We start from the raw sequence: 288,358 nt of genomic DNA, 5'->3' as shown, positions 1-288,358 counted from the left end.
ATGGAGCCACTGCACTCCAGCCTGACGGAGTGAGAATCCGTCTCAAAAATAGAAAAGAAAAAGGCGAGGAAACAAATTCTCCCCTCAGAATTTCAGAAGGAACCATCTCCATTGACACCTTGATTTTAGCCCAAGGAGACTGACTTTGAACATCTGACCTCCCAAACCATAAGATAGTAAGTTTGTGTTGTGTGAAGTCAGTGAGTTTGTGGCAATTTGTGACAGCAATGATGGGGAACAAATAAAGCTGATTAAGCTTTAACAATGCAACAGTTTCCTGATGCATAAAATGAGGTTATTAACAGTGTCTCCCTCCCAGGGTTGATGTGAGGATAATGAGTCAATATGCGTGTAGTTCATAGATGGGTCCTGCATGAGCTCTGAGGGCATGAACTCCATGCCAGGCCTTTTTCTAGTCATTGGGCTGTAGCCTTTCTCCATCAGTGTCCCACAGGAAAAATCAGCCCTCCAGAAAATTATTGCAGTGACTATTTTCTCATTCCTCCCAAGGATGGCACAGTGACGGTACCCTAGATACGTAGGGAAGAAGTTATTTCATAATTAAGGATGTAAGAGTTAAAGAGGAAAAGAAACACAAGTGGCTTAACAGTCAAAAACAGGTTTACTCTCCAAAACTAGAGAACTCCCCACGGCACCCTCAGCAGGAACTAGCCAGAAAGAACACGCCACCCCTCGTCCTTTTTGTAACTATAGGGACTGGATTGACAGAGGAGCATCGCCATTTTGGACAAACACCACCATTTTAAGTTTCTCTTGATTAAAAAAAAAAAAAAAAGTCTCAATCTAGTTCCAAAACATCAGCCTAACGGCTAATGTCAGCATAACCAGAAACATTGCTGCCCTAAGATAAACCCCCCTCCAACCAGAAGCATGCCAGCCCTGAGATAGCATATTCCCTCCGACCAACGCTGTAATCAACTTTCCCTCACACGGAAACATTCTGAACCTACGATAAGCTCCCCGCTTCCTAAACCCTTGAATGTCTTTAGTCTCTCAAAGGGAATGCTCCTGACGGAAACTGGCCAGAAGCCCCATTTATTTTGGAGAATAAACCTGTGAAGCTGCTTTGCGTGCTTCTTTCCTCTTCCTCTAACTCTTACAAGGCGTATAGGGGTTCATTCTCTCGCGAAACCATTTGAGAAGGGTTGGATAGAAGACCTGGAGACAAACAACGTGTCCTGTTCCAATTCGCTCGCAGTTAAAGAGCTACAGGTGGAGTATTTCTAATCGGAAACACTTGGGACCAGAAGGGTTTCAGTTTTTTTTCATTTTTTTCTTTTTTCGATTTTGGAATATTTGCATATATTTAATGAGATATCGTGGGGATAGGACCCAAGTCTAAACATGAAATTTATTTATGTCTCACATACACTTTATACACATGGCCTGAAGCTAATTTTATAAAATATTTTAAATAATTTTGTGCATGAAACATATGATTCATCATAGGAGGTCAGCTATGGAATTTTTCACTTATGGCATCGTGTTGGCGCTCAAAAAGTTTTAAAGTTTGAGGTATTTTGGATGTAGGGATGCTCAACCTGGAACATAACTAACTGAATAGTTCGATTAAAAAAAAAAAAAAAAGAAGGCCAGGTGAGGTGGCTCATGCCTGTAATCTCAGCACTTTGGGAGGTCAAAGTAAGAGAAACGCTCGTGCCCAGGAGTTTGAGTCCAACCTGGGCAACATAATGAGACTTCTAGTTCTATTAAAAGAAAAAAAAAAAGAAAAGATTTCCAAATTGCTGGGGCCCCAAGGCTCATGGAGTTGGGGCGATGGAGCAGATTCCAGATTCTAGGCTCCACCCCACTCTGAATGAATCAGTCTCCAAATGAGGGGTCTGATACATTGAAACATCACTTTTACCTTGAGATGCTTAACTGAAATCAGCTGGGGCTAAAGGCAACCCTTTTCCCCCACCCCCAAGGCCTAGGGTATATAAAGGGTAATCCAAAGGGTGTTGTTTTATACCACTTTGATATAAAAAAGAGGGCATTGAGGGTATGTAAGGGGAATGTGCTATAGATAGGTGCTGTATTTTGCTTTAAAATTGTTTCTGAAAATCCTAATTTCAGAGTGTTTAGAAAGAATACTAAAAATGCTTAGAATAGTTAGAAAGCGAGAATATAAACTATGAACTAGCTAACAACAAACTATAGCAAGTTCTAGCTGGAGAAGACATGCAAATTTGCAGTAGGGTCAATAAGAGCAAAGATTTGAGGGGAGTAGAAAATACTTGCTGTTTTCTTTGCTTCTTTGACTTATTTTTTGGTTGGTTGTAAATAAGAAAACTTGAATCTGTCTGCCTCTCTCACCTTGTCTGCGTGTGCACCTTTAGCTTACAAGGAAAAGAACTTGCCAAAATTTCCTGACTTGTAGAATAGGAATAGTCACTTTAAAAGATTATTGGGACAATTAACTCACAAACCTAGTAAGAGGTAGACAATGCAGTGTTCATCTTATCTCTCACTTCTCTACTTTTCTTTCCTGAAATTTAAAAATTACCCAAACTTAAAAAACTGTGCCAGCTACACTGAAATACTAAGCAGTAAGAAATTACATAGTAGCATTGTCGGAGGAGAAGGGGGGATATTCCAGGAGAACTCCAGAAAAGTCAGCAAGCTCATTCCCAATGTCTGACCATGGAGATTGGAGCAGAAGGAGCCTTACTTGAAACGGTTTCTGTGATACTGGTTTTCAAGAGATATACTTAGATTATTTTCAGTGTAGTCATGAACCAGCAGGATTTGTATCACCTGGGCACCTAGTTAGAAAAACAAATTTTAAATGAGCTGGGCCTGGTGGTGCACGCTGGTAGTTTTAGCTACTTGAGAAGCTGAGGTGGGATGATTGCTTGAACCTGGGAGGTTGAGGCTGTCGTGAACCAAGATTCTCCACAGTGGAGTTACCTTTGTTTTTTTTCTCTTCGTTGACAAAGGTTCTTTTTTTGACCAAACTTTAATCGGGCTTCTCTAAACCCTTTCCACCTAAGCCCTGACTTTTGGGCTTCCATTTTCGTCTCTGTGTTACCCAATTTGGGCAGGAATCCTGCTAAGTCAGTTTGCCAGAATCCCCCATCCCGGAATTGGATCTGGTCTTTGCTCCTCCACTGTCCCTACGTGATACCTATTTTGGTCTGCTTTCAGCAAGAATTCTGTTAGGTTTATGCAGAATACACTTACCCTGAATGTCTTCTGAGATGGAGTCTCGCTCTGTTGCCCATGCTGGCGTGCAGTGGTGTGGTTTCAGCTCACTGCAACCTCCGCTTTCCGGGTTCATGCAATGCTCATGCCTCAGCTTCTCAAGTAGCTGGGATTACAGGTGTGTGACACTACGCCTGGCTAACTTTTGTCTTTTTAGTAGAGAGGGTTTTGCCATGTTGTCCAGGCTGGTCTCGAGTTCCTGACCTCAAGTAATCCGCTCCCCTCCACCTCCCAAAGTGCTGGTAGTACAGGTGAGCCATTGTGCCCGGCTGATCCTAGGTGTTTTCTGTTAGTTGTTTCTCATCCTCTGACTCATTCATCCTTGGGGAGTCGAGGGATAGATCCTTGACTATAAATCCCCATTTTTTTCTTGTATTAGGAGTTGAGCTCAGTCTACTGCAAAACAACACTGGAGTGGTTCCTATACCTATTACAGTGGTCCTATATAAAGTCTGCTTTTCTGTTCTTTAACAAGTGTCATGAGGAATTATTTTTAACACAGTGTAGCTTTTAAAAGGAAGTCACTGCATGGTCCACACTTGGGTGTGTAGTTGTGTGAGTGAAATAGGCACATATATTACCTGGAATTGGTTTAGATATTAAAAATACTTTTACTTTAAACTCCTTCAACATCATAGTGGATTGTTTTTTGAATGAAAGAGTGAGAAAATGTTATTGGAGTTAGCATTTTCTCTCATGTATTTCTCGTAAACCACAGTATATAAGGGACTTTTTCGAACTGTGGAGGCCTTAGGAGTCTATAAGCCTTCATGGGCAGAAACCATGCTTAGCTGCCTTTGTGTGATAGGGTTGGGCAAATCTGAAAATACGAAATGTCATTTTACTAGTTTTTTTTTTTTGGCATTTCATCTCGTTTGATACTGAATTTCCTAGTTTCAATATTCTTATATGTTATGTAATAGTACATAATCTTATAATTACGTAAGATACTACCCCGGGAAACTGAAGATGACAAAAATAGGGTTGCAATCAGAAAATGTAAAAAAGCTCCTTGGTGTGGGGCGGGGGGGTTGATAATGGGGAAAAAGAAGTTTGAGAAACACTGCTTCCAGATGATGGGTAACTCAGGAGGGCCACTAGGAGAGTTGCAGTAAAATAGATGGCTAAGACTGAGGAGTTCAAGAACATCAGATCTAGTCCTGTTAACCTGTTTTGAGAGATGAGAAAACATCCAGAAAGATGTTGACGTTTCCATTCAGCAAATCTGTGGCAGGCCCAGCATAAGAGGTGGGAGTTTGAGACAAAAGACTACACTCCTTCCAATTTACTCTTCAGCTGCAATCAAGCATACACCAAATGACTATGACCCTGCTTCCCTGGTATTGTGATTGTTTAATCTTCACAATATTCTCTAGAAGTATGTAAGGCACAGCCCGAGTTGGCAAAATAGACAGAAGCCATCCCTACTGGGAGCGTGTGACCGACTTCTGAGGGACCGAGGTGGTTCGTTCCTTAAGGCCACGATTTGGCTAAGCTACGAGTTCGTTTAAACTGCTGAGGTGTTTTTGTTTTTTGTTTTTGTTTTTGTTGTTTTTTTGTTTTTTTTAGATGGCGTTTCACTCTTGTCGCCCAGGCTGGACTGCAATGGATACAATCTCGGCGCACCACAAGCCTCTGCCTCCCGGGTTCAAACGATTCTCTTGCCTCACCCTCCCTAGTAGCTGGGATTACAGGCATGTGCCACCACGCCTGGCTAATTTTGTGTTTTTAGCAGAGGCAGGGTTTCTCCATGCTGGTCAGGCTGGTCTCGAACACCCAACCTCAGGTGATCTGCCTGCCTCGGCCTCCCAAAGTGCTGGGATTACAGGCGTGTGAGCCACCATGCCCAGCCTACTGCTGAGTAGTTGTGGATCAAAAAGAACTTTCTGTGCTTTGAGAGGCTGAGACCCAGAGGATTGTTTGAGGTCAGAAGTTCAAGGCCAGCCTGGGCAAGAAAGTGAGACCCATCTTTATAAAAAGTCTTCTGAAAAAGCTTGAGAAATGTGCTGCCTTGCTTTAGGATACTTTTTTTTAATAGAAGTACTCATAAAAGAGCAATCTTTGTACTCAAATTATGCAAAACAATTTTAAAATGTAGTTACCTTTGATGGAAACCTATTACATTGATACAATTACCAATGATCTTTAGAAGTTCTGAGTGTGCATTTATAGGATCTGTTTACCAAAGTGAGGACATTTGTTAATAACCAATTATGGCCGGGTGTAGTAGCTCATGTCTGTAATCCCAACTGTTTGGGAAATGGGCGGGTGGGTCACCTGAGGTCGGGAGTTCAAGACCAGGCTGTCCAAGACGGAGAAATGCCGTGTCGACTAAATACAAAATTAGCTGGGCGTGGTGGTGCATGCCTGTATTCGCAGCTACTTGGGAGGCTGAGGCAGGAGAATTGCTTGAACCTGGGAGGCAGAGATTGTGGTGAGCGAGACTGAAAACGTGACACTTCAAAAAGACACTTCAGATAAAGCGGGTGAGTTAAGTAACTTTTGCAATGAAAGGTTTGGCTCTCTTTTGTCCAGCTTTGTGAGTAGCTAATGTATATGCCATCTCTGGACAACTCCGGTTTTCACCTAATGTGTGTGAGATATGACGGATCAGTTTCTGGAAGAGAGGATAATGGATTCTTTGATCGATTTCATGTGAAATGATCAATGTTGGGTCCAAAGCTGGAGCACTTCTGGGTTAGTGCCAAGGCATGTTCATTGCATTACACAAATTGATTAGAGAAGTTGTCCGTCACACTTCCTAGGCTGACGATTCAGTCTGTCAAGGTGCCATTGTGCAGTCGGGTGAGAAGGTCACCTTGGCCATGTATCCTGGAAGCCACCTGGCTGAGAGCTTTCTAAACAGGTTTCCAGAGGCGGAAGTTACTGGTCATTATGAGCTACTACTCAACCTTCATTCTTTAGAATGGATTGGATTAATATAAAATGGAATAGGAAATAGCCTCTGGTAGGCAGAGTGGCTCACATCTATAATCCCAGCACTTGGGGACGCTGAGGCAGGAGGACCACCTTAGGAATTAGAGGCCAGCCTGGGCAATATAGCAAGACCTAACCACTATAAAAATTAGGTAGGTGCGGTATATACCTGTGGTCCTAGCTATTCTGAAGGCCAAGGTGGGAGGATCCTTGAGCCTGGATGGTCAAGGCTGCAGTGTGTTGATAAAGTGAGACTGTCTCAAAATTATAAGATGGACAGCATGGCAAGCATATAAATCTTGGTAGTTTGGGAGTTTGGATCTACATTAGAATGACACAGGTGAGTCTCCACAAACCAATGCAATTGAACCATTTGCACCTGTTTTACCAGAAGTCCATAATGAGCTGAGGAATGCCTCACAGCTACAAGATTTAGACGGAGAGCTTGAAATGGATAAAAATAGGGGATTATGAGCTGGAGTTTACAAGGCCCCTAAAACTGTGAAGTAGTTTGCATATGTACCTATGTGTGTGCCTTATGGAGGAGAGTGCAAGCTTCCCTGACGTGCTTTCTATTATAATTCAACGAAATAGAGAATTAGCATAAAAACCTCCCTTTTTTCATTCGTATCTCCGCTTGTTGATTTCTTTCTGATTTTAAGTGGTCCTGGGTTGATACCTAACATCAGTCAGGGGACTCTCTGGCGCTATGCGTGGATGGCAAAACGAAAAATCCTGATCCAGGTCGTCGTTGTGGCACCAGTGGGAGTGAGGCCTGGGGCGCTCAGGGTGGAGGGCCAGGCATTGTGAGTTGGGTGGGGTCCACAGAACTGACAAAGGCATTTCAGCTCCCCTTCCCCCATGCCTGGGAGCCTTGGAGCTGAGCCCACTCAGCCAGTGGTCAACATGACCAAGGCTGTTAGTAAAGGCGGGAGCCTCTGAGAAGCAGGAGACAATGAACTGGACCTGAGCCTGGACAACCTGAATGAAGGTCCTCAAGCAGCTGGCTGCCCTTCCAAAGGCCCCCATGCTGGATCTTCTCTGCAAGAAATCTGAGGCTCTACTGTTGAATTTAGGTGGCCTCACATGCCTGGTGAGGCTAGATTAAGAACAAGCTGCAGGAGGTGGGAGGATCGCTTGAGGCCAGGGATTGGAGACAGCCTGGGCAACACAATGAGACCCTGTCTCTACCGCGCCCCCCACCCCCCAAAAAAGCTGGACGTAGTATGCACCTGTGGTCCCAGCTACTTGGGAGGCTAAGCAGGAGGATGGCTTGAGCCTAGGAGGTCAAGGCTGCAGTAAGCCATGCTTGCACCCCTGTACTTAAGCCTGGATGACAGAGACTGTCTTGGTGGCAGGGCACAGAACGGGGAAGAAAAAATGGGCTGTAACAGTTGCCTACAGACTTGAGCAATCTGGTCAACCTCCAGAACCTGGTTCTCCTCAACAGGCTGCTCACCCTGCCTGTCTGCTTTGCTTAGCTCAAGAACCTGAAGTTGTCTGGAACTGTAAGGTATCTCCCTGGATCCTGTCCTGGTCAAGGTGGCAGGTGATTGCTTGGATAAGAGGCAATGTAAGCAGCACGCATGCAAGGTGTCACAAGAAGTGAAGGCCGTGCAGGTGGGTTTAGAAGAAGAGGCAGAGAAATCTGAGGTCAAGCAGCGAGCTAAGGAACCTCAGGAGGGGGAAAGAAGGATACCTTCAAAGCAGTGAAGTGGATCAGGAGAAGAAACTAAAGAAGGAAACCAGACCCCGAAATCTAAGTCCCACTCCTACTCCCACAAGCTACCACCCAGGACTCGAACAAGGTACTGGCTTTGCTGAAGCTACTGCTACTGTTTTGTGTGGCGAGTGGGCTGGTTGCTTGTGGTGACAGAGCTGCAGCCTCTGTGCCAGTGTGAATGCCATCTATGACAATGCAGTTCTAGGGTCTATGTCACCATGAGATCTTCCAGTGGGGTGTTCCAGACTGACTCTGCAGTGAGCTGGTCCCCAGCACTGCTGCCCACCAGCCTGGGAGTTTGGATTCCTATGGAATTGGGTTCTGCTGGACGCAACCTTTGTGTAGCATTAGACCTACCCACCGTCACCAGATGACTGCTGATTAGCACTTGAGACTTGTCCTTGTAGGAATTATTTCTTAGGGTTACCTGTTTTGGAATTAGGAGAAATGGGAATCGGGGTGTCAATGACAGTTACCTGCATGCGTAAAGGAATAGGCTTGGACATGGGGAGAGAAAAAACAGACTTTTCTAGTTATATAAAGTTGTGTACAGGCATGGGCCATTTCTACTAAATGGCCAGCAGTCACTATGAATGTACTCTTTTGAGAAAGGGTCTCTGTCACTGAGGCTGGAGTGCAGTGGCACAATCAAAGCTTACTGCAGCCTTGACCTTCTGGGCTCAGGTGATCCTCCTACCTCAGCCTCCCTAGTAGCTGGGACCACAGGCATGTGCCACTACACCCAGTTAATTTTTAAATTTTTTGTAGAGACGGGGTCTCCCTGTGTTTGCCCACACTGGTTTCAAACTCCTGACCTCAGGTGATCTGCTTGCCTCACCCACCATGCCCAGCCGAAGAGGAAGTGTTATTAGGGGACCTGCGGAAAACTCAGTAAAACTACCCTAAATGGTGGTGGGGATGGGGAGGAATGTACTTATTTTTTTTCAGGACCTCAGAGATTTAAGCCTTTTTGTGGCCATACAAAATGTCTGCCTATGAAAAGGACTTCACGACCCTCCAGTCCAATGTATAATAATTGCAGTCAGAAAAACTGAGGCCTGCCATGATTTACCTGTGGTCTCCCAGCTAGTTTGAGGCAAAACTGGATTTCCACTGTGGTATTTGTTGTTTCCTTTACATTATGTTCCCTCCTTTGTAATGTCCTGAGAGAATAAAACTCTCACCAGAACTATGTCTCAGCCAAAGTATAGAATCATTCATGACAGACAGATGAATTACTCAGATATGTCATGCCATCAGGTCTTGGGCAGCTCCCATAGAGTCCTGCTCCAACTTTTGTGTCTTCCATAGAGTGCAACACTCTAGGCTCCTTGCTTTGATTTTAGAGCATTAATTCCCTAATTGCTAGTGGCAGATCTCCGCAAAGCTACATTGTGCATAACGGCTCTATTTGTACATGATGTGAGTAAGTACCTCAAAAGTAACCTGCTTTTGCAGGTCTTTAAGGATCAGCTTCATAAGACGCCGAGGTTTAGAATTGATTCCAGATCACAACAGAGGGGAATGAAGGGAAACAGAGGAAATGAAGGGAAACAAGTAGCATCGTGTAGCTGAAAAGCGGTGCGTCCACCAGGACTAGTACTGATAAGGACGGCACTGTCCCTTCTATTGTCTTGTAGATTCAGCATTTTTCTTGCCTCCTTTGCTTCATCTTTTCACAACTAGATGGGGAGGGATCAGAAACGACTATGTCGTGGTGCTCATTCACTGAAAACTCCCCGTTGCAAGCTCTTTGCCTCTGCCTGCGGGGGGAAAACCTCTTATAGCTCAAAGCTGAAGAGGGCAGAGTCTAGCCTTTTAGCTGTAGTGTCCCATTTGGATAGGACTGCCACTCATGACTGTCCTGATACTGGGGAAAAAAGGACCACTCATGACTGTCCTGATACTGGAAGAAAGGGCTTTGTTAATTTTCTCCTTCAAAGGATAGCTCTGCTGCACAGGCCCACACACTGCTCAGAGTTGCTTACATTTTCCTTTAGTCTTCCTCCAAGCTCCAGAGCCATTGGTACAAATGGTTTATTGAAACTAAATATGTAAGATTGAGACATACGGAAGTTACCATAATCATCACATACTGTTCCTTGGTTAGCTGAGGCAGCTCAGTGGCTGAGCCTAGTTAAGCCAACTCACAGGTTCATTCACGACTTCAAGATTAGATGCTGATTGTTTTGGATTTCTATAATTATTAAATACATATCTGAGTTGGGGGAAAAACATCTGCATCGTAAGACCATGCGTCTAGCTATGGGATGATACCTTGGTAATTCATCTTCTCTGTTCATCTGACATGGGGGCATTATGCTGAAATATTTTTCCTTGTTTTTGAAATAGGTGTTTTGACCCACCTTGCAAATATTTAATGTATTATACTAAGCTATGTGAGATCTCTGGGATATACAAAAAGAGTAATCTGTAACCTCAGTGGGCCTACAGTCCTTCTGAGGCATATAAATAGAAAGCAGGCCGAGTGCAGTAGCTCACGGCTGTAATCCCAGCACTTTGGGAGGCCAAGACGGGCAGATCACCTGAGGTCAGGAGTCAGAGACCAGCCTGGTCAACAGGGTGAACCCCCCATCTCTATTAAAATTGAAAAAATTAGCTGGGTGTGATGGTGGGCACCTGTAATCCCAGCTACTCAGGAGGCTGAGGCAGGAGAATTGATTAAACCAGGGAGGCAGAACTTGTAGTGGGCCGAGATCGCGCCACTGCACTCCAACCTGGGCGACAGAGTGAGGACTCCATCTCGATAAAGAAAGCAAACACTGAGTGTTTTCTTTGTGCCAGGCTCTTATAACCATACATATCCCTATTTGCCGATCAGTAGTCTGAGGTTAAGATTGTCCAGCTCCACCGACATTTTTTTGAAATCGGAACACTAAAGCTTATATTTGATCCCATAGAAAATAACTGGTGAAGGCCGGGAGTGGGGAACAACACACACTGGGGCCTGTTGGAGGTTGGAGCGAGGGAGAGCATCAGGTTAAATAGCTAATGCATGTGGGGCGTAATACCTTAGGTGATTGGTTGACAGATGCAGCAAACCACCATGACACACATTTACCTCTGTAATAAACCTGCACAGTCCTACACATGTATCTCAGAACTTAAAATATATAATAAAGTGGTAAAGCATACTTAATAAATGCCATGGACGTGCTTGTTCTTGTTCATACAGTGAGGTTCTTCATTCCTCTTAAGGAATTCTCAGTAAACCCTGAAAGTCCTTTTAACTTTACACGTGAGATAGGAGGACTGTTTTCATCCCAGGGGAAGAAATATCAGAGGACGATGAGAAAGAGGGAGCTGAACAAGGACCTTCTGCTTTTCCCCTCCTGCCGGTCATTCCACTTGTAGAAGAAAAGGTTAATTCTGAGTAGCATGGTAGAATTATTTTTGAGAAGAGTACCTAATACTATAGATATTTCCTTTTTTTTCTGGGAAGGAGACTGAAGCTGAGAGAGCGGGGACTATGAATGCCATCCACATGATTTGTGACTGTGGCCGTTTTTAGTCTGCCCTCATTTTGACGTATGCCCAAAACATTTCTGCTATGCTGCCTCTTTTTCTAGAATGTCAAGCCCTGATCATGCTCTGATTATTTACTATAATAACATGTGGTGTGTTTGTAGGAATAAAATTTCTACCTTCTGCTTAGGTGTCCACCTGTTGGATTATACTCAGAACTCTCCAAAAGAAAAGGCCAGGTTGTGGAGAGCTCAGAAAAGGTCACCCCAAGACTGAGTGCCAGGAAGGAGACCAGTGCTAACTGAACATTTGCTTTGGGCAGAGGACTGCATTTGACACATCCATGTCTCATTCCATTTAATTTTCAACAATAATCCTCTGAGGTTAGTACAAGCATACACAATTTAAGTTTGAGAAGTTAAGACACCTAATCTCACCCGGCCCCTAGTTACTGATGTAACCCGTACGTGAACTCAACTTGGCCAATCCTTACTCTTTTCCTCTATAGCGGGCTCCCTGCCAGTCTTTGTCATGGCAGGTCAGCACATGGGATACTGGATCTGACAATCTGATCTCCAGGGATCTTCCCCTTGTTCTGTTCCACTTGGAGGATTCAGCAGATGCCTGGAGTGGAGGATAAAGGGAGAGAGTCATTGTCTTCACATTTGGGAATATGTGCTCATATGAAATGATGCAAAGGAGGACAAAAATAGTTGGCCAGGCGCAGTGGCTCATGCCTGTAATTCTAGTACTTTGGGAGGTTGAGGTGAGTGGATCACCTGATGTCAGGAATTGGAGACCAACCTGACCAATAAGGTGGAACCCAGTCTCTACTAAAAATTTAAAAATAGCCCGGTATGGTGACTGGTGCCTGTAGTCCCAGCTGCTTGGGAGGCTGAGGCAGAGAATTGTTTGAACCCAGAATGTGGGCAGAGGTTGCAGTGAGCAAGGATCATGCCACTGCACTCCAGCCTGGGTGACGGAGTTGAGACTGTCTCCAAAATCAAAATTGTTAGCATTCACTTCGTTACATACATGAGTGCATTGACTAAGGCATCTATGAAGATTATTACTCAATCCTCCCAGTAACACAAAGGTAAGTACCACAACAATCCCCGCCTGTGGATAAGCTGAGCATGGAGAAGTTAACTAGTCCCAGTCTTCTAGTTAAGTACTAACTAAAGGATCCTTGATTCGTACCCGGGTCTGAGTTCTGAGCCTTAATTACTTTGCTGCATTGCATCTGGTATTGAGCGCTTATTCTGTCCCCATCAACAACTGGTAGGCCACAGAAACCTTTTATTTATGGGCTATTCAGGCCAGTAAATTTCATTGCCTAATGACATAGCTTTTCTATTTAGAGAGCTGTCAACGTAAGATAACCTCCCTCTCTGGTTTGGTGGTGGTTATTCATTTATTCAGAGCTGCTATTAATTTTAATTACTTGTTTCACCTTTGACCACCATAAAGTTCATCTGATTAAAAAAATTCTTAACACAGAAAATTGCTAATAAATACCAAAAGCTCTAGGTCAACAAATCCAGGCATGCTTGATTAAATATCCATGGAGCTTTTAAAATGTCTGCCTAGGCCCTTGGCATTTGTAAAGAGACATTTATGGCTCCAACACAATCTTTGCTATCATTGGGCTATAGCTAACTTATCAATCTTGACCATCAGTTTTGACTTTTCCTCTGGAAAAAGAGCTTAAGCTTCCTACATTTTGTACATTTCTGGCACCATACAGAATTCATGCATTTTTAAGAGACACTTTCTCAGCAAATGAGGCTTTTAAGAAGCTGAAATAATAAAAAATCTGCATATTTTAAAATCCATAAAGCAACAGAAACCTTCAACAAGGGAACAGGGAAAGGGAGGCTTCAAAGCAGGAGAAATGTACATTAAACATAACAGGGAGTTTCCTCTCTGAGGTTGAAGGACAGTATTTGCCAAGAGTGTCCTCCTTTGAAGATGCCTGTGAACAGAGCCGGTTTCTTCTCTGCAGTAGTTTTTGGATTCAGGGGGAAAAGAGTCTTTTGAATTTTTAAATTTTCATTCCATATATTCTTAAATCTCTTGACTGAGCTCTTCATCTTTTGTGATGGTGTATGAATTGTTAGGCAAAAGTAACTTGGTAGAAAATATCTGAAAAAAACATAAAGAAAATATGAAGTTGTTTTGCTTCTGGTGGGAATTCCCCAACAGGTGAAGATTACTTTTTCTTCTACTGTTGTGAGGTTGAGTATCCAGTCATAATCCATTTCCCTGTATTGTATTTTGGGATACAAGCTGGTCTCTGGGTAACAGATCGACTTTACTGGCAATTGCAAAAGTTGAGTCCTCCACTTAATGCAACTTGTTTTTTCTCTGTCCCTAACCCCCTTTCTTTGGATTTGTGAAGGATGCGTTTTAGCTCTTAGATCTTTTTAATAACGTAGGCTGAAAGTTAATGGAAATACTGCATTACTGAAATACTAAGCTCTCAAATCAGTAGGATGTGTCTAACAAGCACCGAAGTATTAAGTTGGCATACTGACGTGCAGTTACATATATAAAACGTGGTTTTTGATTTAAAAATTATGGACCAAGAAGCGTTTTCTCTGCTCCTTCTGGAATCTGGTTGGTTCAGCCCACCTACCTCCACTCCTGCCTCTACCTTGTCTATCAGGGTGACTCAGAAGTCCTACAAGGTGTCCACCTCTGGCCCCTGGGCCTTCATTCAGCAGCCTTTCCTACACAAGTGGGTCCGGTGACCGCATCAGCTTCTCTAGCTTCTCACAAGTGGGCAGCAGCAGCTTCTGGGGTGGCGGGGGTGGAGGCTATGGTGGGGCCAGTGGAATGGGGAGACATCACCACCATCATGGTCAACCAGAGCCTGCTGAGCCCCCTTAAGGGGGTGGACGTCAACATCCTGGCCGTGCACACCCAGGAGAAGGAGCAGATCAAGGCCCTCAACAAGTTTGCCTCCTTCATAGACAAGGTACAGTTCCTGGAGCAGCAGAACAAGATGCTGGAGACCAAGTGGAGCTTCCTGCAGCAGCAGCAGCAGATGGCTCAGAGCAACATGGACAAACATGTTTGAAAGTTACATCAATAATCTTAGGCGGCAGCTAGAGACTCTGGGCCAGGAGAATCTGAAGCTGGAGGCAGAGCTTGGCAACATGCAAGGGCTGGTGGAGGACTTTGAAGAACAAGTATGAGGATGAGATCAACCAGCGTACAGAGATGGAGAATGAATTTGTCCTCATCAAAAAGGATGTGCATGAAGCTTACATGAACAAGGTGGAGGTGGAGCTGGAGTCTCACCTGGAAGGGCTGACTGAGGAGATCAACTTTCTCAGGCAGATGTATGAAGGAGGAGATCTGGGAGCTGCAGTCCCAGATCTTGTACAAGTCTGTGATGCTGTCCATGGACAACAGCACGCTCTGGACATGGACAGCATCATCACTGAGGTCAAGGCGCACTACGAGGAGATCACCAACCACAGCCAGGCTAAGGCTGAGAGCATGTAGCAGATCAAGTATGAGGAGCTGCAGGCGCTGGCTGGGAAGCACGGGGATGACCTGATCTGGCGTTTAAAGACTGAAATTTCTGAGATGAACCAGAACATCAGCCCGGCTCCAGGCTGAGATTGAGGGCCTCAAAGGCCAGCAGGCTTCCCTGCAGGCTGCCATCGCAGATGCCAAGCAGCGTGGGGAGCTGGCTGTTAAGCCACGCTGTCCAAGCTGGAGGCTGCTCTGCAGCAGGCCAAGCAGGACAGGGCGCGGCAGCTGCGTATGAGTGTCAGGGGCTGATGAACGTGAAGCTGGCCCTGGACATTGAGATCGCCACCTACAGGAAGCTGCTGGAGGGCGAGGAGAGCCGGCTGGAGTTTGGGATGCAGAACATGAGTATCCATTCGAAAACTACCAGTGGCTACGCAGGTGGTCTGAGCTCGTCCTAAGGGGGCCTCACAAGCTACCACCTGAGCTCCAGCTCCACCAGGGCTGTGGTTGTGAAGATTGAGACCCGTGATGGGAAGCTGGTGTCCAAGTCCTGACGTCCTGCCCAAGTTAACAGCTGCAATAGTCCCTCCTAGCCTGCGCTCCCTGCAGCTACACCAGAGCCCGGAAGGGAGGCCGCTGTGCAGCGCGGAGCGCAGGGGAACGGGAGACCCACCTGAGGCTCAGCCCTAGTCCTCAGCCCACCTTCAGGGGAGTTTACTATCTGGGGACTCCCCTTGCCCATGCTTCCATTCCAGCTACAAAACAAGTCTATTACGCTTTTTTTTTTTTTGTCCAAAATAAAACTTGAGCTAGCTCTGCCCCCCGTCCCCCCCTCCCCCCCAAAAAAAAGCTCCTTGTAGAAAGTGTAAAAGAAAAATTCACCCACATTATGTCACCCGGAGGGTAACGCCTATTAACCATTTAATGCAGGGTTTTTGTTTGTTTTGTTTTTACGGAGTCTCGCTGTATTTCCCAGGCTGCAATGGCGCGATCTTGGCTTACTGCAATCTCTGCTTCCCAGGTTCAAGTGATTCTCCTACCTCATCCTCCCAAGTAGCTGGGATTACAGGCGCCCACCACTGCACCCGGATAAGTTTTGTGTTTTTAGTAGAGACAGGGTTTCTGTATGTTGGCTAGGCTGGTCTCGAACTCCTGACCTCAGGTGATCCAATGCAGTTCCTTTCAATCGCGCATGTTTGTTAATGGCTGCATGTTTAAAAATCTGGAATAGTGCCTAATATGCTGGAAACTTAATATTTGTAGTATGTGGACAAAATTTATGCTTTTCATTTGACCAGTTTGTTTTTGATTACTGTGAAAGTTCTGTAAGGTACAGCTGTAAGCAACCTTAACCTGTTTTGCAAGTTAGTCTTGCTTGGTACTTGATTTGTGGGGGAGATGTTTTGTCTTTGAGAATCTGCTCTCTAGACATACCTACATAAATATGACAGCTTTGTGTTACTAATGCTAATAGGTTAATTAGGTAATATAGTTAGTTTTAATAGGTAAAACACAACCCAAAGAGCACTGTCCCTGGACTTAGGCCAATCTGGACTCCAATGCTGCTCTATAGCTTCAAACCTGTGCAGCGTTAAGCAAATCACCAAGCTCAAATCTCTTTGATCCTTAATTTCCTCATCACTAAAATGAGAGAGTAAAAACCTACATCATACGGTTATTGTGAGATTAAAAAGTATGTGAATATTCAAAGAAAATCACCAGATAAACTTGAGTTGTCACACAGTGTGACTTAGAATTCTAAGAAATAAACGCGTGTCATACTACGTTTTTTGTAAGTGAAAAAAGTCATACTGTTAGAAGGTTAAATGGTACCTTGTCTTTTCCTTCAAATGATACCATGCTTAAAAGACATATTAAAATTAACAGTGTTCACTTTTTGAAGGGAAGCTATAGAGCTGATTTAGGTTGGTCATTGTGACTAAATCTACACCTTGGAAAATTACTGTCATTTTAGTTTCCTTCTCATTTTAATTTTCCCATTGTTCCCGAGTACTCCAAGTACTCAGGAAATTTATCACCTCTTAGAGCCACCTGATACTTCATTTTTGAGCGAGTGCTTCTAAAAAGATGAAGGCGTTTATCTCCACTGTTAGAAATCAGTTTGCAGCTGGTGGTAATTTTAATTTTCTAAGCACCTTCTATGAGCAAAAAACTTTGTAATGCCCTTCTACCTACGTTATCTCACAAAATGGTCACAAAAACTTTAATAAAACAGGAATATTCCACTCTCTACATGTTCTTGTTTATTTTTGAGACAGGGTCTTGCTCTGTCACCCAGGCTGGAGTGCAGTGGTGAGATCTCAGCTCACTGCAGCCTCCACCTGCTGACCTCAAGTGATCCTTCCATCTTGGCCTCCCTAAGTGCTGTGATGATAGGCGGAAGCCACTGTGCCTGGCCTCTAGATGTTCTTAAATATTCCCAGCAATTTACAGATGCAGAAACCAAGTTAACCACGTGAGTTGTCTTGATTCCTCGCAAAAAGCTGGCTTGGTGTCTCTGGCTATTTTCCCCATTACAGAGAGGGAGGCAAGACGGTCATTCCATCAATTGTCACTGAGTTTCTGCCATCGGCTGCACTAGGGAGTGTGAGGGTAAGAGGGGGGGGGTGGTCTATTCCCTTGGGTTACTCCTCACCTGGGTGCCCAGGAGAAGATGGAAGCCAGGCCGCTTCCCTTTCCTCTCCAGGAGGCTGCTGGACATCATGTGCTGCTGGACAATGCCTTACCCAGGTGAAAAAGTGGCCCCGCTCCAGCAGCCCTCTGTGGTCCAATTCCACCAGCAGCAGCCTGGGAAAGCTGGCGCTACAGCAGCTCCGCTCGCGGCCAACACTTCAGCACCTGGACCCGAGAGGACAGCGCCAAGCTTGGCTGCAGGTCTTGGAGGCCCAGCGCCCACCCCAGGCACCGCCCTGCCAGGGCCGCCGAAGGTGCTTGTCCGCCTGGAACGCCCCAAGCAGCAGCAGGACCCTCAGCAGCCGGGTGCCGCGACTGGAGCCAGCGCCTTGCCGCCGTCCTGCCCGTTAGTCTCTGTGCCCCTTGCCCGGCGCGTCCTTCCCTGGCCTGCCTTGAGCTGTGCCCCCGGGATCCCGCCCTGCAGCCGTTCCCCCGGGCGGCACTCCAGCCCTCGGGCCCGGACACGCTGCCTACCCGGGCCATTGAAATGTCCAAGCACATAAACAAGTTTGAGAAGGGGTTGCTGTAAAGGTACCCTTCCTCCAAGTTGAGGACTCTAGCCGCCCTTGGAGTCTATCCTTGATGGCTCGTTTTGAGACCTTTTTAAAACTCCTTTGTTGTGCTCCCTACTTTATTTAAAAGTGCTTCAGGAGACTGAGGCACGAGAATCGCTTGAACCCGGGAGGCAGAGGTTGCAGTAAACCAAGATCAGGCCCCTGCACTCCAGCCACAGAGCAAGACTGTCTCCAAAAAAAAAAAAAAAAAAAAATAGTAACTTTTGTTTTTTTGAGACGGAGTCTCGGGGCGCTCTATTGCCAGGCTGGAGTGCAGTGGCACCATCTCGGCTCACTGCAACCTCCTCCTCCCGGGTTCAAACCATTCTCAAGTGTCCCGAGTAGCTGGGATTACAGGTATGTACCACCACGCTCTGCTAATTTTTGTATTTTTAGTAGAGATGGGGTTTCTCTATGCTCCTATGTTGGCCAGGCTGGTCTCCATCTCTTGACCTGGTGATCCGCCCACCTTGTCCTCCCGAAGTGCTGAGATTACAGGTGTGAGCCACCACGCCCAGCCTGTTATTGGTAACATTTAATGCTGATCTCCATCGTCGTGTATGTCTGTGTTTAGTGAATTCCCAGTTGAATTTGCACAAGCCTTTTGGAAAGCAGTTTTGCACCATGGAACAAAGTCTACAGTAAATACTCTTTGATACTATAATTTCACTTCTGGAAGTCTAACGGGAGAAAAATCTAAAGTTGAAAAGTCAACCACACACAAAAATCACACAGATGTTCCTTTAAAAACAAATTATAAAGATTTATTACAGCATGATATGCAAAATCAGAAAAATGGAAAATATTTTTACTTAAACAGTGAAAAAATTTTTTTTGAAAGGGTCTTGTTCTGTAGCCCAGGGTAGAGTGTAGAGTTGGAATCATGGCTCACTACAGCCTCAATTCCCTGGGCTCAAGTGATCCTCCTGCCTCAACCTCTTGAGTAGCTAAGACTACAGTCATGGGCCACCACATCTGGCTTATTTTTTGTAGACACAGGGTCTTGTTATGTTGCCCAGGCTGGTCTTGGACTCTTGGCTTTAAGTGATTAAGTGATCCTCTCACCTTGGCCTCCAGAGTGTGGGATTGTACGTATGAGCCATCGCACCTGGTATATTTTTTTTCTCTTGTCCTCTGCTATTGAAAGCCAGCTCAACATTTGTATTTAGAATGTTTAAATCTTTAACCATAAATGGATTCAAAACATGGCAATCATGCATGTGCTAAATGGATTTGTATATTGGAATATTATGGAACCATGGAAAGCACATTATAAAAATGATAAAAAGTGCTTATTTTATAAGTAAAATAAAGTAGGACAAATTTTTAGTGCAGTTTGTAATCTCTGCAACTTTTATGGGCGATGGCAGAATTTAGACACTGCTGGATACAGGCGTTCAATAAATGTTAATTGGATAAATGAAAAGACAGGTGAAGGGCAGTTCTTAACATGTTTTTTTCTACTCAATTTTCTATAGCAAGATATGTTGGTTTTATAGGAAATACTTTTGAAGATGCTATGTCTAGAACCTTTGTTCATAAATCGTATTTTCAAATCTTTATTTGAGACAGGGTCTCACTTTGTCACTCAGGCTGGTGTGCAGTGGCTTGATCACAGCTCACTGCAGCCTTGACTTCCTGGGCTCTGGCAATTAAGCCTTTTGCGTAGCTGAGACCACAGGCCTGTGCCACCATGGCTGGCTAACTTTTGTATTTTTTTGTAGAGACAGGGTCTGGCCATGTTTCAGGATGCTCTCAAACTTCTCCGATCAAGCAATCCACCCGCCCCCAACTCCCTTAAGTGCTGGGATTACAGGGGTGAGCCACTGCCCCTGGCTTCAAATCTTATTTCACAGTTCTGTGAGTGATGGTTTAATTCCCACTGATAGATGAGGAAATGAGGGCCTAACACCTTATCCTTATGTGAAATCGGGTTGTAAGTGCCGAGTCTAGATCTTCTGACTCCAAGTCCCTTGACATTTCCTGACATAGAACTTGGCTGATAGGTTCCAGGCTCTGGTTTGGGAGACAGGAAACAATAATTGAAGTCTCTGCCCTGTCCCTGACTTGCTGGGTGATTTAGGGGTAAGTCACTTCTCTTTGCATCTCTTCCTTTCTTGGGCTTTTGACCTGGTGATTTATAAAATCAACCTTTCCCACTATTTCAGTGGAGAAGAGGACTCTGTTAGAATGTTGGCTATCCAGTCTAACGTTGCTCCCCTAGTCACTTTATCTCTCATCTCCCTGTTTTTTCTTTTGTCATTTTCATCCTGTCAATTTATTACGTCCCTTTACCATGTCAACCTTTTGTTGATATTTTGTCATATTGTCAGAAATGATATTTATTTCTTTGCTTATTATGTATTTTACCTATCTAGATAGAAACTGTGAGGACAGAAGTCCTCTCTAACTTGCTCATCTGTACCTCCAAAATCTAGCACAGCGTTGGACTCAGACTGATAGTTAGCTCAGTAAAATAGTTGTTGAAGGAATTGCAGGAATGGAAGTGCATGTATGATAAAGATAGGATGAGCTCGCTTCTCCCACAACATCCCCTACTACTACTATGGGTTTTTCCCCCATTAGTCTTGTCAGGAAATAAAGTGCTAGAGCAGTAGTTCTTGGCTGGGTGATTTTTGCTATCCCAGATGACATTTGGCAATATGTGGAGCTATTTTTGGTTGTCACAATTGGGACATGCTGCTGGCATCCAGTGGGCAGAGGCCAGGGAGGTTGTTAAAATTCATACAATGCACAGGACGGCCCCAGGCCACTCCAGCTCCTGATAAAGAATCCACAGATCCTAAATGTCAGCAATGCCAAGATTAGTAAACTCTGTGCTAGAGAGTGAATGAGGTTAGTTTGCTTGCTTGTTACAAAATTCTCATTTGGGTGATTGTTTTGAAATTTCAAGCATACAGAAAAGTTGCAAGAATAATACAAAAAGTGACCTTCACCCAGATTTTGCAATTGATATCTTGTCATATTGCATTATCATTTTCTCCATATATGTAATTATTTTTTCTTTCTGAACTACTGAAGGGAAAGTTGCAGACATGTTCTGTTGCCTCTGTATAACTCAGTGTGCATTTCCTAAAAGGTTTTACATAAACACAGCATCATTATCAATTACGAATGACTCAATATCATTATGTAATTTAAAACCTTATTCATGTTTCACATATTATCCCAACTGTGTGTGAAGCAAGTGTTTTATTCCTCTTGCATTTGGGTTGAGGGTGGAGCTTGAGTCCCTGGATCTAACCCATCTCAGTGTTATTTAACAAGAATTAAAGCTTTAGGCTGGGCGTAGTGGCTCACGCTTGTAATCTGAACACTTTGGAAGGCCAAGGTGGGCAGATCCCAAGGTTAGGAGTTCAAGACCAGTTTGGCCAACATGGTGAAACCCCGTCTTTACTAAAAATAAAAAAAAATACAAATAATTAGCTGGGTGTGGTGGTGAATGTCTGTAATTCCAGCTACTCGGGAGGCTGAGACAGGAGAATTGCTTTAATCTGGGAGGTGGAGGTTGCAGTGAGCCAAGATCATACCATTGCACTCCAGTCCGGATGACAGGTGAGATTCTGTCTCAAAAATAAAAAATTTTAAAAATTCTCTTGGAGCCAGACACTGATGTTGAACTCCTGCAACTCACCAACTTTGTTGGGTTGAGTTTGGCCTTTGGGTATCACTCCGAGTGGTATCTTTAGGTACTGAGTCTGGACCTGTCTTTTAGTGGAATTTTGTGCATTGAGGATGGTACCACGTCTCCTGGCTTCCAGCTGGAGTGCCAAATCCTACTTCAGCACCAGACACATCCTTAATAAATTGGAAGATTTGTGATAATGAGTTACATAACAGGAGCTAGTATCTCCCAAACCGTGAGGATTCGTCAGCTAGCATTAACCTGAACAATAACAGAAATCCTTCAAAAGGCTTTTTACGTTTTCTCTCTGCCTTGCTTCCATAATCTTTCTTGACATTTCAGATGAATTCTACCTGAAATCTATGGACCAACTTTGAATAGAAATGCTTGTAAGTGAATATTCTTTGTCAGATGCTAGGTATTTGTTATTTAGTCTACTGGGGCATAAAATTTCATAAGGCTTATTAGATGCTCTTTGGTTCCTTCCCTTTTCAACTTTCCTTTGATTCTCTACTGCAGCACATAACTTTTTTCCTCCATCCTAAGAGGACTAGTGTCGGGCACATTTCAGGTGCTACATAAATGGTGACTGTTACAAGTGCTGTTGCCAGAACTGAAACCAATGTATTAGTTCCCTGGGGCTGTTGTAACAAATGACCACACACACGGTGGCTTAAAAATAACAGACAATAGCCAGGTGTGTTGGCTCATGCTTGTCATCCCAGCACTTTGGGAGGCCAAGGTGGGCAGATCATGAGGTCAAGAGATCAAGACCATCCTGGCCAACATGGTGAAAACCCTATCTCCACTAAAAATACAAGAATTAGCTGGGTTTTGTGGGGGGTGCCTCTGTAATACCAGCTACTCAGGAGGCTGCAGCAGGAGAATCGCTTGAACCCGGGAGGGGGAAGTTGCAGTGAGCCGAGATCGTGCCATTGCACTCCAGCCTGGCGGCAGAGTGAGACTCTGTTTCAAAAAACAAAAAACAACAACAAAAAAACAAAAATGATTCTCATTTTGGAGCCCAGAAGTCCAAAATGAAGGTGTTGGCAGTGCTGGCTCCTTTATGGAGACTGAGGGAGAATCTATTCCATGCTCTCTCCTGACTTCTAGTGGTTGCTGGCGATCCTTGACGTGCCTTGGCTTGGTGCTACACTACCCTAACCTCTGCTCTATCATCACTTGCCTTTCTTCTCCGTATGTATATCTGAGTCTCTTCTCCTTTTCTTGTAAGAACATCCATCATTGGACTTAGAGTCCATCCTAATCCAGTATGACCTGATATTAACACATATTTGTGTCATAGCCCCTCCAATTCTTATGTTGAAGTCCTGATCCCTGTACCTCAAAACGTATACAGTCATGGGCTGTATAACGACATTTCAATCAATGATGGACTGCATATACAACTGTGGCTGCGTAAGATTATAATACCATATTTTTACTGTACCTTTCCTACATTTAGTTATGTTTAGATACACAAATATTTAGCTTTGTTAAGATTGCCTGCAGGATTTAGTACAGTAACATACTGTACAGGTTTGTAGTTTAGAAGCACTATGCCACACCACATGGCCTAGGCGTGTAGTAGGCTATACCACTTAGGTTTGTGAAGGACACTCTACGATGTTTGCACAACAAAAACATTGCCTAAATACCACATTTCTCAATATAATCCTGTAGTTAGTGATCCATGACTATATTTTGGAGATAGGGCTTTGAAAGAAGTATTTAGGGTGAAATGAGTTCATAGGGTTAGACCCTAACCCAATATAACTTATGCCCTTAAAAGAAGAGGAGGATAGGACACAGAGACACATAGAAAAGACTGTGAAGATACCAGAAGATGGCCATCTATAAGCTAAGAAGAGAGAGCCCCTTAGAAGGAACCAATCCTGCTGACACTTTTTGATCTTGGACTTAGAGCCTCCAGAACTGTGGTAAAGTATATTTCTGTTTAAACCACCCAGTCTGTGTTACATTATTATGAAAGTCCTACCAAACTAACGCAGTCTGCAAAGACCCTATTTCCAGCTGGGTGTGGTGATTCATGCCTGTAATCCCAGCACTTTGGGAGGTTGAGATGGGGGAGGATCCTTTAAGCTCAAGAGTTTAAGGCATCATAATGAGTTCTTGTCTATATAAAAATTTTAAAAATTAGCTGAGTCCCAGAAGTTGAGCCTGAGGTGAGCTGTGATTGTGCCACTACCCTCCAGCCTGGATGGCAGAGATCTTGCCTCTTAAAAAAAAAAAAAAAAAAAAAAAAAAAAAAAAAGACCCTATTTCCAAATAAGATTATATTTGGAGGTTCTGGATGGAAATGAATTTTCGGAGTCTCTATTAAAGCCACTACACAGCATGAGTGAAAGACTGCAGTGAGAAATGAGGCTAGAGGGATAGTCTAGGACCAGATTGTGGACAGCCTTGAATGCCAGGGTTAGGGTCTCTGGCCTTTTTTCTAGGTGTACCAAACTCGGCCAAACTGAGGATGAACATGTGAGAAGCTTAGAGAGGAACCACAATGAATGGATAGGGAAGGTTTGTTGTAATTCCTAAATCATCTCATGCTTTTGTTTTGTTTTTTGTTTTTTGAGACAGTCTTACTCTCTCGCCCAGGCTGGAGTGCAGGGGCACGATCTCAGCTCACTGCAAGCTCCACCTCCCAGGTTCTAGCCATTCTCCCCCGTCAGCCTCCCCACTAGCTGGGACTACAGGCGCCCACCACCATGCCTGGCTAATTTTTTTGTGTTTTCAGTAGAGACGAGGTTTCACCGTGTTAGCCAAGATGGTCTCAATATCCTGACCTCATGATCCTCCCATCTTGGCCTCCGAAAGTGCTGGGATTACCTGCATGAGCCACCACACCTGGCCTCATCTTATCCTTTTAATGAGCATACATGGTGTGTCAGAGTTAGGGAACTGGTGACCTTGAATTGGTGGGAAAGACTTTCAGGTTATGTATAACCCCAAGGGGTTATGAATGTGTTCTCCTATGGCAATCCTGATGACCAAGTGCTGGCTGCTGGAATTCCACCCATGACAAGGACTGTATGATGAATTCAGGATGTCTGCTGTGGACAACGGAGGGGGAAATTGGGGCTGCTACAGTTTCTGTTGGTTGTATGATATGTGAGTTTTCCCCGTTGTACTGTGATGAATATATGGAGGGAATAGAGGGCTGTAATTACTATATTGAGCCCTGTTAGTATAATAGTAATATGAGATCAAGAAAATGAAGCTGTGATGACAAAGAGTTCTCCTACTAGGTTAATGGTAGGGGGTAGGGCAAGATTGGTAAGGTTTGCTGTGAATCATCAAAAGGCTATTAGTGGGAGTAGGGTTTGAAGTCCTCGGGAGAGCATTATGATACGGCTATGAGTACGTTCGTAGTTTGAGTTAGCTAGGCAGAACAGTATGGAGGAGGTAAGTCCGTGGGCAATTATGAGAATAATTGCACCAGAGAAGCTTCAGGGGGTTTGAATGAGAGAGGCTATGATTACTAGGGATATGTGGGGGATAGTTCATGACTGTAAGACATCTTGAGATGTAATTATTATACGGACGGGGGCTTCAATTGGGAGAACTACTCGGTTGTCAACTTCTAGAAGTCAAAGGTCTCCTGGGTTTAAGAATAGTGGGGGTAATATATGAGTTAAAGATAAGGCCCCTGTAATCTGTGTATTCGTAGGTTCAGTATCATTGGTGTCCAATTGATTTAATAGTAAAGGAAGGGTTGTTGATTTCGTCTGTTAGGTATAGGATGCGTAGAGATGGAAGGGCAATCAGGACTAGGATGATTGCGGGTAAGATGGTTCAGATAGTTTCTGTTTCTTGGGCATCTGTAATGTTGGTGTTGGTTAGTTTTGTTGTGAGTGTGGGAGTGTGGGAGTTACAATTCAAGATGAGATTTGGGTGGGGACACAGGCAAGCCATATCAACACCCTTATAGAATCTCCTTCCCTTGAGTTTGTGTGGAACCTGGGATTTGCTGCAAACCAGAAAGTATGACAAGGTGAAGGGATTGATTCTAAATACACAATTAAAGTCCCAAATGTGTTGGCTTTGAGTTCACAGATGATCCTGTATGGACCTAGCCTAATCTTGTGAGCCCTTTATAAGAGGGTCCTGGCCATCCATGAAGGGGAGAAGTATGCTGCCATACTGTGAAATGGCTTGTGAGCATGGAAGAAAGGGGATATTTAAGAGGTGACTAGGCCATGAGAGCTCTGCCCTCATGAGTGGGATTAATGCCATTATAAAAGGGTGAGTTCAGCTCCCTGCTCTCTCTCTCTCATACCCTTTCTTGTTCTTCTGCCTTCCCTCCACGGGATGATGAAACAACAAGACTCTTTCCAAATACCACCTCCTTGATCTTGAACTTCCCAGCCTTCAGAAATGGGAACTGATAAATTTCTGCTCTTTATTATTTACACAATGTCTGCTATTCTGTTACTGCAGCACAAACACAAAGTCGGGGGCCCAGGTGCCATGTATTTGAGATCCCTGGTTTGGTTCTTCAACCCAATGAATTACCCAATGAATTGCTTCGTGAATGTGTGCTACAGCTTGTTCAGAGTCCAATTACTGTGATAGGAGCAACTGCTTTTGTTTATAACAATTCTGGAAATTGAAACTTTAAAAATATTCTGTTGAGTGATGTGTTGAAGTCTCATCCGAGTACTTCATTGATTTTTTTTTTTCTTTTTTTAATCTGAACAGAGTAGCTAAATGATACCAAGTTAGAGGCAGTAATGTGTAAAATCGCTTTGAGGAAGATGTTCTGGTTTATTTCCTTCAGTCCAGGGAGCAGAGCCCAGACAGCTCTCACTTTACAGAGGCCTTTGATCTTCCCATCTCAGTTTAGCTGTTGGCTGTTGAGTCCTGCATTTGTTAGCCACTAGCTTCTGGCTCCTCTGGGGTACAGTTTTGATGTAGTTCTTTGTTCTTGTTGTTTTTAATAAAGAAGCGAAACTTCAGAAGAATGCAAAGTATTTAGGTATGGAGGTAAATAATAGATCTGAGTGGGAACAAAAGTTTGTTTTAAAGCTTTGTGTTCTCTGATAAAATAATTTGATCAAATTATTTAAATCATTGATTAATGAGATTGAACATCATGCTTGGAACCTGGGGCACAGAATAGAACTTGTACTTAACCCCTGAAAAGAGGAAATGCGGTAGTGCGTTAACTCATTTATTCCATCAACAGTTACATATTGAGCCTCTAGCAAATGTCATATTTCTCTGGAAATATAATAAAAAATTTTTTTCTAGTTCTGAGCTCTTGGAGTTTATAGTCTAATAAGAGAAATAAATATAAATGTAAAATCACATGTGAAAAAGGGAAACAGGCAGGAGGCATTGGTGCTATGGGAATCTACAAGGGGATTTGATTCTGGCAGAGCCTGTTACTTAAAAACTTTCTATTGTTTCTTATTAGCCCTAATTTTGTTTGGTGTGACAAAATGTACAATATTTCTTTTTTTTTTTTTTTTTTTTTTTTTTTTTTTTTTTTTTGAGGCGAGTCTTGCTCTGTCGCCCAGGCTGGAGTGCAGTGGCCAGATCTCAGCTCACTGCAAGCTCCGCCTCCCGGGTTCACGCCATTCTCCTGCCTCAGCTTCCCGAGTAGCTGGGACTACAGGCGCCCACCACCTCGCCCAGCTAGATTTTTGTTTGTATTTTTTAGTAGAGACGGGGTTTCACCGTGTTAGCCAGGATGGTCTTGATCTCCTGACCTCGTGATCCGCCCGTCTCGGCCTCCCAAAGTGCTGGGATTACAGGCTTGAGCCACCGCGCCCAGCCAACAATATTTCGTTTTCTAGCCTTTCATGGGGTTAGGGCATCCATATAGCAGAGTTCTGACCAACAAAACAAACTGCAGTCTGCTGGAGGATGTTGGTCATAAGAGGGGCAAACCAGGCTGGTTGATGTTATTCTATGTGTCTTTATTGAATGTGGATGTGATGTCTGGAGTTGCAACAGACAACTTAAGATTATCAGAAAAGGCCAACAGAACAGCAGAAACATCAAACCTTGCCTTACTGATTTTCTGAAACAAAGAGTGCTGCAACTGCTCACTTTGACTTCTTGTTACGTAATAATAAAAATTCCTATTTGCTTAATCCACTGTTAGTCGTATCTTATTTACTTGCAGCCAAGCACATTCTTAAGTGCTGTTAAGGGAGTTCAGAGAAAGTTTCCCTGAAGTCTTCACTAACTGATGTTTGAAGAATGAGCAAGGTTTAACTAGATGATGGAAGAGTTTCTATGCAAATATTTGTGACAGGAGGAGATTGGTGCCCACAAAGGGTGGCAATACAAAAGTGAAGGGAAGAGAGAACGGAGAGGAATGAAGGGCAAGACCTTACAGCCTTTCCAGGCCATGTTAAACTTTTGTTTTTGAGAAACTTGGAAAGCCATTGAAAGGTGTGAAGTAGGGGAGGATAATATAATACTTGTCCATTGTTAGACAAATGCAGTAAGTGCTGTGAGTTATATAAGGTACTATGAATGCACAGAGGGAAGAAATGTCTTTCAGGAGGGCAGAAAATGTCGCCATTGTGTTGAATATTAAATAAAGAGAAGAAAGTCACCAGAAACAAAATGAGGAGAAAGAGTTCTAGACAGAGGAAAGAGAAATATGATCAGAGTGCTGCTGGTGTAAATTAATGGTGCATTTAGTTTCCCATGAGTAGCATAGTTTGTCTCAAGTGTAGGGCTCCTCCATGAAAGGAATGGAAGGTGCATTTAAAAATGTAGGTGTATAGGCAAGATCATCAAACCTCTGAAACAAAGCCTGAGTTATAGTTAGGATGACAGTATAATGTATTACCCAAACTGGGAAACTTTCAGAGTGAAAAACGGTGCTATAAATTGTCGAACAATTGTCATTCATCAGCTCTCTCCAGGGCAAATTGGAATGTAATCTATGGTCACTCTACTTGGGTAGATTAAATATATTGAAATATGTTGGACAACCAGAATAATTAATTGGCTTTTAATAAGATAAAATTTGCGCATACCATCTCCCAACTTAAAAATGCATGTCCCACTTCTAGAAAGCTATCACAAATGCTAAGAACCTGCCTTTGGAGTTGCATATAATTCCAATTTATACACTTAAACTGTCTTCCAGCTTTTGAAGCTTTGAAGTCAGCTTCCATTTACCAATTATGAGATGCTTTTCTACTGCTACCTAGTTATCTCCATGAACCCACTTTCTCTTTCAATTGGAATACAGGTCTTGCTAGTCTCATTTCTCTTCATAGCTTGTGTTAATCAGAATCATTTTGATTGCAAGGGACAGAAACCCAACTGTGGGAGACATGCTGATCACCACCAAATATTCGAGCTCTACCTCCTGGGCCCATGGCTGAATTGCACTTGCAGGTCTCCCTCAGAGTGGAAATGTTTACTATTTCTTTATCAGATCGTTTAATGGCTGCTGTCTCTCTATGCTGTAGAGAATGACAGCATTCTATATTGCTGCTTCTCTATCTGCTGGTTTCTAGAGTGAGCACAATGCAGAGGGAGTCCCCTTTTAATCCACAATGCATATGAAAATGAGAGACAGCAGCAAACTTTGCTGTTTAAAGCCACTGAGGTTTTGAGATAGTTACTGCATCAAAACGTAGCCTATCCTGGCTGATATGCCAACTCAAACTACTAGTGCAAGTGAAAAGGAGAAATTGTATTCTGTGGTTTGGAGGAATTATGGGGCAGCTTACAGAATATACAGAAATAGAACCCCAGGGCCTTAGGGGATTGAAATATGATGAGCTAAGAACTATCTGAACACACACATTTTCTTCCTGTTTTGTTTCCCTTCCCTCTCCTTCCATCCTTGCGCCCTTATTTCTCATCACTGCTTATCTTTGTTTCGCTTCATTCTGCACATTGCACTCATCTGGAAAGAAAGAATTCTGCCGGAAGCCCTACATTTACTTTGTCCTAATTGAACATGTTTAAGGGAAAGTATTTCATTGCTCCCAGTTTCCAGGTGACAACCACTGGAAAATAATCTGATTGGCTCTGAGTGGGCTGTGGATACCTCCCTGAACCACCCACACTGGCAAAAGTGTCAGCTTTGCTTGCTGGCATGTGTGCACATGATTTTGACTACTGTATATTCAATTTATAGTTCCTTAGCAGAATTTTATTTAAACTAGTTTCCATTTTGTGGATGTCAGTTCAGAAAAAAGTAGATAGTAGTTAACCTGCTTAATACCATGTGTAATTAGAGGTGCTAATATTGTCTTCACAGACCCCCTCAGGTAGTCTTGCTCTCTTGTGTGCTATGACTGGCTTCCTCTGTCTCTCCGTATTACCTATTACCGTTAGTAGATACCCTTTGAATTTCTTGCATCAGATTAAATAAGATACTGAGTTTGCTAAAATTTGATGTTATTTATTGCATGCCCCAAACACTAAATTTTTTGGGTTTCTTTCTGTGAGATGTGCTTTTTTGGTGATGTTATGGAAGTTCTTGCTAATCTGAGAGAAGAAAATACTTTATATTTCCATTTATTTATTTTGTTACTATCTTCTGAGATGGGGCCTCACTATGTTGCCCAGCCTACAGTACAGTGGCTGTTTACGGGTGTAACCACAGTGCACTGCAGCCTCAAATTCTAGGCCTCCAATAATATAACTTTATTTTTAGGTAAGAAATGCTGCACTGTAATGCTGGGAAAGAGAAGCCATTGAGCCTTGCAATAAGCCAGTTCTCCTTCAAAATATTAAGCCTCAGTTTGTTATAGGCGTTTCCTTTAACTTACTGATTTTTCTTGTTATGTCACTTAATGATGTGGATGCAAGCATCTTTGGTAAGTAGAGAACTGCTCTGTATTGTTCTTTACTCAGAAGAACTGTAAATCTTACCCTTGACTTTTGTGCTAGCAAGCAGCAGAACTGCTACAATTAATCAGAGATGGTGTCTGGGCAAGTAGCTAAAACTGTAGAACCTTGCTACTCACGCTGTGGTCTGTGGTCTAGACTTGGTGTCCCCTGGGAGCTTGTTGGAATCAGCCAAGCCCCATGGGATCTGTAGTTTAACAAGGGCTTCAGGTGATCTACAAGCATTTAAAAGTTTGAGAAATACTGCTCTAAAGATTTGAATCAGCTTCCTGGTAAGGTTTGGGGAGCCTAGACTGTTTGGGCTTCGAATGTAACTGACATCTTCGGGAAGACAGGAAATGCCTACCTTCCCAAAGATGTCAGTTATATTCGAAAGTTATATCACCTGACACTTACATGATACAATGTTCACATCCTCTGACGATGACCTTTTGGGGGAGACGTTGCTAATTGCTTCTGTCATTCTTTACACCAGGCTTCTTCAGGATGCTTCTCTACCCTGCAGTCCAGACAGCTTTTATGGAGACCTAAGAGTTGGCCTGAGGCTGGGAGCATTGGCTTATGCCTACAATCCCAGAGCTTTGGGAGGCTGAAGTGGGAAGATTGCCCGAGCCCAGGAGTTCTAGACCAGCCTAGGCAACACGGCAAGACCCCTGTCTCTAAAAAAGGAAAAATTAGCTGGGCATGATGGCACATGCCTGTCGTCCCTGCTACTTTGAGCCCAGGAGGTTGAGGCTGCAATGAGCCATGTTTGTGCCATTGCACTGCAGCTTGGGTGACAAAGCAAGACCCTGCCTCAAAAAAAAAAAAAAAAGTTGGCCTGAGAATTAAAAATGATTTCATTGCTGCCTGAAGACCAGTTGTTTGCTAGGCAGTACCCAACAGACAAAACAGACCAAAGAGAAGTCTAGGTTAGGGAATCTTGTGGGCCTGGGTTTCAGCTGGTTTCTTGGCTAAGTAACAAAGTCAGGGTCATGAGTTTAGACCCAGGAACAAACCAAGTAATCTGTTAATCCATTCCTCCCAGTTTTGCTGTTTCCCATAATCTGCGCTTAAGTCTTGCTAACTGATCTTGATATTTGCTCTTATCTTGATGTCACTAACCATCTATTCCTTTGAATTAACTTCCTCTCTTGGTCTTGTTGGGGCACTTTGGGAAGGATTGCCTTATTTAATGGATCCATCTTCAAACGTTTTTGTTTGTTTGATTTTAAACAGATAGGGAGGGTCTCTGTCGCCCAGGCTGGAGTCAAATGGTACAATCATGGTTCCTTGCAGCCTCGAACTCCTGGGCTCAAGCAATCCCCCTGCCTCAGCCTCCCAAGTAGCCGGGACTAAAGTCATGTGCCGTCACACCTGGCTAGTTTTTAAATTTTTTTGTAGAGAACATGTCTTGGCTGGTCAGGCTGGTCTTGAACTCCTGGCCTCAAGTGATCCTCCTGCCTCAGTCTCTGATGTGTTGGGATTAGGGTCTTGAACCACCATGCTCAATAACACTGGTTGTCTTTGTCTTTATCTGGGCCCTTGCAAAGGGGGAAGGAAAAACGCCTTCTGTGCAGTGACGTTAGACTGAATACTTCTCAAGGTCAGCTGTTAGTCCAAATTGTTACTTCACCTAAGGAAATTGAGACCCTGGATTAGAATCTACTCCCATTGCCTTTTGGAATGGGCTTTACCCTTTATTGCTCCCCATGGTTACTAAGTATACAGAATCTGAATCAGCTTACTAAGTTCCAACGACAGTTCCACTATTTCCTGGCATGCGACTATGCGACTCAGGGCAACTTATCTTTTTTGTTTTGCTTCTGTAATATGAAACGATTCTAGAGCCTGATTCTCAGGGGGGTTCCCAAGATAAATGAGAATTACATAAGATCTAGCATAGTACCTGAAATGTGAGGAGAATGCACTTACTTACCAGTGTCCACCCATTTCGTTATGGTCATTATCTTTAGGGAGACTATGGTTATGTTGGAAGTAGGGAGTTGGCCAAGGTTCACCAGATATAATTGCAGTTACATTTTCTGTTGTTTTGAGACAAGGTTTTGCTCTGTCATCCAGGCTGGAGTGTAGTGGCACAATCAGAGCTCACTGTACCTCAACCTCCCGAGTTCAAGAAATCCTCCCACGTCAGTCTCCTGAGTACCTGGGATCACAGGCGTGCCTTACCACACCTGGCTAATTTTGGTGCTTTGTGTAGAGACAGGGTTTTCGCCATGTTGCCCAGGTTGGTCTTGAACACTTGAGCTCAAGTGATCCGCCTACCTCAGCTTCCCCAAGTGCTGTGATTACAGGCGTGAGCCCCCTGTGTCTGGCCAAAGCAGCTACAATTTTAAAAAAGTTTCCCTCCTCTAGTCAGATCATACCTCTTCATTGCCAGGTAAAATTGTTCTGAGTATATCCGAATCACCAGTTTGATTAAATCCAGGGTAATTCCCCTCAAACTCTGCCAAGTTTAATATAAACTAACATAGTTTGAATAAGTGTAATTAACAGTCAAACACATTTTCTATTGATCAGAATTCAGGCTTTATTGTTGAGCAATGAAAAGAGCTAAAACTTAATTCCAAGCATGTGTAGTTGAAGTTTGCAAAGCGGAATATTGTTCACAAAACACATTCAATGTTTAAACACTATTTATTTGAAGAACAGAATATATTTAAAATTGTATGCTTCTAAAAAGCCCATTTCCCTCCAAGTCTAAACTTTGTAGTTTAATATTAAGCAATAACGTTATTTTGTACAATCTAGTTAAACAAGCAGAATAACACTTGGCAGAATAAAAAAATTGCACAGACGTATGCAATTTTCCAAGATAGCATTCTTTAAATTCAGTTTTCAGCTTCCAAAGATTGGTTGCCCATAATAGACTTAAATATATAATGATGGCTAAAAAAAAGTATACAACAATGTGAAAAAGGAAACATAAGTCCACTCTCAGTCTCATAAAAGGTGAGAGTAAGGATGCTAAATGTAGGTTCTTTTGTTCTATTTCCCTTTATCATGCAATCTGTTTCTCTGATCTGCCTTAGGGTTACCCATTTAAGTTAGAGGTTGTAATGCAATGGTGGGAATGAAAATTGATCAAATATGCGCCTTGTCATTTCCTTACAAATTGCGGCTGGAAACTTCTACAAAAGGGGGGTAGGCAGGAAGAAAAGTAAAATAAAATCAGAACCTCTTCAGGGGTGTTTGTGTTTTGATATGGCAGACAAGATACAAATCCCACCAGGAAATGCAGCAGTTCAAAAAAAGGGTAATGGGCTAACAAGGTGTTATTGCCAGCAAGGGATGGAATGAGGAACAGGCTGAAAATTTTTTGGATTATATAGCACCTAGAGTCCCTGATTTAGGGAATTCTTGTTAATCAAATATACACTAAACTTCCAAGGGAAAATCTTCCAGGTCCCCTAAGCTTGCTTTTCTGGAGTGATGAGATGCATAGCTACTGTGATTTGTTTTAAAACAGACTGGGTTTATACAAGTGAGAAAGACTAGGAAAGAGATTTTAGTCTGTTTTGCAGAAGCCATTTTATCTGCATGCACACGGATCAGTATTTCCGATCCCCTATACCCCAGGAAGGGCAAAAACCCAAAGAAATGTGTTAGCAAAATTGGTTGACTCTGTCATATTGCTGTGGACATTGATTCTGTGTTTCAATTTTTTAATAAGTAAAAATGATAATTTTTACTTGTTAGAGATCATCAACTTATGATGAATCTTGCTTGGAGGACACATTGGAGAAAGGCCTATTAAGGGATGGTGAACTCGCATATGTACCTCTTGCTGCTGCGACAGACCTCATCGCTCCACTTGCCCTGAGCTGATTGAGAGAACAGGACACAGTTTTCCCGCTTGCCACCGTTAGGCTGTGCACTGTCCCAGTTGAGGAAGGAGATAGCGACTCCATTGACGTCAACAAACTTGCCTTCCGTCACCATGTCATTGATGCCCAGCCAAAAGTCATTGACACCTGGCAGGCTCCTTTTACCATAGTCTCGGAGGGCGTTGATTTCGTCGGAGTTCCTGGGGATAACCAGGATTCCTCCTTTGGAAATGCAGTCTTCATTGGCCTCATGGAAATGCTTCAAGCCTTCTGAAGCAAGGTAGCATTTCTTGTGAACTTTAGTGCCTCGGAGACAGACTGTGAAGATGTGAAATTTAACATATTAAGATGCATTTTGAGTGTATTATGAGTAGAGCTGGACCTGGCAAATAGCAATAAGTATTTGTGGAATGAAGTGTGATAATGATGAGACAACTATTACAATTTTCTATGTGCCAGACATGTTAAGCACTTCACATAAATTAAGTCACATAATCTTGACAACCCCATGAAGTTGTATTTTATTTACCCCTATTTTTACATATCAGGATATTTAGACTTAGAGAAGTTGTTACTTGTGACACCTTAGCATTTTTTTAAACGAAGTAATTTTTGCAGCATGTGAGATCACAGCTACCCAAACGCAGGTCTGCCCTATCCCAAGACATGGCCTTAAACCTCATGCTGTTCTGATACATACATGCTTGTTGCTCTGTGTAGCTCCATTTATGTGCCGGATTTCTTTGGGAGTTTTGGAACTAGATGATATTTAATGCTTTTTAAAAAATGCTTGGCGTGGTGGCTCACGCCTATAATTCCAGCAGTTTGGGAGGCAAAGGTGGGCGGATCACAAGGTCAAGAGTTCAAGACCAGTCTGGCCAACATAGTGAAACCCCATCTCTACTAAAAACACAAAAAATTAGCCGGATGTGGTGGTGTGTGCCTATAATCTCAGCTACTCAGGAGGCTGAGGCAGGAGATCATGTGAACCCAGGAGGCAGAGGTTGCAATGAGCCGAGATTGTGCCATTGTACTCCAGCCCAGGCGACAGTGTGAGAATCTGTCTCAAAAATAAAATTCTAGGTTTGCATGTGGAGAAACAGTGGCTTTCTTAAGCAGATAACTGAGCCTTAGTAATATTGTTTAGATTATTCAGGATAAACCAAACATAAAGATAGTTTTAGGGCGTTAACATTGGAGAGTCAGGTCTCAGAGCCATAGTGCCTAGGTTTAGGTCTCGTCTCTGACATTTAACTAGCTGTGTATATCTTGAGCAAATTACTTATCTTCTTTGTGCCTCAGTTTCCTCATCTGTAAAATTAGGATCGGAATAGCTTAAGTTGCTGGAGGATTAATGGATTTGTGTTTATAAAGAATTTCTAGTACCTGACTGTGGGTAAAGAATGAAAAAAACTCACCTTCTGCCATAACCATTTGACCGTCTTTTAACTTTCTAATTCTGTTCCCCTGGAAACCTGATAAAGGGAGTATGTCGCCCTTGTTCCTAGGCAACATTACTTATGGTAAAAATGACCCAGATTGGTAACCTGCATCTGGCCTGGGACCGGCCTGGGAGTTATAAATACTTGATGGAAAGTCATCACTTCAGTCTTCCCTGAAGGCAGTAACTTGTAATGAGGCAGGTCTCTTGTGAAGGACCCTCAACACCCTGCTTTTGAAATTGCTGCAAAGGATATTAGCTCCTGGGGGGATGAGCCTTGTAAACCAGGGCTGTTCCTGAACCTGCCCAGCGTGGCTCACTTCCTCACCCCTTGGAGAATAGCTCCTGGGCAGTAGCGCAAGTGGCTGCATAGCTGTGGGGAGGAACACTGGCGCTGCCCTGTTGGCAAGCTGCGGTTCTAACCCATGTTCTTCCGGCATCTTAGGCTGGGTGTGGTAGCCTGATAGGCACTTACCTGTCATCCAATAAATGGTAATCATTTTAGTCATTTCATACTTGCTTCATTTTGTTTCACTACCCTTTAGAGAATAACTATGGACTGACTTTTCAAATGTATTACTGAACTACTTATTTTTATTTCTATACCGCTCATATATGGGAGAATGGGGTTATAAATGAAGTTGATTTCCTAAAACAATCATCTCCCAGCATTGGGGCCCTCTTATTGGCCACATTGTTGATTTGTCAATGTTTCTCTTAAAAAGATGTCCCCCAGAAATTGACCCAGAAATTTTCCTGTCTCCTTTGGGACAAGGCATTGAGGAGGTCTGCACCTTACCTGTCTGCAGGGCTTGGATTTCCTTCAAGGCATTGACTTCTGTCCAGAGCTTTTCAATTTGAGTCTTCAGATCTCCATTCTTGTCTGGGGAAGATTTTAGGGTGTAAAATCAAGCTTTGTAATGAAGGACCCAAGGTGATAGTGGTTTTAGTGAACCTGAGCCCAGTGTATACAAAAAAAATAATGCATGAAAATAACTTGGGGCTGGCGCAGAGGCTCACACCTGTAATCCCAGCACTTTGGGAGGCCAAGGTGGGTGAATCACTTGAGGCCGGGAGTTCGCGACCTGCTGGGGCCAATATAGGGAAACCCTGTCTCTATTGAAAGTACAAAAATTAGCTAGGCATGGTGTTGAGTGCCTGTAATTCCCACTATTGGGGAAGCTGAGGCATGAGAATTGCTTGAACTGGCGAGGTGGAGGTTGCAGTGAGTCGAGATCATGCCCCACTGCACTCCAGCTTTGGTGAGGGAGTAAGACTCTGTTTTCTTCTCTCCCCCCTCCAAAAAAAAAAAAAGAAAAAAAGATGAAAGAAGGAAAGGAGGAAGGGAAAAGAAAAAGAAAACGATTTGGACAAGAAGATTCCTAAGAGCTTCATGGTGATCATAATTACTAAAAGGTCTTTCTGTGAGATTGAGGCGCCTTCTGTCTCTCCAGTCCCATCCTGTGACTTTGGGCTTGTTGACTTTCAGGGTCATCTGAGAATGAGCTCGATCTTATCTTTCCTGTGTGTTCCTTCTGCTAGGATCACTCTTGCTCCAATGCTTTCCTGTGTTCTTAGCAAGCTTAAATATCTCCTCTTCTGAGAAGGCTTTCGGGGTTATCCTGTAATTCAGTATCCCTTCTGCTAATCTCTTTGGAACTTATTTTTCTTCATTCTCTAGTCTCGGTTCACATTTTATTTTATTCCATAGTTTATAGAATATTCTCTATATTTTCTATTCTCTATTTTACCTCAGTTCATCTGCCTTGTTGTTCTTGATGCTTCTGATGCTTACCATGATGCTTGGCACATAAAAGGTGTTCATAATATTGTCTAGTGAATATATACTTTATGGTATATAAAATTATTTTTCACTTGCTCTTCAAACAGCTATGAAGGGAGAAAAATTAGATTCCCATTGAAGAATGAGGACAAGTCCAATGGGAGTGACTCAAAAGATACATGGCAGAACTCATACTCAGACTTATTTGGGTCCCCAAGTCCCCTGTCCCCAGTGTTCCTACTCAACCCATGCCTCAGGTATGGTGGCCCCTAGCAGGGTTAAGTGCTAAAGGCTCATGGAGAAATTAGGTATTAGCAACTTAAGTCTTGTATGTTCCTGGATGAGGGTAAAGGATTTTTATGGCTGTCCTTGACCAATCTTGGCTATAAGTAAGTGGCAGAAAACAAGCAACCTTGGTTAAACTGAAATTTCAGGCCTAATAAGAATTCTCTTAGAAGACTGGCAGCTTGTGAGGTCTTCAAAAGCAGGAATTAGAAATCACAATAAAAATTATTAAAAGCCTCCACATACTCTTTGTCAGAGATCAATTCTTTCAGTAGTGTTTTGAGAGAGACGCTATCACTGTCTCCATTCTACAGAAGAAATAGTCCCAGTAAGCTGAATTCATTTGCTGAAGGTCACCCAGCTAGAAAAGCACAGAACTGGGATTTGAATTTACCCAGGTCCAGCCTTGTTCTCTTTTCATCTCTCTTACCTTCTTCTGCACAGTGATTGCCTCTACTTTCTTGGTCCCCAGCACATGGCCCCAGACAGAGAAGATACTTAAAGCTTGGTATGAACTGTCCCCAACTGCTGCTTTATGGGGATGCCATAGAGGTAGTCTATGTTCTGTACTGGATTTTTCAGGGCAGTCTAAAATTCACATGTGCTAATTCACTGTCCCCTTAAACATGTGCTTCGTAAGCCAGATGTTTCATTTGGGTTAGGAAACTGTCTTCTGGAATATCAGGGGGTGGCCCCTGCCTCTGTTTTACTTAATGCTACACATCAGTTCTCAAAGCATCCCATAGCTCAGTTCAGAAATACTATAACCCAAAGATTTTTGTCTATGTAACCATTTAATCCAGAAAAAATGTAAGGGTGCATTCAGAATGCAAATTCGTCAGCTCGTGGGGGGCCAGGCTGGCAAAGACGACTGAAGACTTGCTTCTAAGGTATAAGCTGTCACTCCTACAAATGTCATCCCCCATCCCTCTCAGCTTCCTGCTCCATTCTCCTAAAATAAATGGTCTCCACTGGGAGATTGTAAACATTGTAATTAACATGAAGACACATGAATTGATATTAGGCTCCTGGGAGATGGTTATGAAATTCATTATCCAGGGACTGGGCTGTAGCTTCCGTGCTTTGTAGCTTATGTAGATGTCTTTTGTGTGCAACGAACAAAGGGAATATGTGGAACAACTACTGACCTGTAAAAGTCATATTTTATTCATGAATGCAACACATAAACAGACCTATGAAGCAAGTACCAGAGAGATCTTGTGTTTGAAGCTAAATTCTTCAATTGCTATTTTGTGTCCCCCAGAAGGCTCCCTTTCGTTTTATTGTTGCTCTCCAGAAGTAGACACAGTGTAGAAACATAAAAAGTCATTCCCAGAAGACATGGCCAGTGAAATCATTACAGGATGTTGAGTTGTCAAAGTGTATGGGAATGGGCACTCCCATACCCAGAAGACAGGAGGATGGATTGGTGTTATCATTTGGAGAGACAATTTGAAAGTATAATTAACCTGCAATTTTACTGCTGGAAATTTCTCAGAACATCCTAACATGGGGAGCAGCAACATGTGTGCAAAGCAGTTACTTGAGGCCATTGAATCAAAAAGAGATGTATTAGAACAGATCAGATTAAGTGATGACTCATCCAAACAATGAAATATTATGCAGCTGTTAAAACGAATAAAGTATTGCTTACCCTGGTAACTATCCAAGGTTTAATAGATGAAATAAATTTATTTGCCTGCCAAACATTTTGAATAGTCAATTCTTATATTGTTAAAAATATATCTTAATTGCACCTTTTAAAAACTTGAGGAATAGGCCGAGTGTGGTGGCTCACTCCTGCAATGCCATCACCTGACGTAGGAGTTTGAGACCAGCCTGGCCAACACGGTGAAACGCCATCTACACTAAATATGTACAAAAATCAGCTGGGCATGGTGGCGAGCACCTGTAGTCCCAGGTATTTGGGAGGCTGAGGCACTAGAATTGTTTAAACCTGGGAAATAGAGGTTGTAGTAAGCTGAGATCACACCACTGCACTCCAGACTCGGTGACAAAGTGAGACTCTTCTCAAAACAAACAACCCTACAAAAAAACAAAACACGAAACTTCTGGCAATAGTATTACCCGATAGTTAATAGTGGATAATTTTGTGATGAGGATTGGGAGAGAGAAGACGGCTTTCACTTTTGGTCTCGTAAACATTGGTGGTATTATATTTCAAGGTACTTAAACTATTTTAAAGGTATACGGATGGATGGGGATATAACTGCTTGACCGGTTTAGGTTTATTGCTTCACCTACTGTACAATCTACTTTCTTGGACCTAATGGCAAAAAGTAGTGAAAACTATACTGGGGGAATGATACTTAAGAGGTGTGTACCCTGTCAGTTGCACATGTGGTCATGAGGGAGGGAGTGGGGAAGAAAGCGGGAAAGAAGTGGGAAAGAAAGGTGGGGAGAGAGGAGAAGAGAGTGAGAGGAGGAAGGGGAGGGAAGGCCCCTGGATAACCTAGATGTAACCTAAGCTGCGATTACTTCAAAAATGCCCACACAGCACGCACATGCACACGCAGTCACGTTCAAACCCTCTTCACACATTCCTACTGTGTGATCACTACTCTCACGAGGAGTACCACTTCATCCAGTGGTGAAGAAATGCTGGCCACAGAAATGTGCCACATCACCCAGTATCTTCTCTCTCCCCACTTCTTTTGATATCATCTTCAGCAATACGTTTCACCTACTCATGAGAAATATTTTAATCTTTCACTGAAAGAAGTATAGTATTTCCTAAGGAAAAAAGATTCCACTTAATAACTCTTGCGCTAGCCGGGCGCGGTGGTTCACACCTGTAATCCCAGCACTTGGGGAGGCCGAGGCGGGCAGATCATGAGGTCAGGAGATCGAGATCATCCTGGCTAACATGGTGAAACCCCATCTCTACTAAAAATACAAAAAATTAGCCGGGCGTGGAGGCAGGCGCCTGTAGTCCCAGCTACTCAGGAGTCTGAGGCAGGAGAATGGCGTGAACCCAGGAGGAGGAGCTTGCAGCGAGCCGAGATTGTGCCACTGCACTCCAGCCTGGGCAACCGGGCGAGACTCTGTCTCAAAAAAAACAAAAAACAAAAAAGAAAACTTGCGCCAGACCTAACTTTTGTAAATCAATGCCCCTGAAAAATGGTACTTTATAATCATTAAAGCACAAGACCCCTTTTTACCTACCAGCCATCTGTCATGTCAAATAGACTTTAACCTTGTTGAAATTTGTTTGTATGTGTTTGTTGTTCCTAATGAAATGAAAATAAGGAAATAAAGTCATAATCTGAAATATCCTGAAATGAAAATGATGCAGAGGATGTGATAAAACATGACCCTGTGTCTTGCTTTTTTCTTTTCCTTTGGTTTCAGCATATTGCAAATACCTTGCTGTCATCTTTGCTCTTTTCAATTTCTTTAACCTGTTAACCCAATTCAAGCCACTCAAAATTTGTGGTTGTCTGGAGATTCAATTTTGCATCACAATGCCTTCAAATACTAGATAACTTTGCATATTGACTTTTTTAAGTTGGAGAGATTCAATGTCTTTGTCATGAAAAAGTTTAAATATATGGTATAGGTTGTCCTTATACTGCCAAGGATATGGAAATATAGCTAATGATAACTAATGACAAAATAGGAAGTCACAATTACCAAAAGCTCTATCCTCTGCTACACATTAAATAAGATTATAGTTATCTTAAAATATAACTGAATCAAGTTACTCAATATCTACTGGTGAAACTGTGTGATCTGTTAATACATTCCTCTTGCCCCATATTAATAACACCAGATGTTCAGATACCCAGATGAGCTTCCTCTGAAGCACATTCTATTTAAGCCCACGTAACAAAAAATACACAATACAGAATTGTTTTATTACCAAATTTTTCCATTTTTTTTTTTTTTTTTAAACAGCCTAGTTTCTTTAAAATCAAAGTATCCCAGATAATTAAAACATCACTGAATCCCCTGAGATGCCATATAGGGATGATGGCATGGTGCCATCACCAAAGACAGTCTCCCGGAGGAGTTCGGAAATTAACATCGTCCACACCTCCCCATACTGTGTAAGTCTAGAATTTTGCTTGACTGAGAAGCCCCATTACCTTTCACGCGGCGTTTGCTGTGCTTCCTGGCTTTTAATCTGGACGTGAGGCTGGTGGTCTGGTCCAGGAGTAAGGTGATCACCAAGATGAAAATTATAAGTCCATTCTTTGCCATGGCTCTGGGGCAAGCCTGCTGAGCCACGTTGCCAGCCCCCCTTAAAGCAGCTGTGGAAAGAGAGACTACACAGCTACATCTTGCTCTGGGATATCTGGGGCTGGCTTATAAGAGTGAGTTTCGGAGGTTGGCTGGAATCCTGCTGACGAAATGTTTGAATGCCTCTGCTGGCCACAGCATAAGGTGGCCCCTTGTTCTTGTGCCTCATGTTAGGCTTTCTATTTATTTAATTTCTGCTGCATTTCCTAGTGATGGGCCTTTTTGGAGTGTGTCAATATTAACTACAGGTTTTGCCTGCTTTCTTTTTTTAAATTTAAAGTCTGAGAAGCTTAGGGTCTTTGTGAAAAATTCTTTTATTTGGAGCTCTGAAATTCCCTAAGTGTTCTGGAAAATGGATTCAATTTACTTTTCAAGGCCAAAAAAGAGGGGGAAAGAAAAAACAGAAAGGAAAGTTACTTAGTGTGTGTGTGGGGGTGTGTGTGATGCTACAGTACCATTCATTTAAGCCAGTGTGTCTACTCACACTTGTGTGTCTACACAGCTCAAGTGGAGCTTGGAAGTAGTTTTCTCAGTGGGATTTATGGAGATTGTGGAAATAGATACTCAATGATAAAATATAGGGCTTTCCTCCATTAGGATTTTGTGGACTCATCAATAATTACTTTCTTGGGGCTGGGTGTGGTGGCTTACGCCTGTAGTCCAGTGGGAGGCCGAGGTGGGTGGATCCCTTGAGGTCAGGAGTTCGAGACCAGCCTGGGCAACATGGCGAAACACTGTCTCTACAAAAAATAAATTTGTCAGGCACAGTGGCACACGCTTGCAGTCCTGGCTATCTGGGAGGCTGAGGTGTGAGAATCACCTGAGCCCAGGAGTTCAAGATCTCACTGCACTCCAGCCTGGGCAACAGAGTGAGAATCTGTTTAAAATAAATAAATAAAAATTACTTTCTTGGGTAAAACGTACCTTAGAGTGAAAAGAAAATTTTAAAAAGTGAATTATTTCCATTAGAATAAGAATTAAAGTATTATACCAATAGCTATTTTTTTCAGATCCTCACCAATCATTTTTCCTTGAACACATTAAACAACACTTTCAAGTGCATGATATAATAACAGAAATGTAGGGAGATGCTCACCGGGCGTGGTGGCTCACTCCTGTAGTCCCAGCACTTTGGGAAGCTGTGGTGGGTGGATCACTTGAGGTCAAGAGTTCAAGACCAGCCTGGTCAACACGGTAAAACCCCGTCTCTACTAAAAAATGCAGAAAAAAATTAGTTGGGCATGGCGGCAGGAGTGTGTAGTCCCAGCTACTCTAGAGGCTGAGGCAGGAGAATCACTTGAACTCAGAAGGCAGAAGTTGCAATGAGCCGGGATTTTGGCACAGCGCTCCAGCCTGGGCGACAGAGCCAGACTCCTTCTCGAATAAAAAATAAAATAAATGTAATAAGAGAGTCAATTATTCCTACTTTTAACCATAGGCTTTAAGGGCAAGTTTTGGGGACCTGATAGGCTTTTGCATCAAAAGCAATGGACTTTGCATTACAGGAATAGCCAAGAGGGGAGGGACTCAGACCCAGGGAAAGGCCTCCCTGTATTCTACACGGTTATCTGGCTGACCAGGTGCAGATGGAGGGCAGTGGTTGCAGATCTGGAAGGTCCAAAGGACCAAGCTCATCTTGTCTTTTGTTTTTTCTTTGAGACAATACAGAAAGAACCAAGGAATGAGTGCTTCCTTCTGAACCTTAATGAGAAAAACCAGTCTGTTTCATCTTCATTTCCTCCAAGTTAAAGCCATTTTGTAACCTACCAATATAGTAACGCCACAGGTAACACCGCTGATGTAGGAAAGTCCACGTGATTGAACAAAGTAACTATACAATTAAAAATAAAGATTTGACCTCCCATGTTGACTTTGCCTAACATGGGCAGTTTATGCATGGGCATTTGAGAACATTGTGAAGAAAGGCTGAGCTCAGTTCACATCGTACCACTTATTAGCTGTGTGATCTCAGGCAAGTGAGTAAACCTCCTATTATAAGGCTTCTCTCATCTTAATGGGGGCTAGGAATGCTTATTTTACAGGGCTGTTGGAAAGATTAAATGAGATAATGGCTATGAAGCACTTAGTGCAATGCCCAGTATTTAATAAGATCTTTACCATTAATTATAATGGTACACACAATTTATGGAATGCCATCTTTTTAGTCTTCACAGCAACCCTATGGGATAAGTAACAATATTATCTCCATTTTACAGGTGATTGAGCCTCAAAAGTTAAGTGGTTTTTGTCTAACATCACTAAGTTCTCAAGGGACTAAGTAGAAATTACAATCTAGTTTTGATTAACTCCAGAAGACCTGGGCTGTGAAAATGTACTTTGGTTGAACATGGGAAAAGATCAATGACTTACAACTGACATTACAACTGATCAAAGATTTTCTTTGCCGTCTTCCTAAATCCTTTTAAAAAAATTTCAAGTTATGGGCCAGGTGTGGTGGCTTGTGCCTATAATCTTAGCACTTAGGGAGGCCGGGGCAGGAGGATTGCTTAAGCCCAGGACTTTGAGACCAGCCTGGACAAAATGAGATCCTATCTCTATAAAAACAAACAAAAAAATTAGCTCGGTGTGGTGGCACGTGCTTGTGGTCCCAGCTTGCTTAGGAGGCTGAAGTAGGAGGATGACCTGGGCCCAGGAGGTTATGGCTACTGTGGTGGCCTATGTTTACACCACTACACTCCAGCTTGGGCAACAGAGAAAGACCTTGTCTCAAAATAACAAAATATCTTCAATTAGTGTTGTATATTTGCCACAACTGCTGAATGAATCCTGATGTTAGTATTAGCTGAAGTCCATAGGCTACCTTAGGATTCATTTTGGTAGTATTCGTCCTGTGGGTTTGGAGAAATGTACAGTGTCATACAGAATAGTTTCATTGAGACTATTAGCTATTAAGTATTCATTGGGCTATTCAGCCCATGCTTTTTGTTGTAATTAAATATTTGAGAATTCACCTTTTCCTCACTTCCAGTCCCTGGTGCTCCTCAGAACTCTCCTCTGGCTGCTCTAATTGTCTAGACACTCTCCCTCCATGACCTTAATTCTTCTCATGGCTTCAGAGTCCTGTCTCTGGCTGCCACATCAGCCTCCCCAACTTGGAGCTCCTCCCTTCAGTCTCATATTTCCATTTGCCCATGTGACACTTAGGGTTCAATGTCTCAGACATTTCAAACCCATGATAGTCAAACACTGAGTTCTGGCTACTTTTCGCACTAATGACCTATGAACTTAAGTCTCATTCCTCTAGACTCTTCCTTGTCATAGTTAATGTCTCCATCACCCACTCAGTGGGCCAATTCAGAAACATGGGAGGCATTTATGAGGTCCCTGTCCTTGCCCTAAACACCCTTCTCCATGACCTCATCAGCAGCAAGTAGCCCTACACACATGTTGATTCCTGACCTTTGTTCTTCACTCCTGCCATCATCCCATTCCAAGTCAAGAGCTTTTGTCCTAACCCATCCCAACTCGGCCCCTTCCCAATTCAAACGGATGCACTATGCATCGCTGATGAGATTGTCACTCTCCTACTGGAAACCCTCCAAAATTTTCCATTGCCTTTAAAATGAAACCCACACTGCTTATCATGATCGCTGAGGCCCTTTTGCTTGGTTCTTCCTGGTGACTTACTCCAGTTGCGAAGACCATTTGCCATTTCTAAATCCTATCTAAGTCTCTTTACTGTGCTTTTCCTCATGGATTTTCTGTCAGTGCACTCCATCCCTTCCCAAACTCGATCTCTTGGAGCTGTATATGGCCAACTCCATCTTGTCCTTCAGGTCTGAACTCACATGCTACCTCCACAGAGATGCGTTCTCAATGTGCATAATCTAGAAAGGTCCTGCTCTGTGGTTCTCCATCAAAGGACCCTGTTTCCTTGAGAGCCTTCATCACAACTCAGTTCTCATTTAAAGACTTATCTACTTGATTGATTTATTTGCTGGATGTTGGTCGGTAAACTCTTGCAGGGTATGGGCTATGTCAGGTTAGCTGTATGTGATATGATACATGGCACATAGTATTTGCTCAATAATTATTTACAAATGTGTGGCCGAACAGCTTTGCTTTTGCTTCCTTTCCTTCCCACCACCTCTCTGAGGCAACAAGGCATTTGGCCAACCAAGGAAAACAGCAACACAACCCATGGAAGAGTAAAGAGACTGAGAGCCATCTGTTGTACCAGCGCTTGGAGTCATGCTAAGAAATCATCACACTCAGTGCTGGGGAAGCTCTTCTTGTCTTGTGGATTCTTGGCCCTGAAGCCAGACAGGGACGGAAGCTGTCCTTTAACTTGTCTTCCTCCTATAGGAATTCCAACTCCAGCTTATCCTTCAGGGAAAAAGCAGAGAAAATGAAATAAACTAAATGGCTGACAGGATTGTCTAAGAGAAGAGGAAGTGGGATGAGGGCCTGTAGATAGCGATGGATCTCAGAACATCTCAAGTGAAGCTTTTGTCCCTGTCACAAATGCTGACGGACATCAGACTTGGCCTTCCAATTTAGGTGAGCCTCTTCCCTTCATATCTTATCAGGAAAAGTACCTGGGATGGCAGTGACCTGAAAAAAAAAACACATCCAAAGGAAAAAAAAAATGGCATCGAAGATAACAGGGTGGGGCGACCCCTGCCCCACTCTGTCCTTGGGGAAGGCAGGTCTCACTGTTTTATTGGAGACTGAACAATTCCTTTATTGTAGAGCAGGATGATGTCACCAGCTTGTCTCCTGGGCTGGACCTGGGCTTCTGAAAGAACTATTTAAGAAGAAACACCATATTTATAGCCAGGGATAGGCACTATAAAAATATTGCTTTTAGACAAAAAGTGTTTTGATGAGGATTTTAAAACTGTCACCAGGGTTTCATTTTCTTGAATAAATGGCTGTTTGCAACACATTCCCTGACCACCCTGTGCCATTGGTGTGTTTATTCCACTGGTTGCTATTTTAAAATTGCTCTAAGCTGTTTTCCAGAGTCTTGAATTCTAATAAACAAATCTATCCGGCGTCATGGTTATTTCTCCATGAATACTCAAGGCCAAACATGTTTAAAGACTGTGTTCAAAGGTTCCAGGGTAGCATTTAAAGGAAGTGATAGGACTGAACTTGGATATAGCACAAGCAAGTGATAGGACTCAACTTGGATATATAGCACAAGCAAGGCTGAAATGCTTATAGGAAACATCGGTTTCAGTATCGATGTTTCAGTACCAAAGTGCAAAGCTGCCTTTGGCTTTCTACTTCGGTTTCTACTGTGGCTATTACTTGTATGTTTGGCTGCCAAAAGTGTTAAAGAATTTACAGACAGGGATGGTGACAGGTTTTGGGGAAGAGAATTAACAGACTGCTAAATTGGAGCAGTGTTGCATATAGGCCAAGAACAAGAACTCTGGTAGTTTGGGATTAAAGTCTCAGATCTGTCGTTTATTGGTTGTGCGACAGGGGTTGGACTTCCTCATGTCTCTGAACTTTGATATTCTTACCGCTTTTTGCAGACAGCTGAGGAAGCCAGAGCATGTGTTTACAACAGAGCCACATCTCGTCACAGTAGGTGATCAATCAAAGGGTGTCTGGGTTTCCTTCACTACCATCATGCAGCTACACGACGCATTATGTACATGATCGCTAATGGAGATATCTCTAGTATCTCATTAGAGATATTTAATATGTGGAATTACTATTAATCATTATCATAGTTAAAACATCTTAGTTCTTACCAACTTCACCATGAAGTCCATTCCTCTCCAGACAACCAGCCTGTCCCTACCTTGTCTCCTCTACCCTGTCCTCCAGCTCTCACTGCAGTGGACACTGCATTTTTAAAGGAAGGCAAGCATTTGATCTGTTTTTCCTAGGTGTACTGACATATAAAATTTATTGTGAATTTTGCCTGATCCTGCTGCCAGATACTCCAAGAATACAACAAAAGCCAGTATTTCTCTCTCTTCCACCCAAGAGCAAGGGCAGCCCACAGTGGAAAAACCTTCCTAATTTCCTCACTGTGGCCCTCCCAAGTTTAGACTTGGTAGAAACAGTTTTTGGCCTTCAGGTGACAACAACAGGGTCCTTGTTCTTCCCCAGATTTCAGAGGCTTGCTGACTCTAACTGTGCTTTTGAAGCAAGATGACTGCAGGTTGTAGAATGAACCGTTGGGAAAGTTTGCCTTTCTGGGGTTGAACTGATTTTCCATCCCTGATGCTTGTGGAAATTGAGTGATAGAACTAAGGTCATCTGGTGCTTTCCTTGAGCTGCTTAATAAACAGTAAAGCTATTTCTTTCTATTTAAATGACATAAAAAGGGATTGATTTTTAGTCACCTTTCCAGGAAGTGCTTCCTGAACCTGAAAACCTGCATGGAGAAGTTGAGGAAATTGTTCTTAATGGGTAAACCAAAGAAATTGTGTCCATGATCCCTGTTTCTAACAAAGAATAGGAAAAAGAACCAGGTAGTTAGATAGATGGTTGGTACAAGGCATTACGTACTTTTCTATTGGTTCTGAGGTTAATAAAGACAAAGAAGAGAAAAAGGCCAGGCACGGAGGGGTTCATGCCTGTAATCCCAGCACTTTGGGAGGCCTTCGTAAGGCCAGGCGTTCAAGACCAGTCATGGCCAACACGGCAAAACCCCATCTCTATTAAAAATATAAAAATTAGCCAGGTGTGGTGGGTGGTGTGCACCTGTAATCCCAGCTCCTCAGGAGGCTGAGACATGAGAATTGCTTGCACCCTGGAGGTGGAGGTTGCAGTGAACCGAGGTTGTGCCACTATACTCCAGTCTGGGAGACACAGCAAGACTGTTTCCAAAAAAAAAAAAAGGAAAAACAGATGGGAAGAAGGATGGAAGGGTGGAAAAAATTTGGTATTGCACAAGTTGATCTTAAGGATTTTATGACATGCAGCTGGATTTGTTTAATAAATGATTGAATATGTTGAGTATGTGAATAAGTTAGAAAGAGTTGCATTAGGGAATCAATTATTTGTCAATAGAGAATTAACATACTAATAGAGGAAACTGATCATGTATATGAAACCAGGACACATGTGGAGAAATAAAGTAGGCTCAGAGACAAATCTCTGGGGATTCAGGTATTTGAGAGGTGAGTAAAGGCAGCCAGAAAAGATTTAGTGGTCGGGAAAACTAGAGAAAAACTGCATTCCCCTCTATTGATTCAAGAAATGGTTTTTTTGAACATAAGATGAAAGTTTTTCGGGTGGATGGAGGAGACAGAACTGGCAAATATATCAAAGAAGTAAAATAGAAAAAAAAAAAAACCCTTGGTTTTGGAACTTAGAAAATGACTTCAAATAACTTCTCTAGTGCAAGAGGTGTGAAAGCCAGATTGCACTGAGGAAAATAGCAAGGAGATGTTAAAGAGTTGACTTTAAAATGATAAAGCTATGATAGAGGAGAAAATATCTTTATGACATAGAGGTAGAGAAGACCTTGTGAAATAAGCTGTGAAGAGGAAAACCCATAAAAGAAAAACTGAGAAATTTCATCATATCAAAAGTAAAATGCTTAACATGACAGAAGTGTTTATAAGGTTAAAGCAAACAAAAAAACCCAAAGGAGAAAATATTAGCAATGCAACATAAAAGTAATTATTCAGACTATATGCAGAACTCTTATAAACTTATTGGGGCAGGATTTTTTTAAAAAATGGGCAAGAATATGAATAGGCAATACACAAGACAGTATCAAAATGGGTTAAAAAAAAAAAAAACTATGGTAAGATCTTACTAACAAGCAGGAAATGTGTGTGAAAATGGTAGCTCCATAATTTTGTATCAGTCTTCTGGTGGTGACGATAGTGGTAAGTTTGATTATATTAAGTTCTGAGGACATAGGACAACCACTTTCATCCATACTGAGGCAAATGTAAATTGGTGTGGCTACTTTGAAGTCTGACAATAAAACCAAAAAATGTGTATGCTTAGTCTCTGCTACGTCTACCTAGGTGTCTCTGGTAGAGAAATATTTGTACCTGCACACATACAAAAAGGCATGTATAAGGGTGGTTATTGCAACATGGATTAAAATATGAAGAAGCTGGAAACAACTTACATATCCATCAGTAGGGAATGGTTCTGCTGTGTTATTTTCCTACTGTGGAAAACTCCGAGGCCACCACAAAGAAATGGAAAGATCTAGATGTTCCAACATGAGCTAAGTGGAGTGGTGAGCACCTATAATCCTAGCAACCGAGGAGGCTGAGGCAGGAGGGTCACTTGAAGGCAGTAATTCAAGACTAGCCTGGGCAACATAGCAAGACCCCATCTCTTAAAAAAAATTTTGTGATTTAGCTGAGCAATGTGGTGAGTGTCTGTCGTCCTAACTACAGACCCAGGAGGCTGAGGTGGGAGGATCACTTGAGTCTAAGAGCTGGAGGTTACAGTGAGCTGTAATAGTGCCACCGTACTTCAGCCTGAATGAGAGAATGAGAGCCCATCTCTCAAAATATAAAAATAGATATTCCAGCATGCACAGACCATAAGATACACTATAGAGTAAAAATAACATCAGAGAACAAAACGGTGTCTAGTATCATCCATGTAAGGCACACACAAATACTTGCTTCTTTCTGTGGATGCCTGTCTGTCCAGGGAGGTCTGCTTGTGTTTTGGGAGCAGGTGGGGAAGGATGTGTGCTGGGTGGAATTAGCGCTTTTGCAATCGCCAGCCCCAGTTCCCACCACTAACCCATTCCCTACATAATCCCAGCTCCAGACTCACAATCCTGAATGTACCTCACTCTCCAAGCCAGAGATGTGCTGGCCACAGGGCCACACACATACCATGCCCACAGGCAGGCAGGCAGAAGGTGGCTCTCACCACAGGCTGTGCTGGAATGGCTGTGTGGGGTAGTGGTTAAGTTGCAGACCCTGGAACTAGATGACCTTGGTTTGAATCCTGGCTTTCCTGCCTCTTAATTGTGCTGTTGCTCTCCCTCCTATCTCATAGGAAGAGAGGATAATAACTAAGTACCTCCCAGGTAGGGATTAAATTCATGAATACACACAGAATTTCTTGGAACGATGCCTGCCCCATGTAAAGCGCTAACAATGTTCATGAAATAGTTGGTAGTAGTGTTGAATGGTTTTCATCCTGGTTTGAAATTTTTGTCAAGGGTGGGTATAGCTGTCTATTTAGTGAGTTCTCCTAGAGGCTCTGCTGGAAACCTTGCCTTGTGATTCTCTCCTATTGTTAGTGGGGTGGTAGGAAGCTAGTTGAAGGCTGACAGGAACCCTACTCTGTTATACATAAGCTTTCCGTTGGTGAGCAGTAGCCACAGGTTTAAAACTGTCAGTCTGCTGACAATGCAGGCAATCGCACATCATTTTAATGGATGTATATTTCACGTACCTTACTTTACTTAACCTTCTCCATTGTTTAATTCCTAATTTTTCTTCTGTTGTAAATGAGATGAACGTCGTTGTGTCAATATTTTTTCTATACTCTAGGTAATTTCCTTATGACACATGACACTTGAAGTGGATTGATTGAAAAGCAGCAGAGTCTAATAATTAACTCAGACTGGAGCTGGATCATCTGGGAGCAAATCTAGGCTCCCCATTGGCTCTTGCATCAGGTTTTCCCATCTACCAAATAGGGGCAATAGTAGGATTTAAAGTATAGGGCTATTGGGGACTTAAATGTAATGCTCATAAAGTACCTACTTAGAACAATGTCCAGCGCCTATTAAGCATGAGTAAGTAATAATTACTGGGCCAACAGAAGTGAATATTAAGATTCTCAATACATATTGTCAATTTTGTTTGGGAAAGAGGAGGTCTTAGCTTGTCTCCCTTCCCAAGAGGAAGGGACACTGATTGGATTAGGTCAGTTTTTAGGATCGTGACTGGCCACATGGATCAGCACAGCAGGGGGAGTCACTGGCTCTTAAAAAGGCTCTGCTGGGAACAGCCAGCCTTTTTCTTTGGGCATTCGTTCTGATCTCTGTTCCTCTGTGATAGGCAGCGGAATGGATGGTGATGAGGTCCTGAAATACAGGTTTAGACTTAGACAGATGCAGAGGCTCCTAAATTTGGGGAGATAGTGTGTTCCAGCCTAGCACACACTACACAGTTCTCTGCAGTGGAGTTTGGGGCACAAGCTCTGTACTAGCAAAGCTGGTCTGTGTGTCCATTGACCGTTGTCCCTGTGCATGGAGGAGGAGGGTTAGATGGACCAAGACAGGATTTAGGAGCTTTTGTGTTCCCTGATACAACCTTTTTATTATTATTATTTTTTGAGATGGAGTCTCTCTCTGTTGCCCAGGCTGAAGTGCAGTGGCGTGATCTTGGCTCACTGCAACCTCCACCTCCAAGCTTCAGGCAATTCTCCTGCCTCAGCCTCCTGAGTAGCTGGAATTACCCACCACACCCAGCTAATTTTTTTTTTTTTTTTTTTTTTTTTTTTCATTTTTAGTAAGAGACGGGGTTTCACCTTGTTGGCCAGGCTGGTCTCAAACTCCTGACCTCAAGTGATCTGTCCATCTCGGCCTCCCCAAATGCTGGAATTACAGGCATGAGCCACAGTGCCCAGCCTGTGCTCCCTGATAAAATCTAATAACACCTCAAATGTCACCATCATACATAACTGTATTTTAAAAAGGGATATGCCAATTTTCCCACCAGGAAAAAAAAATGTAAGAGGTAGATTGCAATTTTGTATTTCATCTCACATGTGTTGAGAAGTGCTTGCAGGCTAGGGAGGAAGATGGTAGGCTTAATGGAGAGTTACTGGTATCTGGAAAACACTGCTGTTTCTCAGAGGCGGGAGCCTGTTAGGGGTTCAGAATATGAGACAACTTTTCTTTCCTTTCAGGAAACCACCAGCACATCCATTTTGAATGTCTGGTAAACAGCAAAGGAGTCAATGTTTTATTAGTGTCTCGTTTTCATCTCAGGAGTCTTTTTCAGCTTTCACTTTTCCCTGATCAGCAGAGGGACTGTCCAATTTGCACTGGATGCTGTTTTTCGCTAAAGGGTTTCTTCAAGTGGAAACCAGACAGGAAACACTCGCAGAGCCGGGCCAGTTGGGTGTGGAGACAGTAAGTCCAGGAGATGGGCTGGTGTCTCTGAAAGACCCACATTCACCACGCCTGGCTTCTGTCTGTAATTTATTTCTGCCCAAGGAGACTAGGCCACCCTCCAAAATATATACCAGATAGCTCGGACTGTTGTTGAAAAACCTAGCACTTGCCTTGAGCGTCCCTTATTGAAAACAAAGAAGTAAACACAGCTCTGGCCTGGTTTTATTCATGGTAGTTTAGCAGGAACCAGAAAATTTTTTTTTTTTTTTTTTTGAGACGGAGTCTCGTTCTTTTTGCTGAGGCTGGAGTGCAGTGGCGTGATCTCAGCTCACTGCAACCTCTGCCTCTTGGGTTCAGGTGATTCTCAGTCTCAGCCTCCCAGGTAGATGGGATTACAGGCACCCACCACCATCCCTGGCTAATTTGTTTGTATTTTTAGTAGAGACGGGGTTTCACCATCTTGGCCAGGCTGGTGTTGAACTCCTGACCTCGTCATCTACCCACCTCGGTCTCCCAAAGTGCTGGGATTACAGGCGTGAGCCACCACGCCCAGCTCAGAAGAATTATTTCTAACCAAAAATAAAAAGGGTATTACTCAAAGGGGATTAATATATTGGACATTTAAGCCATCATTAAAATTCTGCTGTAAAAGAACATTGATCAATGCAGAAAATGCCCATAGAATATTTCCAAAGGGGGAAAGCAGTTTATAAAAAAGAATGCAGGGGCTGGGCATGGTGGCTCATGCCTGTAATCACAGCCCTTTGGGAGGCCAAGGTGGGCGGGTGGATCACCTGAGGGCAGGAGTTCTTCCAGACCAGACTGACTGTCATGGTGAAACCCTTCTCTACTAAAAACACAAAATAATTAGGTGGATGTGGTGGTGTTTACTTGTTAGTCCCAGCTACTCTGGAGACTGAGACTGGAGAATTGCTTGAACCCGGGAGATGGAGTTTGTAGTGAGCCGAGATCGCGCCACTGTACTCCAGCCTAGGCGACACAGCAAGACTCTGTCTCAAGAAAAAAATGCAGGCAGTAGAGAGCCATGGGTTAGAGGGATGTGTGCACATGCGTATCTGTATGTCAGGGATTCGTCAAAATAATAGTGGTTCCTTTGAGAGGGTAAGATTGTAGGCTTTTTTTCTCTTTGTTTTTCTTTTTCTTTGTTTTTTCTTTTGAGATGGAGTCTCGCTCTGTGGCCCAGGCTGGAGTGCAGTGGCGCGATCTGGGCTCACTGCAAACTCCGCCTCCCGGGTTCACGCCATTCTCCTGCCTCAGCCTCCTGAGTAGCTGGGACTACAGGCGCCCGCCACCATACCCGGCTAATTTTTTTGGTAATTTTTTAGTAGAGACGGGTTTTCGCCCTGTTAGCCAGGATGGTCTCCATCTCCTGACCTTGTGATTCGCCCACCTCAGCCTCCCAAAATGCTGGGATTACAGGCGTGAACCACCGTGCTCGGCCTTCTCTTTGTTTTTCTAAGTCTTCTGCATAAAACATATCAATGTTTTAAATAGATGTTTCATTGAAATATAAACAGAAACATGCCCAAACTGGAAGCATATCACTTTCTGATTTTTCATAAAATAAATAGGAATGTGCCTCGAAACCTAGCTATAAAGCAAGCCAGACACTAACAGCACTCCAGATGTGTCTTTGTGCCTGTCCTAGCCACGACTCTACAAAGGGTAAACATCTTCAGTGGCTTTGGAAAGTGTCACTTGGCAAGGTTCAACTGTGTCTCAGACTTCCTTGTGTGTGTGTCTAGTTAAGGTGAGTCATTAGCTTTCCTTGCAAGATACCGACAGCATCAAAGCATGGGCGCTGTAAGAGGTGCCCATCTCTATGGTTGGCCCTGTGGACCCCAAGTGCCAGCATTAGGGCTTCACAGATAGCAGTTTATAGACTGCTTAACCAGTATGCACAATCGCACAAGGTCAAATCCCTGTAATAAACCCTTTAAAGTGTATATGCTCGGCACAGTGGCTAACACCTGCAATTCCAGCACTTTCAGAGGTCAAGGTGGGCGGATTGCCTGAGCTGAGGAGTTGGAGACCAGCCTGGGCAACATGGCGAAACCCCGTCTACTAAAAACATAAAAAAATGTTTTCAGTCAGGCATGGTGGTGTGCTCCTGTAATCCCAGCTACTCTGGAGGCTGAGGCACAAGAATCACTTGAACTGGGGAGGTGGAGCTTGCAGAGAACTGACCGAGATCATGCCACTATATTCCAGCCTGGGCAACAAAGTGGGACTCTGTCTCAAAAAATGGACTTTAAAAAATAAAGTGTGTGTGTGTATGTGTGTACATACATATGTGAGTATCTCCTGATGGGCTTTGTTTCTCTGAATTCTGTGTTGACACAGAATTAGAGGATGGATGGTGATGACCCACCTCCAGATGGTTCCCAATGACGGGTCCTTACTTCTTGATACTCATTCATATTTATATAGTCCTCTCTTACACTGAAGAGGGATGACCTGCATAATGGATAGGATATTGTGGAAATGGGAGTACGTGACCTCCAAGATAAGGTCATCAAAAGTATTGCAACTTCTACTTGTCTGTCTTGGATTGCTTCCCCTGGAGGAAGCCAGCAGCTGTGTCGTGAGGACATTCAGCCAGAACCACCCAGCTAAACCACTCCCAAATTCTGGACCCATAGAAGACACTAAATGGTGATCATTATTTTGAGTTGCCGAAGTTTGGAATATATATGTGTGTGTGTGTCTGTGTGTGTGTGTGTATATATATATATATATATTTTTTTTTTTTTTGAGACATGGTCTCATTCTGTTTTCCAGGCTGAAGCGTAGTGGTGCGATCACAGCTCATTGCAACCTTGAGCTGCTAGGCTCACACGATCCTCCTTCTGCGGCCTCCAGAGTAGCTAGGACTAAGAGTGTGCACCACCACGCCTGGCTTATTTTTTTTTTTAAGTGTTTTTTGTTTGTTTGTTTGTTTTGTTAGAAATGTCTCCCTATGTTGCCCAGGCTGCTCTGAATCTCCTGGCCTCAAGCAATCCTTCCCCTTCAGCCTCCCAAAGCACTGGGATTACAGGTATGACACACTGCACTTGGCCTACGGGTAACTGTTACACAGCATTAGACCCCCAAAATTGTGAACCTGATTGTATTTTTGGCCCTGAGTTTTAGGCTGGTTTGTTATCTAACAATAGATATAAGACTCATTTCTAAAATCCTGACAGTCATGCTACAAATCTGGATCGCTTAGTTGTATGTACTGCAGTAAATAACAGAAAATCCAGGCCGGGGCAGTGGTTCACGCCTGTAATCCCAGCACTTGGACAAGCTGAGGTGGGTGGATTACTTGAGGTCAGGATTTCGTGACCAGCCTGGCCAACATGGTTAAAACCCTGTCTCTACTAAAAACACAGAAACTGGCCGAGCATGGTGGAGGGTACCTGTAATCCCAGCTACTCAGGAGGCTGAGGCACAAGAATTGCTTAAACCCAGGAGACAGAGGTTGCAGTGAGCCGAGATTGCGCCCCTGCACTCCAGCCAGGGTGATGGAGCGAGACACCGTCTCAAAAAATCCAGTTAACCATGTTGGACGAATGGGGGTATATATTTCTCATAAGAGATTTAGAGAGAGGGTAGTTCATTCTAGTGTGGGCCCAGTGCCTTTACATTTGGGTACTGAATTAGTATCTGCAATTCTTATTGCCTCCCCCTCAGGCACAAGATGGCTGCAGCAGTTCCAAGCTTCGCATCTTCACAGCAGGACTTTCAAAGGAGTGGACGGGGGTATTATGGGATGGGAAAGATGGTGCTCACGTACTTCCCTCTTATTAGAGAGGGAACTTGCTCTCAGGTGCCTCCTAGCAGATTTCCCCTTAATGTTTCATTGATCAAAATCGGGCCACAGGGTCATTCCTAGACTGGGGCCGGGAGAACATTTTCTGAGCTCAAAAAGAAGTACCAGATACTTGAACAAAACAGATGTTCCGGGCCAGGCGCCTGTGGCACACGCCTGTAATCCCAGCACTTTGGGAAACTGAGGCAGGCGGATCACCTGAGGTTAGGAGTTCAAGACCAGCCTGGCCAACGTGTGGAAACACCGTCTCTACTAAAAACACACGCAAAAAATTAGCCAGATGTGGTGGCGGGCGCCTGTAATCCCAGCTACTTTGGTAGGCTGAGGCGAGAGAATCACTTGAACCCTGGAAGTGGATGGAGGTGGGAGTGAGCCAGGATCGCGCTGTTGCGCTCCAACCTGGGCTACAAGAGTGAAACTTCTGTTAGAGAATTGGCATGGGCAGCTTTTAGATAGGTAGTCAATAGGGTTTGCCACAGAGTCTTTACCTGACAAAATCCTATTAATATTTATCCATTAGATTTCAACATTTTCAGGAAGGACTCTGCTGACTGTGTCAAAACTTTTGTTATAAACTCTTTGGAGGGACGTGGAGCAGTGGGTACTTTCTCTTTGAAACACTAATACTTGTACTTTGGGTAATTTGTTATTTAACAGTGCCTATATCTTTGGCTAGATCACACATCTCAGGAATGGGATCTGATCTCATCAGAATGGGTCTGATTGATGGCTTGAGGATATGGCATCTGGCACACATGACTCCAACTTCATTCTCCTCCACCACTCTCCCTCTCTTACTGTTTTTTGTTACTTTAGGTCAGTAGGAACCATTGTGAGAAAGTCAAATTCTGGTTTTCCACTAATTTTTTTTTTTTTGAAACAGGATCTTGCTCCAATCCAGGTTGGAGTGCAGTGGCGCGATCATAACTCCCTGTAGCCTCAACCTTTGGGTTCAGGCAATCCTCCCACCTCAGCTTCTTGAGTAGCTGGGACTACAGGGATGTGACACCATGCCTAGCTAATCTAACATATATATATATTTTTTGTATGCATGAGGTCTCACTTTTTGTTGCCCAGGCTGATCTTAAACTCCTGGCTTCAAATGACACTTCCGTCTTGGCCTCACAAAGTGCTGAGATTACAGGTGTGAGCCACTGTGCTTGGTGTATTTGTAAATGCGTCCTAGGGATATTGAACGGACTTCGTGAGCACAACTGTCTAATAAAGCAAGGTATTGGCTGTTTAGCAAATGAAATGTTCTACTCTGAATGGAAGTCCCAAGATGAGAATAGGGTTTCTCCTTTACTTTATAGACCTGACAATGCTTGGGTAAATATTAATCAGACTCTCCTGGACATGGGGCCTGAGTATGGTGATACAATTGCAGCTCACAGTCACAATTTAGGACTCATGCTGCTTCCTGCTTCCTCTGAAATAGCGCCATTTCCCTCAAGGCTTGTCAAGTCGAGAGTAGGTAGGTTGGAGGTGACAAAGACAATTCATTAGACTTGGTTTGCTGGGTCGTGAGTAGAGAGGACCCTGATTAGTTTTGACTGGACTGCAGCAGCCCCTCTATCTCTACTCTCTTTTAGATTTGTTTATCTGTTAAGTATCGGCTGGCCCCACTGTGTGTCAGGAAGTGTCCTAGGTGCAAGGATATAAGAGTAAACCTCACAAATATCTCCGCTCTCATAGAGCTTGTATTCTGTTTACTGACACCTCCTCTCTTGAGCTAGTCCATTAATTTTAAATTAATGCCCACTATTATCTGTGAGATAAAATTTATTTTCACCCAAGGCAGATTATACAGCTTTTTTTCTGCCCAGCATTTTTTTTTTTTCCCACCGAGATACAAAACCTCAGTTTTGAGAAATGCATTCTTAGTGGTTTGGGTGGAGATGGACAGCTCCCGTTCCAATGTTTTACAGGCAGACAAGTGAACCGCATGTGAACACCCAGAGAAGCTGAGCTCTGGCTCAGGCCAGAGGCTTCTCTGGGGCTTAAGCATCAGAACTATCAAGGCTTTATTTCCTCCCTGCTGAGCTTGCTGAAGAGACAGTCACTGGTGCTGAGGGTTCACATCCTATCTCGCCCCTAACAGAGAGGGTGAAACAGTGTTACAGCTTTCGACCTCCTAAGTTCATTGGTGCTAAAGTCAAATACCTTACAGAATGGACCCATCTACTCACTGTTTTTCCTCTGCCATTTCCCTCCCTTTCTACTTTCCTCTCTCATCTCTCTGGTTTTCAGTATTTTTTGAATACTGTTTTAGTTTCCTATTGCTGTGTCACGAATGACCACAAACTCTGAGGCTTGTTTATTTATATGATCATGTTTATTATGAGTTTCTTCAGGTCAAGAGTCTGGCCTTAGCTTGTCCCCTGCTCAGTTTCACTCAGTTGTCCAGGCTGGAGTGCAGTAGCATGATCTCAGTTTTCACTGGAGCCTCTGCCTCCCAGGGTCAAGTGATTCTCATGCCTCAGCCTCCGGAGTAGCCGGGATTACAGGCATGTACCACCACGCCTGGCTAATTTTTGCATTTTTAGTAGAGACGGGGTTACGAGACGGGCTGGCCTCAAACTCCTGGCCTCAAGCAGTCCTCCCGCTTTGGCCTCCCAAAGTGCTGGGATTACAGGAGTGAGCCACTGCTCCTGGCTGAGGAAAGGATATTTTAAGCGAGTTATCAGAGTTGATGCAGAACCCTGTGTAAGCCACACTCCCTGCCCCCAGGCCTCATTTTCACCACTGGGAATGACTTAACTAATGCCAGCAGACTCCTTTCTTGGCTATAAGACGAAGTCGTTCTTACGTCCGGAGCCCAGCAAATTGCCTGGCAACATTACAGGTGGTAGACCAATGTCTGCTGGATCAACCAATGAGAGTGGAGTGGAGATTAAGATAAATTAGCTCTGTGTCCCGGACTGACCACTAGGTGGCAGGAGGCTCACGCCAAGTCCAAGCTTTTGGTATCTGGTTGCTGGCTGGCTGGGAGCCTTCATGGAGGAGCCTTGAATGTCCTTCTAGGCTGGGGCTTGTCATGGCGGCGGAGGTGGGGGAAGGGAGGGAGGCAGAAGGTGAGGAGGTCTCTTTCACAAAACGTCTGACACTTAGACTTTCCCCTTTATCGTCAAATGAATTTATTTTCATTGTCATAGAAATTCACAGAATTGAAAAACTTTTCATGTAACTGTAAGTCTGTATATTTTTATAAATTTAGCATTTAATTTTTTTAAATGTATTGGAAAATGTTAGTTGCAAGCTCTTCTTCCGCTTCCCATGAGCCATCCTACACCCCTGACCTACAGACCCGGGTATAGAACAGGGCCTCCCCTGTCATGGTGAGATGACACTGGGCTGTCCAGCCTCAGATAATTTCCATCACAGGAGGGGCCCGGCTCCTAACCAGCACTTTTCAAAATGCAGCAGAATTGCCTGGGGCTGCTGTGCATAAAAATGCAGATTCCTAGGTGCTGGCAGACTCCCTAGATCAGAATCTCTGGGAGGGCTTTAGTCTGCATTTGTGTTGGCGTTTCGCAAGTCTCCTAGGATTCTGAGGTACAACTGAAGTTGGAGAAACACTCCCTTACGCTTTCTTGGGAGCCTTTCTGGGACTCTCGTCAGTCCTCTTGGAGGTCCACAGATGCTCCAGCTGCCTCCAGCTTCTCACACACACACGCATATGTACATACACGTTTTTTGTTTTCTGGATTACATGCACAATGATGCATGTGCATTTCACAAATCCATAGAAGGGAGGAGACCACCCCTTATATCATCTTATGCCCAATTTCTGCCTTCAAAGAAAGAAGAGGTAAAAACTAAAAAGCAGAAATGAAATCCACAGGCAGACAGCTCTGTTCCGCACCTTGGGCCTGGTAGTTAAAGATCGACCCCTGACCTAATTGGTTCTGTTGTCTATAGATTACAGACATTGTACAGGAATGCACTGTGAAAATCCCTATCTTGTTCTGATCTAATTACCGGTGCATGCAGCCCCCAGTCATGTACCCCCTGCTTGCTCAATCAATCACGACCCTCTCACGTGCATCCCCTTAGAGTTGTGAGCCCTTTAAAGGGGCAGGAATTGCTTGCTCAGGGAGCTCGGCTCTTGAGACAGAAGTCTTGCTGATGCCCCCAGCCTAATAAACCCCTTCCTTCTTTAACTCGGTGTCTGAGGAGTTTTGTCTGCTCCTTGTCCTGCTACACATAGATGATAAAAGCAAATAATGTTGGAAATAGAAATCCTCTATGATGTTTTAGATCGGAGAGAGCTGCTGTTGGTAATTGCTATTTTTACTGCTTCCAATCCTGATGCATCCCCCATTTAGGTACTAAAAATGTAGCAGATTTTTTTCTCCCAGGAAAGCTTCATAAAATCAAAACAGGGTGCCCACCCCCATCTAACAAATATCTCATGGCTTCTTTATGAGCAAATACGTTTTTCCCCCCTCTTGGAGAAATCAAATGTCAACGTGGACCTGTAGCACTATGGGGTCAAATTATTTCCTCCCGAAGGTGAAGGGCAGGGCTCCTGCACTTATTTCAGGATTTTTAAGGAGGTGCAACAGGATTTGCAATGCAGGCTCAGTGACTTAGCTGTCACATTAGCGTGTGTTATTGGGAAAGTCCAGAGTCCAAGTTCAAGGATTTCTTTCAACTTTTGTTTTGACTTTTTAGTGAAGTTTAAAGTTTGTGAAATATGTACTTGTCACTAGAATCTTTTGAGACTTCCTTTTCTTACTGAGGCTAAAATTGTCTAGCTATGAGTTGATGGTATGTGAGCTCTATGAGCCAAACATTAAGCTAAATGCTTTATGTATATGATCTTAATTCTCTTGATAGCCCAACAGGCTGACGGCTATTATTCTATGTATAAGAAAAGTGGAGTGGTTACGTGAGGTTATGACAAGCCTGCCCAAGGACCCACAGATTGTAAATCAGTAATAGGACCAAGATTTATGAAATCCCTGCAGTTTGACTCTAGAGCTACGTCCTCAATCGCTGTAATATACTGACCATTCAACTTTTTCCTTGACTTGGCCATGAAGAATCATGGTAAATATTTGCTATGCTTTCTAAAGGAGAATTGACAGCTTTGCTCATTACATACGCTTTCTTATTTTATTCTCTTGACAATATTGCAAAGTGGGTTAAGCTCCTCCCGTCTTGCTGTTTTACAAAATGCAAAGAAAATGGGGAAAACCTCCACTGGACTTAGATGATCCTAGATCACGGTTCCCCAGAGTGTGTTCCCCAGAATTTTGATAAAAGCCTCCATGGGTATTATCTGAGTGTTAGAACTCATCTCAGAAGGTCATAGGGCAGCTACTAGGGAGGAAAGGCTCTGAGAAGGTCTGTCATTAAAAGAAAATTTTTGGTACCACTAACAGTACTATTACCATGAACAATATCAAAGTACCATTAAAGGAACTGATACTTGGAGTATGACAGGCAGAATTTGAGGTTGATTACCCTGCCCTCCCAACCTCTGGTATCTACACCTCTATTATTTTCATGCTGCTGATAAAGATATACGCAAGTCTTACAAAAGAAAGGTTTAATTGGACTTGCAGTTTCATGTGGCTGGGAGGCCTCACCATCATGGTGGAAAACAAGGAGGAGCAAGTCATGTCTTATATGGATGGCAACAAGCCAAATGAGAGAACTTGTGCAGGGGAACTCCTCTTTTTAAAACCATCAGATCTCATGAGACTCATTCCCTGTCAAGAGAACAGTGCAGGAAAGACCCACCCTCATAAATCAATCACCTCTCACCAGGTTCGTCTTACGACATGTGGGAGTTGTGGGAGTTAAAATTCAAGATGAGATTTGGGTGAGGACACAGGCAAACCATATCAACACCCTTATAGAATCTCCTTCCCTTGAGTTTGTGTGGAACCTGTGATTTGCTGCAAACCAGAAAATATGACAAGGTGAAGGGATTGATTCTAAATATACAATTAAAGTCCCAAATGTGTTGGCTTTGAGTTCACAGATGATCCTCTATGGACCTAGCCTAATCCTGTGAGCCCTTTATAAGAGGGTCCTGGCCATCCATGAAGGGGAGAAGTATGCTGCCATGCTGTGAAATGGCCTGTGAGCATGGAACAGGACTCTGGGATCCAGCAGGGAATACAGCCTACTGACAAAAGGATTGCAGGATTGTGAGACCCCAGGCAAACAGCCCAGTCAATGGATGTTCACATTCCTGACCCATGGAAACTATGAGATAGTAAACATACATTGCCTTAAGCCCCAAAGTTTGTGGTAACTAATTATGCAGTAATAAAAAATGAATCCAGAGACTTGCAAATGACCCAAGGTTATTTCACACAGCTAAGCAGCAGAAACTCTATTCATAGCTCCAGAGAAATTGAGGCATATACCCAACCACGCCCATACTAAGTGATATGAGAGGAGGGCAGGGAAATGCTAGGTAGAGAAGGGCGGGGTCCCTGGTGAGGGCTCCACCCTTGGGCTTGTACCCATGGACGTAAGTGAGAACAGGTGCTCCTGTTTTCCCACCCAAATGTTGCATTTCCCAAGACCACTCTGGCCTGCCACACCCCATCCGGTGCCCATAAAAACCTGAGACACTAGTGGGCACAGATACAAGCTCAATATGAAGAGGGAGCAGAAGAACATACTGACAGATGCTGGCAGACACCAGCAAGCCACTGAGGCAGGACAACGTGGAATTTAGTCGGGACAATCAAAGCAGAGTCTAGCTGCTGGGTGGCCTGACTCCCAGGGAAGATCATCTTCCCACTCCATCCCCCATCCACTTCACTGAGAGCCACCTCCACCACTTAGTAAAACCTTGCACCCATCCTCCAAGACCATGTATGATCTAATTTTTCTGGTACAATTCAGGCAAGCACCTGGGATACAGAAAGGCCTCTGTATTAGTTTGTTCCTTACAGTATGACAGAAGGATACAAGCTGCCTGCAGATGGCAAAACTGACAGAGTGCACTGTAATACACACCTATTGGGGCTTCAGAAACTGTAAACATTCAACCCCAGGCACTTCTATGGGGTCAGAGCCCAAAAACACTCCTTATAACTTGACTGTCTATATGCTTCCCTTAGGGGTTTGAGCAGCAGGGCACCAAAGAAGCGAGCCACACCCCTGCTGCACAACCCAGCAGGAGGAATAAGGGAAAACTCCTCCCGTTTCATTAGTCTACTGCCCAGCACGTTGTTGGAGCACAATCAAAATGTGTTGAACAAACGAAGACAGGGTTTGAACCCAGGTCTGTCTCCTTGCATCACACCATATTTTCCTATTCTCTAACATCCAGGGTCATGCTCTATGCTGGAGCTGTGTCTATGAAGCAAGCACACCTTACCTTTGAACTTAATCTTCAGTTCATCAATACATCTGCAAGTATTTGCTAAGTGTGGCTAAATTCTCTGCCTCACTTGGGAAAACAGAGGAGCAAGATGTAACTCTTGCCATGAAGTTTTGTTTGAAAAAAGAGGAGTTAAATGACCATGAAGTGGTCATGATTACAGGAGGTGGGTATATTTAGGTGAGTCAGTGTCTGTGCAGACCGCTTCCCCAGTCGAAGGCTGTGGCAGTGACACAGGGGCCCTCTAATCTACGTGCCCATTGCAGACATTGACCGTGACTTTGAGGAAATGACATCTCACATGGACGTCCACCTTTAAATGGCTGTTTCATAGATACTTAGGTGTTCTTTAGGGTGAAAGTAAGTGTAGGAATTTCTGGGCCAAAGATTTACTTTCTTTTATCAAGAGACCTTCTTAGAGCTCTTCCTCTCTAGTTGCTGCCCTATTACGACCTTCTGGGATGAACTCTTATTTTTTGGGAGGGGTGGGGGCTGGATGGAGTCTCGCTCTTGTCACGCAGGCTGGAGGGTAATGGTGCAATCTTGGCTCACTGCAAACTCCTCCACCTCCCGGGTTCAAGGGTTCTCTTGCCTCATCCTGTTGAGTAGCTGGGTTTACAGATGTGCACCACCAGACCCGGCTAATTCTTGTACTTTTAGTAGAGATGGAGTTTTCACCATGTTGGTAAGGCTGGTCTCAAACTCCTGACCTCAGGTGATATGCCTGCCTCGGCCTCCCAAAGTGCTGGGATTAAAGGTGTGAGCCCCCATGCCTGGCTATGGGATGAACTCTAATACTCAGTTCTCATGGATGATTTTGGTGGAGAAATCGGGGAGCACATTCTGGGAAACCCTGAGCTAGGATCATCCAGCTGAGTGAATTTTTTTCCCATTACCATTTTAAACTCATTATTATACTTAAAAATTAAGGGAGGCTGAGGCAGGTGGATCACTTGAGGTCTGGAGTTTGAGACCCAGCCTGGACAACATGATGAAATGTCATCTCTACTAAAAATACAAAAATTAACCAGGCACGGTGGCCCACACCTCTAATCCCAGCTACTTGGGAGGCTGAGGCGTGAGAGTTGCTTGAATCCAGGAGGCAGAGGTTGCAGTGGGCCAAGATTGTTCTAGTGCATTCCAGCCTAGGTGATAGAGTAAGGCTCCATCTCAAAAAATAAATAAGATATAATTCAACTATCATAAAATTAACCATTTCAAAGTGTACAAGTCAATGTTTTTTTACACTATATTTATGAGTTGTGCAGCCATCACTACTATCAACTTCCGGGACATTTTCATTTCCTTAAAAGGAAACCCATCTATCAATCATTCCTCATTCCTCCTCCTTGTATCTACCCATTGTTTGTATAGACTAATCTAATCTGGATATTGCATATTAATGGAATTATAGACTATATGAACTTTTGTCTTTGGCTTCTTTCAATTAGCATCTACTTTTCAAGAATCATTGGTCCAGTTGGTTTTAAACTTCAGGATGCATCAGAACCTCTTGGGGATCTTATTAAAGTGCTGTTTTTCTGGCTCATCTAAAATTGTTGCTTTGGTTTGTCTGGGGTGGGAATCAAGGATCTACTTGTTTGGGCTGGATGCTGTGGCTCACACCTGAAATTCTAGCACTTTGGGAGGCCAAAGCGGGAGGATCATTTGAGGTTAGGAGTTGGAGACCTGCCTGGCCAAGATGGCGAAACCATGTCTTTACTAAAAATACAAAAATTAGCTGGGTGTATCGGCACGCATCTGTAGTCCCAGCTACTTGGGAGGCTGAGGCAGGAGAATTGCTTGAACCTGGGAGGCAGAGGTTTCAGTGAGCCCAGAGAGGCCACTGCACTCCAGCCTGGGCAACCAAGAGGGACTCCGTCTCAAAGAGACACAATATACCTGTTTGACAAGTTTTCTGGATGACTAGTGCAGGCAAACTGGGGACCAACTTTGAGATCCTCCAGCCTAGTTCAACAGGGTTATCCCTCCTTTTGCATAGGAGGAGGTTAAGGCTCAAAGAGGAAAAGTGGTGTCATGGAGGTCACACAACTGACAACACTCCATCCAGGGCTTGTCCTGTGTTTGAGATGTGAGGCTCAGGTTTCTATCTCACTCTTTGGACTCAGTACTGATTTAGGAGCTAAGAAGAAATTACTTAGATAGTGTGAGGGTATGGAAGTCCGTTAGAAACGAGCTCAGAATTGCGAGGAAAATGAGCAAAGAATTTCTCAGCAAGGCAAATTTATTTCTGCAGAAGGATGCTGCTCACACTTCTGGCAGCTGCAAGAGCACACTGAACAAAGGAGAGAAGGAGTTTTTATCCCTAACACAGTCCCTATCCCTGTGTCCTTCTATTGGCTGGGGTTGGACTGCACAATCTAAGCTGACCCTGGTGGGCTAAGACTTAAACTTTTCCAATTAGGGTAAATGGGTGATTGCATAGGGAGCAGGAGGCGGGTAGGAGTGGTCCCTCTGCTACAGCACAAAGCGTATTGGGACATGTCTGGGCAAGTCAGGGCACAACAAGAGCAGGAGGGCTGCTCTCTGGGTAGAAACAAAGTACAAGGAGGTAAAGCCTCCAAACCAAGGACAAGGACATTACACAATTAAACTCTTTGAAGAGGAATTCACCATCTCTGGCAAAGTCCTTGGTAAGGTTTTCCTTTTAATGTAAAGCAGTCCCTAAATCATCTTCCTTTCTAAGAAAGAGCATCCTATAAAATCGAGCTGCAGGCATAAACTGGAAGCTTACATGGGTGAATGCCTGCAGTTGTGCCCATAGGAATATACTACCTGGGAATAGGCATGTTCAAATGGCAGCTCCATCTTTTTTTTGCCAGCCAAGTGTAGAAGTAAGGAGCAGATAAGATGGCCCAGGCCAAGTGGAAAGCCCATTTGCATAATAAGATTTGGTTGGGGTGACCTGCCTTTTCCCCATGCTACGTAAACATCACACGTGGTCAAACCAATCTGCGAGCCTTATGTAAACATCACACGTGGTCAAACCAATCTGTGAGCCTTATGTAAAGCAGACACTGCCTCCTCAAGCCTGCCTAAAAAATCTGCTGTGGTCACACCTTTCTCCCCCTGCTTTTTTTTTTTTTTTTCCTCTAACGTGTCTCTCACAAGGAGCTGCTCTCCTCTCTCCTTTCTTTTGCCTGTTAAACTTTCCACTCCTTAACCTACCCACATGTGTCTGTGTCCTTAATTTTCCTGGAGTGAGATGACAAACCCTGGTTTTTACCCCAGACAACAACACTGCTTCAGTAGGTTTTTTCCACAGATATCCCCGTTAGTTCTTTATAATAATTGCTTGTGGGATTCTCTGGCATCTTGCTAGAACTCACGTACCACCATCCCACCAGTGCCCCAAAATTCAAAAATGACCTGAAGGTTATTAGGCACGTAGACATTTGGGAAGGGTTACAGAAGACCTGGATTCCAAAGGTGTAGTTTCATCTTGTGGCCTAATAGTTAAACCACATGTCTTTTGAGCTAGCGGTTGCATAGGTTTGGTCTTACCTGCTATAAGGTTTCCAGATTTAAAAATACAGGTTGGATGGATGCCAAGTTACGTTGAAATTTCAGATAAACAATAACTTATGGTATAAGTATGTATCATGTTATATTTGGAACATAATTATATTAAAAAATTATTCCCCCATCATTTGTGTGAAATTCCACTATTAATGCATATTCCATTTTTTAGTTGGCAATCCACCAGCCAGATGCCTCTTTTACTTTCCTTGGGGCAACCCAGCTTAGTGGTTGATGTTGTCCAAGAACATGGTTTCTGGAGGCAGACAGCTTGGGTCTGAATCCTGGAACCACGTAGCTGGCTATAGAACCAGGGTGAGTTGGTTAACTTTTCCTAGCCTCAGTTTCTGCATCTATGAAATGAAAGCACAGTCTCATGCGGTGATGTTACCAGAAAGGGGTCCTGATCCAGACCCCAGGAAGAGGGTTCCTGGACCTCACACAAAGAATTCAGGGTGAGTCCACAGTACAAAGCAAAAGCAAGTTTATTAAAAAAGTAAAGTGGTAAAAAGTACAGCTACTCCACAGACAGAGTAAGGCTTTCCCTAAAGTAAGGAAGAACGCATCCACCTAGGTACAATACTTATGTGTGTGTGCATATGTGTATAAATATGAGATAAATCATGGGGAGATGTGCTCTGTTATAAGGGTTTGTGATAAAGGATTAATTTTCTTAATTACTGTATTTTGCAAGAATCAATATTATCTTTAAAGCAAAATTAGGAATGCTTCTGTTCTCAAGATATGGGGATATCGGGACACTCCCAAGTCTGGGTCTGTTTAGTAAACACTATGAATCCGTTCCCTTAATCATAAACATCTAGAGGCTAAGAATACCTCACTTTCTGGGGATGCAGCCCAGCAAGTCTGTCTCATTTTCCTAGCCCTCACTCAGGATGGAGTTGCTCTGATTCAAACTTCTCTGACAGTGAGAGGATTAAATGAAATAATCCATCAAGATAGCTTAGCAGAGATTCTTCCTGGCGGTAACAGATAAATAAATATGACTGGGGATTCCCAGTACTCTCTCAGTACCACATAAAAATGCCCGGGGGTTGCTTCGGTAGTTGGTGGCACTGAAGCTTAGCCCTTTCGAAGTACTGGGAGCATTTTGGGGGGCCGTTTCAGGGAGTTCTATCTTAATTGTGGGACTGCAGATGCTTGGTAGCTGGAAATAGACCACAGGAGTGGTGGGCAGATGGTTTCTCTTTCCATCTGGGTCTCCTGATGTGGGGAAAACAGAACTTCTCTCTTGATGACTCATTGTTGAAGCTTGGTTTAGCCAGCATTTAAATAGAAACGCCTGGCTGCAGAAAAGATAGTCGCCACCCAAAAGTGAGATCTGTTTCAAAACTGTTGTGAGCAAAGTGGATTTCTAACAGGCAAAACCAGTGTATTAAATTTAATGTACTGGCACGTCTTCTCAACCAAGAGCTGTGCAAAAAAGTCAGGCTGGTCTGGCCTCCTGCCTTCCCTGGTTTTAACTGCTCAGTGGATCAAAGTGTCTGCAAGCCTCATTTGGTTGAGAGAAGGTTTCCCCAGGTTAAGTGCTCTTACTGCTGGCGCACATACCTTAAAGAGCTTTGGATCACATTGGGGGGAATGTATTTTCTTTTCCAATGCTCTCCAAACCTTGATTATAGTATCAAGGAGGTAGTTTTTATCTTGATGTTGGTATGCCTTTTAAAATCTTTCTAAAATGTGCTTATTTCTTTTTTATTAAGAAACTGGTCTCCAGCATTGGAGACTTTGATGGGCAGTAGTTTTGAACTTGCTACTGGGGATGAAGCTCTGATTTTTTTTTTTCCCCTTATCTTCCCCAAATAGTTAAGGGGTCTGGGGAGTCATACCCTGCAAACCATAAATTCTCATCAGATGGGTTTTATTTAACTCCATATATCATGACTTACGTTCCAATCTGACTCTGGCATAACATTATGTGACAAAGAAGAAAATACAAATACTTTACCCCAAAACATGTTTCTTTGCCATCTCTTGAAACGGCCCTGCAAAGTCGTCCTTTGTGTGGGAAAATTGACATCTGTAAAGAATCTCTCAGCATAACTCCATCTTTTTCTTTCAAGCCCTGCCAATCCCAAAGAGATTAACTGAGAGTCTAGCACCTTTTAAAGGTCTTGAGTAGGAAACATTTATCATCTGTTGTCTCTAAGGGCAGCCACTGTGAGATTTCAAAAGAACCTCGGTCACTACAGTCTTTTATCTTAACCTGAACTTTTGCTTTCTATGGATTCCGGGTCTTTAGACAAACTTGACCAGTTGTCAACCAGAAAATGCTTAAATTTACCTACGGCCTGGAAGCTCCCTCACTTTGTACAGCCTTTCTTGGACCAAACAAATGTATTCCTCCAATATATCTGATGCCTCATGCCTCCCTAAAATATATAAAACCAAGCTGCACCCTGACCACCTTAGGCATATGTTCTCGGGACCTCCTAACAGCTGTGTCTTGGGCCGTGGTCACTCATATTTGGCTCAGAATAAATCTCTTCAAATATTTTACAAAGTGATGGAAACAAGAGCTTGGAGTTGGAAGGAAACCAGCAGTCAAAGGATTTCTCAGCAAGCCAAATTTACTTCTGCAGAAGGGTGCTGCTTGCACCTCTGGCTGCTGGGAAAGCATACCGAACAAAGTAGGGAAGGGATTTTTATCCCTAATGCAGTTAGTCCCTCCTTCTATGTCCTATCCCCATTGACTGGAGTTGGACAGCACAATCTAAACTGACCCAATTGGCTACTATTTAAAATTGAATATGGCTAATTAGGCGGGAAGGGAGAGGCTGTCCCTTGTGGTACAAGGCATGTTTGGGCATGCCAGGGCACGGCAAAGGCGGGGGAAGGGAGTAGTTTCGGGGGGAAGAGCTGTTTCAGCAGGAGCGGTAGTTTACAGAATGGGTAGCCAGGAGCAAAGAGGACTCTTTCCAAATAAGGAAGAGATGGGAGTTACAGATTGGGATTGGCGGGAGATGTTTACGGAGCAGGTAGCTTAGGAGAAGAGACAAGGTAGATGATCTCGAGAACAAAGAACAAGGAGGTCAAAAACTAAACCTTTGAAGCGGAACTCACTGTATCTGACAAAAGTTTTATTTTTTTTTCATTGACAACTCTAATAACATGTTTTGTTATAGTGTGTTAGTGATTTTTGGTGACTTTTTATTAAGATTTCTAGCTTATTGAAAAGTTGCAAATATTACATAAGGAATTTTTTAATCCTATTATCCAGATTCACCTGACTACATTTTGTCCCATTTGTTTTATAATCTTCATTCTGTCTCTTGATGCATATTTCTTTCTTTTTTTTTTTTTTTTTTTTTGAGAAGGAGTCTTGCTCTGTCACCCAGGCTGGAGTGCAGTGGCGCGATCTTGGCTCACTGAAAGCTCCGCCTCCCGGGTTTACTTACTTCATTCTCCTGCCTCATCCTCCTGAGTAGCTGGGACTACAGGCGCCCACTACCACGCCCAGCTAATTTTTTGTATTTTTCGTAGAGACAGGGTTTCACTGTGTTAGCCAGGATGGTCTCGATCTCCTGAGCTCATGATCCGCCCTCCTCGGCCTCCCAAAGTGCTGGGATTACAGGCATGAGCCACCGCGCCTGGCCCCCATTTGTTTTATAATCTTCATTCTGTCTCTTGATGCATGTTTCTTTTGGAACCTTGAGAAAATGAATGTTGAAGACATCAGTCTCCTTTACACCTAAGCGTTTAAGTGTGTATTTCCTAAGAAGTTCTCTCATATAGACCCAATGCAATCATCAAAATCAGGAAACATGATATTGATGCAACGCTACATTCTAATCTAGTGCATATTCACATTTCATCAGTTGTCCTGATACAGTTCTATATAATTCCTCCCCACCCCTACTGCCTCAGTCTGGAATTCAGTCCAGGATCACATGTTGTATTTAGCTGTCTTGTCTACTCTTTGGACTCTTTAAATTTATAACAGTGTCACCTTTTTTTTTTTGGCCTTTTTGATTTTGTCATGTTTGAAGAGCACAGGCCATTTTGGGGGCTTTTTCTTAGAATGTTCCTCAGATTGGGTTTGCCTGATATTTTTTCCTGAATAAATTTAGTTGTGCATATTTTGGCAGGAATATTAAGGAGGTGAGGCTGTGTCCCTCTCAGTGCATCCTATTAGGAAGGAAGTAGTGTCGGCTGGTCCACATTGGTGGTGTCGCCTTTGATCCCTTGGTTAAGATGCTGCCTGCTGGGCTTCTCAACAATAAAGTTACCAGTTTTTACTTTGTAATTAATTGGTAATTTATGGGGAAGCATTTGAGGCTAGGAAAATCTGCTACTCATTAAACTTTCACCAACTACTTGATTTTCTAACTCCATTTTTTCTGTATTTATTTGTTGGCATTTGACAATAATTACGTATTATTGCTGGGCTCATGGGTTTTTATTTTATTCATGGGTTATGATCTATTGTTTATGCTGAAATTGTCCCATATTTGACCAGTGGACTCCCTAACCTTGCTCTGTGGTATTAATGCTTATGATTGCTTTCTATTCAACAATGGTATTTATTTTCCATTTATGGTAGTAATATAATTTTAAAATATGTTTATGACTTTAACAGTAAGTGGATTTAAAGAAATTTTTTTTTTTTTTTTTTTTTTGAGACGGAGTCTCGCTCTGTCGCGCAGGCTGGAGTGCAGTGACCGGATCTCAGCTCACTGCAAGCTCCGCCTCCCAGGTTCACGCCATTCTCCTGCCTCAGCCTCCCGAGTAGCTGGGACTACAGGCGCCCGCCACCTCATCCGGCTAGTTTTTTGTATTTTTTAAGTAGAGACAGGGTTTCACCGTGTTAGCCAGGATGGTCTCGATCTCCTGACCTCTTGATCCACCCATCTCCGCCTCCCAAAGTGCTGGGATTACAGGCTTGAGCCACCGCGCCCGGCCTAAAGAGAAATATTAATGATGTAATGGGGTATGTGTTGAGGGGGAGGTGTGTCTATGTATATGTGTGTACATATATCTAATAAAAAATATTAGTGATAGCTGGGACCTAGGTATGACAAAAATCACAAAGCGATATACAAAAAATTGAAATCTGGCAAATACTGCTCTTTATCCGTGAATATATTGGCTGTATTTTTTTGTACTTCAAATATTTGACCATTATGTCTTAATGAAAAATCTGAACTGTTTCAGGAATGACTATAGTTTGGCATTCCTATTCTCTTATGCTGCTGTTGTCACTGATGTGCAATAAAAATCCTTTGCCAGCTATGTGTCCTGATCTTTTAAAAATAAATGTGCTTTTTTTATGGATATAACCAGGAAGTGGAACCATCTGAGTTATAACCCTAGCACATGATTCAAGACCCAGTTCAAAGGCTCTGTTTTGATCAGATAGGGTTCCTTGGTTGCATGTAACAGAAATCAGGTCTGGCTAACTTAAGCTTACAGAATCCAATTCTGAACATCTGGTCTCAGAAAAAAATAAGCAGCTTTGGGGATCTGGGTATCAGGAATTCATGGAGAGTATCTTTAGGGCACTGTCTTTTTTTTCTTTTATAGGCGAAGTCTTGCAGGCTGGAGTGCAATGGTGCAATCTCAGCTTACTGCAACCTCCACCTTCCGTGTTCAAGCGATTCTCCTGCTTCAGCCTCCCGAGTAGTTGGGATTACAGGCGCTTGCCACCACATGCAGCTAATTTTTGTATTTTTAGTAGAGACGGGGTTTCACCATGTTGGCCATGCTGGTCCGGAACTCCTGACCTCAGGTGATCCACCTGCCTTGGCCTCCCAAAGTACTGGAATTACAGGCGTGAGCCACCATGCCCAGTCAAGGACACCGTCATTTAGAATGAATGAGCTCGGCCAGGCGCGGTGGCTCACACCTGTAATCCCAGCACTTTGGGAGGCGGAGACGGGTGGATCATGAGGTCAGGAGATCGAGACCATCCTGGCTAACACAGTGAAACCCCGTCTCTACTGAAAAAATACAAAAAAGTAGCCGGGCGAGGTGGCGGGCGCCTGTAGTCCCAGCTACTTGGGAGGCTGAGGCAGGAGAATGTTGTAAACCCGAGAGGCGGAGCTTGCAGTGAGCTGAGATCCACTGCACTCCAGCCTGGGCGACAGAGCAAGACTCCCTCTCAAAAAAAAAAAAAAAAAAAAAATGAATGATCTCTACCCATTTCTCTGTTTGCATCTCTCTTCTTAAACTTCCAATTACTAGACCATTCATTTGACCTTCCCTGGGTCATAAGCCTCATTTGAGTAAACAAGGGCGAGGCACCTTGATTTACAGAAACCCCAACACAATATATAAAGCGTGGGTCTTTCCCCAAAGGAAAATCAGGTGCAATGGACAAAACACATCACAATTACAATTTCTTACTATGTACCAGGCATTCACATAAGCATCTTATACCTATTGACTCATTAAATATCACCATAACCTCATAACATTTTAGTGTCATTATACCCTTCTACAGAGGAGCCAACAAAGGCCCAGAGATCAAATAACTTGGTCAAGGTCATTTAGCTGGTAACTATACAGCTAGTCAGGATTCAAACACAGACCATCTGTCTTCAGAGTCTCTGCTTTTGACCATGGAACTATAAGCCACATTGGGCAGGCAAAACCAAGAGTGTCCATCCCACCTCCATTCCATAGAGCTTCTTTATCCTCTATCCAAATACCACCTCTTCCACTCTTGCAGCCCTGAGCCCCATGTATCTCTTCTGTTTATGCTTCTAGCTTTTTCCTGGTGATAGATGTACCTGTCTCATGCCATCTTCTCAACCATGGGCTTTTTTTTTTTTTTTTTGAAACAGAATCTTGCTCTGTTGCCCAGCCTGGAGTGCAGTGGCAAAATCTTGGCTCACTGCAAGCTCTGCCTCTCGGGTTCACGCCATTCTCCTGCCTCAGCCTCTCGAGTAGCTGGGACTACAGGCGCCTCCCACAACACCTGGCTAATTTTTTGCATTTTTAGTAGAGAAGGGGTTTCACTGTGTTAGCCAGGATGGTCTCGATCTCCTGACCTCATGATCCGCCCACCTTGGCCTCCCAAAGTGCTGAGGTTACAAGTGTGAGCCACCACACCCAGCCCAACCATGGGCTTTTTGCCAGCGTGGCCAGGCTGTGTTTAACTCCTTCACAACATGCAAAACAGGGCTATGCACGTAGCCAAGGCTTAGTAATATTTGTAGAACGGAATCGAGTCTATTTCATAACATTAACATTAGAGAGAGAGATTGCCTGAGTAAGAATGGGAGTTTTAAACATACACTCTGAATTTATCTAGTTAATAATTAAGTGAAATTTAATGATAGATTGACTTCCTTCATTGCTAGTTGATTAATTTCAAAGGACCATTGAGATAATCAAATTTCTGCCTCCAAACAAAGACAGGCACAACAACTCTCTTAATATCGGAGGTCAGCCTGAGCAGCAGCCTGGGCTCAGTAAATTGATAATTTGTTTGTTTTGGCAAAGGGTGAAGAGACCAAATATATTATGATTCTTGGGGTTTGTCCGATTCTCTTTTTTCCAGCATAGCCCATTAACTCATCATGCTGCTGGGTTCTCTCCCGTTGGCCTTGGATAGAGTTCTCCAGAACCAGGAAAATAGCAATAATCCCTTCTCACTCCTTGGGCAGGGTTTTGAAAGACAGAAGGGCTGGCCCCAGAATTCAATTTAATTATGACACTAGCTTAGCTTTTGAATAATTTTTCCAACTTAAGCCATAACGCATGTTTCCAGTGACCTGGACATTAGAGAGAACTTGGCTAGGTTTCTAGGCCCCAGTTCTGGAAACTCAGTTGCTAGCTGTGTAGTTTTGGGCAGTTTATTTTACTTTTCTGTGCTTCATTTTGTCATCAGTTAAATGGAAATAGCGTCAGTTACTTTATAGGGTTTTTGGGGGTAGTTGGCAAGTTAAGACATGTAAAATGCTTTTTTTACTTGAGTTCCACAATAGGATCCCTCAAGACAAGGACTTGGATGGAAATGGTTTATTGGGAATGTGATCTCAGAAAGGAGGAGTAGGAGAATGAGGTGTGGAACACACCTCCAAATCCTGAGACTAGAAGGTGGGAAATCTTGGCATTTATCCACCAGCTGCCATCTTCTGCTAGTTGAAGCTGCCCCTTGCCCCGCACCACAGTAATTCTGGGTGACCCCCATGCGTTTGTGCCCTGTGGTGTTGGAGGAAGCCTGCAGGCACAGAAGAAAGACCAGTGCAGGTGCTTGATGTGGAAAGCTGTCCCCATGCCAGGAACTATCTATAGCTGCAGGTGAACTCTAGTGCACCAAGACAACATGTGGTGGGTGTCAGTGGTGATTGCTACAGGAGCTTCAAACAGTGTCTGGCACACAATGGGTATTCCATATACTGTAGCTGTAGTGGACATAGGTTTAACCATCCAGCATCACTTCCTATGAGGATCGTTTTGCAGCTTGACATGGTCCTGATTGTCTTGTCAATCAGGTTGCTGGAACCTACCAGGGATGTGTGACCCAGGCTGGCCAAGTAATAGCCATCCCTCTGCTTCAGTGACTGTTTTACAGACTGGCATGTGACCCAGAATGGGCTAATCAGAACCTTCCTGAGAGCACCTGGTTCACACTAGAGCTAGTAAAGAGAAAGTTCTTTTTCTTTGCCAGGAGGTTATTGGAACTCCTGGCCTCTATCATCTCCCAGCTATTGAGAGAAACCTTTCTGTCATATAGAGCTGGGTTCTAGACTGGACACCTCTGCTTTCCGACTGAGTGAACAAGGGCAGGCCACCTAACCTCCCTGAAATCCAGGTCCTTATCTGTAAGTGAGGATGATGCTTGCTTTTCCAGGCACTGCCGCGATTCAGTGAGGGTATGTGTAAAATGCCTGGCAAGTAGCAAATCCTCCACAATTGTTAGTTTCATTTCCATAGTTGGTCTCAATTCAATTCCACTCAATGGACATCTGTCAACTCTGAGCTGGGGCACGTTTTTGAAAACGGTTCCAATCTTTGAGTGTCAGTGTTTGTGAGTATGCCACATGGGTCACTCGCACTAGTTTTGACTCCCATGAATGGTGATTTGCTTTCTGGGAGCCTCTACTTCCATGGAGAAGAGGTCCCATATCCCCCAGAAAAAGAACCACCAGCCCCTCCTTGTCTCACAACTCCTGAAATGGAGAGGAGTTCTCTTGTTCCCATGCATGCCAATTCCACGGGCACCTTATCTCATAACTAAATAGACCATGCATGGGTGCTGGGAGACTGGCCGAAGAACTGTTACTCCAATATGGCGCCTTCCTCTGTTCCACCTCCCACAGCTGAACCAGGTGAAATAGTAAAGTTCATTCTGGGAAGATTTCCCATGGTCTTCTCTTACTTGAGACCCTCTCTAGCAATCCCTTGATTCATCCCTCAATGAATTATTCTTTTAGTGCAAAATCCAGAACCCTTGAAGTGAAATCCATGGACTTCCATAATCCAGTCCTATTGATTTTCTAGCTTTTCTCTTGATGGATGCAGTAGTTAAGTGAACCATTCCATGAACCTACCCTGGACTTCCTCACTGATGTACCTAATGATAGTTAGTTGTCCTAGATGGCTCTCTTTGTCTGCTCCTGATACTCATTTCTCATCAATTATAGCCTCTTTGCCACTCGGCCCACATAAATGCCCAGTACCAATGCAGGCTCTACAAACACATTGCCATTTGCACAATAAATAACTTATTTATTACCACATCATTAAACTGAGTTCCTGAATGGCAGGGGCTATGCACTTATTTTTGCAGCTAAGACACTAAAAATAATATGTCGGTAACATACTAGACATTTGATCAGTGTATGAATGAGTGGAGAAACCTGGTTTTGGAGGCATTTGTTGTCTGGCTCTTGGACTGGAATTGTGGATCATGATTTCAGCTGGGTTACATCTACACTGTGACATTTGGTCTTCTAGAATATGTACAATATGATCTCCATTGTAGTAGGAGAAAGCTCAAACACCAAGCAAATTTCCCAAGTTTGATCCCTGGTTTGGAAGATTCTAAGGCTTCTGCTCTTGCACAGTTGTCCGTGAGCATGCACTCCCGTGCTGTGTTGATGTTTCAGTTGCCCCTGTCTGAGTTTCTTCTTAGTTTGGGTGTTTGGATGCCAATTTGAATAACATTTCCCAGTGTCTTTGCTTGGCTGGCAATAGAAGCTCTGCTCATGGCAGAGAATAGCAAAACATTTATTCTTTCCCACAAACAAATCTGGAAGCAAAATATTGAGATGTATATAGTCTGTTGTTTAAAAAAAAAAAAAAAAAAGTAGAAAAAAGAAGTTAGTGAGTTTTTCCCAAGCATCCCATTCTTCCCAGCATTGACAAATGGGAGTAGGGAAAGAGAAGTAATGTTTACTGAGTGCTTGCTGCATGCCAGGCACTACCCTGTGTCCTTTAAGTACCTTATTCTCGTGGATGACATGTGCTCATCTTTCATGGCTTCACTCTGGCATCGCCTCCTCCTCTGTGTCTGCTTTCCTTGCCATTCCCTCCCTATTGTGCATCTTCATTATCCCCTCTCCCATTGCATCTTTAAAGCTACGTTTATATCTTGCAGTCCATTCCCGCCCTTCCTCTACACCTGCCTGTCCAAAGTGGTAGCCATTGGTCACAGGTGCTACTGAACGTTTAAAGTGTGTCTAGTCGAAGTTGAGATGTGCTTAAGCATAAAATACATACCAGGGCCAGTGGTATTCAACAGCCCCCAGACCTGGTGCTGACTTCCCATAGTGCCTATCTCCTGCTCCACTCCCTCCCCACAATCTTGTATTTCAGCTATGCTGTTCTATTCTCTGCTCCGCAAATTTCTCTCTACCTTGCTCATATACAAATGTTTCCTATGCCCCAAATGGCTTTTAAAATGTTACTACTCTAACCTCCTTCAAACCTTTAAAAATTAATCTGGGCTGGGCAGGGTGGCTCACGTCTGTAATCCCAGCACTTTGGGAGGCTAAGGTGGGAGGATCACTTGAACCCAGGAGTTCCAGAGCAGCCTGGGCAATATGGTAAGACCCTGTTTCTACAAAATATTAAAGTTAGCACACATCTGTAATCCTAGCTACTGGGGAAGCTGAAGTGGGAGGATTGCTCGAGCCTGGGAGGTGGAGGCTGCTGTGAGTGGAGATCATGCCACTATACTCCACCTGGGTGACAGAGCGAGACCTTATCTCAAAAAAAATTAAAAAAAATTATTTCCAATTTGTAGTAGACCTCTTTCCCATTTCCAGTTAAAAAGTGAAGATATGGATTTAGTTTAGATTCTGGATTTGGTGGCTGAGCCATTTTTAAATATGACAGTGTGCAAACCACTGGCTGGGTGCAGCCATGGGATTCGTACAGAGAACGTGAGCATAAGAATATACAACACTTTGGGAGGCCGAGGCAGGTGGATCACCTGAGTTCAGGAGTTCGAGACCAGCATGGCCAACATGGTGAAACCCCGTCTCTACTAAAAATATAAAAATTAGCCAAGCATGGTGGCATGTGCTTTTGTAATCCCAGCTACTCAGGAGGCTGAGGCAGGAGAATCACTTGAACCTAGGAGCTGGAGGTTGCAGTAAGCCGAGGATCATGCCACTGCACTCCAGCCTGGGCGACACAGTGAGATTCAGTCTGAAAACACACACACACACAAGTTGAACGCAGTGGCTCACGCCTGTAATCCCCGCACTTTGGGAGACCAAGGCAGGAGGATTACTTGAGCCCGGGAGTTATGAGACCAGCCTGGGCAACATAGGGAGAGCCGTGTCTTTACAAAAAAAAACTAAAAAGCTAGCTGGGCATGGTGGCACGTGCCTATGGTCTGAGCTACTTGTGAGGCCGAGGTGGGAGGATTGCTTGAACCCAGAAGGTCGAGTCTGCAGTGAGCTGTGATTGTGCCACTGCACTCCTGCTTGGGCAATGGAGCAAGACCCAGTCTTAAAAAAAAAAAAAAAAAAAAACAAGAAAGTTAGTAGTGTGGAACTTCCTAAGAATTTCACTGACGGCGTGTCTAACTTTCTGCATTGTCAACTCTGGTTTATATATCTGGTGTTTTATTGACACAGGCCTGTTTCGTGGACTTCCTGCTGAGAAAGACGGTAAAACACTATATACGCTCCCCAGCCATAAATTCCTCTTTTGTGAAACCCTAGCTGGTGGATATTTACTTTTTTGTATCTCTTTGGTAACCCTGAGGATTTTAAATCATGAGAATGAAAACTGTTTATGAGACATGTGAGTTTCAAAATCAGTATGTCACCAAACACTTGTGTGGAAGGTTAGAAAGGTAAATATGCTTCTGGACATGCATATTATTTGCTACCAAGCAAGACAAATTTACAAACATATCCTTGAAATCAGAAAACCGAACCCCTAATGGGTTTCAAGTGAACAAGAGACCGCTCATTTGAAATGCATTATATTTTCCCCTTATTTAAGGTTCAAGGCAGCATGATCAGGTGGTTAAGAGCATGAATTCTGGCGGCAAAACTGTGGCTGGAAATTGGTGAGTTCCAGCTTTCACTTAGTAGCATGTGATCTTGGGAAAGGGCAGAGGCTCCCTGGGTTTCAATCTTGTCACCTGTATGTTGACATAATGATAGACCTTACCTCTTAGGGCTGTGGGAAAGGCATGTGAATTAATACGTGGACAGTTTTTAGCCACATATAGTAGGTCGCCTTCTAAACGTTGGGCATTATTGTTATTCTATCCTGTTTTTTTTTTTTTTTTTTTTTTTTTTTTGAGATGGAGTCTCACTCTGTCGCCCAGGCTGGAGTACAGTGGCATGATCTCTGCTCACTGCAAGCTCCGCCTCCTGGGTTCACGCCATTCTCCTGCCTCAGTCTCCCTAGTAGCCAGGACTACAGGCACCCGCCACCATGCCCGGATAATTTTTGGTATTTTTAATAGAAACGGGTTTTCACCATGTTAGCCAGGATGGTCTCAATCTCTTGACCTCATGATCCGCCCACCTTGGCCTCCCAAAGTGCTGGGATTATAGGCGTGAGCCACCGCGCCCGGCTTATTGTTATTCTATTATCGTTACCTGTATCATCACTGTCATCGTGATCATATGATAGTTTTTTTGGTTTTGTTTTGTTTCTGAGACAGAGTCTTATTCTGTCACCCAGGCTGGAGTGCGGTGATGTGATCTCAACTCATGGCAACCTCTGTCTTTCGGGTTCAAGTGATTCTCTTGCCTCAGGCTTCTGAGTAGCTGGGATTACAAGCAAATACCATGCTCAGCTACTTTGTGTATTTTTAGCAGAGATGAGGTTTCACCATGTTGGCCAGGCTTTCTCAAACTCCTGACCTCAGGTGATCCACTGGCATCAGCTTCCCGAAGTGCTGGGACTACAGGTGTGAGCCACTGGGCCTGGCCCATATGACGTTTTCAATATATATATATATATTTTACCTCATAGTTTTAATTCCTAGCTTGAGGGAACCCGAACGTGGTTTTAAAGGCTTTTCTCTTCTTAACCCCTATTTTCTCCGTGTGGTCTTTAGTTTCTCACGTGGACATGCTCCCATTAGGTTTTTAACTTTTCCTGTTTCAGTTCCACATACATTGCATATTTAATAGTGCAACTGCAGCGGGCGCGGTGGCTCACGCCTGTAATCCCAGCACTTTGGGAGGCCAAGACGGGTGGATCACGAGGTCAGGAGATCGAGACCATCCTGGCTAACACGGTGAAACCCCGTCTCTACTAAAAATGCAAAAAATTAGCCAGGCACGGTGGTGGGTGCCTGTAGTCCCGGCTACTCGGGAGGCTGAGGTAGGAGAATAGTGTGAACCTGGGAGGCAGAGCTTGCAGTGAGCCAAGATCACGCCACTGCACTCCAGCTTGGGCCATAGAGCGAGACTCCATCTCAAAAAAAAAAAAAAAAAATTAGTGCAACTGCTTATCCAGCAATGATTTATGTGGAATAACAGATTCCAGGCGAGGTTTTGCTATGCTGAATACTTTATTTATATTTTTATGTAAACATAATTTGCTTTGTAGGCACAATATAACAAAAGCTCTAAAGCCACGAAGACGTTAGACAATGTTTCAGTTCACTTCAATCAAGCTTAAATTACAGAGAAGCCTTCACAGTTCCTTTAAGGCAGACTGAGACATTCTTTACACTTCCTTCAGAAAAAAACAATCAAGAGACAGGAAAGAAGGTGCTTAAAATGACAGTACATTAAACAATGAACGTGCGTCCCCCGGTTCTTCACGGCAGAAATTAGTCATACTGGTCAAACTCGAGTTTTCTCATTCTGTACTCTGAAAGGGTTTTCTTTAACCATCTGGCATAATTTGTGATTACTGGATTAACTTTGCTAGTTAAACAAAACAAAACCATACCCAGATTTGGGGGTGGAGTGGGGAGTACCTTTTTTATGCCTCTCCTCTGGCCGTAACAAAGGCGATGTGAATTCTGAATGTAGCTGAGTTCCCACGTCCCTAGGGAGGAGAGCCCTAATATGGCCAATGGCTCTTCACTCCTTCAGCTCTGGAAAATGTCATTTCTGCCCAACTTACTAGGAATGCCACTCAGATGACAGTTCTCCCCAAGACCCCCTTTTCAGCATGGTTACGGAAGAAACAGCCAATAATATAGCACTTAGCAAAGGCAATAGGGGAATAAACGCCCCATTATCTCTCTAAATGGCCCAGAACTGGAATAGTGGTGAGTCCTGGAGTAGGAAGAAAAGAATGATGTTGGTGTCCTCTTTTTGGGATACTCTCATCCCTTGGTTCCTCAGATGATGGCACCCTTTCTTGTCTTCATATTTTACATACACATTCACAATGGGGAGAAAGTCTTCAGATAAATATTTGGCATACATAACTCATCATCCTAAGCTTAGGATAGGAAAAAAGAACACGAATGAGGTGACATTTGCTACAAAAGGACTTTGGAAATCAGGTAATTGCTAAGATGCATTCGTTCCTACCACTTGGGGAAAGGGTTGGGTCCACCCTAAGGCTTGTTGGTGGAGAAACTGGGCAATGTAAAAGCCCTCTGATGTTTTTCATAACACAAAGTTGGGGTACTAATCCCGTGAGCTCCTGGGATTTCCAGATTGGTCTGTGAGTGATAGTTAACCATTTTAGCCAAAAGGATTGGAATGAGGGAGTGAGGGGCGCCCTTGCGGGGAGACACTGAGATCCTTCTCTTTCTCGAGGGTAACTATATTCACCTCTCAAGTGCAGTCAAATGACATGGGGGTGGGGTTCTTAGGAGCTGAAAAATTGAACAAGGTGTGTGAGCAGGTGGCTTGTTCCTTGGTTTCCCAAGAGCAGGGGTGAAGCAGATTCTACACCAGGGGTTTATATATGGGAGGGGAGGAACTGTACATCTGGCATCAGATGCTGAATATAAACCTTTTATATCACTAGAGTTTGTTACATGTTGGGACATGCTTTAGCCGGGAAGGAGATGCTCCTTGACTTTTCCACCTATGGTCCGCAAGGGAACTCTTTGGGAAATTCATGCATGGTCAACGTGGTCACTTTCCCCCAGAAATTCAAGTTTACAGAACTGGTAATGCAGGTGGCAAGTGTGCAAACACCAGCAATGCTCAAGAATGACTTCTGAATGCATCTCGTACGTGGTGTTTTCTTAAAATTAAAATAGATATGGAGCAGGAAGAATCCTGCTCATGAGATGTGTTTTGGAGGATAAATCTTCACAGCAGGTCCTCAAACTCATGACATTGACCCATTGTCTTCTGTGAAAAATCCATACCTGCCTCCCTCTGTTTATGGATAAGAGCCAGTGGAAGGGTCAAACACTGAAGGGGTAGAAGAGAATGGCTCAAACTTTTCATCATAGTTGTCTCTTAAATGCAGCAGGAAAAAGTACTACTAAGAGAGTTTCTTTCTGCTGGCCAAATTAGCAAGTGTTCTCATCAGAGGCATGGGTCGTCAGCAGCAAAAAATTGTCATTGGCCTGAAGAATTCTAGGAGCTGAACAGGGCTCTATGATAACACCTTTCCATCCAAACTTGTCTTTGCCCATGTCTGGTCTCTTAGGCATTGGGCCTGGGGCTTGTATTAACTTGCAAGGCTGTTCTAGAACTGTCAAGAAGAACCCACAGATGGATGGTTTTGATACAGGGAAGAGGGGAGTGTGTAATACAGAGATAGAAGAGGGGCATAATACTGCATGGCATGGGATTGGCACTTAATTTCAAAAAACAACTGATCAACAGCTTTTTAGCTCAGCTGACTGCAGACAAACACGACACGCACTGGACTACAGCATTTGTTCACTGGGGCACAAAAGAGTTTTCTCAGCCGGGTCCTCGTCTTCCAAACCATCCTTCACATTCTCCCACCTGGGTCCTGGGTTACTGGATAAAGGGCATCCGCTCCTTGTTCTCGCTGTCTCCCTCGTGGTCCTCCTCTTCTTCCCCTGCTTCACTGGTCTCTGTGCTGTCATTGGCCATCTGTAATTCAAAAGAGGATGTTACTGAGAGCTATGCAACCCGGATCCGTCATCTCTGAGCATCTGACAAAATCCCATGGGGAGGACTTGGGGGCTTAGGAGCTAGGGTTGCTTGTTTCCCTGGAAGGCAGTGCAGGATTAACTGTCATATGTTGGGGACCCCAAGAGATGGTGCTGAGATAAGGATTTGAATGCCACTATCTGGAATTGGAAGATGATCCCACGAAGCACTAGCAGGGGAGTGAAGAAATGAGACTGAAAAGGGGAAGAATCCAATGCAGGGGATGTTAGTAAGTCAGCTCCTGTGTGGGTAGTGGGACTCAGTCCTGCTGGGGACTTCGGAGAGACCCTGGGGGGCACATCTTAGAGCTGCCCCTTCTGAGGGAGGAGGAAATCACTTTATAGCTAGGGACTGCTCTCAGGGGAGGTGAGTTACCTCCCTGTACCCCATGCAGGTTCTGTGCAAAACTCAAGCATGCTCTGGTGACGAGAGTTAGCTCTCAGGCAGAGAGGGGCAGGTGCTGGAGTGCAGGGGACCCAAGCGCCAAGGGGAGATGGGAGGGGTACTGACAGCGTCAGCTGCACAGACCCCCAGAGTTGAAGTCTTGATGCTGTCACTTAGGAAGAACAGATACAACAACCAGAACAAAGGTGTATTGATCTGCTTTTTGGTCTCTGTTCCCCCATTGGAATATAGTTTCTGGGAAGACTGGGATTTTGCTTGGTTCCTTTTCTTTTGTTAACCACTGGTACCTGGCATAGTTATGAATACTCCTCTGGGCCTTCATTTCCTCCATCATGACAGTGGCGATAAATCCACCTGCCTTATAAAGTTGTTATAAGAACCAGGTGAAAGAAGATGGAGCAATGTATCTGAAGAGTCTAGCAAACGGCTGAGCACATGAGAGAGGCTCAGAACCAATGTCCATTAACATCCCCCTATGTGAGCTGTGTGTGCCTCAGATTTCTTTTCTGTTCTTAGCTCCTGATCTAGGTTGGACCCCAGATCTCCCAAACTAGAGTCCCTGGCTGCGTCACGGCCTATTCTGACGAACAGGAATTTGGCCCCTGAATCTCAGCCCACCCCATGTCGTCTGACCTGAAGCTGGGCTTCCCCCCTTGGCCACGCCATGTGCAGTGCCTTCTCCCTGGAATGTCATTCTTCCACCCCCTCTGCCAGGTTCATCCCTACATTTCCATTAGGGCTCATCCTACTTCCTCAAGGAAGCCTTGGCAGAATTCCCTAACTGGAACCATCTCCATGTTATGAGCTTTCATGGCCCAAATACCTCTTCTTTGTAGCACTGATCAAGAGTTGCAATGTCCCATTTATATGAATGGCTCATTGACCAATGTCCATCCGCCCCTTCCGAACCATAGATAGCACAGGGGAGGACCAGGTCTCAGCAGTTTTCTTCCCTACAGCTAGATATGTATGCAACAAGTGCTTTAGGATAATGAAGAACTAACCAACTAAGCTGTCCCTTAGTAGTATATATTATAATCCATAGCCATCACCAATATGCCAGTTGGCTCACAGACATTCGTTCTTTTAATCTTCTCTACGACTCTATGAAGTAGTAGCAATAGTAGTAATTATTGTTAGTTCCGTTCTGCAGCAGTGGAAAGGGACACCCTGAGGTGATGTGACCACAGAAGCCGTAAGGGGAGCAGAGGTCAGCTGCCTTCAGGAAAGGCCACCCCTATTCTCTGGGGCACTGGTCTGATGACCAGGACTGGGGTAGGGCTGCCCTCTGGTACTGTGGGGTCTGGAGGCAGTAGTTCTGCCTCTGCTCTGACCTCATGACACATCATAGGATGAGTTCCGACTTTTACTTTGGTCCAGCCTCATCAAGAGGAGGCTCTGCGCAGGAGAGGCTCCACTCTTAGTGCTTCCCAGAAAATTCACTTCCGGAGCTGCCAAGAGCAATTGACTTCCCCTGCCTGGGCGCTGCCGATACGCCTTACAGCCCAGACTATTCTAGAGGAGCAGTGCATCTCCTGCAGCGTGCTGGCTGGGCAGATTCGGGGCTGAGTGAGGGCTGAGAGTGGTCACGGCTGGGTGCAGTGGCTCCTGTCTGTAATCCCAGCACTTCGGGAGGCCGAGGCGGGCAGATCACCTGAGGTCGGGATTTCAAGACCAACCTGGCCAACATGATGAAACCCAGTCTCTACTAAAAACACAAAAATTAGCCAGGCGTCGTGTGGTGTGCACCTGTAATCCCAGCTACTCTGGAGCCTGCGGCATGAGAATCACTTGAACCCGGGAGGCGAAGGTTGCAGTGAGCCGAGATCACAGCACTGCGCTCCAGCCTGGGTGACAGAATGAGGCTCTGTCTTAACAACAGCAACAACAAAAAGTAGTCATTCCAGTAGGAGAAAGCACCTCTGCAGGCGCCTCCGTCCCCCTCCCCTCCTCCAACACCTGCCGAGTGGACAGCGACCCATCCTGCGGGGCCTGCAGCTTGAGCTGTTTCCTTTTCCGTCAGGTGCTAGCCCTAAAATGACCTCACTGCATCCCTCCTGCGTCTCCATGTCTTCTGTTTAACCTGATGACATGCTCCCTTTCCTTCAAGTCTGCTTTTCCTTCTACATAGGCCATGGCCTCTTTTCTATCACGTGGTTGCTCTGAATACCCACTCTCTACTGTCTTTGTTTCTTTAGGTCTCAGGGATAAAAGCCTTCAGGAGGGCCAGGTATGGTGTCTCGTGCCTGTAATCCCAGCTCTTTGGGAGGCCAAGGCAGGTGTGTCACTTGGGGTTAGGAGTCCGAGACCAGCCTGGCCAACATGGTGAAACCCTGCCTCTACTAAAAATAAAAAAAAACATTAGCTGAGTGTGGTGGCATGTGCCTGTAATTCCAGCTACTCCTGTAATTCCAGCTACTTGGGAGGCTTAGGTGGGAGGATCGCTTAAACCTGGGAGGTGGAGGTTGCAGTGAACCGAGATTGTGCCATTGCCCTCAAGCCTGGATGACAGAGAATCCATCTCAAAAAAGAGGCCTTCAGGAGGTTCAGAAACAAGGACAATGACACTGTATGTGGCACAGGCAGATCCTGTGCTTTTACCCTGAAAGGTGGGTTTTTCCGTATCTGCTGTGGTAAGAATCCTTACTCCGTAAGACAGGCCTTCCTATCAGCCTAAGGACTTGGCAGCAACTCATGTGTGATAGATACAGGAGCATCCCGGGGTGGGAAACTGGTGCCAACTATTTTGCTTGAAAGCAATAAGCTTCCAGGATGGCCCTAGAGCCTGTCTGCCTTCTACAAATGGGACTGAAATAGGCTTGGTCATATGTTTAAAGACTACAAACAGGTGTACAGGAGACTCAGGATCCAAGTCCCTCCCTCCCCTCCCCTCCCCTCCCCTCCCCTCCCCTCCCCTCCCTAACCTTACCCTCTCATCTGCTTTGAACAGCCCTAGAACTTCGTAAGTATTTAATAAGCTATATCCCTATTGTATAAGTCACTTAACAAGAGGGCGTTTTACAATGTTGAAGTTGTCCTTCTTTGAATGAAATGACTGTCACACCCAAATTACATTATGGTTACAAGTCAAGGAAATATTTTCAAAAATACACACTCCAGGCCGGGCGCGGTGGCTCACGCCTGTAATCCCAGCACTTTGGGAGGCCAAGGCAGGTGGATCCATGAGGTCAGGAGATCGATACCATCCTGGTCAACACGGTGAAACCCTGTCTCTACTAAAAAAATTAGCCGGGCGTGGTGGCACGCGCCTGTAGTCCCAGATATTTGGGAGGCTGAGGTGGGAGAATGGTGTGAACCCAGAGGCGGAGCTTGCAGTGAGCCGAGATCGCACCATTGCACTCCAGCCTAGGTGACAGAGTGAGACTCTGTCTCTCTCTGAAAGAAAAAAAATCAGGGGAACCATCAGGGAGCATCTCGGAAGCAGCTGGCATCATTCTGTTAGGAACTGAAATTATTGAAATTTTCCAAGAATTTCCCCCAATAGCTCGCAGCTGTAATAGACAGGTCTGTTGTTGCTGTGCGTTCCTGCCTATGCCTTCAGATTGCTTTTGATATGCTGTCACTGAAGCACTGGCCTTTCGTTTTCAGCATTCATCTCAGTTTGTCATGAATCCCTCATGTGTGAAATCATTTGATTACCCCTGGTCTCCTCCACGCCCCCAAGCTACCTGTACTTCCTTCTACTCCACCTGTGTCTGCACCTGATTGACCCGTGGTGCTCTCTCACGTGGAACTGAACAGACTCCTCTGCTTTTCACTCACCAGTGGAGTTGGGGTCTTTTCTACATCCAGAATTAACTTGCCAATGTTCCCTCGGTCGTGAATCCGCTGCATGGCCTCCTTCACCTGCCAGACAAGGCGAGAAACAGAGGTGCTGGTTAGGTGAGATGTTGCCCAGTTACAAAAGCGGCCTGGAAAACTCAAACTGTCAAGTGACCACCAGAGGGCGCTGCGGCCCAAGCTTAGTGGTTAAGAGGGTGACGTTGGACGTTGGGGTGCAACTTCATTCTGGTTGTGCCATTCACACACACCGATCTCGTGCAAACATCCTCTGGGTCGAAAAAATGAGGGTGACAGCTCTTGAAATAAGTCGATGAACATTTCTTAAAAGGGTGGGGGGAAGGTTCTCTGGAGTTCTCGGAGTTACGTGCTGCAGGGTGGTAGGGTGCATTAGTCAGATTACATTTTGACCAATAAAGATACTTTCTGAAGGTCATTTGTGCCCCGCTTACTTCAGTGTTATTTAACTCTGACTCACATTTGGGCTAAATTGACCCATTACTCAAAGCTGAACTGCACTCAGGAAAATTCTCGCGATTCTTGTTATTGGGAGGAAATGCTGTCTCCAAGTGGAGTTTCCCCTCAACGTTATAGAATTCTCCCCAGAAAAGAGGGCCTCCTGTTTGTTTTCAAATGTTGGGGGCTTGCCAGGCCCACAGCTGTCTCCTGGGAACCTCTGAAACAGCAAGGTTGTGGCAGAATCCCATTTGCATTTTGAGCCTCTCATTCTGCTGCCACGTGGAATTCCAATTGTTGAGGGGTGGGGTCGGGGAGGAAGGCATGAGAGTTAAATGAAATCCGGAAAGGGCATCATGGAGCTTGGTGCTTGGTACAGGCCCATGCTCCACATCTCACTGGAATCTGCGTGGAAATGCCACATCTCTTGATTAAGAAAAAATTTTTTTTAAATAGATCTAGCCTAAATATTTTTCCTGAAGTCTCAAACATTTAAAATTTGTGTTCATTCAGTCCAAAAATATTCATTAAATGTTGCTTCTAGCCTAGGTGCTATGGTTAAACAAAAAGATACAGTGCCTGCCTCTGAGGAACTCACCCTGTGGCTGATTGATAGAGCAGTGTTTGCTTGTATGAAAACCAAAGCCTTCTACACATTTGGATAACAACTTGACACAGCTATTAAAATGTTTGTATTCTAATTGCTTTTCTGGAAATTTATCCTAAAGACATAATTTAAATTATGGGGAAAAAAACTTATTACACAAAAGATACTCAATTACAGTGTTGCTTTTTATGGCAAAACATTGAAGCAACTTATATGTCCCAGAGTTAAGGGGATGGTTGAGTAAACAATGACTCACTCACATTTATCTACTGAAAGGAAATGATATGTGACTGTTAAAGAATATAAAGATATATGCAGCTAATTACAAAGACTATACAGCAGAATTAAATGTTGTAATATTGCTAAATGAGAACTGACATGCATATTTAAAATATTTTAATCTCTATCTCCATAAAAACACACATATACTAAAATAACTAGAAAGGGCTATGGATATATGATAAAACATGTAGAAGAAATGGATACCTTTTAACTTTAGTGTCTGTCTGGTAACATATTATCAAATCAGTATTTAATATAAATGCATTTTTAAATGCAGTCTTTGAACAACCCCGCAGTGATCAGAATCAACCCATTTTTTGGGGGACAAGGTGTTGCTCTGTTGCCTTGACTGGAGTAAAGCAGTATAATTATAGATCACTGCAGGTTTGACCTCCTGGTCTCAAGCCATCCTCCAACCTCAGCCTCCCAAGTAGCTAGGATTACAGGCAAGCGTCACCACGTGCTCAGCTAATGTTTTGCTTTTTAAATTTTTTTTTATTTTTTTATTAGAGATGTGGTTTTGCCATGTTGCCAGGCTGTTCATGAACTCTTGGCCTCAAGTGATCCTCCCCACTTGGCCTCCCATAAGTGCTGAGATGACAGGCATGAGCCACTGTGCCCGGCCCTGATCTCTGACTAATAGTGTCATATGATTGTTAAATGTCTTGGCCCTAATACACAATCCAGTAGATTCCTTTTATTTCTGTAGTGAACTCTGCTTTTCAAAGGGTTTTCACATAGCTACTATCCACCGGGAATCTTCAAGTGTTATAGCAGACACCTTCTAAAATGGTTGTCAGGAATCCCCACTGCCTGGTACTCATCCCCTCCCTGTGAATGTAGGCTGGACCTAGTGACTTGCTTCTAAGCAACAGAACAGAGCAAAAGTGATGGTACATCACTTCCAAAATTAGGTAGTAAAGGACCGTAACTTCCATTTTGCAGTTCCTCTTTCTCTAACTCTTGACGCTTCCTTGTTCTGATGACTCGAGCTGCCATGTTGTGATCTGCTCTATGGAGAGGTCCACATGGCAAGAAATTGAGGGCAGACCCCAGCCAATAGTCAGTGAGGAGCAGATACCCTCAGTCCAAATGCCGGTGAGGAACCTGAATCCTGCCAATGACCACAGAGACCTTGGAAGCAGACCCTTCCCCAGGTGAGACCACAGCCCCAGCTGACACCTTTGTCAGAGGCGTTTGAACCAGAGCAACTCCCTCCTGAGTGAGGGGTAGGAAAATGAGGCTGGGACTTGCTGGCCACATCCCCAGAGAGTCAGATATTCCTAGCCTCTAGATGCTCACAGATTAATAATGTTTACTAAACAGACCCAGACTTGGGAGTGTCCTGATAACGATATCTTGATATCTTGAGAACAGAAGCATTACTAATTTTACTTTAAAGATAATAATATCGGGCATAGTGGCTCACGTTTGTAATCCCAGCACTTTGGGAGGCCAGGGCGGGCCAATCACTTGAGGTCAGGAGTTTGAGACCAGCCTGGCCGACATGGAGAAACTCCATCTCTACTAAAAATACAAAAATTAGCTGGGTGTGGTAGTGGGTGCCTGTAATCCCAGCTACTTGAGGGGCTGAGGCAGTAGAGTTGCCTAAACCCGGGAGGTGGAGGTTGCAGTGAGCTGAAATAGCACCACTGTGCTGCAGCCTGGGCAACAGAGCGAAACTACCTAAAAAAAAGAAAAAAATAATATTGATTCTTGCAAAATACAGTAATTAAGAAAATTAATCCTTTATCACAAACCCTTGTAGCAGAGCACATGTCCCCCATGTCAGGCCTCTGAGCCCAAGCCAAGCCATCGCATCCCCTATGACTTGCACGCATATGCCCAGATGGCCTGAAGTAACTGAAGAATCACAAAAGAAGTGCAAATGCCCTGCCTCGCCTTAACCGATGACATTCCACCACAAAAGAAGTGAAAATGGCCGGTCCTTGCCTTAAGCCATGATATTATCTTGTGAAATTCCTTTTCCTGGCTCATCCTGGCTCAGAAAGCTCCCCCACTGAGCACCTTGTAACCCCCACTCCTGCCCGCCAGAGAACAACCCCCCTTTGACTGTAATTTTCCTTTACCTACCCAAACCCTATAAAACAGCCCCACCCTTATCTCCCTTTGCTGACTCTTTGGACTCAGCCTGCCTGCACCCAGGTGAAATAAACAGCCATGTTGCTCACACAAAGCCTGTTTGGTGGTCTCTTCACGCGGATGCGCATGACACCCCATGCTCTTTTTTTTTTTTTTTTTTTTTTTTTTTTGAGATGGAGTCTCACTCTGTTGCCCAGGCTGGAGTGCAACTCGGCTCACTTCAAGCTTCGCCTCCTGGATTCACGCCATTCTTCCTCCTCAACCTCCAGAGTAGCTGGGACTACAGGCGCCTGCCACCACGTCCGGCTAATTTTTTGTATTTTTAGTAGAGACAGAGTTTAACCGTGTTAGCCAGGATGGTCTCGATCTCCTGACCTTGTGATCCACCCGCCTCGGCGTCCCAAAGTGCTGGGATTACAGGCGTGAGTCACCGCGCCCAGCCCATGCTCTTTTTTATCCTACATTTAAACAAGCATTGTACCGAGGGTGAATATGTTGTTCCTCTTACTTTCTGGAATGCCCTACTGTGTGGCATAGCTATTGTTTCAACACTTGACTTTCTTAAACTTGTTTTTGCTTTGCACTGTGAATTCGCCCTAAATTCTTTTCTGAGTGAGACCCAAGGCCCTGTCTTGCGGTCTGGACCCCTTTCCTGATTACAGCCTTGTGAGAGTCAAAGGACCAACCTAGCCGTGCCCAGATTCCCCACTCACAGAAACTGGGAAGACCATAAGTGACTCTAAGTTTGTTGGGGGCGGGTAGGGGTGGGGAGATTAAATGTAATAATAGATAATATATTCTTATCTTACGTACATAATTCTTACCTTTGAACACATATCCCCGTTTTACAGATATGTGTACCCTGATCCTCAAAAATAGAAGTAATTTATCCAAAGATTATATAGTTAATTGTGACAGAATTGTGGTTGACACTCAGGGCTGCCAGACTCCAAAGCTCTTTCCCAGTTCTGCCCAGTCTGTACTGCTTCATTTGACTCTCAAAGGCAGAGGAATGAGGTAGGTAATGTCTCACGTCATGGCTCCCCAGCATTCAGTTATTTTTCACTCTGGCAAGTTATTAGCATCTGAAAACTCCTTGGAGACTAGGAACAACTTTTAAGCTGCCTCTCCAATAAGACAGAGCCCAGAGAAACTGAAAAGCTGTTTTCTCACCAGTTAAAGCTTATTGTGATGCCAGGAGAAAAAGCTCCCTGCAGGGCTGCCTCTAATCTGCATGCTTTTTGGATATTTCTTCTGAAATGAACTGACTCCTTGAAGTCCCTTATGGAGAGGATGGATAAAGGATTAGCAGTATTTCCAAGAGGCCATTTCAGTAGCCTGACCCCCTAGTCACGCTGTTTGCATTTCTATCCTCTATGCTCTTGGAGATGGAAAAGACCCTTTCTGATGACAGTGTTGAAGGAAAGAAATGATACTGTTCCTGATTAATTCTTTCTTAGGTCACCGTATGAGCCTTTTGCACAAGTTGCTTCCTTTTATCCACACACACCAAGCCTCTTAGATGTTCTGCATCAGTTTCACGAGGAGAAACCGGATGATACGCTGAGTTAAGCACCACAGTTTCACAGATGCAAAACCGAATGATTACAAAATCCAAGGTTCTTGCCTCTGGTGCCCATCTGAAAGGTGGTGAGAACCATGGGGGATTTGAGAGGGCAGCTTCCCCTTCCTCTGTTGTCAACACCCCACACTGCTCTCAAGTAACACCTTGACAAAGCAAAGTCCGCACAAAAGAGACATTACTTCCAAATTACCATTTATAAGTGGAAGTACCCTGGCGTGGGTGACCATGCCCAGAAGATAGTGCTGATGGGCTCCAGAAAGCTCAGTAGCACGTGGGAGACTTGTCTTCTCCGTTGGGACTGTCAGAGGTGGTTTTTTCCCTAAAGTACTCTTCTGTTTAGAACCTTTCCCCAACGTATTCAAGAGAACTGTCTATTAGACCTGCATTGCCTAATACTATAGCCACTAGTCTATGTGGCAAGTGAGCATTTGAAATTTGGCTAGTAAAAATCGCCATGTGCTGTCAGTGTAAAATTCACGCCAGCTTCACAGACTTAATCATCATAAAAAATCCAAACTATCTCACTAAGAATTGTTGACATTTATTACGTGTTGAAATAACAGTGATTAAAATTAGTTTTTTATAGTTTTGAAAATATGGCTAGAAACTAGAAAATTTAAAACTTTGCGTGTGGCTCACATAATTCTGCTGAACACCTCTGGACTACATGTTTCTGGAGCTGGTAACTGTTGCCTTTTCTGGCTTTATTGTTTTTCTTCACCTCTTAACGCACCCTCATATCCACCACTTACAATGCATCTGAAGTTCACTGGGCTCTGCACTGTGTCTCTCTATATCCTGGGTCCCTTCCTGGAGTGCCCTGGTCCCTGAGCTACCTTGGATTTGTCTTGCAGCTGTTGACTTGGATGTGAGCTCTTCTAAACATTTGCCCTTCACCCCCAACCTCATAATCTTGCCCAAGCACTTCTCCCTTCACACCTAGCTGGCTGGTAATGTCAACCCTACCCCAGCCTTGTAAGTTACACATCTGCCTCTCCTCTCCATTGCAAATCAATAGAACAGTGCCATCTAAAAGAAATAAAAAGTGAACCACAAATGTGGCTAAAATTTTTCTAATTAACCAAGTCAAGGAATGTAAAAAGAAACTGGTGAAATTAATTTTAAGATATTTAAGCAAATATATCCAACATGTTATTTCAATATATACTCAATATAATGAAGTGATAATTTACACTTTTTTGTGGGGGACCGTTTGGAATCTAGGGTGTATTTTCTACTGAGAGTAAATCTCCATTCAGATGAACCACACTTGAAGTCCTCATTGGCCTCCTATGGCTCACAGCTACCATATTGGGGATTTCAGCTGTATATGGGCAGGACAGTGGTGTCTACCTCAGAGTCCATAGAGCAAAAGGACATCTGTCACACAATAGCTTCCAGTATGAATGAATGCATGAAAAAGTGGATATGTGGAGAATGTGAGATGCCATGTGGTTGAGCCTCACCTAGAGGTCTTTGTCCTGCCTACCGCACAACTTAGAACCCCTGGCCTGGGCAGCTATCTCTTGGTGGCCTGCTCAGTGCAGCCTGGGTGGCCCAGCGGAGTCTGTTCATAATCAGAACCATCGTCCCACACCCAGTCTGGGACGCCACTGCCAGTGGCATGGCTGGCCAGATCTGGTCTCAGCAGCTGGATTTTCCACGGCCGTGATTCTGGATTTACTCAGGCCATGTCCAACAGAGCTGGAGGGAGGAAATCTGAGTCATGTCATTCAAGCACCTCAGGATGCCAACATTCTAAGCTCAGAGGACATCTGGACTTTCTCTGACACTTCTGGTGTCTGGGAGGCCACTTTGACAGCATCCCAAGTGGATGGTGGCAGGAGGCAGTGGGAACATTCCAGGACTGAATCCTGGTTTTGCTTTGAGTTGGTAATATCATTCCAACAAGTGGCTTCCTCTCTCTGCATCTCATCTTTCTTATGTGAATGATAATAACGATACTACCCATTCATTCTTTCATTTATTCAACAGAACCAAAGTCCTAGGCCAGGAACTGGGTGAAACAGATATTCTCCATCTGTCCTGGGGGAATCATATTTTCCCTTATTAAATAGGCTTATAATCATTAAAGTGCTACAGCTGGGTGGGGTGGCTCACCCAGCACTTTGGGAGGTCCTGGCGGGCGGAACACCTGAGGTCGGGAATTCAACACCGGTCTGACCAACGTGGATAAACCCTGTCTCTACTAAAAATACAAAATTAGCGGGGCGTGGTGGTGCATGCCTGTAATCCCAGCTACTGAGGAGACTGAGGGAGGAGAATCACTTGAACCGGGGAGATGGAGGTTGTGGTGAGCTGAGATTATGTCATTGCACTCCAGCCTGGGCAAAAAGGGGGAAACTCCATCTCAAAAAAAAAAAAAAGAAAAAAAAAAGTGCTACAAAGGGAGTGAGCAGTGTTCCACAATGGAGAATAGATGGTGAGGGGTGGAGGGACAGTGACCCACTTAAACAAGATCCCTGGGGACAGCAGACAGAATGACCTCACACTCCCAAGCCATCCATTCCCTACTCTCCAGAACCTGTGGATATGTTTGTTACCTGACATGGCAAAAGGACTTTGTAGAAGTGGTTAAGCTAAAAATCTGAGATGGGGGATTATCCTGGATTATCTGGGGGCCCCATGGAACCACAGTGACTCTTGCAGGAGGGGGGCAGGAGGGTTTGGGTCAGAGAGCAGGTGGTGGGACAAGAGAAGCAGAGTCTGGAGTGATGCCCTTGCTGGAGGGACCACAAGGCAAGAAAAACACACGTGGCCTCTAGAAGCTAAAGAAGGGAAGGAAATAAATTCTGCCCTAGAGCCTCCATGAGGAATGAAGCCCAGCCCTGCTGACACCTTGATTTTTGGGCTTTCAGAACTGTAAGATAATACTTTTCTGTTATTTAAGCCACTATATTTGTGGTCATTTGTGACAGCAGCTTACAGGACACTCATATAGGTGGGTTTAACAAGGTGATGGGTGAGACCTGAAAAGCAGGAAAGAGTGAGCCATGGAAAGAAGTGAGCAATAGGGATTCAGGAAGGGAAGCAGCATGTGCTTTGGCTCCAGGTGGATCTGAATCCCACGTGGGATTCCCTAAGAGGTGGCCAGAGTGGTGGAGAAAAATACAAGGGCGGGTGGAGAGGAAGGCAGCGGACGGATCCCGGGTGTCATGCGCGTCCGCGTGAAGAGACCACCAAACAGGCTTTGTGTGAGCAACATGGCTGTTTATTTCACCTGGGTGCAGGCGGGCTGAGTCCGAAAAGAGAGTCAGTGAAGGGAGATAAGGGTGGGGCCGTTTTATAGGACTTGGGTAGGTAAAGGAAAATTACAGTCAAAGGGGGGTTGTTCTCTGGTGGGCGGGAGTGGGGGTCACAAGGTGCTCAGTGGGGGAGCTTTTTGAGCCAGGATGAGCCAGGAAAAGGAATTTCACAAGATAATATCATGGCTTAAGGCAAGGACCGGCCATTTTCACTTCTTTTGTGGTGGAATACCATCGGTTAAGGCGAGGCAGGGCATTTGCACTTCTTTTGTGATTCTTCAGTTACTTCAGGCCATCTGGGCGTATGCGTGCAAGTCCCAGGGGATGCGATGGCTTGGCTTGGGCTCAGAGGCCTGACACTGGGGTCTGGAAGCGGAGAGCGGGGCAGATCTTGAAGTCCCTAACCAGTCACTATTTGCACCACTGAAGGCCCTTTTGTAAGACTCTTGGTTTTGCTCTGACGGTCTTCACATATTGTGAAGACTTCCTCTTTGCTAGTGAGAGAGCTCGTCTCTGATTGCTTCAAATCATTTCTGTGCTGGGAAGTGTCACAGAGAAGTGAATATCACTTTTCCGTGACTTCCCCAATATTCCCCTATTTGCCAAATGCATACGCCTTTCCTGTGAGGACACCAGCCTGTACTGTGGAGCAATGGGAGTCTCCGGAGGGATCCAGGCTCCTGCATTCTCTGCCAGTGTGACTTCGGGCAGTTCCCCCAGCCTCTCTGTGACACTGTGGGTTTTTTCCCCCTTTATTTTCTACAAAGTGGAAGTAAGGTTTTATATCAGTTTCCTATTATTACCGTAACAGATGACCACCAACAGTGACTTCAAGCACAAATTTATTATCTTACGGTTCTGGAGGTCAAAAGTTTGAAATGGGTTTTACAGGGTTAACATCAAGGCTCCCGCAGGGCTGCATTCCTTTCTGCATTTGTTTCCAGGGAAGAATTCATTTCTTTGACTTTCCCATCTTTTAGAAGAAGCCCTTGCATTTCTTTGCTTGCAGGTCCCTCCCACCATCTTCAAAGCCAGCAGGGAAGACCTTCACATCTCTCTGACTCTCACTCTCCTCCTGCCTCCCTCTTTGAAAGATGCAGGAGGATCTCCCCAACACCTAATCCTTAACTTAATCTCATCTGCAAAGTCCGTTTTCCCATGTGAGGTACCAGATTTGCGGGTTCTGGGGATGAGGATGTGGGCATGTTTGCGTGGTAGTATTCTGCCTGGCCCAGGTTCTCACCCACCTAATAGAACTGCCATGAAGGTTGAGGGCCGATGTCTGTTAAGCATCTGACACTGTTACTGGGTCCACTAGAAGCTGCTTTAGGAGGAAACTTGGGGATTCAGTGCCCTCTACTGGATTTCTGAAAGCCATCCATGTCCTCCTCACCCAGAACCCTAAGATTGTTTCTTTCTCGTTTTGTGTTTGAGGGCAGGATCATTATCTGTTGTCCAGGTTGGAAGGCAGTGGCATGATCACAACCCACTGCAGCCTCTGCCTCCCAGGCTTAAGCAATCCTCCTGTCTCAGCCTCCCAAGTAGCTGAGACTACAGGCACGAGCCACCATGCCTAGCTATTTTTTCTTTTTCTGTTTCTTCCTTTCCTTTTTTTTTTAAGTAGAGATAAGGTCTTGCTACGTTGCCCAAGCTGGTCTTGGACTTCTGGATTGAAGCCGTCCTCCTGCCTTGGCCTTGTGGCCTAATTCTTTATTTATCGGATAAATACTGTCCTGCCTACAGTATACTGTCCTGCCTACAGTATACTCAAGGCCACCTAATAAAAGGTGGACTCCAACTGGGTTCTTTCTGTCTCTCAAGTCCAGAGGAGAGGTTCTACTCTGAGACCTGGTCCCTACTTAGAGGGGCCTACCCTGGCCTTCCTCTGCTTGCACCCCTACCTATGCCTGCACCTCTACCTATGGCTCCCTTTGGTTGGAGCCAAAGAGACAGCTCTGCAAAGCAAACTGTCTCCCCCAACACATATACTTCTAGACCATGCTTTGAGTTCCTGGCCTTGCAGAATTCTAATCTCAAATGGCCCCAAGACCAAATGGGGACTTTTTCCCACTATGTGGACAGGACCCCTTCTGGTGGTGTAGGTGGGACACTGGGGTGGAGACAGAAGGGGGCTGACCACGGGCTGGGATCCTCCATTTGCACTCTTGCCCAGGGCCCTGCAGATGTGAGGGGTGGGTTTGGCTATAGGACACAGTGATTACGTGGCATGACTGGCAGGTTCTGGAAATGAGGATGTGGGTATGACGGAGATTGAGGAGAGAAAGAATTAGAGATGACTCACAGCTGATCAGAAGGACTATGATGCTCTAGACGCTAGTCAGAATGGGGCACCCAGTGAGGGATTTGTCACAATGGAATGATGACAATGACAAAAATGATGACAGTATTCACATCTGTATAGCATTCCCATCTTTGCTGAGCTTCGTTTTGGAACAATAAACCTTAGGTTCCGAGATGCTAAGTGTTTCACCTAAGGTCACACAGCTGACAGTGCAGGAGCTGGGAGTAAGGTCAGAGGAGAGGGGGCCAAGTCCAGGCTTTCCCATTAGACCTGGTTTCCTCTCCAAGGAGAAGCAGCTGCATTCATGTCTAGTGTTGTGTTTGAGATCCTGGCTGGGCAGCCAGGGGAAAATGGCAGGAAATGCCTGGATGTTGTGAGTCACAGACTGATCCCGTTCCCGATAAAAAGAGGGCCATGGAAACCTTGGAGAACAATGGTTTCTTCTCCCATCTCCATCTCTGAAAGGTAGATCAGAGATTGGAACAGGCCCAAGGATCTGGGAGCCAGGAGTAGGGCAAGGTGAGGGAACAAGAAGGTGAACAGGTCCGAGGGAGGAAGTAGAAAGACTGGCAGGAGGTCCTTGAACCCAGGTCATGGTGATTTAGAGAGGACTGACTCAGCAAAGTGGAGTGGGCAGGAGCTTGATCACGGTGCACCGAGGAGAAACCCCCCTTGGTGACAGCCTGGAACTCCTGTCTCCAACTGTTTTGCTTCTCTGTGAATAGACGTGCAGCCAACAAAGACACTTGTTCCTCAAGCCCATCCTTCTTGAAAACTGCCCCAGCTGTTTCCCTCAAGGTTAAAGAGATCAGCACAGAGGCTGCAGCGTCCTGACAGATGCTCTCAGAAAAATTTATTTAAAAATATTTCACTCTGTGCAGCTCGACTCATTAATGCAGAATTCCTGATTAGTTTATTTAACCCCAGTGGATTGCAACCCACTGGAGCTGAACTCGTGCCATCGGTTCGTGCTCTCAAAGAAGTCGGCTGGTGTTCAAGACTCAGTGCATGACCCATGGGGAAAATTTAATTGGCTCACCCCATGCAAGCAGAGGAACAGTAGTCAGTCATTTCTGGGCAGTAGTTATAGTCATGTCTGTCTGCAATGAAATTAGGAGAGGTGGGGTGGCTGGAAGCCTCAGTCAGGGCTGAGGGCTCATGGGCTGCAACCTTGGGGTCTTGGTTATCATTAGGGAGTTCCTCCCCTCATCCATTCTCTGGCCTCTGTTCATTCCCCCATGGACTGTATCTACCAGGCTCCTTGTCCCGTGGCTTCCAGTTGACTTTGGCCAATGAGAGATCCCGGTAGATCAGAAAACAGGAGGAAGGAGAATGAAAATATTTCCCCCTTCATTCCTGCCTTGTGATGGGTCTCTGGAAGTAGCTATGCCTCCTCACAACTACAGCTCCTGCAAGGTCCTAGCTTTCTCTCTGCAATCTGGTAATGCCTTTCCTTCCTCATGTCCCTTCAGGCCCAGGGTGGGTAATACCTTCCTACTGTGACTTGTTTCTGGGCATCTCAACATTCATGTTGAGTTGGTTTCCTTAACTCTGATACTTTTAGAACCCCAGCTAAGTGTGCCGCTTGCTTCCTGCCAGGGCATTGACTGATATATTTGGCTCCAAGCTTTTTTATTCAACGAATACACTGAGTGTGTACTAACTGTTAAGTCCTGCGAAGACAACGGCAAGCAAGCCAAACCCCTACAAGACCCCCTGAGCTGGTGAGGCTTTTACAGTTTCATGGAGCCATGGGTTTCATCAAAGAATGACTCAAACAAATGTAACATTACCACTTGGTAAGATGGTGTTATGAACACGTGGATGGGGATTTGGTTGCGAAGATCAGGGAGTGCTTCTCTGCAGAAGTGATAATTGAGCTGGGATTTAAAGGATGGATGGGATTTAGATATGACAAGAGGATAGGGAGAAGACCATTCCAAGCAGAGGAAGTAGAATGTGACAGGAGAGATTGAAAAAAGCCAATGGCCTTGGGGACAAAAGAGCAAAAGTCAAGGTGGGGCAAAATTCTGGAAAGTATTTGGGGACTTTGGTTACTACATTCCAAAGAGTTTCCACGAAAGTGGTTGCAAATCTAGAACCTCCTTCTATCTCCCCTCACCTACCTGAGTGGTTAGTTCCTTCACACTTGGGCCATGAGGGTTAAGAATCCTCAATCTTTTGTTTGGGGTTTCATTTAGTGCTACATAATAGCCAACTTCCTTTTCAATGGTGTGAAAGGCACTAAGTCATTAGGGTACAAATGACACCACTTAATAACCATAGCACTTGGCTTGTGCTGTGAATAGTAATAAGCATAGCCATGTAAACAAGAGGAAAAAATCAAGAGGGGTAATTCTATGGATCACTATGCCTGTTAGATGATAAATTAAAAGCTTTGAAAACAAAGAAATGATTAATACTATAATTAAGAAGCACATCTACCAAAGTCATCGGTGAGATATTCCTCATATTAACAATATCCATCTTTGGGAGGGATTGATGATTATCTAAAATACAAAGTGGGTGTTTAAATGTAACACATTCATTGCAAGTAGGCTTGAGATCTGGAATTTCTGGCCTCTGCCAAGTAGCTTCTGGAGTCTAAAGTGCTTGAGCCCCAAGATTTTGACCCAATGGAAGAGTGACTGGAAAAAGTAGAATGTCAGGAACCATGAATTAATCCACTGGAAGGATAGAGAAAGGATTCAAACACTCGACTCCTTTTTAGACCAGCTGCATATTGGGTCTTTGCAATAATGCAGGGCATAGACTAGGGTGGGGAAAGGTGACTGGGATGCAAAATATAAGGAGGTGTCCATTCTCTGTCTCGCTCAAGTGCAGGATCATCACCTGAACCGTGAGCGTTGCCTTACATTTTATACCCTAACTGTCTCTCTTGACTAATCATAGCCTTGGTCCTGCAAGGATGGTTATTATTTTTAAAGGAATGGGAGAACCATTCAACCAGTTATCATAAGGGAAGTACCTACTTGGCAACAGGAGAACTAATGTGATTCTCCAAGAGGGTTTTTAAAGGGGCTGTTAGTAGGAACACTGGCTTACAAGAGACAGAATGTTCTTCCAGGGAGAAGAGAAAGCAAAAAGCAAGGCAGTGTAATTTGGATGGCGCGACTGTTCCTTTTGTCCTGCATCCTTGGATGGTATTGATTCTCTTGATCAAGTATACATCATGGTCATAAGGGGTTCATATGAATTAAACATTGAACCAAGAGCCAGAATGTTCTGCAGAAATCTGACTCATAACAAAACCAAACTATGTATTCTTGTCTTACTGTATTTTGAACTAAAGAAGATAAAAAAAAAAGCAGGTGAATTCCCTCGAGTGTTTGTCTTAATTAACAATGCTCCATGGTGCTGTATTTGGGTGGTTGAATAGAATTGAAGTGGACACTCAGGGGATGCTGATTCCAACACGGGAGTGAGACCTGGGGAAGAGGATAAAATACATATGAGGTGCTTTCTCTTCTGGAGATGCTCAGTCTCTCAGAAAGACCTGCAGAAAAATATCTGTTGCACAGTGTATAAGAGAGATGCTTGAAGTGTAATGGGCACAGAAGAGGAAGCCATTTATTTGGTATGGCAGAAGGATGAAAACCAGAGGAAGCTGTTGAGAGGAAGTAACTTGAGTAGAAGTTGGTCACTCAGCCAAACAGAGGGACATATAAATAACCCAAGAAGGCCAGGCATGGTGGCTCATGCCTGTAATTCCAGCCTGTAATCAACCTGGAGGCCAGGCAGGTTGATGACTTCAGCCCAGGAGTTGGAGGCCAGCCTGGCCAACATGGCAAACCCTCATCTCTACAAAAGATAAAAAAATTAGCCAGGCCTGGTAGCACATGCCTGTAGTCTCAGCTACTTGGAAGGCAGACGAAGGAGCATTGCTTGAGCCTGGTGAGCAGAGATTGCAGTGAGCTGAGAGCGTGCCATTGTACTCCAGGCTGGGTGACAGAGCAAACCCCTGTCTCAAAAATAAATGCATTAATAACCCAAGGAAATACTGCTCTATTAAGAGAATGAGCATTTAAAGTAACAATCTGAGCTCCCACCACTCCTGAAATTCCACATGAGAATGGTAGAACTTATATATATATATATATATATATATATATTTTTTTTTTTTTGAGACAGTCTCACTCTGTCCACCAGGCTGGACTGCAGTGGCCTGATCTTAGCTCACTGCAACCTCTGCCTCCCAGGTTCAAGTGATTCTCCTGCCTCAGCCTTCCGAGTAGCTGGGATTACAGGCACGTGCCACCACACCCAGCTAACTTTTGTATTTTTAGTAGAGATGGGGTTTCACCATGTTGGCCTGGATGGTCTCGATCTCTTGACCTTGTGATCCGCCCACCTTGGCCGCCCAAAGTGCTGGGGTTATAAGGGTGAGCTGCTGCGCCCAGCTAAAAAATATATTTTAAACTTTTTTTTGGCTTTGAATCTTTCAGCAAAACCTTCAACTCGGGGAGAAAGATACTATATTTCTGCATGGAGGACTCTAGTTCTTTACTAACGATGTAATTACCTTGCTTCCAGGTCACACTGGTTTTATTTACTCATAGATTGGTAACTGTGTCATTCCATAATGTCTGAAAGTTTTCACCCAGAATTGTCAAACGTGAGAATTAATGGAAAAGGGCTAAAAATATAAGGAGTCCAAAGACCCTTCAAAGCCTTGAAAGTTCCCAAGTGGCGAGCTATCTTTGAAAGGGATGACAGCCAGACCTAATAGCATTTGGGAAAGCACCATTTATTAAGTTGGTACAAAGGAATTGTGATTTTTGCCCTTATTTTCAATGGCAAAATGCACAATTACTTTCAGAGAAGTCAGAGGTGATCATTTCTTAGGCTTGGAGAAAAAGGGATGGTTTGCCAGGAATAGGTGGTATTTTTAGTACCTGAGGAAATTGAGATACGTTGACTCTATAATCCATATATAACTGTTGTCTAGACAAATGCTAGGGTTTCCTAGGCTGCAAAATTAGAGTCGGCCGACAGAGACAGAGTCCAAGACTGGGATAAACAGTCTGGGAACAGACTAAAGTATAAAGTGGAACAGACAAGTATAAAGTATATAATAAAAGAGTGATTTTATTTGTGTAAGCATTGCCAACCAAAGTGTTGTTATCAAAAGCTGCTTCTCTCCCACTTCGTCTAAAGGCGGGTATATATTGGATCCTCCCACTTAGAGAGGAAGGATAGGAGGAGCAAGCTATAGGCTCTGGACCTAAGAACGTACTAATATGAGAGTCACCAGATGCCCATAGATTGTAATGGGAGAAGATAAGTCTCAAGGAAAGAGATGAACCCCAAATCGGGTAAATGTAAAGGACAAGGCGGAGGTGGTAAATCTATGGCGTGGTGGAGGCCATTGCTCATGATCATTGTGGCAGCTGACATATGACAAGTGCTTACCAGGTGCTGTCACTGAGCAAAGCACCTCATATGCATGACCTCATTTCATTGCATCATCCCAGTGAGGTAAGTGGGAGTTTGTCAGGCTGTCAATCAGGGGTACATAAAAATAGGCCCCCTTTTCTTCCTAAGTCTCTGTGGCTTGAGGAGGAGAGTTGAGATGAGAATGAGGTTCAGGAAGGTTAATAGCTTGTCCAAGGTTATTTTTTCTTTTTAACTAAAAATTTTTAAAATTTTTAATCTTTGTAGGTACCTGGTAGGTATACCTGTTTATGGGGTACGTGAAATGTTTTGATACAGGCATGCAATAGATAATAATCACATGAGGAATGGGCTATCCATGCCCTCAGGCATTATCTGTTTGTGTTGCAAACAATCCAATTATACTCTTTTAGTTATTTTAAAATGTACAAATTACTGTTGACTATAGTCACCCCATTGTGCTGTCAAATAGGTCTTACCCATTGTTTTTGCCTAAGGTTAAACAGTGGAATACAGAGAAACCAGGCTTCAGACCCAGCCCCAAACAACTACAGGCTTGATGCACTGTTGCTGGATATGAGACAGTGGGTTGGAAGCAATGGAGAGCGAAGAGGGGAGAGAGAGGAAGGAAGGATGTAGGATGCTGCGTATAGTATTGCAGGACCGGGAATGGTTTATTTCCTTTTATTAGACCAGTTTATGGTCTAATGAGCCAGATCTATATGCATCTTGCTTGTCCCTGGGTCATTACAGAGAGAGAACGGAAATTCTCTTTCTCTCTCTCCTTTTTTTTTTTTTTTGGGTGGGGGGAGATGGAGCCTCTGTCACCCAGGCTGGAGTGTAGTGGTGCGATCTGAGCTCACTGCAACCTCCACTTCCCCGGTTCAAGTGATTCTCCCATCTCAGCCTCCCGAGTAGCTGGGGTGATAGACGAGTGCCACCACACCTGGCTAATTTTTGTGTTTTTAGTGGAGACAGGGTTTCATCACATTGGCCAGGGTGGTCTTGAACTCCTGACCTCAAGTGATCTTCCCGCCTGGCCTCCCGAAGTGCTGGGATTACAGGTATGAGCCACCACGCCTGACCCCATTCTCTCTTGAAGAGTTCCTCAATCTAGTAGCTATTGGCATTTTGGCCCAGATAACTCTTCGTGGTGGGGGCTGTCCTGGGCACTGGAGGATGTTCATCAGCATCCTTGGCCTCTGCTCACTCGACGTCAGTAGCGCTACCCCGTTGTGACAAACAAAAATGCTTCCAGGCATTGCCAAATGTCCCTTAGGGAGGCAAAAGCACCTCCAGTGGAGAATCAGTGTTCTAAAAACTTTTTCTATATCTCTACCCTCCCATTGGTCCATGGGCTCTTGAAGAGCAGGCACCTGCCTCATCTCAGTATCCACGTATCACCTTGCACACAGGAGATTTGGTTCTGCTGTTTCCCAAGAAGGAGGAAGAGTGTGTGGTACACAGCTCAATAGGCGCTCGTGAACAGGACATAATGTGGTCTCTGATTGCAAAACACTCAAGTGGTTACATTAGTTTTTCTTAAAAATAGAAATTAAAGACTGCCTGCATTAAAAGCACGTGTTTCCTATCACTGGCATTGATCTTAAAAAATAAAAATAAAAAATCGCACATGCTGCTTTTAAAAAGTGATGTATTGGCCTCACCCTAGACTTCTTGTTTTGAGACTGGGCAGGTAGTCCACTTCTGGTGATTCTGCAGCTCTGACGTTTTAGAGCCTTTTAATTCAAATAGTGCTTTATTTAACAAATATTGACTGCCTACTGTGAGAAGGCATCATGCTGGGGTGACTCATGCAAAGAACAAGCAAGATGGGTCCCCTGCTTGGCTAAGGTGCTGAGAAGGGCAGATGACGTTCCTTTTTTAAATATTTTTTGAGACAGACTCACTCTGTTGCCCAGGCTGGAGTGCAGTGGCACGATCTCGGCACACTGCAACCTGTGCCTCCCAGGTTCAAGCGATTCTCCTGCCTCAGCCTCCTGAGTAGCTGGGATTACAGGCGTGTGCTACCATGCCCAGCTAATTTTTATATTTTTAGTAGAGACCAGGTTTCACCATGTTGGTCAGGCTGGTCTCAAACTCCTGACCTTATGATTGGCCCGCCTGGGCCTCCCAAAGTGTCGGGATTACAGGCATGAGCCACTGCGCCTGGCCTGACGTTCCACTTTTAGTATCTGAATAGAGCCTAGTTTAACACTTGACTTAAATATCCTGGCATGTTGGAAAGCATTAGAGAGCAGTGACTACAACCCTTTTCACTCCAGGACAACAGAGAAGAAATCAGACCTCAGTTTTGGTTCTGTGCAAGTATCAACTTGATTTCTGCTCAGTGCATGAAGAAACCTTGAAGATACTGTTTTTCTGTTAATTATACCTATTCATTGTCTCCTTGTGGCCCCTCAGAAGACTCAGCAGCTGAGTTTCATCTGCTGATGGTTTGAGGGAGGAATCTCAGTGGTGGTGGGGTCACAGGATGTGTGTGAGAAGTTAGAATCAGCGGGTTACGAGAGCAACCCACAGTTTATGGTCTAATGAGCCAGATCTTAGTGCAACATGAACAGAAAACTCAGAAGCAAAGTTGCATGCTGGAAATGCAGTAGGTCGGCTTCTTTTCAAGGAAGTAAACAGCAGGATCTAGTGTGAACCAATGCCTAGTAGAGATGCACGTGCTCGAATTAAGAAATGCAAATCAGGCTGTGCAAGATGGCTTACGCCCGTAATCTCAACACTTTGGGAGGTTGAGGTGGGAGGACTTCTTGGGTCCAGGAGTTCCAGACCAGCTTGGGCAATGAAAAAACAGTTGGATGTGGTGGCACGCACCTGTAATCCCAGCTACTTGGCAGGCTGAGCCCGCAGGAGTTTGAGGCTGCAGTAAGCCATGATTGCACCACTGGACTCCAGCCTGGGTGACAGAGTGAGACCCTTTATCAAAAATAATGATAATAATACAACTAAACAAGAAATGTAAATCGGTGTTCTGTCAAATGAAAAAAAAGTCCAGAAATAAAACTGTATTGGGCTATAACTTCAACCAAGTAAATAATTGTTTGCATACAGACAAGGACTAGACATAATGCTTACACAAATCATACCCAGTCTTCAGCTAAACGAATCATTCTTTTCATTAAAAAAATTAGGAATACATGGTAATGTTTGGGTGGTATATTAGTTTCCTAGGGTTGCTGTCAAAGTACCACAAACCAGGTGGCTTAAAACAACAGAAATTGATTTTCTCACAGTTTTGAGGCTCAGAGTATGAAATCAAAATGTCAGCATGATTGGTTCCTACTGGAGGTTCTGAGAAAGAATCTTTTCCATTATTTTCTCCTAGCTTCTGGTGCTTGCTGGCATCTTTGGTGGCCCTTGGCTTGGAGACACATCACTCCTGTCTCTGCCTCCATCATCATATAGCATTCTCTCTCTCTCTTTTTTTCCTCTTACAAGTACACCATGTTGGGTTAGGGGTCCACCCTACTCTGATATGACCTCATTTTAACTACCTGCAATGTGGCAATACATCTGCAACAACCCCATTTCCGAATAAAGTCACATTCTGAGGTTCAGGGAGAAACATGAATTTAGGGGGACACTCGCCAACACAGTATAGTTAGTAACAGCTTTGTTTTTTCTTTTAAATAAAGAAATGCAGTTTAATTGGCTAAGGGTTTTTTTTTTTTTTTTTTTTTTTTTTTTTTTTTTTTTTTTTGAGATGGAGTCTCTATTGTCCAGGCTAGAATGCAGTGGTACCATCTTGGCTCACTGCAACCTCCTCCTCCCAGGTCAAGCGATTCTCCTGCCTCAGCCTCCTGAGTAGCTGGGACTACAGGCATGCGCCACCACACCTGGCTAATTTTTGTATTTTTTAGTAGAGACAAGGTTTTGCCATGTTGGCCAGGCTGGTCTCAAACTCCTGACCCCTCGGGATCTGCCTGCCTCGGGCTCCCAAAGTGCTGGGATTACAGGCGTGAGTCACCAGGGGCTCATGGTTCTGCAGGCTTTATGGGAAGCATAGTGCTGGCATATGCTCAACTTCTAGGGAGGTCAGAGCGGGAGCAGGCATGTCACATGGCAAAAGCAGATGCAGGCGAGGGGTGGTGATGGGGGCCACAGGGAGGAGGGGCCCCACAATTTTAAACTACCAGGTCTGGTGTGAACTCTGACCGAGAGCCATTCATGAGGGATCTGCTCCCCTGATCCGAACACCTCCCATCAGGCCCCACCTCCGATGTTGGGGACTACATTTCCCCATGAGATTTGGGTTGGGACACAGATCCAAAGTGTATCAACAGGTTTCTTCCTGACTGTAGGTCCCTAATCCTCCCTTAGAGCATTTACTTTAGAAAACTTGCTGTTGTAAATTACTTTTGCTCCTTTAAGACATAAATCTTCTGTAACCCAGGAACGTCTTTCTCAAGGACTTGGGAACCATCCCTTCAAAATGTAATCAAGAAAGAAAGAATCTCTATCTCCCAGTCTCTGGGAAGGATAACAGCCTAACTTCCATTAGCACCACTTAGCAAACACAGATGGCCTGATGACTTCAGCTCACCTGCCTTCTTCCTGAAACGTCCTCTAAGACTTTGCCACTATCTCCCCCTAGTGCTCAAAAATGCTCTACCTTTGGTTTCAAAGGAATTGAGTTCAATCTGTCTGCCCTGTTGAAATAATCTTGCCTAGTAACAGCTTTCAAAGTTTGTTTTCTCATGTTTTTTTTTTTAAAGTTTAAACCTCTAAAAATTATAAAACACAGCTACAGAAAACTACACAAAACCGATATATCAAAGTAGAACTTTGTTAGCCACCCCCAAGTCCTTTCTGAGTCCCTTGTGCTAATCTTACCTCCTTCCCCTCCCTCAAATGTCACCTGCTCAATCCTGACTTTTAGAGTAATCACTTCCTTGAATTTCCTTAATTTCACCCAACTGTGCATCCCAGGCATCATAGTATTGTCTTGCTCATTAAAAAAATATAAATGCACTCATACTTTTAAGTCTTTATTTTTGAGACGGAGTCTCACTCCATTGCCCTGGCTAGAGTGCAATGGTGCGATCTCAGCTCACTGCAACCCCCACTTCCTGGGTTCAAGTGATTCTCCTGCCTCAGCCTTCTGAGTAACTGGGATTACAGGCTCTCACCACCACACCTGACTAATGTTTGGATTTTTAGGTTTTACCACATTGCCCAGGCTGGTCTCAAGCTCCTGACCTCAAGTAATCTGCCGGCCTCAGCCTCCCAAAGTGCTGGGATAACAGGCGTGAGCCACCACTCCCAGCCCTTAAGTCCTTTTAAAACTACAAGTTACCCCTCCACGTTGCTGCTGTTCCCTGAAAGATGTCTGAAGAGTTCCGATTGTTGAGCTCTGTGGAGTTGCACACCATCTGGATTGTACAGATTTTGGCCAGCCAGTGCAGCCAACATCTCTCTCCATTCTCTTTCCTTCAGGTGAGGGTGAGGTTTGATCAGGTTCATAGATTTTCTTTGCCAAGACCGCGGGCGCTGCTGTGTCTTTTCTCCAGAACCTATACAATGGCTGGCTGGCTCTCTTTCCAGGATACTAGCTAATGCCTAGATGCAGTAATTTACTGGGGAGATAAATACAGTCGTGTTCATTTATTAGCTGCCATAATTTCATAAGGAGACATTTCCCTTCATCCATTATTTGATTACCAGTGATAAACAGGTTATACAGGAAAGGCAGGATAAATAATGGATTCTTTCTTTATGTTTGTCGGTAGAAACAGCCTTTTAAAAGGAGAAAAATTAAAGAAATGGAATAAAGCTGTATAACATTCACTAATTTAACAGTTACTATATGTTATTCAATATTGAAAAGCAAACAACTGGAGTAAAACGTCCATCAGGATTAGGATGGTTAAGGGCATCACAGAACATCCCTGAAGATCACTGCTTCCTACTTCTCATTAACACGATAAGTAAAATAAGAAATTGTATGTTCAGCATGATCTTATGTATGTAAAATATATATTAATGCAAATTATAGGTTGTATCAACCCTGGCTATATCTGAGTAATAGGGTTAGGGCTAGTTTTCATTTTCTCCATTATAAATTGTGTGTGTGTGTGTGTTTAGATGGAATCTTGCTCTACTGCCCAGGCTGGATTGCAGTGGTGTGATCTCGGCTCACTGCAACCTCTGCCTAGCAGGTTCAAGCGATTCTCCTGTGACATCCTCCTGAGTAGCTGGGATTACAGGCACCCACCACCACACCTGGCTAATTTTTGTATTTTTAGTAGAGACAGGGTTTTTCCATGTTGGCCAGGCTGGTTTTGAACTTCTGATCTCAAGTGATCCACCCGCCTTGGCCTCCCAAAGTGCTAGGATTACAGGCGTGAGCCACTGCACCTGGCCAATGCTTTTGTGTTTTAAAAAATGAGTAAAATGAGCGCATATTCATTGGATAATGTTATTAAAAGTGACTGTGAGGCAACCACCAGCTCACTTTGATCACCACAGCAGTGAAACCAGGCTACGGAGCCATGGCTGAAGGAAAGCTTAGGGGCAGGGTCATCTGAAATCTTTCATTAGAAGCTGCATAAGTAACACCAACATAAAACTGACAACTAATTGTCTAGGAGGAGCCACGTGCTTCACAAAAAGGGCAGGACAAGCACTGCTGTGTCATCATCGGTAGCTTCACCTGCTATATTAGTCCCTTTGTATTGCTATAAAAGAATACCTGAAGCTGGGTAATTTTTAAAGAAAAAAGAGTTATTTGGTCCACAATTGTGGAGGCTGGAAGATTGAGCATCTGGTGGAAGCTGCAGGCTGATTTTGCTCGTGGCGGAAGGTGCAGGGGAGCTGGCACGTGCAGAGATCACACAATAAGAGAGGAAGCAAGACAGAGAGGTGTGGCACCAGGCTCTTTTTAACAACCAGCTGTGGCAGGAACTACTAGAAGGAGAATTCACTGTCCATTCCTGTAGGGGAGGGCATTAATCTATTCATGTGGGATCCACTCCTATGACCCAGATACCTCTCATTAGGCCCCACCTCCAACACTGGGATCAAATTTCAATATGAGGTTTGGAGAACAAGCATCCAAACTCTTAGCACATTGCCTACACTTTTTTCTAGGATGCCCCATTGTGGGATGCCCTGTCAGTACCATGATCCTTGGAAGAAGAAACTTGTTATCTGCCATTGCCTCCACCTCCCTTGACTTACTTGCTCCAGGCCACCAGAATCTAGACTTGACCTTTAATTGCAGAAGGATGTCTCCCTGCTGCAGCCAGTCGATCAGAGGTCTTGGCTCTGATCTCCTCGCGTGTATTGTCTCCACTCTGTCACTGCGTCATTCAAGGTCTCATCATCTCCCTACAGTATTCTTTTCCTAGCCTCCTATTTGTTCTCTGAAGGTCCTAGCTTCTTCATGCTCCATTCTGCTCCTATCCTGCTGCCATAGTCATGATTACTGATAGATACAGATTATTGATGGATCTTATGTCTTTCATGTCCCAAGAGCTTGATGCTGTGCTGTAAATTCAGTATTGATAAGTGACAGTGATTTTGATGGCTAACACTGACCCCTTAGCACATGAGCTGATTACATGCTAAGTGTCAAATGTTTTCCATGGAATAGTCCCTTCACTCCTCATTATAACCCTACGAGGAATGTACCATAATTATCCTCATTTTATATATGTAGAAGATGAACACTAGGGACATTAATTAACCTCCCTAAGGTCATAGACATAGTATGTCAAAGAGTTAGGATTTTAACTTAAAATGTTTATGAAATATTTACAGATGAAATAATATTATGTCTGGGATTTACTTTAAAATACTCCAGAAAAATAGTGAGAAAGGGAAGGCAATGAAGAAAAAAAAATCAACCAAATACTAATCACTGTGGAAACTGGGTGACAGGGAAGGAGTATGGGGTCAGGGGGTGTTAGTATCCTATAACTGCTGCTTTTAAATGTTTGAAATTTTCCAAAAACTTTACAAAATGTGAACTTTGAGCTTTCTTCCCCAAATGACAACTATAACGACAGTTCCAGCTCCCAAATGTTTAACTGTGACACCATATTGCTAAGGACCCAGCGTATGTTTGATGATGGTGTTGCAAATGAGGGGTGGGTCTGGATTTCCTAGGAGTTAGCTGTTAGAGAAGTTCAATGTGTTATTCTCATTTCCCAGATAGACAAGTGTACCCTTTCAATCAAATGGCCTGTGTTTGTGGGATAATAACCTCCACCTACTATGTGCCAGGCAGCACACAGAGATGAGCACAGGCAGCCCCTGCCGTTGAAGCCAGGAGAGGAGGGAAGGTGACCATGGAGACAGTCAATTCCAACAGAGTGTGGGAAGAGCTATATCCTAGCTATGAATGAAGAGGCATGTGAGTCCAGTGGAGGAAATGACTCAGTTTAGAGAAAAACAACTATTCCATTGGGTTTTAAGAGGGAGGTAGGGCTGGGTACGGTGGCTCATGCCTGTAATAGGCGGGCAGATCACCTTAGGCTGGGAGTTCGAGACCAGCCCGACCAACATGGAGAAACCGTCTCTACCAAAAATACAAAATTAGCCAGGCATGGTGGTGCATGCCTGTAATCCCTGCTACTTGGGAGGCTGAGGTGGGAGAATCACTAGAACCTTGGAGGCAGAGGTTGTGGTAAGCCAAGATTGTGCCATTGCACTCTAGCCTGGGCAACAAGAGCAAAATTCCGTCTCAAAAACAGAGGGAGGGGAGGCATTTTTCAGGAAGAGAAACTGCATACACTCAGGCAAGAGAACAGTCCTGAAAGGAATGCATTGCTGATTCAGGGGACTGAGAGTGATTGACGGTGGCATTGGTTGTCCTGGGGATGTTGTGTGCTGGGCAAGGTCAGCTGGTCCCTCTTATGTGAGCAGGAGGGAGCTGGGCATGGTCTTCATTTGGACACAACCAGAAGTGTGTTTCAGGAAGATAACCCCAAGAGTAATGTTGGCCAATGGGCCCTGGATGGGGAGAAACTGGGAGAGCAATGACAACCGGGAATTAGGGAGGCTGGTGAGGTAAGAGCAACAAGATTTGAGGTAGGATGCAGGGGCATGCTGTTAAAACCCACTTGATCTTTACGATTGTTTCAGGTTTTTCAGAAGCCAGGTAATCCCCAAAGGGCGAAAAGAGTGCCTAAAATGACCTATGCTTTCAAAGGTTCTTCATGAAGGAGAGATGAGATCTGGGGTAATTTGATTTATCTTCATCCATTTTAATTAGCACAAGAAGCGGATGGTTTTGTGAGCCCTGGAATCCTCCTTATGTTCCTTCCATCTGTGTCAGTGTGACTTTAAAATCTAATTTTTAATTATCTCTGCCCATTTGCAGAGGCAGGGAAGGTAAACAGAAAAGCGCTCACCTTTTCTTTCCTGTGTCCTTCCTACTTGCCTATCAGCTGAGTGTTTTCGTCTAAGTGGCAAGGAATATCTATCAGCCTTGAGGCTGTGTTGCCATGGTAACGAGACAAAAACAGGCTCAATAGACAAGGAATTAAAGTAAGTGGTTGAGGGAGGTGTTGTCTTCCAGCAACTTTCCATTCCTGCTCAGAGGTCAACTAGGGATGGATAGCCAGACTTCAGCCACTCTTGTTTCAGCCTGGGCTTCACTGGGATCTCAAATGGGACTGATCCCAGAGGGATGGCTATGGACAGTAGTCAGGTCCTCTAGAGTCACAAGGAAGGGTGGATCTAAGAAGTCTCCATAACCAAGAGTTTGGTAAGTTGGGGAGGTAGGTGGCAATGCATCCCACCAAGAATAAACTGAAGTCACATCCACACTGAGCAGAGTAGGAAATGTTGGCAGAGATTTTTAAAGGTCTTTAAAACACCTTGCAAAGTCTTTAAAATTCTCTGACCTAGCAATTGTATTTCTGAGAATGTATCTTTTTTTTTTTTTTTTTTTTTTTTTTTAGACAGAGTCTAGCTCTGTTGCCCAGGCTGGAGTGCAGTGGTGCGATCTCGGCTCACTGCAAGCTCCGCCTCCCGGGTTTACACCATTGTCCTGCCTCAGCCTCCCGAGTAGCTGGGACCACAGGCGCCGCCACCACGCCCGGCTATTGTTTTGTATTTTTAGTAGAGACGGGGTTTCACCGTGTTCGCCAGGATGATCTCGATCTCCTGACCTCGTGATCCGCCTGCCTCGGCCTCCCAAAGTGACTTGTTCATTTTTGTTGGTATAGCTACAACAAACGTTTTAGATATAAATACTTTTTAAATACAATTCCAATGAGAGGTTTATTTCTTTAAGATACATTCTCGGGTCCAGCACGGTAGCTCTCGCCTGTAATCCCAGCACTTTGGGAGACCGAGGCGGGCGGATCAGGAAGTCAGGAGATCGAGACCATCCTGGCAAACACAATGAAACCCTGTCTCTATTAAAAATACAAAAATTAGCCGGGCGAGGTGGCAGGTGTCTGTGCTCCCAGCTACTCCGGAGGCTGAGGCAGGAGAATGGCGTGAATCCGGGAGGCGGAGCTTGCAGTGAGCTGAGATTGCCCCATTGCACTCCAGCCTGGGTGACAGAGCGAGGTTTTGTCTTTTTTTTCTTCTTTCTTTTCTTTTTTTTTTTTTTTTTTTAAAGTCAAGCCACTAAAGAAAACGAAAGCAAAAACAAATCCCCACATGTCCAAAAAGGAAATACTGGAAGAAAAGACAAGTCACACACAAGGGTTATTGTTGGTAATGGGAGTATGATTTTTCTCGCTTTTGAAGGGACACAGTTTTACATGTCTCTGTTGAATATGTGCTACTTTTCTTATCAGGAAAAAATAACAATTGAAAAAAGTTCCGGCCAGGTGTGGTGCCTAACACCTGTAATCCCAGTGCTTTAGGAGGCTGAGGCAGGACAATTGCTTGAGGCCAGGAATTCGGGACCAGTTTGGCAACATAGCAAGAGCCTGTCTCAGAAACTATACATTTAAAAATTACACGGGCATGATGGTGAGTGCCTGTAATCTCAGCTACTCAGGAGGCTGAGGTGGTAACATCACTTGAGCCTAGGAGTTTGAGGCTGCAGTGAGCTATGACTGCATCACTGTACTCTAGCATGAACGACAGAGTGAGACACACACACTCTCAAAACAAACAAAAAAAGTTCTACGATCTGTAATTGGCCATTCCAAGTGAGTCAGTGGTCTCACTAAGCACTGACACCACAAGCCATGTTTTTTGTGCTCTTCTATGTGCTAGAACAGTTCTTGGCTTTGTTCAAACTATAAAACCAGATGATACAGCATCGTTACCCCCCCAGATTTGACAGACTAGGTCTGATAGCTTCTGGATGGTTCTGAAATCGAACACTCTGAATGGCCTGTGACTCAAGCTGGATAATCTATATGAACATACAACCAACAGGCATTTGTACCATGGTGAGTCTATAATTAGCCTCATCATTCTTCATTACCTGGGATTCCACGAAGGCTTTAAAGAAATTATCTCATGGATGAAGACAGCTTGGAAAAGTGTTTAGTTTCTGTGTGTGTGTGGTGGGGGGCGGACTAGGAGAAACCTGCCCCGTGAAGGTTCCACCTGTTTTGACTCTTTTCCTTTCTTGCTGTTCACCGCTCTGCAGAGTCTTGGCACAGAGAAGAGATAGGTACATGTGCCTCTCAGCCACCCACAACTGTTTAAGGAACTAAAATAGACCTAAAATAATAATAATGATGAAAATAGCTATTTGAGCTCTGACTACTGTAGGCAGTATAATAGCAAGAGTAATGATGATAATGATTATGTTTGTTGAGAACATAACAGTATACCAGCAGTAACTGGCTAACTGGCTTACAGGCACTATCTCCTTTAATCTTCACAACAATTTTACACAAGACAGGTGCATTCTTTCTGTTTTTACAGTTGAAGACATTGAGGATCCTAGTATTTCCTATGCTCAGTCACAGAGCTAAAAAAGTAGAGGAGCTAGGATTTAAAGATGGGAATCAGACTGTCAAAAATCTATTCTGTCATGCCCATTACCCTTCAGTCATGTATTGCTTTAAAAAATTGGAAACATCTTTGTACCTCTGCCTGGGGAGTGTAAAATTTGGTTACAATCTTTAGGGGCTATGCTACTCCACCTTAGGATGGTACCCTGAGGAATTTCTCTAGTATTCCAGTAACGTAAACACATCTTTTAGAGGGACCAAGCTCACTTAATCCTTAGAGCAGGGTTTTTTATTCTTGGCATGGTGACATTTGGGGATGGATAATTCTTTGTTGCAGGGGGCTATCCTGTGTATCATGAGATGTTTAGCACCATCCCTGGCCTCCATTCGCTAGATGCCAGTCACACTTTTCCAGTTGTGAGAATCAAAAATGTCTCCAGACATTGCCAACTGGCCCCCAAATGACAAATCTGCTCCCAGCTGAGAAGCACAGCCTTTGATGTAGCATTAGAAATGGGAGGTTGGAGGGGAGCCAGGTCTGTGGCCAAGCACCAGGTAGGCAAAAGCAGGTGGCATCAAGCTCTGAAGATACATCATCTTTGAAGCTTTGCTTTAAACAATGCTCATGTGCCCTGGTTCTGCAGCTGTGGGTGTGGAGGAAAGCAACGGTGATGCTAATTGCATCCTAATAACTTCCATATGTTATGTGAGAGCCCTATGCTCTTGTGCTCCTAGAAATGTCATCGGTTGGAGGGTAAGTGACTTGCCTGAGACCACACAGCTAGTGAATGCTTGGGCTAGTTTAAGAATACAGGGTGCTCTCGGCCTTAGCGCCATTTTTCTGGAAACCTCTGCGCCATGAGAGCCAAGTGGAGGAAGAAGCGAATGCGCAGGCTGAAGCGTAAAAGAAGAAAGATGAGGCAGAGGTCCAAGTAAACCGCTAGCTTGTTGCATCGTGGAGGCCACAGGAGCAGAAACATGGAATGCCAGGCGCTGGGGATGCTGGTACAAGTTGTGGGACTGCATGCTACTGTCTAGAGCTTGTCTCAATGGATCTAGAACTTCATCGCCCTCTGATCGCCGATCACCTCTGAGACCCACCTTGCTCATAAACAAAACTGCCCATGTTGGTCCTCTGCCCTGGACTTGTGACATTCTGGACTATTTCTGTGTTTATCTGTGGCCGAGTGTAACAACCCTAAAATAAATCACCTCTTCCGCTCTTTTAGCTGAAGAATTAAAAAAAAAAAAAAAAAAAAAAAAAAAAAAGAATACAGGGTGGGCCAGGCGCAGTGGCTCACGCCTGTAATCCCAGCACTTTGGGAGGCTGAGTATGGGCGGATCACGAGGTCAGGAGATCGAGACTATCCTGGCCAACACGGTGAAACCCCCATCTCTACTAAAAATACAAAAGGAAATTAGCTGGGCGTGATGGTGGGCACCTGTAGTCCCAGCTACTTGTGAGGCTGAGGCAGGAGAATGGCGTGAACCTGGGAGGCGGAGGTTGCAATGAGCCGAGATCGCGCTAGTGCACTCAAGCCTGGGAGACTGCAGTCTAGCCTGGGCGATAGAGCAAGCAAGACTCCATCTAAAAATAAAAATAATTTAAAAAAAAAAAAAAAAAACAGGCTGAGTGCGCTGATTCACACCTGTAATTCCAGCACTTTGGGAGGCTGAGGTGGATGGATCACCTGAAGTCAGGAGCTTGAGATCAGCCTGGCCAATATGGTGAAACCCTGTCTCTACTAAAAATACAAAAATTAGCTGGGCTTGATGGTGCATGCCTGTAATCCCAGCTACTCAGGAGGCTGAGGCATGAGGATCACTTGAACCCTGGAGGCAGAGGTTACAGTGAACAGAGATTGAGCCACTGCACTCCAGCTTGGGCAACAGAGGCAGAATTCATCTCAAAAAAAAAAAAAAAAAAAAAAAGAATAGAGGGTGGGCTGGGCACAGTGGCTCACATCTATAATCCCAGCACTTTGGGAGGCCGAGGTGAGCGGATCACTTGAGGTCAGGAGTTTGAGACCAGCCCAACCAACATGATGAAACCCTGTCTCTACTAAAAATACAAAAATTAGCTAGATGTAGTGGTGGGCGCCTGTAATCGCAGCTACTTGGGAGGCTGAGGTGAGATAATTGCTTGAACCCAGGAGGTAGAGCTTGCGGTGAGCTGTCACTGCACTCCAGCCTCAGTGACAGAGTGAGTCTCTGTCTCAAAAAAAAAAAAAAAAAAAAAACCAGGGTGAATTCAAACCACTGCACATGTAAGTGACCCTGTGGCCTCCCTCCACTTGATCCTTCTACATTGGGAGAGTCAATAACTGAAAAAGAGGAATGAGGCAAGTATGGATGCAAGATTTCTGTTTCTCCAAAGAATTCTCCTCTCTTCAAAGCTGTATGAGCATATGAAAAAAAAGGTTCAACATCACTGATTGGTATGGTTTGGCTGTGTCCCCACCCAAATCTCATCTTGAACTGTAGTTCCCACAATGTCATGGGAGGGAACCGGGGAGAGGTAACTGAATCATGGGGGAGGGTCTTTCCTGTGCTGTTCGTGTGATAGTGAATAAGTCTCATGACATCTGATGGTTTTATAAAGGGGAGTTTCCCTGCACAAATTATCTCTTGCCTGCCACCATGTAAGACACGCCTTTCATCTTCCACCATGATTATGAGGCCTCCCCAGCCACGTGGAAGTGTGAGTCCATTAAACTTTTTTTTTTTTTAAATAAATTACCCAGTCTCACATATGTCTTTATCAGTAGCGTGAAAATGGATTAATGCACTGATCATTAGAGAAACGCAAATCAAAACCACAATGAGATATCATCTCAAACCAGTCAGAACGTCTATTATTAAAAAGTAAAACAATAACATGCTGGCAAGGTTGTAGAGAAACCTTTGCAGAGGTTTGCAGAGAATAAAGGAACACTTATACACTGTTGGGGGGAGTGTAAATTAGTTCAACCATTGTGCAAAGCAGTGTGACAGACTGGGCGCGGTGGCTTATGCCTGTAATCCAGGCACTCTGAGAGGCTGAGGCAGGTGGATCACCTGAGGTCATGAGTTCGAGACCAGCCTGGCCAACATGGTGAAACCCCGTCTCTACCAAAAATAGAAAAAAATTAGCCAGGCGTGGTGGCATGGTGCCTGTAATCCCAACTGCTCCTGAGGCTGAGGCAGGAGAATAGCTTGAACCTGGGAGCTGGAGGTTGCAGTGAGCAGAGATCGCGCCATTGCACTCCAGCCTGGGCGACAAGAGCAAGACTCAAAAAAGAAAAACAAAACAGTGTGGCAATTTCTCAAAGAGCTAAAAACAGAACTACCATTTTACCCAGCAGTCCCATTACTGTGTATATATCCAAATGAATATAAATCATTCTGTCATAAAGACACATGAATGCCTATGTTCATTGTCTGGTTGATAGCTTGAAATCAGCCATGGTGGAAAGATTTACACTATGGAAATTGGCAATGGATACAAGTGAGCAACTGCTGATACAAATCAGCATATGACAGCACATCGTAACTTGAATCTAAATCTGTTTGGGTGAGTAGGATGAATGGCAGCAGGAGATTCTAAAGGTAGAGAGTTACTGCTAATGCAACAAGCTGCCACTGGGTATTTCTGCCTCCAAAAAGCCCACTAGCACACCCCACAAGAAGCTGGGCCTCATCTTCTGAGAAGCAAGTGACTTTTGCTTATTCCAGGTACCACCTTAGTACAGGAAACATATTAACTGACATACTAATAACATATTTAAAGGAAAACCCCACTCTGCATCCATAAATGGAAAAAAAAAATCAGTATTATTTGCTATAGATGGCTGAACATAATAAGCAAAATGAAAAGAAGCAAGTCTAATACATTCTAGCTTGATTCTGTTGCCTGCCTGAAGACTCTGAACTTGAAGCCTGCTCCCTCTTTGTTGAAAAGGGAGAGGGATAAGTGTTCAAGAGGTGTTAAAGCAAATTAGTACCCCACTGAGACTTTAATCTTAATATAATTGGAAAGATGGAGAAGGAGAAATGCAAAGGAAGCAATGTAAGGCTATTCCATGTCCCAGTCCCCCACCAAGTCACCTCACATAAGAGTAGAGCTGTCTTTGGAAAATATACATTAGGTGATGCTGGGAAATTTGAAGACAGACAGAAAACCACTATTACTTTTAAATTAAGTATGGATGTATCATTGAGCTGGGTGCAAAATTCATATTAACTTTTGAGCTAAAGACAGTGGTATGGAGCCGGGTGCAGTGGCTCACACCTGTAATCCCAGCATTTTGGGTGGCTGAGGCGGGTGGATCACGAGGTCAAGAGTTCAAGATCATCATGACCAACATCCCATCTCTACTAAAAAATACAAAAATTACCCAGGCATGGTAGCACGTGCCTTTAATCCCAGCTACTCATGAGGCTTAGGAAGGAGAATCGCTTGGACCCAGGAGGCAGAGGTTGCAGTGAGCCAAGACTGTGCCATTGCACTTCAGCCTGGATGACAGAGTGAGACTGTCTCAAAAAAAAAAAAAGACCAAGTGGTGTCAGTAGACCTGGCTTGTACTAGCTCATAAGAATCAATAGCTAAATTTTCAGGAATACAGTAAGTCAGTTGACAGCACATTTGTAGCTTGAAATTGGCCATGGTGGGAATCTTGATGCTATGGAAGTTGGCAAATGCTGTAAATCAGAGTTCCCCCACCCCTAAGATTTTATTGCTAAAACATTCACTAGCTTATCACTGGCCAAAGCTTTCATGATATTTTGAGCTTGTTTAGACTCTGTAAACCACAGTCTAAAACATCTGGAATGTCCCTTCTCTTTCTTCTGCCTTGGAAAATTTCTGTGGAAAACCTTGATGCACTGAACAGCTTCCTTAGGTCTGATGATCTCATTTCTATTACTGTATCTTAAAGAAGAGTGATAGAAACTATTGCTGAGAAATTTGCTGTAATTGATCATCGTATATAAAGTAGACTAACAGGCCTTCTTTCCAACCCACACTCTTTAATGAGCTGTTTTAGTGCTAGCCCTGCTAAATGTTCGAAATTTATAATGCCCTGGAAACTCATCAGTTTCTGAGGGTATAATGATTATTAGGAAAAATAAACCTCAAGATATAAGACAATAAATTGAGTGCAGGAATTTTTCATCCTTTGTATTCCTTCAAGTCACTACTGTCTATTTTATTCCAAGCCTCTCTGTGTATCTTTTTGGTCTAGAATCTCAAACCCTTCGGTAGCAAGAGGGTTTGAGATTTTCGTGTACCCAGGAAGCGAGAGAAGAACCAAACCCAGGTTACTGGATTTAGGGAAACAGCTTTGGAGTTATGTTCCTCTGGGGCTGTTTCTAGCACGTAACTGTTATCACTGATGTGATGGTCAATATGTAACAACAGATCTCTAGAGGGAGCCCTGATTTGTACCACTTGCTGAGTTATCAACAGTCCTCAGTGTAACTACTTCCCCTACCCCCCTCTGCTGATTTGAGCTATAACACCACTGATGCCTCGCTTTAAAAAACATGCACACAATTGGCTCTCAGGAGCTCATGCATACTGGCTCCAGCACACACCACAAAGTGTTGCTCAAATATATCTCCAGCCTTTCCAGTGTTTCAGAGAATTGGTAAGCGTTCAGTCCTACAGGGAGGTATAAACATGCATTTTCCCAGAGTTAGCCAGGAGAGGTGGTCATGAATCCTATCTAGCTAGTAGAGGAAGGGTTACTCCCGTGCCCTGTGGGTGGAGCACCTAGGAAGTGGGAGGGCAACAGAGCACTCAGAGCAGGATGCAGCTAGAAGTGGGAAGCCTAGATCTGAGCAGCCCAGTTTGGTGCAGGCAGGAAAGCTTTAAAGCCTCATTCCTGGGTTACACAGAAGATCCAGGGTCACACCAGGCAACCCACTCCTCTCTGCCATCCCCACACTCCTATTTCCCCTTTTGTCTGCCTCCTCTTTAAAAAAAGATGATCTTTTAATTACAAAGTAAAAAATGATTTACTTGTTATATTTATTGCTTATTATTTTCCCTCCCTACTCACCTATTTTTACCATATTAATCTGTTCTCACACTGCTATAAAGAAATACCTGAGACTGGGTAATTTATAAAGAAAAGAGGTTTAGTTGGCTCTTGGTTCCACAGCCTGTACAGGAAGCATGATGCTGGCATCTGCTTAGCTTCTGGGGAAGCCTCAGGAAACTTACCGTCATGGCAGAAGGTGAAGGGGAAGCAGGCACGTCTTACATGGCCAGAGCAGAAGCAAGAGAGAGAATAAGGGGGGAGGTGCCACACACTTTTAAACAACCAGATCTCATGAGAACTTGCTATACAGTATCAAGGGGGTACAGTGCTAAACCATTCATGAAAACTTCATCCCCATGATCTGGTCACCTCCCATCCGGTCCCTCCTCCAACACTGAGGATTACAATTCAACATGAGATTCGATAAGGACACACATTTAAACAATGTTACCCAGACAGTAAAACATAAGCTCTAGAAAACAGAATTTTTTGACAGGGGGTTCAGTTTTGTTTATAGGTATATCTCAAGTGCACAAAACACAGCCAGCTAAATAGTTGGAATTCAATAAGTATCTGTTGAATTAGGATCCAGCAGGCAAGGGAGACATAAGACAGATTTAGAAGAGTGGTTTCCAATTCATCTGTGCATTAGGACCACTACGGTAGCATATTAAAACAGAAAACTCTGGGGCCCATCTCCAATAACTTTTGATTCATTAGGTCCAAAGTGGAGCTCAGGAACTGGTCCCAAGTGGTCCAGACTTAGACGCAGTCTCTGCAGTCAGGTATTAGCAACAGTAACCAGTGCTCATAAAAAGAAGGGTTTTGCCCTTTACGTTTTTAGAGTCATTCTTTCCAAATAGTAGCAGGAAACACATTTTCCCAATTCTTAAAAATTCAGTGACTTAGCATATTCTTACAGAGCGCTGTGATTCTATCTTAAGTATTTGGGCAAGTCTCCTTCGGTAATTTTCAACTCTTTAAGTCTCTTCTGAATTCCCAACTAGTGGGCTTCACTGTGAGTCTGAGGCTCAGATTGTCTCCTCCCCTTATGTAATTCTAGGGATCCAACTCGTCTTTTCAAGGAAGGCCTCCTGGTCCGAGAATTTGTGAGACAGCCAGGTGGGAAGGGCTCCCTGGCAAAACTCCAACTGGCCTATTCACTGGGAGGAGTGCACACTGGGATGTGACAGAGCAGAAGCACCGTCATCTCGGACAAACACCACCACTTCAAGTTCCAGCTCCCTTTCTGGCCTCAAGCATTACAAGGAAATAACTTCTCTTCTAACTATAAGCAGCCAGAAAGAGCCGACAGTAAAACACAAATAAAACGGCTTGGCCACAAAGGGAGGTCGAGGGAAAGTCTCTTGGGTAACTGTCAAGCCACCCTTCGTGTTTCTCTCCTCTTTCTTTAATTCTTGCATTTGGTGCCAAAACCTGAAACGGGTGTCGGGGGGCACAGGCTCTTGCAACTCAGGAAGCAGTGGGCAACGGCGGCTCACCCTGAGTTAACTCCTGCATCCTGAGGGTCTCTGGCCACCCGACCCGTCTTTTCTCTCCCTTCACTTTTGAAGCGATTTGCGTGAGGAGGACAATGAACCTGAAGGGAACTGTGAGGCTCAGGCTGGGGCTACTCCCAGGTGGGCTCTCAAAACCTTCAGGTTGGGCTGGGCCTGGTGTCTTACGCCTGTAATCCCAGCACTTTGGGAGGCCAAGGTGGGCAGATCACGAGGTCAAGAGATCGAGACCATCCTGACCAACACGGTGAAACCCCATCTCTACTAAAATACAAAAAATTGGCCGGATGTGGTGGCGGGTGCCTGTAGTCCCAGCTACTGGGGAGGCTGAGGCAGGAGAATGGCATGAACCCAGGAGGTGGAGCTTGCAGTGAGCTGAGATCCTGCTGCTGCACTCCAGCCTGGGTGACAGAGTGAGACTCCGTCTCAAAAACAAACAAACAAACAAGCAAAGCAAATAAACTCTCAGGTCTTAGGAATCCACCCCTGACCACTGGCAAGGGGTATTTCGCTCCCTAACCCTTGCTGCCTCTTCCTCCCTTTCCCACATTTTCCCCTTTTCTCTCTCTCCCTCTCTTTCCCCGACTCGTCCGTCTCCCTCTCTGTCCCCCTCACTCCTTTCCTCTCCTTTTCTCCCTTCCCCGCCACCGCCCCTATCTCTCTCTGTCTCTTACATTTGGAATAAGGGTAGTTTTTGTTTTTTTAAAACATCATTGAATGGGGAGTGCAGGAACTACTGAGCGCAAGGCTTGTGCTGATTGGAAGGTATTTGAAAAAAAATTCTGGTGCCCAAAGAAGCTGCTCACCTCGTATTTCCCAAAGAGTTGTAATTCTATAGAATATGAGTTCTACCCACACTACCAATTTATTTCATTATCTGTAATAAGCAGAAATGACATTTCTTAATTGCACTCCATAAAAAATCTCAATTATCACTTTAAAATTGTATCATATTAGATGAGTGAAGAGACATCTCCTACAACCTAAAAGAGATTTCACTCTTCCGATGAATCTTTTACTGTCTTTTTCAGAGATGGCATACATTGTGTAAATCATTTTGCTGGTTTCAGTAGAAAGTCCAGACCAAATGGAATAAACTGCATTTTGTGGGGCAGATGTAAAAGACAGAAGAGACCTGCCCAAAGAAACATTCCGTGGTAGCAGAGGAAATCGAGCACCAAGAGGCCTTTTTTTCCCCCCTACTCAAAGATGAAAACTAGACCAGTGTCCTTTTTTGAGGTAAAATGACAGGCAGGTCCGTTAAACTGCTGTGAAATTGTTCCCCATCCTGCAAATTCACCCACCAGACCGGTCCCTGCATCTTACTCATCCTCACGTCTCCATTGTCTGATATAAGCCCTGGCACAAATTGGTACTTCCTGCTTGTTAGTAAAACTCAATATATCACACAATTAAGTACTTTTCCATTTTAAGGTTGAACAATAAACCTACCCTGTCTTCTTCTGTTCTCTGCTCTAATTCCTAGTTTCCTGTGGTGATCACCCTTTAGTGTCTTAACAGCATTCAAAGCACTGTTCACATCCCAGTAAATTAGTTCCCTATGGTTGCTATAACAAATTACTGCAGACTTAGTGGCTTAAACCAACAGGGGTTTATTATCTTACAGTTCTAGAGGTCAGAAATCCAAAGTGGCTTTCACTGGTTTAAAATCAAGGTGTCAGCTGGGCTGTGTTCCTTCTGGAGACTCTAGAGAAGAATCCTTTTTTTAAAAAAATTCTGCCTGCATTCCTTGACTCAAGGCCCCTTCCTTCCATCTTCAAAGCCAGCAGCATCACTCAATCTCTTTCCAACCCCGGCCTCATGCCTCCCTCTTTCCATGACCCTTGAAATTACATTGGACCTACCCAGATAATCCGGTATAACCTCCCTAGCTCAAGGCTCCTTAACTTAATCACACCTGTAAAATCCTTTTGGTCATGTAAAGTAATATATTGACAGGTCCAAGGGATTAGAACAGGGTCATCTTGGGGGCGTGGGGGGCATTATTCTGTCTACCACAACCACAAAACCACAGTTCTTCAGGCCAAAAACCTAGGGGATTTTCCCTGATTCTCTTCTTCCCCTCAATCTTTACATCCGATCTGCTAATAAATCTGGTTGGCTCAACATCCAGAATATATCCTGAATCTAATGACTTTTCACCTCTTCTTTTGACCAGTCTTATCCAGGCGACCATTAATTTTTGCTTGAATGAGTTCAGTAGCTCCCTAAATTATTCTTCTTACTTCTATTCTTACTCTTCCCTCTCCCAGAACAGTCTATACCACAGAAATAATCATAGAAAAGGAACCTTAAGAAAAATAACACAGGCCACGTCATGCCATCACCCAAAGCACTCCAATGGGTTTCTTCCCATCATGGCTAGAAAATTTCCAGATTTCTGATTGTGCCTCCCTCTCCCAGATTATGCACCATCTGTTTATTTCTCTGACCTAGGCTATGTGCCATCTGCCTACTTCTCTGACCTCATTTACTATTGCCTCCTTCACTTCCTTGCTCTAGTCGTACTTGCCTTATTGTTGCTTTTTAAATGTACCCAGCCCACTGTCACCTCAGGGCCTTTGCACTTGGTAGTCCCCCTCCCTCCAGCCCTGCTTAAGACCTCTTCTCCTTTGCTTCAGCCTCCTCTCCTCAAATCACCTCTTCAGGCTTTCCCTGACTCCTCTATCCAAAATACCTGCCTTCCCCATCCCTTTTACTCCATTCCTTTAGCTTATTTTTCTTCCCGGAATTTTTCCATTGTTGAAATTATTTGGCCATTTTTCTTGTTTGTTATTTTATCCTCGTACAGTTTTAAATTCTAGGAGAGCCGTGTCTGCCAAATTCTCTGCATACTGACTAGTAAATGGTTCATATAGGTGTTTAATGAATATTCAAATGAATGAATGCATTTTTGATTTAATCAATCCTCACAACAGCTGTGTAAGGTAAATAGAGTTTCTGGAGTCAGGAAGATACGGGTTTGAGTCTGACTTTGTCACTTAGTAGCTAAAGGAACCTTGGACAAATTACTTTACCGTGCTGAACTATTGTTTTCTTAGGCAACAATGGGAACTAAAAGCGGGGTTTACTATAAGTCTAAATGCGAGAGAGTGATGAAACTTCAAGGAGTGGTAATTGTAGTATTCCATCTCATTAATTTCTTCTGACACTGCAATCACTAAGAACTTAAGGTCTTGAGGTGGAAGGATTTGTACATACCCATATGTGGTTATTCTTTTCCTAAACACTCAGGAAGACTTCACTTGCCAGCCTCCTTGGAGTCAGGTGGGGCCACGTGATCAGTGCTAGCCAATGAAATGTGTGGAGGAGAATAGTTGCCAGCCAATGAAATGTGTGGGGGATAATTGTCCCCAAGTCCTTGGAATCACACCAATGTGTCTCTGTTTCTGTAGAGTTCTAACATGCTTGAATCCTACCATTCATTTTCCTGTGAGATATCTCAGCACTCCTGGTATACAAAGACCTCCTTTGTTTTTTTCCCTTTGGATTTCTGTGAATCCATAAGGCAGGCAAGAATGCAGGTTTGTGGGCAAAACAGAGAGGAAGAGAAGTTTTGAGGTACTGTGGCCAGCACAAATGAGTAGATCTCAGGGATTGCTGAATTGGTAGGAGGTGGCATTCCTTTCAGCAGACACTCTGTTTCTACTTCAGGTACCAAATCATAAAGGACTGTCCTGCTTTTCTCTCAAGTGTAAGATACTGCATTGCTACGATTTGATAATTTGATGGCAGGGATATAGCATGGGACGCTAAAACCTTATGAAATTATATTAAGTGAGATACAAAGAAAAGAGTTGCCATAGTCAAATAAGTAGGAAAATGCTGTATACTCTGTCAACAAGAAGTCCTGCAGGAAAGAAACCTGTCTCACTAAGTTTAATCTGGCATTTAAAAAATTTACTGTATTTCAGCCGGGCACAGTGGCTCACGCCTGTAATCCCAGCACTTTGGGAGGCTGAGGCGGGTGGATCACAAGGTCAGGAGATCGAGACCATCCTGGCTAACATGGTGAAAACCTGTCTCTACTAAAAAATACAAAAAAAATTAGCCAGGTGTGGTGACAGGCACTTGTAGTCCCAGCTACTCGGGAGGCTGAGGCAGGAGAATGGCCTGAACCCAGGAGGTGGAGCTTGCAATGAGCCAAGATCGTGCCACTGCACTCCAGCCTGGGCGACAGAGGGAGACTCCATCTCAAAAAACAAAACAAAACAAAACAAAACTGTATTTCAAGCTTATGTAATGCATTTACTTCCTTGCAATGAAAGAATAAGAATCCAAACATTCCCATGCACTAAATGCTCAGGCGTGGATGGATGAATGAAAACCCAAGGCAAAATAATACCTGTGTATTCCCTTAGTGGTAAAACAGGCAATCCCAAAACATAGCAGTAAAGATACAATGTTTTCACATTACATGAAAGTTTTCCTATAAAAAATAGCAAGTCACAGTTTACATAGCTGGTTAGGTGATTTTCCCCTGACACTTCGAACTTAAATATAATTACTACTAACCCTACTAACTCTAGCATGTGCTAGCATTTAGTAAGGTCAATATATTTTTTCCAGCTGTGTGATTTTCATATTGCCCCCTGCTTAGGGGCTTGTAATATCACTACATATGCAGACTTAATTATTTCCTACTAGGATTCTACTGTACAACAATCCACATTTACATAATTTTACACTATAAAATCACTTTTTAAAAAGTACGATGAAAAGTAATTCTTGCATAGAATTTCTTTATAAAATTGGGTGATGTCTCATATAACCGGTGAGTTTTACATATCAGGAAATAGTATTTCACCCTAGAACCCTTTCTTCCCCCTTCCCTGGGCTATTTTTAACACCTTGCAGGCCTTACTCCTCCATGAAACACATTTTGGAATATATGACGTAAAAGTTATTTCTATGTAGGCTGCTTTTGTTTCCCAGAGGTAAAATTTGTGATCTTGGCTGAGTTACTTCTTCATAGGTCTCAGTTTCCTTATTTAAAAGGAGCTACTAAGACAGTTGAAGCCTAGAACCTTTCATTCCCAACATTCTATCATTTTGAGGGTGCTGATGTCATTTTATATAAAGCTAGGCTGCCTAATGCCCACCCACCTCGTTCAATGAAAGTTTATTAAAACTTCTGAGAGTCATAATTCTGATCCAGGAGGCAATCTAATAAGAGCATTAAGACATTGGCTCTGGAGTAGAATAACCTGGGTGTGAATTGCAGGTCCACCACTGACTGACTGGATGTGTACTCTTGAACAAATGATTACTTTTAGCTTTTCTATAAAATGAGGAGAGTACCATTATCCACCTCTAGAGGTTTGAAGTTTAAATGAGATTGAATTTAAGATTCTTAGTACAGTGCCTGGAACATCCTAGCTACTCAATGAATTATGTTGAATGTTGTGTCTTAGGTTGAATTAGTGTAAAGCCAGAAAGAATGCAGTGTCAAGAGAACAGCTGCTTTTCTCCACCTGCTCTTTCCAGAATGACAAACACACTGGGTGGGAGAGAGAACAGCCTTCTCTGCCTGCCCCGTTGAACAACTCTGCATATTTGGAGCAGGCCAAGAGGAGATGTCCATCTCCTGGGAACAAGACTGAAGGTTTTCTTAATAGTGGGGGCTTTCAACACCCTGAGATTAGATTTATCCAAGCACCAAATGATGACCCGTGCCTTGCAGAGAGGGCTTTATTTAGTGCTACAGAACTTAACTTGAGATCTAAGTGAGGCAAGGGCCCTGGAACCTGTCAAGAACGTTGGGTCAAGATTGAGAGTCTCTTCGAGTTTGATTCAGTGAGGGGTTATCTACATGACACCTCCTTCCGAACCAGTCTCACCTGTCACTGCAGGGAGCCATTGAAAGGACAGGGCCAGACTAAACTCCTGTGGGCCCTCCTCCCCGAGGTGAGAGATAGGATCAATGGATGGGGTAGGTGGAATTGGCCATTGTTGGGAAACAGCTGAGCCATGTCCTCCAAAGAACACCAGTAGTGATAACCATGGGAGATACCTAGTGGCTTTCACTGAGGCCATGCATGACCAGGAAAGACAGACAGTACAGGCTGGGGGTGGAATTCAGTGCTTCATCTCAAGAACAATAAGGAATATATGTTGGAGTGTGGGTGCTGGTGGTTCATTCCAACAAAGACGTGGAATATGGGCTGGAAAGAGGGGTGTGGGTGGTCATTATCAAGAAGGATAAGAAGTTTGGGCTGGAAGGTAGGTCTTTCTAAAAGGGATAAGGAGTATGGGCTATGGGTATTGGTTGGAGGTTCATTTGGAAATAAGATGTCTTTTCTGGAAAGGCATGTAGGAAGAAAAATATATCATGTTGAATAGGACAGTGGCTTGGAGAACTCTGTGTTGCCCAAGCTAGTCTCAATGTCCTGCACTCAAGTGATCCTCCTGCTGAGGCCTCCCAAAGTGCTGGGATTATACACCCAGCCAGAGGGCAGTTTTCGAGTTACTGTGGTAACTTCAAACACCAGTTCTTCCACTTATTATCTGGGTCTCCTCAGACAGTTTGCTTAATCTGTAAATGTTTCATTGAATTTAAAATGGGGATAATTCCAACACCTACCTGATGTCACCTTGTGAGTACTGAAGCATGTAGTGAGGGGGAGAGTGGCCTTTGTTTCTTGCTCTGAGGGCTCTCTATCTCACCAAAGCATTCCCATCTGACTGCCTATCTGTCACCCTCTCCATCCTGAAAATGTTAGTGTATTGAGATATGTTGACTATTTGGAAAAATGGGGCTCTTTACTTCCGCTTGAAATTACGTTTATATTTTAAATGTTCTCTGGAATATATCCATGATTTGCTGGAGCTGAGAATTGCTACTAAGGCTTATTTATGACGTATTAAACACTGAAGGAAATTCAGCTTGTCTTGAAACTCCTTAGGGCCTAATACAAATACACGTACTTAAAAACACATGCACAGAGAGCTCATATAACTCCTCTTTCTACCAGGGTTGAGGACATGTTGCCAATCTTTCTCTCACTAATGATCCCTGCCTGGAAGAGAGTATCCCATTGTTCAGGCAGCACTAAGTCTAGAGACTCATTACTGAAGGAGAGGGGAAATTTCTGTAGACAAAGAATGATGTCACATTCCATCAATCTAGAGAATGCAGAGCTCAAATAGAGAGCATTCAAAGTATATCAGTATCATGCAGCATAAAAGTAACAGAGCGGCCGGGCGCGGTGGCTCATGCCTGTAATCCCAGCATTTTGGGAGGCCAAGGGGGTGGATCACAAGGTCAAGAGATCAAGACCATCCTGGCCAACATGGTGAAACCCTGTCTCTAATAAAAATACAAAAATTAACTGGGCGTGGTGGTGGTGCGCACCTGTAGTCCCAGCTGCTTGGGAGCCTGAGGCAGGATCGCTTGAACTCAGAAGGCGGAGGTTGCAGTGAGCTGAGATTGCACCAGTACACTCTAGCCTGGTGACAGAGTGAGACTCTGTCTCAAAAACAAATAAAAACAGAGCATACTGGCACTGTGGCCTAGAAGACTTCAACACTCGTTAAAAAAAAAATTTACTTTCCTGACACCCCCATCAATTTTTAAGACATTTTGTGTAACTGTTTTTATTACTGATTTTGGTGAGTAATATGAAACACATCATTTAGGAGGGGCTTGCTTTCAAATCTTATTTCCTTGATTATAGAAATTTCTTTAAATATCACTGTGGTCAGGGGAGGGGTGCAAATGCCTTATTTAAGAGGAAATGTTGGATGTCACATCACATCCAAGATACAGGTTTCTGAGATGACAGTTATGGAACATTCAGCTATGACTTGTCTCTCTCATGATAGTGTTATGAAAAATCTCAATACTTGATCTTTTAAAAGATGGGTGACCACCTCCCTCCATCCCTAAATTGTCCCCCAACCATGATGGAATAATCATGAGAGATAATAGCAGTCACAATAGCAGGATTAGCAAACAGCGAATGAGTTTTTACAAGTGTGCTAAGCGATTATGTAATTTTTCTCATTTAGCGTTCTCCACACACACATTTGCTAGAGGGAAGCCTAGTGACCAGAGAAATGTCGGCTTCCCTGGGACTTCTCAGGTCACAAATGAACCAGAGCCAGGTCTTGCTATCCTCACAGCTTTACAAAAGGAGGCCAGCACTGGGGTCTTTGATTGAACTAAACAATATTAAAATGAGTTTGTCAATAAGGCCTGCTGTGAAAATGGTCCACTTGAGCCTAGTAGACACTGAAGATACTGCATTGTTTTATTATTCTGATATTGTACGGAAGAAGCATCCCATCCTAATGGGAAGGATTGAATTAGAGGTCAAATGACTTTTGATTTCCATGAAGACAGTCAGAACTGTAGATCAGGGATACTAGTGATAAGAATTTTCAAAGGAAATTGAAAAGTTTATTTATTTATTTATATCTTTTTATTTTGAGACGGAGTCTCTGTTGCCCAGGCTGGAGTACGGTGGCACGCTCTTGGTTCACTGCAACCTCTGCTTCCCCGGTTCAGGCGATTCTCCTGCTTCAGACCCCCAAGTAGCTGGGACTACAGGCGTGTGCCACCATGCCCGGCTAATTTTTCAGTAGAGATGGGGTTTCATCCATCTCTACTGAAGAGATGGGTGAGGCCAGGATGGTCTCGAACTCCTGACCTCGTGATCTGCCCACCTCAGCCTCCCAAAGTGCTGGGATTACAGGCATAAGCTACTATGCCCGGCCAAGTTTTTCCTTTTTTTTTGAAGTGCAAATCAGGATAGGCGGCCTGATGTAAATGAGTGGAGTTACCTAGGGTGGTCATAGGATGACTGCAAAAGCTCGTGGCTAAAGAGCGCAGATTCTGGAGACGGATTGATTGGTTTTGATCCTGTTTGTACTTCTTACTAGTTGTGTGACCTTCATCAAGGTATTTAACCTTGCTGAGCCTCAGTTTCTTCATCTGTAAAGTAGGGTCAATAGTAGTACTCACTGTATGCCAAGCCCTCCTAACCGTGTTGATGTGTACTAATTCCTCAGGAAAGAGCTAATGACCATTATGTTGTCTTATATATTCCTAACCAGAGAGGTAGCATATGTAAATGTGTAATGGTCTTTGACAACCTGGAGGAAGTGATTGGTTGATGTCTAACTTCAGGGGTAGCCATGATAGTGTCCCAAGAAGCCAGAGTCTCTTTCTACGTCACATCTAGGAGGGAGGGTGTCCCCACCAAGGGAGACTGCAAGCAGAATGGGACATGTCTGTGTCTCAGGGGTGGAAACAAAGGCTCAGCCAGAGTTCTAGAGGGGGCAGTGATATGCTCAGAAGAATAATTAACGCGTCATGGAGGTTGGTGAGGACTGTGAAGTCAACCTTAGTTTTTATCCTGAAATACTTGCTAGGAAACGTGGCCACACTTCCATATCCTTAATCAACCACCATATCCTTTAGCTCTTACCCCTACTTCTATTTTTTTTTTTTTTTTTTTTTTTTTTTTTGAGATGAAGTCTTGCTCTGTCACCCAGGCTGGAGTGTGTGGTACAGTTTTGGCTCATTGCAACCTCTGCCTCCCGGGTTTAAGCAATTCTCCTGTCTCAGCCTCTTGAGTAGCTGGGATTACAGGCGCTCGCCACCATGCCCGACTTTTGTATTTTTAGTAAACATAGGGTTTCACCATGTTGGCCAGGCTGGTTTCAAACTCCTGACCTTAAGCGATCTGCTTGCCTTGGCCTCCCAAAGTGCTGGGATTACAGGTGTGCACCACTGTGCCCAGCCCAACACTTTTTTTTTTTTTGAGATAGAGTCTTGGTCTGTTGCCCAGGCTGGAGTGCAGTGGCACAATCTCGGCTCACCACAAGCTCCGCCTGCTGGGTTCATGCCATTCTCCTGCCTCAGCCTCCTGAGCAGCTGGGACTACAGGTGCCCACCACCATGCCCGGCTAATTTTTTGTATTTTTAGTAGAAATGGGGTTTCACCATGTTAGCCAGGATGGTCTCGATCTCCTGACCTCGTGATTCACCCTCCTCGGCCTCCCAAAGTGCTGGGATTACAGGTATGAGCCACAGCACCCGGCCCCGACTCTTATTTTTTAATTACAGATTATCAGCAGTAAAGGATTGAATGTATACGTGCCATTAATCACTCAAGGACTCAATAAAGCATCTAGGCAGCTTCATGGTCAAGGACTTTCAAAGCCAGAAGCAGGGGGAGGTGGGGGGGAATTAAAGGAAGATGATGCTTCTGGCTTTTTATGTTGTTTGACAGATTTCTCAAAAGGCACTGTTCTGTGACCCAGCAACAAGTCTGCAGGATCGCCATCTATTTTATTCTTTCAATTTCCTGTAGTCTCTCTAGATTTTACGTCATCTGCAGAACCAAGGAAAAGCAAAATTGATTTTAGGAAGGGAAACTGTGAAAAATAGTTCTGGGCTAGTCTCATCTCCTGCTGAGTTCATTTTATTAAATGAAGCCGTGAAAACGCTAGAACCTGGAAAGCTGAAACAATCTTTTGTTCTTGTATTGACTCTGGGCAGAGAAAAGCAATATTGATTGAAGCGCTATTGCATATCTGGACATCTTTAATCCCCTGAAACAACCCTTTCCACTATGGGGTATTATTTAGCTTGATTTTGTAAATAGTAGGCTCAAACTCAAGCAACCTGATCAAGGTCAAATAGTGACTATTTGGTAAAGCTGGGATCAAATTCACATTTGTCAGATTCAGATAACCAGAAGGGGCAGATGGTTTGGTCAATCCTGTAACCAGGGCCAGGACTAGGCAAGAGAAATACTGCGGTTGTAAAATTTAAGGAGGTCCTCACTCTCCAGGCTGCATGTGAACCTGAGAGTGAGTGCTGCCTTAAATTGTGTACACTAGGTACCTTGCTTGCCTTACCCTAGTCTGCCCTGGCAGGAACCATTGCTTGGTGGTAGGGAAGGCAAAAGCTACTAATTTTGAAGGCCACCTATGAGCTGAACATTCCATGAGGAGTTTTACGTAATGGACCACCCATCTTCTCAGAAGCCTTGTGGGCAAGCATTCTTACCTTTAATGAACACACTATTAGACAGAGATAGTTTTACGTATCTTAATTCTTACGGAAAGGGCCATGTATTTGGAAAGAAATCCTTTAGTAAAATGAAAAGGTACAGAGACTGAGCCGGCTATCTCTCTACCCAGGGCTTAGGTAATTTATTTGCTGATATTCTTAAGGGTCTTAAGAGAAAGGAAGATATTACCCTGCTAGACAGAGGGGGGAAAAAATTGAAGGTCTTTGGAGTCTGGATTGAGGGGATATGAAAATAAGGGTAAGTGGGCCAGGCATGGTGGCTCACGCCTGTAATTCCAGCACTTTGGGAGGCCAACGCAGGCGGATCACTTGCCAGGAGTTCAAGACCAGCCTGGCCAACATGGTGAAACCCCGTCTCTACTAAAAATACAAAAAATTAGGTGGGTGTGGAGGCGTGTGCATGCAATCCCAGCTAGTTGGGAGACTGAGGCAGGAGAATCGCTTGAACCTGGGAGGTGGAGGTTGCAGTGAGCTGAGATTGTGTCACTGCACTCCAGCCTGGATGACAGAGCAAGATTCTGTCTCAGGAAAAAAAAAAAAAAAAAAAAGGTAGGAAAGGAAAAAAATATAAGGGGAAGTGGGTGGAAGCTTGGAGAAGGCTGGGGGTTCGTGCATTTTGATGTGCTCATTCCTGGCTCTCATACACTAAAGCTTAAAATGCTTGATATGTGTGCCAGGGAGGGGCATCTTATGGGACCCAGTAAAGGGGCTGAGCTTGATGCTCGGTGGTCCTGGGTGAAAAGAAGACTCTGCCTGCAGTCATGAGGAAAACCTCCAGATCATAAGCCCTAGAAAATAGCAAATATTCAAGGAAAAGTTTCAGACTTTCAAAGACCACAAGATTGACTGGGGGGTGTCTGAGTCAATATAGCTTCTTCGGGAGAAAGAGGGATGCCAGCTGACATCTGTATTACGTGCAAATGGAGACAAGGAGGTTCAGAGATGTTGAATCAGTTGCTCAGTGTCTCCCAGCTGGTAAGAAACAGTGGGGATGCAACTTCTGGTGTGTCTAGTTTCAGAGCTGCATACATAGATTTCCTCATCTTTACTAGCGGAAGGGAGGGTGGGAAGGCAGACCCCAAACCATGAGGGAGAAATCCAGGCTTGTGGAGACACAGTCAGCTTGACAAATGGGTCCTGTGTACACCAGTGTGTGGGCTGCTAAGCTCATATGAGCTGTCCAGGGATGGTTTTCACAGCAACATGATTTTTTTTTTTTTTTTTTCCCTCTCCAGTGAAGGCACTTCGTTTTTAAAAACTGTATGAAACCAGCCTGGGTACAAACTTTGAGAAACAAGCCGGCTTGGGAGAAGCCTTTGTCCATCTCCCTCATTTTACAGATTGGGAAACTGAGGTCCGCAGGAGAAAGCTATGTGACTAGGCAGGAGGCTGGCTTCTGAAAACTGCCAAAGAAATTCTACAGAAGTCCAACAGAGAGCAGAAAAAACCTGATAGGTGAGGATGCTGGCTTAATTTTGTTAACATCAATCTTTCCCGGGACCAGGATTTTACGACCTGATTCTGGGCCCCTGAGGTTATTTCATTCATTTATTCATTCATTCATTCATTCATGAGAGAGTCTCGCTCTGTCTCCCAGGCTGGGGTGCAGTGACATGATCTTGGCTCATGGCAACCTCTGCCTCCAGGGTTCAAGCTATTCTTCTGCCTCAGCCTCCTAAATAGCTGGGACTACAGGTATGTGGCACCACGCCCAGTTAATTTTTTGTATTTTCAGTAGATACGGGGTTTCACCATGTTAGCCAGGATGGTCTCGATCTCCTGACCTCGTGATCCACCCATCTTGGCCTCCCAACATGCTGCAATTACAGGCGTGAGCCACTGTGCCTGGCCAAGGTTATTGCTTTTAACGAATGTTCAGAATTGTCCTCCAGAACAGAGGTTTGGGGGGTCACACAGGTTTGCAGTGTCTGCTGCTGAAGGAGGAATTGAGAGTTGGGAGAACTCTCCAAAGCCCACTACTGTGGCAAGGAACTGCTGGCTTTTAACAGGCTGTAAGGTACAATGGTGGCTCTCAAGATTTAGTGCTTATAGAAGTCAACCAAGATGGAACAAACAGGTCTAGGTTGATGTTCTGGAATCTGCATTATAAAGCTCCCCAAAAATTCCAACTCAGATGGTTCACAGTGCACACTTTGAGGGCCACTGGCACAGTGAGAGTGGCATAGGATGGGAAGTCAGGCAAACTTTTGTTTAAATCCTCCCTCCGTGGGGAAGGAGTTTCAGCCCTCTGTTCCTCAGCATTTTTATCCATCCAATGAGAGTTTCTAAAAAGTGCCTAAAACAGTGCCAGGCACATAGTAAGTAAGAGTGGCATTCACTTTAATACCGTTCTCTCCCTTGGCCCTATTTTTGAGGCTGCTTCCCTACTTCTCCACTGCATAAGTCCTGTCCTTGCTGGCATATGTCACAGCACCTCTCTTCATCACATGTCCAGCTGTGACAAGCCGCTAGCAGCTGCCTGTCTTTTCATCATTAAGAACTAATCTCCTTGCATTCTGAGGCTAAGGCAGGAAAAGAATGTTCCTTTGCAGCCATTAATAAGCAGCACATTTCTAACAATGGCTTAGGCTCCCTTTGTCTGTTCAGTTGAAACGTGTCTAACTCTGCTGCCTTGATGGAACTGGCCTTGGTAATTACTATAACTATGTGGCTCTGAGAAGCTCAGCTTGAACCTTTTAATTCCAAGACCTAAAAAGAATCATATGAATGTTATACATGCATGTGTACACACAGACATAGACACTGATACAGACACATACAGACACCGCCCCGCGACCCCCGCCTGCCATCCCAAACTCACACAGGGGGAGATTCTTCATTTATGAAATAAAATATTCCACATGCTTAAATTTGCCAGATAGTAACAACTTGTCTCAGTAGGTGCTAACCTGAAAAAAAGGTTTTTCTAAAGTATGTGTGGCTAGGACGCAGTGGGTCATGCCTGTAATTCCAACAATTTGGGAGGCGGAGGCAGGAGGATTGCTTGATCCCAGGGCTTCAAGACCAGCCTGGGCAACATAGTGTCACCACAAAAATTATAAAAATTACCCAGGTGTGGGGGTATGCACCTGTAGTCCCAGCTACTCGGGAGGCTGAGGGGGGAGGATTGCCTGAGCCTGGGAGGTAGAGGTTGCAGTGAGCTGTGATTGTGCCACTGCACTCCAGCCTGGCCAAAAGAGCAAGATCCTGTCTCAAAAAGAAAAAAGTGTACCCGTTTCCTTAATTGTTATTTATTCAAGTAGGATTTGAGGTGACTTAGAAAGTACAAGTGCCTGAAAGTCACAAATAAAGTGACCAAATGAGGACAAAGGGAAAATAGTAATAGAGACATAAAATTAAGCCACAGGTAAGAGGAACAGATAAAATAGATACGAAAGGTCCTGCAGAGGTTTACAGGAGAGTGCATATCTGGCTTCCACAGCCGATGCAAAAAGAGAAATGTAACTAATTAAAGGATTTGTGGTCCCCAGAAGATGACAGCAAACACATTTCTCAAGAGAAACAGTTTTCTCTCCCACAGGATGTATTTCTTCCATGGGTTCTCATAAAGGAGAATCACTTCCGTGGATAAAGTTATCAAGCACCCCTATGAGATACACAATAGAGATTCTTCTTATTGCAACATGTCTCAATGCAAAGATAGGGAAATGTCAACATATTGTTCAGTAAAAGCAATTCCATGAGGAGTCAGAGGAATAGTCCTGATTTACAGTGTTCTTGGGCTATGACTTATTCCAACTGGAAAGAAAGATTGGCTTGTTTCCTTGCCAAACCCCGTGATGTTATTCCTATCAGTAATGGCCCTTCTTACCATTGAGATAAGATTTGGCATCAGAGTCCTTGTGCAAACAGATTTCCAGGTAGTCCCTGTCAACCCACCGAAACTGGCAAATGAGATAAAGCTGATTTGCCACTGCTGATCTAATGAAATGGATATTTGTGTTAACTTCTGATGAATTCCCTATGTATGTATGTGTGTGTATATATGCACATACACACAGTCGTATGTCATCTAATGATGAGGATACATTCTGAGAAATGCACGGTTAGGGGGTTTTGTTATTGTGTGGACATCACAGAGTGTACTTACACAAACCTAGATGGTATAGCCTACCATTCTCCTAGGCTGTACGGTATAGCTTATTGCTCCCAGGTTACAAATCTGTGCAGCATGTTACTGGACTGAGTACTCTAAGCAATTGTAACCCAGTGGTAAGCGTGTATCTAAACACATCAACATAAAAAGGCACAGTAAAAATACGGTATTATAACTTTATGGGACACCCGTCTTAAGCAAACATCTGTTGTTGACCGAAATGTCATTATACAGAGCATGACTCTATACACACACATATATTATATATATTCATATATATACATAGACACATGCACACACGTATATATATTTAGATATTCAGTCTTCTGAGTATAATTCAGAGGGTGTTTTCAAGTGCTGATGAGGTGTATGGAGTTGTTTTGTTCCTACTAAAAACGGCAGCTATGTTTTGGTGAGTCCTTGAGACGTCATTTTAGAGGTCTAATCTGCTTCCTTTCTCCTGCATTGCTGGGCTACAGGCTATCACTTCTGGCAGTTTTAAATGGACCTGCCTCTATCAGTTTCCTCCACCTTTTGAACATTCGTAACTCACACCAAATCAGATTAGACACAGCCAAGATTTGCAGTGGCCAGACTTGCATGAAAAGCAAAAGTTCCCAGGGACTGACTAGGTCCTGCTTGAATGGGCATATGCTTGGTAGCTCTGTGCAATTCTTACACAGATCACTTTGCTTTTCCCTCTGCAATGTTTTTTTTTTTTTTTTTTTTTTTTGAGTCTTACTTTGTAGCCCAGGCTGGAGTGCAGTGGCACCATCTTGGCTCACTGCAATCTCCACCTCCCACGTTCAAGCAATTCTCGTACCTCAGTCTCCCAAGAGGCTGGGATTACAGGCACCCGCCACCATACCCGGTTATTTATTTATTTAGTAGAGGTGGGGTTTTGCCACATTAGCCAGGCTGGTCTCAAACTCCTGACCTCAAGTGGTCCGCCCGCCTCAGCCTCCTAAAAGTGCTGGGATTGCAGGTGTGAGCTACCACACCTGGCCAAGGTTTGTTTTTTAGATAAATGAGATATACTGAACCTTTCTTAATTGTGACAGGTATCTCTTCCTCTCTGAATTCTCACTTTCTGAATTCTTGCTCTTCTCACTTTCTGAATTCTTGCTCTGCAAACTCAGGAGCTAAGGGCATTTAGAAAGCAAGGGATATTTTGTAATCTTTGTCTTTCTCTATCACAGTCATCTCTCCTCTATCTCACACATTGACTCACTTGTGCTCATCTGCATGAGGGCCACCAATTGAAAAAATGGGATCTGAGAAGGCGGTTCAAACTCGCTCAGGAACGCTTGCAAATTCCCACATCCTATTCATCCGACCCTAGCTCTCTTAAGCAGAGAAGGGGGTGGTGTTTTTCAGTTCCATGTATCTCTACCTCTAATTAATTTTAAATAGGCTGCCTGGCAACACTGTTGTTGAACACTTCACATTCCAGCTACCGCTTCTATTTCTGTTAACTGGAGAATGTTTTGTTTCAACTAATCAGTCCAGCATCCTTTCCAATCAAAACAGCTTCCTGGTCTAGGCACAACACCTGTCACTGAAAGGCCTGGTCTGGTTTGCAAATCAGGAAGCACAAGGGGCTGTTTTCCCCTGGACACCTAAATTGCAGAGAAAGCTCCTGAAACACACACATATGCACACATATGTGTGCACACACATGCATGCACACACACCCCCTCAAAACTCCAGAAGGACTTTCAGCCTTTCATTAGTGGCTAGTTGGATTCAATGCCCTTCCTCTCCCCGATTGGCACAGCTTCTACTGCAGAATACCTCAGCACTGTTTATATAGCCAAGACTCTTTTGAATAAACAAGAAGCTAGATAGGAAGGAGTGATGGATGGTGCCTGCTTCCCGAGCAACTTAATTTTAACTAATAGTCATGGTAAGCTCAGGAGAGAGAGAACTTATTCCACTGAACAAACATTTACTGGGAGCCTATCTTGGGCAGGGTATTCTGCTATGCATTCTGAACCCTGAGATGTTATAATAAGGGAAGGCTCCTTCCTCCGGGGAGCTCAGAGATGGAAGGAGGAGAAAAATGGGCAAAGTAAGAATTAGGAATGATCAGTTTGGGACGGCTGATGCATTCATTGCCTTCCCATATTAAACCTACAGTTTCTGGGGTTGAGCTGGATAGTGAGGAGCAATTGGAAGATGCTAGTTTTCCATCCTCCCGACAGCACGGATCAGCCAAATGCATCATGGGTCACAGGCTCCCAGCAGACACTGGGACCTGACATTCTGGTGTTGGTCACAGCGACATGAGGAGAGCAAGGGTTGAGGAAGGGGGCAAGGAGGCAGGGAGACAGGTGGCCAGCGAAGGAGTCTAACAGCAGGACGATGGTGGCTGGAATTACAGCAGGCCCTGTGGAATGAAGAGAAAGGACTAGATTCAAGAGACATTTGGAAGGAAGAAGGAAAGATAGTATGTGTTTGAATATGTGCCTGGTGAGAAGAACTTTCTACCTTGGTTTCCTGCATGGATGGTAGCACTATTAATTGGGATGTAACAAGAAAAATGTTTCTAAATCTTTGAATCACTACTTAGCTTATTGGGCTCACTGTATCACCTTTTCCTGGCCTCACAGACACCACAGAATAAACAGCTTGCTGGACCAGCTGGTGTCAGTGAGAGAAGCTTCCAGTTTCTTGAGCCAATTAGCAAGTTCCTTAATGCCTTTAATTTGCATCCCTACACCTCCCCATTCACACATTTATTGGATATGAAATTCTTCAAACTGTTTCTTTTTGATAGAAAAGATTCAGCATGTGTCTCTGCTCTTTCTTTCCCTATTTCCCTGCCTAGTTGGGTGACAAATAATTGATGGTTTCCTAGGGTGAAGAGAAGGGGCAACCCAGACCTAGAGAGTCTTGTATATACAGAATTTCAGTGTCTGGCTTCAGCTGATTTCCATCTCTGAGGCTCCCCTAAGCACAAAGACTAGGGAGGTCTGGGGATTCAGAGTCCTTCCAAATCATGTATCTTCCCCTCAAAGCCAGAAGAAATCACACACTCTCCTTATTACTCTTTAGTGTACTTTGTTAATAATCTCTCCTGTGTTCTCTGGAATTTACTGGAACCAGAAAGACAAGGCTGCAGAGTGCAGGGACCTTAGATTATTCAGATAGAATCCAAGTCTCTACTCCATCCTCTTCCAGTTCTTTCAAGCCTCCGTTTTCTTCTCTGCAGCCCTGTAAACTGGCTGTTAATGGAAGCTACAAACAAATCAAAGCATAAAGAAACTATGGTTTATTCTCCGAGCTGAATGAAAAAGTGCTTTCTTAATTGCAATGATTTGAAGTTGAACAGGGATCACTGAGACTGAATTAGGATGAATTTAATTATCTCTGTTACATTTGCACTGAAACCTGAGTTCCTTTAGCAATCTTTATTTTTCAATATTAAAGGTAATGTGGTTAAGGGCAGTACTTTAATAAAAGGTAATATCCGTGAAATTATGGAGCACAGATATGCCTTTCCACATAATGGCTACATTTTGGAGCTCAGGATGGCTTCCCCCTTCCTTTTTCATTGCTTCCAATTTTTCTCTCCTTCTGGTCTCATCTCCTGTCTCTCATCTTACTGCTAACTGGGAAGATGAGCTTAGATTTCTTCTGACCTTTCCTTTTCTTCCCTCTTATCATCTCTCTAAATTGGTCTTCAATTAATGAAGTGAGGTTTTCATGGTGACTCTGAGAATCTACCTTATATATCAGAGGCTCCATTAGGCCAAGGGACAAATTACTCAGCAATATCTTTTATCTAAATCTTTCAAGTGCTGATGGATGAATAATAAACTTTGATCACTGAAGTAATACACAAAGATGATTTTTTAAAAATCAAAACAATGTCTATTAGAACTCCCAACTGGCATGGCTGTTACTGTGAAAATGACTAATATCACCATGAGTGCAATCGCTACCAATCAGAGGGCACTCTTTGCCAACAACAACATGGAAGAATGCCAGGGGTTGCTTTGAAGATGCGTCTGACTTTAAAAAAAAAAAAAAAAAAAAAATGGGGAAAGTTCAGTGTAGTAGAAGGCTCCCTGTAAGAGTAGATTTAAAAAGCAACAGTAAAAGATGATTCCAACATCGATTCATTTGAAAACCTCATTCTTTCTTTGACATTCTATAGGTGATAAAAAATAACAAAATAACAATTTCCAAAACACTCTTATGTGTATTTTTAATGCTCAGAACAACTTAATGGGAGCAAAGCACAGTGTTGCAGGCCTGTAGTCTCAGCTACTAGGGAGAATTGCTTGAGGCCAAGAGTTTGAGACCAGCCTGGTCAACATATCAAGACTCCATCTCTAAAACAAGAAATAAACAACAATAATAATAATTTTAAAAACCCAGTGGAGAGAGAGTAGTAATATTCCTGTTTTACAAAAGCGGCGAAGACAAAAGATTCACAACGCTACAGCTACTTACTGGCTCAGGTAGGGCTTGAACTCTGCTCTTCTGAACCTGAACCCCTTGCACCATACCATGTCATAAGGATGCTATCACAGGGAGAGTTCTAGAGGAGGCAGCAATTCCAAGGATTCTTCTTTGCTCAAGAACACACAGTGAGTCCCCACTGTTGAGTGCACAAAACCCAAACTGACTTCCAGGAATTACAGCAGAGGTTGTCATTTCCCTGCCCTCGGCCCCCTTTCGTACAGACCCTACCGTGCTTCTACCCCCATTTCTTCATCTGAAGGCTTTCTCTTGCTGATGCTGCCTGCACAGCAGGCCAGAAGTGCCAGGGAATTAATGTTCCCCATTCCCAGAACAGCTAGCAATGAATGACTATTGGGAGTTAATGCTTAAGTATGCCAGCTCCTCATCCGAGCTGGGGGTTGTGCACTGCTTCTCATAGCGCCCCAGTAGGATTAACCTCCACTTACCCACAGGAGTAGCTGACTTGACAATGCACCTCGCAGAAGTTGCCTTCCCTTCCTTCTCTAACTTTCCCACCTCTTCCACCAGTGTGTTCTGGGGGCCCAAATACACATCCTGCACGTGATTCTCTGTCTCAGGGTCAGCTGCTGCTTTGTGAGACCCTCTATCTGGTTCCATCTTCTAGCCAACCTCACTTGCCATTAGTTCTCCATTGGTTCATTCATTCCCATAGGCTTGGTCTTGCAACTGATGGAACACCAACAACAGGGCCTCCTGCCTCTAGGCCTTTCCATTTGCAGTTTTTACTCATGCACTTGCTTCAAGGTTTTGCTCAAATCCTACTCCTCCGGGGAAACCTTCTTGGTGACTCACACATAGGTAGACCAACTCACAGGCCTTTTGCGACATTTCCCTACACTAAACAACGTTACATACTGCCTTGTCCTCTAATTCTTATTGTATCTATACTATTTGTTTCCCCCCAAATGGACTTTAAACATCTGTGTATCAAGATCATGCTCATAGCCAGTGGTGTGCTGATAAATGTTTAATAACTGACTCTCCGAAAAAATCCATATATGCACATACATACATTTATGATAATTTTTTACTGACATAGAGGATGTGTAGTATACAATTTACAAACAGTAATAAAACATACAATACTCTTTACTGTAAAGTCTATAGAGTCTATTTGTTTCCAGAGAATGCTTTTGTTGAGTTTTGCCAATCTATGGTTACAATTCAATCACAGTTTGACAAATTGAGTTGCATTCCAATCCGACAACTCTTTTTTTTTTTTTTGAGACAGAATTTCACTCTCGTCACCCAGGCTGGAGTGCAATGGCACAATCTCGGCTCACTGCAACCTCCACCTCCCGGGTTCAAGCGATTCTCCTGCCTCAGCCTCCCGAGTAGCTGGGATTACAGGCATGTGCCACTACGCCCGGCTAATTTTGTATTTTTAGTAGAGATGGGGTTTCTCCATGTTGGTCAGGTTCGTCTCGAACTCCGAACCTCAGGTGATCTGCCTGCCTTAGTATCCCAAAGTGCTGGGATTACAGGCGTGAGCCACCATGCCCGGCCCATCAACTCTTGACCCAATCAATTTGGTGTTATTAAATCTGATAGGTGACTGATACCTGATCTATGATAACACTACTTCTCACCATCATACAAATTTCTTTCAATGAACTGTAACCTCTTTCAGCTTCACTAACCGGCCCAACAACTCTTTACCCAATCAACTTGGTGTTACTAAATCTGATATGTGACTGATAACTGATCTATGATAACACCCTTTCTTACCATCATACAAATTTCATTCAATGAACCTCTTTCAGCTTCAGGAATACACGTGATATGTTTTCAAGTTTAATTTGCATTATTTACATTTTTTCCATTACTTTCTTTCATCTACACAATAAACCAAGTGACAAATCAAGCCCTCATTGTAGCGTTTGCTGATTTCTTTGGTGTGAATGCTCCCACCATGGCTGATTTTCAGGTTACCAAAATGACGTAACTGAAAGTGGGGTTGGGACACAATGCATGGTAACACTATTTTATAGTACTCCACCATACAGGTACAATGAATGCATACAACCTCAAAAGCATAGATAGCCAAATGAACAATAACTAAAAAGTTGTAAGTTATAAATGATTATTCCATTTATTTTTAATACATATTTTAAATCATTAGTTTATATAATTCAATAACTATAATAGTTTTGTTGAATGACTGGCTCACAAAATTCCTGAATATTTAACAATTGGCTCTTGTGAGCCAGTATGAGCCAGCTCCAGCATATGCTGCATCTATTTTGTAATTCAGATTGTCTAATGTGATTCTGGGCTGCAGTAAAAGCTCTCTGAATACTTGCTGTGTGAGTGAGTGGCTTTAGTTTTCAAAAGAACAGATGACCAAATAACTTGAGAAAATAATGCAGCCTTCAGGCATTTTTTCAGTCAATGTTGCTGAATAACAGCCTTTCTACCAAGAGGGAGCCCTCCATATCCTCATGAGGTTCGTAGAGTTGGTCCCAGCTCTTCTACCTCCCCTAACTTTCATCCCCAAATGTATTGTATTTCTTATGTCCTAATTCTATGTCTGACTAGGATCTTAAACTTACCGTTTATATCTGATGTCCAATATTGTCTTAGGCAACTCCTGGCCATTGTTACAATACACATTTATGCATAAACTGTCTTCCTCCAACCATGTCAAAGAATAACCTGGCCCAGTCCAGGTGCCAACATGTCCCAGAGTTGAGTCCCAAGGACGGAGCCCTGGGACATTGCAAGATAAAACGGTCAAGAAGAAGATCCAACCATGGAGACTAACAAGCAAGGAAGGGTGTCCTAGAAGCCAAGTGGAGGAAGCATCGTGGTAGAGGGAGGGGGTCTCTGTATCAAGATGATGAGGATTGAGAGCTGATCACTGGATTTAACTGTGTCGGGGTCAGTGAGGGGGGTCCCTATTGACTTTGACAAGAGTGGGTTTGGAAGAATGTGGGGGCAGGAGTTTGCTTGGACTAAATTTAAATGAGAATAGAAGGAAAGAATTAGAGACAAAAAGCATAGACAACTCCAATGGGTATAGAATTTTAGAGTTGCAAGATAAAAATGTTATAGAGGTGTGTTATATAACATTGTGTATATAGTTAACACTGTGCTACACACTTAAAAATTTAAGAGGGTAAGTTTGTTTTTTTACCACAATAAAAATATTACTTTCAAATGAAATTAAAATTAAATCGTTTAATCCAAAAAAAGCATAGACAACTCTTTAAACGTTTTGTAGCAAAGGGGGTCAGAGAAACAGCAAAAGCTGTTATAGACTGAATGCCTATGACCCCGCCCCCACTTATGCATATGTTGAAGCCGTAACACCCGATGTGATGGTATTAGGGGGTGAGGCCTTTGGGAGGGAGTTAAGTTTAGATAAAGTCATGAGGATAAAGCCTTCGAGATGCGATTGATGCCCTTAGAAGAAGAAGAAAAACCACTTCCTGTCTCTGCCATATGAGGATGCAGTGAGAAGGCAGCCGTCTACAAGCCAAGGAGAGAGCCCTCACCAAGCACAAAATCTGCTATTACCTTGATCTTGAACTTCCGAGCCTCCAGAACTGTGGGAAAGAAACCTCTGTTGTTTAAGCACACAGTCTATGTTTTTTTGTTCTGGCATCCTGAGCAAACTAAGACAATAGCTATCAGGTGGGGTGAGGTTAAGAGCTACTTTACAATAGGAGAAATAGCAACATGTTTGCCTTGCCAGGGAAAATAATCCATTTGAAATTGGATGCTATGTTTAATTTTTAAAATTTCATTCTGTTGTAAAAAGAAAATTAAAGTAGACTTTGGGAGGCCAAGGAGGGTTGTCTGCTTGAGCCTGGGAGGTTGAGGCAGTAGTGAGCTGTGATTGTGCCACTGCACTCCAGCCTGGGTGCAGAAAATAAAAAAGGTGGACTTGTATAATGAACCACTTTGTCTCCATTCACTTAGCCTCAACAATTATTAACACTTTGCTGTTTTCATTATTTTTCATCATGTTATTTTGTTTATCGAACACATATTATATGAAAGGTTCAATCCCAGGCACTTTACTTATGTTAACTTCACCCTATCTTGCTGGTATCTTGCAGAGGGTGATCAATCCCACTTTATTGATGAGGAAACTGATGTTGAAAACAACTGAAGAGAACTCACTTATGCTTGGAAGTGGTAAATCCAGGACTTTAACTCAAGCTTGACTCTTTCTAGGTGGCTCATGGTAAAATGTAGGCATTCTGTAAATGCGTACTGAATGTTTTGTCTTTCTGCTATGTCACACTGCCTTAGAGGAATTGAAGAGGTATTGTGGACCAATCCTTTATATTGTAGGGTCCAAGATGAGAGCACAAAGAGTACAAAAGTGGGCCCATGTGTCATATGTCTAAATATTTAGTGGACATAAATCAACCTCACATACCATTAGTTTTAACTGAACTATTTCTATCCTCCTCCCTTGACAAACCATCACTAAGCCCAGGAGGACCAAGTTCTCGTTTAGAATTCTCATCCTCCCGAGTTCTATGCCAGAGGTGGGGAGTGAGGACAGCTGACCCCACCCACTGGGGAGTCCCTTTCTTCCCATCCCAGCCCTGTCCATCCCCATGGGGTGCCTTGTGTACACTCATGTCGACTCCCAGCATGCACGTGCAAGCTCCTTCCCCAACTCCCACAAATACCCACTCCTCAGGCTTTGGGAAGTGCAATCTGGTGGCACATTTGACCCACAGGAGGATGGGCTAGAAAAGAAGCTTGTGAAGACACTGCAAGACGGTTTAGGGCCATTTGGTCAGGGGATGCTGACGTCTTGGATAGGCCTGTATCCCTTGGCCTTGTAGAAGAGCAAGGGTGAGGCTGGGGGAGGGTCCATATAGGGTCCTATGAAGCCCAGGGCCTTGGGCAAGGGCCTGTTCTTATGAATTTAAGAGAAGTACTGAATCCTCAGTACCGCACAGGGACCATGCCACAGGATGAGAAGGTCTGGTCTCCCCTGGGCTGATAGTGGGGGAAATGATGAAGTAAGTAAAGCCACCAATCACCTCATTGTTTTGCTGCTCCCTTATCATAACCAAGGAGCTTGGCTGTTTACAATGTATATTCTCCTTTTTCTTCCCAGCTGGGACACTGGGATAACCAATGATGTTGCACTTCTGAGATGGAGGTTATGTTTTTCATTGTGAATCACCTAGGATTCTGGTTTGAACACTGGTCTTACTGGGTGGTACAGGTTGGTGTACACTGGCAGGTTACTGCAAACCAGTTCCAGGTCCCTGCCTGTGGGATGATAGTAAATGTTTGCATGTAGTGGTTACAAGCAAGGCTGCATGGGTTCAGATCCCTGCTGTGCCACTTATTAGCAATGTGACTCTGGGAAAGTTATTTAATCTCTCTGTTCTTTTGCCTTATCTATTAAAATGGGGATAGCAATTGCATCTTATAGGTTGTTTAAAGAGGTAGTGTCGTAATGCTCTTAGCACAATGCCCGGCATATAGCACATCCTCAAATAATGTATAATAATGATGATGCACTAACAATTTTGTTAAGTGGTAGCTTGACTAATGTCAATGAGATTTCTTTAATGCAGGGCTTCTCAGAGTCTTTTAGATGTTTTGATGCCTAGCGTATTCTTTTCTTTTTTTTTTTGGAGAAGGAGTCTCGCTCTGTTGCCCAGGCTGGATTGCAGTGGCGTGATCTCGGCTCACTGCAACCTCTGCCTCCCGGGTTCACACCATTCTCCTGCCTCAGCCACCCAAGGAGCTGGGACTACAGGTGACCGCCACGACACCCGGCTAATTTTTTTTTGTATTTTAGTAGAGGCAGGGTTTCACCATGTTAGCCAGGATGGTCTTGATCTCCTGACCTCGTGATCTGCCCGCCTCAGCCTCCCAAAGTGCTGGGATTACAGGCGTGAGCCACCACACCTGGCCGCCTACTATATTCTTAAGAAATGATACTGTATAATGAATTTCCAAACTACTAGGATCCACTTTTGTGAAACGTACCCCGAGAGACTCGTTTTTTGGCTTTAACTGGACATCTGTGAAATGTCCCTTCATGAGAAAAAGAGCAGCTGCCATTTCCCAAGATTTCATTTTCTCTTTTCTCAAAGCAGACAAGCTATCCATGCTTACACATCAGGTTCTGGGACCCTAGCCAGAGCCTTAAGGAATCAAGTAGGACTTCAGGGATGCCTTTTCCCCCTATGAGAATAATTTGCAAAGAATATTCCAACTCTAATTGAATTTCACCTTAAAGGGCATTCTTGTTTTCTAAAAAGAAATGAGAAGTTTCCTAAAACTGCCCTCTCTAGCAATTTGGCTGTTGTCACATTCTTGAAAAGTGGTTTCAGATTGAATTCTTTTACAGGTCTGTGGTGTTCCCACAGGAGCTGCTCTTAGGAGGCAAGAAGGGAGGGTGAGCAGGCTGGACTGGGTTGAAGGGCAGGGATGTATGCAGGCATGGACAAATTCAGAGCCCCAGTGATGTCTGTTCAAATCCCAGCTCCTCCACTGAGCAACTGTGTGATCTTAGACAAGTTACTGAACCTCTCTGAACCCTCACCACCTTACCTACCAAAATTTGATTGGTTGTGAGTGGATTGTACGGGAAGATACAGGCAGAGTGCTCATCACTCAGTAGCTCAAGAAGTTTTTTTTTTTTTTTTTTTTGAGACAGAGTCTCCCTCTGTCACCCAGGCTGGAGTGCAGTGTTGCAATCTCAGCTCCCTGTAACCTCTGTCTCCTGGATTCAAGTGATTCTTCTGCCTCAGCCTCCTGAGTAGCTGGGATCATAGGCACACTCCACCACGTGCCTGGCTAATTTTTGTATTTTTAGTAGAGAGAGTTTCACCATGTTGGCCAGGCTGGTCTCGAAATCCTGACCTCAAGGGATCCAGCTGCCTAGGCTTCCCAATGTGCTGGGATTACAGGCATGAGCCACTGTACCTGGCCAAGAAATCTTTACAGTACTTACTGCAGAGAGACAAGAAAAAGAAGGGCAGAGGAGGTAAGGTTTAGAAGAAATATATAGCCTATGACAGAATGTCATCACCTGATTTTCAAAAGGTGTTTAAATATAAGTTTTTGTCTTTCATGTCTTACTGTGTGACTTCAGGCAAGTGACTTTACTCCTCTGTGCCTCATTTTCTTCTATAATCCATAGGGATAAATAATATCACCTACTTCTTATGGTTATTTTGAGGATTAAATAAAATACAGTCCTCATAAAATGTTTAGGACAGTGTCCAGTACATGATCAGTGTTTAATGTGTGTTGATTATTATCATCATTGCTGTATGTTATTGTCATATTATTATCATCCTTTGTCCACATCCCATCCTCCTACTCAATTCCACTCTCCTTTACCTGTCTTTTTTTTGAGACGGAGTCTTGCTCTGTCACTCAGGCTGGAGTGCAGTGGCCTGATCTCAGCTCACTGCAAGCTCCGCCTCCTGGGTTCACGCCATTCTCCTGTTTTAGCCTCCGGAGTAGCTAGGACTACAGGCGCCCGCCACTACGCCTGGCTGTTTTTTGTATTTTTAGTAGAGATGGGGTTTCACCATGTTAGCCAGGATGGTCTCGATCTCCTGACCTTGTGATCCAGCTGCCTCGGCCTCCCAACGTGCTGGGATTACAGGCGTGAGCCACCATGCCTGGCTTCCTTTTCCTGTCTTGAGCCACTGAAAGGTCACGGTGATCAGATAATGAGCACCAGTACTTCTGTGGGTTCAGGAAGTGTCGTTGGCTTTTTCTACACTCCAACCGGGCCTATTATCTGAGCTTGTTACTTGACAAGTAAATCATGAAGAGCCTTGTGATGGCTTTTTTTTTGTTTTGTGTGTGTGTGTGTGTGTGTGTGTGTGTGTGTGTGTGTTTTGAGACAGAACCTCTCTCTTGTCCCCCAGGCTGGAGTGCAGTGGTGCGATCTTGGCTCACCGCAACCTCTGCCTCCTGAGTTTCAAGCAAGACTCTCCTACATCAGCCTCCCGAGAAGTGGGGATTACAGGCACCCACCACCACGCCTGGCTAATTTTTTTGTAATTTTAATAGAGACAGGGTTTTACCATGTCAGTCAGGCTGGTCTTGAACTCTTTTTTTAATTTATTGTTTTTTGAGACGGAGTCTTGTTCTGTTGCCTAGGCTGGAGTATAGTGGCGTGATCTCGGCTCACTGCAAGCTCCGCCTCCCGGGTTCACTTCATTCTCCTGCCTCAGCCTCCCAAGTAGCTGGGACTACAGGCGCCCGTCACCACGCCCAGCTAATTTTTGTATTTTTAGTAGAGATGGGGTTTCACTGTGTTAGCCAGGATGGTCTTGATCTCCTGACCTTGTGATCCACCCGCCTCAGCCTCCCAAAGTGCTGGGATTACAGGCGTGAGCCCCTGTGTCCGGCCCTTGTGATGGCTTTTCTATAATCGCCTGAAGTGGATATTTCAATCTTTCACTGCTACTCTCTGGTTTTATTATGATTCTCTCTAAACAGGCACTGAAATGATGGATGGCGAGAAACATAGCTAAGCACTTTCACTTTTGATAGACCACAACTGCCTAGCTCAGGGGCAAATCCAGCACTTGGCACCACTCCTCCCTGAAGGACGGGGAGGAGGAGAACTATGAAGTTTTGGGTACTGAGCTCTTAAATTAACTGTTGGGGATATAAAACTGAACTTGATGTCTACATCTGCTTTTAGGAAGCTTATAGCTTAATGGAAAATATGGACAATAAAAAAAATTATATCTTTGTGTTGAAAGTGCAGGGTGCTGGGGGTACATAGGAGGGACTTGAGCTGGGCATGGGATATCCAAGAAGTGAGAGCAAAACAGAGACCTAAAGAATTATGCAGCAATGGACCTAAGGCAGGCCTGGTGCCTAGGGCTGCTGACAGAGGTTCTGCCTGGATATTGATTTCTTTATATAGCCTCACAGAAAAACATTCTGAACGTTCTGAGATTTTCCCCAGTTACCTTGTACGAGGTTGTCAAACACAGACATAGCCAGGGCTTCTGCACACAGGAGACCAGCAAAAGTGAGCTCCATGCCTGGTGGAATCTGCCCTTCAAGCCATCATATTGTCAGCCAACCCTGGGGAACTGGAGTTAAGGAATACATATGGGGCACTCGCTCCGAGAGCCGATTGTACACATCTCTTTCCAACTGTGTGTTCAGTGACATCATGTTGGTAACTTGTTATTGGTGATGACGGCAGTATTTACAGCATGGAAATTGGCAAATGCTACACAGCAGGGATTCCTTCCTTCCTTCCTTCCCTCCCTCCCTCCCTCCCTCCCTCCCTCCCTCTCTCTCTCTCTCTCTCTCTCTCTCTCTCTCTCTCTCTCTCTCTCTCTCTCTCTCCCCCCCCCCTTCCTCCCTCCCTCCCTTCCTTTTCTCTAGGGCTGGTTGTTAAAATATTTACCAGCACTTCACTGTGTAGACCCTCAATTGGGAGCTTTCTCTGCTGCCTCCTGCAAGATGTAACCAACTTCATAGGTCTCTGTATCTTTTTACAAAATTGAAATTGAATGTATTGGATTGAATCCACTGTTTTTGAATACCTCGTCTACATCACTTTAAATCTTCTGGGCCCTTTTACACTCTAGCTACTGTTGCCAGGGCCAGTTCCACACAGACTTTGATCAACTTCATGCACGTGCAAGATGGCAGTTCCTTGGGCCCTGCCTGTAGCTCTGCTTCACCCGGAGGTATCTCTGATGGGAGAGAGGGCAGCCCACTCACATGCATGCACAACCCTAAAATACTGGGAGTTGGTGCTTTGTGGCCACCTTTGACTAACGGGGAGTGACCATCAATGACAAATGCTTCCCCATTTAGTTTTTCAGGAAGACAGTTCTGAGTTGCATTTGCTTAGTTTTCCCAGGGATTAGGATCAAAAACCAGTTACTCACAGCAGTAGCTGCCTTTGATAACCCATCCTTCCTTCATCTTCCAAATACTCTTCTTCTCCCTCACTTTTTCTCTCTGGGATCATTTCTCAGATAAGTTCCTGCACATAAGTCTGTATCCCAGCCTCTGATTTGAGGCGATCCCAAGCTAAGTGTTGACATCTGTCCATCAATCATATGACTGTCCTGCTGTGCAAGTCACAGTGTAAAATGGTAAGTATGCTGGTGATGGAGAACCACGTTAAGCACAACCTCGTCTTTGAAGCCTTCCCTGGTTTTCCCCAAACCTGATGATGATTTGCTTCCAAAGGAGCTCTGAACGCACTCTCCGCTTTGCGCTGTAATTATCAAATGAAGTTAAACATCAAATCTCTCCCTCCAGGCTCTCAACATTAAGACAAAGGGGCTTTGCTGTCCTCAGCTTACAACATCCCCTAGCACAGAGTAGGTGACAAACTTTATGAAGAGTGAATAAAGAAGGTACTTTAAAGAATGTTTAAGCACATCTCAGAAGAAGCATTAATTCAACATTGTCCCCCCAGTAATGAAGTGAGTTCCTGATGTGAGCCAAGGCATTCCAAAATTCATGAGTGATGGTGGGAGGAACCTCAAACATCAAGGAAGCTTTGGTAAAGAAACCTAAAAGAATTAGACAAGGAAAAGTAAAAAATTAGGTCTGTAGTAAATATAAGCCTAAACCTCCTACATCCGACAGAATGCTTGGAATGTCAGGGAGAGATGCAGTAGCTATTGCCTCTTTGTAATGACTATTTTTCAGAAGCATGATTCTCAACACTGCAGGCCTATGATAAGCTTATAAACACTTCAGAGGACGCACAAACATAGGTGATGAAAGTTAGAGACAGTGAGTCATATTTGCAAAGCAAATACCGTATGATGCTGTAGCAGAACAAACCTACGTTACAGCTAATGATATAAACAGAATAATAATGCAGGGAAGGCTGCCAACCTAGAAAATAAAACAAGGAACGTCAACCTGTGAATAACGGTACAACAGAGGACACTTAAAAACAGCAGCTAGGTGGAAACCTGAAGCAGGAAAACAATCACATAAAAATGGATCTGAACAGAAAAATGATCTCAGCAGGGGTGGAAAGGCTACTCCATATTTGCACTCAGAAGCTACCTTCAGGGAACTTCTGAAAAAACCTCCTTGTCAAATTTTTAAGTGTAAAAAATAAGGTTAGAATCCTGGCAAAAAGAAAAGGTCAGCGAGAATAACTTCAGGCATCTCCTCTCAGCTATTGCTTTTCCTCTCTTGATTTTGCTTCAAATTCATTTCTTTGAAGACAACCAAGTTATGCCAACAAATTTAATATGCTTCAAATTCTTTTCTTCTTTGAAGACAGGCAAGCCATGCCAACAAACTCGATGTTCTCCTTATTTTTCTTTTAGCCATAGGAAAATTATTGCAAGATTCGGTGCATCTAAAGCATTCAATTTTCTTTACAGGTTGCCAACAAGAGGCATACAAATAATACCCAATATATTGATAGGTAGGGGATGTTTTCTAAGGGCCTTTCATAACCACATTCAGCAGAGTTGAATTTCTTATTTGACACCAGTATTTCCTATGAACCTCTTTGCTTATTGAGCTTGCCATGCTGTATTTTAATCATTGGTTTCCATTTCTCCTTTACCACCAGTTTTTTTTTTTTCCTTGAGGTATTTTGATTTTCTAACTCTTCAGGGCCTTGTCCCAGGTTTGGTGAGTAGTAGGTGCTCAATGAAGACAAGTGGGCTTACAAATGAATGAAAACAATGAAGTGCAACTGTGTGTACATTGAAAAAAGTTTTTCTTATGTAAAAATATGGGTCAAGGAAGGAATCCATCTGCTGTCCAAACAATATTTGAAGCACATTTCTTGGTCCAAAGTTCTCGTATTAGTTAGAGAAGAAAGAATGCTCTAAATCTCTCCCTAGGGAATTTAGGAAGTGTTATGGATTGAACGATTGTTCCCCCTAATTTCGTATGTTTAAGCCCTGAACCCCAATGCAATGGTTAAAGTATTTGGAGATTGAGGCTTTGGGAGGCACTTAGGGTTAGATGAGGTCATAACGGCAGGCCCCCATGATGGGATTAGTGCCCTTAAAAGATGAGACTCCACAGAGTGGGGACCACGTGAGGACACAGTGAGAGGGTGTCCACAAGTCAGAGAGAGCCCTTACCAGTAACCAAATCAGCTGACACCTTGATCTTGAAATTCGCAGTCTCCAAAACTGAGAAACAAATTTCTATTGTTTAAGCCACTCAGTCTATGATATTTTGTTATGGCAGCCTGGAAAGACTAATACAGGAAGGAAATAATAAGCCAAAAATCGTGTTAAAATTAAAAGCCATTAAAAAAAAAAAGCAGGATATAAATGAAACCTCAGAACAGACAAACCACATAAATACACCATTGGTGCCTTTAATAAAAAATAAAAAAAATAAAAAAAAAACAAATCAATAACACCAGGAATAAAATAGAGTGGTGTAAAATAATACATAGAGAAGCGTTTCTCTTTTGATGGGGGAATATGGTTATTCTTTTATGTGTTATTAGGTTGGTGCCAAAGTCATTACAATTTTTGCCATTAAACGTTATGAGAGAAACCGCAATGACTTTGGCACCAACCTAATAATTTTAACATCAAGTGGCATTGAATGATTATTTCTAAAAACAGAAAACACCCAAGGTGATCTCCAAATCAGAATTTCCAAGTCTAGATAGGGTGGTTGTAAGCAATTTCTCTGTAAGATATTTGGTTTTTCTATTCTTGTATACCCCGGTCCAGTCCAATGCTTGGCTTAGAATAAGTCTTCAGTAACTAGGAGGGCTATTATTATTTTTAGTATCTATTATAGGTGTTATGTATATTAATTTTCACTCAGAAACTAAGGCTCAGGAAGATTGTATTATATATACTAACTACATATTGCAAAGTCTATTTCCAAAATTATTTTAAGAAGCAAATGCATTTTTAAGCCTTGGACTCAAAAAAGAACAACCAAAAGCAAATCACACGTAGAGCTTACATAGCACGGGGGAATATCGTATTTTCTGTGTGCTTGTCATATGCTGTATCTATTGTAATTCATCCCAAATTTACAGATGAGAAAATCCAGTTCAGTGAGGGTAAGTTTCTTGGTGAATTCTCATTTACTAAATGAGATCTGAGAGTAAACCTAGGAGATGTCTATTAAAAACAAAGATGGACTATCCTCAAGGAAATTTTTAAGAAAGGGAATGCCACACATTAAAAGCATTATGTACTATGAGAGTGTAAGGTATAATCTTTTTATTCCTTTGTTTCTTTTTTTCTTTTTTCTTTTTGTTTTCAGACAGAGTCTCCCTCTGTCGCCCAGGCTGGAGTGCAGTGGCTCCATCTTGGCTCACTGAAATCTCTACCTCCCGGGTTCAAGTGATTCTCCTACCTCAGCCTCCCGAGTAGCTGGAATTACAGGACTGGACAATCACTCCCAGCTAGGTTTTTGTGGTATTTTTAGTAGAGGTGGGGTTTCACCATGTTGGCCAGGCCAGTCTCAAACTCCTAACCTCAGGTGATCCACCCCCCCGGCCCCTACCCACCCCACTGTCGGCCTCCCAAAGTGCTGGGATTATAGGCATGAGCCACCATGCTCGGCCTTTTTATTCTATTGATTGATTGATTGATCAGTTTTCTTGTTAGCACATCTTCAGGTAGGGGCCATCCTTGTCTTGTACAGCTTGTTGAGGTTCTTACATTGTTTTACCGAATATAATATTGTTTGGCATTTAAATTCCCTTTTAAAGTATTTAAATTGGTTTTGGTTTTAATTCTATTTTAAAGCATTTATCGGGTTAAGAAAAAAACTTAGTGACTGAATAAAAAATAGCTGCTTAATTTCATCAGATGCCTTGGCATCTACCAAGATAACTATTCAATGTTTTTATGGTAATGTGATAAATTATATGAACAACCCCATTCACTATTGTTCCCTGACATACACAGGTAGGGTTAATTACTCAGAAATGAATATTACCATGCATTTCTTATTCCATCCATGGCCTTCTGCTCCTTCTTGCCTGATTAGAACCAAGGATAAAGAAAGGAATAAGATGAGCTCATCAACCAGTAATGTCTAGGGCTGTGTATGATTTTTTGTTTTCTAATAGAATTTTAGTAAATTATACATAAACCCCAAAAGTTTAGATTTTTAAAATACAGCACATTGGAAGACCTGAAATAACTGGTGTTTCTATTATGGGAAAACACTGTCACAAACAAATCAGAGTTAGGAAAATGGTGAATGACTTTGGGCTGAAAAACTGTGGCTGATAGCTTCTCTAAAATGCCTGTTAAGACGGTCACTTCCTCGGCAAACCATAAGTGAGGTGAAAATTATCCTGAGAAATAGCAAGAACAAGACCACCACTGAGAGCTGTTCTTGAAATTGGTAGCTTTTCTTGCTCTGCCCACTTTGGTTGCGCTGGACATTGGTTAGGTTATTTCAGGTTAGGGGGTGAGAGTGACCCACAGTGGTTCGTTTTATGTAACTTCTCTGATTGAGTGGGAGTGGGATGTTGTACTGAGAGAGATCTGACGCCAAGTGGGATGGATTAGTGATGTCTGCCGTGGGGTGTAGAAGGAAGTGCTGGTAGCCTGCAAACCTGGGAGTAGAACCACATTGTGTCTAAAGAGAAATATATTCCACCTGCTCTGATAGGAGAATAAGGAAGAGGCATTTGATAGGACTCAGGTAACAATTCTTTTGAATGATTCTGTGACTATGGAGGAAAACCAGCAAAATTGCATTCTACTCACTAAAAGGTAAACTACTGGCCAGGTGCGGTGGCTCATGCCTGTAATCCCAGCACTTTAGGAGGCTGAGGTGGGCAGATCACGAGGTCAGGAGATCGAGATGAGCCTGGCCAACAGGGTGAAACCCTGTCTCTAGTAAAAATACAAAAAATTAGCCGGGCATGGTGGTGGGCGCCTATTAGTTCCAGCTACTCGGGAGGCTGAGGCAGGAGAATGGCATGAACCCGGGAGGCGGAGGTGGCAGTGAGCTGAGATTGAGCCACCGCACTCCAGCCTGGGCGACAGAGCAAGACTCTGTCTCAAAAAAAAAAAAAAAAAAAAGGTAAACTACTGGACACACACCTAACACCATCTTGTTTGTATATTTCAACAATATCAGCCCCACCTCTGAGCCCTCTGGCCATCACTTGCCGTGTCTTCTCCCATTCCAGTCCTTATTCACCCTTTGAACTTGATGCTTGCCAGTCATGAACTTTCTCGCCCTTGCTCTGTCAACAATGCTGGCCCAAAGCAAATGCCTCTTGCATTTTGCTGTGACCCTGTGTCCCTGCTTAGAAAAGCATCATAACATGCCCTTAATTTGCTCAGGGCTCAGGAGCAGACTTGGGGCATTTAAATGACAACTGTTGGGGGCCGGGGGTCAGAGAGGGAAAAGACGTATGGGAATAAAGCCAGCAATGGGGCACAGTCTGACAATAACAATGGTTTTGTTTCGGGTGGCATGATTCTGGGCAATATTTTTGCCTTTTTTTCTATTTTCCTTTTCCTTTTTCTATCTTTTTTTTTTTTTTAGACAGAGTCTCATTATGCTGCTGAGGCTGAGCCTGGAGTGCGGTGGCACGATTGCAGCTCACTGCAACCACCGCCTCCCGGGTTCAAGCAATTCTTGTGCATCAGCCTCCCGAGTAGCTGGGACTACAGGCACCTGCCACTACGCCCAGCTAATTTTTGTATTTTTAGTAGAAACAGGGTTTCACCATGTTGCCCAGCCTGGTCTCAAACTGCTGACCTCAAGTGATCCACCCGCCTCGGCCTCCCAAAATGCTGGGATTATAGGCGTGAGCCACATTGCCTGGCCCTTTTTTCCTATTTTCTAAATGTTGTATATTGTAGTTATATATTTATGTAACTTATTTTAATTGCAAGAAAAAAATTATGCTGGGGAAAAGGGCAAAAGAAGCACATAAGCAACGCACACAAACACACAGATATACGCAAACACACACATACTTATACGATCTCTGGAATAAGGAATGTGGTTTGGATTCCCAGCTCTACTACCTTGTGTGAATTACCTTAGTCTATGTTTGTAACACACACATATCTGTATATTGAACATAACACCTGTCCTGCCTATCTCTGTGGGTTTACCATGGGGCTTGATCCCCATAAAGGCAAATAAATGCTGTGCAAATAGAAGGTGTAGAGTCAGATACAGCCTCTTTGAATTGACACCTCTTTACTTCCCAGCACAGCCTTGCGTATGGTAGCTTGGGAGGTAAACACGCTCGTGTGGAGTATGTCCTACTGCCAAACAATAAAATGCAATGGAATTGGAGCCCAACTAGTTGGTCATTTGCAGCCATTTGGGTGAGGCTGAAAGGGAGGTGGTGAGGCTCAAGTACTGGCCTTAAAGTCAAGGGAATCTGTGCTACTACTTAGTAGAGCTGTGTGTCTTGGAGAAAGCATCGGCTCTCCTCATCTCGGTCTTTTTATCAACCCTGGAAAGGTTGGGTGAGCATCACGTGGTTTTCAGCTCCTGGTCATGGGAACAGAGCTTAATCACCATGTCCCCATCCTCACTCACTTGGTGTCTGTTGAGCAAACTCACTGAATGATAACACGTGTGAATGTGCTAGGGAAGCTATGAAAATGACACACATTTTGGAAGGGAAGTGGAAGAAGCAAGCTAAAGTTGTAGCAAGCACCCACTCGGTGGCATTTCCATACACAGCATGCAGTTTACAGCTTACACACTGCCTGCAAGAGACTGTGAAACAGGCAGGAAGAGCAAGGGTTACAGATGCAGAAAGGTTTGAGATGCGGTGTCACCTGTCTAATCACAGAAGTTAGGAACTGATGAACCAGGGTGTTCAAGCCAATCTCTCCACTGCAAATCAGGATGCCTCAAATCAGGGAGATGGGGCAACCAGGTTGAAGAGCTCAGGACAAAGTCATCGCTGCTTCTGGAGGGGGTTGAGGCCTTGGTGACAAGCACGGCTTCAGGAGAGAGTCAGTCTGAGAGTTGAGTTTTGGCTCCACCACTTTTTGTCTGTGTAACCTTCACCAGCTCACTTAATGTCTAAGCCTCAGTGCCCTTATCTGTAAAATGGGGGCAATAATAGTTCTTTTTTTTTTTTTTGAGACGGAGTCTTGCTCTGTCGCCCAGGCTGGAGTGCAGTGGCCAGATCTCGGCTCACTGCAAGCTCCGCCTCCCGGGTTCACGCCATTCTCCTGCCTCAGCCTCCCGAGTAGCTGGGACTACAGGCACCCGCCACCTCGTCCGGCTAGTTTTTTGTAATATTTAGTAGAGACGGGGTTTCACCGTGTTAGCCAGGATGGTCTCGATCTCCTGACCTCGTGATCCACCCGTCTCCGCCTCCCAAAGTGCTGGGATTACAGGCTTGAGCCACCGCGCCCGGCCAATAGTTCTTTCCCTACAGGATTGCCATGAGTCTAGTTGAGCCAATGCACGTAAAGTGCTCAGCACAATGCCTGGCTCTGGGCAGACATCACTCTTTAGCCATGATTGCTACTTTGTCATCTGTCCATGGCTCTGCAGGCAGCTGCTCACTTAGAGTTTATTAAATGACTAACTGGAGCGTGGCACTTTCCTGGCAGAACCTCCCAAAACAAGCCAACAGTTTAGTCATCAGAGACTAGATGGTTGGAGGGTTGGAGGAATGCAAACACCAGCATGTGTTTATCATTTGTGCTGTTCGGAGCTTCTGTTCCATAAAGCAGCTCCCACAATTGCCTTTGGAAATGAGTACAAGCACGAGGAAAGGGCACTGGTAAGCCTGTTTGCACCACAGCAGTGGCACATCAGGGAGGAAACCAGCTCTGGGAGGTTTGACTGCAAGGTGATGGAAAGGCAGGGCCACACCCGGCCCACCCCATCTGATCTGGTAACAGAGGCTGGCTTGTAGTGGGTGCCAGGGCATGCCTTAAGCCCTGCAGGCACAGCCTCATGATGTTTTCACAGCAACCCCAAAGAGGAGGCCCTGCTACCATCCTCATTTCACAGATAACAAAACAAGGCTTAGGAAAGAAGTGAAGCCACTCTTCCAAGAAATCACAGCTATAACTGGATGAGGGGGGACTTGAACTTAATCTGCACTTTGCCCTTTTAACTCTCTTGCAAAATGTTATCTCTTTAACCCTTTATAATTTGCAAGGCATCTTCCGTTTCTGATCATATCTGACCTACAATTTGTTACGGATATAACTGTGTCCTTCCCCGCTCTCCCAAGTATTCATATGTTGAAATCCTAACTCCCAGCGACACCACTGCAACCTTATTTAGAAATGGAGATTTTGGAGATGTCATTACTTAAGATGAGATTATACTGAAGTAGGGTGGGCCCTAATCCAATACTAGTGTTTTTATAAAGTGGGGGAATTTTGGAGATAGATGCCCACAGAGGGAATGCCTTGTGAAGATGAAGGCAGAGATAGAGGTGATGTGTCTATAAGCCAAAGAACACCAAAGATTGCCAGATCTAGGAGACAGGCATGAAACAGGTTCCTTTGTGACCCTCAGAATGAACGGACCCTGCAGACACTTTGGTCTTTACACTTCCAGCCTCCAGAATGGTGAGACAACACATTTCTGTTGTGTAAGCCACTTGGCTTGTGGTGCTTTGTTACAACAGCCCTAGTAAACTCATATACAACTGTTTTGGGAAATAAAGTCAGCTGTTCCCATTTTATAGGGGAGGAAAAGGAGGAAGAGAAAAATGAAGTGCTACAGGATAAACCGCTAGGAGTGGAAGGGTTAAGAAACCCAATTTGGGCTGGGCGCAGTGCCTCACGTCTGGAATCCCAGCACTTTGGGAGGCCGAGGCAGGTGGATCACCTAAGTTCAGGAGTTCACGACCAGCCTGGCCAACATGGTGAAACCCCGTCTCTGCTAAAAATACAAAAATTAGCCAGGCGTGGTGGCTGGCATCACCTGTAACCCCAGCTACTTGGGAGGTCGAGGCAGGATCATTGCTTGAACCCGGGAGGCAGAGGTTGCAGTGAGCCGAGATTGCACCATTGCACTCCAGCCTGGGTAACAAGAGTGAAACTCTGTCTCAAAAAACAAACAAACACACAAAAAACCCAGTTTGTTGGACCAAGTATTTGCCCCATCCAATCAGAGCTGCTTCTGCACATTATAATATGCCTCATGTCAGCAGAGTGGTTTACAGTGTACAAGAATTCACCACATATGGACTCAATTGATGACACAATAACCATAAAATCCTAGGCAATAACAAGGAACATGGTAGTATCCCCATTTCTAATGGAGGATACTGATGCTCAGACCGGAGTGTGTATTCCAGAGGTGGGAGCAGTGGTAATATCCACAGCATGTTTATCTGCCAGGATGTGACCTTTTATTCATGCATTATCGGATTTGAAGGTATGTCCCAAGATTCATGAATGTTGGTCTCCAGCACAGTTATCTATTTAGTCTAGCAAATAAAGAATCTGTGATTAACATATCAGTACAGATATCTTGGAAAAATCTTGAAATTGGTCCTCTGTTGCCTTTCTGCAAATAAGACATATAAAGTAATTTCTCCATCAACCTCAAAGGCAAACAGAACCTTTCCAGCCTTTGGAAACAGCAGAATCCTGGTCTGTATCTTTTAAAACACAGCCAAGGGCAGTGTGAGTTGACTCTGTCCCTGGCTCACAGGGAAATTCAGTTTTGTGAAGTATTTTCGTCTGAATGACAGGCGTAAAGGCAAGGATGAGCATGTCCTTTGTAACAGGAATGTATTCAGAGCTGAGCTCCCAGACTCCTAACAAGGAGTGCTTAGCTGTGAATAAACCTAATCCTGCAACACGCTGGTCTCGTGGTATAGATGAAATTGTCTGCTTAGAACCTTGATGGGAGATGCTGCACCAGGCTGATGAAAATGCACGGCCTGAGGCCCCAGAAATCTTTTGCAGGGCGTATCCTGTGTTCTCCTCCTTTGGCACCTTGCCAAAGAGTCCCTGACCTCAAATATCTTAACTCTCTGGGGGAAATGCATTTGCAATGCCCTGTAATGCTAACAGCTAACGCTGAGCACTTACTCTCTGTCAGTCATTAAGCTAAGTATCTTTTGTACATTAGGTCATTTAATTCCTCCAAATAGAAACCGAAGGAAGGTAGCATTATTCTCTCCATTTTTCATAGGAAATTACCCAGGCGCATGTCAATGAGGGAGGCAAGCCCATGGGATCTAAAAGCAGTACCTCCTAACTCAGGGTTGGGATAATGGCAAGAGGGAGGAATCGTTTTGCAGAAGAGTCGACACCAGGGCTGAGTATTAAAAGGAATTTTGCAGGAGGACAAGAAAGAGGGAAGGGCATGCAGGCCAAGTTAACAACTGGAACAAAGGCAGGGAGGCGCAGGGACTCAGGTTTCTGAAAACCACAGTGGTCCAGTAAGACCAGAGCGATGGGTGTATTCTGGCGGTTGGTGGGAGTTCCTCCCATCCTGTTGCCTCTCCCCTCCATTCAAGGTCAGCCTCCCCATCACTCTGTGTTCAGCCTGATGAACCTTTTTTCTGTTAAATGTGCCAACCTCCATCTCTCTCTCCAACTTCCAGGCCTTTGCCCAAGCAGTACCTCCTAATTCAGGGTTGAGATAATGGCAAGAGGGAGGAATAGTTTTGCAGAAGAGTCAACACCAAAGCTGAGTCTGGTGTGGCACAGGCCTGGGTCTCACCCCCGCCCAGCTCTCTTCCTCCAGGCTTCATTTCCTGCTTATGTAATGGTCTGACTGTTCACTTCCACCATCCCGGCTGCCCCTGAGCATAGGCCCAGGCTTTTTCTCACCTGCAACTGTGTTTGCAAAGCCTGGCCCGGTGCTTGGCGTGCAGCAGGCAGGCACTCTGTAAGTATTTGTTGAGTGGCATTAGTGGTATGTATTAGTGTCCAGTTGTTGCTACAATAAATTATCTCAAATTTAGGTAAAACTACAAAAATTTATTCTCTTACAGTTCCGTAAATCAGAAGCCTGAAATTGTCTCTTTAGGGCTAACATCAAGGTGTCAGCAGGGCTGGCTCCTTAATTTTTGTGGCTTTTCTGGCTTCTACAGGCTCTTCCCATTGCCAGTATCACATCACCCTTCTTCCGCTGCTTCTGCCATCACATCTGCTCCTCTGACTCCAACCCTCCTGCCTCTCTCTTACATAAGCCCTTGTGATTGTATTGGGTTCATCTGCATGATCCAGGGTCGTCTCCTTGTCTCAGAATCTTTCATTTAATCATACCTGCATGGTCCCTTTTGCCATATGAAGTAACATGTTCAAATATTCTAGGGATTAGGATGTGGACATCTTTAGGGGGCCATCATTCAGCCTGTCACAGATGAATACGCTGAAGCAGAGCTGTGCCTTAACTTCTTTGGCCTGTTGGGCAGCTCGGAGCAGAGCTGGGTGCAAGGGCATGGCAGGGCCTGGGTGCGTGATGGTGCTGGGAAGTTCGAGCTGCAGAAAACACATGAGACTAAGGCCAGCTGGGGGAATGTGCGTGGAAATCGGAAATGTGTGTGTGTGGGCAAGTGACTGGGGTGATTATGTTGAAATGAAAAATCTACAATTCCACTTAAGGGAAAGAAGTCACTCAAGAAGGAAAAAATGAAGGGTAGGGACCTACAGCAAACACAGCAATTGCTTCTGGTGCCCCATTTTGCTCATCTGAAAACTGGGAGAATGGACTAGGTGGGATGGTTTTACGAAGCCATGCAGCTAGGATATTAGGATTGAGGCCAGGGATCCAGAGATTCTAAGGCTGTGCTTCTTCCCCATCTCCCAAGTTCCCTTGATCCCAGCATTAAATAGCCCTTCAATCTCTCCCATTTGCATGTATAATATATGTGTATACTAGCCTATCTATCTTAGCATATATATGATATCTCTATATTGGCTTTATATATAATTCATATGCCATACAATTCACCCACTTAAAGTGTATGATTCAATGTTTTTTTAAAGCATATTCAGAGTTGTGAAATTACCACTACATTAATTTTAGAACAATTTTATCTCTCCAAAAAGAAATGCCATGCCCATCAGCAGTTCCTCTCCATTCTCTCCAAGTCCCCCAGACCTAGGCCACCACGAGTCGGCTTTCTAAATAGCCCTCCAGTGACCTCTGTTCCTCCTGGCTGAGTTCCGTGTATTTGTCCTGTTCAGTGCTGGGAGGTGGGATGCTTGTGCCAGCTGTTGGCCTGTCCTCCCTGCACCTTCCCTTCACGAACCTCTGCATTCAGACTTCCGCCCCCATCATTCTACTGACACTGCTTTCTGAAAGGTCAACAATGAGCCTGGGCCAAATCCAAAGGCTGTTTCTGTATGTACTTACTGGCTTGTCAGTAACAGCCGACACTAATGACCTGTCAGATGGCCGTGGGGGTTCCTTTACTGCTGCCTGTCTGTGGATGCCTCATCCTGTGCCCAAGGACGAAAGATTCACAGACAAGCAGCAATAAAGTGGGGTGCTAGGGTTCTAGTCTTTCCCACCATAGTGGAGACGCTAATGTCCATAGCATGGACTTGAGAGCCAAACTGCCTAGGTCTCAATGGTTTTGCCATGCATTGGCCGTGTGACCTTGGGAAACTTATTCCTCTCTGTATGCCTTCATTCCCTCATTTGTATCACAACATGAGTAACAGTTCTCACCACTGGGGGTAATCATGAGGATTTAATGAATTAATAAATGCAAGGTACTTGGCACATATGAACATGCTATGCTAAGCATTTCCTAATAGAATTATTTTGCTCATTCTTTTGTTCAGTGAGTTTATTCATTATCCCTTTCCAAAAACTTCTATGCATCAGAATGTCCTGGGGTTCCAATTTCCATCAAATTCAATGGTAAGCAGGGACTATGGGCAAGTATCATCTCTCTAGAGCCTCATTTTTGTGATTTGTAAGATGGGGATAATAATACCTGGGTACTATTGTGATGTTGGGAAGTTTAGATCAGTTAATACATAAAGCACTTAGAAAAATGCCTAGTACTTAGCGAATCCTCTAGAAATGTTGGTACTGTAGTAGCAGTAGTAGTAATAGTAGTATCAATCGTAGTAATAATTATCCAGTTTCTCTCACCTGAATGTGGTTGAGGGTTTGACTTGTCTGTGGACGGCTCCACCTGCATGTCCTCCTATGACTTGAAACCAAACTCACATCTAAGCTCATCAACTTTTTCACACCAGTGTCTATCCCCGCTAACTAAAATGCCATTGCTGGCTTCCCTGTTCCTAACCTCCCAGGTTAAAAGACCCTTGGTCATTTCTGACTCTTGCTTCCCCTTTGTCCTTTATTTCTGATTTCCCTTCTGTCAATGGCTGAGATGGGTTTATTCTCTCCCATCCCACACCCCCACTTGGGTTGGTGGTTTACCTACATTCATGCCCCCCAAATTGCCACGGCCTCCCAGCCAGACCGGTTGCCACCAGTTCACCCTCCAAGCCACTGTGTACATGACACAACACACACAGCCTGCTTTTGGGAGACGCTTTTTTTGTTGTTGTTATTTAGTTTTTATTTCATAATCATAAACTTCACTCTGCAATCCAGCCAGGCATGGAAGGGAACAAGGAAAACATGGAACCCAAAGGGAACTACAGCAAAAGTACAAAGATGATAGGATACTCCGAGCAAATGGGGTGCAGGATGCTCTCCTGAGCTACAGAAGGAATGGTCTGGTGGTTAAGATAAAACACAAGTCAAACTTATTAGACTTGTCCACAATCAGCAATGGTGACCTTCTTGCTGGCCTTGCCATTCCTGGACCCAAAGCGCTCCATGGCCTCCACAATCGTCATGCCTTGCCAAAGACCACATGCTTGCCATCCAACCACTCAGTCTTGGCAGTGCACATGAAAAACTGGGAACCATTTGTGTTGGGTCCGGCATTTGCCATGGAAAAGATGCCAGGACCTATATTCTTTAGGATGAAGTTCTCGTCATCTAATTTCTCTCCATAGATGAGCTTGCCACCAGTGCCATTATGATGTGTGAAGTCACCACCCTGACACATAAACCCTGGAATAATTCTGTGAAAACAGGAACCCTTATAACCAAATCCTTTCTCTCCAGCGCTCAGAGTACGGAAGTTTTTTGCTGGCTTTGGAAACTTATCTGCAAACAGCTCGAAGAAGACACGGCCCAAGGGCTCACCATCAACCGCACTGTCAACCCCAACATAGTGGGATTGGCCATGGCGCAGCAGCAGTGTCTGCAAAGCCAGGAGATGCTTTTAAATACTCACCCCACACTGTACTCAGTGCCTCAGAAGGAGCTTCTAAATTTTTAAAGAGGGTCCATGCCAGCTAGTTGAAATCTACCACAGTTAAGTTGGACTTTCCACAGTTTCTCCTTGAGTCTTTGCCTCCTAGTTTGGGGTGGGGTATCTGTTTTGGATGCTTGGCCTCATTCATCCTCTCTGTCCCCTTCTCAATCTGGTGCTGGAGTTGAAGTTTCTTCAGAACTGACAATCACATTGCCACACAGCTTTGACTTAGGCCATTCCACCCTCTCTGTCCTTGGTGTCCCACATTAATCTTTTTTTTTTTTTTTGAGAAGGACTCACTCTGTCACCCAGGCTGGAGTGCCGTGGTGTGATCTCCGCTCACTGCAACCTCCGCCTCCCAGGTTGAGGTAATTCTCCTGCCTCAGCCTCCCGAGTAGCTGGGATGTGCCACCATAACCGGCTAATTTTTTGTATTTTTAGTACAGACAAGGTTTCACCATGTTAGCCAGGATGGTCTCGATCTCCTGACCTTGTGATCCACCTGTGTCAGCCTCCCAAAGTGCCCAAAGTGCTGGGATTACAGGTGTGAGCCACTGTGCCAGGCTGAGGAACTGAATTTTTAATTTGACCTAATTTAAATTAGCTTAAATTTAAATAACCATATGTGACCAGTGGTACCATACCGGAGAGTGTAGCCATAGACTTTCATATACATAATGTAAAATAGTAAAGACAATGTCTTTTTTTTTTTTTTTTTTTTTTTTTTAAAGACAGGATCTTCCTCTGTCACCCAGGTTGGAGTGCAGTTGTGCGATCTCAGCTCACTGCAGCCTCCACCCCCCCAGACTCAAGTCATCCTCCCACTTCAGCCTCCTGAGTACCTGGGACCATAGGTATGTGCCACCACGCCTGGATAATATTTTATATTTTTAGTAGAGATGGGGTCTCACCATGCTGCTCAGGCTGATCTCGAACTCTCGGGCTCAAGCAATCTGCCCACCCTGGCCTCCCAAAGTGCTGGGATTACAGGTGTGAGCCACCATGCCTGGCCCAGATCCTGTCTTCAATAGAACATTTAAAAAATTATTGAGATCTCTGTGCAGCCCTCTGTGTGCTATGAAGTGGCAGATGGGGGAAGGCAATTTTAATCAGAGACCACAGGTGTATCTAAGTGCGAATCTTTACAGTGATCATACTTGGGGCCAGGGTGGGCCTCAGGGAAAGGAGAAGATGAAATGGTGTCATGCCTCTTAGGCCCCATATTCTCCAACAGCAATCCCGCCACTCGGGATGTCAGCTCATACTCTTCTGCCTGGCAGCAAAGGGGTCCATGATTTGACTCCATTGACCGAACCAATCTTAATTCCTCTCGTCTGTAGTCAACAATCTCTGCTTTTCTCTCTACTCCACCCACTCCATACTCATTCCCACTTCTGTGATGTTGTTCACATTGTCCCTCCTGCTTGTAATATCTATTTTTGGTAACTCCAGTATCATCCAAATCATTCCTATCCTTCCCATCCCAAGGAAGCCCCACCTCATCTGTAAAATCCATCTCTCAACATTCTCTCTCTCTCTCTCTCTCTTTTTTTTTTTGGAACGGAGTCTTGCTCTGTTGCCAAGGCTGGAGTGCAGTGGCATGATCTTGGGACACTGCAACCTCCACCTCCCAGGTTCAAGTGATTCTCCTGCCTCAGCTTCCCAAGTAGCTGGGACAATAGGCGTTGCCACCATGCCTGGCTAATTTTTTGTATTTTTATTAGAGATGGTGTTTCACCCTGTTGGCCAGGCTGGTCTCGAATGCCCAACCTCAAGCTAACCACTTGCCTCAGCCTCCCCAAGTGCTGGGATTACAGGTGTAAACCACTGAGCCTGGCTAACATTCACTCTTAATATTGTTCTCTCTTGTTTTCAAATCCAGTTGTTGAAATTAATATTCTGTGATTGCATACTACGTTACTAATTGTTTTATAGATTTTATTTTTGTCTCAGACATTAAATTATAAACTCAAGGGCAGGAAACACGTTGTCTATGACTTCTGTAGATTTTACATTCTAAAACAGGATTGTCATATAGCACATAGTAGGTGCTCAGCAATGTTACTGCTGCTTAGTGGACAAATACAAGTATTAACATGTTGTCTATGACTGCTGTAGACCTGACATCCTAAAAGCAGATTAGAACACAGCACACAGTAGGCGCTCAACACTGTTACGGCTGCTTGGTTGAAAAACGCAAGTAGTTTTTATTTCTTTTCCATCTCTAAACCGTTTGGTGAGATTAACTTTCTTCCAACTTAATGTACAGCTGCACATTTAGTATCTGGAAGCAAACCCGAGGCTGAAGTAGGCCCACTCTGCTTTGTGAATTAAATTTACAATAAAGTCAAAGACAGATGGCTAAGAGGAAACTTGAATCGTCTCTGATATTATTAAATCTTCTAGTTTGAGGCTCAGAGAGCCCAAGAAAATTTTCTTTGAATCCCTATGGGCTTTCTATTCCATAGATGAAGTTATAGAGCTGGCTTGAGAAGCAATTTTGTGCAATCATTTACCGAAGGGGAGGGGAAAAATCATTATAGTCCTTCAGAGGTTTGCAAGTAATAAGCATGTTATACTCTCCTCAGGCCCGGAAGAGCTGCGTGGGCTTGATAAATAGCCACGTTTGGTCTGACTGCAGCGCTAAACAGGTGTCTGTAAATATTGCAGAAAGCCGGCAGAAAGTTGGTGGGCGTTCTTGATGACTGGCTGTGGGTGCTGTTGTTGGCAAACAGGCTACAGCTGTCTCGCTCCTTTCTGTGGAGGACTACTCTGCTACAGGAACCTAGAATTCCTTTGTCTTGCTGGTGACTGTCTTTGCCATCATGGCTTCTTTCAAAAGCAGTGGTTCTCAAGTAGCAGTGGTTTTGCCCCTACCCTTGTCCCATCCAGGAGACATCTGACAATGTCTGGGGACATTTTCTGTTGCCACCGCTGGCAGTACAGGAGTAGAGGCCAAGGTTGCTGCTCACCATTCTACAGTGCACAGGGCGGTCCCTCCCTACCCAGCAAAAAAATTACTCAGCCCAAAATCTCAGTCATGCCCAGGCTGAGAAACCCTGCCTTTTATTTATTTATTTTCTTATTTTGAGAAACCTTGTCTTAACATAATCTTTTAAAATTATAGCTTGTTCATTCATTCATTCACCCATCCATTCATTCATTAATTCACTCATTCAACAAATATTTATTGTTAAAATATGGAAAATATCCAACTACGAGACCATCCTGGCGAACACAGTGAAACCCCATCTCTACTAAAAAAATAAAAAAAACTAGCCGGGCGAGGTGGCGGGCGCCCGTAGTCCCAGCTACTTGGGAGGCTGAGGCAGGAGAATGGCGTAAACCCGGGAGGCGGAGCTTGCAGTGAGCTGAGATCTAGCCACAGCACTCCAGCCTGGGTGACAGAGCGAGATTCCGTCTCAACAAAAAAAAAAAAAAAAGAAAAAGAAAATATCCAACTAGTCCTCTTTCTCTGTGTTGGTGGATTGTTTCATTCACAGAGTAAGTTATGTATTGAGCATCTATTCCATGCCAGGCACTGGGGTCTGGAACAATATAATCTAGGTCTTCCCTCATGTAGGGTTTAAATTCTAGTGGAGGGGAGGCAAGAGTCCAAACAAGTTGACGAATAAGAGGATCATTTCAACTGGCAGTAAATACAATGGAGAGTATAAATGGGGTAAAGGGAGAGAGAATGGCCTGGGTTGCAGTGGCTGTGCAGGGTGCTACTTTCAAGAGTGGGGCTGGGGAAGGCTTCTCTGTACAGGTTATACTGAGGCTGAGACTTGAAGAAAGCAGACTGTCAAAAATTGGGAAGAGGTGTGTTCAAAACAGAAGGAGCAACACGTTCAAAGGCTCAAGACAGGGAAGGCCTGGGTAGGCTCAAGGACCAAAAACATGCATGGTGCTGAAGCTTGGGTGGAGGAGGTGAGGTTGAAGGAGGAGGTGAGGGTAATGGATGGGCAGGAGTCAGACAGTGCAGGGCCTTACAGACCTCAACGAGGAATTTAGACTGCACTTCAGGTATAGCAGGAAGCCGTGGGAGGATTTTAAGCTAGGTTAGACATGATCTGGTTTAGGTATTTCTTGAGTCCACCCAGCTTAGATGACAGAACTAAGAATAAAGATGGAAGAAGTATGTTCAAGGTAAAGTCCCAGACTTGCTTGCATATGATCCATGACTCAGTCAAGCAAGCGGCCAGCCTTGGCTTTCTCATCTCTCGTTACTGCTGGTCCTGAGTACCTTTGCTCTGCATCCTTAGTGGACTCAGTCTTTGAGCCAGTGCTGACAACCCCAGCATGCATGGAGCTCCATTTCCCCCAGCACTGAGGGTTGGAGATGAGTCTTGCTGCCTCATGTGCACTATCTGTGCCTGGTCAGACCCTCCTTAATGCTAGCTGAGCTTTCCCATTGGGAGCCTTCCTGGTCTGTAGTTAGCATGCTTTTCCTATTCCTTAGTTGGATTGAGATCTTCCTTGAATATGAGACTTCTGTAGTTGCCTAGTTGCCCAGGATCCTGCCTGGCAATTTCAGCTTCTGTCCTGATGGATAACACCCTTGGGACCAGGAGGTGGCACCTCCTGACTCCGAACCTATAGCAGCCCCCATGCTGCTTAGAGTAAAACCCAAATTTCCATCCAGCCCTTGCTAACCTACTCAGAGTCTCCTTGTACCATTCCCTCCTTGGCTCACAATAATCCACCTTTGGGATTTACCAAAATCTTTTGTTCCTCACCCCTTTGTTTTTGGGGGTCTCCTTGTGTAGAATTCTCTCCCTTTAGTTTCTTGCCTCCTTCATGTTCCAGCTCACATGATACCCACTCAGATAAACCTTCCCTCTTTAAAGTTTCTCTACAGCATGCATTCTCAATAAGCATGGTATCACCCTAGTGGGGTGAACATTGACTCTTGGAAGATAAAAAAAAATTGCTCTTTTAATATACAAAATACAGACATACATACAGGACCTAAACATACACATACTTGCACATACACACACATATGGTAGTAAAACTTCATGAGTTTATTGATTAGGCAAAATAATATCTAAAAAGCCTCCTTAGAGGAGCAACAATGAAAAATAAGTTAAGCAACATTGCTCTGTAGAAACTAAGTCTCCCCTTTCCTTTCACCAAGATATATCCTAATTTATCTCCTTCTAAGAACTTATTATGACAGGCAACTACCATGCTTATTGTATTTCAGTATTTCCTATCTCCTCCTACTCCTCTGAATGCAAACTCCATGAAGTCTTGGGATCTTGGCCATTTGTTCATCATTGTATCTCCAGCATTTGCTCAGTACTGGGCACACAGTAGTTGTTCAATAAATATTTGGTGATTCAATTACCATTGTAACCAAGGGGTGATTTCAAATACTGGAACAGGAACCCACTGGGCCAAGTGGACTCCTCTTGGATTTCAATTCTCACTTAAATGCTGACAGATTTGTTGGGTCCTTTTGGACACTGAGTTCAAGTATAAGTCACCTTCTCTGGCCCATGGACAAGTTAACCTCTTACCTTTTTTCTTGATGATTCCCAGTTTTCTCTCCTTCCTAACCACTGAGAACCCAGTAACCAGGTAGCCCAGCCCTTTCCCTATTCCATTGAGATATGATAGTGAATACCATATGGGTGTCTGACTCATTGAATTAAAAACATTTAAAGAAAATTATAGCAATAGGCTAGCTGTATTGGCAATTACACAGCAGAAGGCATGCACAATTATCTGATTTGATTTAGCACCAAATTGAATCACAGAGAGCATCTGCAATAGAAAAAAGACTGGAAGGAAGCAAACCAAAATGTTAACAATGTTATCCTTCTCTGGAATGTGGACTTGCAGTTTATTTTCTCCTTAAGTTTCTGGTTAATTGAGGAATTTCTGTAATGCGTATTTATTTAATCTTAAAAAACAAACAAGGTTTTTGGTGGCTAAAGGTTTTAAGTCCATCCATGACACTGCAGTATTAAAGAGAGATATAGGCACATTCCTGGTCTACTGATCTAGGACCAGTTATATTTGAATATACAGTGACCCCCAAAGAGCCTTTCTAGTGGTATTTCTGTGCTTAGAGAAGCCACTGGATTTGGACCAATGTAATCATTTAGGCAAACAGACACAGCCTTCTTGCCAGAAGCACACCCACTAGAACTTTCATACTTGTTATTTTTTTAAAGATATTTGTGACTTGCAAAAGTACAACAAAGTAATTGTATCATAAGGCCCTTCCCTCAGACAAAATGCAAAACAATAAAAAAAAAAAAACACATTCCCACATATTTTAAAATATTTTTCAGGGGCTTCATGGCTCCCTGAAGCCAAAGTTACAAAATCCTGACTTAGGTTTCTTAGTGAAATGCCTCTTAAAATTCAGGCCACATCTCTTCATTTCTTCTACTAGCTGCCATTAACTGATTTACCAACTGCCCAAACCTTCCCCTTACTTAAAGGATTTTCTAGACCCTACCTCCTCCTAGCAAGGGTCATATGAACTAATACAAGCAGTTCATGTTTCAGTATCCTTCAAGGCTCCATTAGGGGTTCTGAATGTCCTTGTGATCAACGAATGCTTTCAAATACTATAACTTTTGGAAGATCAACTAACAAAAAGACTCCATCCAACATCAGACCCAACAATTCAGTAGTAATTCCAAAGTCCATCGTGATAGCTAATATCTCATCGGGGCTCAAGGCATCCAGCTGAGCACACAAATCTTTTTAGCTCAGAGCCACTATCTGCTCTGACATTGATCTCTTATGTACTCACAAAGTGACAATAATATATGATGCCTCAACAATGTACACACGCTCTTGTAACCACACCAAATTATAGACATCCATAAAAATTTGGTGGCCTTACCTGGGAAAGGTTCATAGCACAAATGGTGTGATGAGGCACGTAGTCTGCAAATCACCAAAGAACTTAAAGTATTTCCTATATCCAAAGTCCTATTCTATGGTACAGGTGACTTTTAGGACCCTCATTTAAAACAAACCCATCTGGGAAAAAAATCATGTAGTAGAACATTGTATTTGGCTGCCCAAACCTTCCTGAGTTAGAGATTATCTTCAGAGGAAAAGCACCATTCTTACCTCCTCCAGAGCCCACAAGGAGTCCACCACAGGCTTGATCTTCTTCTGGTTGTAGAGCCCTATGAGTTTTTCCACCACTCCCCGAATGAGGCCCGCCCGGCCTTGTTTGAAGAGCAGATTTAAAAGGGAAAACCCCGCGATGACTTTGTTCTCCTCGTACAGCTTGATGGGGTTCACCTTCTCCACCTGCCACCACTGCAAAGAGAGGTGGTATCGGGTTATAGGAACTCAATATCAGGGTTAAGGCCACATTTGCAGCATTGCTGATGTCCTCAGCTACTACAGGGGGAGCGTGGGGCTGCAGCTCAGCAGACTCCAGCTGGCCAAGGGGTTGCTCTTGGTGGTGAATTTTATTTTTTATTTTTAGTTTTTGAGATGGAGTCTCGCTCTGTCACCCAGGCTGGAGTGCAGTGGTATGATCTCAGCTCTCTGCAACCTCTGCCTCCCAGATTCAAGCAGTTCTCTGCCTCAGCCTCCTGAGTAGCTGGGATTACAGGCGCCTGCCATCATGCCCAGCTAATTTTTGTATTTTTGGCAGAGACGGGGTTTCACCATCTTGGCCAGGCTGGTCTTGAACTCCTGACCTCGTGATCCACCTACCTTGGACAGTGGTGTATTTTTTTTAAAGCATCTATTTTGCTAGGCACTGTTGCAAGTTCATAGGAAGCCATAGATAGTGATGCTTATGAGACGCTCAGGTCTAAGTGGGAGAGAGAGATCAAAACTAACTACAAGGCCACATGTAGTTGGAACATTAAGTACACGGTCAGGCTCATCAGCTTCGGAGTTGAACTGTTGCTCTACAATGTTCTGTTATTAAGTGTAAAGCACTCGGCTCAGTGAATGGTGGTGGTGATGATGGGGTTAAAGGAAGTAGGATGGCAGGAAAGTTTACACAGTGTGGTGGGGGACATGACTGAGGTGGCGTCTCTGACTGCAGGAGCAGCTTTCCTGGGGGAGTGGTTATGACAAGGCTAAATCTGGGGAGGTGGGTAGGGATCCACTGGATAAAGAAGAGGGAGGAGGGGTGATTTAGGAAGAAGGGACAGCATGAAGAAATGATGAGGTCAAATTGTTGGGACTGAATCAGTGGTTCTGAACTGGGGTAGTTTTGTCCCCAACCCTGGGTAGAAGCCAGGGATGCAAGTAAACATCCCACAATGCTCAGAACAAAGAATATTCACAGCAAAGAATAATCCACAACAAAGAATTACCCAGCCCCAAATATCCATAGCACTAAAGCCGAGATGCCCTGGACTAAAATTCTGGGTGAAATACCTACAAACTATTCAGTATGGCCATCTCTTTTCCAGTCTCTCATCTCCTCCCTTCAAGTATCAAAATAAGTAAATAATCCACTAGAAACCTAGAGAAATGGGGATCCAACTGCTTTGTTGTGATTTAATTGCTTTTCCTTTGGTGCTGGTTATAGCTTAGAAATCCAAACGTCCAGTTTCTGGGGGATTCTAGGAGATAAGATGTTCAATATCATTTCAATACAGGATGCAAAGAGGAATGTGATGGGCATTTAGAAACATTGATAGTATTTATGTTATCATTGAGCTCATTTATATCCTCTTTCCAAAAAGAATTAAGGAGACTGACTAAAGTGAAAATGTTTATTTTTTTTAAATTGGGAAGCTCATGTCATTAGGAGAATAAGCGTGGAAAAGATAGGGTGAAACCAATGATGAGGTTAATATAAAAAATTATTTACAAAAGCACATTTGGAGAGGGCTGGGGGACCAAGAAGAGCCACGCATTTGACCTTAGGTTTCTTGGCTTCCAATTTTGATGGTTTTACCTGGCAAGGGTTCGTGGCACAGAAGGTGTGGTGAGGCATGTGGTTTGGAAACCACCAAATAACTTAAAGTATTCCTTACATCCAAAATACTATTCTATGGGACAGTGATTTTTAGGACCCTCGTTGAAAACAAACCAACTTGGGAAATACAGCAAATATAGAAAAATAATAACTTGACTCACAGTGTATCTGCAATGCCTCAGTGAATATTTGTGGAATGAATGCTTGCTGCAAATGTACACTTGCTGCACAGTTGTGGTTAAGAAGGTTATAGAGCTGAATGCCTAGTTTTGAATCTCAGCTTTGTCACTCATGAGCTGTGTGACTTTAGGCAAATCTCTTAACTTCTCTGTGTTCAGTTTCCTCCCTGATCCTCATGAGGTGGTTATGAGGAGTAAATGTGTTAATGCATATGAAGTGCTTAGAATTGTCTCTGCTACATACGAGGTGCTCTATAAACATATGCCATTTTTCTTATCTTAATTTGAACAAGATGTTTTTGGTTTAGTGAATAAGAGCTCCAAATATGGAGTCAGATTGCTCTGTAAATGTTAACTTCCTCTATGAGTATCATCATCGTTATGGCGTGAAAGAAAATGGCATGTTTGGCAAATAGTGAGGCATAAACTCTGCAGCAATTTTAAGATGCAACATCATTAAGATAGCTGAGTGGGAAATTCCTGTATAATTTCCGTCGACCTTTAATTTCTAAGCCTCTCTTGAATACATGCAAATTTTTTTTTCTAGAACTTTTCAGAGCAAAGTTCCACCTCTTGGTAGGCCCTCTGTTCAGTTTTCTTCCAAATGACCCTTAGTGTTTGAGCAGGCCTCTGAAAGAAAACATCCTCATTCTTGACCTCCAGGTACAAAGTGTTCTGGTAATGGGAACCCCTGCTTTGGGCAGAGGAATCTCCATCTCCATCCTGGCTGTGCATTTATGAATGCCTTCGCTGAGCATGGGCACGCTGCAATTATTTCATTAACAGTGTGTGTTGGGATTGTGCATTTAGGGGAGAAAGGGAAAACACTTCTTACAATTGTATGTAATTTGGGACCAGTGTGGTTACCCACAGCAGTCTGTCAATATCATGTTAATTACAGTCACAGCAACACAGCAGCTGTGCATGGCACAAAGCCTGTCTTCAGGGGACACACTCCAGACAGCATCCTTCATTATACTCCATTCTTGCTCCTCCTGTAGGTTCTGTAATCAGGATGATCCTTGACCCATATTTTAAAGCCCAAATGCATAGAGAGGACCTTTGATTCAAATCTCACAAGTGTAGGGAGTTATTATCCATTCCAGAATGTTTGGAGCTGAAGTTTCTGGCAGCCAATGTTGGCACTTTGAGAGCATATGAATACCCCATAGTGCCACACTTAGAATGAATTCCAAACTCCTTACCATACTTTTCCCTGACCACTTTGTTTTAATTGCCTCCATCCACCCTGCTATTTTCTATTTTAGCACTCCATTTTTATCCCCTTCAGAGGTTTAGTAGCCATTTATAATCATGTTATTAACACATCTTGCTTCTTTTGGGTTCATCTCCCTCATTAGTATATAAGAACCAAAAAGGCCCAAAGTGCACCTATCTTCTTTACTGTGATAGCCTGGTGCTTGGCACAATACCACAAACAGCAGGTGCTCAGAAAATGCTTGTCAAGTGAGTGGCTCAATCGACGCTGCACTGGCACATAGAAGTCCAAAAGTAGAGGGGGCTAAAACAAACCCTTGTGAAAAGTAGCAATCCCCTGTTGGGAAGGGGTAAAAATGAAAGTTCCTACCATTTGACCCAGCAGTCCCATTACTGGGTATATATCCAAAAGAAAATAAATCGTTCTATCAAAAGGACACATGCACCCGTATATTCATTGCCATTCTATTCACAATAGCAAACACATGGAATCAACCTAGGTGCCCATCAATGGTGGACTGAATAAAGAAAATGTGAGATATATACACCATGGAATACTATGCAGCCATAAAAAAGAATGGAATCATGTCCTTTGCAGCAACATGGATGGAGCTGGAGCCCATTTTCTTAATGAAATTAATATAGAAACATAAAACCAAATACTGCATGTTCTCTCTTATAAGTGGGAGCTAAACATTGGGTACTCATGGACATAAATATGGGAACAATTAACACTGTGGACCACTAAAGGGGACTGGGAGGGGGACAGGGGTTGAAAAACTAACTATTGGGTACTATGCTCACTATCTGAATGAGAGGATCATATGTACCTCAAAATTCAGCATCATACAATATACCCAGGCAAAAAACCTGCACATGTACCTCCTGAATCTAAAAAGTTGAAATTATTTTTAAAAACACCTTGGAATGTGCAAAGATAAAAATAAGGAATATTGGCTGGTGCTGGGGTACTGGTGGTTCATTTCAAAGAAGAGAAGGAATTTGGACTGGGAAAGGAGTGCTGAAATGATATTTTAATTTAATTTAATTTTACTTCATTTTTAGATGAAGTCTCGCTCTGTCACCCAGGCTGGAGTGCAGTGGCACGATCTCGGCTCACTGCAAGCTCTGACTCCCAGGTTCACGCCATTCTCCTGCCTCAGCCTCCCGAGTAGCTGGGGCTACAGGTGTCCGCCACCATGCCCGGCTAATTTTTTTTGTATTTTTGGTAGAGACGGGGTTTCACCATGTTAGCTAGGATGGTCTCAATCTCCTGACCTTGTGATCTGCCCGCCTCAGCCTCCCAAAGTGCTGGGATTACAGGCGTGAGCCACTGCGCCTGGCCGAAATGATACTTTAAAAATTAAGTTTGGCCAGGTGCAATGGATCACGCCTATAATCCCAACACTTTGGGAGGATGAGGCAAGCAGATTTCTTGAACCCAGGAATTCGAAAGCAGCCTGGGTAACAGGGTGAAACCTTGTCTCCACCAAAATAATAAATTAGCCGGGCGTAGTGGCACGCACCTGTAATCCCAGCTACTTGGGAGGCTGAAACAGGAGGGTTGCTAGAGTTCAGGAAGTGGAGGTTGCAGTGAGCCAAGATCACACCACTGCACTCCAACCTGTGTGCAGAGAGCTAGACTCTGTCTTAAACAGGTTCAAGCCCACATTAGTATGATTCTAGCAAGTATAGCTCCAGATAGGAAGATAGATATTGCTTCGCAATGGCAGACAAACGAACCACCATATTTAAAGCATGATCACCCAAGAGAGTGGTTCATGAGCTTGCCCAAGTGTAAGAGTCACCCCAGTATCTTGTTAAGGTCATAGGGTCCTCATTTCTATCTCCAATTCAAGAGGATGGGGACACAGAGAAATCTCCAGTACCCCCAGAGACCTAGTCAGAAAGTGGCAAAGTGAAAGGCTGTCCTCTCTATGGAGCAAAGAAAATTCGCTAATGCTAAGTTCATTTTTGACCAATGATTAAAGACACCAACACTTAAGCAATTTTGACTGAAAGCTGAAGCTTTCTTGAGTTTCACTGACACTCCCACGTTTCTGTTTCATTTAGACAAAAGTAGTCTAAATTCTGGTCCTGTCCATTTGCAGGGAGCAGGGCAGGAGTGAAGGCTTTATTGGAAATGAATGATGAAAATGAAAGACAAGATTAAGTCAGTGCCTTATGATAGAAGAGCTCACAGCTGGGTGTGGTGGCTCCCGTCTGTAATCCCAGCACTGTGGGAGTCCGAGGTAGGCGGATCACGAGGACACATTGAGACCATCCTGGTCAACATGGTGAAACCCCATCTCTACTAAAAATACAAAAATTAGCTGGGCGTGGTGGCGCATGCCTGTAATCTCAGCTACTAGGGAGGCTGAGGCAGGAGAATTGCTTGAACCAGTCAGAGGTTGCAGTGAGCTGAGATCATGCCATTGTACTCCAGTCTGGCAACAGAATGGGACTCTGTCTCAAAAAAAAAAAAAAAAAAAAAAACCAAAAAGCTCACAACATGTGAATCAACATGCCACAACAGTACATCAGATGTGCCTGGATACTTACTGATTTTGCAAAGCTGAAGAAGCTCTTGGTCTCTCCAGTTACCATGTTGGATGAGCCTGAAAATGAAAGATTCCCACATTAAGCAACTGCTAATGAAAATTGACATCTCTTGTTATGCATGAAAAAAATGGCAATTGTTTGGTCCGGAACTGGCAAAATCTTGAAAACAAATTTAATTAAGCCTTGGCAAAGTGAGGGGAATGAGAATGAGGCATCAAGTTGACTATTTTAGCTGAGTGTCCCTAATCAAAGAGAAAGTGACATTTCTCATGGTGACCGTTTCATTACTTTGAAAAATTGGGCATGTAGCAAAAATATGATGTAGGCCAACATTTGAATAAAATATGAGTTGCCGAAATGTCTCTTTAGGTCTGTTCTTTGAGACTGAGAAGGGAGCTCCTTAGTGAACCTTCTCTGTGATTCTGAATTTGATTCCCTAGCAAGTGAGGAGCTTGGGGCTCTGACCTGGGCTGGGTACCTAACTGGTGGGAGATGTGGAGCAGAGTTAGACTATAGATGGATTGGAAAAAATGGGTATAGAAGCTTGCAGGTGAGAATGAAAAGAGGCCCAGGGACCAAGAAAATGGTGTGACCTATGTGTCAGCTCCAAAGAGGTCTGAGACAAGTGGTATGAGAAACACTTTTGCCAATTGGACAAGCAATATTCAGAGGGCAGATGGGAGGTAGAGTTGGGAAAGATTCCCTAAGATTCTCATGTGGAGAGAAAAGATCCTTTACAGGGTTTGGGGGCAGGGGAGAATGAGAGAGCTCTTAATAGTATGGGGAACATTCAAGTACCATACAGGTGCTTTTTCAACGACTTTCCTGCCTTGTCTCCAAAGATTTGGGAGTAAGTTCTCAGAGAGGAGTTATTTAATTACATAATCATGTGTATTTTAAACTATTTAGCCTGGGTAAACTAGTAGCCAGTTATTAGGTTGGTGCAAAAGTAATTATGGTTTTTGTCATGACTTTTAATGCCAAAGACCGCAACTAGCCTTGCACCAACCTAATAGCGAACCATTGCTTCTGTTTTTATGGGGTGAGTACCACAGGGCATCACAGTACTAGACTTCGATCAATTAGTGACCAAGTGATCAATGTAATGAATTAGATAATCGTGAACTACTCAAATTGAATAATCAAGTTGAATTTCACCAAAATGACACCATGAAACTGGGGCAAAAATAGAATTCTTGGTAAATGATAAGCAAGGATGACTACATTATCCATCTGCATTTGACTTACTTACATGTTAGTCATATCTGATATCCTCGCAATGTGCAGGGACTCTCATTGATAATAATAAGCTACACATCCACTTCAAAGGAAATACATGGCCATGACTGAAATTACTGGAACACTCCAGCAATGGGATGTTTCCCTGCCTCTGGTGAGCTCGGCTTTCTTTCTGTTACAATGATCTGAAGATGACAAAGAGATGCTTGCATATTTATACCCCTCAAATACTTATTTTATAAGCTCTACAGGTAATAGCAGGGAATTAGTGTTTTTTTCTGAGTTACCCAGAATTAAGGCTCTTCTGTTGTACCAACAGGGGACTAAGGTACCAAGAATCTCAAACGCTGGATAAATCCAATATTGTTTAGTGTCAGAATATGCCATTTAGCTTCAAATACTCCTACTTTAGTTTGTGGAGACTAATGTTTAAATTAGTTTGCATGCCTATGACAGGAGAGAAGAAAAAGAAAGGAGGCCCTGGAGCCTCATTTTGCTGGAGAAAATCTTCTCCCAGTTGTTTTTCACAAATCTCTTCCACTCCTAAGAGCACAGAAGCGAATGTAGAAAGAGATGGAAACAGACATGAGTTTCATCTATCCAGAGCTTCTGTCTTGAGTGGGACGCTCAGGAGTAGTTTAGGGGAAGAAGAGTGTGTACTTCGCAACTTCTCGAATAGTGAAGATCCTCCCTTAAAACCCGCATATCCTAGCCACTCTTCCCCGACCTACTGTGGGTCCTTCATGCCTTCTTTATTTCTGAACTTCCTTTGAAGACCTTCCTATTTTCCACCTGTGCTACCTTCTACAAGTGATGCCCCGTAATGGTTCTACTCATATCAGTGACCACATTGGCCTGGTCTTGCTTTACCCCATTTGAAATAATAGGACCTAGGACAGTAGGCACATGTTCTTTTACAACTGAAAAGAATTCACAGCAATAGAAACATTATAGGAGACATTAAAAAAATGAAACACCCCCATCCCACTATCCCAACATATCAGCACAATTCACTTTTCAGAGTCTTTGCAGGCGCACGTGCAGAGTTACCTCTTGCCGACCATGTCCCTGCTGCTGTTTTGCACTCACCATATAAAATGTAGGTTCCCAAGGGTTTGAGAAGACTGAGACCTTTTCCAGTGTTGTCCCCACAGAGGCAATCCAAAACGATGTCCACGCCTTCAGTAGAGATTCTAAATGGTGAGAAGGCAAAGCAAAATTCTGTGACCTGTCAGAAGCCAGAGCACCAATCCCTTTCCTTTCCTGTGTCACACTGTTTGACTCCCAGAATAAGGAACCCTGAGAGTTCCAGGAGTAGCAACAAACAGGGCGGGAGCCCAAGAGGTGGATTTATCTTCCCGGATCCAATGATAAAAATGTCACAAAACCGGAGGCAGCTAAGAATCTGGCTGGTAGCTGGCACTGGGAACCAGCCTGGGCTGGAGAAATGAACTCGGGGTCAGTGGGTCTGAGTTTGTATCTAGCTCCTTTACTCAAATTCTCTAGCTTCAGCTTTCTCCTTTGTAATGTGGAGCTGGTATGTTTCTTTGTGGTAAGAATGACATGAAGTGACAAAAGAGGAGGCTCAGGCTTGCCACAGAACAGTCATTCAGTACCTCCAGTTAGCGACTGCTATGTGCAGAGCAAGGGTTAGTTGCTAGCTCTGTTCAAGGTGCTGGAGGTAGAGTGAACCAAACCAGTATGCTCCCTGTCTTCGTGGGACTGCTTCTCCAGCAGGGACTGGCCTTCCTACCTCCTAACTTCCCTTTACAGTGAAAACGTAAAGCACGTTAACCTAACTTGCAAGCTTCTCTTCCTCCAACGTCCAGGTCCAACCTAAAACTAATGCTAAGAGGAAGAGGGTTAAATAGAGATGAACTTCCTCCAGCAATAGGAGACTGTGGAGTAGAAAGAAGCCACGTTTGTACTGCATTACACAAAGCATTTGTTGATCTCTTCTTCTATTTATTTATACATTCATTGATTCACTCACTCACTCAATAATGCATGTAAGCAACTTTTACTGGGCTCCCACTGTTAGAAGATATACAGGAGGGGCCTACAGAACACGAAGGCTCTGGAGATTGTGGGGAAGATATTCATGCCCACAGAGATCCTATTCTCGCAGATCCCTGCTCTGTTCGGACAAGAATGGCATTCCTTGTGTTTGCAAGTTTGCAGGATTAACTTATCTTGGCAAATATCTCAATTTTTCTACCCCCAAGTTCACCCTAGCAAAATTTAGGCATTGCAGCGTGTGTCAACAGCTGGGTCTTGTGTCGACAGTGTCGCTAACTAGGAAACTGCATGCACATCTCCTGGGTGCGGAGACGAAGTCAGCTTCCCCATGCAGCTGAGTCTTTATGTGACTGTGCCCTTCAAAAGCCCTCATGTCATGTCCGCAATCCAGCCCACTACCAAGGTGCATCCAAAACGATCAGCTTAGCTTCCTGCCTAATAGAGCTCTTATCTGCACAGGGGTGTCCTTTTAAGTCTCACCTGAAAGTTCAAAACAAAGGAATTAGGACAGTGGATCTCACACCGAAGTGTGCACTGTAATAACCCGCAGGGTTTATTAAAACGAAGATTGCAATCCTCGCCTTCTTCTCCGATTCTGTAGGTCTGTGATGGGGGTTTGCATTTCTAATGTTTGTTTCCAGGTGCTGCTGCTGCTGCTAATTCCAGCTCCACACTCTGAGAATTACCCATCTAAGCCAGTTACGAAGGAGCCAAACTGGCACTTCTTGTTTTGTTTGTTTGTTTGTTTTACAAATTAACTAATTTGTTCTGTAAATATCCAGCAGTGGGTACCGCACTAGGCACGGGAGGATGTAGTGTATTGCTTTCTCCTCTTTTTGGAGCGTATAAAAGGCAGATATTCAACAATAATTACGCAAATAAATGTTAAGTTGAAATGTGGTCTCATGCCACTAAGGGCATGAATTGTGTAAATTGAGAATTTTTCCCAATCAGGGCTATCAGAGAGGCATCCCTGGAGAAGGGAAGGAGTTAAGTTGGTAAAGAGTGAAGGGAATAGTGTCCTAGGTAGAGGGAACAGCATGTGCAAAGGCCCTGTGGTCGAGGAAGACTGGGAAGTTGCCAGTGTGGCTGGAGTATGAAAACAAAGGGGTGCTTGCTTTGAGGTTGGGCTGGAGAGGCAGGTGGGAGTTGAACAACACGACTCTTGGTTGCTGGGCTTCAGGTTAGTGGTCAGGTCTTCACCTTGCACTATGGGCTGGGTAATCGTGCTCCTGTCTCCCTCACTTCTGCCAGGGTCTGTTTTCTGCCAAGTCTGCTCACTCTTGTGGGAGTGGGATCCTGCTCTGCTTTTACCAGCCAGCCCTCCTGAGCCATCAGGTCATCCCAGCGAACTGCATTTCCCCAAGACCTCTCCCCTTGCTAGCAGGACGCCCACCTGAGGTCAGAAGCAGCCTCACCAATATTAGGCCATGCATACCTCCTGCTATACCCCGATGGGTCTGCCCAGCCTTGAATTTTCATCCCCTGATGCTCCTCATATCTGCATTCTACTTGGCAGACCACATTCTCTCCCATGAACTGCCAGTCATAGCTCCTTGTATTAGCCCCACCTTGACCTGTTGCTCTGTCTGCTGGACTCTGGTTCTGCAGAAAAGCAGGGCATGTCCATAGCCAGCAGTGGCCTGTAAACTCCTGTGCACTTCCCCATCTTCACCTCCCACCCACAGCTCAAGCTTGGCATTTGGCCTTTTGATTGTCCCTAGAACTTTCTGACCTCAGGGCCTTTGCATGTGCTGTCATCGCTGCCTGGACAGCCTTTCCTCTGCTCTCCTTAGAGCTGGCTCCTTCTCATCCTTCAGATCTTACTCACATAGGATCCTCCCAGAGGAGCTGTAACTAATCACTCCACCTGAAACGTATCTCCATTTTAGTTTCCTTTATACTTTAGTGTCTACACTGGAGATACTTTCTAGCACGTACCATAGGTTATAATTATTTATTTATTGACTTTCTTTTCCACCAAAATTTAAGCCCCATGGGGCATGTTTGTGCTGCTTATGATAATATCTGTAGCCCTTCTCTTCCTGCTGGATATAGTGTTGCTTCTCAAGAAATAGTGATTGACCAGAGGAGTGCACAAGTGTTTCAATGACTGGGTAACCGAACGAATGAGACGATGAAGAAAACAGTTTAAGACTGCTATTCTGTGTCTCTATATGTGTGCTTCCTTGGAAAGGAAACCCATATTTCAGAACTCTCCTATATAACGCTATTTTGTAATTAACCCTCACAAAAAGTCTATGAGGCAGACATTTTAACTCCACTTTTTAAAAAGTGAAATCAAGGCTTACGGATGCAGCAATCTTGCCCAGGCTTACGTAACTAGCATAGCTGGAATTCAATTCTAGGCCTAGTTTAACTCCAAAGATGACGGCCTTTTCACCACTCTGAGTTTAAGACTTTAATAAATGTTCAAGCCAGTGTTAAGTATGGAAGCATCACTTTAGCAAGCAGCTCTGAGAAGCAGGCAATTTAATTTAGTCTTTGAAGAATTCAGGCTTAAATTTTGTCTTGAGATAAATACACATGCATTCAGAGTCTGATTACATTTGATCAAAGTTTGGCCTGGATCAAACATCTAGACCAAAAAATTTCTCTTTTCAAGCTGGTTGTCCCCCAGAGTTTATAGGAGAGACCCAAGTTCAGAGTCCCACAAATTTACCCTTAATTTCCAGCCACTGGATAACCATTTTCTGAGTGTTTACTGCATGCTAGGCACTGTGCATGCTGAGTTGGGAATACACAGAGAAGGCGGAAGTTTGCCATGACCATCCAGGAGCTCATGGGCTACAAGAGGAGACATCTATAAATGGATCAAGCGCAGAGTGATCACTGCTCCAATAGAGCAACTTACGAGCATTGGAAGATGACCCTCTGTTGAGGGTTGGCAGCAGAGGGAACCAGAGGGAACAGGATGTGCAAAGCCCTATGGTGGAAGGAAGACTGGGAAGCAGCCAGTGTGGCTGGAGTATGAAAACAAAGGGCCGATTGCTTTGAGGTTGGGCTGCAGAGGCGGGCGGGAGTTGAACCACACGCACTCTTGGTTGCTGGGCTTCAGGTTGGTGGTCAGGTCTTCACCTTGCATTATGGGCCGGGTCATTGTGCTCCTGTCTCCCTTGCTTCTTCCCGGGTCTGTTTTCGGAGCAGAAATTGGCCAGGTGACAAAGGGAAGGCCCTTCTCAGAGAATAGTATCACAGCTTGACCTAGGACAGTGAGAAGGCTTTGGGACACTAACCACGGCAATGAGGAGGCCCAGCCACTGGCTCCTTCTAGAAGGACCCTAAGACTAGCTATCACAACCAACAGCTAACATGGAGGTGGGTAGGCAGGGGAGAGGGTTGGCTCAAGGGCAACATAGCACTGGGCTTAGGAATATACATTTTATATCAGTGTTAAGCATTCAGTTCTGCTACTTACATGCTGTGTGACCTTAGGTGAGTTACTTAGCCTCTCTGTGCCTCAGTTTCCCCAACTGTGTAAGGGGATGATGGTGATAACACCTGCGTTTTCTTTATGAAGCTTGAATGAATTGATGCAAATGGAACACAGAGCCCAGCTCATGGTAAGCTCTGGGTCCATGGTAGCTTTGACTGATTACCATTTTTCAAAATGCCCCAACTTCAAGTCTTTTGGTTGGGAAAAGGGCATGAAAAGAAAGAGTATGCAAAACCTCTCCAACTCAACCTTCAGGTTGGGTGGAGATACCCACCCAGAAATTACTGGAGTTGAGGCTTGATGCTCTTGACCTTCCGAAGAGAGTGTGCCACACTCTTGAGCTCTTACTATGTCGCAAGTAGAACGCTAAGAACTTCCTGTTTCATCATTGAGACTGGGTCTTGCTCTGTGGCCCAGGCTACATTTATGCCTCATGCCGATCTTCTGACTCTGGGGCCATCATTATCCCCATTTGATGGACAAGGAAAATGAGACTTAGTGAGGTCAGGTGACTCGCCCCAAGGCCCACTGCATAGAGTGGGAAGACCTTAGTTTGTTCCATCACATCTAGAAACCAGTCAAGGGCATCAAAGGCAAACTAGGGTTTCATAGGGTAAGTAGTGGCCAACCCCGAGGCGACCACCACTGTCACTTCTATGCCATGCAGGTACCCGGCAGGAATGAGCAAAGCTGGGGGGTGCTTCCTTGGGCTTAACACTAGAAGGAGACACTTGTGGGTCTCCTTCACATTCAGGCCACCTGCCCCCTTCCACACTTCTCTCTTGGCGTTTCTACAGTTGAATCACATGCATGTCTGGGGGTCAACAGAATCACAAATCCCCTCCTTCCTGCTGTCATTGCATCCTTTTGAAGGTCAGTGTCCAGGTGGAGGGTGGGAGGAGGGAGAGGAATTGGATTCTGAGGGGGAGAAGTTGGGCGGAGGCAGATATCATTCTCAGGACCTGAGGGTGAGGATGCTTTGGCTCTTTCTGTCAAACCATTCCAGCAGCTATTGCTCCTTTCAAGGGTAGAAATGTTCCTTTGGGTAAGAATTTCAAAATTGAAAAGCGCTCCATCTCTGTTGAGTCATGACAAATCCCATAAAAGGATTGTACTGAACTGGACTCAGTTGGATCTATTTAGAATGTTCCTGGTCCCATAAGCAGCCTTGGGACTAGCCCTGTCTCAGTTACTCCCACACTGAAAAGCGCTGCAGTAGCCCTTTTAATGAAATAATCATGAAAATCACAAGTGGAGCTGGAAGGCTCATCAGAGGAACAAGGACCATCCTCATCATTTCTGTGCCCCCCGACTCTGGTTTCTGGGGGTGTTCACCACTGCCTGCATATGTATAATTATTACATGAAAGCAAAGAAGGTAGGGCAGAAGGCCAAAGGCAGCAATTCCTTTGTGTGCTTTTTCCTGCTGCCATAAATCTCTGCGGATTTAAAAAGCAAACACAAATAGCCCCAGCTCGGGGATTATATGAGCCAAATTCAGCAACTAGATATTTCAGAGTTGCTGATCCAAGACCTTCATGTCTGTCCTTCCTGTGTCCCCAGCCCCGGCCTCTGGATGGTGAATGCTGCCTCTTTCCTTCTTGATTACACAGATCAGGGAAGAATTTCTCTTGAGTGGCGGTAGGTTCCAACAGAGCCAGTGCTGAGAGAGAAACCCTTTGACCTTGCCAAGAAACGAATTCCCCTTTATGGTGACGTTGCTGTCCAGCTGGGTCTTTGGCTCTCCTCTCATTTTTCTCTTTCTGAATCCCTTTTTCTCAGAACTCATCTGTGCCACAGCTTTAACCATCACAGGATGAGAGTATTTCCGAGTGCCTGGTACTTAGTAGGCTTTGTACAGGGTGCCAAACACGGTGCCTGGTACACAATAGGCTTCTAATAGAGGACTGGACACAACACCTACTCCACCGTAGGCTTCTCACAGAGTGCCAAGCACAGCAGCCAGCACGTGACAGGTTTCTCACAGGGGGCCAAGCCCAGTGCTGATGTGTGCTGGGCTTCTTGGTAAGTGTTTACTATTAGTAGTTCCCATATGTACTTAGCAGTACTACCCCCAGGAATCCCTTCTAGATCCCTTTGTCCCTATTCTCTCCAGGTGATTAGACTCTTATTAATTTCCACCAGTTTTAAAATAAGCTGCTATTACGTGCCAGGCATCATGCTAGAAATGCAGGAGGTTGGTCTGATCTCTGCCTTTTCTGAGCTTATACCCCTTGGCTTCACCTATGACTGGAATCTGCAAGATTCAAGTCATTTGAACAATTAGCTGCTCCCCCTCGATCAGGAGTTTGAATCTTTCCTCTGTGGGCTTTGTGCTCCTTTGGCTAGAGATTGTGCTTTATCTCCGTTCCCTAACTTCCAGAGCCAGCTCAGGTCAGTCATTTGGAAAATGTTTGAAGTGGGTGGTTGTTTTTTTAATCGTTGAGAGTGGGTCTTGTTCTGTTGCCCAGGCTGCAGTGCAGTGGCATGATCATAGCTCAGTGCAGCCTCAAACTCCTAGGCTCAAGAGATCCTCCTGTCTCAGCCTCCCAAGTAGCTGGGACTACAGGTGTACCCCACTACACCCAACTAATTGTTTTTTAGAGATGGAAGTCTCATTATGCCGCCCAGGTTCGTCTCAAACTCCTGGCCCCAAGTGATCCTCCCGCCTTGGCTTCCTAAAGTGCTGGGATTATAGGCGTGAACTACCACACCCAGCCTAAGGGAGTGGCTTTGTACTCACTGGAGCTCCAGTCCCGCTTTCCCAGGCCTGTTATGCAGGCCCCCTGGAGTTGTCACTTTCACACTATATTTTTCTTGTCTAAAGGAAGTCAAGCTTCCATTGCTCATTGTCTAACAACACCAAAAAGGAAAAGAACTCTCGGTCTCATCTTGCAGTATTTTCCCTAGTCACAGTCATTCTGTCTGGTTCTCTTTCAAAATCACTATAGGCACTGCCTCTCCCTTCCCTTTTCTGCTACTCATTCTCCTGATTTTGGAGATCTCTTCTCTTACTCATCCTGTACATGGCAGCCAGATCAGTTTTTTTGTGGATTCGCCTTTCAAAACAGTGCTTAAGTGCTTCAAATCTGCAAGGAACTCTACATTTCTGACATAATGCAATGTTTACTCCATTTAAGAGCTTTCAAGGGCCTCATCAATCTAGCCCAGTTCTCCACTAGGGTCTGGAGACGTTTCATATTTTCATGACTTGAAGGGCAGGGGGGTGCTACTGGCATCTAATGGGATCCATTAGTGTTTTCAACACTTTATGGTAAAATAGGCTTTGTGTTAGATTATTTTGCCCAACTGTAGGCTAATGTAAATTTAGGGTAGGCTAAGCTAAGCTATGATATTCAGTAGGTTAGGTGTATTAAATACATTTTTGACTCATGGTATTTTAAACTTATGATGAGTTTACAAGGATGTAACACCATTGTAAGTTGAGAAGCATCTGTACAGGAATACATGAAAAAACAAAAGGTCTGAAATAATAATGTGTTGTGTACCCATTTCCCACTCAATGAAGTTTTAAAATGTTCTGTTTTGTGGGTTTTCTTTTTTCTTTCTTTTAAAGATAGTCTTGCTCTGTTGCCCAGGCTGGAGTACAATGGCATAATCTTGGCTCACTGCAGCCTCCACCTCCTGGGTTCAAGCAATTCTCCTGCCTCAGTCACCTGAGTAGCTGGGATTACAGGTGTGCACCACCACACCTGGCTAAGTTTTGTATTTTTAGTAGAGACGGGGTTTCACCATGTTGGCCAGGCTGGTCTTGAACTGCTGACCTCAAGTGATCTTCCTGCCTCGGCCTCCCTAAAGTCCTGGATTTACAGGCATGAGCCACTGAAGCCCGGCCTGAAATATATTTTTGACTCATGATATTGTAAGCTTCTGATGGGTTTACAGGGATGTAACTCCATTGTAAATCGAGAAGCATCTCTACACGAATGAATGGATGAATGAATGAACAAATGTTCTGAAATAATACTGTGTACCCATTTCTAGCCAAAGAAGTTTTAAAATGTTATTTGATTTTTTTAAAGGCAGGTTTTTTTCAATCGCTTTATTGAGTTATAATTGACATACAATAAACTACATATTTAAAGTGTACAATTTGATGGGAGAGGAAATATGTTCACACCTGTGAAACCCTCCCCACCGTCCGCGTAATGAACATATCCTTCACACCCAAAAGTTGCCTTGAGTCCTCTTGTAAACCAAGAGGAGTTTTGCAGAATAGAAAGCTGATAGAATCACGCACCTCCAAGGCCAAATGTAGTCCTACCTCTCAATTTCCTTATCTGTAAAATGAGGAATGTTCACCTTGCCGGATTGTCTCAAGTGCACATAAAATGGTCTAATTGAACTCGTAGCAGGACAGCAGGAGATCAACAAAGCGTGGCTATTATTATCTGCCCTGTTCTGTCCGAGATTCCCTTGTGTGGATTCTCTCACGCTTCCCTCTACCTACTGAAATCGATTGCAACCTTCAAGTGCACCTGAGGAGCTGTCCATCTTGACATGCTCTCTCTGATCTTTCTCTTTTCCTTATTTCTAAAGCCCTTGCAGTTAGGTACACACAACTCAAGGTTTCTAACGCTTTGGCTTGGTTTCACTCATAATCATCTCTCTCCTCCTAAAGAGAGAGAAAGTAACTGACGTAAAGGTTAGGTCTGTATCATAAATATGTTTTTTTTTCTATTCCCTTTACAACACCTGCCTCAAGGCTGAGAATGTGTTCAAAGGAGGCTTCCCGATTCACCTGCTTATAAAAGAGTTTTCATCTCCAGAAATTTTCTCTTTTTATTTTTTTCTGCTTCATTGTACACATAATAGGGTAACAATATCTGTGATCGAAAAATAAAGAGAAATCACTCTGCATTCCACTCCTACTGCATGTTGGCAGTTGGATATTTTCCCTTTCCTTTCATTTTAGGTCTACATGCACCGAGAATTTGTACAAAGCTGTGATCACAGAGTAGATGGAATTTGGCATTCTGCTTTTTTCACTCAATGTGCTACCATGGGCATCTTTTTCATTTTGTGGCTGTCTTCATAATTATTATTTTTTAAGGGACTGCACAATACTCAAGTATGTGGGTGTAGCATAATCGACTGAACTGTTTCCCTTCTGTTGATTGTGGAGGCCGGTTCTGAATTTTCACTATTGCAGACAATGCTGTAATTCACTCTGTCAACATGTGCTGAGCACTTACAACAAAGCAGAAGCAGTGTTTGGCTCTGTAACAGGCAGCCTTGTACCTGTAGCTTTGCTCTTCTTATTTCCTGAGTGTAGGATTGCTGGGATGGAGGGTCATGTAAACGTACTTGTGACTTCCTGGGCATTCTGAGTGTAATCCCAAGGTCTCTATTTAAAAACACAATGAATTGTGGGAAGTCACCTTTGAAGGAAGGTGAGGGTGAGGTGGGTCTCAAATGCCTTCTGTTCCTCTGATATTAGCAGACCCCAGTGATTTGGGGGCTAAGAGAGTAGATCTAGGGCAGTGGGAAGATGAGAGGATGGGAAGGAGGCTGAGGAAATGGGGCAGGCAGGAGTTCCCTGGTTACAGGCTATTAGTTTTTCAGAAGAGATGCCATCTCCCTTCTCTTCCCACTCCCCACATCCTGCCTGCTGCACTGGCCTCCTTTCGGGTTCATAAGTTCAGCAAGCTTTTCCCGAGGTGGGACCCTAGCCCATGGCATCCCTGCTAGTCAGAAATGTTCTTCCTTTGGCCAACTTCTCACCCCTCAACTCTCAGCCAAAATCCCAGTCTATGATTGACAGTGTTTTTGACTTCTCCATCAGTAAGTATTCGCTAGCACCTTGCATTTCACTACCAGAGCACATGTCGAAAATGTGAATCAGTTATTTCTCTTTATGGTTTTATTTTTTGTCCCCTCTCCTTCCATTAAGACTACATTCCACAAGGACACTGACTCTCAAGGTGGTATTGCTGGATCTCTGGCCCTGGCACAGTCTCCAGGACACCACAGACACAAAGCACAGATGTATTAAGCAATTGTATGCATGCATACATGAAAGAATGCTTGCAAAAATATCACTTAAGGAAGTCAAAGAAAAAATGACTGAAGGGACAATGATAGTTCATTTTCCAGACCATAGCTTAAGAGACTTGAGTTAAAGATAGGAAGAACTGACCAGGCGTGGTGGCTCAAGCCTGTAATCCCAGCACTTTGGAAGGCCGAGGCGGGCAGATCACGAGGTCAGGAGATCGAGACCACCCTGGCTAACACAGTGAAACCCCATCTCTACTAAAAATACAAAAAATTAGCCAGGCACGGTGGTGGGCGCCTGTAGTCCCAGCTACTTGGGAGGCTGGGGCAGGAGAATGGTGTGAACCTGGGAGGAGGAGCTTGCAGTGAGTGGAGACTGCACCACTGCGCTCTGGGCAACAGAGCGAGGCTCCATCTCAAAAGAAAAAAAAAACTACCTGAGAGCTACGGAACTGGGCAAATGGATGTCCTCAGAATTAGCCTGCAGCCTCTAGACATCTGAGAAACAGAGGGTCAACTTCTAATATCTAGCTTTAAGCTTTCCTTTCACATCCTGCTGGAACTATTGGGACAACCTTAAATTGTATGCAATGCTCTGCATTCAAAATTTAAAAATAAATCTGAAAACTCAGACCATCAGAACCACCCCCACCTTTTTAAGAAACTTCCCAAGTTTCACCAAATCTGTTCTAAAACTATCACTTCAAATAACCAGCTCTCCCATCCGCTTGTCCTTCAGTTTTCCCAGCTTAATCTGTGATTTGAAGAAAATCGTTTCCTTTTTGAGACAGGCTTTTGCTGTCTGTCACCCATGCTGGAGTGCAGTGGCATGATAGCTCACAGCAACCTCTACCCCCAGGATCAAGCAATCCACCCACCTCAGCCTTCTGAGTAGCTGAGACTGCAGGCATGCATCACCATGCTCAGCCAAGTTTTGTATTTTTGGAGGGGAGCGCAAGTAGAGATGGGGCTTCACCATGTTGGCCAGGCTGGTCTCAAACTCCTGGGCTCAAGTGATCTGCCCTCCTGGACCTCCCAAAGTGCTGGGATTATAGGCATGAGCCACTGTGCCCAGCCTTGTTTCTTTATTATGATTCTATCTGGACTACGTAATACCTTTGTACGTAGCAATTTTGTGTTGGAAAATGAGAATGCCGAAACAATGGCTCTGGCCCAAATCTGAATCCTCTCAGGAGCTGTGAGTGGCATGGACCCTGAGAACTAGCCTGGAGCCCAGAGCAACAGCCAGAGTGAGACACACAAAATCATCTGAAACCATGATGGCAGCTGGGTCTCCATCTGATTCTCTGTGTTGACACACATGTAGCCATGATCAATGACTTCAGAATCACAGGTTATAAACCACCATTCCCCCAGGTGACTGCAATAACCAGCACATGATCTTGCGGCCCCAGCTTCCCTCCTCCCATCCATCCCCTCTGTACCACCAGTGATTGTTCAAAACTCAAGTCAATCATAGCTCCACTTCAGTTCGTCAGTGGCTCTTGGTCACACCCAGGTTGGAGTCCACATTTGCTAGATTGGTGTACGTGGTCTTTATGTGCATAATACCTGTCTCCTTGCTCAGCCTCACCTCATGCCCCTCCTTCCCTTTCCCGCCAGGTGTCCCTGTGCCAATACTTATAATTAGATGAGATAACAAGACATCCCTGGACTTGCACCCCAGTAAGCCTTCTTGTAGTTCTCCCAGCCTCTGAGGCTCTTGAGTTCCTCAGTATGCATGCACAAGACTTTCCTTTCCCAGAGCAGCCCCCTCCCTGCCCCTTTCTTCCTATGGGTAATTCTGGCTCATGCTTCACTCTTCAGAGAGGTGCCATCTGTACAGGAAAATCACGGGCTCCAAAGTTGAAATGCCTGGCTTGACTCCAGGCTCCACCCTTTACTGCCAGTGCCAGGCCTTTCTGGGTGCACACAATGACAAGGTTTCTCAATTTGCTTGCAGTAAGGCGTAGCCAATGACCTGAGCAGTAGTGCTAGACTATGAGAAGGGTGTGTGTTCTTTCTGGGACTGGCCCATAAAACCTCCTCTTCATGACCCTTTGGTGCTCTCTGCCCATCTGTTGGCTAGAAGCAAAGGACCTTAAGACCCAAGACAACAGTGGAACCACAAGATGAAAAGAGCCTGGGTCTCTGAATGCTCTTACAGAAGATCATCTACGAAATATCCACCTTAAGCTGTCATGTGAATGAATGAGAAATAAACTTCTGTGCATTAAGATGGTCAAATAGGAGCTAGCGTAACTTTAATACATTACCTTTGCAAGTTACTTAGTCAATCCGTTCCTTGGTGATAATGGGGTTAAGAGGATTAAATGAACTAATGCATTTGAAGTATTTGGCACAGAGCTAATAATACTAAGCTCCCAATATATGTTTGTTATATATTACTATTATTATTATTATTATTATGATGATCCCTCCTTTAAATAAGTGCTACTGCTCTTTGAGAGCACAGCAAGGGCCAGCCTAGTGCTTTTTCAAAAGCAAACATCTTACCTTTTAACTTCTTGCACATAGTCTGCATTTCTGTCAAAGAGGTGGGTCACAGAGTCTTTGATTGCTTCATGCTTGAAAGTAGAGGCTGTTCCAAAGACAGTCACATTGGGGACAGTGGAACACAGCTGAGCCACAGCTTGACCCTGGAAGGAAAAGACAATAGCTATGTCACACATAGGAGCCACCAGTTCATAGCCAATCTTGCTGGGTGTAGAGCAGGATTTCTCCATTTGCACTATTGATTTTTTTTTTTTTTTTTTTTTTTTTTTTTTTTTTTAAGCAATGGAGTCTCACTCTGTCACTCAGGCTGGAATGATCTCAGCTCACTGCAACCTCTGCCTCCCGGGTTCTAGCCATTCTCCTGCCTCAGCCTCCCAAGTAGCTGGGACTACAGGCACATGCTGCCACACCCAGCTAATTTTTTGTATTTTTCTTAGAGATGGGGTTTCACCGTGTTGCCCAGGCTGGTCTCAAACTCCTGAGCTCAGGCAATCCACCCTCCTCAGCCTCCCAAACCTCAGCCTCTAAAACCAAGTGTTGTCTATTTCTGGTGTTCCATCTGCCATTTTAAGGAGGAAAACTATTCTACTAGAGTCATCTGCGATGTTAATTTCTGCCTATCATCTTATTTTCATGTCTTCATGCTGGCGGACTTAATCAGGTTGGCAGGTCAATTTATGGAAATGTTATCTTATCACCCCGTTGCAATTAAAGGAAACATTGAGAGAATCATAGAATGTCAGAGTTGGAAGATCATCCAATTACCCCCTCCCCATGACTGCTCTATAGATAAAGGAAAAGACATTCAGAAAGGTTAAAGTTACCCATTTTTTCAGAGGCAAATCTGCGATTCAAAGTAAGGTGTCCTGGTTTCCGTTATTGCCATTTTCCATTGTGTTATGCCGTCTACTTATTTTGACATTTTAAGCTAAGCAGGCTCTAAAGTTCCTACCTAAAGTAAACATGTTGCTGGCACATCCCCTTGGAGGTCAACATTTCAGAATATGGGCATGAACCTGAGACTCTGGACAGGCTATAGTTTTCTGTCCAAAGAATAGCATTGATATTTAATTCTCCTGCCTTCTAGATTTCATAAAACAAAGAAAAGACTATGTTTTCTAGGGAGTGTAAATATCAGCAACCAATGCAGCAATTCTCTAAAATTTGCTGGCCTCAGAGATGTCACAGTTACAGCTCCATACGGACAGGGCTTGCGATGATAACTTTCTTAGTACTAGGACAGGAAATTACAATTAGTTCCAGTATCCCTGTATTCCCTTCTGCCCTCTGTCCTTAGGCAAATAGGACATACATTCATTCAACTATTTTTCAGATTTCTATTCTGTACTGCTTGCACTGTGCTATGGATGCCAGACTGTCCAAAGTGATTGGCATGTGTAAATCTCCAGTCCCAAGCTGCCCACTGAGTCCTGGACTTGCATCTCTATCATTTTGGCATTTGTCTCCACCTGGCTGTCCCAAAAGCAACACATCAGACTCAACTGATCCAAACCTAACTTGTGCCCATCTCTGAATGAACTCATTCAGAGATGAGTCAGTTTCCTAGTGCTGCTGTAACAAAGTTCTACAGACCCAGTGGCTTAAACATCAGAAATTCCTTTTCTCACAGTTCTGGAGGCACAAAGTCTAAAATCAAAGTATTGGCAGGGTTGGTTCCTTCTGAGGGCTGTGAGCCAAAGATCTATTCCAGGGCTTTCTCCTCGACTTGTAGATGTACCTCTTCTCCCTGCGTCTCTCCACTCTGTCTTCCCTTTATGACGCTCTGTGTCTGAATTTCCCCTTCCCATAAGGACACCAGCCATATTGGATGAGGGCCCACTCCAATGACCTCAATGTAACTTAATTGCCTTTGTAAAGACCCTATCTCCAAATAAAGTGACGTTCTGAGGTGCTGGGGGTTAGGGCTTCAACATAAGAATTTGGAGTGGTGGGGGTGGGATGCAATTTAACCGGTAACACTCCTCTTACTGTGTTTCCTGCTTCAGTGGATGGACGGCACCATTCCCCAGCGCTAAAGCCAGGAATCTGGGCCACATCCTGGCCTCCTCTTCCTCCCTCACCCCCACGTCCCTATATTCAGCAACTGCGCTATCTCTTTGTCCTTGACAGCTCGTATGACTGTCTCTTAGTCTGGGTGGTCACGCTTCTCACCCTGGACTATGACAACACTCCTCCACGTGACTTGGCTGTTTCCAAAACTCCTTCTGTGGTCAGAGTGACATTTCTCAAATACAACACTGAACATGTCACTATTTATTTTGGACTTCCCAATGTCCATCGCAGCTTTCAGAATAAAATGCATACCACCTAGTTTATCACACAGGGCTGGCCCCTATTATCTGACCCAGGCTTCCTCATTCACTTATTTCCTCCACTTTTCCAATCTCTACTCCCTAACACACACGGAACTTCAGCCACCACGACTAGCGTTTGCCACGACCATGGCATTATGCAGCCCTCAACCCTGGCATTCTCAGAATGACCTTTCATCTTACTTTTGTTTGTTATTAGAGACGGGGTCTCACTCTGTCACCCAGGTTGGAGTGTAGTGGCTCAATCATGGCTCACTGCAACCTTGAACTCCTGGGCTCAAGTGATCGTCCTGCGTCAGCCTCCCCAGTAGCTGGGACTACAGGTACATGCCACCACACCCAAATAGTTTTTCTTTTTGAGACAGAGTTTTACTCTTGTTGTCCAGCCTGGAGTGCAGCGGTGCAATCTCGGCTCACCACAACCTCCGTCTCCTGGGTTCAAGCAATTCTCCTGCCTCAGACTCCTGAGTAGCTAGGATTACAGGCATGCACCACCACGCCCGGCTAATTTTGTATTTTTAGTAGAGACAGGGTTTCTCCATGTTGGTCAGGCTGGTCTTGAACTCCCAGCCTCAGGTGATTTGCTTGCCTCGGCCTCCCAACGTGCTGGGATTACAGGTGTGAGCCACTGCACCCAGCCTTTTAAAAAATTTTTTTTTGTAAAGATGGGGTCTCACTATGTTACCCAGGCTGGTCTAGAATTCCTGGCCTCAAGTGATCCACCTATCTTGGCTTCCCAAAGCACTAGGATTACAGGCATGAGCCATTGTGCCCAGCCTCACCTTAGTTTACTGAGGAAGAAGCTGAGGTTTATAGAGGGTAGGTGCCTGCGCCAACACCACTAGAGTAACAGCTTGATCTGCTTCTCTCCTGGCTGCCACACGTACCAGCTGAGCAACGTATTGGCACCTCTGTTCACTCATCTAAAATATTTGTATAGCAATACTCTACACGGTCTAGGTTTACTGTGAGATTACGTGTTATAATGCATCCAAGTGCCTAGAACAATCAATGCTCAATACATGCTTGCTATCACTACTCCTAAGTCCTCTCTTACTATTTTTCTTGGTCTTACTATATTCGCAGTAGCAGCATATCCATTATCCTGCCATCAGATCCTGCAATGACTATGCTATTTTAGCATCAACGCCAGTTTCCCCACATGCTTTCCTCTTTCTCATTATGCCCTCCCTTCCTCTTTTTTCTTCCAATCAGAGCCTTTCCCACTCAGGCATCTCCATCCCCAGGAATCCTTTCCAGCATCCCAGATAGAGTCGGTTGCCCTCTTTTGTGCCCCTGTTGACTTGTGGTTCCTTTCTCCCAAAGCGTGGCTACCACGGCCTCTGTGGCTTCTGCCTGCCCCATCTGTGAGTTCTGTGGGGGCAGGGACTGTGTCTCCACTGGCCCTCTGCTCCTGTGCCCAGGGCAGAGCCTGACACACAGTAAATGTCTGGTAAAACTTGGTGGACAGATGCATGAGAAACTGGAGGAGTTGAGTGTATGGGGGCAGCCCTTCCCAATCGTTTTGCAGCCTTCATGTCCTTTAGTGTTGTAGAGTTGGACTAAAGCGTGGATTTAATTAACCTATGCAGGTTCTGACTCAAGCAGAACTTCACTATTTCTATTTTAAAGAAAAACATGCACATGGTAAAAAAAAAAAAAAAAAAAAAAGAGAGAGAGATAATATAGGTATTCCAGATCACTTATGTACTTATAACATATAATATGTGAGTATTAGATAATAAATATATAACAATTACTTATAACTAGATAATGTACAATTAATATATATAGCCATGATGTGTATATGTATAATAATATATGTCATCTATTTAATAATATAGAAATAGAATTACTAATAACACAATTAAAATTAGGATGCTATATAAGTATTATGTATAATATATAATAATCTATACTATTACCTAAAGATTAATGGATGGAAAACATAAATTCATCACGTCTACTTGCAGCCTTTCTGTTCTCCATCACCTGTCTTAGGCAATGAGAGGCCCTGATAACATCTTCAGTAAATGTTAAATAACGCTCAGCATTCTGTATTTAAGTGGAAAAGGGCCTTCCCACACATTTATAGAAAAGCCGTGTTCTCCCTTCCCCAGCTCCTGAGGTGAATGCAGGATCAGCAGCTCATTTATCCTCGTTTCTCCTACGTGCCTAGCAAATAGCATGGACTCAATAAACATTTGTGGAAGACAGAATGAACTTTCAATAAAGAGGACCTTACAATTTACCTCCAGAACCAGAACATAAAATGACCAAGACAATCCATTCTCCTCGTCGCGGCAGTAAATGATGATTTGCATGCACTTGTTTTTAATGGATTTTCCTTCCTTCTTTCAAACGTAAGAATTCTGCACCACATCTGCCCTTCTCTTCCGTATGGCTAACAATAGAGCATTAATAGCAGCTGCGGCTTCTTTTGTCCCACCATGGGGCAGATACTGTACTAAAGTGCTTCGTTAAATCCTTAAACCAGCTTTAGTGTAAGTATTTTTGTCTTCTTTTCATATCTAAACATGGGGACTCAGAGAGAAAAAGAAAGTTGGCCAAGGTTACCTGGCTTGTGAATGATAAAGCTGGGAATCAAATCCAGGTATCCCTGGCTTCGAGGCCGCTCTGCTTAATCTTCTTATCTGTGCAGCTAAGCACTCGAGTTGCCATCTTAGAGACAACTGCGGGTCTTGCCATCAGTTGCTCTTCGGACGACTTTGTCTCAGGTTCATATGGGCGAAGAGATTTTCAACCAGATGTTAATCAACTCAGTCCTTATTGCAGAGCTGCTGAGGTCTCCTTAAGCAGAGCACAGGCAGCAGGGAATCCAGGGACTGTGGTAACAAGGGAGCTGATCTGGGTCCCTGAGACATGACCCTGATTGACAGACTAGCCTTTTAAAGCAAGATCATATTCCAGCAAAGCTAAGCATGTAAATGAATGATTAGAGGACTGAATCCATCTCTTCAAAGGCTTCCTACGCTGCCTGGTACATATTAAGTACTGAGTAAGTAGCAGTTTTTAGCTATAACAGTTTTGGGACTGGGATGGGGCCCAGCTGAAATTCTTTTTACCCTCTAAGTAGGAATGTAGGCTAGATGATCCTACCAGTGCACTGACATTCAGGATTTAGCACCAGAAACTCGACTGAGTAAGGACAGAGAATGAATGGCTTAGGAAAGTTTCTATAATGTAAATACCATCTACTCCTCCAGCCTTGTTTCTCACCGTATTCCAGAACTCTACCTTGACCACAGGGAAGAACAATCAGTTCTTCCTAAGTGCCACCCCCTCTTTCACTGCAGGATCTTTGCACATACAGTCCCCACTGCTTGGAATCCTCTTTCCTGTCTTTTCTCCCAGTTTATTCCTTGTATCCTTTGAATCCCAGCCTCTGTGTTACTTCATTGAGTCATTCATTCCATCACTACAGTGCTTTTTTTTTTTTTTTTTTTTTTTTTTGAGACGGAGTCTCGCTCTGTCGCCCAGGCTGGAGTGCAGTGGCGCAATCTCGGCTCACTGCAAGCTCCGCCTCCCGGGTTCACGCCATTCTCCTGCCTCAGCCTCCCGAGTAGCTGGGACTACAGGTGCCCGCCACTGCGCCCGGCTCATTTTTTGTATTTTTTTTAGTAGAGACGGGGTTTCACCATGGTCTCGATCTCCTGACCTTGTGATCCGCCCGCCTCGGCCTCCCAAAGTGCTGGGATTACAGGCGTGAGCCACCGCGCCCGGCCTTTTTTTTTTTTTTTTTTTTTTTTTTGATGGAGTCTTACTCTATTGCCAGGCTAGAGTACAATGGCACAGTCTCAGCTCACTACAACCTCCGCCTGCCAGGTTCAAGCGATTCTCCTGCCTCAGCCTCCTGAGTAGCTAGGACTACAGGCGCCTGCCACCACGCCCGGCTAATTTTTGTATTTTCAGTAGAGATGGGGTTTCACCGTGTTAGCCAGGATGGTCTCAATCTCTTGACCTCGTGATCTGCCCGCCTCGGCTTCCCAAAGTGCTGGGATTACAGGAGTGACTACAGTGCTATTTAATGAGCATCTCTACTGGATCAAACATTATCGGAGGCGCCAGAAATATAAACAAATTATTTATATATATGGTCCCTATCTTGGAACTTGCATTGTAATGAAGATGACAGATATTAATAAAATAAATAAACCATTAAAAGTACAATTATACACCTAAACCATGAGAATGAGAGCCCCAATTCCACTGAACCACTAGCAAAAGACCACATTGGTGTACTATGTTTTTGCACATATGCAGACAATGAGGGGCATGCATTAAAGTGGAGTGTCTGGGCATGTCCGGGGAGATAGATAAGGAAAAGGAAAGGACTCACCTGTGGTCAAGTTTCTGAAATGGGTTGTGTGACTAGGGGCAAACTCATCATCGCTCTGTGCCTTGGTTTCCCTTTTTTCTTCTTTTTGAGATGGAATCTCACTCTGTCACCTAGGCTGGAGTGCAGTGGCGTGATCTCAGCTCACTGCAACCTCTGCTTCCCGGGTCCAAGTGATTCTCCTGCCTCAGTCTCCTGAGTAGGTGGGACTACAGGCACACACCACCATGACCAGCTGATTTTTGTATTTTTATTAGAGATGGGGTTTCACCATATTGGCCAGGTTGGTCTCGAACTCCTGACTCGTGATCTGTAGGCATGAGCCACCACGCGCAGCCAGTTTCACATTTTTAAAATGGGAACTTGGACTTAATGATCTCTATGGTCTCTTCAGTTCTAAAATTTCTTGATCACATTGACTAGTTATTTAGCTGGGCCAAAAGCAGTCTATTTGGAGAAATCTCCCAAAAAGTATGAAAGTTGAGTCACTATCTCAAGTTTGATGAAAATGGAACTTTCTATTACTAACTTGACCATTTTCAAGATCATCTTACAAACAGAATTTTGTATATCTCTTCTAAAAGTTGTTTTCACTAAACAGCTCATGAAAACCGCAGATCATTAATGTAGTCAAAGAATGGAAATAAATGAGCAGAATGAATTTGTGAATGTTGTGAGAGGAGACCTGGAGGGGATGGTGAGGTAAGATTTTCTTCTTCCAAAGATTATCACTTTATTTTTCCATCTTCATCAATGCATGGAGGTACTTAGATGAGCAAAAATAACTGAAAATTATCACAAAATCAAGTCCATTGGATGCACGAGCCATACTTACGTTTTTCTTACGACAATACAAGCTCCCATATTGAGGTTTAGATACAGTGTCAGAAACATTTTTTTCAGATCACGCTGTCATTTGTCTGCTCAACAATTCAGGGACTCAATTGTTGTAAGAAGAAGAAATTCAAACCCCACTGTGTGGGCTGATCCATGTGACCTGCCACCGAAGGCAGCAAAGACTATTCTATGTTCTCACTGACAATGCTTCAAGCGTCAGTCAGTTTTTCTTTTTCTTTGTTTGTCACTGCAAAGCTGTTGACCTACACGTGACATGTGCTGTGACACACAGGTGCTGAGAATTTCAACAGCAGGAAGTTACAGGGGTGCACGGCTGAGATAGGAGAGAGGGAAGAAAAATTGAAAAGAGTGGGACAGCCATTTTTCAATAGATCAAAATATAAGTATGGACAATTTTTTTTTTTTTTTTTTTTTTTTTGAGACAGTCTCGCTTTCTTGCCCAGGCTAGAGTGCAGTGGTGCGATCTTGGCTCACTGCAACCTCCACCTTCCGGGTTCAAGCAATTTTCCTGCCTCAGCCGCTCGAGCAGTTGGGATTACAGGCGCATGCCACCACGCCTGGCTACTTTTTGTATTTTTAGTAAAGACGGGGTTTCACCTTGCTGGCCAGGCTGGTCTCGAAATCCTGACCTCGTGATCTGCCCTCCTTGGCCTCCCAAAGTGCTAGGATTATAGGTGTGAGTCATGGCGCCTGGCCTAATTGTTTTTAATCCCCAAAAGAAGTAGACATATTCTTTGGGAAGACTTGGTGGACGGTGTCTTATTTTTTTCTCTTTTATTCATTGTACGGATCCGTGCTTCTCAGTGTGTGGTGCCAGAGCCAGCAGCCTCAACATCACCTGCATCACAATTGCTGTAATGCAGATTCCTAGGCTCCACCCCAGAGGTATGGAATCAGAAACTCCCAGGATGGGGCCCTGCAGCCTGAGTTTGGACAGGCCCTCTAGGGGATTCTGCTGCAGCTCGAGGTGAGAACCACTGACGTAAATCATCACGGTAAATCATTGGCACATTCCCTGTGATTTAGAGGAGAAAGGTCCCATGATGCTCAGAATATCTGACAATCAGATATTTTATTTAAAAGCTGGATGCAGCCTGACTATTCGTATATAATTATACATTCCCTGGAGAATCCTAACGTGCTGACGGCGCTGAGATGCACTGCTCTATAAAGGCATCCTTCTTCTAATGTGCTCAATTATGGCATTGTAACAATCCACTTCCTCTTTTCCTAGTTGAGGCTGACATCAGAGTCTATGGGTTTAGCGTGTGGGATCCTGTAGATCAGGGCGTGACCATCACAGTCTTCTGTGATCAGAGAAGCAGGAAGAGAAAATCAGCCCCCATCCCCATTAGTAGGGTCTGAGGCTTTTGAAGCTTGGCCACGGTGAACCGGATTTTCCTAGCCCGTCACAGCTCTGCTCCAGCAAGTGACTGCAAAGATGACAATGTAAACCTTTTCCTCTGGTTAGACTGCTCTCAGCTCATTGCAAAGGTACTGGATTAAGAAGCAAGTGAGGCAAAGTGGTGAAGCATATAGGTTGATTCATTCAACTCCAGCTGCACAGAGCTTACTGTGTACCTGGCAGGGCTCAACATACCCTATAAATAGCTCATTCGATCCTCATCATAACCTTCATGAGGTAGGTACTAATTCATCCTCATTTCCTAGATAGAAGAACTGAAGCACAGGGAAGTTAGATAACAGCCTAAAGTCACATAGCAATACCAGGGAGAAGATCCGAATCCAAGTAGTCTGGCTCCAGCTTCCACAGTTTAACCACTGCCCTATGCGACAGGACAGCTGTGGGTCTGTAGGCTAAAAGGAGAGAAGGAAAGGGAACCACCTCTTCCTGGTAAGTTACGTTTTGTCAAGCACTATGCTGGGTACTTTACACACATCCCATTCTATCCAGCCAACATCATATTGCCATCTGGAAGAAAGGCTCAGAAAGAGCAAGGGGATTTACTCAGAGTAATCTTGCCAGGATCGTTGGAAACCGAGGCTCAGAAAGTCTAAGTACGAGCAACTGCAAGTGATGAGGTTTAAATGCAAGCCTCCTTATTGCTGAGCCCAAGTTCTTTGTGCTTTGTTACCAGCATCTAAGGCAATGAAACAGAAAATGTGATGATGCAGAGGTTGCGTACCGAGGTAAACCTTCTGGTTCTCATACCTGAGTCAGTCCGGGGCTCTCATTACCTGGTTGATCTCGGGCAAGGTGAGCCTAGCTGAGTCTCAGATTCCTCCTCTTTAGATCGAGGATGATAATGGCTACTCCACAAGGCCAGGTGTGGGTCAGTATGGGTAACACATGTGATGTGTTCACCTGGGGATGGCCCAGAGCGGTTGCTCAATAAGCTGGTTTCATCCCCTTTGTCCTCCAAGACCACCTCTTCTGGGAAGCCTTCCCAGAGTTCCCCAGAAGAGTTCATCTATTTCTGCTTTGTCCCAGACTCATACATGTCACCACCCAACCATCCTTTACTCTGTACCCTAATTCTCCTCTCCTGTTTGCTTCTCTTCTCTAGTTTTTTGCCCTCCCCTCTCCTCCCTTCCTTCTCCTCCCTTCTCTTCTCTGTCTCTCTCTTCTTTAAAAATTTCTTTCATATCTCCCATTAGGCTGTAAACTCCTTGTATTAGTCTGTTCTCATGCTGCTAATAAAGATATCCCTTAGACTGGGTAATTTATGATGGAAAGAGGTTTAATTGACTCACAGTTCTACATGGCTGGGGAGGTCTCACAATCATGGCAGAAGGCAAAGGAGGAGCAAAGGCATGTCTTACATGGCGGCAGGCAAGACAGTGTTTGCAGGGGAACTCCCTTATATAAAACCATCAGCTCTCGTGAGACTTATTCACTATCATGAGAACAGCACAGGAAAGACCCACCCCCATGATTCAATTACCTCCCACTGGGTCCCTCCCATGACACGTGGGGATTATGGGAGCTACAGTTCAAGATGAGATTTGGGTGTGTACACAGCCAAATCATTACTCCTTCAGGAAAGGACCACATTTTACTGCCTTTATATCCACAGCATTTATCTACTGCATAGGTCTCAGTAACTGCAGGAGAATGGAGGAAACAACAGAAGAGTCAGAAGTGTGAGCAAAGACAAAGGCAATCAAAAGGACCCACAATGTAGGTCAGAGGGCAACTGAGGGCTAGGGCGGAGGATGTGTGTCCTTTCTAGGAAGGTGGAGGCTTGAAAGGAAGGTTCAGTGGCTGCACAGTCACCTCCCTTCCTTTATCCCTTGGTTGGAAGTGGACGAGGTCTGCCCATTGAGATACAACCTGTTGGTAGCACGGTTACAACTTTACATCAGTGATGGGGGAAATTTATGTGCATGCCAAGGGCAAATATTTTGTTGTTTTGCTTTTCAACCATGCACGCTGGGGTATGGTTGAAAGAAGGGTAAGATGAGGGTGACAATGGAGGGAGAAACATAGGAAGAATGTTAGGATAAAACAGATGTGGGTGTAGAAATACATTCCACAAAGAGCCACCAGAGCTGGACTGTCACGCTGGCTCTCCCTAGGGCAGTTTGCAGATGCTTCCTGAGCTGGACTGAGTGAACTTGGACCTGTCCCTCCCTTTGCTGCTCCCACCCCACACCCACCTGCAAGCGGAAGCCTGCTTCTAAGACTCAGGTCACCTGTGGGGACAGAAGGATGTGTTCACGAAGGGATTTGGCAACAATGACTCCCATTCCGCACATAAACTCAGCTGCCAGCCAGTGCCCAAGACGCCTGATCAGGACACCCCTCAGCTGGGTTTCCTGACACCCAGTCCTCACGGAGCACAGCAGGCAGCTTCAGGAACAAGGGTGGGAGGGAGGTGACTTTTGCTTTCCCAAAGCTTCTCCTAGGAGGTGGCTCCATGAGCCCGGGCCTATGGGATGACGCATCAGTGATAGCCCCTCCTCTGCTCTAGCCGAGAGGGAGGTCAGTCCACTTTTGGACTGTTGACTTTTTGAGGGTCAAGCCAGCACAGAGTTTTGTTGTTTGAGCAATAAGGATGGGCAGCCCCGAGATAGGGAGTGGGAGAGGGGCACTAATATGGCCCTGGAGGAAGAGACTGTGGGAGATCCCTGCTTTCAGAACAAGACCCAAAGCAAGCTGGCTCTGAAGGGAACCTTGAACACGCAGGAGCAGAAAACTTGAGTTCTGATCCTGCTCTTGCCATTTCAGGAAATTTGTAGCTTACGTCCCTCAGATGTACAGGAAGGAAAGGAGAGAGTCTCCGAGGGTTCTATGTGATGGTAGCTTGGCACTGGGAAAACACGACAACATTGACTTTGGAGTCAGGCAAACCTGAGTTTGCAGCCTAGCTATGGCACTGACAGGCCGTGTGACCTTGGAAAGCTACTTCATCTCTCTGAGCCTCAGCGAACTCACATGCAAACAGGTTAGCATACTTAGTACAGTGCCAAGCATAGTGGATGCTCGGTAGATTTTAGGACCCTGCTCTCTGTCTCTCTATTATTATTATTTTTTAAATACAGGTTTTCACTCTGTTGCCCAGCCTGATGTACAGTGGCATGATCGTAGTTCACAGCAAACTCAAACTCTTGGGCTCAAGCAATCCTCCCACCTCAGCCTCTCATATAGCTGGGACTACAAGCACTTGCCACCATGTCTGGGTAATTTAAAATAATTTTGTGTGTGTGTGTGTGTGTGTGTGTGTGTGTAGAGACAGGGTCTCACTGTGTTGCCCAGGCTGCTCTCAAGCTCCTGGCCTCAAGTAATCCTTTTACCTCGGCTTCCCAAAGCACTGAGATTACAGGCATGAGCCACCATGCCTGGCCAGCTCTGCTCTTCTTACTCTAAAGACTGTATCATTCTGTGTTATGATCTTCGGTCTACTAATTCCAGATTAAATAGCTATTTTTTCAGGCCCTCTGGGATTTCTGATTGTCAATGGCAGGACAGGGTTGGAAAGGTTCAATCTGTAACCATAGCTCCCCCTGCTCTACCCTACCACAGTTTTGTGTGAATTAGAAAGATAGGCTAGTATCTGTTGCCAGGCAGAACTGTGAGCCCTAGCAACCAGAGTGTGGCCATCTCTTGCTTGCCCCAAGGTTTGGTGTTTTTGTGCAGTGTACAGCCTGTCCAACTGCACATGGTAACTCTGCTAATCAAACCTTGTAGAGACCATATCAAGGCTCGTGTCTGTCATCAACAATACTCTCCAAGTGAGGGACACCATGCGTGGCCACAGGACAACCCATAGCCCACAGACTGACACATTGCTTGACAGTTGGACTCCAGCAACCGTGGAGCAGGCCAGTCCACCAGATGGCAAAGTCCCCTTCACAGGGCTCTAAATCAAGGAGTGTAGGAGTATTAGAGTCACTTCCAGGCTGGCTGCCTTCCATCTAGTGCATTTGGATAAATTTCCTGGATGCTTATATTTGCATAGTGGGATGCCGGATTCTCATTTCCAGCCCAATTACAATTTGTACCCACAGTTCGAAGTTGTGGTTTTGATGAGTGCATCTCTTTCAACCGAAACAAAACAAAAACAAAACGAAAAAACAACCAAACGACTGAAACTACTATTGTGTAGGGGGACCATATAATTTATTATCTAAGTTGGGACTCTTTTTGAGAATGAAAGGGGATACTATTATTAATTCCCCTTGATCAACAGGCACAAACTGTGTCTTAGGCAAATTGGGTCATATAGTCATCCTAATATTAAGGCAAGGAAAATAATTAATAGGGTGGCCAGGAGAGAAGGGCAGAGGGCAGTCCCATCAGTGGGACTTGGATTCTGATCCTTGGACCTACTGCTAAGCACTTGAGGGAACTTGACCTTGTTACTCTGAAGTGATAGCCTTAGCTATAAAGTTGGGATGATATTACCTACCTCACCAGGTTACCATGAGTGTACAACAGACAAATGTGCATATTGCCTTGCACGGAATCAAACACAAAGTAGGGGCTTAGGAGATGTAAGCTCATGTCCCCTACTCCTATCTTTACCCATCTCCTACAATGCCTGTACCCTACACACAGGGATTTGTACACCAGCATACAGCAGTGCCTGGCAGAAAGCAAGCGCGCTTACTTCGGACGATCGTTTTCACAGCTCAGCAGCCTGCCTTCCTGCCTGGCTCGGGTGTCCGTGTTTGCTGAAGGCACCTCATTAACAAGGCCTCTCAACAGGAACAGGAGCCTGACCTTGGTTTCAGCACCTTCTGATGTGATCAAGAATTCCATTTCAAAGTACCTGCCCTGAACATGAATGACTCAAATGCTCACATCATTGCTCCGTTTCTGCCAGTCCTCAGAGATCAGACATCGGGCCTCTTTCGATGACTTTAGATCCTGCGGCTGAGGTTCTGTTCCGGGCGGGACAGGACCCATCGCAGCTGGAAGGTGACATCGGAGGCTTCTGGATCAGAGTATGTTTTAACTGTCAGTCCTGTAGGGAACTGGAATGCCGTGGCCAGGTCTCCAGACAGAAATTCCTACTGGGATGTTTAGTTCTATTCATTTCACCTTTGCCACCTTTCCATTCTCAGACCTGCCTTCTTTGTAGGACAGCACCTTTTCAAAGCTCTTTGTCCTGCTGTTTCCTATCAATGACAAACTTTCAAAGTTAACTGGCTTTCTTTGCGAATGTAGTAAGAGTAAAATTATTTCACTCTTAATATTGTTTACCAAGCCATCCCCCTTGCTCAAAGAGCGGCATCACCAAGACCAATGCTGTCGCCAGTCACCTCTTATCTGGAGCCCCTGGTACACAGCCAAGCACATAGAATTTGTTCATAAAAACACGGAGATGAATGAGTGAATGGATGAACGAATGATGATTTCTTCACATTTCCCCTCCTTTGATATCTTAGTAATGCAACGCCCTGTTCCTTTCATGGTATCGTCTCTGTCTCAGAAATTTTGCACGTTTGTGTCTTGTTTCATTCAGTGGACATTTATGTGCCATGTACCTAAGTGCCATGCGCTGTGCATCTACTATTTTTATTATTACACTTTAAGTTCTGGGATACATGTGCAGAATGTGCAGGTTTGTTACATAGGTATACACGTGCCATGGTGGCTTGCTGCACCCACCAACCCATCGTCTACATTAGATATTTCTCCTAATGCTATCCCTCCCCTAGCCCCCCATCCCCTGACAGGCCCCGGTGTGTGATATTCCCCTCCCTGTGTCCATGTGTTCTCATTGTTAAACTCCCACTTATGAATGAGAACACGTGGTGTTCAGTTTTCTGTTCTTGTGTTAGTTTGTCGAGAATGATGGTTTCCAACTTCATCCGTGTCCATACAAAGGACATGAACTCATCCTTTTTAATGGTTGCATAGTATTCCATGGCATATATGTGCCACATTTTCTTTATCCAGTCTATCACTGATGGGTACTTGGGTGAGTTCCAAGTCTTTGCTATTGTGAACAGTGCCCTATGCTGGGTAGGTCCTAGGAACACGAGGTGGCATGTTCTAGAGGCAGACCACCTGTGGAAGTACCCCTGATCACATTTACTAGATAGCTGGCATTGGGCAAATCACATAAGCATTCAGAACTTTTGTTTTTGCCCATGTGCATGGTATTGGTGCCTCCTGAAGGTGGGTGTAAGGAGTGAAGGAGATGGCCCCAGTAAGGGCTTAACACCTTGCCTGGCAGCAGCTAATATTAATGGTAAGGACATCAGCTGCTTACCTGTCTCTCTAACAAGATCATGGACCAGGCATGGTCCCACATGGGGCAATCCCACATGGGGGACTAAGATGGAGACAACATGAAGAGCATTGAAAACACAGCTCTGGAGACTCTTAGGACCTAAAATGTCGGTGAGTCATCCACTCCAACCTCCTACCTGGTGCAGGAGGAGCTTCCTGACTCAGCTTCCTCCTGTAATGTTTCCAGGATGAAAACTAATGAGGCGGAAATGGTGCACTAATTGCCTCTCTAGTCAGCCGGTTCTATTTTGAGGTACCTCTAATTGTTAGAAGGTCTTATTTATAATATGCTATCCTCAGCCTTCCTGTAAATTTTGCTCTTAGGAAGCATGACACACAAAACTATAGGCTTCTATGTGTCATATCCCTTCTTACTCCCTGTTGATATTTCTACCACGCTTCTGCATCATGGATCTTCTCTTTTCCAATCTGAGCATGTTTAATCCCTTCAACTCTTCTCTTTGGCAAATGGCACTACATCCAGGGGACGGTGGCCTGGAAGGTGATAACCCTCTTCCACGTGGCACAGTAGAACCATCTCCTTCCACTTGGACATCAGCAGTTCCTGATATTTCTTTGTTCACAGCCTACTTTTGTATAACACAATTTTGGGTAGCACACTTGACTGATAAATTCAAATAACACTAAAAACTTAGGCGAGATTACATTGCCATTCACAACCACAGCATAACAACATCTCACAGTCTCTGCATTGACACTTAGTTTTGTCACTTGACTTTAGAACTTCTGAGTCATCTGACTTGGCTCTTTTGATGCATGTGCACAAGACGAATGTCTTACATGGTCCAGTAAAAGGGTGATCTTCCTCAGGCAACAGCCTCAATTTAGTACTCACAGCAGCGGTATTGCACGTTACACTGCATTTTTGAGCTCTATCATGTCCACACTCTGTTGGACAGGCAGGACATGCATACTCAGTTGTACCAAAAATGAAATGTACACATGGGTCAAAATATGGTGGTCCACTTTGCCGAAGTTTTGAAGTGCACAGTTAGCATAGGATGAGGGCAACACCTTTCCAGGACCACAGGCTTATACATCAGAAGCATGGGAAGACCAAGGGAAAGGTGATTGGTTTGGTTTCTGTCTCCTTCCACCTCTCCTACACCCACTGCTTTTGGCCACTATATAGTGGTTGCAGGTCACAATCAACAAAATAAGTTAAAGGCACATAAGTCACAGTTTAAGAGGTTTTTTCCCCCTGCTTTCTCATTCTCAAAAAGCTCTTGGCATGACTGAAAGCAATTACTTTTCCAAGAGCAGCAAAAACTGTGAACATATTAGTAAGTTCTCCTGATACACGTAAACATCAGAGAACGAAATGCTGCATTTTGCAGAAGGACCTACTCTGACATCTACTAAGCTCTTTATAAAAAGTATTATTATGAAAGCAACATGTTTATGCCATTGTAAATCATGAAATTTGGAAAATACAGAAAACTATAAAAATGTCAACTGCAATGCCATATCTCAGAGGTAAACACTCTAAATAATTTGGCTTCTTCTGTTACAGTAGTTTTCTAATATGTATTATCAATATTTTTTTAATCCACAGAATTGGAATCACACTGAATACACCACTACGTACCCTGATTATCTTTTTCTTTCTAAGCTCACATTGTGACCATTATTGTGGGCCATGACAAATTATTTAACACCCCCATTTTGAATGGCTGTGGAATATTTTATTATCTAGATAAACTACAATTCCTTTTAACCAACTATCTTACAAGAAATTATGGTGTTAAACTATTATACACTGTATTTCAGTGAAGATTTTTGTATACATATCTTTGATTCTAAGTTTCAGAAGACAGAGTCTAAGTCCACCTTATCTATGACTGTATACTTTGTGTCTAACTCATTGTTGCCAGAACTGCTGATGCTCAATGTTTGCATAGTGACTAGCTGGCTGTTTGACTAACTCTCTGGTTATCTCTTTAGAAGATATTGCCAGTAGTGAAGGTTGCATCCTGTCTTTTATTAGTATATGGCAGCCCTACCAGTATGAAATCGTGAGGTCAAAGGGTTCGGTAAAACTCTAAAGAAAATATTTGGGGCAGCAAAGCAAGAATTTCTGTCATTGTGGTTCACGGAGGGATCGAGTGGAACCTGCTGGGGCTGTTCCTGCTTTGGTATTGGGAAATCAAACACAGTCACTGGCATAACGGCTTAAAAGCTGTTTTCAGTCATGAAACTGTGTCTACATGTAGCTCACATTTTGACGATAATGTACTCATTTATTCTACATACTAATGTATCCTCCCCCTGTGTAATTAAGAACATCATTATCACTACATAGGATAGGTAAAGTTCATCCATTTAATTTGATCCAACACTTGCCAAGCACCCACTCCATTCCAGACCCTGTGGTATGTGGTGGAAGCACAGAGATGCTAAGGCCCCTTCTGATTTCAAGAAGACCCCTCTAGCACAGGGAGACCTGGGATAATTGCACATATTAGTGCCTGGGCTATACAGGCAGTTAATGCATAGTTGCTGGATGGATGGATGCACAGATAGATGAATCTAATAAGGGTAATGTCAGGAAGATAAGGTAGATGGCATAGAGGCAGAAGAGCGGCAGGGGCTTCCAAGAGGAAGTGACATTTAAATGGTGAATAGAAACTTGCCAGGCAGAGGAACAAGGAGAGGAACATGGCTCTTCGGGTGGAAGGTTGGACAGTGCAGAATTACATGGAGAGGATGAGCGGACAGGTCAGGCTGAAGAAAAAGCAACTGGGGGAGGGGATTATGAGGAGAGGTGTTTGTGTTCATCTTGGCTGATCATCAAAGACTTTTTCAGAGGGTTTGACTTTCCCCAAAAGTGGCCCCTAGACTAAGAACGTGGGTGCATGCAGTTTAGCTGGGATGGGTCTCAGGAAGTAAGATGAACGAGTTAGGGTGGTGAGGCATCGAAGGGAGGAAAGCCTACAAAGTGGCTTACCCCTGTCAACAACAAAGCTCTATTCTAGTGGGGTCCCTCTGAGAGGTGACATAGAACACCCCTCCTAACTGTCCCATGGAGGGGGAGCACGCTCAGGAACGTATCCCCCACTCTCATCCCACACCTGCTGAGGGATGCTCCTGCAGCATTCGGTCAGGACTCTTGCAACCTGCCTGAGCGTGGACCAAATTGCAAACCAAGACACAACCTCAGGCAGAGCTGCTGGCATCTGCCTGTGTGAACGGACAGTGTCAGCGCTGACCTCAGGGACGAATATGGCTGCGTCTGCTACACAGCCCAATGGCCAGCAGGCTACGTCTTAGCAAGCAAGCTCTGTGACTGGGAAGAAAATCCTCTTCCAATGACTTAATCTTGATGGCAAGTCCTGCCTGGGATGTTTGCAATTTCCAAAAGCCTTGCAAAGTGCTTTCTTCCTGCTTTTCACATAACTGCCTCCTTGTCTCTGCCTAAATGTCACCCACTCAGTGAAGACATGTTTGATGATTTAATGTGCAGTAGGTCTCTCCGCCTGATATTCGCTTTGATAGCATCTTGATCCTTTCATATGTATGTGTTATATATATATACATGTATATATACACACACGCACACACACACATTTATCACATGTGTATGTATGCGTATATGTTTGTGTGTATATATAGCCATCCCCGGTATCCTCGTGCGATTGGTTCCAGGAGCCCTGGACACCAAGATACCAAAATCTATAGGTGTTCAAGTCTCTGATATAAACTGGTAGGGCAGGCACAGTGTAATCCCAGCACTTTGGGAGGCTAAGATGGCCGGATCACCTGAGGTCAGGAGTTTGAGACCAGCCTGGCCAACATAGTGAAACCTCGTTTCTAATAAAAATATAAAAAGTAGCCAGGCGTGGTGGCGGGCACCTGTAGTCCCAGTTACTCAGGGGGGCTGAGGCATGAGAAGCACTTGAACCTGGGAGGCAGAGGTTGTAGGGAGCTGAGATTGCGCCACTGCACTCCAATCTGGGCGACAGAGCAAGACTCCATCTCAGAAAAAATAAAAAAAATAAAAAATAAACTTGTGTAATATTTACATATAACCTATGCACATCTTCCTGTATACTTTAAATCATCCTAGATTACTTATAATACTTAGCACAATGTAAATGCTATGTCCATAAGCTGCTATACTGTATTGTTTAGGGAATAATGACAAGGAAAAAGTCTGTACCTGTTTAGTACAGAGGCAACTATCCATTTTCAAAAAATATTTTTGACCTGTGGTTGGCTGAATCCACAGATTTGAAACCCATGATAGAAGGGCAGACTATATCTTATTTATACACACATACTATGTGTATAGTATGTATATGTGTGTGTGTGTGTGTATATTTGTCTGCTGTATAGCTATGTGCCTCTCTCCCTCACAGACGGTCCTTGAGGACAGTGACTATTTTGCTTGCCATCGCATTCCAGATATCTAGCATGCCACCTGGCACATAGTACATGCTCAATAAAGATCTGCTGGGTGGCCCAATAAGGTCCACCACCTGTCTCCTGCTCTCTCTGGCAGAGGAAGTCAGAGGCAGTTTGGTCTCCCGCCTGTCCTCCTCCACAAGCCCAGACTTCCCGGCCTAATTGTCTCCCCATGCTGAGGGGTCGTGTGGCTGGGGAGGGACCCTGAGTGAGCATAGGCTGTATGCAAATATTAGACCAGTTTTTAGCAGGGACCAGTTTACATAAGGGACAGGGAGTAGACTGGCCTCTGTTTGGCCCCGTGAAGAGGGGTCCAGATCTGGCGCTGAGCACACAGCCTTTTTCTCATTGTGGGGATGGGCTCGAGACAACAGGGCTCCTTTTAGCTGCTGCTCTTGAGGCTTAAAATATTTCCCGTTCTTAATGCATTCCTGACTGGACGTATCTCCTAATCAACTCAAATCCTGGCTTTCGGCCTCACTGGTGTAATTAATTCCCTGGAAGGTTTAGAACTTTCTGTGGGAGAACTCAGGGGTTCCTGGGAAGCAAGGTTTGCCAGATACAATTTGTATTTGCTAAATCCAGCATCTCTCCTGGGGATCGACCTTCTGTTGGGGCTCTGGAGATCTGGGAGTAACGTGCTCACCTCTTTAAGCTGGGGCATCTTGGTGCATCCTCACCACCCTGCCAGCCCCATGAGCTTCACCCCTGCCCTCCCACTGCCCAGCTGGCTTCTCAGAGGCCAACATGACCCTATATAGGATTGAAAAAGACAGCCCATAGCAAGGTCACCTTGATGCTCCCAAAATAGTTAAGTGGGCAGAGGCAATGAGCAGATGGGTAGACCCATACCTGCTGTCTCCTTTCTCATTTCCTGACCTATCTTTGTGGCTTAAAACACAGGATTTGAGAAGGACCCATTTGAGTGTGAATTCTACCTTCATCTTTGCCAATCGTGTGACTTTGGGTGACTGGCTTTATTTCAGTAAGTTCTGAGTTTTTAAACCTCAAAATGAGATGATGAGAATATACTATACCTCACAGAGTTGTGAGCAGAAATGAAATAATGAATACAAGCACTGGAAGCATGCTTGTCAAAAACAGAATGTGGAAAAATACATTTCCTTGCTTAATTTTACATATATATTATGCATACAAATTTACACGGTAAAATTTGAAAAATTGCTAGTTGGTATTATCTTGGAATTCATTCCATCCATCAATTTATCCACCCGAGGAGTTACGAAGAAAACTCAATTCGTGGAGCTGGGAGTAGGGAGAGTAGAGGTGTTTTAGAAAACTAACATTCCAGGAAGAACCAGGACCCTCGTGATTTATTTCTAGCTGCCTATCTCACTTATCGCCACCTGCCCCTGGCTTTGGCCATACCCAATACTTGCAGCTCTCTCAAAGGATCATGTTCTCCTGGGCTCTTGTACCATGTTTCTTGGCTACCTGGAAAATTCCTGTTTAAGAACTCTGCTCACCTATCATTCCCAACTCCACACAGGAATTAATCATTTTTTTCCCTGTGAATGACTTTCGTTGGTTCTGTCATTGCAGACTCCACACTCCATGCACATATTTAGTTGCTTGCTGGTCTCCTCCAGAGAACTGGGAGCCCTCTCAATGCAAGCACTGTGTCTTACCCATTTCGTCTCTGCAGGGGCTTGTACCGGGCCAGACACAGAACAGGCACCCATCTATAGATCTATAGGAGTCTGTTTCAAATGACTGTCAGGTTCATTTGGGCCCAGGAAGAGTTTTAGACTTTCTCCTTGGAAAAGAGCAACCAGACTGATTTTGAAAGCCCTTGGTAGCCTCTCCCGATGGACACAGGCTTAGACGCCACTGAGTCTTTCAGAAAAAGTGCAGTCCAGGCTTTTCCTTGCATGAGTTGAGACTCGCATTTTGCCACCATGTTCCAACCCCATGTAGAGCTCCAGTTTTCAGGCTTTTTCAAACGTGCAGGAAGCCCATACCTTTCTCCCTCTGTCAGAACAGTGAAGCCCACTCTAACAGTTTCCAGGAGACAGGGCGATATCTTGACGGAATTGTCAGCTCTTTGACATAGAGGACATTCCTGTAGCATGGACAAAGTCTGACATTTGTGAGAGAGAAGAGGAGGTAGTAATTTATGCTTCCAGTGTCCCATGACTACCAGTAGGAGGGTGACGATCTGTCATGTGTGATGGGTCAACAAGGAGGAAATACACCTGGGCATTCCTGTCCGATGAGAGAGTTGTATATGAACATTTCTAAATGCTCATAAAAAAATGTGTTATTGGCCAGGTGTGGTGGCTCATGCTTTTAATTCCTGGCACTTTGGGAGGCCAAGGCAGGAAGATTGCATGAGCTCAGGAGTTCAAGACCAGCCTGGACCAAATAGTGAGTTCCCATCTCACCAAAATGTTTTTAAAAATTACCAGGCATGGTGGCATGAGCCTGTAGTCTCAGTTACTTGGGAGGCTGAGGTGGGAGGATTGTTTGAGCCCAGAAGGCTGAGACTGCTGTGAACCATGATTACTACACTCCAGCCTGGGCAACACAGCAAGACTCTGCCTCAAACAAACAAAAAAATGACATGTTATTGGTGCATACAAGGCCATTTGATTTAACAGTTAACTTTTAAATCCACGTAGCTTGCTTAAGGTTTGAAGCTAAAGTTACTGTAACCCTTAAGATGAAGAGGACTGAAAAAAGTGTACAACAACCATGCTTATGTAATTTGAATATCTGCCTTCTGAAATCCATGCTGGATTGTGTAATAAGATGATTTCCAATATTACAGTTAAAAATAGCTAAGTATGCTTTACATTCTAGACCCTATGCATTAAATGAGTGTTTACAAATGAGGAAGCTGAGACTTCAAGAGGTGAAGGAATGTGCCCCAGGTCTCATAATCATCAAATAGCAGGACCAGGAGTCAAACCCATATGTGCCAAGTTCAGAGCCCTGACCACTGCATTCTCCTACCATGGGAGTAAACATATTCATCACTAAGTTGTGGTGTATTTTACAAATACAACTGGTCTGTAGTATTTTCTTCTGAGATGCAAAACCAAATGAATGTTCCCAGGATGAGGGGTGCAGATCTGAATGCCAGACAGATTTTATGGACACAAAATAAAAAAGAAACTGAGGAAGATGAAGACCATCTAGATACTCTTTATGGGTTTTTTTTTTGTTATTTTACACCATGGAATGCTCCTGATACTCTAACTACTGGCTTTATGCTACAGAGAGAGGTCAGCCCTTCCACCAGTTGGGCCAGCATGCGGAGATGTTTAAAAGGGGAAGAGGTCACAGGTTTAGTTTTGAAATATTTTGAAATAATCATTCACATGGGCCCTTTTACGAGGACTTCCCTGACTACCTGCCTCCCCACCGAATATGCTGGACTGCCCATCTGCTTGTATGAGCAAACACTAAAACGTGTACGAGATAATGATTCTGTTACCTATTATCTCTGATGTAGGGCATGATATTGACATAATCACAGGCACCGTTCACTGCAGGCTCTCTTGGAGAGCTAATGATTCCATAGATTATCTCATTAAACTTCACAGCAACCTTAGGAGGGGAGATGATTTGCCAGTTTTACACATGAGGAAACTGAGTCTTAGAGAGATGAAGCAGCTTGATTAAGATCACCCAGCAAGGTGTGGAAGCTAAGATGCAAACATAGGTCAGTCTCACACCAAAGACTCTTACCTCTATGCCATCGTAGACATAAATGATCATACACTCATTCAGGGATTGACATGAGTAACAACACATTCTTTAACTCCATATTTAATGTGCTTTGCATGTTCTAAAGCACCTCCATGCAATGACGGTGATATTGAATTCTTATTGAACTGCTGAACATCAGGTTGTGTTCTAAGTGCTCTGCATCAGTGGTTCTCAAACTTGAGCATGCATTTGAGTCTCCTGGAGGGCTCATGACAACACAGATTGCTGACCCCGCCCCAAGGTTATGTACCACCCAATCACTTACTGTCGTTTTTCTCTATTCTCCTTCTCACTTGTCATACTCTGGTCAGTTTGTCAAATGCCCAGGTCTCATGTTGTTGCCCACTCTTTTATCGAGATGGAGTAACTCTCTGTCGCCCAGGCTGGAGTGCAGTGGCGCAATCTTGGCTCACTGAAAGCTCCGCCTCCCGGGTTCATGCCATTCTCCTGCCTCAGCCTCCTGAGTAGCTGGAACTACAGGCACCCGCCACCAGGCCTGGCTAATTTTTTTTCCTATTTTTAGTAGAGATGGGGTTTCACCGTGTTGGCCAGGATGGTCTTGATATCCTGACCTCGTGATCCGCCTGTCTTGGCCTCCCAAAGTGCTGAGATTACAGGCATGAGCCACCACGCCCGGCCGTGTTATCGCCCATTCTTAAAACACTCTATCCTTTCCCCCTTCATTCCCTTCACCTCCCATTTCCTCCTCCTCCTTCAGACATCAGTCCTCAGTTTAGTCCCTGAGCACAGTCATCTTGGGTCCTCTAGACCAGGCGCTTACATCTTCATGTTCTGTGACAGCTTTTACTCCTCCCTCTAGTACCAATCACCACTGCCATCGATGACTAATGTGCCTCTTTGTAAGTCTGTATCATATCCACAGGACTGCAGGCTTCAGGAATATGGGATGAGACCTGAGTTTGCTCACTATGGAATACCCAGAGACCAACACAGTTACCCCCAGGGCTTGTACTTGACAGATGCTGAAAGAGAGAGATGGGGGTGGGGAGTGGAGAGAAAGAGAATAAAGATGGCAAAGAGAAGGAGGAAAGGAGGAAGGAGAGAAAGAGAGAAGGAAAAGAAGGAGAGAAATAAGAGAAAAAGAAGAAAGGAAGGAGAGAAGGAAACAGAAAAGAGAGGAAGGGAGACAGAAACACAGAGTAAGAAAAAAGGGAGAGAGAGATGAAAATGGACAGCAAGACAAAGAAACAGAGAGAGGCAGGGAGGCAAAGGAGGAGGGAAAGGGAAGGAGACAGGAAGTATAGATCAGTTTGTTGGGGTGGGATGGGGAGAGGGACAAAGCTTGTCTGAGGGGCGGGGAGAGCTCAGATTTCATCTCTCTGTCCTGTCGTGGAGTTGGATGCCCAGGCATGTTGAGAGTAGGAGGCTGAGTGCAAGGAAAAGGGAAACCGACAAATTTGCCATGATGTGAGCTGCAAAATGAACACAATCAGAGTGACCAGTGGCAGCCTGGGTGATGCGGGGGCCAGGGCCGACAGCCTGGTGGGGGTCGCTAAGTACAGAGACCACGCGCCTCAAAGGCAATGAGGCTGCTGCTTCTCGCTACACACCTCCCTTGCCCAACTGAAGTGATTTTTCTTCTTAATAAAGGCAATAATAAAAGCAACTGTGGCCTTTTGGGTATGTCGCTGGGAAAGTGGACGGGTCCCCAGAGTCATATAAACCCAGCCAAGAGAAGCCCCTGTGTTTGGAGTTCTCAGCATGTATCCAAGCGGCCAGAACTGTAGAGCTAAATTTTCCCTAAAGTCCAATTATTTCATATGTGGTCAAGGAAAGCGATGTTTGGAAGGGGGCTTGAGACAGTCTCACCAGTTTATGAGAGCATGGAGCAGCGGCTGTCAGGGAAGATAGACCAAGGGAACTCAGATCGGCTTTCTTTGCCTCTACCTCTAGGTTTCAACTGTCAGCCTAACCTGTTGGCTTCTGGCTGTAAATGCCAAAGTGTCGTTGTGTAACATCATCTAATGAGACAATGATAATAATGATATAATAGGAATAATTCCAGATAATATTTGAATTTTCTATGTGCCAGGGAACCTCTAAGTCCATTACAAGATCCCCTTTTTAAAATGCCATTTAATAAGGATACAATAGGTATAAGACCTGTTCCTTACAGATGAAAAAATAAAGTCCAAGGAAGTTAAAGTACTTACTCAAGGTCTCTCACCCAGAAACCAGAGAAGTTGGCATGAAAACCAGCTCTGACTCCAGAACCTGGAACCTAAAGTTTCATACCATTTTTATAACGTACATACTGCTGGTTATGGCCCTTTTCTGTCTTCTTTCCCTTGATTCTTTCATTTCTTCTACAAACATTTCTGAAGCAGCAGCCATGTGCTGGGTACTGAGCTCAGTGGTTGGGATACAGGAGACGAAGTGTTCACACCATCCCTGCCTTCATGAACGCAATAGCCTGAGGTTTAATTTATGGACACAGCAGCCTGAGGTTTAATTGCATGGACACAGCAGCCTGAGGTTTAATTTCATAGATGTAGCAGCCTGAGGTTTAATTTATGGACACAACCGCCTGAGGTTTAATTGCATGGACACAGGAACTTGAGGTTTAATTTATGGACACAACCGCCTGAGGTTTAATTGCATGGACACAGGAGCCTGAGGTTTAATTTCATAGATGCAGCAGCCTGAGGTTTAATTTATGGACACAGCCGCCTGAGGTTTAATTTCATGGACATAGCAGCCTGAGGTTTAATTTATGAACATGGGAGCCTGGGGTTTAGTTTCAGCCAGATAGTTAACATCAAGGTGGTTCCAAGCACCAAATCTGCCTGACCCCTTGAGAAATCAGCTGTGTCAATTAAAGATCGTCCCCACTTCCTCAGCTCCTGGGAAACCTCAGGCTGTCCTCAACTCATGGAGGGGAAAGTCCACCAACAAGACCCGTGGAGTGAAATCCATATCATCTCACCCTAGGCAGAGGCATGGCTTCTTTCAGCACTGCCTACCTGTCAGCACAGCCTAGCACTTAAAAACATGGGCTCTGTATTCAAAGAGAGTACACATGCCAGCTCTTCCTCTCTATAGCTGTGTGACCTGGAATAAGTTACTTAACCTCTCTGTGTCTCAGTTTCCTCTGTTAAAACGAGATGCGACAGTCTCTTATAGACAATGTATGGAAATTATTGAGCTCAATCTACTGTAGCTCTTCTGTCTTCCTGAGCTTATATATTTATTCAATGAATATTGCATGAATAAATCCTGTCACAGAGGCCAAACTCACCTGTACAATATTGATAATAAAGTTAGTTCATTTGAGCCAATCATGATTTACTATCGAGGAGATAAAAACAATTAAAATAAAGAATGAGTGATGCTTTTTCAGCAATAGACACGGCTCGGAAGAGGTGTTTTTAGATCTATATATTTTTAACCTAAGGTATTTTGCTGATAGGAGGAATCCAGTCACGTGCTGTGGGCATCAGAGATTTCTGGGAGCAGGGAGGCGGGGCCCTTGTTCCACAACATTGCTCAGAAATGTCTTTGACATTTCGGAAGGCAAGGGCCTGTTTCCCAGGGTCAGCAGTTAGGGAAAGAGGGTCCTAATCACTGCGTTGAGTCCCCAGCCACAGCCCTTCCTGCTGATGTGCAGATGCAGTTAATCCTCATCGCTTTGATTATTCATGAAAGACCTGATAGAGCCATTTAGTTCTCTTTAAAGTTTCAGGCGTTCCGTTTCCCATGATTGCAGGACCCTGGAGACCAGGTATCTGGCCATAGTGAAATCTCCTTTATCCTGGGGCTCGTGATGGGACAGGCCGAAGAAATGAGGGAGGTGCAGATGTTTCTGAGGCCACCGTATGGTGTAGTGTCAAGAGCACTGAATTGGGAGTCTCTAGCTCTCCATATCTGAGTTCAAATTGGATCCTCTGACTAATTAACATTATAGCCTAGAAAATCACACTGAAACTCTTAATCTCAGAAATCAGCGGGTGTTTAGTCATGTGCCAAGCACTGCCCCAAGTTCATAAGTAATACCTAAGGCTGGCACTAATATCATCTGCACTGTACAGATGAAGAAACTGAGTCTGAGTGTGGTTAGGAAGATGGAGCTGGGACTAAACCCAAGGAGTTTGACTTTAGAGCTCATACTCTGTTCTTTTCTCTGTCACATACTATTCAACAGGGAGGATTTTAGGAGGGTTAAATGAACAGCATTCGGTTTTTCTTAAGACAGAATTTTGCTCTTGTTGCCCAGGCTGGAGTGCAATGGCACTATCTCGGCTCACTGTGAACTCCACCTCCTGGGTTAAAGTGATTCTCCTGCCTCAGCCTCCCGAGTAGCTGGGATTACAGGCATACACCATCACACCCGGCTAATTATTGTATTTTTAGTAGAGATGGGGTTTCACCATGTTGGCCAGGCTGGTTTCGAACTCCTGACCTCAGATGATCCACCTGCCTTGGCCTCCTAAAGTGCTGGGATTACAGGTGTGAGCCACCACGCCCAGCCATGAACAGCATATTTGAAGAGCCTAGTACGTAGTACTTGACTGACAAAAGTGCGTGTATGTCTTAATTCCCTTCCAGCTCTGAGATCCCACGCATTGCCTGCTAGTTGGGGCTTCGAAGGAAATGTACTCAGCACAGCTGGACCATGGGATGATCGATGGAGTGATGCTGGGACAGCCACAGGGGCCATGAAAAGGGGACCTCATTTAATGAATATGACATACCAGAGGCAGCCAAAAAATCTGGGAAGAATATTCAGACTGTTGGATAGCATGAGAAAGAACCCCAAAGACTGCTTAATAGATTTGAATTTACAAGATCACTGAGAATGATTTTTCCTCCCCCTGGGATTAACTCAGTTGACAGGGCTGTCCTTAGTTCAGCAAATAACTCTTCTAGAGTATAGGAAAAAAAATGGCTTGTGACAGCTTTTTGATTCACAAGTATTTACTGCATTTACTATGTGGCAGGGACCAGACACAAAAAGAGTAAGAACCAGTTCCGTTTCCCAGTTTGAATGACACTGGGAAATGCCTCATCCATAATGAATAGAATTTAATCATTGAATGGCTACCAAATTTAACTCCATCTGAAAGTTAAGCTCTGCTTTCCTTTCCAAGGTCTATGGTCCAGCCCAGGCTGTGGTGATCAGAGAAGCTTCTCTCGGCCTGCTTAGTGTTTTCCCCAAATGTCTTAGCTGGATGCCTGTCAAGAAAACCTCATCCGAGCCTGGTGGAGATGCAGGGATGCTTCTTCCAGCCCTTCCTGTGACTTGCAACTGGGGCCAGACTAGAGAAAGATACAGCTGTCTTTAGGTTGTCTCTAAACTGTCCTTATGGTAGGGAAAGCAAAGACGACATCACGGCAGAGGTGGATAATATGCTTAGAGGTGAAAGAATCTGGAAATTCATTTGCCTTCATGGAATCCCTTGGCTAAAATAGTCTGTCTGTCCGTGTTTCTCTCCAACTCTTTATCTTGGAATAACTTTAGTTTACAGAGAAGTTGAAAAGACAGTAACAGAGATTTCCAAGATACCCTTTGCCCATACTTCCTTAATGCCAACCTCACAGTGCTATGGTACACATCCAAACTAAAGAAACAACACTGGTACCAAATGGTTAACTAAACTCCAGACTTTACTCTGATTCCATCCGTTTTTCCATTAATGGCCCTTTTCAGTCCAGGAAACCACATTTCACATGTATTTGTCATAGCTCCTTTGTCTCTTCCCGTCTGTGATGGTTTCTCAGTCTTCCTATGGTTTTCATTACCATGACAGGGTTGAGGAGTACTGGTCAGGTATTTTATAGATTCCCCTCAATTTGGGCTTGTACTATGTTTTATCATGGTTAAATTGGAGTTATGGGTTTGGGGAAAGAATATCAGCAAGGTAAAATGTCACTCTCATCATCTCAGGGAGTTTGACACATACATGGAAGCAGTACCTTTTTTGCATCAAATATTTGGACAGGAGTAATTGAATAAACATTTATTCAGCCACTGATATGTGCCCAGTACTATGAATATAAAGAAACCTCTCCCTCCCTTCTGCTCTCTCTCTCCTCTGCCTCATCTTCTCTCCTTACCATTTATAGATTATATGTCAGATATTCTGCTAAGCCCTTTGTTTCTCACTTAATCCTTACGTGAGGTAAATGTTACCATTTCCATTTTATAGAAACTAAGTTCTTTGCCTAGCGTCCCCCCTCCCCGCACCCCTGCACCCAACCCCTGCCCCGCCCCCATTAAATGACAGAGCTGAAGACTGTATTCAGGTTTGCCTGGCTTCTTCTTACCAAACAACACAGCCTTCAGTAGATAACTCTGCCCATGAAATGTTGCTGGGAGGATGAACCATGTATTATTCTGTTCTCACAGTGTTCATAAAGAAATCCCTAAGACTGGGTAACTTATAAAGAGTAAGGGGTTTGGCTAGGTGCAGTGCCTCACACCTATAATCCCAGCACTTTGGGAGGCTGAGGCACGTGGATCACCTGAGGTCAGGAGTTCGAGAACAGCCTCGCCAACATGGTGAAATCCCGTCTCTACTAAAAATACAAAAATTAGCTGGGCATGGTGGCATGCACCTGTAATCCCAGCTATTCGGGAGGCTGAGGCATGAGAATCCCTTGAACCCGGGAGGCGAAGGCTGCAGTGAGCTGAGATTGCACTACAGCACTCCAGCCTGAGTGACAGATTGAGACTCTGTCTCAACAACAACAGCAACAAAGAATTAGAGGTTTAATGGACTCACAGTTCCACATGGCTGAGGAGGCCTCATAATCATGGTAGAAGGCAAAGGAGGAGCAAAGTCATGTCTTACATGGTGGCAGGGAAGAGAGCTTGCTCAGGGGAACTCCCCTTTACAAAACTATCAGATCTTGTGATACTTATTCAGTATCACAAGAACAACAGGGGAAAGACTCGCCTCCATGATTCAATTACCTCCCACTGGGTCCCTCCCACAACATGTGGGAATTATGGAAGCCATAGGTCAAAATGAGATTTGGGTGGGGACACAGCCAAACTATATCAAACCATAAACAAATAAAAGGCTGTAAGGATTCTCCTATAGCTTTTATTAAAGGGCTAAGGCTACCCAGACAAGAGAGGACAGCATGGCTTTCCAGAGGATCTGACATCTGAATTGGGCGAGAATACCGTTTTGGAAAGGAAAAAACAGCATGTGAAAAGGCACAGAGTTCAGAGCTTCAAATTTTGCTTACTTTGATGCTATTAGATTACGTTAGGAGCGCACCATAAGATAAAGAGTGCTCTGAGTAGAGTGAGGTCAGAGTGGCGGGAGGGAAGCGTGCTAATCTTGCCTTACCTTCCCTGAGGCAGTTTCTGAAAAGGCACAGAATAGAGGGGCATCTCATCTCCCTCGAGGGTCTGGCTGGGGGTGGTGGAGCAGTGACAGCATCGAATGGGGTCTGGAAGCCGGGGCACATGCTGGCACCTAGGTTCACTTCATCTTCTCTAACCATCAGCTTCTACTTCTGTAAAATGGGAATGATGCTTGCTCACTGCCTATAGTAATCTCTGCTCAGATGATGTGATGATAAAGGTAAGAGGACTCTGAAAACTACAAAGCATCAGATATCAGACACAAATGCAAATAACCTCACAGGAACAGTAATGCCACTCAGAAACTGAGTACACCCGCATCAAGAGGCTCAGAGTCACAGCAGCCTCATCAACAAGGCTCATTAAACGGGACTGGCAACAAAACTCTTGAGACGTGAGTCTCATTCTGTTACTTATTCTGTTATTTTTCCTTTAAAGGATTGTGAGCCAATTTTCAACCACTTCCTAAAGATCTTAGAAGAGCATTGCCATTTGGGGCCATCTGGTCATGCTATTGTCAGACGAAAACAATGTCCTCAAAGATATGACAGAGCATGGAGGCAGTGGGCAATTCCAGTGAGAGTGTATCCTGCTCCGGACTGAATTATGCTTCCATGCTGTATTCAAGTTTCCTTAAAACCATAGCTAAGTTGGGTATTCCTTACATGCTGTCTGCAAATTCCCCATCCCAGCCTTTGATGAAACCCAGAAGTCTTGGTGCCATTATGGCTACACACTTTACATAACCCTATTTAGGAAATTTTTGCCCCAGCTCTTACTAGTTTAATCTTCTTTGTCATCTTACTGACATCAAGTTAGGAAATGTGTACCTGGGCCAGTCTTTTGGACCTTGAAAACATCTATGCTGAGCCCTGGGTAGAGGATGAATAAATATTTGTTAAATGACGGACTAAAGAATCTGGGCTGGCTCTCCCAACATTTTGGGCTGTTGAATGGAAAGAGGTTTTGGAATCAGCCAAATTGGGGTAGGAATCCTAGTTCTGCAATTTGCTGCTTTTATTTTCTTCAGGCCTCTGCGGCCTGGCCATAATGAAAAGGGAGGGAGAGAGGCAGCCCCCAGGGAAAGTGGTAGTATCAGTTTCCCATACGTGGTAACAAATTAACACACACTTAGTGGCTCAAAACACAGATTTAGGATATTAAAGTGCTAGCGGTCTGAAGGGCAAAATGGGTTTCACTGGGCTAAAATGAAGGTCTTAGCAGGGTTGTGTTCCTTCTGAAAGCTCTGGAGGAGAGTCCATTTCCTGCCTCTTCCAGCACCTAGAGGCCACCTGTGTCCTTGGTTCACAGCCTCCTCCTCCATCAGACCCAGCAGTGCAGCTTCTCTCAGTCTCTCTCTGATTCTTCAGATTCCCACTCCCACCTTTTTTATTTTTTGTTTTTTTTATTTTTTGAGATGGAGTTTTGCTCTTGTTATCCAGGCTGGAGTGCAATGGCGTCATCTTGGCTTGCTGCAACTTCTGCTTCCTGGGTTCAAGTGATTCTCCTGCCTCAGCCTCCTGAGTAGCTGGGATTACAGGCATGCACCACCACGCCCAGCTAATTTTGTATTTTTTAGTAGAGATGGGGTTTCTCTATGTTGGTCAGGCTGGTCTTGAACTCCCGACCTTGGCCCACCTTGGCCTCCCAAGATGCTGGGATTAGAGGCATTGAGTCATAGCGCCCGGCCCCCACTCCCACCTTTAAGAACTCTTGTGATGACACTGGGTCATCCTGAATAATGCAGGATAACTTCCCTATCTCAAAGTCCTTACTTTAGTCCTACCTGTAAAGTTCCTTTTGTCAGGTAAGGTAACATGCAGGTGCCAGGGACTCACTGGTCTCTCCCTGTGGGGGAGTGTGACGGTGTGGGCTGCCTTCAGGACTCCTTAGATTTTGTAAGACAGTGCCCAACCCATCCCAGCTCAGTGGAGTGCTCCCATATGTGGATCTGCACATGGCCAAAAGTCTCTTCTCTAACGTTAACCTTGAGCTGCCACACACCACCTATCAAATCTTGGTTGCGAGAAACGGTATTCAGAGAGACCAGCCCACCTAGAGATGGTCCAACTGCGCTTTTCAACTCTGTCTGAAGATTCAACCAGACCACATCCTTTTGGCCCCAGAATATATGCTCTCACTACATTTTGCTTTACTTTGTTGCTCTTAGATTACATTAGGAGTGCGCCCTAAGAAAAAACTTCATGGAAATAGTTGCATTTACTATAACAGCTTTGTTGAGGATGTTTATTGCATTTCAGCATACATTTCTTATGAGAAACCACAGAGAAAGAAAGAGTCCTCTGGTCCCCAAAACCAGTATTAGCTATGGTTACCCCTAGTAACTGCTTTATTTCAATCAAATGAACACTAGTTCACGTGGATGACCATTTCCCCCTATTTTCACTCGCTATTAGAAAGCTAAGAGACGAAAATGTTGTTCATCTTCAGCAAAACTTTAGGACTACAGAGCCTGTGCTATGTGCATTGACTTATTTTCCAGTCCTCATTATCCACTTTCCCCAGTTCCTTCACCTGTTTTATACTTTAGTTGGTATTGTTGGTAGCATCTGTAAGCCCAGAATAAAGCATGATAAAAACTTTTTTTATTTTCCAAGATTATTTTCTCTTTTGTAAGACACATGCCCCTGATACATTCTTCTTTGCTCCAAGAACAAAATAAAAATAAAAACATGCAGTGAAATATCATAGGTGCCAATGTATAAACATGAATTCTCAGCAGAACTGAGTCCAGCATCATTGTAAAGACTGAAGCTTATGCTGATCGTATGAAAACAACTCTCTAATGCTTTGTATGCTGAGCACACTAAGATCATAAATGCCAGCATTCTAAATGGCTCGCTTGCTGTTAGCAGATCCACTGGAACTGAAAGCCATTTCTTTTCTACGGGCTGCTTAGTTTTTATGATATCTTTATTCATGGTCAAAAGACATCAGCAAATTTGCTAAAGTGATTGAAGATATTTTTCTTAAGGCATTCCTAAAGTTTCCTATCTTTGCCTTCATGGTTCTGGATGTGAGCTTGTTTTCTTAGATAGAAACAACAGAAATGTGCTCCACACTATATAGAGTTTTGATAGTTACAGAAAGCCAAGTTTTTCTTTTTTCAAATCAATGGTATGCTAGCAAAACCTCCAGTGAAATATCTCTGAGATATACCAAATCATAACAGTTTATTTCTGAGTCCATCAAACCACAGAATCAGTGACTCTGAGAACCTCTCAAAGCCTCTAAGATAGAGTATTAATCTCTATATCCACAGAGTCTAGAACATGCTATGTGTTTAATAAATATGTTTTGAACTAGTGGGTAGTACTTTCCACTCTCGGAAACACTAACGTTCCACCCAGACCCCAGTAGACCAATGACAGACATAGTGCTTGCCAGGTAGCGGGCATGCAGTATACAGTGAATGACTGGCACTGAGATACAGACAAACCACGGGAGACACTTCTGCCATCCCTGAAATCCACAGCAGAAATTTTGATTTCCACTATTCTCCCCCTTGGCAGCGACACACCTGACTGATGACATTGACATGTGCACCCACTTTCATGAATGTACTCAGGTTTATGTATGATTTCTAGTGTGCTAGTACAATCTCTGCCCACCTTTCTCCCACTCAAGAAAATATGGTAGAATACAAATTAGTAAGAATGTCATTAATATGGGAACCATCTCCAGTCCACTGCAATTTATTGAAAAAACTAAATCACTGACAAAATGACCATTTTTTCATTTCAAATAATAGCAGTAGTAGATGACTTGTAAGACATCTTACAATGATTGACACAACCTTTCATCATGATACCAAGACTGTTGAGAATGCTTCTCAACAGGAACCATCTCTGAGAGCCACTGTGTCCTCACAGGTCATTTTGGCGACCTTCCAAAACTGCAGAGAAATCATTTCTCAGGCTTATCCTATCCCCAATGCAATCATCTATATGGGCTCTGTTGTCCATGTGAACTCCACCAGAACCACAGTGATGATTCCTACTAAAGGATACAGCTAACATAAGACCTCAGGGGGGTGTTACTCCACTTCCACCATCATGACCTTAAAGAAGAGAAGTTACAAACAGATGACTTACCACGCCACCACCAGCTGAGTGCACCAGCACAGACATCCCTTCCCGGAGGTTAGCAACTTCAAACAGCATCACGTAGGCTGTGACGAAGTTCATGGGGAATGCAGCGGCCTCGGAGAAGCTCATGTCATCCGGGATCTTGTAGACAAACTCCACTGGGGTGCAGACCACCTCTGCCCAGGCATTGTAATTGACAAATGCCATGACACGGTCCCCAATCTGGGCATGGGGAAATACAGAGTTAGTGGAGACTACCTCATGACAGAGGCTCAATGAGAGAACAGAATTACTGGGAGCTGGCCGGGTGCTGTGGCTGATGCCTATAATCCCAGCACTTTGGGAGGCTGAGGCGGGTGAATCATTTGAGGTCAGGAGTTCAAGACCAGCCTGGCTGACATGGTGAAACCCCATCTCTACTAAAAATACAAAAATTCACCAGGTATGGTGGCGTGTGCCTGTAGTCCCAGCTACTCAGGAGGCTGAGGCAGGAGAACTGCTTGAACCCAGGAGGCGGAGGTTGTGACCTGAGATCACACCGTTGCACTCCAGCCTGGGCAACAAAGCAAGACACTGTCTCCAAAAAAAAAAAAAAGTATTATTGGGAGCTATCCATGGTCCAAACACATTGTTTCTACTGACTCATACACTTAACTCTATCCAAATTTTTGAGTATCACAATCATTTTTTTTAAACGTCGACAAAACATAACTTTAAAAATAAATTTGCAGTGAAAAAGCTACTCTGTACATTTCACAATACAACTGATTTAATGAACCATTGAGAGCTCTATGTTTCTTGTCCACCCATCTTCAGCCACTACCCTCTCCTCTCCAGAACAAGCTAAGTTGGTTAGTTGAGAACCCATTCCTTGAAACTCTGAACATTATTTAGGTGGTAGCAAAAGTCCTGGGAAGTGTCAGTGCACATAAGGAAGGTAGCAAAACAATGCAGAGCCCTCCTTCATGCTTTTGAAACCACCTGTCACCTGGCAAACTTGTGTCCTTCCTTTAGGACTTCTCAAAAATGTAGTCCCCACAGCCAAGCATGAAGAACTTACAGCCTGGTTGGAGAATGGATTCCTCCTCATGAGAGTTTTTATTTTTCTTTTCTTTTTTTTTTTTTCTGAGATGGCCGGACTGCAGTGGCGCCATCTCAGCTCACTGCAACCTCTGCCTCCCAGGTACAAGTGATTGTCCTGTCTCAGCCTCCCAAGTAGCTCGGATTATAGGCATGCACCACGATGCCTGGCTCTTTTTCTTTTCTCGTATTTAGTAGAGACAGGGTTTCACCCATCTCTGGTTGTGAACTCCTGGCCTCAGTGATCCTCCCGCCTTGGCCTCCCAAAGTGCTGAGATTACAGGCATGAGCCACTGCATCCGGCCAAGTGGTTTTTCTATATGTACATTTGATCACTATAAAATCTATGATTTGCTAAACAATCATAATGTACTAGACTGTAATCTTCATTTTGTCAGTTATTTAATCTACATGAAAGCTTAATAGGATATTATTCTTATTATAATATGAAGAAACTGAGGCTAAGAATGGTTGAGTATCTTGCCTAATGACATACAGAGTGAAGCCTGTCTAATTCCAAATATTTTTCCATGACATCACAATGAGCCATGTTTGCATATGAAGCCCCTTCTTGATCTTAGGTTCCAGGCACTGGAGATATAACTGTAAATGAGGTACAGCTCATGCTTTCAAATTATTCATACTCCCTGATATTTTCATAATTTTCATATGGCAAGTGCTATGAGTGATAGGGCTTAGAGGCAAATCTACTTGGAAGGGATAATATTTCAGCAGAGAATGCAGTCTTAAGTCAAAAGCATGAAATTACGATGGTGATGTTTCAGATATTGGTCCAAAGATAACAGAGTTCATTTTCTGGGTGTGGGAATGGTGGGTGGGGTCAAGGGATGTCAGAGTAGCCTGGAGGTGAGCGCTCCCAAAACCTTGGGGATTTTCCAGGTTGGCCAGTTCTGTGTATTTTGGAATAGAGCTGCTTCAGCCTCAGTGTGTGTCTGGAACAGAATCCAGAGGACTTGATTGTCCGTTTGGCTACAGGATGGTGTAGTATAAAGACAACAGACTGATCTTGGCGCCATTCAGACCTGGGTAATGAGGAGTTCAGGTGAATGAGACAGTTGGGGACAGCATCAACAATGTCCTAAGTGAGCCTGGCCACCTCTCTCCAGCTGCCAGGGCAACTCTGTCAGGGGCGGGGGTTTGGGTGACCTAATTCAGGAAAGACGCCTGAACCACAGAATCAAATTGCTCTGCCCCAGTGTGTCTTCTGGGGCTCTCGTGACAGCAACAAGAGCAAGGCAAAGTCTAGTCTGCTCGCTTTGAGAAAAGAGGCAAGTAATTAATCAACATGCTGATCTGACAGCTGGGCAAGGAGGACATTCTCACTGCCTCTTTGCATCTCCTTTCCTTATCCTTGGGTAGCCTGGCATAAACCTAAGCAGGTCTTCCCCTCTCTGAATCCTCCCCGGACTGCTGCAGAGGGAGAAGTCCTTGCCTAGACTTACCTGTATGTTATCTGTGGCTCAGCCCCCACATGCCTTCTTTTCTCCCCTTCCCCAAGCCCCTAAATGACCCTAGACTTCATGGATACTGGAAGGGAGTGGCTCTCCACACTGGTGGTGACAGCAGTCTGTCCCAGAGAGGGTACAATTAAGAATAAAACATCAGCCAGGCCAGGCACGGTGGCTCACACCTATAATCCCAGCACTTTGGGAGGCTGAGGCGAGTGGATCATCTGAGGTTGGGAGTTCGAGACCAGCCCGACCAATATGGAGAAACCCCGTCTCTACTAAAAGTACAAAATTAGCCAGGCATAGTGGCACATGTCTGTAATCCCAGCTACTCGGGAGGCTGAGGCAGGAGAATTGCTTGAACCTGGGAGACAGAAGCTGTAGTGAGCAAGATCGCGCCATTGCATGCCAGCCTGGGCAACAAGAGCAAAACTCCATCTCAAAAAATAAAAATAGAAATAAAAATAAAAAACATCAGCTAACAATAAGAAGTGGCAGCAGTGGGTGGGAGCTCAGACAATGTGAGCAAAGGAGAAAGGAAGACTCAGCCCCTGCGCCTGTTCAGTATTGATGCCTGTGTCTCCCTTATGGCCATGCTGGAAAAGCAGCAGGGAACACGGGAAAGTGCATGCTCACACCCTCATGCTTTTGTATCTGCTGTTTCTGCAGTTGGCACTCTCTTTCTTTTGGGAAAGTATTGATTTTCCTTTAAAGCTCAGCTCAAATGTTTTCTCCAAAACTTTCCCTGATGACCAACCTTCCCCTACAAAAGCAGAACTGACATGTCTTCTTATTGCTGCTAGTATTTGTGTTTATTGAGTGCTGCTTGTGTGCTGGCACTGAGTACACAGTAAATTAAATTACTGCATTTAATTCTGATGACAACCCTATGTGGTAGCTTTTATTGTTGTTCGCATTTTATAGACTGGAACCTAAAGCTCAAAGCAGTTAATAAGCTGCCCAACACCACACAGTTGTAAGTGGTAAAGACAAGATTTCAGGCTGGGCACGGTGGCTCACGCCTGTAATCCCAGCACTTTAGGAGGCCGAGGAAGGTAGATTACTTGAGGTCAGGGGTTTGAGACCAGCCTGGCCAACATGGCGAAATCCCTTCTCTACTAAAAATACAAAAAATTAGCCAGGTGTGGTGGCGCTTGCCTGTAATGTCAGCTACTTGGGAGGCTGAGGCAGAAGAATCACTTGAACCTGCGAGATGGAGGTTGCAGTGTGCTGAGATCATGCCAGTGCACCCTAGCCTGGGCAACAGAGTGAGACTCCTGTCTCAAAAAAAAAAAAAAAGACAAGATTTCAACAAAAGTTCACCTGATTCCCTATGTAATCCTTCCTCATTGTGCAGATCCCATTATAATACTGGCTTATCCTTCTACATGACTAGCTCCCTCTAAGTGAGGAGATCTCAGAGGGCAGAGGCTGGGTCTCATTGATTTATGGATTCTCAATGCACGACCCAACGCTTGGTGCATAGTGAGTGATGGGTTGATGGATAATTACAAGTAACTGAACCTTGTCTCACTTCTCCATGGGTGGGAAATGGGAGAGAATAAGGGAAGAAATTCAATCCTGGAGAAGCTTTCAGTAGTCTCATAGGAAACATCTCTAGGTCTAAAGGGGAAAACCAGTGTCTGCAATTGACTAGAATGCACTGCTAGGGCAGGGACTGCTGGGGCAGGGAAACTCTGCTGGGGCAGGGGTGCTAGGAGCTATTGTTATTGATAATGATAAATGCCATTTACCAAAAGAAAAACTAATATGTTCCTGAATCTGGGCTAAGTGCCTTTATTTACATGACCTTACATAATTCCCATAAGAACTCCATGAAGCTCTTGAAGTTGATGACTCATAATGAACTATTACTGTGCCCTTTATATAGATGGGAAAATTGAGGCTGGAGAGTGAAGGAGTCACTGAGGAGCAGAAGCAGAAGCGGAAGGCTTCCAGTTCAGATCTGTCTCTCTGCAGAGCTCTCCCTTGTTCTAGCTAGTTTCCACCTCCTTGGTGTTGCTAAGACAAGCGATTACTAAGAGGAGGCTATCCTGACTGACGGCTCATGCTGGTTTGAGGGTCCTTCTCTTATTCTGCAGGAAAAGATACAGAGACAATGGGAAACACCCCGACAGAGCTCGAGCTTGAGGATGTGAGTATCGATGAGCTTTCCTTTTCTTGGTAAGGGGTTTGGTCTTCAGCTAAATGTGTGTTTTTGCTGATTTTAGGGGGATTCTAAAGCAGCACTGGTTCATCTAGCTGGCCGTAGCCTCAGCCAAGGCCACGGTGAGTTTTCTTAGTGCTAATACAGTTGTGAGGGAGAATCACGGAAACCCTGTGAGTCACCATGACTGTTGTCATCTCCTCCTAGCGTTAGGTAAAAGTTCGATCTGACCAGGGGTGGGAGCCCACCTCAACCCTCTTGAAACCGTTAAAGAAATGGCCTCAGATAGTCTGATTCCAGATACAAATAATTAATTCATTACACTTGAGATAAGTGTTCCGAAGGAAACTAAAGTTACGGGTGTATAACAGGGGAACCTACAAAGTGTGGAAATATTAGTTGAACTTTTCAGGGCTCAGTCTCCTCAGCTCCAAAATGGGTATAATATTAGTAAAAAGTATAATATTATTAAAAAATGGGTATAATATTAGTATAATTTCATAATCCTTATGAAAACTAAATGGCATAATACACACACAATGCACTTAACATGGTGCACGGAAAATGAGGAAAGAGAAATACATGTTCGCTCTTTAAAAGAACAGATTGGTTCCTGACCTGATGGAATTTACAGTTTAGCAATCAGCAGTTAAATACTGACTCATTATACCTCAGGAAGCAGGAGGAACAGCTAAGGAGGAAACTGAGGGGAAAGAGAGGCTGTCCCACTGTCAGTGAGTGTCCTAATCCCCGGAAAGGGTGAAGACGAATTGATGAATGTGAAGAATATCATCTTCAGGCCAGGAGCAATGGCTCACGCCTGTAATCCCAGCACTTTGGGAGGTTGAGATGGGTAGATCACCTGAGGTCAGGAGTTTGAGACCAGCCTGGCCAACATGGTGAAACCCTGTCTCTACTAAAAACACAAAAAATTAGCCAGGCCTGGTGGCAGGCACCTGTAATCCCAGCTACTCAGGAGGCTGAGGTAGGAGAATCACTTGAACCCGGGAGGCAGAGGTTGCAGTGAGCTGAGATTGCGCCATTGCACTCCAGCCTGGGTGACAGAGCGAGACTCCATCTATAAAGAAAAAAACAAAAAAAAGAAAAGAATATCATCTTCAGTGCATCAGAAGGTAACTAAGGTCTAACACTAGCATCCTGTTCTTCACAGAATCACAAACACTCAAAGGCACAGCCTCAGTCCCACAGAGTAGCTGATGGCCTCCAGGGTCAGCACAGAGTCTAATGAACAGAATATTTCAACCACCTTGACAGTGGTCTCATGGTCATCACTGCAGGGCTGGCTGCTCACACATCTCTTCTTCAATTTTGCTGCATCACTTCCATTTCATTATCAAAAGAGCAAATATGTCCAAGCCATAGGTTCAGCTCCAGCCTCAGAGTGCAGAGGCAGGCACATTTAAAACATGTCCACTTCATCTCATTATTTGATTCTGCTAAGGAAAAAAAATAATTTGGGTGCAGCCAAAATGCACCCAAATTATTCCTTTATTACTGGGCCTCCGGTGATGGCTTTTCATCATCTCTTGCCATCTATCAAACCGAGAGAGCTATTCAGTGTGCTGCTGCAAGGAATTCCATCTCCAATATGACTGAAAGATCTTAAGTCAAACTTATAGAAGGAATATTAGTACCAGATAATATTGGAAACAAGTAGGTGACTTATTTTTTTGGTGCAGCCACAAGTCATGGGAAGGGACAGAGTTTGAAGGGTGGGCTTGATAGTAAACAAGCCAGGGCAAATTGCAAAAGATAAGTCATACTGAAAGGAAAAATATACATAATCAAGGATAGTAAGTTCTCCCTCTAAACCAAGTCCAACAATGTCCCTGTTTCCTGTTATATTCTAAAATAATTGGTTATTTATTCAATGCTCAGGGTTAATGGAGTGAGCTGCATGATCTTTTCTTTGGGGACCATGTGGAGGATTGAAGAGAAGATAGTATTTCTTATGTGCAGCACTTTCAGGGTGAGATAGTGTGCCTCTGGTTATATTGCTTACCTGGGGACAGAAAAATGTAAATTTGTATATAAAAAAAGAAAAGGCTCATTTACTGCCTCTTTCTCAACACGTACCTGCTGTCTTATCTGGAAACCATTGGCAAAACTACTGATAAGTGGGATGAGATTTCCAGACATTTTCCGTAATGAATTTGGAGCACGTTGATATTTTCACAGGATACTGAGGCTCAGACACACTGAGACTGAGAACCAAGCTCCAATTCAATTTCGAGGGCATTTTTGGCACTGCATTTTGTAGAATCCTTCTTTAGTTCTCCTGTCTCGCATTTATTATCGCAGTATTTGGGGGCTGGGAGTAGGGAGTGAAGATCATGAGACTGTAAGGAGGATAAACAAGCTCTGGTGATTGAAATCCGGGTTCTGCTAGTCCTAACTACCCTTCTGACCTCACAGAAAATTACTGAACCCTCTCAAACCTCATCTACAAGGGGATAACAATCTTTGCTTTGCAGAGCTATGGTGGAGGCTTAAAAAAGATAACTTCTCCATGGTTCTGATTATAGTCGGTTCTCAAATGTTCATTCCTCCCTAGGGGAGCACTTAGTTATGAGTAAGAGCTCTTGTACCTGATTTGCATTGGTTTTTCTGACTCCAAACTACTGCAATTTTGTGCAATTGACTTGCGCACAGGTTCTAAGTTTTTAGAGATTGGTTTCTATTTGATTTGCGTTATAATAGTAGGAAGGGTCATACATCTTTTTACAAATTAAAAAAGGTTTTATTATAGAGAATTTTGAACACGTATGAGAGTAGTCAGTATAATAGAATAAACCTTTTTGCCCATTTCGCTACTTCCAAAGTCATCAATCCATGGCCAATTCCATTCTACTTATCAGGTACTTCCACTCTTTAAGATCTTCTTCATCCAAAATGCTACTTTCCCAATCCCTGAAATAGTTAGGGATTTATAAATGATCACTTAAATGTACCAGTTAAGTGACTATCTGAAGGAGTCAAGTTATATAATAGAGTCCATTTCCTCCAAACTTCTGTGTTTTGTAGTTGCATTTTGAGCTGAAGATGATGAGAAAATGAGAGTTCTGGATATGGGAAGGGGCTATGTACACTTAGTTAATCCAACACCAAATACTTTTGTTTAATAGCTGCATGACATGAATAAAGGGGGAGACAAGATTTGTCCTGCTCACTGCACCAGAATGCTTCCGGGAGCAACCAAGATAGTCCATAAGAAAGGCATGAGACCTTAATGACTATAAACATTGTCAACAGTCCAAATAAGAAGACAATAATAATAATGCACGCCATAGGTTATTTCAAACACTTCTTTCTGCATCATCTTTTGTTGTCTCAATGGATTCCAAATGAATATTACTCTTCAAGTGAGAGTCAAAACATTACCTCATATCCTTTCACGCTGTCCCCCAGAGCTTCAACAATCCCAGAACACTCAAATCCTGGCACCAGGGGAGTCTTGGGAGGGTTGTCAATATTCCCTTGTCGCACCATCAAGTCAATGAAGTTTAATCCACTGTGAAAAGCAAACGTGAAAGGAGAGAAATTCAACATGAGATCCAAAAGAAAACACCGACCTGGTTTTCTTTTCTTCCTTTTCTTCTCCTCTTTTCCTCCCTCCCTTCTTCACTCCTTCCTCTCTCTTTTTTTTTTCTTTTTGGCAAAGTGTCACTAAGAGTAATGCCACTTAGCTAGATGTCACCAATAAAGCAAAATTCAATTACCTCTATGCAGACAAGTAATACATTTGTGGCAATGAAAGCAGTAGCTGCAGAGTTTACACTGATTCAAGAGATGGCCCCTTTGTCTTCTCTCAGAACCTGTTTATGCTTATGCTAAAAACATATTGACTAGCGTGGCTATTAGAATTCCTAGTACTTAATCAAAGGTAAAAAATTTACCAGGAAGAGGTTATAAACAGACACATGGAAAGCAGCCAGACCCAATGGCAACCAGCCAGTGCCTGAGAAAAAGAAAGAAGACCTAACTAAAAAGGTCTCAAAACAACCAACCATCTCTCCTCAATCATCACGCACACTTACACCAGCACTATGCATAAACAGCTCCCATAATAAAGAATATGAGCCATCAGGAGATAACATTATGTTCCGCTGGAGGAGACGGGACTCAAAGAGAGATCAAAGGAATGCCCCAATAGATACGGAAATACTGGAGTGTTTCAAAAATCTAAGTTATTTCTAGATGAGAGATATTACTGGAAATTGCTGGTTAACACATTACTTTTGGAATAAGAAAGTTATTAAAATATATCAAAGTCATCATAATGGAAAACCATACACTTGATTTCAATGATGCTATTAGCAATGCTCCTGGACTCTTTTTATTTTATCAGAACTACTCTTGGGAATTTCATTTAACACCCATTTGCTAATCACATGGGAAAACACATCTCATTAAACATGGATTTTTTCCCAACAGATGTGGTTGTAATGTACTTTTTTTGTTTTTGAGACAGAGTGTTGCTCTTGTTGCCCAGGCTGGAGTGCAATGGCTCAGTCTTGGCCCACTGCAACCTCCACCTCCCAGGTTCAAGCAATTCTCCTGCCTCAGCCTCCTGAGTAGCTGGGATTACAGGCGCCTGCCACCATGACCGGCTATTTTTCGTATTTTTAATACAGACGGGGTTTCACCATATTGGCCAGGCTGGTCTTGAACTCCTGACCTCCAGTGATCCACCCGTCTCGGCCTCCCAAAGGACTGGGATTATAGGCGTGAGCTACTGCGCCCAGCCTGTACTTTCTGTTTTTAGAAGCCACTATCTCAGAAAGACTCGGACTATAGAAAGTACACTCTTCAGTGTGACCCAACATCCATTAGCATCCAACCACAGCTTCTTTCCCAAGCTAGATGACTTGAACTAGTTCTTTTTTTTTTTCTTTTTGAGATGGAGTTTCGCTTCACTCTTGTCACCCAGGCTGCAGTGCAATGGTGCGGTTTTGACTCACTTCAACCTCCACCTCCCGGGTTCAAGCAATTCTCCTGCCTCAGCCTCCCAAGTAGCTGGGATTACAGGTGCACATCAACATGCCTGGCTAATGTTTGTATTTTTAGTAGAGATGGGGTTTCGCCAAGTTGGCCAGGCTAGTCTCGAACTCCTGACCTCAGGTGATCCGCCCACCTCGGCTTCCCAAAGTGCTGGGATTACAGGCATGAGCCACTGTGCCTGGCCGACTTGATCTAGTTCTTAAGCACATCTTTCCTATTTCTTCCCTGATCTCTTTGGACCCAAGGAAGCATCTAACTCCACCTGTGTCCACTGGTCTCACTTATGAGTCTCATACAAAGGGATTGAATAAAGGTGAGTAAAATGATTTCCTTGAAGCGTGGGCTCAAAACTCACCACCTTCTCAAAGTTTTCCCAACCACAAATTAGAGAAGTTTCACATACTGTCCCAGCTGGTGCTTCTCTAAAGTGCGCCCTCCTTGAAGGCAGCCGTATGCCTCATATTTCTCTGCTTCCAGTGTGCCTGGCATGCATCGGACCCAAAGAAATATAGTAGGGATTCAAGTAGCAGCTGCTGAATGAAGAAATAGTCATGGATATTCAAAAATATGTGCTGCCAGTTTGAGTACTAATTCCTTTTAAAAAGCAGGCAAAGAATGTTTGGAGTAATGGATACATTTCTGAATGATATGTGTAGACTCCCAAAGGTCCTACTTTAATGGTTAGCAGTTATCCAGGTCAGTTATTAACTGAAATGTTACCCAATAACATGGCCAATTCCTTAAGGGCTTGGGGAGTGTGGGGTACAAATCCCAGTTCTACCACTTCTACCTCTATAACCTGGGAAAAGTTACTGAACTTCTCCATGCCTCAGTGTCCACATCTATAAAGTGGGAGTTAGGAAAGTACCTACTTCACGGGGCTGTCATTGAAAATTAATGCACATGAAGCACTGACATGTGGTACCAGGTACGTAGTCAGTATTCAATACATGTTAGCCTTGAAATTTGCATCTTCAGTTAAGAAGGCAGAAGTATGTGATATATTTTAGGAAGACACTCATAAAAAAGGTTAAAAACACTTTCAGAACTGACATGGAAAAACTTCAGCTATCTCTGAACTTTACTTGTAAAAAACGGCCGATTTTCTGACACAACCAAATAAATAAAGCATCACTGTATTAACAGTAAAGGAAATTTCTACATCCTGAATCAAGCACTCCATCTCATTTAATGTATATTTTAGCTCACTGTGTTTTTCTTTGCGTGAAAACCAATGATTTCCCAAGACCCTGTTGGAAAAATGCTGGAAGAAATTAGTTGCCATTTCTGCAAACATGGCAGCCCCCTGGAGAAGGCCTCATCTTTGATACTTATTATGCTGCTCAACTGGGCTGCCTGCATTTGCCATCCAGCATGAACTGGGCCCAGTGATGGTAAACTGAGAGTCAGCTACTTAAATTCCAGTGAGAAGAGCCTAACACTGACTTTTCAAAAGCCTGTAGCACCCTGTTTCCTCAGTGAGGCATTAGGTGATTCTGTCAGGTCATGGAGAATGCCCCCTATTTTTAGGACGTGGGTGTATTTTGGAGACGGAGACTAGGACAGGTCAGTATTGTTTATCTCCACACAAAAGGGATGTAAATAATTGTTAATAGAGTACCCCCAAGTGTTGGATCAGACCTGTTTCTCCTGATATGGATATAGCTAGCTTTTGCTGAGGGTTGTTTGTGTCAAGAACTGTGCTAAGTGCTTGACTTTTGTTATTTAAGACTCATCAGTATTCCTCCTATGAGGTATGAACTATTACACTAATTTTTCAGATCAGAAAACTGAGACCCAGAGAGCTTAAGTAACTTGCTTGCCATGACATCTTTTCAAAGTGTCAAAGTCAGGATTTGAATTCATGCAAAGTCTAGAACCTGACCCCTTAGGCAACACGCTCTCCTTCTTTACGGGGAACTTCTCTACGCCCCGCCCTTGCACATACAAGAGCCATGTTTATAGCTCTTTGTATCTTCCCCTTTGCAGAGAGTTGATTGCACCAGTGTGTGCCCAATGTTGGAGGAGTGGCTATTCATAATCTAGACAGGAACCTATTCCTTAAACTGAATAAATGAGCTGGTCCAAGAACTGGGTGTTCTCTGTAAAATTATGAATTGGGAAACACATATCAAGAGAACGACTTAGCAACAGAAAGGATGTCAAAAGACAGAAGTGCGTGAGAGAGACCTAGTTGACACGAGCTTTGGCGAAGCATACGTGGAAAAGCCAATAGATGGAAAAATTAAAAGAAAAAAACATGAAGAGCAACAGAGTCAACCCAACTCCCTGCACCAGGATGAGGCTTTGTAGACTTCCATTGCCGAGTTTCCTAGAATGAGCAGAGGTCCAGTCTCTGGGCTTGGGGAGGTCCAGCTCCATCACACCTCCTGCTCTCTGATTTCCATGAGTTCCTTCATTACTTCACACATGTGTTTATAGCAGAAGCTCTTTGTTTGGATTACCTGTGTGGTCCCTGTCACATGAAACCAAAAGATACAAACTCAAACAAATACCATAATCAATCACTCCCAATCACCCATTGGGACACACATTGTTGATTCTATTTTTTTTTCCTCAGACAAAACAAATAACTTTGTTTGTTTAGAGATAATAAGTTATTTGCCCAAGGCCACACAGATAGTAAATAGTGAAATCTATGAACTTAAAAACTTGAGTCTAATCCTTTTCTTTTTCCACCACAACAGAAAAAAGAAAAATAAAAACAAAACAAAACAAAAACACAGGGGCATGTCAATGCCCCTGTTTTGCACAATTACAGTGTCCAGTATTCTCTAAGGTAATATGATTCTTAGAATGTTTTTGGGGATGGCAATGGCTACACCTGATTACACAGGCCCACAAAGGGAGTAAAATTTTTATACAGCTTTTAAACATTTGAGATCGTTGCCAAAAAAAGAAATAGTGTTGGAAAGTGCCTGACATAAAGTTCTGCCAGGTAATCCTATTTTTCTCAAAGATTGGTATAATTTTAATAAATAATATAAGACTGTCTCAGTTTTCTTCTCATACTAAATTATTAGTCAGAGGCTAAGTTTAAAGAGTTATTATTAAGACATAGCATCTTGAAGGAATGAAGATAGAGGTTTGAAAAAGAGACCCTGAAAAGCTCAAAACATAGAATGAGGGATCTGAAGACATGTGAGGGAAGACACAGGAAAATTGGGAGACAGTTCCTTAAAATAATAACACTTTCTTCTATTCGTATAGTACAGCACAGTTTGTCATGGGCTTTCATACACATCTCATTAAACTTTGTAACAAGCTGAGAAAAGCAAGAAGTGCAGATACCATTAATCCCATTAAATAGATGTGAACATTGAGCCTCAGATGAGAAAACTGACCTGTTAAAGGCAGCACAACAACGCTGACAGCACATGACAGAGGCAGAGTTGAGACCTGAGTAAAGGTCTTCCAACTCCTTGCTTTTTGTGTATCCCATAACACCATGAAATCTCAAGTAAATCAAATGTTACTAAAATAAATAATTTTAAGATTCAGGAAAGCCGGGGCATGGTGGCTTATGTCTGTAATCCCAGCACTTTGGGAGGCTGAGACAGGTGCATTACCTGAGGTAAGGGGTTCGAGATCAGCCTGGCCAACACAGTGAAACCCCATCTCTACTAAAAATACAAAAATTAGCCAGGCGTGGTGGCGCACGCCTATAGTCCCAGCTACTCAGGAGGCTGAGGCAGGAGAATCGCTTGAACTTGGTAGACAGTGAGCAGAGATCACTCTACTGCACTCCAGTCTGGGTGATAGAGCGAGACTTCGTCAAAAAAAAAAAAAACAAGATTCAGGGACAAGAAGACTGAAAGGAAGCAGTAAAAGGAAACAGACGCAGTTGCTTCGGTTTTAGTCTCTATACTGCCGTCAATTAGCGATGGAGTTTGGCTGAGTCTCTGAAGCTTTCCCCAGCTCTCATACTCTATTTGTTTGATGGTCCTTTATCCTGTGGGCTCTGTTTCAAACATCAAAATCAAAGCTTAGGTAGAGAGGGAGAGACACTTGGTGGTCTTGAGAAAAAAGACATTGACTTGTATGCTTAGACTCAGAGCTAAAAGCTAGCCTTGGCCTCTACACTTTCTTTTCTGTTACCTAGTAGGTGAGGAATATCACCCTGTCAAGTCTCCTGAGAGACATTTAGCTGCCTTTACTTTTGTCCTACCAAAGTCAACAAACATTGCTCCCGTGATGCTACTGCTACATGTTAGGTATTAAGGGATGGAGTGTTTTAATCTCCATTTGGTGCAAAAGGGAGGTGAGGCCAAGAGAGAATAAAGTACCTTGTCCAAGGTTATATAGTTGATACCAGAACTGGGAATATGAGCCCTTTTTATATGACTGCCAAGCTTGACTTCTGACCTCCAGGCTGTCATTGTGTGATCTATAAACCATGGTAGGCTTCTATGTCTTCTTGTCCCCAAAGCTTATCGTTCGGAATATTTTTTTGGATATGCTAAGAATATCAAATGAAGACACATTTGATTTCTTAAAAGACATCACTAAGTGGATGACAAAAGAATCAGCCCAGCTATAGTTTATTAATTTTCCAATTTGAGGTGAAAAGTGACTCAAAAGAAGGAGTTAAGCAAAGAAGATACAGGTAGTATGGAGATGCTCCCTTGTCTTCTACTCTCCTGGTGAAAGGAAGGCAGGGATTGCTCATATGAAAAGATCTTAGGCCTCTTGCTCTCCTGTTCCTTCCTCAGGTTGTCGGTATCCTCAGCACCAATCATGAAAATCCAAACAGTGTCAGATCAGTGAACAAATCTCCCTCTTCCAAAACCTGCTTCTCTATTGATGCAGATTATAGAGCCCCATCCTGTATTTTCATATTACACTCAATAGAAATCCCAAGTCTTGCTCTGTCATTAGCTCAATTAAGAGACAGACTGCCAAAGAATCTTCAGAAACCCACTGTTTTATTAGGTTGGTGCAAAAGTAATTGTGATTTGTGCCATTACTTTTAATACTTACTGTAGGGATTTTGTTAAGTATATCATTTGCTACAATATATATTCACGACTTTATGAAGACAGTATTTTTCCCTCATCTCAGCACAAGGATTGGCTTTATGGATCTTATAGGCTCAGTACAGTATATACATTGGTTATGTTTATTTCTTTGCATTGGCTGTTAGGAAGCTCTGAGCCAAACTGATCACATTCATTCTCTATATCATTTTTGTTGTTGTTGTTTTTGAGACAGAGTGTAGCTCTGTCACCCAGGCTGGAGTGCAGTGGTGCGAACGTGGCTCACTGCAGTCTTGACCTCCTGGGCTCAGGTCACCCTCCCACTTTGGCTTCCCAAAGTACTGGGAAGTGTGGGAAGTGCTGGGCCACCATGCCTGGCCTCTATATCATCTTAATACTCAACTTCATCTCAATCTCTGAGTACTTTGGAGTTTCTACTTTTTAAATCCTTACACTCCATTACCAGTATTACTAGTATTGTGAATGGTTCTCAAACTTTATTGTTCATCAGAATTTCCAGGAGGGCTGGTTAAAACACAGATTGTTGGACCCTACCTCTGAGTTCTGGACTCAAGTAGGTCTGGGGTGAGGTCTTAAGTTTTTCATTTCTAAGTTTCTAAGTAATGCTGATGCTGCTGATCTGGGAACCACACTTAAGAGAATCGCTGATTTTATTTTTTTATTTTTTTAAAGCTAATTCAAGTCTTTTTCTAAATGAGACAGGGTAAAAATTAAATGGTTAAACAGAAAGTAAATGAAAGTTCTCATTGTCCTCCAGGGCAGTTGAATTTTTGATCTTAGTCCAGAGGATTATAGTTATCCTTGGTAGATTTGGTGTTATTAGATTAAGTTTATCATTCTCATTTGTCTGTCTCTTTCTTGAATCTGAATTCTTTCATCAAAAAAAAAATTAATTCTTCCTCCTGGATTTGTATCCTGTGAAAATGTGGTTATCATGACACAAACTTCTACCTCTAAGTTGCTGATAAAAATATCTGACAGGCTGCCCCGTTCCTGGTTACTAAGGATGTTTGTGAAGACCATGAAGGATGTCATGGAGGAAATTTAAAACACAAGACTAGCTCACATCCTTTCTTATCTCCAAGACACCTTGAAGTCATGTGTAGTAAACTCGATAAAGACTATGAACCCTGTCTCTTTGTGAGCAATGGCAGTAGATCCTCTCCCTCCACCCATAGTTGCAATTGCTGAGAAGAGGGGGTGAGCCTTGAATACAACCACTTTTTTAAATGCAAGTCAGGATCATTTATTTTTTTTGACATTTATTGTTTTCTGAATGTGCACATCCTGGCTCCAGCTCTGAGAGTCTCTTTAGTGAAAGCACATACTCTCATGCATTGTTAGGGTTGCAAAGGACCATTTGAGTAGCCCAATGTCTGTTGTTCCCATGGAAAAAAAAAATGATCAAAAAAAGGGTGGAGTCTTTCTGAGAGGACTCTCCTTTAGGGCTTTGTGACTGTTGGAGGCATCCCCAAGAAGCTAACAGAAATCTGACCATTCTAATTTCTCTGATGATGGAGGATGGGAAGGAAAAGAATTGATTTGTGGCTAGTAATTGTAATAGGTAACTTTTATGGGGTGCTTGCTATGTATCAGGCGTGGTGTTGAGTGTCATTTCATTTTTTACAACAATGATAATCAATGATAAGAGATCAACAATATTACCCCCATTTTACAGAGAACAAAACCAAGGCACATTGAGGTTTACAAAATGTTGGTTTCACCCGGTTTACAACGCTTGTGACAGCGAGCGATGTAAATCCAGGGCCTGTGCTCTTGACTAATGTACCTGGCTCTCCTAGAGAAAGATCATTGCTCAGTTTTCCCAGTTACAAAGACAAGACCTCTCCACTCAACTAGCACATTGGGCACTCACTGTATACTATGCTGTATACTAGGTAGTGGATGCCCAGAGTTAACAAGGGGTTCCAAATTCTCATGGGGAAACAGAATCATAAAAACCGATCACGGCCGGGTGCGGTGGCTCACACCTGTAATCTCAGCACTTTGGGAGGCTGAGGCAGGTGAATCACCTGAGGTTGGGAGTTCAAGACCAGCCTGACCAACATGGGAAAACACCATCTCTACTGAAAATACAAAATATTAGCCAGGTGTGGTGGCACATGCCTGTAATCCCAGCTACGCGGGGAGGCTGAGGCAGGAGAATTGCTTGAACCCGGTGGGTAGAGGTTGCAGTGAGCCAAGATCGCACCATTGCTCTCCAGCCTGGGCAACAAGAGTGAAACCCCGTCAAAAAAAAAAAAAAAAACTGATCACAATGCGATGATGAGTGGTCTTCTAGAGCAATGGTCCCAAACCTTTTTGGCACCAGGGACCAGTTTAACAGAAGACATTTTTTTCCATGGAACAGGGGTGGAGCGATGGTTTCCGGATGATTCAAGCACATGACATTTACTGTGCATTGTATTTCTATTATTATTACATTGTAATATATAATGAAATAATTATACAACTCAGCATAATGTAGAATCAAGTGGGAGCCCTGACGTTGTTTTCCTGCAACTTGATGGTCACATCTCGGGGTGACAGGAGATAGTGACAGATCATCGGGCATTAGATTCTCATAAGAAGTGTACAACCAGCTGGGCACGGTGGCTCATGCCTGTAATCCCAGCACTTTGGGAGGCCGAGGCGGGCGGATCACGAGGTCAGGAGATTGAGACCATCCTGGCTAACATGGTGAAACCCTGTCTCTACTAAAAATACAAAAAATTAGCTGGGTGTGGTCGTGGGCGCCTGTAGTCCCAGCTACTTGGGAGTCTGAGGCAGGAGAATGTGTGAACCCGGGAGGCAGAGCTTGCAGTGAGCCGAGATTGCATCACTGCACTCCAGCCTGGGAGACAGTGAGATTCTGTCTCAAAAAAAAAACAAAAAACAAAAACAAAAGCCCACAACCTAGATCCCTCACATGCGCAGTTCACAATAGGGTTCATGCTCCTATGAGACCAGTACTGGTCTGTGGCCTGGAGACCCCCTTTCTAGAGTGTAGGCAAAGTGCTCATATAGCCCCCAGGGCACATGCTAATATACAATATAACCATGAAGTCAAAACATCAACCTCCAGAAAGTTCTCCCCAAAGAATTCTTCCAAGTAGTCCTCTGCAATCACCAAAGCTAAGTTTAGATCTTTAGCGTTAGCTTTCTGGCTCCTCCTCAAGTGGGTTGTTGACTTTGGGCCTTAGTTTTTCCATCTCAACAATGGGATAGTAACGTACCCACCTTATGGGCTGTTGTGTGGATTGCATGTGACAGTATATGTAAAACAGAGTACCTCGTACACAGTAAATGGTCAACAAATATGAGCTGCTATCTGCATCACTGTCATCACTATGACAGAAAGAAAATGCCATAGGTCCGGTTCCCTGGGAAACAGACTCTGAGACTGAGATTTGCAGCAAGAGGTCTGATGGGGAGTGTTCTAGAAGAGAACTCCTGGATGGGCAGGAGGGAAGCTGGACTGGGGACGGGGAGAAGTTGAACTCTGATGTATCAGTAAAGTGGTCTCAGTTCATCCTTGCAACGTTCCAGACATAGCATGGTTCCTTAGGTAATACTGAATCAAGGCAAGGGAACTGAGCCTTTGCACCCCTGAATCAACCAGGCAGGAATGAGGGCTGCCCCCAGGGAGGGGGTGCAGCCTTGGGGAAAGAGACTTCCTTTGGCTGAGAACAATTCCTCAGGAGAAACCAGCTGTGAGCTGTCGGCTGCCATCACTCCTGGTAGCTGGGGGAGTGAGCACTGAGATTCTAAAAGGATGCTTTGGGGTGGTGCACACCAGCACCCACTACGAGGAGAGTGGTGTGATCTCCCCTTTCAGGGTTTATTCCCTTGTGATCACAGAGCAGCTGTCACTGATGGTGAATTTTTATGAGGCTCCTTTGCATAGCAGTCCCTGAGGAGGAAAGATCTAGTGGTTTCTATAACAAATGGTGCAAAGGCAGGAAAGAGAAAGATCTTTAAATAAAAACCTGAAAGATTGAGAGGAGGGGGAAAGAACCTGCTGGGATCAGGTGCTTCTCACAGAAAGCATCCCTTAGGAGTGGGCATGCCCCTTGCTCCCACTCTCTCAGCCCATCTCTGGTCCCACCCCGCCTTCGTATGGAAGGGAGAAGACAGCACAGAGTGGCCACGGCTTGATTTCTCCCTGGAGCCACCAAGGACTAGCGTCCCCATGGAGAAACAGTCCATTTTTGCTATGACATGACAGCTGTTTCCTAAGGTATGGCTGCTGATAAAAGTAATGTTTAATAAAAAGAGTTGTTTCCATAGAAAAAAAGGAAGTGAAGATTAGAAAAATAAAGAGATCAGGCCGGGCGCGGTGGTTCACGCCTGTAATCCCAGCACTTTGGGAGGCTGAGGCGGGCAGATCACGAGGTCAGGAAATCGAGACCATCCTGGCTAACACGGTGAAACCCCATCTCTACTAAAAATACAAAAAATTAGCCGGGCGTGGTGGTGGGCGCCTGTAGTTCCAGCTACTCAGGAGGCTGAGGCAGAAGAATGGCGTGAACCCGGGAGGCAGAGCATGCAGTGAGCCGAGATCGCGCCACCGCTCTCCAGCCTGGGTGACAGAGCAAGACTCCACCTCAAAAAAAAAAAAAAAAAGAAAAAAAGAAAATGATAAAGAAAGAGATCAAGGAATTTTAAAAAGGGGCAGAGGCTGGGCACGGTGACGCACCTGTAATCCCAGCACTTTGGGAGGCCGAGGCGGCCAAATCACCTGAGGTCAGGAGTTCGAGACCAGCCTGACCAACGTGGTGAAATTTCGACTCTACTGAAAATACAAAAATTAGCTAGGTGTGGTGGCTTACGCTTGTAATCCCAGCTACTCAGGAGGCTGAGGCAGGAGAATTGCTTGAACCTGGGAGGCAGAGGATGGAGTGAGCCAAGATCTCTCCATTGCACTCCAGGGCAAGACTCTGTCAAAAAAAAAAAAAAAAAAAAAAAAAAAAAGGCACAGACTAAGGAAACAATAACAGAAAAAGGAACAAGCAGATAAATACACACGGGATTGGTAAACTGCTTGGGGAAAATATATGAAAAATCACACTTCAGGGCTTTCTATGTGTCTGTGGGAAGTCAGAGATAACAACACTGGCAGAGAGGCAGACATCAGATAAAACACCATCAAATTCTCAACAGGAAGCTTTTACCAGCCCTCTGCCTGGGAACCTTAACCAGCGCTGCATTTGTGGCAGCCTTTGCCAGCTCTGGGCAGAGCCAAGCGGACCTCAAGCGAGGCTTTGTGCCAAGCAGACGCAGCAAGGGAAGGTGCTCTCTTTGCTTATTCTGCTCTCGTCTTGCTGATAATATGTTCATCAAAGCACTTAACTCCCAATCCATGCGGGGTCAAAGAAGCAGATGTTTGATTCATTTTCTCATTGCCCCAGAACTGAAGCTTTTGTTTTTGTTTCTTATCTCAATTGAAAACTTGAAAATGCCTAGGAAAATAGGCATTGATCTCAGAAGATCTTGGGCATAAATCTTCTTTTTTCTTTTTTGATTTGCTCAAGCGCCGGTTTTGTTATCTCAAGACTGTGAGAACAGACTGACACAAATTTGCTGGGGAAGAAAAAGCTCACAGTGACCAAAGCAAGGACACCGTTTATGCAAATCTCAGGTGGCAGCTCTAATTTGAGAATAGCCAGAATTGTCTCGGAGAGGTCTTAGGATTCACCTGAGGAATCCGTGTTCAATCAGAGGCTGGAAAGGGTATGTTGGGATGCTCAGACTCCCCTCCCACACCGCTGGCCCGTGGCTCTTCACACCAGTCCTCTTGGTGACCAGTTCCACGTAACCCTGTCCACCCTCTCTAACCACTATTTTAAGAGAAACAAGCCACTGCAGCCATGGGAGACATACGGAGTTTTCTGACCCATCTGATTTTATTCATAATCTACCACTTTACATTAGTAGTGCTGTCATTGACCCACTGAGATCCCTTTCTCCATAACATATGCTGGGAGAAAAAAGTTCTCTTTGCACTGGGACTTGCTAAATTTGTACACCACTGCTGGAGCTGAAGACCACCACCGTTTCCATCCTCAAGAAGGAAGCTCATTGTAGCAGGAGCACAAGATGCTAACTCATGAGGAGAGAGAGGATAAAAGATGGAAGGGAAAGGAGAGGGGAAATCCCAGAATCCCAGGGACAAACTCATTGTGATGGCCAGCATGGCTGAAATAAGGACAGACAGGAGGGAGGAAGTGACTTGGCAGTGATGATGAGGGTAATACAGCTTGGGGATACAGTTGTACGAGTTCTTTGTTTCTACCGTGTCTGAGAAAAGAAATACATTCAGATCATATGTCCAAATTAGTATTCAAAACACACCTCAGTAGTATTTCCAACGTAGAACAAAACGGCCAAGGAGACACATTGAGAATCTAAATGTCTAGAGCCAGTTTTCAGCAGAAACAGAAAAACCGGGTCCGAAAGTATCCAAAACAAGCACTCCTGGATGCTGAGACTAACTCTTTTGACTTTGAGACCTGGAGTTATTTACTCTCAGCACCTCCTCAGGACACAGCAGGAGGTATTTATTCCTAAGGTCCCTGTAAAGGTTAACATCTTTATGCTCCACGTTTGATGTTGACCAAGGCATTGACTTCAAACAGGTGCTCAGCAGTGACTGGTTGCATAGAACATTTAATGTCCTTCAATTTAAATTCAACAGACCCCTCTGTGTTTTGGGGCTTGGCTAGGCACTAATGTCACAACAGTGACAATGACATCTCTGCTTTCCAGGACTCAGAGATCAACAAAGGAATGACTATACAGCATGACAGTTCCATAAGAGGAGGCTGTACAAGAGTCACAGCTAGTGCAGAGAGGGTAGTTCTTAAATCACGTGAATGGGATCAGGTTCTTCTCAAAGAAAGTATCACTGAATGGGCGTGCCCCTTGCTCCTGTTCTCTCAGCCTCTCCAGCCGCATCTCACCTCTCCACGGAGGGGAGAAGATAGAGTGGTGATGGCTTGATTTCTCCTCGGAGCCAAAGATGGACAGGGTCCCCATGGAGAAAGAGTCCATTTTCACTACAACGTGACAGCTATTTCCTAAGACATTGCTGCTGATAAAAAGAATGTCTAGCCAGGCATGGTGGCTCACGCCTGTAATCCCAGCACTTTGGGAGGCTGAAGCGGGCAGATCATGAGGTCAGGAGATTGAGCCCATCCTGGCTAACATGGTGAAACCCTGTCTCTACTAAAAATACAAAAATTTAGCCGGGCGTGGGGACGGGCGCCTGTAGTCCCAGCTACTTGGGAAGCTGAGGCAGGAGAATGGCATGAATCCAGGAAGCAGAGCTAACAGTGAGCCCAGATCATGCCACTGCACTCTAGCCTGGGCAACAGAGCGAGACTCTGTCTCAAAAAAAAAAAAAAAAAAAAAAAGAATGTCTAGTAAAATGGTTATTTCAATAGGAACAAAAAGGAGATGGAAACTTGAACAGACACGTCCAAGAGAATGCTCTGGAATGATGGAAATGTTCTGTGTCTGCGGCTCTCCAATATGGTTGCCTCTTGGCCACGTGGTATTGAACACTTGAAATGTAACTAGTGTGACTAAGGAACTGAACTTTTGGTTAAGTAATATTTAAGTCTAATGGATCCTAAGGAGGAGACAGCAGCAGCATCTCTACGCCATTATCTTCCCTGTAGACTTTGAGCAACTTTAGGGCACAGGGCTTGTCTTAAAATCTACCTTTCAATGTTCAGTGCTTAGCACAGGGCACATTAAAGGCTGGCAAACAATAATTTCTCCACTGAAGGTGTAAGTAGGAAAATACCTAGGAATGATTTGAGAGCCCTCTTCTTTCTTTTTGCAAAAGAAATAATCTCTTAGCTGTGCTTGGCTGGCGGCCCTGCTGCGTCCACTACTGTGATGGTGAGAAGGAAACTGAAAAGATCAAAGGCTTGCTTGATTGATGCGCTTCAAAAAAAAAGCAAGGATTTACTCCTGGAAGATTAAAGACTAGATATGAAAGGTGAATAAAGATTGCCAAGAAATAGCAAGAGCAAGGTTTCAAAATCTGGAAGAGTTTGAAGACAGCAGAGAAGAGTTTGGAGGGAGCAGCGGCACTTGGGGGATGTACACAGGAAAAGAAAATGTTTGAGAAGTCTTGTCCGTGCCGTGAATGGATGCAACTTTAGTGTGTGTGTGTGTGTGTGTGTGTGTGTGTTTTCTTTTTTTTGAGGTGGGGTCTCGCTCTGTTGCCCAGACTGGAGTGCAGTGGCACGATCTCGGCTCACTGCAACCTTTGCCTCCTGGGTTCAAACAATTCCCTGTCTCAGCCTCCCGAGTACCTGGGATTACAGGCGCCTGCCACCATGCCCGGCTAATTTTTGTATTTTTAGTAGAGATGGGATTTTACCATCTTGGCCACGCTGGTCTTGAACTCCTGACCTCATGCTCCACCCTCAGCCTCCGAAAGTGCTGGGATTACAGGCGTGCGCCACCGTGCCCGGGCAACTTTAGTGTTTTCTAAGGGACTCAAGACTTTGACAGTGCTTTTCAATTATTTTGGAAGCTGGGTGTCCGTTCAAGAGCAAACAGGCCCAGCTATCTTAAGGACACAAATGGAAAAAAGATGACTAGGAAAGAAGCCTGCTAAAAATGCAAAAGGAAGATGTGGAGTCTCCCACATGTGCTGCTGGCTGAGGACAGAGATGCTGAGGCTCAAAGCGGTGGGAGGGTGAAAATTGCCTTTGTCATTCATTTCCTATGTAGTAGTAGTCCCGGAGACATGGACTGTCTGTCTCTCCTCCGGGGTCAGACAGAGAAGGCCTTCAAATCTGAAAGGACTGTTTCAGGAAGGCGGGCGCATCGATGGCTGCATCATGCATCCTCGATTCCGGCTACAAAACGTTAAGTCAGAGTTTATTACGAGGTCCCCAATCGGAACAATTTTAGTGAGTTTAACTGAGCGGATAAAGGGAAACCAATTAGAAAATCATTCAGACCAATCACAGGTATGGTAGGTTTAATAGCTCCCCATTAGCTGATTGAAATAGGTGTAGCATAGATAAATGAAAAACATTTCTTTCTGATCCTAGATGAGGGATGCCAATTTTTTTTTTTTTTTTTTTAATGAAAGTGTGTACTTTGATGGACAGTCCACTCAGAGATACAAGTGTGCCTGTGTTGGGAGGAGGTGCAGGAGTACAGAGAGTGCAGTTTGAAAGTCTCATCAGGGCTCCTTTGAATCATACCGCTCAGACTATCTGGGCCAGTGGGGCTGCCCCACAATGTGGCCATTTGCATGAAGAGCAGCTATGTCTTCTGGGAACAATAACAAACCTCATCCTAAGGGAAAGTGAGTTGGAGAATACAGGTCTGGATGAAGAAGACAAAGAATAAACAATGGAAGATTGGATGTTGAGTGTTGTCGTTCTGCACCGTTCAAGGTGTTTTTTTTAGCTTTCAGAGTTCTTGTCTAGAACAGAGCAGTGAAAGGCAATGACAAGGAGCACGAGAAGTGTAGAAGCTGGAAGAAGAAAAATCCTGGTTTGGGAGCAACTTCTCTGTGGCTTGTTTGTGTGATGATTGGTGAGTTCCTTCACTTCCTTGGTCCTGCGTCTTCATGGGTAAGATACTTGGTATCACAGACCATAAAACACGGCATAGAGCGGGCAGATCACCTGAGGTTAGGAGTTCGAGACTAGCCTGGACAACATGGCAAACCCCATTTCTACTAACAATACAAAAATTAGCCAGGTGTGGTGGCGCATGCCTGTAATTCCAGCTACTCAGTAAAGGCTATTATGGGGCCAGGGGCAGTGGTTCACACCTGTAATCCCAGCAATTTGGGAAGTCAAGGCGGGCAGATCACCTGAGGTCAGGAGTTCGAGACCAGCCTGGACAACATGGTGAAACCCCTTCTCTACTAAAAATACAAAAATTAGCCAGGTGTGGTGGCACATGCCTGTAATCCCAGCTACTCGGGAGGCTGAGGCAGGAGAATTGCTTGAACCCGGGAGGCAGAGGTTGCAGTGAACCGAGATCAGGCCACTGTGCTCTAGTCTGGGCAACAGAGTGAGACTCTGTCAAAAAAAAAAAAAAAAAAAAAAAAAAAAAAAAAAAGGCTATTATGATAATAGTGAAATATAAATAATGTATCTTTCCTATTAACTCCAAACAGTGGGAGCATTAAATATACAAGGTAGCATGTGCTGCTGTGTAACCTGCATTGGGAAGAAAATGTGCCACAGCCCAAGCAGGGAGCCTGAATTTCTATCTGGAACAGGGAGAAAATGGGGACATATTCTGGGTAGCTTTAGTGTATGGCAGTGGGAAAAGAACAAGACCATAGGAAAGGTTCAGGATCATTTGGGGAACCAGGAGAACTGTGTTTCTGAGTACCTACGCAATACCTCTTAGGCAACCCTTGAAACTCTCTGTGGGTATTGAGAGGTGCAGTTTGGGGGTCCTGATACCTACGGAGGGTAGGGACAGAATCGTAGAAATATGGTTTGAGGATTTTAACATCCAGGTTGGTCGGCCTTGGAGTCCCCAGGCATACATGATAATCCCATGTATTGCAGGGATGCTTGAGTGATTGCTCATGGAATAACAGTCATTGGGTCTGCATGGCAGGTTCTCTCTAAGAGCTTTGGTCTGCGGCACTCAATAGAGCCAGATGTCAACAAGGAGAAAATTACAGAGCATCTTGAGAAGTCAGAGACCCGCATTTCCCAGGCTAGAGAAAGTAGTTATTAGCACAAAAAGTGAATTTCACTTCCAAGAGAATAGATTGTGTTAAGGAGAAGTAAAACTCCTGAAAACATAGTTCCTTTGGTATTCTTCCAGGTTCTCACTCAGATATCTGCATGTGAGAGGCCTCAGGAGAGATTTAGGTTCTTGCTGGAGAAAGCTGAGATGAAGAAGGGAAGCTTGAGCCTCACTCACCAGGAATGACCATTGTTTGTATCAGGAAGGTCATGTTTACTAGAAAGTCAGTAATCTATTTACTCATTCTCCAGGCTTATTGAGTGCCTACTGAGAAGCAAGCACCATGCTTGGCATTCAACACTTAACTGATCACAGAGAAAATTCTTAGAATTTCCAAGGTTACCAAAAAGATTTACAACATGATGGGTCTCAAAGTTGAAAATATATGTTATTTAATGTGACTTAATAACTGTGCTGAGAAAGGTACAATCACAGGAGAGGGAATGAACCTGACTTCTCCAGTTCCCCTCGGATTCTTCACTTTTTACTGGATAAAGAAGAGTCTCACGTCCACCCGTGATGGCTACCATTTAAATTAGTCCCATGTGCTTCTTATCCCCCACCTTCTGGTAATTACTCTCCAATCCTTTTGGAGTATTTACCCTCTTCTTTCCCCCCAATACACACACACACACACACACACACACACACACACACACACACACCCCATGTATTCCAGCGGGGCTGTCAGACATGATGCTCACATTCTTTTAGATCAAGGTAAGACAGCATGAGGCACAGGTGTGGTCAATCACAGCTCCTCATTTTCTTAAGCCAGAGAGAGAAAGAGGAGAGAGAGGGAGACAGTGGAGAGGGGAAGAGATGGAGAAAGTGAAAGGGAGAAAGGGGGAAAGACAGAGGGAGGGAAAAGAAGGGAGGGAGAGAGACAGAGAAAGAGAGTGAGAGACAAGGAGAGGAGGAGCAGGACTGGGAGAGGCAGAGAGGGATAGAAATCTCCAGGGCCTGGTATGTTATTTGTAAAGGACCAATCAAATTCCTTCCTTAATACATGAAAACTGAGAGAGAGAAAAAGTTCTCTTTGCACTGGGGCTTGCTAAATTTTTACACGGCAGCTGCAGCTAAAGGGCACCACCTTTACCAGCCTCGAGAAGGAAGCTCATTGCAGCAGGAGAACATGAAGCTAACTTATGAGGAGAGAGGATAAAAGAAGGGGAAGGAGAGGAGAAAGTCTAGAAACCCAGGAACAAATTCATCGTGATGGCCAGCAGGGCTGAAATAAAGAGAGAGGGGAGGGAGGAAGGGAGTGGCCTTCCTGTCCTCTGAAGATCTCTAAGCTTGGTCCAGTTTCTAGCACACAGTAGGAGCACAATATATTTTGATTCCATTTCCTCTCTTGGCCCTTCAGGAATTAATCTTCATCTTCTTGTATATGTCATGACACAGTGGCACATCCTGCTTGAGCTACTTTTGATGTCAGGGCTTTGTACTCTTTGGGGGATACAGGTGGAGTCTGAATGAGGGACTCCATTCAGAAAATTTTATGAAGCATGGAGGGACTTTTTAATGTCCTATTTCTTTGTACCTCCTCCCCACCATTAATATCTATCAAACACATCTTATACGACACACACACTTCATTTATTCATTCATTCAACAAATACGAAATACATCAACATCCTTGCTAGGCACTTTAGCTGCATTATTTTTTTCTATCCCCACACAAAAACTTTTACACCATACATGCTATTATTATATCCATATTACAGATGAGCAAACTGAGGTTTCAAAAGACTAAATCATTTTTCCAAGGTTATACAGGTTGCTAAAATTGGTAGAGCCAGGATTTGAATCCAGGCTTGTTTTAATTCACACATTAACTATTTTATAACCAAGAAGCATACTGCCTCTCATCTGGCTTGGGTGTATGGCCAGTGCCAGGTTGAGAAAGGAATCATTGTCATCCCTTGCTCAGAAGGTAATTATCCTGCATTAGGCTCTGGGAACCACAGTTATTTAGAGAAGTCAGGAGTGAGAGGACCCAATGCTTTGACTTCAGGTTCTGTTTGGTGAGGCATTATTTAGCATGTCCCTGGCTCCAGGAAAATTCTGGGGATGAGGCATCAGGGTCATTGACAGGAGACTGAAGACAGACGCTGACTGCATGTTCTCATCAAGAAAATATGATGTTCAAAGATAAAACAGCTTCTTTCACTGGAACATCTATTTTGTCTCCTGAGCCTTCAGACATAAAACTTATTTTGATACCATGACTCCAACCGATGTTCTGTATGAAATCACACACAGAGGAATCAAACTAATTTGAGATTATATGCTTGCCACCCTTTCCTGTCAAGAGTCTCTTCTTCCTTCTAATTACACTTTTTCTTCTGTGACAAATGCCAAGATGTCCAAAAGGCTCTCTCTTAGGAAGAGGAAGTCCCAGGAGCTTGGGGGTCATTGGGGCACTATTTCTTCATGCCTGGGTGAGCTCTGCTGTCAGTGTTGAGTGTCAGTGATGGGTCCAAAGTGTGGGATTTGACTCCTTTGAATGAGAGTGAACCAAGCTCCAGAGGCTGGATCGTCTATATACATCCAACTAGCAAAGAAATCCCTGCAGCAACCCATGGGTGGGGATGCAGGGGGCTGGTGGGAAGGCAGCAATAGATGAGTCCAAATCTATTCCCAACCCTGGAAGTTGGGTGGCTTTGAAAGCCAGCTTCCAAAAAAAAAAGAAAAGAAAAGGAAAAAGAAAAATTGCTGGGCGTAGTGGCTTAAGCCTGTAATCCCAACACTGTGGGAGGCTGAGGCAGGCGGATCACCTGAAATCAGGAGTTTGAGACCAACCTGGCCCACATGGTGAAATCTGTCACTGCTAAAAATACAAAAAGTAGCCGAGGGGTACATGCCTGTAATCCCAGCTACTCAGGAGGCTGAGGCAGGAGAATCACCTGAACCTGGGAGGCGCAGGTTGCAGTGAGGTGAGATGGTGCCATTGTCCTCCAGCCTGGGTGACAGAGCAAGACTCCATCTCAAAATCAAAATAGATTTAAGGGGTACAAGTGCAGTTTTGTTGCGTGGATATACTGTGTAATGGTCAAATCCGGGCCTTTAGTGCACCCACTGCACCAGTAGTGACCACTGTACCATTAGGCGATTTTCAACCCTCATCTGCCTCCCACCCTCACACCTTTTAGAGCCTGCAATGTCTATTATTCTACTCAGTGTGTACCATGTCCATGGGTACCCACTTCTAAGTGAGAAGGTGCCAGATTGGACTTTCTGTTTCTGAGTTGTTTCTCTTGGGATAACAGCCTTCATCTCCATCTATGTTGCTGCAAAAGACATTATTTCATTCCATTTTATGGAAAAGCCAGCATCCTACTCCCGGCTGGCAATGTAGTTTAGTGTGAGAACCACTAGGAGATGGCAATTCATGTTCCAGTTCTGTATGTAAAAGCCCAAGTCATTTGGGAAGACACACAACATTTATTGAGTACCCACCATGTGCAAGCCACCATCAAGACTTCTGCAGACACTCAGCTAGTCTTTGTAACAATACGTAAAAGTGCGTGTCATTAACAAAGTGGAGAAGTAGACAAGTTGAAAGTGCTATTTGCTTAAGATCACACAGCCACAGTGAGGTAGAGTTAGGATCTGAATGCAAATCGATTGTAGCTTCTCACTATTTCCATTCCATCCCTGAGTCCCAGCTTCCTCTCCTAGAAAACATGGATGATAATTTTGGTGACACCTACCCCATGGGGTGGTGAGGATCAGATGAAAAGCTGAGGTACATAGTAGGTTTTGTCACTGCAAAGATGCTGCAGATAGATGGTAGGGTGGGTGCAATGATCAGTCGCCATTCCCTTTGCCCATCATCAGCCACCTGCCATTGGTTTCTCACTAGTCCCTGTACAGTTGAGATCTGGCTGCTGTTCATAGAAACCTAGTATACGTTGGATGTTCTATAAGGTTGTATCCCCATTTTATAAGTAAAGCAAATAATACTTAGAGAGCTAAGCAACTGGCTGGGCGTGGAGCCTCATGCCTCTGTAATCCCAGCACTTTGGGAGGCTGAGGCGGGTGGATCACCTGAGGTCAGGAATTCGAGACCAGCCTGGCCAACATGGTGAAACCCTGTCTCTACTAAAAATATAAAAATTAGCTGAGCGTGGTGGCAGATGTCTGTAATCCCAGCTACTTGGGAGGCTGAGGCAGGAGAATCTCTTGAACTCGGTACGCAGAGGTTGCAGTGAGCTGAAATTGCACCACTGCACTCCAGCCTGGGCGACAGGGCAAAACTCTGTCTCAAAAAAAAAAAAAAAAAAAAGGGGGGGGGGGTGGGGGGAAGGGAGCTAAGCGATTTGCTCAAACACAAATGGTTAATAAAGGGCAAAGCAAAATTTTAACCCATGTCTGCCTGAAACCAGAGCCCCAGCACTTTCCAAAGAATAAGCAGCTTCCTCCCCATCTGCACTGAGTCCCTACCAATGCTAGTTGACCAACTAGGTGGAATGAATAAATTTTTTCTGAGTGGACCCATCCACCTTTGTTCCTGCTCTTCCTTCAGGCTCTTCCTTTTGATCCCAGGTTATTTTTAATTCAATACTTTCAATCCCCCAAAAGGTTTAATCCTGAGGAAATACCTACCACAAACAAGTCATCAGAATTATGACAACAGTGTTGATTTTTAGCAAATTAAAATGTTCTAAATGGCACAGTTTAGCTATTTGTTGTTAAGCTGTTAATAAGCTGTTAAGCTATTTGCCATTTACTTCACTTTTATTTTCTGAAATTATTTCTACTTGGATGAATCCTATTTCATGTAAAATATTATTATAACAAATCTCAGTTTCTCAATCTTTTTCCCACTCTACTGTAAATTCTACCAATTATTGCTCTATTAGTGAAGTTATTCTTTGGTGGCTATTTTTTTTAGCAGCAGAATGGAAAAATTGGAAGACAGGAATATGTGAAGATACAGATTGAGGGAGGGGGACATAAAACGGAGAGAAAAGACAAAGGCTTCCCTATTGATAGTGAGATCAAAATATTCTCAGGGGGCAAGATGGCTAAGTATAAACAGTGGGTTCAAATGATGGGGTCAAAACATATTTCTTTGTTCTCATGAGCTAGAAGAATCACTGATTCTAGATTTCCTTTCGTCTTCAAATCGCCAGAAAAGCAAGAAGTCCATTTCATTATTAGATAAAGAGCGGATATTGTCACCATCCCCACTCATCATCAGCAAGGACTCAGTTGATGACAGAATGCAAATTTCATTAAATAAAAATGACCCCTGAGCTAGCACTTCCATGTTCTCATCATCAAATGAGGCTTAAATATGACTCAGCATGGAATCATCATTTACTGTCAAATCCTGACGCTTCCATCCAATACAGAGTGATTCAGAACACATTATTCCAATCTCCATGTCGGAGTGGCTCCTGACTTGGCATTAGAAACCCTCTGAGCAATTTCTTAGTTTTGCAAACATCTGTGTCACTTAACCTCATGGATGCCACTTGTTTATTTGAATAAACACAAGGAATATCATGTTGGCCACGTTTCATTGCATCAACCTTACTAGTGACAGTTTAATGCTCTGTTGTTTGGGGATAACTTATACTCAGTTTGCCAATGTAGCAATGGCCTGATCAACGTAAAGGAGGCAAAGGGAGGAACTCCAATATTTTGAGTGGTTCAAGGAGTGGTGATTGTGATTGTGTTTAATCAGCATGGGTGTTCTGGGTCAACAGTCATAGTAACTCCATCTAGATGGATCCCCCAAAGCATCCCACATACTATATCTCACAAGTGTAGACAAAATGGATGTAGTTCAGAAACATAATGGCTGTTTTGGGGTGGGAGGCAAGATACTACTGTGCAATTTTGAGTCTTAGCAGTTGTACTTCAAATCAGTCAAGTACATTCATGGCTCTTTCTCTGTATATTCCTGTCTCTGTGCCTGTCTGCCTCTCTGTGTCTCTTGGTCTCTCATGATTTGTGTGTGTCTCTCTCTGTCTCGTTCTCTTTTCTGTCTTTGTCACTGTGTCTCTTTGATTCTCTGTCTGTCTCTCTCTGTCTCTTTCTCTTTTATGTCTTTGTCACTGTGTCTCTCTGATTCTCCAAAATGTAACGAGCCATATGGGTTTTAGGCACACTTGGGTTTTCACACGGCTCTTCCACGTAGCAGTCTGTGATCCTGATGTGTCTGTGAATGTCAGTTTCCTCATCTTTAATTGGAGATGGCGATACTGATTTTGTTGAGTTGTCATTAGGATGAAATGAAACAGAGTGTATCGCAGGCAACTCAGTTCCTGCCTCATAACAACTGGTCAATATACGTTTGTTCCTTCCCCCATCTCCAATTTACTATACCCTCGTGACATATTAGAATCCCACCAATCTGGTAGCTTTCTTCTGATGTGGCCTGCCCTCAGCCCATTTTCAGATCAGCCAATGGAACCATGACTGGCTGGAACCATTTTTCATCCAATTGGTCTCTTTCCAGCAGTTTCATGTAGCCTCTTGCTGTAAATCACTCTGGGAAAATAAATGTCCCTAATCCATTAGTGCCCTTCTACTGCAAGCCAATTGGAGCCACAAACCAGACAAGGTTTGTTCATGGCCACTTAAATACATTCCTGCAGCCCAACACGGAGACCCTCTGCCAGCCTAAAATCTTAGCAGCCCCTGTCTCAGGGACACTCAACTGTGACAAGACTGATAGCAGCAAAGGCACAGTTCTGACTCATATCAGTTAGGGGAGAACCATACACCTTGGTTTGCTTAAGACAGTTCCAGTTTATGATTATAGCTTCTCCTATGTAGGAGTAATTATAAACGGTGCCCCTTTTGCTTTTAGAAGAGGTTCAGTTTGCTTGAGACCAGCCTGAGCAACACAGTGAGACTCTGTCTCTATAAAAAATAAATTTTAAAAAAATTAGCTGGGCACGGTGGGACATGCCTGTGGTCCCAGCTACGCAGGAAGCCAAGGCAGGAGGATCACTTGAGCTAGGGAGATCAAGGTGGCAGTGAACCATGATCACACCACTGCACTTCAGCTTGGGTGACAGAGCAAGACCCTGTCTCAAAATGTAAGAGTCCCAGTTTGAATAATAAATGATATAAGTATCTACAGCAACCAAACGTAAAAGTTTAGATGATAATGGTTATCATTTTTTGACTACTTGCTATGCCTGTCTCAAAATATAAGAGTTCCAGTTTGAATAATAAACTATATAAAGTATCTATGGCAATGAAAAGTAAAAGTTTAGATAATAATGGTTATCATTTTTTGACTACTTGCTATGCCTGTCTCAAAATATAAGAGTTCCAGTTTGAATAATAAACTATATAAAGTGTCTATGGCAACGAAAAGTAAAAGTTTAGATAATAATGGTTATCATTTTTTGACTACTTGCTAAGCACCAGGCATCCTTATAAAGGTCTTTGTATATGGCATGTCATTTAAGCTTCATTACAACACTATGAATGGGGGGGATGCTATTATGAAATGGATGCTCTGTTTTATAGCCCAGGAAACAGAAGCTTGTTAACATGTTCTTAACAACAACATGGCCAAGGCCAACCAGAAGGCAGGGTTTGTACCTCACCCAGATCCCATCTATGGGCAGCACGCCCATCCCCAAACTGCTGGAAGTGTTGGCTGCTCAAGCCTCAGTCATCCCTTTCCCTAGAGAATTTTGCTCAAATAGAAGCCACTTCTGCTTGAGAGGCTCGATGTCCCCACTTAGGAAGCAGCCCACAGCCAATGACACACAAGATTCTGTCTGTTCCTTGCTTCAAGGTGGGACTGACTCTGCAGTGGGATCCAGCTAAGACCACATCCTTGCTTAACACCTTCCTCTTCCCTAGCCTGCTTCCCTTGTTCCCATAGTTCTAAAAGCAAGTTTTCAATAAACCACCTGGAAAAGGATACCTGTGTCAGGCTCTGCCTCCAAGGAGCCAGACCTAAGACATCCAGTTAGCAAGTATCAGAGCTGGGACTCATGTCTAGGAAGCTCTCTTAATCACTAAGCAAATGTGACATGATATTGCGTATATTACATACATGATTAAAATGATGGCCTCCAAGTTGTCAGGTCACCAAGCAGCATATATCACATTGGTCTAGATATGGCAACAACAGCAGTCACGACGAATCCTACTTATTGAACGCTGACAACAGCCAGTGTCTTTCTTGCATTGGATCCTCTCAACAATACCATGAGGTTCATTTTATCATCCCCACTTTGCAGATAATGTATGGGAAGTTTGGAGACATTGAGACACATCCCCCAAGGGCATATGGATAGGAAGAGAAGAGACTTAAGCTTATATCCAAGTCTATCTTTCTTCAAGGACCACATGCTTTTTCCACCTGATCACTTAAACCTCTTGTTGCATAAAGAATTCCATGAATAATTGGTGAAATCTATCTGCCATCAAAACTGACATTTTAAAAAACAGTTTAGACAGAAGACTCTGCTATCACTCCAACCTTGACTCCAGCAACAGTCGTTTTTGAGCTGCGTTTGACCAAAATGCCTCTACTTTCTGGAGAAAGCCACACTACTTTGGGAATAGCTAGAGAATATTCTTTTAAGCCAGACATAAAAAGAGCAAAGGAAATACCTTCGGTAGAGAAAAGAAAGTGAGACTTCATGCTAAAAGGGGAATCACATGTCCTATGGCTTTTCCACCAAGGGAGACAAAATGGAATGAAAGGAAAACAGCAAAAATTCAAGGAGAAGCAGATTCAAATCCTAACTCTATTATTGTGTGATGTATTTGGCAAATTACTCAATGTTTCCAAGCCTCAATTTGCTCTTCTGTTCTACAGGAAAAATACTCATGCTATTGGCCCATGAATGAAAGAGGGTAAATGATATAAAATAGATATTCCTTCCTGCCTCATCTCTTCCATTTTCATAAAATGTATAGCCAACTTGGAACGTCATTCCAGGTCTAACTAATACTGGTTCAAATGGACTATGCTTTATTCCAAGCAAAAAGCATATCCTATTATGACAAAAAGGTTGCTATTAAAAATAGAGAGCAGATAAAAGGGAGACCTTCATCCAGGAAGCCATCGGCTGATTCATAAAAATACAGAATGAGTCATCCTGGATCCCAAGGCTAAAACTTATAATCAATGGGTATGTCTGGCCAGCCAATCCCAGCCCACTGGAGAAGGAGCTGCCCAGTGGGCCATCTTTACAAGCCTATTACAATCCTTCCTTGTAAAACCATTAACTCTGTTTCCAGCTTGGTGAAAGGAAAATCAATCTGGGCTGTTAGCAACACTGTGTCCTAAATGTACCTGCAGCCTGGTTGGCTTTCTGAACAGCTGGGGTGGGGGAAGTGCAGTGATTCCTGTGTGTGTGTATGTGCGCGTGTGTGTTGAGCTCCACTGAAGAACAGGCTTGCACATCTGGCTTTGAAAATCAATGTCTTGGCCTTCATCTTGACATTTATTATTTCAAAATGCTTCAGTTCCTATTAGCAATTATGCAGTTAGCATAAGACTGGAAAACACAGAACTATGTGTACTGCAGATGATGCTCTTTCCTTTAAAAAGTAGTTTTATCATTTTCACTCTCTGAATATATACCCTGACATAGAATCCTAGAATCCCATCCTCAATTTGGATGAAGCGTCATAAATTACATACACATACATATGCAACTGTATATATAATTGCATATATGTATATGCACATATATGTATTCGTGTGTGTATGCAGGTAATATTTTTTGATGAAGTGGTTAAGGAAGGAGAGTTCTAAATGCATGGTTTTAATTGTACTAAGCAAAAGCTCTTCCACTAGCAAGTAAAGAAAAATAATGACACAACAATCCTCCTCCGGGCTCTTTCCTCAATCCATTCATTCAGCGATAAGTTATTTAGGGTGTGCAGTGTGCCAAACAGTGTACTAGGCATTGTGGGGTGGGGGAGTGGGCTGGTCTTTGGGGATTTAGCTGCGACAGGGCAGGTATAAGCTCTCCTTCTGGGATCAAAAAACTTGATTCAATAAGAGTTCATTGTACAGGATCCCCTGGTTTGCAAAAACCTCTTTCCTTACCCTGAATTCCTCACCAGAAGCCCACGAGTAGTGTTCAGAGTCAAACCTGACCAGCTGCATATATGAGCAGCAAGGCAGGGATCAGCGCCTGCGTCTCCCACTAGCTGCTTTCTAATCTGGCAGATGAAACCTGCGTCTGCTCTCAAGGTGGTGAAGGGGAGGGGACGCTCCTTTGCATTTCTCTTGCCTCCAGATCAGGTCCAGATCTTGGGTTTCTGATCTAACCTAGGAGCTTGTGAGCTGGCTGTTGCTTTGGAGAGCAGTATGTACTAGGAGGCTCTACAAAACAGATGGGAAGGAACAGGCTCGTCTCACCGTGATAATAGCAAGTTCCCCTTACAAGTTTAACATGCAAACCTAGTGTTGGGTCCAGTCCGCCTCTGTCGGGTAAACCCTTCCCAGAACTTCAGGGAAATGATCTTACAGTGCCCGCACAAAGAGAGGCTTAAACTCTCCCAGGGACTCTCAGCTGAGCCTGAGGGCCTGGAGAAGTTCCCCCAGGGGGAATGGGGAATAGAGGGCAGCTTAGAGAGTTGAGCTCCTTCTGAGATGGGAGCAGGAATTCCGGGGAGACTGATCAGCGTTTTTTCCCCTCTTGGAGAAACAGAGGATGGAGAGGGGGATGGAGCGGATTGCGCTGCAGCCCTGGCCTCCACCCTCACCAAGCTTGGGTGCAATGTACCGACCATCTTGCTTCCTAGTTGCTTTCCCCGTCAGGCTACGGGGAAGAAAGTGTGCAGGAGGCGGGACCCAGCCCTGCACCCTGTCCCAGGCCCTTCAGGACAACAGCATAGAGGTGAGAAAAAGATCAGGTATCAAATTCCCGGCCAAGCCACTTAGTGGCAGCTGAGTGATCTTGGGCAAATCACTCATTCTCTCTGAGCGGCGGCTTTCTTATCTATAAAGGGATCATGATGGCACCTGACTCATGAGGTCCTAGGAAGTATTAAATAGGATCGCACATGTAAAACTACCAACAGCAGCTGGCACACAGTGGGCTTGCGGTTCTTAATACATATATTTTTAATTCTGTTAAGCATCAACCCCCCTGTGTAGAAGCTGAGTTGTCCTCTCGGACGGAGAACTCCCGTAGCGCAATCTTCCAGACCCTGGGTGCTTGGGCGCCAGCATTCTCCCTGCGCTCAGGAGCTCACATTTTCCTCTCGTCACCCCTAGATCTGTCTTGGGGAGGCCACCCCTCTGCATCCTCCCCAGCTTTGGCCCGGGGAGGCTCTGAGACCCGGGTGAGCGCGCGGAGGGGGTGCGCGCGGCGGCTCTACCCGGGCAGCATCCCAGTTGCAGCTTTCCCACCCCCTCCCCAGCGCCCAGCGCGCAAAAAGAGAGAAAGCGAGAAAGGCGCGGATACTGGACCAGGCTTTGACGCGGATCTTGAGCTCGCCGTCCTGAGGCTCGGGCATGGCCTTCCTGGAGAGCCGCAGCTTGTTGAGACCCCCGAAGCCGGCCAGCACCACCGCGCGCATCTCCTGGGCGTCCCCGAGGCGGTGCGAGCCGTCGCCACCGCCGCCCTCCGCAGGCTCCTTGCCTGCCTCCTTCTCGATCATTTGCTCCGTCTCCTCCGCCTTCTCCACTCCTTCCTTGGCCATGGCGCTCGAGGGCGCGGGGCGCACGGGCTGCGGTGGCTGCGGCGCTGGGCGATTGGGGCTCCTCTCCCGCGGGTTCCTCCTGTTGAATGTGGGATGCTCGGCTGTGCAATGGCTGCAGCCTCTGCGAGCGCCGCCGCGGTCCACAGTCTCCGCCGTAATCCTCACAAGAGCCGTGCCCCTAAGCGCTCCACCCCCGCCCCACCCTTCTTTCCTGTCCAAATGAAGCCTGAACTCCAGTTCCTGAAATAGTCCCAAATTAGGCTCGGGATCGCGACCCCAAACCCAGATTTGCCGAAGATCTGTGACTAAAAAGAGCCTAGAGAGGCCACCTTGTCATCCGCCTATCCGTGGGCCCAGTACTTGGTTATATACGGCACAGGCTCGGGTGCCTTGAAATGGACCGAGACGAATGTCTGGGCCTGGAGGATGCCTTCCCGCTACAAGGTTGCCCTCTCTCCCTCCCATCTGCGAGGCTGGGCGGGATAGTCGGGAAATTGGATCGTTCCTCAAACAGCCAGTGGAAGGGCGGAGAGGTTTGGGAAGCAGGGAACTAGAGATCCCCCTCACTGCCCTGAAGAGTCCAGTCCGGGGTCTTCTCACTCCAGACCTGCAGGGTCAGCCGGGATGCTCTTTTCTGGGTATCACCAGGGGCTTCCTTAAGACGGTGAATTCTCACCACTCACACCATTTCGGGCTATTAAAGAGGCTAGACAAGAATCCTGTACCAGAAAGGATCCTGCTCGTGTTCTGATCCCCGGAAGACCAATGTGTACCCGCTCCCCAACATGCACGCACATACACAGAGTAGTAACTGGCGTTTTGTTTTGTTATCAGGCTCTTTGAGAAAAAGAGCTCATAGAAAAACTTGGATTTTCTTAAATAAAATGATGGGAGAGGAGTTGGTTTTCCTAGGAGCAGTTTAAGGAAAGAGATGCAGTTGAGGAATTAGGTCTATATTCTATTATAGTTGCTATGCCATCGCCAGCCTTGAGATCTTGGGCAACTCATTCAACCTTCCTGAGCCTCAACACCCTCATCTATAAATTGGGTACATTGATTTTTTTTTTTTTTTTTTTTCTGTGTTGTGTGAAGTACTGGGGTGGATATGATTTCAGTGAGACATGGTCCTTATATTGGAAAAGGTCAATTTCAGAGCATGAGGCAGGAAGGGCACAGTCAACAAATATGGTACAATGAATAATCTAAGTGCTACCTCTTCTCTCTCCCCAGTCTTCCTGTGCCTCACTGCTTTAAATGCCCTGGTCTTCTATTCCTTAAAAAAAAAAAAAAAAAAAAAAAAAAAAGATTATTTTCCCTCCTTCCACAGGGTTCTGCACCTGCTGTCCCCTTGGCCTGGGGTATGTGTCCCCTTGGCCTGGGGTATGTGTTCCTTCTCCTTTATCTGGTGTCAACTCCTACTTCATTCTCACCTCAAGGGTCCATTCCTTTTGGGAGGCACTCCAACCTCCAGTTGGTATCCTCCATGACTAGAGACACTTATGTCCCTTTGTAGCTAACTTTTATATGTTTACCTCATAATATCTGTTTCCTTTATCCAACTGTGAAATTCATGTGAGTAGTAGCTATTTCTACTTTTATCCAGCGTGATTTTCCCAGGGCTTAATATGTGATTGGTACATAGTAGAATATGCACAGAAAAACTGGTCCAGAGATTTGGACGAGTCCCGAGAGTTGGAGAAGTTCTCATGGAGGAGGGAACGTTTGAGCTAGACCTTGAAGGATGAGGCAGGTTCTTCTGGCAGAAAAGGTGACAGGCTCATTCAAATACACCAAAAGGTAACAGGTAAAAGGGCTTTTGAGATGCTGGTTTGTTCTGTGTAGGCAGAACATTGGCTGTATTTATCAATCGTTGGAGATGAGTTTGAAGGGTTGACTGGGACCAGCTTTTGAAAGTTCTCACATACCAGGTTACAAAATTTAAGACATAATCACAGAGGCAATTGGCGCCATAAAGGCTTAAAAAACCAAAATATGGGAAGAGCATTACCAGAACTGCATTTTAGGATACTAACTTTGACAGTAAGTGGGTGATGGATTAGATGATAGAGTTACTGGAAGCATGGGGATCAGTTAGAGACTAAGGGCAGGAAAAAAAATCCCCCCCCCCCCAAAAAAACAAATGAGAGTGCTCCCAACTGAGGCAATAGCCACGGGATGGAAGGAAGCGGGCTAAAAGAAGCCTGAATAGACAGGGCTTGGTTAGTGAATTGGACATTTTATTGTGAATCCAATTGTCCAAATTGTTTGTCTTGTTTACATTGTAAGATATAGTGTTTAGGCTGGATTCTATCCTGAAACAAGAACTTGAACACCCGTGGTTTATTTTGGAAGTAATCCCAGGAAACTCTGGCTGGGAAGTAGGAAAGTGAGACAGAAAATTGATGGTACCCAATATGGGATGTATTAATAAGCAGTTTACTGCAGTGGACAATTGGAGCTCAAACCCGCAGGGGACGTTTGAGAGACAGTGTAGAACAAGTCTCAGAGTTGTCTCACCCAAGGAGTGAGGACATAGGTATTTATTCACTAAAGTCTATGCTTGATTGGCCAATAACTGTTCCTGGAATTGTTAACTCCTTGACATTTCCATCCTGTCCCATGTACTTGGGCTGCGAGAATCCCCAGGCAGAGAATTGTGTATGCTCTTTGCAGGAAGCTATCATTTTCTACATGGAATGATGAATTCCAACGAGACATAGCTTTGGCACCAATAATATCTGCAATATATGTTATTGTTTTGGAGGTGTCTACTGTTCTAGACACTTTAGGTATATTTCTTAATTTGATTCTGAAAATAATCTCATGAGATAAGAATTCCTATTCCCACTTTATGGAAGAGGAAAATGAAAATGAATCTTAACATGATGAGTTATTGTGCTCAAAGGAACATGCTAGTTATAATGAGATAGAAGACCAACTCCAAATCCATGCTCTTAATATCTCATGATGCGTGTTTATACAGACAGGCCAAACCAGTTCTCCCCTGATTGACAATACTCCGTGGCATTTTTTAATGTTCCCTGCTCTTTTTTTTCACTGCCTACTATCTCTGTACCACCAACGTCCCTTGCCTTGGTTCTGAGTGTTTTCCTTTGGCATTAGTAAAGCAAATCTACTTTGTAGTCAGCACAGCAAGTTTAAGAGAAAGTGTTTGTCTTACAGTGTGTTAAAGGGAATATAATTACTCCCTCCAAGGAAATCTTCTGGCTGTTTACAAACCCCAGATTATAATTGGTAGGCAGCTGATTATCACAACTACCCAGAAAGAACCCACCACAGTTTGTGCCGCTGGTGGGGGGAGATACCCTCCTCTGAGTCCTATATACCACTATTGTTAAGTATTCCCAACTCTGATCTTCCCTGGTGGAACGTGGAAAGAGCCAAAGTGCATGGCATATCTCCAAATAAACACAATAAATCAATTTTTCATTTGTAAAATTGATTCCTTGGACGTTCACTCAGCGCCTCAGTTGTGAGATTTCTTACATTATTGTAGAACAATGTCAAACAGTGGCCACTGATGGTGAAGCATAGTATTACAGCTCAGCTCTGTTAACTTGCAAGTGGCCTGGGGCAGGGTATGTGCACATGGTGGGCGGGGAGGGGGGGGGCGGGTGTGGCGTGGGCCGGCGGGGAGGTGGGTGGGATGGTAGACGGCCAGATATAGGAACCCCTAATATAGAGGTAAAGTCTTTGAGTAAGAAAATATGGGAAACAATGTTAGTATGATTTTAGACATGGTTTTCTAAATAATTTGGAATGGTTCAGTAACTTCCCAGAGAAATGTTATTTGAGGAAGATGGTCAATGTCTTCAACCATATGCTTGAATAATAATACTTGTTGCATTGTATTCTCTTCAATACAATTAGAATCATTTGTTGTACATCTGTTATTTCATCTTTAAAATAATCCTATGCTATAGCACTATTATCCCTACTTTACAGAGGAGAAAATTTAATATAAACTGCTAGGATTGCCTACTAAACAAATTACAGAGTTGAGATTTGAAATGGGAGCTATTTGACTTTGAAATGCATGTTCTTCACCACCACACTTCAATGCTTATGGTTTTATTTGTTGCTCTATCTTTTACTCACAAAAATGCCATCACATAGGTCAAGAAAAAGGAGACAAATTTAGGAGGTCAATAATGGAGAGTGGTAGAAAATTCTGGCCATTGAAATATCCTAACAAAATCCAGGGACTTATATTAGAGGATATGTGGCATCATTTCTTATAGTTTTTCTTTATGTCATTAAAAAAAATAATGAAATATAATTGCCAACGAGCACAACATTATTTTTCAGAGACATGCTATAGAAGTGTGCAGCCCACCCTGATGGTGGCAGGATAAGCTTCCTGTCTACACCTTACAGGACCAGTCTTACGTGGACCAGTCTTGCGTGGTAAACTCTAGTTGTGTCAGATGGGGAAAAAAGTGCACTGATATTTACTTGCCACTTTTTGAGTGGTTGCCTTGAGCTATTGCTAAATGCTGGCGGTAAAATGGTGAATAAGGTGAATAAAACAAATATATTCTCAGTCCTAAAGGAGTTATCAGTCCTGTTGAGGAGGTATATATTGGTTTAGATTGGGTTGCCCAGAAGCAAACCTTTCTTAATTTGAAGACTTGCATACAAATGGCTTCAGAAGTGATTCCAGGAAGCACTGGAAGAGGTCTGTGAAAGTGATACAGGGTAGGAAAAGAAGCCAATATGAGGTGTATTACCTAGCAGGTTATCACTGCTTTAACTCAGATTAAATCCTGCTGGGGAACTCTAGGAGACAGTGTAGAGCACACCTCAGAGGTATCCCCATCAAGAGGCAAAGAAAATGGAGAATCCACCAACTCCTGTTAGTCCTTAGCTGAGGACTGTTTCGGTGGGGCACTAACCATCTGCCACTTGTAGCTTGCCGTGCACATGGACTGTTTGGGAATAGGCAGCCAGACAAAGCTGTCCTGAAAGAGTTGTGTTTGTACTTGGAAGCCATCGGGTCATTGTGCATGGCAATGGTGAGCTCCAAGAGGGTGTAGGTTGGGCACTGACCATCTCTGCTACATGTATTAAACCAAAAAAAATTTTATGTAAGTAATTAGTCATTTACCAGTCAATAAGTGCTATAAAGGAGAAATACAAGGGGCTATCTGCACGGTCGGGAAAAGCTTCTCTATGAAAGCGGTGGTAATGTATTAGGTTCAGCTACAGACACAAAATGTGATAATAAAATAAAAATTGGCTTAAAGAATATGAAATACATTAGGGTGGGATGGAGGCTGTACATTATCATCAAGGATCAGTGTTCCTTCCTGCTCTGTACTCCAAGTCATGAATCATTGGCCTCCATTCTCATAGTTTAAGATATAGCCATCACATTTATGTGCTGGGTGGCAGGACAGAGATGTGTGAGAGGGGAAGAAAGACCCACATCTTTCATCTTAGGCACACTTCAGGACTCCTCCATAATACGGGTACTTACCTCATATTAGCCAGAGCCTAGTCACATGGCCACATCCCACTGCAAAGGATGCTGGGAAAGCTAGTTTTTTCTTAGCTAAGTGACAATGTCCAAGTAAAAGTTAAGGTTCCACAACTAATGAGGAAAGGGACAAATGATATTAGGAGGTGTAGCAGTATCTTCCACAGATGCCACTGAAGGGCTTTAAATAAACAAATGATAGACTGTGTGGAGTATTAAGAAGAGTCCCCATGGCCTCCCTACAACACAACATTACGCAAAGATCCCAGTCCCTGGGATTCAGTGCTGCCCTCTCACAACTCCTCTGTAAGATATGTTTTCACCCTGTTGGAGTTTTCTCTCCGTAGGGATCCAGCTGCAATTTTATAATGGAGTTAACAGGAAAACCCTAACCAAAAGTGCTACTCACAAGACCCTGAACACCATTTTAGCTCTCTATTAATCTGCTCACGATGAATAGAATTAGAAACATTTCACCTGCTCTTACTCATCTCCATAAGCAGCTGTTATCCATGTGGAGATGATGTCATCAATTGTTTAGTATCACTTGGTAAACATGGTTGGTCAAGTAAAGAGGAAAATATACAACATAGGACTTGTTGTATATACAACATAGGAAAATATACGACTAAATCATGTAGTTTTTGTTTTTGAAATCTCATTCATGCTGAAAGATAATTTCTGAGTGATTTCTTGTACCCCTCCCCTTGAATATTATCTAGGGTCCTCCCCCTAGTGTGATGCTGTATCATTTTTTTCTCTTCTTCTTTTCTTCCTCTTCCTCTTCCATTTCTTCTTCTCCTTCTTCTCCTCCCCCTCCCCCTCTCCCTCTTCTTCAGATGGAGTCTGGCTCTGTCACCCCCGGCTGCAGTGCAGTGGCAGAATCTCAACTCACTGCAGTCTCCATTTCCCAGGTTCAAGTGATTCTCCTAAATTAGCCTCCTGAGTAGCTGGGACTACAGGCGTGCACCACAACACCTGGCTAATTTTTGTATTTTTAGTGGAAACGTGGTTTCATCATGTTGGCCAGGCTCATCTCGAACTCCTGACTTCAGGTGATCCGCCCACCTTGGCCTCCCAAAGTGCTGGGATTACAGGCGTGAGCCACTGTGTCCGGCCCCTGTATGATTTCTTGTATGAATCACCACACAATAAGGCTTCCTGCTTCTTCCAAGCACTGCAGAGAGCTGTGTTTTCCCTGAAGTACTTTGCTATAGATCATGGTGAGTAATGGTAATGGGATGGGGATGTAAAATTCAAGTTCAGAAGTAAACAAAGCATTTACTCCTCAAATAGGGTACAACAGAAACCAGAAAGGGGGCGAATTCCTCCCCTGCACCGTTTTTCCCACTTTACAAGCTGAGATCATCATACTATAAATCAGGATGAACTAGCCCTCCAGCTAATTCACTCTCTTGTTTCCCTGATGTCTCTGGTTGAGGCTAAGAGCTGACGTCCCTGAAAGTTTTGTTGCTTTTATTATTGGATTGGCCCATATCCAGTTGGTTGGGACTTCCTTGGAGTAATGACTGTGTGAAGCTACAAGACCTCAATGTAACTGAAAATGCACGCTATGAAAAGGGCACATTTTGCCTTTCCTGTTCTGAGGTTAGCAGGCTTAAATCCCAGGAAATGGGGAAATGTTCTTCAGAAATCCTGTCCTGTTCCTTTTAGTATGCCCCTCCTCTTTACAGAACCTAAAGGGGTGCTTTCCACAAAGCAAATGAGAAGAAGTTCATCCATCACCCAATCATCCAATCTGTCCACTCATTCATCCAATTTTACATTCTTTGTTGTTGTTGTTTTGTTTTGTTTTTTGTTTGTTTGTTTTGTGAGACAGAGTCTTGCTCTGTCACCCAGGCTGGAGTTCAATGGCACAATCTCGGCTCACTGCAACCTCTGCCTCCCAGGTTCCAGTGATTCTCCTGCCTCAGCCTCTCGAGTAGCTGGGATTATCGGCATCTGCCACCACGCCCGACTGATTTTTGTATTTTTAGTAGAGACAATGTTTCCTCATGTTGGTCAGGCTGGTATCGAACTCCTAACTTCAGGTGATCTGCCCACCTTGGCCTCCCAAAGTGCTGGGATTACAGGCTTGAGCCACCATGTCTGGCCCAATTCTACATTCTTGATATGCACTAAGGAAGGTAGAAGGAATACATACCTTGTTTCCAGGACTTGTTCAGAACCCAGTTTTCCCATTTCCTACCTATGTGAATTTTAGGCTCTGAAAGGTTAAGAGAATTGCCCAGTAAGTGAGTATTAGAATATCTAATTCTGCATGAGATACCGTGCATAACCATGAACAAACTCCTTAAACTTCTGTTGCTGCTTTTTTTTTTTTTTTTTTTTTTTTGAGATGGAGTGTTTCTCTTACCCAGGCTAGGGTGCTGTGGTGAGATATTGGCTCACTGCAACCTCCGCCTCCCGAGTTCAGGTGATTCTCTCGCCTCAGCCTCCCGAGTAGCTGGGATTACAGGAACCCGCCACTGCACCTGGCTAATTTTTGTATTTTTAGCAGAGACGGGGTTTCACCATCTTGGCCAGGCTGATCTCAAACTCCTGACCTCGTGATCCGCCCTCCTCAGCCCCGCAAAGTGTTGGGATTACAGGTGTGAGCCACCGTGCCCGGCCTGTTGCTTCATTTTCTAATCTGTGAGGTGTAAACATCAATCACATTGTCTTCACAAATGTGTGGAGAAATTTAAAAGAGCTGATTGAAATAAAAGTCTAGGCTTAGAAAAAAACTCTTTACCTGTTAGTACTTTGTAACTGCCTTTGGCATAGCGCTTAATATTAAACACCCGCGTTTAAAATTAAACACCTGTGTCTAATTTGAAATGGTCAGAGTTCTAGTTCAGTGTTTTCAGCAGTCCATGCGACAGAACAGTGGTTTCCTAAATGTTGATGGATGCCAGGGTAAAAGAAGGGTCTGTGGTCAAATTAGCCTGGGACGCTCTGGGTCAAATACAGTTAAGCAGCTTTCTTTAATGTAGATTTAGAGTCTTAGCATAACTCTTCCATCTCTACACAGGGATGCAGAATACAGCTTTACCCAAACTTACTTGACTTCCAGCCCTTTGCCCTTGAAGTTAACAAGATTAGCATTCTGCAGGATATCTTTTGGGAAAAACTGCTATAGTTAAGTGTATAACTATTTTTAAGTATCTGCTCAAGGTTAGGCACTGTAGAAGGAACAAAAGGAAAAAATCACATGACTCTGACCTCAAGGAACTGAGGGGCTTACCTAAGAAAAGATATACCACAAATCATTTTAAGAAAACTTAAACTCTAAATCCAGGCCCAAGAACATCATGAAGTAAATGAAGTGGTCCTGTTGGAGCGTAATAGAGAGTGGTGGGGACTGTGACAAACCAGAGTGCAGACGGCATTCTAAAAGGGACAGTGACTGGGCACGGTGGCTTAAGCCTGTAATCCCAGCACTTTGGAAGGCCAAGACAGGTGGATCACTTGAGCCCAGATGTTTGAAACCAGCCTGGGCAATACAGTGAGACCCCATCTCTGCAAAAAAATACAAACATTAGCTGGGCACATGCTACTCAGGTGGGGAGGCTGCAGCAGGAGAACTGTTTGAGACTGGGAGGTTGAGGCTGCGGTGAACCATGATCACACCATCGTACTCCAGCCTGGGCGACAAAGCAAGACTCTGTCTCCAAAAACAAACAAACAAAAAACTCAATTTTGATCCATCATTGTAATGTGAATATGTGAGCTCAGAATTGCTGGGGCTTCCAGGTGTTTCTGATAAGCCAAAGGTCTGAATTTCTATGTGAAAGATACCAAATTTATAAAATTTTGATTAAATATTAGATAGGCTAAACAAAACATGCCTGTGAACCAGATTTAGCCCATATGACTCAAATTTGCAATCTTTTCTCTAAGTCAGAGGTGATTTTACCCCTTGGGGGACATCGGCAGTGTCTGGGGACATTTTTGGTTGTTACCAGTAGTGCTACAGGCATCTAATGGGTACAGGCCAGGGATACTGTTAAACATCCTGCAAGGCACAGGACAGCCTTACAACAAAGAATGATCCAGCCTAAAATGCTAAAATGTTAATCGTGCCAAAGTTGAACCACTCTGTTATTTTGTTTGTTTGTTTGTTTTTTGACAGAGTCTTGCACTGTCACCCAGGCTGGTGTGCAGTGGCACGATCTCGGCTTGCTGCAACCTCTGCCTCTCAGGTTCAAGTGATTCTCCTGCCTCTGCCTCCTGAGTAGCTGGGACTACAGGTGCAGTAGAGACGGGGGTTCACTATATTGGCCAGGCTGGTTTCGAACTCCTGACCTCGTTATCTGCCCACCTCGGCCTCCCAAAGTGCTGGGATTACAGGCATGAGCCACTGTGCCTGGCCTTTTTTTTTTTTTTTTTGAGATGGAGTCTTGCTCTGTTGCCCAAGCTGGAGTGCAGTGGTGCAATCTCTGCTCATTGCAACCTCCACCTTCTGGGCTCAAGCAATTCTCCTGCCTCATTCTCCCAAGTAACTGGCATTAGAGGCATCCACCACCACTCCTGACTAGTTTTTGTGTGTTTAGTAGAGACGGGGATTTCATCATGTTAGCCAGGCCGGTTTCAAACTCCTGACCTCAAATGATCCACCCACCTCAGCCTCCCAAAGAGCTGGGATTACAGGCATGAGCCACTGCCCCGGGCCTGAACCACTCTGTTCTAAGCCATGGATGGATCCTTGGCTTCTGGGAGAAAGGTAGCCTGTAGTTTTGACTTGCTGCCTGTGTGACTTTGGAAATGTCCTTGTTTTGGTTGGTAAAAGAAGGTCCTTGGACTAATTGATGCTCAAGGGACTTTCCAGCCCAGAGGCTGAGGTCACATTAGTCCTCTCTATTGGCAGTGGCCTGGCACACAAAGGCTGTCTTTGCAGAAACGACATTGATCGGAAATGATAGCTATTGATGTGACAACACACACCAGGGGAATGTTCCCAACCTGGAATACTGTTTGTCCTTTGGACGAGCTCAGAGGCCTGTTTCGTGCAGGTCTCATTGCAGACACTTGAATACATTTGAAGCTGATGTTAGAAGGTTACTAAATCATTTTGGGCAGTTTTGTTTTAGAGACTGCCATATTTTGTTGAGGGAAAAATCAAAGGACACATTTTAATTTAATATACCTCTCCTTTTCCAAATAAAGACAGTCTCCCAGATATTGATTTTGAGTTTTGGCATTGCATGTGCCCGTTTATCTAGTTGGTCATCGTGAGCAGAGTTTATTTTTTATCTTAAGGATTTAACTCAATCATTTCCACAGTGGAACTGAGCAGGCAGGAAGATGAGGCACATGGGGAGATGTGGTGATACTTGGATCAGGAGAATCAGGGACTGGGGGGACACAGACTACTTGTACCTGCAGGTACTAAAGACCGGAGTCTCCAATACATACACCCAGGACATTACTGCTAATGCCCATCCCCAGGCAGTGTGAGTCACCCAGGCTGCTCTCTCACTCTGTGTGGGCTGCTATCACAAAACACCATGAACAGAGTGGCTTATAAACAACAGAGATTTATTTCTCACAGTTCTGGAGGCTGCAGTCCAAGATCCAGGTACCAGCAGTTTTGATGTCTGGTGAGGATCTGTTACCTGCTTCATAGAATGGTGCCTTCTGGCTGTGTCCTTCCATGGCGGAAGGAGTGAGGGGGTGTCCCTCAGGCCTTATTTATTTATTTACTTATTTAGTTTTAGTTGTTTTTTTTTTTTTTTGAGACGCAGTCTCACTCTGTCGCCCAAGTTGAAGTGCAGTGGCGTGATCTAGGCTCACTGAAACCTCTGCCTCCGAGATTCAAGCAATTCTCCTGCCTCAGTCTCCTGAGTAGCTGGGATTACAGGCACCTGCCACCACGCCCAGCTAATTTTTGTATTTTTAGTAGAGATGGGTTTTCACCATGTTGGCCAGACTGGTCTCGAACTCCCGACCTCAGGTGATCCGTCTGTTTTGGCCTCCCAGAGTGCTGAGATTACAGGCATGAGCCACCACGCCCGGCCTTCAGGTCTCTTTTATAAGGGCACTAATCCCACTCAGGAGAGCTCTGCCCTCTTGACCTAATCATCTCCCAAAGGCCCCACCTCCTGATACCGTCACCTTCGGAATGAAGATTTCAACGTATAAATTTGGAGAGGGGGACACATTTAATCTATTGCACTTCCCTCTCGTGGTATCATTGCTTCTTTCTTCAACACACTGCAGAGCTTCTCAAGCAGGTACGTTTCTGGGGCGAAGGGGCTTGCTTTCTGTGATCCTGGAGAGGCAGAGACAGAAGTGTTGTTTAGTGATTTTTTGAGTGCTGACCCTATCCCCCTAAGCCTCTCAAAGAGAAGGTATGGCCTTTAATGATGCTGCATTTCATTCAAGAACCACAAAACAGGATGCTTGCAACATTTACTTTAATAGCAGCATGTCAGTTGCTACGGTAAGTTCTTCTGGGATGGTGATACAAGCTTGAGGCTATAACAGCTGCAGCAAAATGAAACGCTATGTGGAGAGTGCCATCTACATCTGTCCTCCTGTTAGGGGCTTTGGGGCCCAGAGGAACTGCACTAAACCATGCTATATCCGACCCTTTTCTGGGTAGCAATTGCTCTTCTAATAGGTTCTTATACCCTTAGTTTATTAGGCTGGGAAATCAATTCACTTGTATGGTAGGTGTAAGAGCAAATTCAGGCAAATCTGCCAATCCCCTAACACACTTGAAATGCAACATGTAAAGATTCACTTTACCAGTGAAGGTGCAATAATGCCTGATGTGCAGCTGTCTCCATTTAGGATAAACTAAGTTTAGGAACCCGCAACTCGGATTTGAGGCCCAGCAGGAGAGGATCCCAAGAAGCACTGGTAGTGGAGTAAAAAAGTTAGACAAGGAATGAAAAGAAACAGGAAAGGCGTGCATTTTCAAGCAAGTAGGCATCTGGGGCTCATCCCCACTGGGAAATTCTGGAAGATGGTGTGAAAATGTGTATTTTGAGTTATTCTAAATAGCCACTGGTGAAGCTGGGATATTTATGCACCAATAATTCCCCTTCTATCGTGGGTTGAGGGCTGCTTTCAGGGGAATTAACTTTTCAGAACCTCTGGCTTGCTCTACTTTCAGTCCAACCAGGCTCTCATAGCAAAAGCCCTCAGGCAAGAAATAGCAGATATTCACAGTGAGCATCTTTAGCAGTACAGAGTCGAGAGACGGGGCTATGGGTGGAGAAGTGATGGTACCTGCTGTTTGTAGCACATTGATTTAAATTGTAATTATCATCATACAACTTGTATGAGTGTAAGCCAGCTGTAATATCCTCATGCTTATGACTCTTATAAATAACTCTAAAAAGCAAGGCTTGCTTACACACTACATTTGTAAAGCAATAAAAAGCAATACAGGTGAAAATAACAACAATAACGCAATATGAGGCACGGTGGTGTTTGGTCAAACAAAATCAAGGTTTGCAACACAAATACGATCAGGAGATCGAGACCATCCTGGCTAACATGGTGAAACCCTGTCTCTACTGAAAATACAAAAAAAAAAAAAAAAAAAAAAAAAAAAAATTAGCCAGGCGTGGTGGCGGGCACCTGTAGTCCCAGCTGCTTAGGAGGCTGAGGCAGGAGAATGGCGTGAACCCGGGAGGCAGAGCTTGTAGTGAGCCGAGATTGCCCTAGTGCACTCCAGCCTGGGCAACAGAGCAAGACTCCCTCTCAAAATAAAAAAAAAAGAAAAGAAAAAGTAGGGACAGTGTCTCATTATGTTGCCTAGGCTGGTCTCAAGCAATCCTACCTCTTTGGACTCTCAAAGTGCTGGGATTACAGGCGTGAGCACCTTGCCCAGCCTATGCCTACACATTTCTTAATGGATAAGAATAGGTATCGAATGTATGTGTAAAGAAGGGGAATGAGCTGGCAAGAAAGGTAAGGAAACAGTTTATATTCAGCCTTCAACTCCCAAAACATGAATAGATTGGGGGCATTGAGTTAACAGGAACCAGAAGGTAATTTTTGGAATAGAACAGAAAATAATTCTACTTGGTAGGAGAAAGGAAATCAGTAAAAGGTATATTGAAGCCCTAGGAACTTCTGCTATGAAGAAAGAACACATGGGTATAAAACTAAGAAAGACCAAGGTATTTAAAAGAATACCAAAGATTCTACAGAAAAAACGTACTAAAGGAATATTCAAGGACAATCTGGCTTTCTACAACCCTTGCTCTGGAAATAAAACTCAAAGGAAGTTAACCACGACCTCCTGAGCACAGGCTCTTCCTGACCTTGGTTAACACACTAGAACTTCTTGCGGGGAGATGCAGATTTTATTGTTTTTAATAAAAAATTTTGGGGTCCCAGGTAGATTTCTCTTACCAACTTTTCACACAAAAAATAAAATTATTCCCATAATAAGAATACTGGAACAGATGGGCTGCATAATCTGTTTGAAATTTTTTTGCCACCTGTATTTTTGGGCATCTGGGTATTAACCTGGGATTTCACAGGAAGGCATATGCTCAGAAGTGAAAGTAATTTGAGACAGACACAGCTCAGTTGAGAAGACCATCATCATTCCTAGAAAAGGCCCAAGACAGGGCAGCAATTTAAGAGTGTTCCAGTTGGTGAGCAAGAAGTGTCTGAAAAAATAATCTTTAATAAATGAAAGTTTAAGTGCTGACCTTTCTGCTGTTGCCAGCAGATTGCAAAATTGTGTGAGAGTGTGTTTGTGTGTCTTTGAATGCTACAATGCAGTTTGGTTCTACCTATGGGGTAATGGACCTGCGTGGAGTATTTTTGGAAGTGTACAGTGGTACAAACATGTGAGAGAGTGATTTGGATATATGAGACAAAAGCCTTAACAAGATAAAACTTTGAACCCCTTTTAATAAGGCTATTCTTAGTAAACAATTAAATACATGTGCAAATATTTTAGTTCTAAGTACTTCCATTGCAGCGTTAATTAAAATACTCCAAACCTGGAAATCTAAACTTCTGATAGTGGGAGTCAAGATAACAGATTTATTTTTTGTATCATACAATTGAAAACTGTGGGTTCTTTGAAAATATTACGCATGGAAGACTATTTTGATCAGGTTTAAAAAGCACCCCAAATAATATGATAAAAAAATAAGTAAAATAATGTATCTTTTTTGAGGTATGTACATATGCACATGTATTGAGCATTAAGATTTGGAAAGATCAGCGTCTTCATGGTGATTATCTCTGGTGGATGTTTTTATGGGTGTCCTGAAATTTTTATTTTTTTGCATTTCTACAATTTTTCTGCAATTAACATACATTGCTTTTATAATTAGACGTTTTTTAATGATCATGTTTTAAGGGGAAAAAAACCCAGCATAGTTCTTCCTTTCCAGCTTTATCAATGAGAGAAGCAAGATATAATTTTTAATAAGTGAATAGCTGTGTGGTTTGCGATGTTTTATATACATCTCATGAATGGACACAATATCCTGTGAAGTATAAAATCCTTTTATCTTAATTTTACCCTTATTTATAAGAAGCTGAGAGGTAAAGGGATTATATACTGCTTGAGAACAGAAGAGCTGAGTTCAACCCAGGTGGGCTGGTACCAAAATCCATATTATTTTCACCACACCAGCTGTCACCCAGTTCCCAAATGATCTTCCAGAGAACCCCCTTACCCCTGCTTTTGATTTCCCGGAGTTCTTGCCTCAAATTGGCTTTGAGAAGCCAAGACTGCCTTTTAGGGGGAAAAAACTCACAAGAGTTTATAGTCTATCTGATTTTAAATACCCAACAAATGTTAACCCTTGGAGAAGGATTATTTCTGCCCTTGCTCCTCTTTCTGGGACAGAGAGTGTACTGAGCCTAGGATAATAGTATCTAGTAATAGGACACAGGCTGAAGAAAGAGGCAGGCTCTTCTGGGACAGCACAAAGGGAGCATTAGAGTTGGCGCTGCAGAATCCGGTAGCCTTGTAAATGCTTCACTGGCAGGGTCCAAGGTGAACCTGTATCCCCATTCCTAGTGGCCCACCCAGAAGAAATTCAATGAATTAACAAATAAATGAGAAGTGGGTGAACCTTCCTCCAAGAGTGCGGTAATCTAAAGGATTAAAGCTACCAAGGGCAGTGGAGGAAGGAGTAGAGAGAATGTCCAAAGAGAGAAAATAGCTTTTACTTTCCAACTGCAAAATAGGCAATGGTAAGGCATAACGTTAAACACTTAGACGAAAAGTCCTATCTCTATTCACTTGCTGGGAGAGTTGATGCTAAACTAAAGACACAGGGGAGCCATTGGCCCTGGGCTTGGTCTGAGTTGGAATGTACAACTCAAACCCAAAGTATAGGATTGTTTCACACATGTCAAGTCTTGTTTCACACTGATCCCTAGTGTGTAAGTGACTGACTGATGCTAAGTTACCGATAGATTTTACCACTCGTCTCTTCTCGCCCTGGTTGATTTTATTTTATTTTCTGAACGAATGGAGCATTAACATGTTTCTAGAAGTCAAAACTATATAAAAGATATACGCCGAGAAGTATTCCTCCCTTCTGTACCCACTCCATCTTGTTCCTCCTAGCCAGCTCTTGAAGGTAAACAATTTCATAGCTTTCTAGCTTTTCCTTTTGTTTCTGTTTGGAAAGATGAGTGCATGTATATGCATTTCATCTTTTTTTCCTCTTCTAACACAAAAGGTAGCATTCTATATATTCCTTTTTGCACCTTGCTTTATTTTTAACCTGACACTATCTCCTAGAAATCACTCTATAATCATTTTATACAAATCTTCCTTATTTCTTTCTTTTTTCCTTTTTCTTTTTTCTTTTTTTTTTTTTTTAAGACAGAGTCTTGCTCTTGTCACCCAGGCTGGAGTGCAATAGTGCGATTTTGGCTCACTCCAACCTCTGCCTCCTGGGTTCAAGTGATTCTCCTGCCTCAGCTTCCCAAGTAGCTGGGATAACAGGCACCCGCCACCATGCCCAGTTGATTTTTGTATTTTTGTTAGAGACAGAGTTTCACCAAGTTGGCCAGGCCTGGCCTCGAACTCCTGACCTCGGGTGATCTGCCCGCCTCGGCCTCTCAAAGTGTTGGGACTACAGGCATGAGCCACTGCACCTGGCCAAATCTTCCTTATTTCTTTTACAGCTGCCTAGTAATCCACTGTGTGTATGTACTCAAGGTTATTTCCACCCAGTTTTTAACTCTTGACAGCTATTAAAAATTCTTTTTTTTTTTTCTGAAGTAGAATAAAACACATCAGTGGCCTGTGAGATCATCATCGCCAGCCTGCACATTTGCATAGAGTTGAACATGTCCCTAAGTGAAGGAGAGGGCTCTGGGGTTGGGATACTGGGATGCAGAAGCAACCAGTTCATGGTTGGGTGTTGAGAACAATTCCCAAGACTGAGAAATTGTCACGGGTACATGAATGGTTGGGACACACCTCCCACTAGTTCACAGTGCACCAGTGAGGAGACAGATATCAGAGGAAAGTGGCTGTGGGGGAGGATGCTCATAAGAAGGCAGAGCCCCAGGTACCAGGACCCTCAGCCTCACAAAGTACCTGCACTCAAGCTATGCATGGAAGCAGCAGAGAAATCCTCCTGCAAGGAGCACATCATTAAGAACCAGGAGCCTCCTGAACAAAAGTTCTGCTCTTGGGAAGACCTCTAGTGCCTTCACAAGTTGGAGGGAGATCCATTATTGTATTTTCTGCCATCCCAATGGAATTGGGAAGATCAACATAGGCTATTCCTTTATGTATTTGTTTATAGCTAAGATGCAGAAGACTTAGCAGATTAAATTTTATTCAGGGAAACAAATGTGACATTTCTTGTATCCTGTGTTTTGAAGTTAGATTCATTCCTCTTTCCTATGTACTATCTTATTTGATTCTTACAAAACTACTGCTGAGAATATATTACTCCAACTTTGTAAGTTTTGAGTCTAAGATCCTGAGAGACTAAGCTTCTTGTCCAAGACCACACAGCACATAAGTGGCAGCACTGGAGTTTGTACCCTATGTCTGACTCCAAACTCCTCAATTCATCTTTTCCAAAGAGTAGCACTTCCCAAAGTAATGGAACCCATAATGAGTTCATTGTCACAGAAATCACACTCCTTCAGAGTGTTAAAAAATACACTCTGGTGTGTTTTGTTCCTTCCATTCAAACTCAGAAAACTCAGGAAGTACACAGAAGTGCAAAGTATTATGTGTTTAAAGTCTATGTAAGGAAATCTGCAAGTGTCCCGGAGTATTTTTGAACAATCGGATGAAGCAGTCATGGATATTTATTTGTCATGTTTTGTGAGTGACACAATTCGTTTTCACTTTTTGCTTGGGAGAGGGGGAAGTTTACTCCAAATAGGAGAAGCAGCAATGAGAACTTCAAGAAGAGATATAAAGGTAAATCAATTCCATTGACTATCAAAGTAGCTTCCTTCCTTCCTTCCTTCCTTCCTTCCTTCCTTCCTTCCTTCCTTCCTTCCTTCCTTCCTTCCTTCCTTCCTTCCTCTCTCTCTCTCTTTCTTTCTTTCTTTCTTTTTCTTCTTTTCCTTCTATCTTTTCTTTCTCTTTCTTTCTCTCTTTTTTTTTTTTTTGGGACAGTCTTTCTCTGTTACTCATGCTGGAGTGCAGTGGCAGGATCTTGGCTCACTGCAACCTCCGCCTCCTGGGTTCAAGTAATTCTCTTGCATCAGCCTCCTGAGTAGCTGGGATTACAGGTACCCACCACCACACCTGGCTAATTTTTGTATTTTTGTATTTTTAGTAGAGATGGTTTTCATCAAGTTGGCCAGGCTGGTCTTGAACTCCTGACCCCAAGTATTCTATGCGCCTTGGTCTTCCAAAGTGCTGAGATTACAGGCATGAGCCACTGTGCCTAACCTCTTTTTTATTACTGTCTTTGATTAAAAATAAAAGAAAACCTTTCACAATGAGCTTAAAAGTGAGGTGGTGTTTGGAAGGAAGCCAGGGGCAGACAGGAGCGCAGAACAGGGAAGATGTCTGACACCCAGCCTGCCATTTTTTCAGTATCTCTGGGACAATGTGGTTTTTTGTCTTTGCTTGTCTCTAAAAATTTGCTTTTACCTTCCCTTTTTTCTTTGTTTCTCTGTGCATATGTTGGAAAAGTGTTGTTTTGGCCTTCAGCATGTCTCCTCTTGGCTTCTTTCACGGACAAGAAAGGAAATAAGTCAACCATCGTGAATGAGAGCAAATGAGCTTAGCAGAAAATGCAGAATCTAAAAGAGACTTTCTTCTCCCAAGTTCTAAATGACCTTTCAGTAGGTGCAGACTGGCTCTTCAATGGAGGGGAGTTCAGGAGGCAATGGGGCAGATAGAGGCCTGGAAGTTCAGGGAAGGTACATTTGCAAATTGCCCAAGGTCGTGCTCTTCTAAGAAGCAGATACAGGGTTTGAACCCAGCTGTCTCTGATTTAAAACCATTACACTAGGACTGTATGACAGGAGTTATTTTCCTATTCCTGACTCCCTCATGGGTTGTTGGGAACTTGCAATAAGGTAAACAGCTGATAATAATATCTTGGGAATTAAGGAGTACCCACCATATCTGACAAGTTTGTTACTGACAAACCCAGCAAGCGCCAGACACACCTACAGCAGCAGAACCCAGATTGAGAAGACAAATGAGGCTGAGTTGTGCAATGCAGGGACAGGGCCTCTCTTGATTGAAAATATTGCTATTTCATTCATCATGGATTTTTTGCATCAATTTTCATTTTTTAGAAATAATGCATTTAGACCATTACTTATCTTGATTACTAAGGTTTTTGATGCCCCCTGAAATTTTGCATCTGAGGTGAGTTCCTCACTCTCCTGACCCTACTTTTGCCTCTTGAGTGGTTTATCTTAGCAGGTTTCCCAAAGTGTGGGACACATACAATTAGTAGTGCACACATAATTTTAGGTGCTACCTTGCCATGATGTTACGTAACACGGGGCATTTTATGAGAAAGTTACTTTTCCTTTTTCTTTCCCCATTCTTTTTCCCCTTCTTACCAAGTTGAGTGCTAGCAAGTATTCTGACACCTTTCTGACATTTGCTAATCTACTCTTTGAACAGTAAGAGATTGGACTTCAGGCTCAACTCCCCAGGAGTTGTCCTAGGTATCTTTCTGTTTGCCCTCTAGATCCTTGCTCTTCCTTTTTCCATGCCCTCCTCAATGCCCTGGAAAATCTATCTCCATGGAAACCATTGGAGTGGGTCAATAGGCTGATCTGGCCTCTAGTTTCTGGATTGTCCTAATAATCAGACATGCCAGCAGACAATTGGAAGACAGGAAGAGGAGAGCAAGTTCAGAATCCTTATTTCTCCAGCTCTTCCCTTGTCCCATTTGGCTTTGTTCCTGTAAGGGAGGCTGTAACTCCAACTAGGCTGCCCTTCCTTTCCAAATATCCCCAACCCTGTGTGTTCCAGTAACCACCCTCCTTCCTACACTCTCATGCCTAGGGTAGTGTTGCCAGAAAAATACAGAACATCCCGTTAAATCTGAATTTTAGATCAATGACAAATCACTTTTAGTATAAATAGGTACCATACATTGCAAGAGACATAATTATACTAAAAAAATTATTATTTTCTGAAGTTCAAATGTCACTGGACATCCTGTGTCTTTATTTACTAAATCTGGCAAACCTGGCCTTGTGGATAATTGCCCTCTACTGTTGCCAGCTATTTTTTGTGATTTTCCTTAACTTCAC

The 288,358-nt window shown here is 44.0% G+C and overlaps 3 protein-coding genes and 1 pseudogene across 3 annotated transcripts; 2 read left to right on the top strand and 2 right to left on the bottom strand.

The window, feature by feature from the left end:
* The first annotated feature begins 13,896 nt into the window (after window positions 1-13,896).
* LOC103233341 (keratin, type II cytoskeletal 8 pseudogene) lies at window positions 13,897-15,547 on the top strand (annotated as a pseudogene).
* An 18,810-nt stretch (window positions 15,548-34,357) lies between these two features.
* CLEC3A (C-type lectin domain family 3 member A) lies at window positions 34,358-42,206 on the bottom strand. The gene is made up of 3 exons (XM_007994141.3): window positions 42,050-42,206; window positions 36,672-36,755; window positions 34,358-34,749 (listed from the first exon to the last, which is right to left on the bottom strand). The coding sequence occupies exons 1-3, from the start codon at window positions 42,162-42,164 to the stop codon at window positions 34,358-34,360; spliced, it is 591 nt and encodes a 196-aa protein (XP_007992332.1). The 5' UTR covers window positions 42,165-42,206.
* Window positions 42,207-82,557: 40,351 nt separating this feature from the next.
* VAT1L (vesicle amine transport 1 like) lies at window positions 82,558-268,294 on the bottom strand. Its single transcript, XM_007994140.3, has 9 exons — window positions 267,920-268,294; window positions 239,108-239,237; window positions 230,996-231,211; window positions 196,132-196,274; window positions 183,214-183,317; window positions 180,886-180,941; window positions 175,102-175,296; window positions 88,667-88,750; window positions 82,558-84,418 (listed from the first exon to the last, which is right to left on the bottom strand). Exons 1-9 carry the CDS (start codon window positions 268,150-268,152, stop codon window positions 84,320-84,322), a joined length of 1,260 nt encoding a protein of 419 aa, XP_007992331.1. The 5' UTR covers window positions 268,153-268,294; the 3' UTR covers window positions 82,558-84,319.
* Window positions 117,412-117,831, top strand: LOC103233336 (uncharacterized). Its single transcript, XM_007994138.3, has one exon. It carries the CDS (start codon window positions 117,462-117,464, stop codon window positions 117,537-117,539), a length of 78 nt encoding a protein of 25 aa, XP_007992329.1. The 5' UTR covers window positions 117,412-117,461; the 3' UTR covers window positions 117,540-117,831.
* Window positions 268,295-288,358: the final 20,064 nt, after the last annotated feature.

Source organism: Chlorocebus sabaeus, chromosome 5, assembly GCF_047675955.1.
Source record: "Chlorocebus sabaeus isolate Y175 chromosome 5, mChlSab1.0.hap1, whole genome shotgun sequence".
Lineage (NCBI taxonomy): Eukaryota > Metazoa > Chordata > Mammalia > Primates > Cercopithecidae > Chlorocebus > Chlorocebus sabaeus.
Note: the sequence above shows the minus strand (reverse complement) of the source record. Positions and strands in the feature narration are given on the sequence as shown.

What these genes read in the sequence shown, in the direction of transcription:
- CLEC3A (XM_007994141.3), bottom strand. Translation starts at nt 42,164, where the DNA reads ATGGCAAAGAATGGACTTATAATTTTCATCTTGGTGATCACCTTACTC. An exon ending in CAGCAAACGCCGCGTGAAAG is followed by an intron (nt 36,756 to 42,049) that starts GTAATGGGGCTT and finishes AATCTTCCCCAG; the next exon opens with ACAAGAATGGAGATCTGAAG. An exon ending in AATCCAAGCCCTGCAGACAG is followed by an intron (nt 34,750 to 36,671) that starts GTAAGGTGCAGA and finishes ACATCTTCACAG; the next exon opens with TCTGTCTCCGAGGCACTAAA.
- LOC103233336 (XM_007994138.3), top strand. Translation starts at nt 117,462, where the DNA reads ATGAGAGCCAAGTGGAGGAAGAAGCGAATGCGCAGGCTGAAGCGTAAA.
- VAT1L (XM_007994140.3), bottom strand. Translation starts at nt 268,152, where the DNA reads ATGGCCAAGGAAGGAGTGGAGAAGGCGGAGGAGACGGAGCAAATGATC. An exon ending in ACAGCGTGAAAGGATATGAG is followed by an intron (nt 231,212 to 239,107) that starts GTAATGTTTTGA and finishes CCCCATGCCCAG; the next exon opens with ATTGGGGACCGTGTCATGGC. An exon ending in TCTTCAGCTTTGCAAAATCA is followed by an intron (nt 175,297 to 180,885) that starts GTAAGTATCCAG and finishes CTCTCTTTGCAG; the next exon opens with TGGTGGCAGGTGGAGAAGGT.